A 256398-nucleotide genomic window follows, 5' to 3' on the forward strand; every position below is an offset into this window, starting at 1 on the left:
ACCTCAAAAAAAAAAAAAAAATTCCATGTTCGAGTCCTTCCAAGTCCCAAAGGATACTATTACTGCAGCAGCAAAACAAAACAGCAGAGATGTAGCACTTTAAAGACTAACAAAATGATTTATTCGATGATGAGCCTTTGTGGGACAGATGTGCTTCATCAGATCAATGAAGTGGATCTGTCCCAGGAAAGCTCATCACTGAATACATCATTTTGTTAGTCTTTAAAGTGATACATTTCTGCTGTTTTGTTTTGTTGCAGTATAGAATAACACAGCTACCTCTCTGTTACTATGCAGCAGCAAAGTTAACCTGAAAGGGGAGCAGAACCTGGTAACACAAGGAAATACCCCATGGTAAACCCCCCTTACCCCACTCATGAATCTGATGAAGGGGGTCTTTGCCCACGAAAGCTTATGCTCCAAAATATGTTAGTCTGTAAGGTGCCACAGGTCTTCTTGTTCTCGAATACACAGACTAACACGGCTACCTCTGAGACAAGGAAAAGAGTGTGCAAGCAGACCTTTGGACAGACATTTGGGGTTTGTGTAAATCACTGCTAATTCTTCCCATCCATGGGCAGAATAGATTTTATTATGTGCACCAAGGTGTATGCAAATGTGCACCCCTAGCAGAAACACAGGCTGTTGGCTGTGGATGCCCTGCTTACCACCCAAACCCCTCCTGGGTAGCTGTCCAAGCACTTAGGTCTGGGAAAGCGGAGTGGTAGGAGCACCGCCCTATGGGACTGCTTGTGTGCTGAGAAACTACAGAGTAACAGGGCTACCGCCTCACGCAACAGAAAACCCCCGCAGCTCCCACCACGCACACTTGCCCTGTGCCCACGTGTATAAGCAAACGACCGCATGCGCACAGATGCGTCAAACCACGCGCGTGCACGCTCAAGCCGACGGGCGCCTTTGCGCGCGCGCGCACCTGACTAGGGGCTGCCCAGGTACGCGCGTGGGCACGGAGACTCGCGGGCCACGCCCGCAGAGGAGTACGCATGCGCGGACACAGCGCGGCCCCGATTCCGGAGCGAACGGTCGCCGAGCATCTTAGATTTCGCGACGCTCCCTTTTTAGCGTCGACAAATAGCGCACCCAGTCAGCACGCCATACGAGGAGGGAGCTCGGGCAGCCCCGCCCTTCCTGGCTCCCTTAGCCCGCCTCTTCCCGGCCACGCCCAAGTACGCGCAGCCGAAGCCGGCGACGGCATTACGCGCCCCAGACGAGCTCACCTCATGGCGCAGCGAGGCCCAATCGGCGGCCGTTCTGTCACGTGACGGAGGGCGGGGGCGTCACGTGCCGGTCACGTGCTTGGCCGCGGGGCGGCGGCCGCAGCGACCTGCCAGGCGCCTGCGCAGGCGTCCGCACCGAGGGGGCCGCTGGGCTGCAGCTGCGGCGCGCGGCGGCCGCTCCCTGGCAGTGTCTGTTAAGATGGCGGACTTCCTGCCGTCCCGCTCTGCGCTGTCGGGCTGCTTCCCCGGCTGCCTGCTGACGAGCAGCGAGGCCGAGCAGCAGCGCAAGTCCAAGGAGATCGACAAGTGCCTGAACCGCGAGAAGACCTACGTCAAACGCCTCGTCAAGATCCTGCTGCTGGGCGCGGGCGAGAGCGGCAAGTCCACCTTCCTCAAGCAGATGCGGATCATCCACGGGCAGGACTGGGACCGGGCGGCCCGCGAGGAGTTCCGCGCCACCATCTACAGCAATGTGATCAAAGGTGGGCGCCCCCTCCTCCGCTGCCCAGGTTGGGCCCCCTCACCGCACCCCATCTTCCGCTGCCGGGCCCAGCCGCGGCCTCGGGGCGGGGTTGGAAACCGGCTGAGCCGGCACGGGACGCTCTGCGCTGGGGTCAGTAATAGTGTCGGAGGGTGGGGAGGACCTGAGGGCAGCGATCCCCCAGGTTTGAGAGGACGGGGGGAGGCAGCCGATCTTGGGGAGGGAGAGGCGGGAAAGTGAGGGGGTGGGGCTGTTCCCGGGGGGAGGGGGTGAGCGCACACGGTGGAGTGGGCGGGGATGAGAGCGAGCGTGGGGTGGTGGGGGGTGGGCCCTGAGGAGGGGATCGCCGGGGTAAGAGAGAGAGAGAGAAGCGTGTGAGGCGGCGTGGCCCGAGGGAGGGGGACTTGAAAGCGTGGGGTGTGGCGGGACGAGAGGCTGCGTGGTGGGAGTCATAATCTGGGGACGAGGGAGGGAACGGGGGGGGGCGGGAGTGGGTAGGGTACTAAGATCCATGGAGGAGGTGCTGTTTGGTCGACCTTCTTCAACCTTGTCCAAGAAGCAGCCCTGCCGCTTTCCATTGATCACTTGCTGCTTTTTTGGTTTCAATCACTTCAGGCTTTCATGCAACCCAGGGCTAGCTCATGCAGTAACCACTGAGGGGAGAGTTTCGTTGCTGGTGGGCCACCTTACAGGAAGTAGGGTAGCTTGGGCTGTAATCTGTAGCACTGGGGCTATTCCAGCTTGTCCTGGTGTATATTTGAAGCTTTATTTATGAAAAACTCATAGAGCTTGAGTCTAGTCTGGCATGCTTTTGTCTGGTAACATCTGTGGTCCAGTAAGATTTTTAGTTAGCTGGGCGACCACTTACGGGTGTGGTCAAGTTTCCTGTGGTCCCATAAAGTTTGTTTACAGCCACAAGTCTTGGCCATCAGTGTTCTGTGTTGTTGTTGTTTGGCTGTAATTTGCCTCAGATGTCTTCTAAGAGCCCCGTAAGCAGTGGAAGTGTTGATAATGGCGCTACACAATACAGAACTCTGGTCCAGTGCCCTGGAGCTGGACCATGGAAGTTCAATGTGTACCCAAAAAAAAATCTCACTGTCAGATTTCAGCTTCTCCATTTTAATCCACTATGTTTTTCTGCAGGAAGTAATGGAAGGTAGGAAAATGGTGCTTTTGAAAGAATATGGAAGAGAAGCATACTGAGTTTTGGGGGAGGAGAGTTTGCCTGTTAAACTGGTTTAGTGGATATGGTATTGCAGTAAATGTGGGCGCTTGTGTTGGTGTAGCTGTATATGTGGGCTTCTCTGAACATGTGCATCCTTCTCTGTCTGCTTCAAAACCAGAGTGCTGAAATGGAAACATGTATGTGGCTTAAATGAGTATGCCCTACGATTGCTGTCATCCCTTTTTCCTTATCCTGTTCCTCTAAATTATTCTTGTCACTGGCATTCCCTCTAATTTTTTCCATCCATGTCCCAAATAAATTTTATATGTACGAAGACAAATGCCCGTGTATACCACCTGTAGAAACACATGCTGCTATCCGTGGGTGCTCTGCTGATCAGTTGGGTGACATCTAAATGTCTTCTAGATGGCCATCCAAGCACTCATAGGCTGTGGAGATGGTAACCCCCGCCTTTTGGAAGGGGAATGGTAATGGTAATGAACTGCTTGGGCAGATGCTAATGAGGCTCTGCATATTTGTGGTAGCGCCTCATCAGCATTTGCTGAAATGTCGTCTTACCATGCCCCTTCCAAAAGGCAAGGGCTGGTATGGCCACGGTTGTAGGGAATGGTCTTCTCATTTTCAGATTAGACTTCAAGTTTTTAAGGCAGACAACAGGGATGAGATTTTCAAATCACACACAGTTTTAATTCCCATTTTCAGTATGTGCCTGTGATTTAGGACTTAAGTTCCATTGACTTTTAGTAAAACTATACTAAGAGGCTTTGAAAATCACTTTTGGAAGAGGGAAACAAGACTCGTAAATTACTCAGTTAAAAATTTACCCCTTGTCTTTCTTTGTTCCATCAAGTGCTTAGGATGGGTGGGCAGTGTTTTTTGGGTCAGGGGTTACTGACCCACAGAAGTGCCATACAGATAAGAAAGGGGGGAAAAATACACTCCCTTCATTCCCCTTGAACACCGGCCCCAGAGACTAGGGGCCCAGGCTATATTTTGTGGACCTCCCTAGGCTCTGGGTGGAGCCAAAAATAAGGGGTTCAGTGTGGGAGGGAGCTGTCAGGAAGCGGGCTTGGAGTATTGGATCTGGGCTGGAGGGAAGGCACAGGAGCGGGGGTGAGGGTGAAGGCATGGGCTGGGGGTTGGGAGGTCTTAGTGGGAGGGGGTAGGATGCAGGAGCAGGCTGGGGAGAGGGAGGTCTGGGCAGGAAGGGGGCACTTACTGGCATAGTTCCCCAGGGGCACACATCACTCTGTGTCCTTGGCTGCTCCTGTTGATTGCAGTTCTAGCAGGCAGGGAAGCTTTCTGGTAATACTTCAGTGCTCCTCTTTCCCTATCTGGGGATGGGGGAGCCAGGGCTGGATCCAGATATGGCTTGCCTGACTTCAGTGTGTGAGGCTTGTGGCTCTACAGCCGCTACCCCACAATTGGCTGAATGCTTATGGGAGGAGGGGGAGCACTGAGCCTTGGGGGCTAGATCTAGAATGCTGGGTGTTAGGTTCCCCACCCTGCATTTAGGATCTCCAAAAACTAAGTAAGGTTTTCCCTTTAGCAAAGATGTATTAGGCAGGTGTTCAAGGCAGCGTTCTGTTTGCAGACTCAGGTTCTGCTGCTGCAAATATGCAAATAAGGATTGCAGGCTAATCTTCTAATATTTAGTTTTCTTTCCATCTGCCAATCTGGAATGGGTGGTTGTGTTACTAGAAGAGAATGAACATTTAAAAATAGTTTGCATTATTCACACTCTCATGAATGAATTATGTGTGGTTTTTGTAGAAGCGGTTCTCAAATCGGGATATTTTGTTCCCTTGGCTGGTCCTATACGTGCATCATCAGGTTGAATTCCTCTTTTCAGACTTTTTCCACTTTATCAGAAAATCTGATGATATTAATTTCTCAGTCGTGTTATTTTTTTACTGATACTGCTTGTATGGGTTTTGAAAGGTAAAACTTTAAATTAGTTTAAATTGATTAGTTATTTTCACTGACAAATTATTAGAGAAGAAAAATAGTGCACGTAATGGCACTACCCATGAATAATAATGATGTAGATTTAATCAAGTGAGTATCTTGAAACACAGAAATGTTCATTTTCTGAAGTCTTGATTAATGTCACATTGGTAAATGGGTTGTCTGACATAATCCATGAAATCTATAACTGATTATTGCTACTACTAGAAGGAGGTTTTGGAACAGATTGATCAACACTCACTCACAAGGATCAAATTATATTACACTTAGGTTCCTTCAGAACTTTTGGGTTGAAATTAAAGAACTACTGATTGTGATATGTATTGTTTACATCAGCCGCAGCTGATTAAAGGATAGGTAATGTGGCTCTGGAGGTTATCCTCACAACTGAAGACCTGTAAGCCAAACTTCAGTACTAGGTATGTCGGCTGAAATTATGTTCACAATGGCTAGAGTAAAGGGAAAGCCTGCCTTACTAATCTATTAGAATATTTTAAGTCAGTCAAAAAGCATATGGACAAAGGTCATAAAATTTAGAAAGTCTTTGACAGTGTACTGCAACAAAAGCTCTCAAGCAAAGTAAGCTGCCATAAGAGGGGGGAAGGTTGATTTAGGATTGACCGCTGGCTGAAAGATAGGAAACAGAGCAGTTGTAAATGATCAGTTTTCCCAATGAAACCCTCAAGGGTCTGTGCTGAGACTATTGCTGTTCAACATTCAGAAATTATCTGGAAAAGAAAGTAGACAGTGAGATGGCAAAATTTTCAGGTGATAGATATTCTCCAGGTAAGTCGAAAGTTGACTGCAGAAAGTTACAATGGCATCACACTAAATGGGGTGACTGGGAGGATAAAATTTAATACTGAGTGCAGAGTAATGCCTTTTAGAAACATAATCCCATAGAAAATGATGAGCTCTAACTTAGCTGTTCTCATTCAAGGAAGAGATCTTGGACTCATGGTGATTAGGTCCCTGAAAGTATCTGCACAGCAGCAATTTAAAAAATAACCAGAACCATTAGGAAAAAGATGAGGAACAAAATTATCAGGGCTGTTATAAAGAGCCACAGTATGTCCACGCCTTGAATATCGCCTATGGTTCTGGATGCCCCATCTCAAAATGTATTGCAATTCGAAAATGCCACTGAAGGATGACAAATTATTAGGGTTATGGGGCAGCTTCCATGTTAGGAGAGATCAAAAAGTTTGTCACTGTTCAGCTTGGAAAAGAGCTAGCTGGGGAGGGATGTGGTATAGGTCTATAAAATCATCAGTAGTATGGAGAACATGAATAAGGAAGTGTTGTTTATCCTTTCACATTTAAAAAAACAAAACAAAACACCCAGAACCAGGGCTGACCCAGTGAAGGTTTAAAACAAACACAAAGTACTTTTTCACACAGTCCACAGTCAACTTGTAGAACTCATTGCCAGTGGATGCTGTGAAGATCAAAAGTACATCTGGGTACAAAAAAAGGCCACTGGTGGTTGATTAAGGTGGTGAGTGATTCTGCTCCATGCTCTGGGTATCCCTAACCTCTCAACTTCCAGAATCTGCAGCTGGACAAAAGAGAATGGATAACTGTTCAGTTCTGTTCCCTCTGAGGTGTCTGGCAGTGGTCACTGTTAAAAGACAGGATATTGGCCAGTGTGGGCCATTGGTCTGATCTGATACAGGCATTTTTATGTTATCTGCCAACTGTGTTGTAAGGAGATGTTGGAGTCTCCCATTTATTTTGAAATGATGCTTAGCATAACTAGTTTATAGTCCTGAAATCTTGGGCTCTTGTCAGGTAAATTCAACAGCCATAAACTGATTTTAGAGTTTTTGACATGACAAATAGGTCTTGTAAAGTGACCAAGTGAGTGAAGTAATATCTTTTATTGGCTCAGCTTCTGTTGCTGAGAAAAAGAAACTTAAAAATTTATACAGACCTCTTTGGAAAACTTTGTCACCTCTCTGACAGAAGTTGGTCTAATACAAGGTGTTTCTCTCACCCACATTGTGGGTCATATCTTGGGACCTAAACAGCAACAACACTGCATAGAAATAGGCCTGGTGACATTTTTTTACTGAGTAATTTACATTGCTTAACTCTGTGCGGGATGATATTTGTGGTCCATAGTATACATAGTACAAGATTTTAAAAAATTCTGGTAATGTGGGCCTAACTGTTGTTGCTGGTTATGTTCTTCAAAAGGAACTGCATTTTCTGATTGCAGATGTTGACAGTTTTCATGTTACACTGAGATGAAGAGCCTTTATAGCTAGGATCCCAGCCCTGCAAATACTTAAACATTCATGCAGCCAGATGCATTGTAAGTGTTTGTAGGTTCAGGGCCTAGTTAATAACTAGACATGGCAGATATTGAAAATATCTGATCCTGTAACTTTTCAATTTTTTTTTTTTTAAGGTGTAAGAGTCCTTGTAGATGCTCGAGAGAAACTTCATATTCCTTGGGGAGATCCTGCCAACCAGAAAAATGGGGATAAGATGATGGCTTTTGATACTCGATCCGCAATGGTGGCGCAAGGGATGGTGGAGACTCAGGTTTTTTTACAGTACCTTCCTGCAATTAAATCATTGTGGGCAGATAGTGGAATCCAGCATGCCTATGACAGACGCAGAGAATTCCAACTGGTAAGATGTGGCTTTCTTAATGCTGTCAATGAAATTTGTATGATGTGGTGTTCTTGTATTATTTTTCAGTAAACACTAAATTAAATGTCTCCTTGGGCTGTTACCATTGATTTGTCACGAGGCCTACCTAGAAGCTTGTCTGTGGGATTACATATGAAGCTTTTACTTTCTACCAAGAAAGGTAGATCAATCTGAAACAAAATATAAGGAAGGTATTAGTCCCCACTTTGTGGATGAGAAAAGTGAATCTCATTAAGGTTGACTTGTGTATTGATCATGTGTTGAGACTACAACAAATCTAGAAGTTGAATCTGGATGGTTTGAGTCTCATTCCTGTGCCCAAACTGCAAGACAATTCTTCTTCAGTCCATTGATACTACTTATAATGCTATCAGAGAGAATCAGTACCCAGTATTCTTGTGGGGGGCGGGGGGCGTAGGATTTTTTGTTTTGTTTTGAAAGTGGTGGTACAGACTTGATTTTATTAGGAGAAGTTAACAGAAAAAAGTTTTTAAACCGCTGTTCTATTGCAGGTTGAGCAATCTTGCAAGCATTCCCTCTGTACATTCCTGATCATTTGGCTATATGGACTAATTAAGCAGCTTGATTCTAGGTTGGATAGTTTGTATGGGATGGCAAAAGAAACACAGGATGGTAACCCATTGGAAGTTTCATTTTTAATGTAACTGGTATGAAAATAGATGCAAAAAATTGTTTAGTATGCCTTTATGCCAGGAAAAGCCTATTCTTGGCTAATAATCATATTCTAGCATAGAGTAACATTAAACTGATTTTCCTAAAGAGCGGAAGCTCGGATAAAACTTGTGGATTTATTATAATGGTGCTTTTTCGTATGCAGGTGATATCGTGTAGTGTTCCTTGCTTTAACAATTGATTTCCATGTTTTCACTTGCTACATAATAACTGTATAGTTGTGATTGTATTGTGTATACCAAGTAATTCTGCAAGAGACTTTGGTTGCTTTTATTTTACTTTGGAGGATATGCATTTTGAGATTTAGTTTATAGTTCAGGTTCTTCAAATGATTAGTCCACTAACTTAACTAGGAATTTCCTGGTTTTATAAACTGTTATCAGCCTTTCCTTGCAATGCACAGCTATGATTTTGCTTTCATCACATTCCCTTCCCATATCTACCACACCTACACCGCCTTCTTCCTCTGGTGAAACCCTTCAATCCTTGGTTTGTCAGAAAACCCATAACATCTCATTTTTATCAGGACTGTTATCCTACTGTACAGTTTTAAAGGGGAAATTTGGAATCTATAATTCTATTGCATGCATTATTTAATTTTGGCTTATCTGTAGCAGAGTAGGAAAGCAGATACCCAAACACATCAGTTTCATTCCTTTGCATCAGGTTTCTCTCATGACTATTGTGCTTTTTAAATGTTTTTCATGTTTAGCTTTTGTGTACTCCAGTCCAATAATGCAGCTATAGTCTTGGACCTAGGAACTCTGTATTTGACTTTAACATACCAAGTTAAAGTTCTGCTACTTGTGTTGATATTGTGAAATGAAATGAAAATTCAAAGTTAAGATGAAGCTATTAGACTAGTCTACGAAAGTGAACTATTGAGTTATGTTAGGGATGGCAGAACTTGTACTGTTTAGCTACCAGTGTAGGTAGACTAAGACTAACACCTCTTTAACAAACCAGAAGGGGGAAAAATCAAGTTACAATTCAAATTAACAACCTAGGTTTGTGCGTTTTAATAAGGGATTACTTGTGAAACTATTAGAGGTTTGAAACATAGCCCATGATGTTTCCTAAGCTTTTTTTATGGGCTGTTGGATACACTGATTTAAAATAAGATGTGTAAATACCGTCTTAAATATGTATCATTTTGAGGCTAGATGGGCTTGCAGAAAACATACATTCAGGCAGTATGCATAATGGGGACCTGCTTAGCAGCAAGACTGGTTGCTTTGTATGTTAAGATGTGGGGGGGGTTGCTGAGGCAGTGGGATTGGCTATAAAGAGTGTGAATCCAACACAGGAATTTGAAGTGAAACAGGATTTTTGTCTTTGGAAAAAGAGTTAGTTGAATAAAACTTCTACCAGTGCGCTCTTCTCCTGGGAAGGTGATATTCCTGATTAAAGGTGGTTATGCCACATTTTAACTTTCATAAAAATATGACTATACTGAGTTCTTTAAACCACATAGTTCATCTTGAAAGCTGTTCATAGAAAAAATCATTGCATTAGTCATATTTAATGTTTGTAATCAGCCTTTATGTTCAAGAGCTCCCATGTGTTGCTAGCTTCAAATCTTCTTAAGTCCATCAAATGTGCTTTGACAGTTACGGTGTATGCACAGTTGGTTTTTGGGGTTTTGTTTGTTTGAGTTGGAGCTAGTGTTAGCTACGGTCTTCTAAAATTCACCCCAGAGGCTGAACAAACTGTCTCCAAATTACAATCTCTGAATGTACATCTGTTAGAGATGACGTTTCTGGACTAACAATCTAAATTTTTCAAAGTAAATTATAGTAGCTGTCTTGACTGAGTGGGTTTTTTTTTTTTTTTTTTTTTTTTTAAAACTTAGTGTATATTTGTATTGCTTATTGCCGAAGTTATTTTTCAAACTCATCAAGGTATATGCACCAAATTATAAACATGTGAAGCTAATTAATTGATACTACTATATTGAGCGCAGTGTTTCTTGCCTCAGAAAGCTGAGAATGTGGGTAGGTTAGGCTCGGCTCTTACGTACTAATGGATGATTGCCAGCTTCACAGAGTACAGATTTTTGGTGAGCCATTGCTGAATGGCTTTGTGAAAGTGTTATTTTAGTGGGTTTGATTGAAGAGGTTGTTCAAATATGTGGCATGGTGTTGGAAGGAAGAGGCAGAAGTGTTGCTCAGGAGGGAGTCTCAGGAGTAATTAAGGTGGTGGGAGGAGAGAATGAGCAGAAAATTTGAGTTATGCAAGGCTTTGAGGTAAGGTTAGAAATTTGTATGCATCTCAGCCCATGCTTTCCATCAGATTTAAAGAAAACTTTTCACTTGTCATATATGGGGAGGTGAACAAATCACGGGCAGAGAGGTACACCTTAAACTTTTTTTTGTAACAGTAGAACTCTTATGGGAGATCGAGTCTATCCTTATAACAAATTTAATGAGTCCTGGGGGAGAAGGGGCTGGATGAAGGGATGTGTATTGACAAGCTACTTAGAACTAGAGACAGGAGCATGGTATTGAAGAATCATCTTAACCTTACTTAATGGAAGGGTGGTGGGATGTGAAAACATTTGTAGCTTCTTAAGACACAGGGTTACTCTTTGTGGAAATTGGAACTTCTAATCCTTACTGTGCCACTAATTGGTGTGGTCTCAAAAAAACCATTGACTTGGGTAACTGGGGCAACAAAATGGGTGGTTGCTTTCCTACCTCAGGAGTGCTTATGAAGATCCAATGCTTGTACAGTGCTTTGGCAATAGAAAGAGGTGTAAAGCTTAATGTAATGCTTAGCACTTTTATAGTGACTGTCTTTCAGACAAAAATCTCATTAAATGATTCTGGCTTTTGAAGTGATTAAATCCAGTAACATAGCTTGTAACTAGGAATTTCCTGGCTTTAACTTCAGACTCTCCTTGCATACACAGCCACGATTTTGTTTTCATGTTTCCTCCCCACATCCACCGTACTCATGCCACTTCTTTCCTCTGCTCAAACCCTGCAGTGCTACCTGACCACAGTCATTGACTGTGTAGAGAACCCACATTTCTATCACTTAATAAATATTACAAATTTCTAAGCCAGTACATTCTATTATAAACTGTTTCCTCTGTCTTCCTATATGACTCAGTTAAACATAATCTGTCATTTACACTAACAGTTTCCTTAAATGCAGCACCAAGTCGATGTTCCGTTCAGTTACAAAACCTCCCTTTATAACCACTCCACAGGCCTGGAGTGTGAATGTGCAATACTTTGTGTGGTGGTGGTGGAGGGAGGAAGCATGTGTTTTTTGTGGGTGGTAAATGTGGAAGAAGTAACATGGAGAAAGTGAAATTACAGATTGTAAGGGGCATCTGACAGTTTAACTAAGGATTTCCTGGCTTTTATGTTTATGTTGGTAGAGTATTTGTGCGATTTAAGCTATTTTTGAGACCCTCTTCAAAGTTAGTGGCACCTGAAGAGAACTTCTAGTGTCAGTGTTTGCTTCATGAGAGGTGCATTTCCTAGCGTGGCAGGGAAGTTAGGATTTCCTTCTCGGATTTTTCCCCGTTGTTTTTAAAGAGACTCAACTCTTCAGTCTGGTCTCTAACTCAGATTTTAAGACTCGGATCAGATGCAGAAACTTCTAGATGGATTTAGAGTTTTGGAATCAGCACTTGATGAAGTAGCCTTTCCTCACGTCACATTCCTTGAGCAATTCTTCGACAGCATGTCCCTTCATAATCTGGACATAGGCTGTTTTTAACCCCCTCCTCTGTAATTTACAAGTAGGACTGAAAGTTAAGGATGTGGATACAGTAATTCCACTTTCATCCGTGGAATCATCATTTGCAGAAAGATGCTGCTAATATGCTTGAAATAACGTGAAAACTATGTGCATAACATCTGGATTCCTGTTTACTTAGAAGCAGTGCTACAAGTAAGATCAGATTATAGAAAACAGGAAAAGGCGTGTTCAGTTTAAATCTTTGCTGCTAGTTTTGCTGCAGTTTTGTTGTAGCTTTACATGTTGCAAATGGAAAGGTGAAATTTTTATGGGATTTTGTCCATGCTGAATTCTCTGCCTAATTCAGTTTATTATAAGGCGATAAAATATTGCAAATAATCCTGATTCTTGGTAGGCTTTTCTCAGGTACAGTGAGTCCCTAAATGGCCTGATGAGAGGAGAGAATAGAATTTACTGTAACTGCTTTTTGTGGGACTGGGTTGCTGAAGAGAGAGTGAGATAAATAACCTCTTAAGGTCACAGGGATGGAAATTGATCCGGTAAGGCTGCATTTACACTGAGAGAAATTCAAATTTAAGGCAGTTAGCTCAATATTACCGCATGACTGTCTTCACTTTAAATACCATTAGCTCGATTTTTTTTTCTTTTTTTTTTTTTTTTTTTTTTTTTTGGGAGCATTAATAACAAGATTGCAATATTGCCATTACCTGACTAGTATAGTGTCAAACGTGAATTCTAAAGTTTGATTAAAGGCTAGTGGGGAAGCACCATGTCTTAAAATCGAATGTATTAGCTTGCAGGGGGGTTCTGAATGTAACCCACAGTCCCCTTTAGTGCTCTGGTCTGACCGCTGCTCTCCAGATGCACTAGAATTGGGTAACAGGAAAACCGAAGCGGGAACCAGCAAGCCCATGACTGTGGGCTCATATTTGTATGAGAGCCCAAGAAATATCTCTTTGGTATTAGCACTGTGAGTGCATCTACACATTAAAAGTAACCCCTGCAGGGAGTTTGTGGTTCTGTCTCTAGACTTTTTTTGCGCTGCCTGGGGCCAGCTGCTGCTGCATGGCACCAAGTGGCAACAAGGCTGTTGTGGGAGTCATGCTTGCATAAGATGCCAAGAAACAACATCTCAGTGGTTTACTCAACTTGTGTTTCTATTATCCTGGAACCAGCATGGCTACAATTGTTATCTGTGCCACCTATTTGGGATAGTGGTAGCAGTAAAAAATTACTTCCCAGAGTTATGTGCAGACAGTCCACTTCCAGATTGACAAAGTGGATCTTTGCCCACGAAAGCTTATGCTCCAAAAAAATCTGTTAGCCTATAAGATGCCACTGGACTTCTCATTGTTTTCACTTTCCAGTTGCCTTTCACATCTTTCAGATTTTCCTAAGGAATATAAAATTCTTGAATTGCTACTTCCTAGTTTAAAAAAAATCTTTTGGCTTTAGAATATAATTTGTAATTTACAAAATTTCACATTTGCGTTAAGTTCTAGTTTAGACAACGTGAAGAAGCCTGAATTCTCATGTTAGAGTATTCTGGGCTGCTGGCCAAAAATGTTTGCAGCTTTTCAGGCTCCTTAATTCCTGTGAGTATGTCTTCGATATATATCTGCAGTGCTGCAGTTATCCTAAGATGTTGTAAACCCTGTAATGACAGAAGGGTTTTTTCTGTTGCTGTACCAAATCCACCTCCTTGAAATTGTAGCTAGGTAGCTGTAATTTTCTTTTTTATCAAGCTCATGGTATCAACTACATGGTGTTAAGCTGACAGCTGAATCCCACATAGTGTGAAATAGCTGGGTTAAAGTATGTTTTAGGCTTAGCCTAGGGGCCATGCAAACAATTAGATAAAAAAATATTTTTTTAAACAACTTTGAGTATTCATTCCAGTGATGCTTCATACTAACTTGTGTCGGCTTTCCTTGTTTTCCAAAATGAGGTTAGTTTCCCTGTCAGCAATTTCATTTTTGCAGTAATTCTGTCCTGGCAGTGTGTTCCTCCCTTAACCAACATTTTTTCCCCTTCGGGTCCATTGACTTGTTCTGTTTGGTAACAAAATTCAAAATAATCGGGGAGCTGTCGTATGGTATATAGCAGGTTGATCACATAGTGTGAGTTGGTTTTGATTGCATTTCAGAGAAGTTTTTTTTTTTTTTCTGCAACATATTTCCAAAATGTAGAAAATTTCACGCTGCATGTCAGTATGCTGTGTTCTCAGCAAGCTGTGGTATGTTGTTGTTAGCCGTGTTCAGCTCACACTGCCTCTTGTGGTTCCAAACCCTGTACCTAGCTGGTGAAGTGTCTTTTCTGTGTGGTATGTATCTATCCCTGCAAGTTCAGTTTCCTTTCGATACATTTGCTTTTCTTGTGAAGGGCAGCTGATAAAATGTTTGTGCGCACTTTGGGATTTATGAAATACAGAATGTTTGGTATGTTTGAACTGGGTATCCAGAATGTTGGTGTACTTATACATTCTTTCCATTTGGAAACGCTGGCAGTTTGCCAGAGGTCTGGGGCACATATTTAATTTGCATATACAGACTACTTTTTAAGGCATGGTAACCTTCCTAGCAGGGAGGATGGCTCCATGGGCTGAGATGTGGAAGATCCTGGTTTAATTCCCTGCTCTGTTACAAACTTCGTGTCTCACCATAGGCAAGTAATTTAGCTGGTTTGTGCCTCGGTTGCCCATCTGTACAATAGGGTTTTCAGAGAGGACACGGGCACTGCTGAGATAAGAGCCTATCCATTGAAACATCATACATATATGACACCATAACGACCAGAGTCAGTCAAGGATACATTTCCTATAAGCCCTTTCATCCAAATCAAACGTAATCCATGTTTGACGTTTTAAAGTTTATTAACTGAGTGAAGTGATAATAGTCCAGTGTTAAGACACCAAGAGACCAGGTTCTGTTCCTGGCCGTGCAGTTGATAAGCATTTTGTTTCTGGGGTAGTCACTTAATTGTGGGTTTTGGTTTTTTTTTATTCTCCTTAGCAATTTGACACATAGGAGTGAGAAAAGCCGAAAACTTAAGCTTGTTATCAATTCATCCTTGCTAAATCTGTTTCAAAAAAATGAAATTTGACAGCCCTCTTGAATATACTATTATTTATATGTCTGATGGCCAAAGAGCATGATATGAGAAAAAATTGTGTATCTGCTGGTTAAAGTAATGCTGACACACTTTCCATACCTACCAGTTGATTGCAGTGGTCATAGTTCAGGGTGTCTCTGCTGTTTTGATTTCTGTAGTAATTACTTCTGCAACTTGTGAAAGAGTTTTTCCACGCTCTACTTGCAATGCAGTGTTCAGGATATTGGCATAATCGTTCAGAGCTGACTTTTTTAGCCACTAAACTTGAAGGTAGCACAGGTTGGTACATGTAGTCTGAATTGTTAAATGGTACAGCCGTGGTAAAGTTGGTAGTAACTCAGAGGCTAGGAAACATGAGGATTTCTAATTGAATAGAAAGGTTTATATCCCTTAATTGTCAGTTGAAATCTACTGTTAACCATTTTAACATCCCAATTTTATTACCAATCTAAGCTAAATGATAGCACTTAACCATTTTAATCTAGGCCTTGCTGCCCAGCCCCGGTGTGGCTGTGGGGGCCCATTTCCTTTGTGGTTGGGGATGCTCGGGCCTTGCACAGCTGGCTGCTGCTGGATTTCCCTGGTTAACAGCCTTAGTAACAAAGCTCCCTGTTTAGGTGTCTAGTGGAATGAATTTGTTCTCTGTGCAGTTCTAGTCATTCATGTCAAACAATACCTCACTTGGCACAAAGGTTCTCATTTTTAGCAAAGATGAAGTAGTAAAAGGCTATAGAGATTACCTCAGTCCTCAAGGAAGAGGATGTAATCAGGCAAGGTTGTGTTGTGTGGGAGACAGCTTGTGCTGCTGTATCCCATGTTGTATCTGTTCTAGGGAAACTGGATACAGCTCTTTAAGGGCACCAAGTTTGCGTCTTCTCATGAGCAAGGAATTCTGACTGACTACACTGTGGACCCTTCCTCACCCCCAGGTTACAGCTAGTTTGTGCCTTCAGTGTTGAAATACTCTATTGGATAGTTTTAGAATATTTTAAACAAAACTCAATGTTCAAGCAATAACTCTTCTATGAATGCAACATAGCAATCTCTCTGACCCCCAGAGCAGATGTGAGGAAAATGTGAGCATAGCTCATCTTACTTTATTGTCTAGAAGGAAAGCAGTTCAAGTGCTTCTGTTGGCTGTGGCAGCAAAGTAGCTGCTTGTAATTGGTACTAATTAATCTAATTTACTCAGGCAAACTGTTCTGCTAATCAAGTTTTGCATTTGCTTATCTATTTACTGATACACTGTGAAGTGTTTGGATCGCAGGCACCTTGGAAATACAGAAAGCACTGATCCAGAGCTTGCACTTCTACCAGTCAGTGATTCATGAGCAATACTGTTAATTTAAGTCAATATCAAGTTAACAACTAAGTCTTTTATTGTAACACTAGGCCTCAGTCTGGTCCAGATTTAATTTGCCATTAGCATGGAGTAATGAGAGGGAACTATGGAGAAGAGGATGCTGGAACACATGCTTCTAGACTGAACACAAGCAACTTTTTGTCAAATAAAGTATGTCCAAGAATGGACATCTGAAGTTGGGCCTCTGTTCTACCTTTTAAACTTAATCAATGTAGTAAATTTAATAAGAAATCAGACCTTAAGCCCAGTTGCTGTCCATCTTTGATGAATCAATAGAGATCAAGGAGCAGGGCTTGGCAACTGAAAAACGATTATTTATGCCTTCACATATTGGAACTAATGCCTGTACTTGTCACAAATGTTATATGCATCTGAAAAGAGTAAGGAATTTTTATCTAAACAGTATGTATGACCCCTTTCTCCTCACAGAATTCTGATCCCTGATGTACATTTGGATGCTTCAAAGCAAGCAGTCTTGGACTTTATAAGATCCATTCCCATGAAACACCCATTTTTCAGAGCCTCTTAACCCATTGTGCTGTACTTTCTTTAAAACAGCTCCCTGAATTCATCAGTTGAGACAAGCATGATAAATTTCAATAAAAGGGAATTATTTAAGGGAAATTATAAGGGAGTGGAAGAATAGATCTGGAAAATTCACTTAACTAAGATGTCACTAAGGAACAAGAAAGACTCAAAATAATCTTAAAGGGCTGCTACAGAATATACAACAAAACAGTAATCTAATTGTAGTGACATAAACACACCTGAACTTTTGTGTTGTATCTCGTCCCACAGCAATGGTTTGAAAGTGAGCCCGGCTTGAAACTCTCTAGTTTGGCACCCTTGGGACCTGACCAGTACTGAGCAAGAGAATTTGCCAGACCATGGGAAGTTAATATTGTCTAGCAGCATTACCAATACTTCCACTCCTTACTGGATTCTTAAAGACATTTAGGGGTGAATTACAACTAAATAACACAGACTTCTGAGAGTCAGCACCGGTGGCTGTGAACAAATTTCATGGGATAACCCGAAACTCAGTTACACCCATGAGAAATGGTCGTGTGGCTAACTAAAATTATGACGAATTATCAGTGTTGCTGGTTGAGAGTGCTGGATCAGAGAGGTTCAGTTTTTAGAATCTTAGCAGTTTGACTGTGCTCTGTGGTTTCCTAATAGTCTACAAGTGAGTGAAGGGGGAGGGATGCAGAAATTTCAGTCAGGAAAAAGACTTTCTGGCAAACTTAATCTAACATCAGCTAAAACATGAACAGAATTTATGCTCTATTTTACTATCTCATGCTTAGGTTCGTATTTTTAATGAAGATTGTTTGAACCTCTGTTTCAAAAAGCACTGATAGAGTCTTTCCCCTAGTGGAGTGGTTCTCAACCGGGGTACAGGAGGTCTTCCAAGAGGTACATCAACTCTTCTAAATATTTGCCTAGTTCTACGTAGGCTACATAAGTACTAGTGAAGTTGGTACAAACTCAGATTTCATAAAGGCAAGGACTCGTTTATATTCTCTAAGATATACTAAAATATAATTGGTTAAAAATGAGCAGAAGCAATTTTTCAGTAAGCTTGTTGTGACACTTGTAGTTTTGTTGGACTTTTTAAGTGAGGTGAAACCTGGGGATACACTAGAAAGATTAATCAGAGTCCTGAAATGGAGTACAATAGTGTGGAAAAGTTGGGAGCCTCTGCTCTAATATGCATTTCTGTTGTGAAGTCTCATAACTAATGTGAAATGTCACTTGCTTTGTATTGCATCTGGGTGCTGTGCATAAGATTTTCCGTGCTGTTGATTTGTGACACTTGCCTTTTTTTCTTCTGGCTCTTATGTCACTTTTTAAATGTTTAATACATAAAATTAGTGCATTTCACAAGCTGCTGTGATTTTTACATCTTAAATATAATCAAAATGTTAACAGGTAGCACGTATATGCCACAAAGTGTTTAATTACTTTGGTTTAATGTTATCCTTGAGCCAAAGAAATTAGAATTTTCCATTACTCAGTTCAAATAGACTGCTAGATTGAGGAGTGGAGGCTCCTCGGGGGTTTTGAGGTTATTAAATAGGGATTTTGGGGTCACAAGCTGTCAGCCTCCACCCCCTGAACTCCAGTGTTTATGGTAGTGTTTAAATTAAAAGCACTTCATAAATATTTATATGGGCTCTGCACTCAATACTTGCTGTGAAAAAGGTGTTACCAGTGAGAACCACTGTGCTAGATAGTCAAATTGACTGACTAGGAGGAGCTGTTGAATTTGTGGTCTGCTGTCTTTCTCTTAAGAGATTGCACAGGGAATGAGTTCATGTTCATTAGAATCCTGATTTTCTTACCCCAAGTGCATGAATGGTCGCTGTTCTCATGAAGCTCTGCCTTACCAGTCCAAGTTGTCTTCTGCATAGCATACACAGCACTAAGTGTAACAATCTCTAGTTTAAAGTTGGCTGCCCCTAATATAGGAAGGTGACTTAATGCACTGTTGCTGTTTGTAACTGGTATTCAGTGTAACACTGTAGTGCTGATATGTTTCCATATGGCAGATTAGTGCTTGCCAGGCTTTTGTTACCCTTGAGAGATGATCTGTGCAAACTAGCTGCTTTTAGAAAGGAGCATAGCTCTGAATGATGAGCAACAGATTTGCAGACTCACTCTTGCTTCAGGGCTGGATTAAAAGTAGTTTGAGTTGCATATGTATGAAGTCATGGAGTCTAGCGGCTCAGTGCATTAGGAGGAAAAAAGTTTTTTTTCTGTTGGTTCCAGTCTGTGTAGCACATACATCTGAAGCATATAGATGCTTCTAGAGTATAAATAGTATTTGAAAGGGTGGCAGTCTGGTCTTGGATAGTATGTGCTCCCTGGTCAATGCATGCTTCCAGTTGATTTCAGTGGTGGTTAGATGAATGTTCTGACCTGAAATTTTGTCAGATCACAATGGAATGGGATTCCAAAGAGTCATAGTTTAAAAGTACCTGCTGCAGGTACTTGATAAGTAACACTAAAACTTTATATGGAAGGAAAAGATGAAGAAACTTCTGCACTCGGGAATTGAAACAGTAATAATTGGAACAGCATTCTGTTTTGCTTTACAGTCACAGGTTAGTTTCCATTCTGGATCTGACTGACTAAAACAGCTGAGTACTTTTCACAAAGTATTTGGTGTCTTGGCACTCGCAAGTCCTTCGCACTCAGTATAGTTCCCACTTAAAAAAAAAAAAAAAAAGAGAAAAGTGTTCACTGGGCTGACTTGAACCTCTGTGGCAGAAGCTGGAATGGTCTTAGGGAGGTCATCCTCACAGTTGAAATTAGTGCTGTAGCAAAACTGACACGGGTTACATCTGTCTACAGTACAGCAGAAAGTTAGTGTGAGCTGTGCAACTCCAGCTACTTGAATAATATAGCTGGAGTCAGCATATTTTAAGTTGTTACCGTGGGGCTATCTGATGGGAGAAGCTCTCCAATCAATCCTTACTCTTTTCATCTGGGGTAAAGTAACAGGCTCGACGCAAGAGTGATTTATATTCAATTTGGTATGTCTTCACTAGACCAGTTAAATCGACTGTTAGTGGATCAATCTCAGAACATCGATCCAGGCTGTAGTATAGATGTACCAATAATTACAGTGGTGTCTTTGTCCTCAGATACTGCATGCACGTACAAGTCTCTACACAGCCGAGGGCTGTTCAGCTTTGTTGAAGCTTTGGATTGGTTGGATGATTCTAAATGCTATACAATGCACTTTACTGTCTGGGTCTTGGGTTTGATAGTATCTCCAGTTGCTGTCAACTGAAAGCTGTTCTGTAATGGCTGTTTGCAAAACAAGCTTCAGTGAGGAGTATTTTAGAAAGTGTTTTTTTTTCCTTTCCCTGCTCGTGCCCCCGTTTGACCTCTGTGTACACAAACCCAGCTTAGTTATACACTACCTAATTGGTTTATTTTTTGTACATTTTAGAGAAAATGTCGACCCCTCATTGATTACCTCCTTGTGGATAAGATCATTCAAAACTAGAAATCTTTCTTTAGTGTAAACTGAGCCGTGGCTATGGTATCCATGGTACTTAAGATTTTAAGCTGATATTTCTTTGCATAGCGTTATATGGCAGGGATGGCCAAACAGTGGCTTGCAAATCACATGCAGCTCTTTTTATGTTTAAATCGTGGCTTGCAGAGCCCCTCTGTCCCCTCTTTATTATCCACCTACCAGATGCGGGAGAAGAGACAAGCTTGGGAACCCGCCCCGAGGGTGGGGCTGGAGGGCCTAGGGATTTCAGCCATGCTGTAAGCATGGGCTGGGACTCGGATCCTGAGCCCTACTCTTGCTAAAGCCACCAGCAGGTGCCTCCTGTTTGCTGAAGCCACGAGCATCGTGAGCTTGCTGCAGGCCCAAAGCCTTCACGCAGGTGCAACCTGGTGCTCAAATTTACGAAGATTGTCATACGTCCTGGGGGGGATCACTAAGTTTAACCACCCTTGTTAGAGAGAGTTAATTAGAATAGTATATAGCGAACTGTGGAAAAAAAGGAAGTACTAGTTGGAACAAATTGGAGGCAAATTAAGGGAAATGCTTAAATTCAGATTAGTAGTTTTGATTTTAAATCCAATTTTTTTGCATTTAAAACAACATATTGACACCTCAGATTAATGCTGTTTAATTTTTTTAATATAGAATCTTTGTGCTCCTCTTTCCTCACTTCCCTCCTATTTGTAGCTGCCTGTGTTTGTTTTATGGTAACCTAGAGCATATGTTACTCTAGAAGTTGTATCCAGATTGTATTTGGTATATATTTGGTATTCTTTGTGTAGCGTAAGTCCTCATAAGGAAATAGAATAGCATTTGTTCTCCTTGGTTTGGGAACTCACAGATTAGTGCCTTTCCACCATAAATAAGGCATGGAGACTTGCATGGATATTACTGGCTTAAAAAAAGTCTTTTCCTTTGCTTCTATTAACATTAGTTATTCAGACTAAAATTTGTCACCTGTAGCTTCTTTCTTTTCTTTGTCTGTTTTAGTTTTCACATTCTATTGAATTGGAGTCATGGCTGAATCACAGAGCCTTCAGAGGTCTTCCTCTTTAAATCCAAATTATACTGAATTTTGAAAATAATTTGTAGCTGGTTCATAGTTCTCATGAAATCCTTTAACAAATGAAAAACTGTGGACATAAAGAGACTGCCTTGTAGATGAACAATAGATTTGATTCCTCTCTCCTAACTGGACTGCAAGCAGTAACGAACAAATTGTTTTCACGTTTCATTCTGTTTTGGGTCTAAAGTTTGTTTCAGGGCAGTTAGTAAAATGGGAGCTGTTAAAGCAATCTAGAAGTGAAGCCTTCTTTCACCTAATGAAGTTCTGATTTGGGGTTTGGCTTTTTTCAGAACATCTGTTTGTGCACAAAAAGGAAGTAATGCTTTAAGCAGAGGTGGGAGGAGCTGTGATGCACTTGATAGTGATGTGCCTACCTCCAGGAAAAGTGTCTAGCTGTAGCTTCCCGGACAATCTAACACTCTTAGGCTTTGTACACGACACAGCTTTTACCAACACAGCCGTGTCCATGTAGCTAGAAGTCCAGTAGTATAAACGCTAGCACTTGCTGAAGCAGAGCTGTTGGGGTGGAGAGATTAACACCTGTGAAGAACAAAAAAAAAAATTGTTGCTCAGTGCCAGTGTAGATAGTCTTATTCTGTATAAATTCATATACATGTACTTTATAGTGCTACTTGACTGCTTTTTGTTTTGATAGTGTATAAATTCAGTTTGTCATACTAATGTATTTAGTAAACTCTGTAAGTAGTGCTTTTTTTTTAATCTGTATAAAGTACAGTAGTCTGAGTTATGTGGGGGTTGTATTGCCACGCACCCTTGCATAACTGGAATTTCAGTTAAGCTGGGGGGGGTGGTTTCTGTGGTGGAACGCACATTCTGCAGCCAGGGAAGCACCTGGGGCACCTTTTGAGAGGTAAGCCCTGGGGTTGGGGAGGTTTAAGCTGGGTGGTGGGTTGGGGCTGTGGGAGGAGGGCAGGGGGTTAAGCCTGGGGTAGGTTAGAGCTGTGGGGGGGGGGGGATTGGGCGAGGGGGAATGGGATTTTGAGTTGTGCTTAACTAGTTTTAATGCAACATAAGTGCAACTTGAAATTGCACATTTCAAGGGATTACTGTATCTATGCTCTACCTAATTCTAAATTACATTAGGTAAAGCCTCTTCAGAGACTAGAGGGGAATAGTGGTAGTTGAGACACAAGCTGTTTTCCTGCTGCTGCTGACTTGTGACCTCAACCAAGTTCCATAACCTTCCTGTGCCCCGATTTCCCTGTTTATAAAATGGGGGATACCCCACCCAAGGAATTGAGTTCTTCTGGTGACAGGTACTTACTTCTATGAGCAATCCCCGCAGAAGAGCTACTGCTAGCTTATTAAAAATGGGCAAAGATTGTCACACGTGAGAGGAATTACTCTGTAGGTGCCTTCTGTGATTTCAGAGGTTCTAACAGATTCTTAGATGAAATAGGAAGCTAGTGAATGACCGATGTGGTGATGGTCCTACCAAAGTCTGCAGAGTAGCTTACCGATTTATAAACATTCTAAAGTTCACATGGCTTCGGGAGGCTGAGGGTGGAATTGGAGTAGCTGTGGCTAATATGAATGTGACTAAGTGGATGCAGGGTCAGGAATTCAAGGGCAAACTCACACTTAATGTAGATGACTAAATAAAAGGTTTTAGTAGCAAGATCAAAGGTGAGACAAAGGAGTTTATCCCAACCTAGTTTTATTGGCCTAACAAACATAGAATCAAGGAAGTTCAGAGTTAAGGTGAATGTCTGACTCAGCAATAACTTAATTATATTGATTGCTAAGATCCCAGAATACTGAAAAAGTGGCAGCAGTATTACTTGATGGTCATCTTGCTTTGAAATGAGATGTCTGAATTTGGGGAAATGAAAACTGAAGGTTCCTAACTTTGTGAAAGCCACACCTCTCTGCTGTATATTTATATAAAAGCAAAACCAAAAGCTTACACACTTAAAGTTTAGGTTTGAGGTTTATTAAGGTGGTGGTATGCTGTGGAATTAAAAGTCCTGACTACTTTTCCACAGTCCTGTTATCCTTACCAGTTACTTGCATTTTCTATTCGTTTTCGTAATCCATCCCCAGATATCCTCAAGGAGTGGGACAATTGTGATCACGTTTTGTTCTTAGCACTGACCAGGGCTTCTTCCTGTTTAGCCTTTTTTTCTTCAGATAACATAGGGGAATGTAGGAAAGCTTTGTACTCTTACCTTAATTGGTACTGAGTGGATTGCTTAAATCCTATATTATTTGTAATTAGGAATGCTCTTAATTTCTCTTTTATGCTCTGTGGAAGGATAATCTGGATCCTTGGGGGAAGCCTTCAGGTTTCCTCTTCAAAATCTTTGTAAAGTATACTTCAGGCCAGTGTTGCAATTCAGTAAATCATCCAAACTGGGATAGGTGAATAAAAATGTGAATGCTTAATCTTCTAGTTCTTAAATTCTTAGTTTGAGGCTCTTTTAAATGTTGTTGCTATTAAATAAGTAGCAAAACACATGCTTTACCAAAATCCAATGAAACTTAATAGGGAGAGCAACTTGGCCTGGTTTTAGTTTTGATTACTTGTTTTGCATGTAAATTAGCTCACTTTGTTTTTGTCAGTGAATTGGTGCCACTCAGTAACTGTTTAGGGTTTAAAGGGAGCATTCATTCGTTTGCTGTGCATGTCAACCAGACAACTTGTGTGTGTGTGTGAAATTACTTTAAATGCTAGCATGTACTTGGGGGCTGTTTTCTTGCTGTTTAAGGGAACTGTTACTAAAAGTTAACTTTGGATTTTGGGAGCCTAGTAGTTATAATCCATTAGACTCTCTTGTAAAAAGAGTGACTGAAAAAACATCTAGTTATTACTGCTGTCTTTTGGTGAAAGATGGTTGAACTTTGAATCTCAGCCTGGATTTTTAAAAAAATAATACAATGTTGAAATAGCAGCCGATGGTTAGAACGTCTCCATAAGGACACATTAGGTGTTTTCCTCAAATTTGTTTGAAACGTGACTTGTGTGATCACACTAAAAAAGTTTGCTTTGACTTCAGTAGATATCACAAGACTCAAGAAGGCACACAAGCTGTCTGAATCAAACCTTTCTGAAAATTTAATACTTGACAGTTATGAATTGTTATTTAACAATGAGTTTCCTGTGGCTTACACAGACCTCTGAATTGGAGGGAGGATTGAGGTCTGCAGCTGAGCTCAGCCCTGGACAGCTGACTACAGTTAAACAAAAGAACACATCTATGAACAGTCAAAGGAATTGGCTGAAATCCAAGATAATAGAGGGAGGTCTATTTTTAGTTTTATACCAATGGTGGAAAGGCTGATGTTTGCACAGGGGAAGATCTTGTAAGGCCACCTTCCATAGCTAATCTGCAGAAACCATGCATTTTGCTGTATCATACTGAGTGTAACTGAAAATACTGCTTTATCACACTACTTGTTGCTTAAGTGATATAGTCTGGCATGTAAGTGAGGTAGCATTCTGCCCTTGTATGCAGTTTTTTCTCCTTTTCACTGACATTAGCATTTTCCTCTTTAAGAAGCATTCCCTCCCCGTGCGAGATTATTGAACAGTGAAAAAGAAGCTCAGTAGCATCTTTCAGGCAATGTATATATGCCTTTGTGCAATTGAAAATCATTTTTTTTTTTTTTTTGGTCATGCTTTGAGAGCTGCTTGAACTGTTTGTTTGTTTTTCACACGTCGGAACAAGTTAAGCTGCTTTCATCCAGCACACTCTTGTCCAGCAACATCCAATGTCCAGCATGATTTTGGTTAGTCAGATACCTGCTTATCACGGGGGTGGCCAAGTTTTGTGTGGTTCGGTAAAGTTTACCACCACCAGTCCTGGCTCTCGGTGTTCTGTGGTGATGTTATTTGTGTGTAATTTACCCCCTAATAATCAGTGGAAGTGTTTGGTAATTCTGCTAAGCAGTATTGACCTCCCGTGGTTCATCAAATCCTTTCGTTCTGTATCAGTCAGGTACCAAGAGTGCCAGACGAGAAGTAGCTTTCTTCTCAATTTCAAGTACATTCAGGCTCACATTTAACGCAGTTCTGCTATGCTAGAATATGATTTGCTTTTTGGCTGATGTAGTTACATCAGTCAGAGGTTAGAAAAATCCACGTCATATGAAAAATCCACATCATATCTATTCTGACGTAAGCCAGTTACAGTTGCAGCTAGGTCGACAAGAGCTTCCGTTAGCCTAACTAACATTACTCTGGTAGGTGGTGTTCCTATGCTGACAATGCAGAAGTAGTCTACAACTACTGTCATTATGCCAGCAAAGCTACAGTATCTGAGCCATGCTGGGCTGGTCCCTGAAGTGTAGACATTTCCCAAGGCGCGAGAACCGTGCAGCAATGCTAATCTTCCAACTTGTTACGTCCATGATTCTGCAAAGTTTATTCCTACCTCAGTTTTGTAGCATGGTTCCCAGAAACAACACTTTGTAAAGTTTGGTTTGTGTTGAGATTGTGGGGTTTGGGTGAGTGTTCAAGTCCTGAAAGCTTGTTAGCCTTAATTATCAGATGTGCCAAGTGTTGTCTGTCTTGGCTTTTGCTCATGGGATTTCAGGATATGGTGAACTTTCAGCTTAGGAGTTAGAGGTCTTGAGTCTTTTTAACAAAGGTTTCTGTCTCCCAAGGGCTCAGTAGGCAATAGAGGTTAAAATAACTGTTCTCCTTTCAAAACAAAAAGCAGTCAAGTAGCACTTCAAAGACTAGCAAAATAGCTTATTAGGTGAGCTTTCGTGGGACAGACCCACTTCTTCAGACCATAGCCAGACCAGAAGTGGGTCTGTCCCACGAAAGCTCACCTAATAAACTATTTTGCTAGTCTTTAAAGTGCTACTTGACTGCTTTTTGTTTTGATAGTGTATAGACTAGCACGGCTTACTCTCTGTTACTATTCTCCTTTCAGTCACTTGGATTTCTCTTTTGTGATATTTCACTAGTTTTCCAGACGCCAGAGACTTGGTGTGCCTTCTGTTTTGTTCCCATTTTTCCATTGTTGCTATCACTGATGCAGCTCTAGTAGTGCCAGCACAGAGCACTAGCATAGAGGAGGTTATTCCTTCTTACATCATGCCATTAGATCTACTCTGAGCAACAGCTGCAGGGAAAAAAAATTGGTTGAGATCTTTGGGAACTAAAATAAATACTCAAGTTCTGTCAAATGCAAACTAACTTGGACAAAAATTCCTCGTTTTTTCGCTTAGCTGCCTTGGTTATTTAAAGACAATCGTAGGTTTAAAGAAGAAAAAAGATACAATTCCAGTTAAAATTAAGATGACAACAGTTATCTTCATAGTGGACCATAAGGTGCTTGTCTTAGCTGTACATTCCAAGTGTTCTTTAGAGACTAGATTAATGAAAAATATCCAGGTCTGCCTAAGTTGATATTTACTAGCTTTGAATCTTATCATTTATTCAGCTGAAGTATTTATAGTTCTAATTCTTAAACCGTGAAAATGTGTTAAGTGCGCAGTTGCCTGAATTCCATTTTAGTCTGATGGGAGGTAGTTGCTGAATGGATCTAATAAAAAGTCTGTGGAGATTTAAATGTTGCTCAAACACAGTAAGTGAATGAGCAAGGCTGTAGTCAGAGCAGTTCTTAGTCCAGTGAATCTGAAAGAATGCAAGTGAGATTGAGAAGTGCTGAATCTCTCACTTTGAGCTGTGTCATGTACAGCAATGACCTGTGTAAGGAGATGATTCCAAAGCTAGACACACTTGGAGGAAAGCATGAACAGAAGTCCACAAGAACTAAAAAAAAACTTACAAAAGGGAAGGAGTAAAGAAGGGAGAAACTCTTCCACTGACCTTCCCTTGTTGACAGACAAGCTAGCCCAAGCGCAGGTACGTCAGTTTTAGCTATGCAATGGTGTAGTTGTAATCGTGTATCTGCAGCCAACTACTGTCTAGGATAGACATAGCATTATGGCTGAACTTAGTCAGAATGAACTGTCTCCCTCCAGCAAACTTTGCAATCTGCATTACCATTTTCCAAAGCTGCAGACTGTCAGTTTATGAAAAGTATGTGACAATAAACCAGATAAAATGTAATGTGATAGTGTTTCCTTAACTACTTGCCTCAGGGTCTGTCCCTTCAAGTTTATCAAGCAAGGTGACTCTCGCTGAAATGCCAGCCTTGCTTAATTAAAGGCTTGCATTAAAAAGAGTAGTTTTAATACCTGAGTGTAGTGTATACTTGCATGAGGTGACCTCCCCACCTACTAATGATAAAGCTAGCAAGGACATTTAACTTCTGTGCCTGTCAGAACTAGACAGAATTTTCTGGTGTCTTGGTTTCTTCAATTCTGACTTCTCTGAAAAGTTACCTGTTTGTGGTAGGTAGTCCGTCTGATGATGACATCTTGAGCCAGCATAGGCTCATCGGTTGTGGACTCGCATGTGGCTGAGGAGTCCAAGCTTTGAACGGCATGGGCATTCGCAGTGGGAGCAAGGGAATTGTCCTGGCTCTGTTGGTGTGGCTACTGTTGTTGGTCTCTTCCTCTCACGAGCATCAATGAGGCATACGCGTTGCTGCTCTTCAAATTTGTCATACGTGTGTCATATGCCTGTTTGATCACATTTTAAATGTTCATTCTTTAGTTAGGGACCTTATCAGAAATACATCTACTCTCTTATTTGTAGTTCTGTTACAACTCAGTAGTTCTTCCAATTCGTGAATATCTTGTAATTTCTTCTTTTTGTGCACAGATGAATTTTATGCACTGCAAAATATTGACTTCCTGCTCTAACCATCACCAGCAGTTTAATATAGATTTCTCTCTTTAAATTGGTGGCCAGGTGAGCCTGGATTACTTTTCAGTTAAGAACTGGTGAAATATAACTTACGGCTTTGCCCTCCTGTTATGACAGTAAATATCGCAAAGGGTCATTTCTGTTACAACACCTATAGGTTTGTCGTGTAGCATCAACCAAAAGTAGAATTTTTCAGGCCTCCTATACATTTTTTGGCTTTGCATCTAATGGTGTTCAGAATTCCAGTTGTCACATGCAAAGTGAGGTATTGTCTTGCACTTAAAAGATGGTCTCTTTGCTAAAAGAAATACGCAGAAATGCAGCGTGGAGCATTTAACTTTTTAAACAAGGTGTGCTTATTCAGGATAGCCTTTGTCAAGAAGCCATATTAAAATGTTTGTTTCATCTGCTCATGGTTCTCTGTCAACTGATAATTGCTATGTGCCCTGCTCAACAGCTAGAGTTGGCTTCATTGAACAGTTTAAATAACATCACAGCTGACCTGTGTATATTCACGTGCCTATCTGTATATGACTACTCAGGAATAGCAAAGTATATTAAATGCAGTTATTTTATGCCTCAGTCATGAATTTGTGTTTATACAATGGTTGCCCAAATGCACAGCACTAGTAAAAATATGGCAATCCTAAACTTTAAAATAGTTCTTCTAAACAGTTTAAAAAAATTACTGGTCATGCATTTTTTTACAGGGCTAAATATTAATCTGAGTGCCAACATCACCAAATTTCTCTTTATAGTTGCATACAGAACTAAATAGAATTTGGTGGCTAATGCTTTTATTCTGAGTAGGTTTGGTTTAAGTGAGTTAACTAGACTTCAGAATGTAAAGCTACTGTGATTAAATGTGCCATTTATGAAAAACACTAATCTGTTCATTTTGTTTTTTAGGGGGAATCTGTAAAATATTTCCTGGACAACTTGGATAAACTTGGAGAATCAGTAAGTCTGATTAGTTGGGAAGTTTAAATCAAGTCAGCTTTTGATGCCGTTAGGGATTTTGCTGATGTGGTTTAAATATGTATCTTGTAAGGTGTAAATGGGTATAGTGCTTGCATCATACATAAGTAATTACATGACCTGCAGGTTGACTGGCAAAACATACAGAGCCGAGTGGCTTAGGGATACTGAATAGGATAGGATGAGTGTTTCCTCTATGTAAAACCCTCACAAAACAAAGTATGATTGTGGCCAGGAGAGGTTTATGGATACAAATTGCAGAGTCCAGCAAACACTACTGAATACTACAGAACGCGGTATCAGTAATTTTTCCATAGAAAGTGTACGTTGCTACCGTGGTCTGAAAAGATCTGTAAAAATAGCACTGTTTCCCTATTTGTTGCATTTAATTTGAAAATCAGAGGTGCTTATTTTACAAATTTAAAATGTGGCTTTTTCTACAAGCTCCCACTGGGATTTAAAATTGAAGCTGGCTTCACTGAGTTCACATACCTCTTTGAAAAAAGATGCCGACATTAGAGTGTAGCTAACTATTCTGATGTATGAGCCATATTTAAATCCGGCTCAGTTCCCTGTAACACTACTACCAGGGTTGAAAAGTGGCAAGCTTATTTTTCTCAGAAAATTGACTCTATGTATACCTGGAGCAAATCTGTTACAAAGGGTGGCTTTGTTTTTACAGTCCTTATGACCAGAAGTGTACTTTAAAGAAAAGTAAAATTAATTTGCTGTTTACAAAGTGTTTACCCAGGTTGTGTATTTTGGTGTCCCGAATTTGCTAGTAACACTGCATAGTGCCCCATAGTCAATCCAGATCAATGGACAAAGAAATTTTGAGTGTTTATATTTTGTAATGTGCCTGGCATTTAGCACAGTCAAATTTTAATACAAGGATGGAATCTTTGTGGTTACTATGGAAGATGTTTCAACATTCCATTTTCCATGGGGTTGTTTCTCCCTCTAATAATGACAGCTATTTTGATGATGTGTTTTTTTCTTATGGGCTTCTGTGTATTTGTAGGTTCTGCTGGTATATTCATGTCCTCTTGGATTTTATGCAAATTTTGTATGAAAATTGGCCCTACAATGGAAAGCTAACATCACCTGCAACTATGGAGGCACTGCATCTCTAGTTATATTCAAAACCATAGGCACCAGGTTTGGGGGTGTTCCAGCCCAGGAGCACCCCCAGAAAAAGCACCCACCAGCCACAGCTGTTTAGTGGCTCAGGGAAGGTGGTGAGAAGGGATACTTGAGAACCGTGGGATGTGGCTGGGGCCTCATGTGAGGGATTGGGGATGTGGGGGGAGAGTTAGTGAGGTCAGAGTCCTTGGACAAAACATCCCCAGGGAAAAAGAAAACTCAGCATCTGTGTTTCCCAAAGAATGCTTTGGAACCAAATTCCCAATGCCCAAACACGAGTGGCCCTACTGGGTCAGACCAGTGGTCCATCTCGCCCAGTACTCTTCACTTCTGATAGTGGTCATTGTCAGCCAACTTAGAGAAAATGAATAGAAGAAATAATCACTGAGGCGATGTCAACAAAACCCCACTTTTGTCTACAAAACTCTCTGGTGTTGACAACTTGTGTAGTGTCTAGACATGCAATGTGTTTTATCAACAGAAATTGTTGACAAAAAAGCTGTGTAAACTATCTGGGGGGCCCTTTTCTTGACAGGCTGGATCAAAAGATTAATCTGCTTTTATGTGTGGACGTGATCTGTCGACAGAAGTTTTGTTGGAATGCGTCTTCCGACAATTACTTCTGTATACAGATACTTCTAGTATAGATGTAGCCTGAGTGATCCAACTCCCCGCTCCTCATAGTCAGACACTAAGGACACCCAGAGAGTGTTGCATCCCTGCTGATAGTGTTGATGGATCTATCCTGCATGAATTTATCTAACTTTTTTGACTCTGTGATAATTTTGGCCATCACAACATACTGTCAATAAGTTCCACTGGTTGACTGTGCACTGTGGGTTTTGGGGGGGATACTTCCTTTTGTTTGTAAACATTCTGCCTGTTGCTTGTTGTTGGGTGACTGACAGGTTTGTGGTGTTTGAAGCAATAAATACTTTCTCCACACTATTTATGAGCTTATAGCCACCTATAATTTCCCTGCTCCTTAGTCTTCTCTTTTCAAAGCTGAACAGTGTGCAGTTTTCCCCATATGGAAGCTGTTCCATACCCCAAACTTTTGTTGCCTCTGTGTACCTTTTCAATTCTGATCTCTCTTTTAGATTACCAGAACAGTGTGCATTTGTTGCTTTATTTTTTCCCCACAATCTTTCCTAACTTGATTGAGGTCGGATCCTACACCTCCCTTAATTGTGTCTCATTCAATAGTTCCAACATCAGTACTGCTTGTTTGCCTTTTGGAATTATGGCTTTAAAAACTTTCTATTCAGTATTTTTGCACCTATTGTTATACCTGTCTGCACATTAAATTTTATAACAAACATTCAGGGGGCTGCTTCTGTTTTGCAGTCTTTGTAAAGTTCTTAGAGACAATAGAAATATTAGAAAGTCCAGTTACCATGCCTTAATGAGTCTGTAGTTGTAAATAAAATAGATTACATTTCTTTAGCAATTGCATCTTGAATCAAAATGATTTTTGTCACCATCAGAACAAGTTTTCAAATGTGGGTGATTATATTCAATCAGTGGTTAACTAAACACCTTAACACTTTTTTGATTTTATTCAAAATCAGCCTTTTTAACAGAAGTAGATATTTTCAGGCAAATATTAAGTAATTTTATTTAGAAAGTAAAACTTTCACAAGGTTTTCCTTTTTTTATTTTTTTCCTTTCCTTCTGTATGATGAGAGCACAGCTTTTCACTGGTGATTGAAGATTAATTTTGCAATTTCAAATTGTAAAAATTTGAGTAGAAACACTCAATACTTCTGTCTCATGTAAAGAGACTGATTTGAAATGACGTTCTTAGTGAAAAGAATCAGAGGGGCAGCCGTGTTAGTCTGTGTCCACAAAAACAGCAAGAAGTCCTGTGGCACCTTTATAAACTAATAGATTTATTGGAGTATAAGCTTTTGTGAGCAAAGACCCATTTTGTCAGTTGCATCTGAAGTGGGTTTTTGTCCACAAAGCTTATGCTCTAATAATTCCGTTAGTTAGAAGGTGGCACAGGACTTCTTGCTATTTTAGTAAAGACAAGACTATAGTTTCGTCACCTCCCAAATAAGGAAGCTAGAGAAATTGGCATGTCTAAAACTAGCTGTTTCAGACTTTTCACCAGGCCAAGAGAAAGAAAAACCTGTTCTTGTTGGTGTGCGTAGCTATAACCAGTCAGGTTTATTTCAAAGTTGAATTGTAAATGCCTCTTTGGTACCTGGTTAAGTAGAATATCATTGTAAATGTTTCTTATAGATCAGTAGCTTTGTATAGCAATTTAGATTAAGGCTATATCAGCACTACGAGCTAGAGGTATGAGTCTGCTGTTTATGTGCAGGAGATCCTTGTTTCAAGTCCAGGTTGCATTCCTAAATAGTGCAACTTATTGTGAAACAATTTATAAAGGGGAATTAATATCAATAAGGAATAATGTAATTAGCTTGAGATACGTGCCTTCCTTCAACCTGGCACATAGCCTGCCCCTGCAGGTTCTCTCCCTGCGCAGCGTGAGGACACTGCACCGCTGTCTCTCTTCAACCCAGCATGCAGCCTGCCCCTGCTTCCAGCTGGCTTTTCTGGGCAGTGTGCCTGCCTTTTCTGCCTGGCAGCATTCCAGTACAGTACCTGTACAGGTTGTACCTCTCTTATCCAGCATCCTCAGGATCTGACCCAAGCCAGGTAAGAGAATTTTCTGCTGGGGGAAAATCTTCTGTCAGCCCTCCCTCTCCCTCCCTGCCCCTCCTCCCCACTGGCTCCTCCTGGCAGCCGGGTTCCAGCTTCTGGCTGCTCCTGGATCCTAGCAGCCACTGATCGCTGTGGCTCCCCACCAACAGCTGCCAGCCTGGCTCCCCAAAGCCCCGGCGCTCTGTGGTGCCATGAAGCTCCCTGCAGCTCCCCCTGCTTCCCGCAGCTCCCAAATGGCTACCTGCTGGCTCCCCCAGACTCCTTCTGACTTCCCGCAGCTCCCCACTGGTCCCCCCCCCCATTACTTCAGGGCTTGCTTCCAGGGCCCCCTGCACTACAGCACCTGCTGCCCAGCCAAGACAAAACTCGGGCCCCATTCCTGGCTTTTGATCCCTTGGCCCCCATACAACAAAAGTGCAGATCAGTGCAATGTACAATGAATTTACTTTCATAAATGAATATCACTTTTATAGGCTACGTCTACACTAGCCCCAAACTTCGAAATGGCCTTTTCGAAGTTTACTAATGAAGCGCTGAAATACATATTCAGCGCTTCATTAGCATGCGGGCGGCTGCGGCACTTCGAAATTGACGCGCCTTGCCGCTGCGCGGCTGGTCCCGACGAGGCTCCTTTTCGAAAGGACCCCGCCTACTTCGAAGTCCCCTTATTCCCATGAGCTCATTTCAAAGTTTGGGGCTAGTGTAGACACAGCCATAGTGATACAACTTTATAGCGAAGACAACCTGTACCTTGATGAGAACTAACGCAGGTGTAAGTACACAGCCAAGCCGGGCAGGTACATGCTCGGCACAGTTCAATCATGCCTCTGCTTTCTTGTGTTACCTCCCATAGCTGTTCTGCTATGTGTACTCATCTTAGCTCTCGTTGATCTGTGGCAAACGTGTACACATGCAGGGGGATTGTATCCTTATCTCGGCATGGGTATATCCTCAGAAACCCATCCCTGGCTTGAACTGCTGCCAGTCCAGATTTGGCAGTCATAATACTAACTATATGAAGATAAAGTGAGTCACACCAACAGGGATGTGATATTTTTAGTTGTTTGGGAGCGTAGACAGTTCAGGAACAGTCGTAGAGGGTGGAAAGTAAAGTCAAATTATTGGGTTTTGAGAATGCATTTGGAGGAGTTGAAGATGGTTGTCGTCTTTTGAATGAAGATGTTACCTTTTCCTCCATGCTTGTTTTGTCTGCGTGGAGGCGCAAGAGAAAACAGAGTGGAGTGCTAGGAGCAAGGATTAGCCATGACTGGAGGAGAGATGCAGGCTGAGGAGTAGTTAGAACTTCAAGCAAGTACGTGAAAAAACAGTAAAGGGATTTTGGAATGAGTGTGACCTGATTAGAGCAGAGACCGAGAGAAAATTTTTAGCACATGGACGTTGGATAGAACAAAGAAGGGAGTTTCTGGGAGGCTAGTGTTGAAAGTGTCATTTGTAATGCCTATGAGAACAATTCCATGGTCTAGCACACTGGCAGAGAGGATTGAAAAGAGACGACTTCTGAAATTGTACAGGAGCAAGAAGGCTCACAAGTCTAGATGTGAAAAAAGAAGGAATTTAGTGCCTTGCACACATGTGACAGGGAAGAGTGGATCAGAATGTAGGGAAGAGGTTGGAGTGAGGTGAAAAATTCAGGGTTTTTTCCAGTTCTTTAGGCATTGGGGAAACCTATGAGGAGATTGGAATCTCGCTAGTTGGTGTGTTGCCTTTGTGCACAGAATACTTGACATTCATATTGCACTTCACTGACTCTGTACACTGAATTAAATGCAGTCAAATATGGTAGCTTTTAGTGCCAGAACACAAAACAGAGGAAAATAGAACTTGCAGAAGAAATTTAAATTGAACATTAGAGCCTAATTGTGACCATAAGCAAGGTGTCCTGGTCATCAGTGGTGATCTTGCAGGCATAAGTATCTTTAGAGCTCTAAAAGGACGTCATGGTCATCTTGCATTTTATCTTTTGGAAGGCAGTTAGAGAGATGCTCTGTGCCCTGTTTTGTGTATTTGAAATGTTTGAAAAGTTTCTTTTACTTTAGAACTATCAGCAATATTTGGTCTTCACTGACTTTGATGGGGGACCTCCTGAGAGAAATTTGATCCCAGGAATGTATTGGATCTTTTGCTCTTTCACTGAAAGGGTGGTGGTCACCCTTCAGCAAGGGCAGCCTTTCTCCCAAATGTGTGTGAGACACTCAGTTACGTGTGGTGCTGTGGTGTGGTTTTTTTGGTTGGTTTTGGTTTTTTTGGGGGGGGTGGGGCTGGGTTTCTGTCTTTGTTTTTGTTTGAATTTTTTGGAGAAGAGGTGTGGCTTTAACATTTTACTAAAAATCCTTTCTTGGTTTCGTAGCTTTGTCTCTGTATGTGTTTTCTCAGATTTTCCCATGTGAGTTTCCCTGATGGACAAGTCCTACCAGCAGAAAAACTTACTAAACTTCTGGATTACTTTTAATCCATCCAGTCTGGGCACCACATTTCAAGAAAGATGTGGAGAAATGGGAGAAGGTCCAGAGAAGAGCAACAAGAATGATTAAAGATCTAAGAATATGATATATGAGAGAAGACTGAAAGAACCGGGCTTGTTTAGTTTAGAAAAGAGACGACGGAGGGGACATGATACTGGTTTTCCAGTACTTCAGAGTATTATAAGGAAGAGGGAGGAAAAATTGTTCTCCTTGGCCTCTGAGGATAGGACAAGAAGCAATGGGCTTAAACTGTGCAAGGGAGGTCTAGGTTGGACATTAGGGAAAAATTTCCTGTTAGGGTTGTCAAACACTAGAATAGATTGCGTAGGGACGTTGTAGAACCTTCATCATGGGAGATGTTTAAGAGCAGGTTGGACAGACACCTATCCGTGATGATCTAGAGACTCTGGATGGTGCTTGCCCTGCTGTGAGGTCAGGGGACTGGACTTGACTTCCTTTATATCATTCTATCAGAGGCAAAAGCCTGACGTTTTTTTCCTGTGGTCAGTTTTAAGATGATAGGATGGAGTTCTAAAGGCTTCAGCTTTCCTTCTTATACTCTTACACCTGAAAGACAAGAGCAGACAGGCAAGTCTTGTGGTTTGGAAATATCTCGGCAACTGGGTGATTCTGAGAAAAAAGTCAGTCGTGGTCAGTTTGAACAAAAGAATGAGGAGTTAAACAGAACAGTTGCTCTTGGCTTGTTAGTTTCACTTTCCAGTTTTTCATGGATTAGAACAAACAATTTAGAAATGATTTTGAAGATTTTAACAGCCCAATTTGATTTTTATCAGTGCTTCTGTTTTCAGCTTTAAACCTTTTTAAAATTTCATTTTAAGAGGTCTCTTGAGAGAGAATTCCATATCTGTAGATGCTTTGTGATGTTGGGATCTTCATTGTTTTTTAAATGGTTGGTCTGAAATTTTATAACAATCCCTTATTGTAAAGAATTAAACATTCAGGTTTTGTATAACTTTAAAGCAAAACAGGCACAACAGTAGCAATACCCAGGCATTTCAAAAGCTGAATTGTAGTACAGTTAAAGAAAATCTGGAATTTCACAGTGTGTGTATTCAGGGATCTTTCTGTCACCAGGAGAAGTGATTTCAGAATTCTCTTGATCTTGCATCATGAGTTTTTTGCCAAAGGCTTCGTTGATTCATAAGCTCTTTGTTGACTGGGATTTTCATGGAAAGATCTTTGAATATACTTTGAAGAGAAGAGACTGGTTTTTAAACTTCTGTGTTTGGAAAACAAGCCCTTGGTTTCAAAACTGCAGTGAATACCAAAACTCTGTCTGAACAGTGAGATAGAAAAAAAGATTTTATAGATACTTGGAGAACAAAGTTATGAACATAAAACTTAGCAAACTGGATGCCCATAAGTAAATGCAGAAATTAAGGGAGTGATTCCCGTGAATACAGAGAAGCCAAAAATTCATTAGCTTTCTTTAGGGATCAGATTACGTAACTTAGGCATCTGGGTTTCATCTGTTTAAATTTCTGCACTTTGAAAACACAGCTCTTACTTACAGTGAGTATTTCAATTCCATTGGAAACTAATTGAACAATTAGAAGCTTCCTTAGGTACCTGTATGTGTGAGAGAGAGGCTGCAGGTTTCTGTGCAAGCTTCAGAGTACCTTGTTTTTGGCTTCTTTGTGATGGCATCTGTGATTTAAAAACTAGGTATTCTCAATACCTTGTTAATAGCGTTAGATCTTTTCTTCAATTTCTACTCCTTGTGCAGGGTGCCAAAGGGGATATGCTAGCAAGTGAACACTTACTGTTAAAATTGGTAGAATCTTTCTAATGTGTTCTTTCTGGGGTAGAGGATGACAGCTAGCAAACAGCAGTCAATGAAGGAAGCCAATGGGTCTGCAGACCCTGATCAGCTCCTCTCCCTCCCCCTCCTGGGGCTAGTGCAAGCTCCCTATCTCCCCTGGCTCCACTCAGCTCCTGGAAGCAGCCACCAGGTCTCTCCAGCCTGTAGGCACATGAGCAGCTGAGGAAGCTCTGCGTGCTAGCCCCACAGTTCTCATTGACTGCAAGACTTAACCAATGGGAGGTGCAGGGATGGTGCCTGCAGGTGCAAGGGCAGCATGCAGAATGTCCCTGGCCACCCACATGGTGTAGGGCTGCAGGGATCTAGGATGCACTAAATGCCATCAGAATTCTGAATACCACCCCCATCCACACACGCACCCCTGCTAGCCAACCTTCTGGCGCAGCCAGTAGTCTCCTTGAGCACCCTAGCTCCTTTCTGCATACCAAGTCCTTCATCAAAAGGTGGGTCTTTGGGTTGCAGAAGTTTGAGAACTGCTGCTAAAATGACTGGGGGAAGGAGACTTCTTGCACATGGTATCTGTCGTGCAGGAATAAAAGAAGCTGGTGGCATGAGGAACGGGTAATGCAACTTTCAATATTGTTTACTTAGGACACTTGAGATGTAGCAGACAGAAGGTTTCAGTTCTCTAGAGCAGGGTTTCTTAACTATTTTAATACCAGCTTGCTGCTGGCTTCAACTCTGTCAGGGAGACCTCGTGGACTGGTAACAATCCATGGATCAGCCTTTGAGAAACACTGCTGTAGAGGGATTCTAATTTTTTGATCAAGGCTGGAACTAATACAGTCAACTTTCATATCCATCAGCTCCAGCACCAGGAGGTTGCTGGATATTCAAATATTCTGGATAATAGAGAGGTATATACCTAGCAATGCATAACACTAAAGAAAAACAAGGTTAGATATTAAGAAACAACCAAAACTATGTGCAGAGTACTTTATTTAACACCAGCAGTAGTATTGTACGCTTTTGTATTTACTTTCACTATACCGTGTGCATGGAAGAAGTAACTGAAATTTACTTTTGGTTAAAATGCCAGTTATTTGAGAGTTCCAGATGATAGAATGCTGGATATGAAAGAGTTTATTCTACACCCAAAGTCTGACCTCCTTAAAATGGAGTAGTACATGAAGACTGTTCAAAAATAACTCCTTCCAACTTTTCTAGGTCGGAAATCTGCTAAAGCCACTGTTCATTATTGTCCCCTAACCACCAAACTTTATTTTATTTTTTAGGATTATCTTCCATCTCAGCAAGATATTTTGCTGGCGCGAAGACCCACGAAAGGGATTCACGAGTACGACTTTGAAATTAAAAATGTTCCCTTCAAAATGGTTGATGTAGGTGGCCAAAGGTCAGAAAGGAAACGTTGGTTTGAGTGCTTCGATAGTGTCACATCAATACTTTTCCTGGTCTCCTCTAGTGAATTTGACCAGGTGCTGATGGAGGATCGGCTAACAAATCGCCTTACAGAGTCGCTGAACATTTTTGAAACAATAGTCAACAACCGGGTTTTCAGCAATGTCTCCATCATTCTATTTCTAAACAAGACAGACTTGCTTGAGGAAAAAGTACAAAAAGTGAGCATCAAAAACTATTTCCCAGAGTTCGAAGGTGATCCCCACTGCTTAACAGACGTCCAAAAATTCCTGGTGGATTGTTTTCGTACCAAACGCCGGGACCAACAGCAGAAGCCTCTATACCACCACTTCACCACTGCTATTAACACAGAAAACATCCGTCTGGTTTTCCGTGACGTCAAGGATACCATTCTTCACGACAACCTCAAGCAGCTTATGCTACAGTGATGTGCAAAAAGACATTTTTATTTGAATACCTTTTGTGTTTTTTAAAATTGTGGTTTACAACAGGGGGTAGAAAAATCCAGGTCCTGTCAAACTTCTTGATGTGTGGCTGAAAGCTGCTGCTGAACATATTATTGCCAATTTCTGGTGAAATTGAGGCTTTAATCTCTTCCACTGTAGCTTTGAGTTGACTCAAGTTAATAATTTTATAGCAAACCGAAGTCCAAATAACCTGTAAAGTGACTAAACTTGACCTCTATTGCTTGTATGTTGCAAAAAAAAAAAAAAATCTAAAATATACACTCCATCTTCAAAATGCCAAATCCAGACTTCATAAGACCTTCATCAGAATTACATTAGACTTGTAGCAGTAATTTCTAAAAACCTCCTTTTTTTCATCTCTTCCTTAAAACTGTGATACAGTAGCTGACTTTGATTTCTCAGGTCCTTCATTGTTTAGCTATTCCATAAATTTCTTTTTGGAGTCATCTAGAAGTTAGTACAGTTGGTAATAATGTCATTCCTACTTTCAATATAAAGCTTTGCATGAGTTTTTTTGAATAGGATACACTTTAAGTTGGAAAAGCAGAAAAGCTTGGAACTGTCAACATTAATACCTTCTGCCAGAAATGTCTTCTATGCTAATACATTCAGAAACTAGTAAATGGCACATTTCTCTCAACTTCGTTTTCTGTTGCATAATTTAAGTACTCTTAGAGCCATAATAAAGCACACAGCACTATGACTGAAATTTAATCTGTATTCTCACTTTATCACTGTGCGGAATAGCTGACATGCGGGTAGCTTGTCCCAGAGTTTGTGCTGCTTTGAAGTGCTTTTGTATCTTTTCATCGTAACTTTTACAGTGTGCCTTGCCCTGCATCAGCAATGATTCACTAATGCACAGAAGTATTTACAAATGTAAGTGCCTTCTGTCTTCTGTCCTTTTGCAATGTTTTCAGTGGCCTTAAATGGATTCCAAGGCAGTGGCCTTCTGCAGATATGGGTAAATAGCTCAAGCCCCATTAAAGTCTAACTAGAAAGATGAACAGAACATGTCACAGTAGCAAATGCTCAAGTTTAAAAACTTCAGAGGCAGTTGGAATCAGATCCAGTAATCCCTAAGAATCCTGAGAATGGCCATACTGGGTCAAAGCAATTCTGCATCTAGCCCAGTATCCTGTCTTCTGACAGTGGCCAGCACCAGCTGCTTTAGGGGGAAGGAGCAGAATGGGACATTTTATTGAGCAGTTGACTCTCTGTTGTCCAGTCAAAAGTTTAGGATCATGCCAGAGTGTCTCTGCAGATCCCATCTGATGGGCCTATACTCCAGGAATTTACAGTTGTTTTTTTTAACCCATTTACGCTTTTGGCCTTCACAACATCCACTGACTACAAGGTCTGCAAGTTGGCTGTAGGTTATGTGTAGACATACGTCCTTAGCTGGCTTAAAACCCGCTGCCTTAACTTCACTGGGTAACACTTTGTTCTTGTGTTATGTAAATAATGCTACCCTGTCCATTTCTCCGCCTCCTTCATGATTTTACAGAATGTTATTCTTCCTCCTTGTGCTCCGCCCAGCTGTTTCTGAAGCTGAACAGTGTCTGTCTTTTTTTAATCTTGCCTCTTACAGAAGCTCTTTCACTCCTCTGTCACTTTTGTTGCCTTTCTCTTTCCGATTCTAGTCGTCTTGGAGATGGGGCAACCAGAACTAGACATGCTGTTCAAGATGTAGGCTTACCATGGATTTATAGAGTGGCATTATGGTATTTTTGGTCTTACCTGTCCCTTCTCTAATGGTTCCTTACCTCCTGATACCATTTTTGATTGTGGCTGCAGGTTGAGAATGTTTTCAGAGAACAGTCCATAATGACTCCACAATCTTACAGGAGTGGTAACAGTTAATGGGGATCTCCCCCCCCACTCCCCCCCCCCACTTTTTTTAAAGCATTTGTTACTTTGTATGTACCATTCTTACACAGTTTGACACCCCCCCCCCCCCATAGGACTCTTCAGTCAGGTTTGTACTTCTTGTATCCTCTGCAAACTGTCACGTCACTGTTTTACTTTTTTGTTCTAAGTTACTTACGAATACAGTAAAACTCTGTTATCCGGCACCCCCAGGAAACTCGGGTTGTCAATAATCAGATGTTCCAGGTAGTGGTGTGGGGCTTTTGGCTTCACTCCTGCTGCTGCTAACAGCAGCTGGTTCTCAGCTCTGGTGCTGGCCCTGCAGCCGAACCCCTTGATCATATGCTTGGTTAACCAGCACCAGCCACCAGCAGAGCAGGTGCTGGTTAATTGAATTCTGGATAACCCGGCTATTATACTATGCTTTGTCTCCTGACCCATGAGAGTTTCTTCCAAAATGTTACTTTGATTAAGACCCTTCGTTGAGGACTTTTTCAAAGGCTTTCTGAAAGTCCAAGTATACTGTGTCCTCTTGTTCATATTTGACCTCAAACATTTCTGCTAGGTTTGACGTACGATTTTTCTTTACAAAACCAGTGTTGGCTTTTCTCTAACATGTATGCATGTGGCTGACAATTGTTTAGTTTACTGGTACTTAAGTTAGACTTACAGGCCTATAGTTGCTCAGAATGCCTATGGAGCTGCTTTTTTTTAAAAAAAAAACAAAAAATTGGCTTTACATTGGCTATTATTTGGCTGGCTGATAGAAACAGTTGGTTATGTACCTCAGTGGGTCTGCTCTTTCATGTTTGAGTTCTTTCAGAACTCTTGGGTTAATACCACCTAGTCCTGGTGACTTACAATTGTTTAGCTTATTAGTTCAAAAACCACCTCTCACGACACCTCAGTCTCTAATAGCTGCTCAGATCTGTCACTTATAAAAATACCCCAGGTGTGGAAATCTCTCTTACATCCTCTATAGCAAAGACTGAAATGAAGAATTCATTTAGCTTCTCTGCAATGGCTTTGTCTTCCTTTTTATGTGCTTTTAGCGCCTTGATTTAGTGTGTCTCAACCGATTTTTTTTTTTTTTTTTTTCCAGCAGGCTTCCTGCTTCTGATATGCCTTAAATTTGCTGTTAATTTGTGACTCTTGCGAAGTGCTCTTCAAATTTTTGGCCTGCCTAATTATACTTGAACACTAGACTTGCCAAAGGTAGTGTTCATTTGTAGTATTCTCAGCAGGATTTGACTTCCAGTTTTTGAGAGCTTTTTCTTACTGCCTCTTTTACTCTATTTAAGCCACTGTGATATCTTTTTAATCATTAGTTATCATAAGAATACTTGAGCCAAACATGCACCATGGAGTTTTTTAGACTTGCCATTTTGTAATCCATTATATTCCGCTCAAAGTTCCATCCTAACAGCTTTTGTGGGGTTTTACTCTCTGGGTAAAACATACTTTAGGCTGGAACTTTGTGTATGTATAAATCTAAGCTTGGCCAATTGGTGTCTTAAAAAAAAAAAAGTCCAGGTTACTACTACACGAATGAAATTTTTTTTTTTTTTTTTTTAACCTTGCTTATCTTCTGCTTTGCTGTTTTGCTGATAGACCAACCTAATTCTTCTGGCAGGGGAAGAGTTTTTTTTGAGATGGGTTTTATTGGAGAGAGACTGCATGTGTGCCAAGTAGTTTTAAGCAATCAGAACATTATGTCAAACACTCTGTCTTGAGGATGGGATCATTTTGGGAGGAGTCGGAGCAGCTTGGACTTTATTTCTAGCTGTGCTTCTGACTTCCCATGACTGTCATTTAAACTGCTCTGTGCCTCATTCTCTCATTTGTTAAATGGGAATAGTGCTTTCCTACCAATGTAGAATGCCGAGAAATCTGTCGGGGTAGTACAATAGAAATGCAAAGTACTCTTGTGGCAATGATTTCTGACAGACTAACTCAGAATTCACTTATTAAAAGAGAAAAACACTGAAGCTTCGCATCGTAGCATCTGTTTGTTTAAATCTGATACCCAGACAGGAAAAGCCCCTGACTCTGGTGTCGGGCACCCCTCCAGTCTAGCTGAAATCAGTGAGAGGTGAATGTTAAAAATCAAGCCGTTGGACTTCACTTTATCAAATGTTTCTGAAGGGTCCCTTACAATGAGTAAATCTGCTTTTCAGGATGTTTCCATATACCTTCTATTAATCCAAAACCACTTGGTATTTTGGCTAAGTATTATGTGTGTTCTTCCCAGAAAGGTGGTGTTTTATGACTCAAATTCTAGTCCCCCTCTCCTTAGACTACTCACTCTAAAACTTCGTAAAGACTGTTCAGGAAATTCAGTGACACACGCTTCTTTGTGCTTGAAACACTGTGGGCAAGTCTACACTAGACCTAAGTCTATTTTAGATACGTACTTTTACCTACGGCAATTGCGTAGCTAGAATCTATGTATTGGAAATCAACTTGACTGTCTTCAATAAGGAAGGTTGGTTGACAGGAGTGTTTCTCCCCTCAACCTCCCTTACTCCTTGCTCTAGCAAGGGGTACAGGGGACACCTGGTGGCTCCAGAGAGTGATTTTGCATGTCTTTACTTAACACATGAAATCGAACTCTGGAAGATCAACCCTGACTGGGTTGATCTTCATGAAGTAACGAGTCCTCAGATTAAATCTATTTAATAGAGGTGTATTGATGTAAATCGTTTGCTGGTATTCTCTGCAGCCTCTGTCCTCCTTTTTTTTTTCCAGAAAACTAAATTTGATGCATATATTTGTTTCTGTGTGATGGATTGGCTCAGAACTGGGGGCATTTCCATCATGTTTGTATCTGTTGCAGACAAACTGAGAGAAAATAGGTTAGGCTGCTTTATTTCTTTGGGGATTTGTTACCATACATAACATTTTGTGGAAAGATGCAATTTGGGTGCAACAGATAGCAACTACATATTGTTAAACAGATTTGCTTCAACACGTGTATGAACAATGTGATCAAAATCAAACTAAGTGAAGCCTCAGTGTAAACTAATAAGTAATGGTACAGTCAGAACTTAAATTTACAATAAAGATGGGAATGCAGGAAAAATCTAAGGGCTTTTAGTTCCATCCAACACTACCATTTCCCTTATTTTTCCAAGTATCAATGTCTACTCAGCTGCACAGAATGATCAGTAACTGCATTGAGCTGTAATTTCTATGACCACTATCTTGTACAATTGATATTTGAGGGTGAAAATAGCATTTTAGTAAATGTTCCTTTCTGCATTATTTGTTATCTGCAGATAAATAGTAGCCGTTCACCAGCTCATGGTGGTGGTGGCGGGGGAATCAACTTCCCAATGGAGCAGTTCCCCATGTTCCTCAGGAGGGGAGTAAGTGATCAACTCCTGCAGAATGTAAACTGTCATTTAAAAAAATGGTTCTTGAAGAGGAATCTGCCCTTTGATCTTTGCATAGAGGCCTCTGGTTGATAGGGTTAGTCCTTTGGGCTAATCAGCAAATGGTAAAAGTTTTTAGTCCTGTCATCTGGGATTCTAGCAAAGTGAAAATGCTTTTAAGCAATCTGTGTAATATTTCTTGACTCATTGCTAATGCTGAATCAATATTTTAAACTTTAGATTACTTCCAAAATGTCTGAAGTTATAGGCTTTTATTGCAACCCTATGTGTAACTAAGAAGACACCTGATAGTTCTGAATGCAGTGCTTTGGAAAAAGTGGCCTGGTGAGTTATAAGCAAGTTGCTACTTGAATGCTGCAATTGTCCTTTTACTTTTCCTGCTGATTGCCAAGCTAGTCTAAAATCTCTAAGCATTTATAGTTAATGATTGGTTGCAGAAGTTTGTTTTCCAATAGCAACACTTCCTGTTTCAGAATGATCAGTATTTCGTGCTAACTTAGTCACAAGATAATTTTTCAGGTCTTTCTGTATTTGATGGTACCATTATGTAGATGCATCTAAGATAAGGTTTTTTTTTTTAATTACACAGCATCACAAAACAGTGCCATTTGCAATTTCTTTGCCTTGTACTTGAAAACCGGTAATTGAGTTGCATAATATTTGATACTGCTTTCCTGCGCTTTCAGTGGCAGTGAGATCTTGCCTTCCATGAAGCGTTATGAAAAAGTATATTTTGTAACAACCTCATAGATCCTTTATCTAACGATCAAGATTTGTATTGGCTTTGTATAAATGTTTGTGGCTTACAGGTTTTTATATGTGTAACTTTTATAACTTTCCAGGGGTTAACAGCATCTTTGTATTGTACATTACTCTCTTTGCTTTAGTTCAGAATTGGCAATAAATTATTTTTAAAGAAGGTCTTAAAGGGGGGGGAAGCATTTCTTTTTATAAAATGGTTAAATTACTAATAGATTAAAGCCTCTTACATTCAGTTGTACATTGCTCTGTACATACTCTGCAAGTGTTGCCTTTCAGCTATTTGTCTCGTTTTAAAAAATTACTGACGATAAATAAACATATACAGCCTCATTTGGGTGTCATGAAGTTAATTTCGTCTTTAGTACTTAATCATATCTAAGGAAAGTGGAGGGGGTTTGTTGAAATGTTACATGCACAAACTTTGCTGTTTGTCCCTGATGTAAAATATTCTCATGTGTTTTGATTTCAGGCTTTTGCAACAAGGACAGGGGTAATATTTTCTGGTCTTGCATAGACTGTTGTCAGGGCATCCTTCCAAAGCTCTAGGTGCCCTTGGCATCCTTTCAAGCATAGTAGGAGATACAGGGTAAAAACGAAGCAAGGAAACAGCATTTTATCTCATTCTGTCACACAGCATTTGATTGCCAGTCCTGTGTCTAGTATTTCAAAACCCTTAAGATGCTGGGTCATCTGAACAGCACTTAAGTGCTTTTTATGGTGTGAAATGGTAAAACTCTGTATACGTTGGCTTATTCAAAATACAGCTGCAGGGATTTGCATTTCCTTTTGTTGCATCATGGCAAGGCCCAGTGACATGGGAAAGGCGGGGGTTGTGGAATGGAGGCAACTGCCCTGGGGCCTGGCAATTCAAAAGGGACTGGGCTCCCGGATGCTGCTGCAGCTAGAGCCCTGTGGCATGGTCTGGGTGGTGCTGAGGCTGCCTAGGGGAAGCTAGCCCCAGCCTTGCCCCATTCAGGGGCTGTGAATTTGTTAGCCTTACTGCTTTACAAAATACAGCAGTGTAAGTTTTTGGCTGTAGTACTGTGTGTAGCTGGAGTACTACACTGTTAAGGGATCAGCACCATCCTCTTATCCTTTATGGGCCTGTCTGGAATGCTACATGGCTCCTGTGGCTGCTGAAGCCCAGCTGAATGAGATGGGAGTTGAGCACAGTGCAGGACTTGGCTTACATTTATTTGAAGTGTCAAATACCGAGTCATCCTCCTAATAATAAAGGCAAGATAGCTGTCATCTGCACATAATGCTCTCCTTTGTCCCCTTCAACTGTGGTGTCAACACCATCACACCACATAAATGTTTCTACGGAGTAATAGGAGGGAGGGGGCTGCTTTCAGTCTCCCCTTGCTTGTAAAGAACATTTGTTGTGACCATTATACATGTCATCTGCTAGGCTGACAGTGTGAAAAATACTAGATCTTGTGGCAGTTAGGAGATAAAAGGGAGGTGTAAAAGCACTAGAAAAGGAGTTTTTTTTTCCCCCCTGCATTGCAATAAGTTTTGATCAAGGTAATCGAGCATTGCAGTAACTTGACTGCTCCTGTAGCATAGTTCCTTAGTGGTATGTCACCTCGATGCTTTCACTTTGCCACTTGCGCTCCATATGCTGGAGAAATGCCTGCACCAGAGTTGACTCATCAGTACTTTAGTCTTTATCTGTATAATCAAATTTCTCTGTTGTGAACTGCATTATATAATGTACCCCTCTCTTCTGTCTGAACACCCTCTCCAGTGCTCAGTGAGCAGCCAGAGTGCCAAGAACCAGCGGGTACCACTTATCCCACTTCCCAGCATCAGAAGGCAGAAGTATCTGAGGCCCTTCTTGTATCTAGGATTATTTGCACTTCCCTTTTTGGCCTGATAGGCGCTATATAGATTCTGGACGACTTAGATTTATGTGGGGTTGGTGGCTCTATGCTACTAAATTAATATTTTCTGAAATGTGCAGGCAAGACTGATTGGTTTAATTGGCTACCAATGGTTCTTATTTTTCAATCAATCAGAAGAGCTTGCAAGTCCAAACTCTAGTAAATAGGGAAGGCTTGGAGGGGTGCAAAAGAGGTCTATGGGAATGAGAGAGTGGCTGGCATGACTGTGTCCTGTCTATCTCTGAGCAAGCTGAAGGGTGGTTCTCTTTTTTTCTTTTTTTAAAAAATAAAAAAGCTGCTCTGCAAATTGTTTGTTAAGCCTCTTCCTTCCTGTAAAAGTAGCACTGATTACACAATGACAAAACAGACACAAGGGAGTAAAGCTTGCATGAAGCTGCACTGAAACAGCCTCCTGCCTATTTGTATCCAGTTGTGCGGCTGCTCAGCTAGACAAGCCAGGGAGGCTGTTCCCAACTGACTTTGGGTTCTCTGGTGGGCAGGTGCTGACTTGTAGCTCCAGTGCTACAGGAGCAGCTGGCTAGCGGGTGAAGCACTGCTCTGTAGAACAGGTGTGTAAACAGGGCAAAAGTCTGCTCTGGTTAAGTGTTTGGCTTGTTTGTGTCCAGTAACGAAGCTGCTGGGGAAGCAAGTGGATGAGAATTCTGCAGATCGTAGCAGAATGAGGGTCTCTTTTCTGTCCATAACGGGGAGTAAGCCACTGAATTTTTGTTGATGACATCAAACCACTCCCGTGATACCTGAAACTTTGCCCTCCAGAAACTTAGCCTGTGCTGACAATGGGTAGTCTTTTCTTGGAAAGCAATGTACATTTGGAGTCACTGGGCTTTGGCGAGAAGTGGGGAGCATGCATCACAAAACTTTTTACCTTTTAATGCCCTCTGGAAACATCTAAATTTACTACACAAGTTGCACCTCTCCAATCTGGCACACTCTGGTCCAGCAACAGCCGTAAAAGGCAGGATTTAGTTCGTGGGACAACCGCTTATCGTGGGAGTGTCCAAGTTTTTTGCAGTGCCATAAAGTTTATTTACAGCCACCAGTCCTGGCTCTCAGTGTTGCGTGTTTGTTGTTTAGCACTAAATTACACCCAAAGATCTTCTAAGAGCCCATTAAGCAATGGAAGTGTTGGTAATGTTGCTAGACAGCATTGACCTCCTGTGGTTTGGCAAATTCTCTCGTTTGGCACCAGTCAGGTCTCGAGGGTGCCACTCTAGAGTGGCTCAACCTGTATAGCTACAGAAATTGGCAGCAAAATATTCAGTTTCTCATTCATGTTCATATGGATTTTCCCGATTTTTGTCATTTTCCCATCTTAATGAATCTAAAAGCCATGAGTAGAGCAAGCAAAACCCTACATAGGAGGGAGCAAAATAGAGGTTGTAGTTCTCCCACCCTCTTCAGGCAAGATATATCAATGGTGCTTGGCCAAAGTGGAGTTACTGTGTTTTTAAATTAGCCCAATAATTCGGGGGTTTAACAGTTCAGAGGGGTGAGCTTGGAAGCATCAGCTTCGGATGCACTACATTTATTATTGTGGTGGAATACCTGGCTCAGGATCAGTTTCTGCTGCATTTCCATAAACCACAAGCTCTAATTTTGCCAGGGTAGAAAGTGGGCTTTCCAAGGTTGGCTGACATCTAAACCGTTGACTCTGTGTGAGTGTTATGGTGCTGCCAGAAGACTCATGTCGTTTGTGGGACTGGTAATTGAAAGCTCGTTTCACTGCATGTGAAGTGTTTTAAAACTCATAGCTTTTGAGACCCCGACTTTTTTCCCTTTTGAGTTATTTGTTTGGGAGCATGTAATTATTTCTTTTGCAGACTGGTCGGGTGGATCACGTCCACACCAGTGATCCAGGAGAATAGATTCTATTTCTGATCCTGCTTCTGACTATTGGTCATTGCTGATGGTTCTGACTGGCAGTTGCAAAGAATTTAGTTTTTCTTCACTAGCACTTACATGTGAGTACTGGGTGCAAAACATGCTAGTGCATGTCTACTGTCTTGATAGCAGGATCTGCCATCAATTAGATATCTCACAGTATGAAGAGAGGGCACAGATATTGATTTCCATGGTGCAGGTACGTGCTACTGCTTGTTATCTGGACACCTGATTGGTTCCTCCTTTTTTAAATACGTTAACATGACCCCAAAGAGGATTGAAAGCTGAAGTGGAGGGCGTTTTTAACATGAGCATTTTACTGAGCAGCAGATCAAACTTTGCATAAAGAGCCTCTATGCAGCCTGCCCCTAAATAAGTGCACAACAACTGTAATGGAACTCTGGATGAATTGCTGATTCTGTAGCAGTATTTAACTACTTCAGATTTGGCTAAACAACATGCAGTTCCACTGTTTCTCTCCCTGTCTCTGCATGCTGAGACTTCTGTTTTTTCTTTGTGCTAATCCTCAAGTGCAAATATAAAACCAAAAGGAAATTAATGAGGAGAAGGGTTTGGAATAAATTAAGTCCTTTCTGACTCTGGTTACGTGTGGTTCTGCCTTTGTGTGAAATTTTGTCCCTAACTTGTGAGCAGTAAGGTTATTTTAACATCCTGTTCTCCCTTCTCCACCTCTGTACTGTTTTGTGTGCAGGTTGAGTACATGAAGAACCGGGTTGAAAATAGCTTCCTCCAAGAGTCGTTTGCCTCATCTTCAGAGCAGGCACTTAGTGTCCTTATCCCCACTGCGGGTGTGTGGCACTCGGAAGTTTAGGTGAAATTTAAGTGGATTTTCTAGCACCTGATTTTGTAAAGTTGAAAGTGCACGTCCACACTATACGTAGTTAACTGAGTATATCCCAGTTAGCATTTCCAGGTTTAACTTTGTCAGCAGTGTACTATGGTTACCTATCCCACAGTTCCTGCTGCCCATTGCATTGTGAGTTTCTGTCCCAGTGTGTGATGCGGCACATTTTTGTCCCAGGTCATTCTGGGAGTGTGTCATCAGCATCCCTGAGGACACTTGTTTCCTCCCACTTCCTTTGGAAAGCAAAGGCAGAAGACATTTCCGCACCCTTTTACCACACGCATGCAGGTGCCATTGCAAGGCTTGCATGGAACCCATGCTGCTTAAAATTGTTGTGGCAAGTATGAGCACCTCCATGCATCGTGCTGCAGTATGAGCAGAGCTGAAGCAGCTGTGAGTGAAGACAGGAGGATATGGACACACACGAACGCGAAACACTTGAGGAGGAACAGGGAGGTGCTGGTTGCACTCGATGCATTGTACGCAGAGTGTTTGGTTCTGGTGCAGTGAAACAAGCTCCTACTAGTGGGATCCCATAGTTCTGCAGGTATGGAATGATTAACAGTGGCTACAAAACTTGTACATGCATAAGGCCATTTTCATGGAAATTTACAGATTGCTTTCTCCCCTGAAATGCTGTGATATCAAAATGAGACCTGCTCTGACAGTTTAGAAGTGTATGGCAATAGCACTGTCAAGCTACCAGTCAGTGGACAATCAATTCAGAGTGGGCAGATTTACAGTGGGGGCTGCTGTCATGCAGGTAGCAAAGACAATCAATACACTTAGGTTCGATAGTGTCTCCTAGGAAATGTGCAGGATGGTGGATGGTTTTCTGCAATGGGGTTGCCTATCTGGGGCGGGGCAATAGGGGTGTGCATTCCATCTATCTTGGCAATGGACCACCTTGCCACAGAGTACATAAACTTCAAGAGGTGCTTCTCCCCAGTGGATCACAAGGGCTGTTTCACTGACATCAATGTGGGATGATTAGGAAGGGTGCATGATGTGCTGGTCAGTTCAGAAAGCTGCAGAATGGAACTTTCTTCCCAGACAAGAAAGTCACCATTGGAGATGTGGAGACCTCAATAGTGATCCTGGGAGATCCAGCTTACCCCTTGCTCCTGTGGCTCGTGAAGCCATATGCAGGCAGCCTGGACCACAAAGTCGCAGTTCAGTTACAGGCTGAGCAGGTGCAGAATGGTGGTAGAATGCGGCTTCGGCCATTTAAAAGCCAGATTCAGGAGCTTCCTGACTCAGACATATCAGTGAAGGCAACATTCCCCTCATGGTGGCAGCCTGCTGTGTGCTTCATAATTTATGTGAGAGTTAAGGGGGAAAACTTCATCAGGCTGGAGGGCTGAGGCAGATCACCTGCCCAGTAATTGAGCAGCCAGACACCAGGGCAACAAGAGCATGTCAAGGGGCACTGCTAATCAGAGAAGGCTATTTTTCAAAACCTGTGTATGACCAGACAAACATGAGTCATGTCTGTTGCTCTTAAAGAGGAGCCCCCATGTGATGTGTGTTTGCCTCTAAATCCTGTAACACCCCATCTCCACAAGCAATAAAAACAGTGGTTTTGCAAGCTTAATCGGTTTTATTCAGAGGACACTGAAGGAGTTCATGGCATGGGATTTGGGGGTGGGTAAGCAAGCGCATCTTTCCATCACAGGTGGGGGAATGCCAGCCTTCTGCTCTCAGAAGGATCCTTGGAATGGGAATGCCAGGCTGCCCTTGACTTTACATCCCACATTGTGCATTGTCAATGTGGAGAGGTTATTGAACATGGTGACGAGGACATGATTCATCATGGGCTTCAGTGAGGCTCTGTGCTCCTCTCCCAGGCACTGCAGGAGCTCTGTTTTGCTGTCTCATCAGCTGCAGTATCTCTTTGTGGGTCTCCAGCTCATGCTGTCTGAGGGCTCTCCTTTCACCCAGATCGGCTCGTCTCTTCTCCAGAATGGTTCTCCTCCACGCGTTCAACTGTACCCTGTCCTCGAGGGCAGCTTCCATGTCCTCTATGAACATGTCTTCCCACATGCATTTTTTTCCTGCAGATATGAGCCAGTATAACACTTATTGGGTGGCGGAAAGGAGCAAGGGGTGCTCAAAGAGCCTGCTGCTGAGCACATTGCAAGAAAACCTAAGTGAAGGCCAGACATTAAGGAGATGACATTTACTGTAGATAAGTTTAACAACACACCAAGATATCTTGTGAAAGAATCTCTGTGAAACACAAGAAGGATGTATTCCATACATGGACGAATTTAGGCTTTTAAGCATCCTCTGTGCAGCAGGCACTACTCCAGAAACCTTAAGGGACCTGCGTGACACAATTTGCTTCCAGCCGTGGTAAGGTACGGGTTGGGAGCATGCATTTGCAATCCCAGGCTTGGAAACAGTTTCTGCAGCTGTGCATGCTGCAAGCTGGTGCTGGTGGCAGGTGTCTAGGGGCTGTATTAGTGTTGGTCACCATGTGCTTCTCCCTCCCCTTTGCTGGGGTATTGATCCTTCCCCTAGGGACACGGGAAAGAGAGGGCGGTGGTGGGATGGGGGGAAGCATGGCAGCACAGTTTTTCATTTGGGGCTTCATGTCTCTCACAGTCACAATATGCCTCCACTCCCCAGCAAATGTTGCCCTTCCCCCAGCAGTGTGGGGAAGGGACGGGTGCTTCAAGCATGGCAGAACAGCTTGTACTGTCATATAGTAACTTAATGCTCTTTCCGCTGCTGCTTCTAGGTTGCAAAAAGAGGTATTAGTCTGCTTAGAATAAGAAAAAGAAGGAACGAATGCTGACTCAGTGTGGGCACAAGGCCGGCCATTATGCTACTCTGCTGTGTGTGGCTGTAACTCCAGATTACTTACTGGTGGCTTGGCATGGAAAAGTGGCTCATCAAGGAGGTTGGAATAAGGCAGGCCTCCTGTAGCCAACCAGGCTCGGGTTCCCCAGAGACGAGGCTGCACCCAGAGGGCGAGTGCTATATTTGGTTTATTGAAAGCGTGTGACACCCGCGGCGGGAGCCCCAGAGACACCGCGGTCACCCGTGGGGGGGGAAACCCGACGTGTCAGAGCTTCGCCTGGGGAGAGGCTCCGTAACAGGCCTCCTAACACTAGCTGATAAAGCTGAGCTCATTAACATAAGATTGCCTATGCATTTCTTATTACTATCTCTTGTGGCCTACTGCCAGCGTAGCCTTGAAATCTTGGCAAGCGCGGTTTGTTCTGCAGCTGTTCCCATGGCAGTTAGTTTTGCAGCTTTCACCTTGCACAGACTGGTCTGTTTAGATTCTCCTGAGGATTCACAGACGGGTCGATCTGCTCTCATGAGACCGTTACAAACTCTTCTTGCACCCTACACCTCCCCAAAAATCTGATGAGAAGAATTAGAGTACCTATCTGAGAGCTTTATGGAGATGTGCAAGGAGGACTCACCAGAAGTGTCTTCCCCTCCATGAAGGTCTGGCTGTGAAATATACGAGAAGGAAAGGATGAGGTCCTGTGTTCCTGGCTATTGGTGAGATCAGATGTTCCAGTCACCTGCTGACCATTGTCGTCGTCCTCCTCCTCGTTACCAGAGGCTTTGTGAGGAATCTCTTGAGAGGTATCCACAGACTCTTTGGGGACAGTGGTTGGGTCACTCCCTAGAAATACATGCAGCTGCTCATAGGCGCGACATGTTTGTGGTGATGATCCAGAAAGTCCATTTGCTTCCTTTGTTTTATGATATTCCTGCCTGAGCTCCTTTATTTTCAGGCAGCACTGCTGAGCATTCCTGGTGTACCCTTTTTCCTCCATGCCCTGTGAGATCTTGGTGTATATGTCTGCATTTCTTATGCTGTTTCATATTTTTCCCAGCACAGATGCATTCCCTGCTTCCCCCCAATATCAATGAGGTCCTGGATCTCCTGCGCGCTCTGTGCTTGAGCTCATCTGTGACTGGGAATTCACGGCAGATGTGCTGCAGAGGTGTGTTGCCTGCTCTTCTTGCCATGCTGGCTAAACAGGAAATTACATTCAAATTTTCCAGGGCAGTTTCCTGCACACCTGGAGAATAGCGGAGCTGAACCTGCTGGCCAGAGTGGTCACAATGGGGCATTGTGGGACACATCCAGGAGGCCGAGAATGTCATGTTTCACAGCACTCCATCTGCACTACCCTATTGTCGACCATGGAAAGTCAAATTGGGCGTTACTTCTCACGAAAAGAGGAGTACGAAAGTTGACCTTAGGTGCCCTTAAAGTTGATGGAATCAACCCTGTCATCGGGACAGGTTCTTTAAAAATTTGACCAAGTCACCTGAATTTGAATTAATCTAGTGTAGTCCAATCCTGAGAGAAGCTCTCAGAAGAACACAGGAGCAGTCCCACGCTTTGGCAAGTGAGTGTGGTTGCAGAGCCATAAAGATAGACTCCTTAAACTTCAGCTCATTAAACAAGCTGCAAAAGATTCAAGATAAGGAATCAAAACATCTGTAAACATGACACCCAATAATGGCAAGCGAAATGTTCCCTGCTCACATGGGTGTAGACAAACTTACTCTGCCTTGTCTCATTCCTTGGGGCTTGATTAATAATAAGGACTTGGTTCTGCCAACCCTATTCCCAAGGATAAACTATGGCTTGGCCTACACTAAGGAGTGAAGTTGATTGCAGACGTGGAATTCTAGCTATGGCAGTTGCATGGCTAGAAGAGAGTTATCTCCAGTCGACCTACCTGGCCATCCACACAGTGGGAGGTTGACAGGAGAGTTTCTCCTGTCAACCTCATGTACTCATGATATCAAGGAGTTCAGGGGTCAACTGCTGACTCCAGATAGTTCAGTTTTGCATGTGACTGAGTCAGTCTTCCCCGTACAGTAAAGCCTCAGGTTACCTGGGGGCTGCATTCCTGCGACCCCCACGCAACTCAAATTTCCATGCAAGTTGGGGCTGTGGGGGGGAGCTGGAAACTAGGGGGCAGCCTGATTTCCATCTCCCCTCTGCTTGCGGGACCCAAGAACCTGACTAGCCATGAGCTGCCACTTGGTTCCCAGCTCCCCACTGCTTGTAGGACCCAGGAAACTGACCCAGCTCATGCAGTGTAGACATACCTGTAGGTAAGCACAGCTGTGCTCCAATGCAGGTGGAAGCTGGGTGAGGCAATGCAGCTTGCACAGCAAATAGCCGTAACTATCAAGCTCTCTGTGCACTTGCTCCCTCTGAACCAGCCTGGGTAGTGAAAGGAACAGGTCTTTTGTGGGACAGTGAACATCCCTGCAAAACAAAAAGCAGTCAAGTAGTAAGGCTTAAAGGCAATTGTCAGAATAGCTATTCCCTGTTGTGTTCTCCACCCATCTGAGCAAAACAACTTTATTGCAAATCATAAAAGAACCATTTATGGTCTTTCAAAAAGCAGTCCAACCCAGGCTGCTTAGTGGCACTTTTGCTTTGTCTGGCCTGGTGTTTGTTTTAACTCTGGTATGGAAAAAAGAGAGAGCTTCCTGTTTTGTGCGCATGCGTAAAGGAAGCACGTCCTTTTTTTTTTTTTTAAAGTACCTGGGTTTAGAGGAGGAAAAAATGAATGAGGATCAGCTCGCATGGGTGAGAAAAAGCAGTAGGAACCAACGTTTATTCTGTGCAAAAGTCTGTTCTGCCTGAAGTCTGTAAGGCTGCATGGATGTAATTGTTGGCAGAAATTGACCCAGGGTATAAGTACTCATTCCCCTTCTGAATCATACTCCTTTGATATTTGCATTTCTTTTTCTCATCCTATGAATGAGAGACATCCAGCCGGGCTTCATTTACTCGACAACTGGGCCGACAACTGACAGGTAACTTTTGATTTCGATGCTGTATATAACCTGAATTCTGTAATTGCCGCTCCAACTCATCTGTTTTAACTGCAATCGCTTACGATCTAATAAATTTGTTAGCCTCTGCGGTGCCACAGGACTGCTTGTTAAGTTACAGCCTCTGAGAGTCATTGTGTGCTTAGCCAATATTTTTCACTCATGAAAAGTTGGTTCTCATTTTTCCACTCCAAGTCATACTAACTTTGGATTTATTTAGCTGTAAGTTTCTTGCAATGAAACTCAAAAGAAATTAAATGTGAGGGATTTTTATGATTGAACTGCTAGAGAACCAGCAAAGGGACCAAAACTGTCTGTAGCCTTCTCAGCTGATCTTTTTACCATAGTCTGTTAAGAAATGGATTTAAGATTCTTGAGGGAGAAACCTACAACATTGCGTGCTGTGCTTCTTCCAGTGCTTTTGCAACCTTTTGAAAGTACAAAGATGTGTTCGCCTTTGGAACTAAGTTGAGGACTTAGACTTACGTCCGCCTGTGCATCTGGGCACATTGGGCAGCAAGTGCTCTCCAGAGATTTTGGTCTGATGCCACTGTTTCTGCTTCTTCCCACGTTATACCAATGTTCTTAAAGTCGTCTTTAACCGTGCTTCGCCACGTTTTCAGTGGTCTTCCCCTCTTTCTCTTTCCTTTAGCTGGTGTCCATCGCATTGCTACCTTTGGATGAAGATTATCTGAAAGATGCAAGATGTGTCCAGCAAGACACAATCTACGCTCTGCCACAACATCCTGCAGTCTCCACAGACCACATCTTCGTAGAATCTCTTCGTTAGTAATGTGATCGATGTAGGCAAGACCAAGGATCTTACGCAGACATCGTTGGTGGAACACATTCAGCTTGTGTGATATTCTTGCAGTGTTTTTCCATGTTTCACTGGCGTAGATTGCAGTGGACATGACAACAGTGCTATAGAGTCGAAGCTTTGTAGCAAGGCCAATTGTTGACGCAGACCAAATTTGGGCATAGTCTTTGGAACACTGTCGAGGCTTTCCCAATTCTGCAGTTGACATCTGCCTCGACATCCCCATCATTGGACAGTGCTGCCAAGATAGGTGAACTGCTGGACGTCTTCTAAGGACTGACTTTCTACTGCTATTGACGTGTTCGCCTGAGCAAAGAATTTGTTTGCCTGTTTGGCTCTGGAAAGAAATACATTAAGAAAAAAAAAATTGGATTTGTTTTTTTTGGTACAGTTCAATACTGTTTTGAATGTAGTGCATCATATAGCTGAAGCCCCTCTGACTGCTGTTTAAAGTAAAAGTAGGAATGAATACACGGAAGAAGAAATAGTTCAGGATAGACTGTTGGCAGATTCTGTGCAAGCTTCCTACCCTACCACTATCATTCCTGACCTACAGAGGTGCCTGATGAGGCCCCATACAGCACACCTCCCCAATGTACCCTAACACCTAGGTGTCCTGTAAGGATTTACCAACTTGGTAGTGGGTTTGTGGTGCAAATTGGAGTAGTACACTCAGGCCTGCCAGTGGGAGAAGGGAGCAAAGGGGTCAACAGCCTTGGAACCTGGTGATTCAAAAGGGGGTGGGGCTCCTGGCTGCTGTTTCTATGGTAGTAGCAGTGTGTGGAGCCCTGGGTGGTGCTGCGGGAAGACATCACAGTCTGAGTGGCTCTAAGAGCTGGCTGCTCCAGCCTGCCCCTTCAGCTCAAGGCTCCACCCCTTCCAGGATCATAAATCCCCGCTGCATCTTGCCCAGGGTCCCAGCAAGTCCACTGATTTCCCAGGTGCATTAAGTACTATAACCAGATCACAAGGATCCATTTATGTTGTGATTTAAATCTGGTCTTGACCAACTCAAATATGAAATTGACACCGCTAACAGTGGTATGTAACCTATCACTTGAGCCAGCCTTGATATAAGATGACAGGAGGGTAGCTAAAATAATGCTAATTTTTTTTTTTAAAGTTCCATAGATATTGTGGTAATTACAGAGCCATAAACCTAACCTCAGTACCACTGAAATGGTAAACACTATAACGAAGAACAGAATTAAAAGATTTATAGATTAACGTAATTTGTGGTAGTAAGTCGACAAGGCTTTTGTAAAGGGAAATCCTGCCACACCAATCTGTTAGAAGTCTTTGAGGTCTACAAATTTGGTTAAGGGTGATCCAGTAAATATTGTGTACCTGCGCCTTCAGAAAGCTTTTGGCAAGGTACTTCACCAAAGCCTCTTAAGCAACATTAGCCATCCTGGGATAAGATGGAAGGTTTCTGAAATTGATCAGTAACTGTTTCCGGTATTTTAGCCAGAGTAAAGAAATCAATGGTTAGTTTTCAGAATGGAATGAGGAACATGGTAGGGACCCTCAAGGATCTGTGCTAGGACCTGTATTTTTTCAACCTGAAAAAAGTGGTAAATAGGTGAGGTGACACAGTTTTCAGGTGGTATAAAATTACTCAAGGTAGCTAAGTCCAAGTTAAGTCTGTGACAAGTTACAAAGAGATCTAACAAAACTGGGTGCGTGGTGACAAAGCAGCAGATGAAATTCAAGGTTGATAAATGCAAAGGCATACACAGTGGAGCTCGTCCTAATAATACATACAATATTATGGGGTGTAAATTAGTTGTTCTTATTCAGTAAACAGATCTTGGAGTAATTGTGGATAGTTCTCTGGAAATGTCCACTCAAAGTGCAGTGGCAGTGTTAAAAAAGCTAACAATTTTAGGAACCACTAGGAAAGGTGTGTGTGTATATATATAATGACACTAAATATAATGCCACTATAAAAATCCAGAGTATGTTCACTCCTTGAATACTGCATGCAGTTCTGCTTGTGTCATCTTAAAAAAGATATATTAGAAAAGGTACAGAGAAGGGTGACAAAAGTTATTAGGAGGTAATATGGAACAGCTCCCATAATATGAAAGACTGAAGGAGTGGGACTTTTCATCTTGGAAAAGAGATAATTAAGAGGTGGTATGGCAGAAGTCTGTAAAATCATTAATATTTGGAGAAAATGAGTGAATCTTATCTACCGCTTTGCATAACACAAGAGCCTGGGGTCACCTAATGAAACTAATAAGCAGCCCATTTAAAACAAACAAACGGAAGGACCAACGGATTCAACCTGTGAAGCTCAGTGCTGGAGGATGTTTTAAAGAACAAAACTATAATGATTTAAAAAAAATAATTAAGTAATTTCCTGGAGGATAGATCCATCAATGGCTATTTACCTAGATACTCAAGGATGCAACCCATGCTCTGGGTGTGTCTAAGCCTCTGAGTGCCAGATGCTTGGAGTGAATGACAGGATAGATCACTCAGTAATTGTCCTGTTCTGCTTATTCCCTCTTAAGCGCCTGACAGGACACTGAGCTAGAAGACTGTCAGTCTGATCCTGTGTAGCTATTTTTCTGTTCATTTTTCTTAGCTGAGGGAAAAGAGCTATACACTTCCAGAGGAGATTAGGCAAATTCTGTCTGCCTGGTTTGTAGGAAGTGGTAAATAACTTTTTGAAAAGTTGCTTCAAGTACCTTAAAGGGTGTTACAAGGAGGAGGGAGAAAAATCTGTTCTTCTTGTCTTCTGATGAAAGGATAAGATACAATGGGTTTAAATTGCCACAAGAGAGGTTTAGGATGGACGTTAGGGGAAAAAATCCTGCTAGGGTAGTTCTCCGCTGAAATAAATTGCCTGGGGAGTTTGTGGAATCTCCATCATTGGAGATAGGTTAGATAAATGTCCATCAAGGATGATTTAGATTATGCTTGTCCTGCTATGAGGGCAGGGGACTGGACTTGATGACATCTTAAGGTCCCTTCCAGTTCAAATATTCTATGATTCCACTGCAAGCAAGATTCTCACGTTATTGACCCCTTTAGTCTGTATCTCCCAAAAGGACTAATTTATTTAATCTAAATAATCAAAAAGTAAAACCTCCCTGAAAAGGAATATGGGGAGATTCCAGGAAGTTTGGTAAGGATCTTGCTGTTGCTAATTTTTTTTTTTTAACTTGGATTGCACTCAGTCATTTCTAAGCTATCTATTTACCAAGCCACTCCCTCACAGAGAGCAGTTCACATTTGTTCCTGGCTGTAACTATGCTGATGATAATGGAGTTATCCTAGGAGTGAATTTGTCCCATATGATATAGTCCCTTCCCTGTGCTTTGTTGCACAAGCGTAATGAGAGACCGAGAAATACAGCATCCTCCTCAGAAATTGCAGACAAGCATAAAATGATGGCTAGCCATCCTAAAGCCAGACACGGCCTCTTTCATGGGGCACTTCCGCAGGTCTCAGGATGCTGTGCTAACACAGCCAAAATGGCAGGAAATGACATCTGAGTTTGAAGGGGATTTTTCTTTACAGAGTGGCAGCTGAAACTGCTTTCTTCCTGAAAACCCTCCAAGAGGCAGAGCTAGTTAATTCCTGTAAAAACCACAGATGTATCAGATGAATCTTGCAAAGGTCCCCTCCCTAGATGTCATGCTGCACCCAGTGGCTGGGATAACAGGAAATAACAGCTGTTTGTCTGCTGCCTATGGCAGCTTAGTTGACACTGCACCCAAAGCTATCCCAATGCAGGTTAAGTTCATTAGATTTCAGCCTGGTCTGTACAGAGCTATTGCCTGGCTCTAACTTAATACTAATGAACTGAGTTAAGCTAAATCAATACTAGTCTCTGTTTAACTGATGTGTGTCCACCCACAGGGACTACACTGATTTAATAAAATCAATTTAGCAATTGATTTAGTTTAAATTGCTGCCATTTGCCCTGAGGGAGAAGCTCCAACAGTTAAGTCATGTTGCACAGGACAGCTGTTTTCTGCAGATTGACAGCAGCAAAATACTATTCTTCAGCAACAAGTGTGAAGAATGATGAGTTATTTGTTATAGATGCCCTGTTTGCTTATTTTTTGAAACTGTCCCCCTGTCCTCTCCCCTTAGGACCTGTCCATCCTGCAGAGATGGAGTCACTTCAGTAAGATGTGATGCAGTAGCTTTTATGGAAATAAGGAGGAGAAGTGCTGAAATACTGTTTTATTATGGAAATTTTCAGATCCTGGATTATATTTTCAGGACCTCTAAAATGAGCAGTTGGCTGGCCACCCAGGAGAGATTCAGGGGCTACCCATCTGATCAGCAGAGCCTCCACAGCTGACAGCATTTGTTTTGGTGGTACACAGCCACACATGCATTGGTGCACATAACAAAATTTATTCTGCCCTGGGTGAAAAAAAATAAAGGGAACACTGTTTCTAGGGTAGAATAATTTGGGATCTGGGGGAATATTTGGCCTCCTTGGTTTCAGATATTTGCAAAACAGGAAAAACACAATATTTTGTCTTTCTTCACTTTGTGATTTTTCAGGAAAGATTAAGATTTTGAAAAACAAGTAGTAGTCCTGTGGCACTTTATAGACTAACAGATTTATTGGAGCATAAACTTTCATGGGCAAAAACTCACTTCGTTAGATGCATCTGACGAAGTGGCTCCTTTGCCCAGGAAACTTATGCTCCAGTAAATCTGTTAATCTCTCAGGTGCCCCAGAACTCTCTGGTTTTGTGGATACCTGTCACAATGTATGGCTTTGAAGAAAGCTTAGCGGTGTTAGCTGCCCCAATTAATGGGAGTTCATGGCATTTACTCCCAGTCTAGATGGTTTAGACTCTCATTCCATCAGAACAGGTCATGTCCTGCTGGAGCCTGGTCACATGTGAGCTCTCCATTTTGGCCCACTGCTGGATCTAGATTTATGAAGTTTAATGAGGCCACAACCCTCTTCTTCACTAGCCATCATTTGTGTTGAAGTTCACTTGTCAAGGGAGCTGCCTGTAGTACTCCCTTCTTCTAGTCCTAAAATATTCTACTCGTGTATGCCATAGTGAGTTGCTTCATAAGAAATGTAGAGATTTCCTGGATACAATCACATTACTCCAAATAACTCACAGTTGCTGAGACTGAAGGGGACTAGCTTGCAAAAGTTTACTGAAATGATAGCACTTTCAAAAGAGAGAGTGCTTTCTCATGCTCCACACTGTAAGCTTTCATTTTAAAATAGCCTGTAGCTCCTGTGGTTGCAAAGAAAATCTTTGTATTTTGAACCAAGTACAAACTCCTGGAAGGACATCATTTGTCTGAGATTATACACAGCCTAAATAATACTGCTGCAATGTGTTGGATTGGTGGTTTAATGACAACAAAAAATTATTCTTAACTTTTGCACTACTGATTAAAATATGCAAGAAAAAAGGGGTGCTCATATTTTGAGAAGATATGCAGTCTGCTATGGGTAATGTCTTACTTTGTTGTCTCAAGTCAGAGTAGCATGGGAGGATACCACTATTCCATCCCTGCCCCCAAGTACATCCCTATCAAGGTTTAAAGAAACCAGAAAAGAGAAGTGCCGGGAGAGGATTACATCCCTACAGTCAGGGTGCAGAAAGGCTACATACCACAACAGAAAGCATGTTCTTTGGTTGTTGGTGCCTAGTGGGTCATCCACACCCTGTCTGTAATTCCAACAACTGCCTTTGCTGAATCAAAAGCAAGGAAGGCCCTCTGGTTCCTGCAGACCAAAGCCAGGTCCTAGCATTACATAGGCTCAACCGGGATCATTATTCTTGTGATAGGTCTTGCAATTCTGAGGTACAATTTCTTTAAAGCCCCAGCTGCTTGCTTTTCCCCCCGCCAAGTAATTTTCTAATCCTTGCAGCCGCAGAGAAAAGCTTGAGATCATGGAGCTCAGACAGCAAAGTAGTAGCACCTGCAAACCATTAGAAATCACGATTGTTATGGGAAAATTAATCTGTTTGCAGCGTTGTTATAGCTGGGTTGAGCTCAGGGCGCCGGAGAGACAAAGTGGGCGAGGCAGTATTCCATTCGGCCGAGCTCTGCCGGTGAAAGAGGCAAGCTTTGAGCCGCACACAGCTCGCCTTTAGGGGCTCAAGCGGATGCCTGGGAAGAGTGGAGGGTGGCATGTGAGCGAGGAGGGATGCTGAGTGGATGGGAGGAATGTTACGGGGTGCGGGTGAGGAGGAAGCCGAGAGGAGAGCACGTGGTATGAGGGGGATGCTGGATGTGTGTGTGGGGGGGGGGTGTTATAGGAGGGAAGGGGAAGAGAGGCTCGAGTATGGGGGTGCTATGGGGTAAGGGGGGTGCATGGGGGGAGCGTTACGGGGTTGGAGTGAGGGGGGTGCTGGGGGTTGGAGAGAGGGAGATGAGGGAGGTGATAGGTAAGGGGTGGGGCTGGGAGGCGGCTGTTGCAGGGAGGGCCGCTGGGCCACGCGGGGCGGCCCCGCTCTGGCGCTGTAGCAGCGCGCGCCGCTGGGAGGGTGGGAGGCCTGGCGGCCTGGCAGGGCCCCGCCTCGGCGCGGGAACGGGGGGTAAGGCCACGCCCAGGCCCGGCAGCTCCGCGGAGGGGCGGCGCGCGGGGTCGAGGTGAGGGGAGGTTGTGGGCCGGGCCGGGCGGCTGAGAGGGTACGGGGAGTGGGGGAAGGTGGGACGGAAGTGGGGGTTCCTGTGGGGCCCGAGGGGTGCTGGGTGATTGTGGGCGGGGCTGGGGGACAAGGAGGTGGGCGCAATGGGGGTGCGGGTCGCTGTGGGGATCAGAGCGGTGCGGGTCGGGGAATGGTGGGTGCCGCGCGGGCTCTTGTTCGGATCGGGGAATGGGGGGAGGGGGTGCTGGGTGACGCAGGGAGGAAAGTGGGGGATGTGCCCTGTGGCGCAGAGTTGCGGGGAGACTGTGAGGGTGCGTGGGTCACTGAGGGGCAAGGGGGCCCGCTGGGGTGTGGGGGGGGGCGGTGCTGGGATGACCCGTAATGCTCCTTGCGCATAGTCGGAGGCGGGGGGGGGGGCTGTTGATGTGTGGCTGTGGGATTGGGATGCGTGTTGGGGGGTGTGAGGTGGATTCCACACTCACCCCGTGCACTTTGGGATAGGGTGTGCAGAGGGGAGAGGTTTGAACGACTCTAAGTAGAAATCTCCCTCTTCTGCATTTGATACTTTACTTTTTCTCATTTAGGAAAGCACAGTAATGAACACAGTCGAAGGTGTGCTAAAGTAAAATCTGCTCTTTGTGCACAATGGACTGAAACTAACGACATCGACATTGTTCCCTTAAAAATCTCCTTAGTTCTGCCTGATATTTTTAGTAACACGTTGTTAGGAGAATAAAAATATCAGCTATAAAATCTTCTTTCTTCTAAATTTACATACAGATTTATATTCTGTTGTACTCTTAATTATTGAATGTACTTTATATTTGCTAATGTACCCTGCAGTGCAGTCATAATTGTTATCAAAGCCATCTTGATGCTTATCAGTCTAGCATTTAGACTGTCTGCTAATCACAGATTAGATAGAGGGAGAGGCACAGGATGAGATAAAACAAGATACTATACTAAGTGGTGGATGATTAACAAACACATCCTTGTGGAAGAAAAAATGCTTCCATTTGCATTATATTGGTTGAAACTCGTCCAGCAACATCTCTCATCTGGCAGGACCATGGCTGTTGGTGGACCAGAGAGCTCCAGCTGTGCAGGGCCAGAGCGGAACCCTGTTGATGGCAGGGAACCCCGCTGGCAGCCCACTCTGGGGAGCCCCAGGGGCAGTGAGCCAGGTCAGGAAACCCCACTACAGGAAGCCTGGCTGGGACTGGGGAGCCCAGCCCCAAACAGGAACCCCACCAGAGTGCTGCGGTGGGAAGCCTAGCTGGGGCACAGAGCGCTGCCAGCAGAGGGAAACCCTGCCAGAGCCTGGCGGTCCTGCAGGGGAGCCCTGTGGGAGTAGTCCCATTCCCCCCACCTGCTGCCTCCCCTTATCCAGCAAATCCTTTAATTTGGGACCAGTCAGGTCAAGAGGGTGCTGGATGAGGGAGGTACAGCCTGTACGAATAAGTGCTTTACCCCTTCCATAAAGATGAAGTGTTTGTGGGGTGTTTTTTGTCACAGTGCCTTTTGGTCAATATTATTACTAGAATTGCCTAAGCTTAAAGAATAAACAGCTTCTTGGTCTTGACTCTCCTACATCAGCATAAATCTAGAGTTGCGCTGTTTTTTTTTTTTTGTTTTGATTGCTGTCTTTGCACTGGTGCTCCTGAGAGCAGAATCAGGCCTAAGATCTTGCTGCAGAGGGTGCCTCTGGAAGAGTAGTGGTCAATAATTTTTCATGGGGGTCCACTCCAAGACTTTGGAAAGTAGTTAAGGGCTTCATTCTTCCATGATATTAAAGGAGGTGGTGTGGGGCCTGGGAAGGAGGTTGGCTGCAGAAGGGAGGTTGGGGTAAGGGATTGGAGTGAAGGAAGGGTTATGGGGTTTGGGTGAAGGAGGCATTTGGGACCTGGTGCCGGGGTGGGATGGGAAGCAGAGGGTTGGGGGGTGAAGGAGGAGGTGGGGTTCCAGAGGCAGGCTGTGGCCAGCAGATGTAGTTGGGTGACTGTCAGCCTGTAGTCCAGCAGGTTTCTTAAGCGGGCGCTCTGCCTGCTTGACCATGGCAAGGGCCAAGTGCCTCTGTGAATTGGCCTGGGGAGAGGTGTTTCGCATGCTGCCTATGCTTCAAAATAGGCAGTTCCCATTGGCTAGAAATCATCCAGTGGGATTGTTCAGGAGGTGGGGGCAGCACATGAAGCCTCTCGCCCATTTCTTCCAGGCTGGCAGCTGCTGAAAGACAAATGGCCCATCAGCTTTTCAGAGCATCGTGCGAGGGTGGGGCAAGCAAGGATCCTGCCTGAGGCTTCCTGCTGCCTCCGCAGTCCAGATCCGGTGGCTTGGCATGCTGGGTCTGGCCCATGGGCCATATATTCCCCAGCCTTGCACGAGACTCCTAATGTAGCAGCAGGGACTTTTTTAAAGGGGAGGATGAAGGAAGGGAGTGATGTAATATATAAAACTAGACAGAGAATTGTGAGTTTGCAGCAAAACTTTCCCATGCTGGTCCCCTCCTCTCCTCCACCCCCAGCCCCCAAAAAGCAGAAGCTACTTGTTTGTTTGGGGGGGTGGCTGGGTATGGAAATTGTAGGGAAAAGAGGAAGCTAAATAGTCAGTGCCTAAGCAACTCTGGCTGGTTAGTTATCAACATTCTGTGGAGAACAGCAGTTAGCATACCAACACATCAGAAAAGGAATGACAGGCTAGGTCATCAGGTGGTGGTAGAGGAAGGAAGCTAGCTGTTTAGAGAACATGCTAGATATGAAACCTAGCTTTATAAATGCTTTTGGTCATGCCTGTCTTTCCCTTTGGTCAGATGAAGGTGATTAAACATTCTGAGCAGGCCCTGAAGACAGCTCTAATCTCCAAGAACGTGCAACTTGTGAAGCTCTATGAGAATCTTGAGTCTAGGGAGAAGCGTTTGCTGAATGAAGCGTTTCAGCCAAACAGGGTTCTCTTCAGACCCATCACACTGCATTCAGAGTCGGATTGGATCGCCTCACATCCCGAGCCCACCCAAGACTTTGAACAGTTTTATAACTATCCTTACAGAAGCAGACCAACAACTCAGAAAAATACCATTTATGTGCAACCCATTGGTAATGTCTGTTATAGTAGAACCAAACTATCTGTGTCTTTACTATGCCTGTCTCACTAAATATGAACTAATTGGGTTATATGTTCCAGTTTTCAAATAAAAGGACTTTATAGTAGATCTCAGACAAAGTTATTTGGTAGTTAGAGCAGGGGATTTGAGAGTTAGGACTCTGGGTTTTATTTCGCATTCAGACTTTCAGCTATAGCATTACAGAAAATTCACTATTGATTCTGAAAACTCTTATAATCTGCTTAGCTTTATTCATCTCAGTAGTCTTATTAGAATCAATGGAATTGCTTGTGTGAGTAGAGGTAAACTCACCTAAAAATACTCATAGGATTAGGCCTTCTTTGCCTCTGTCTACCCATGTTTGGAATTGTGAATACTTAATTAAGCATTACTGGAGTGTTGTGAAGCTTAATCAGTGTTTACAGTTTGCTTTGATTTCTGTGGATGAAAGGTGCTAAAGAAATGCAAATTACAGTTATTATTTAATACATTCTTTCTGTAGCTTGTTGCAGAGACATGCCATTGATGATGACAGTAAATAATATAGAACGTTTTAAATCATTTTCTGGTAGCTTTCACAGTTTTTGATTAACTTGTGTATAAAATTGTGTATTATATAAAACTGGAACAGTCATAACCTTGTGAAAAGAAACCCACCACAGGTAATAACAAGCTAGCAACAAATACAATATGATAAATCTCAGTCCTTCAGTTTCCTTATTTTATCCATACTTGATCAGCTGTTTATGGGGCTTGCTATAACTTTTGAAGCTGAAATTTTTGTGTGTGTTATGAGTAATGGAAACACTTTTGTAGTCTACAGCACTGATGTTTTGTGTGTTGCCTCTTATGGGTAGCACTGTATTGTTTAGCTGTTTTTTAATATTGTGTATCACAACAATAAGCAATACAGATTGAACCTTTCTCATCCGGCACCCTCGGGACCTGACCAGTGCCAGATGACAGGAGGGCAATATTTTGTAGCATTTACCAACACTTGCACTGTTTACTGGGCTCTTAAAAGACATTTAGGATTAAAGTACCCCAAATAACAGCACAGAACACTGAGATCCAGGACTGGTGGCTGTAAACAAACTTTATGGAACCATGGGAAACTTGGCCACATCCTTGATAAGTGATTGTCCGGCTAACTAAAATCATGCTGGATTATGGAGTTTACTGCATGAGTGCGTGCCAGATTAGAGAGGTTCCACCTGCACCTTTATTTAAAAAATAAATAAATCTCCCACCTCCTTACTGTACAATAATTACCCCAGACATGGCTGTATCACTGTTGTGAGATGCAGTATGTTGAAGTTTTGAAGTAGAATAACTTTGTCACTTCGTTTTTGGGTTAAGAGAACAGAGGTTAAATGAAGACAGACATTCTTGGAAACGTTGAAAAGTTACAATTGTGTTTTGTGCTACGTTCTAGAATAATTGCTTGTATTTTCTAGTGATCACTTAGGTTAAATGTGCTGTTCATTAACAAGCATGAAATAAGAGGGAATATCAAATTATTCTCTGAGGGATATTTTAAAAAAGTGAGTTGATTGAATGAATTGCTGTAGCAGGTTTCTAACCTGATTTTATTTTGGACTGTTTATATAGGTTCTTTTGGGGACACCAAACTTAGCACGGAAGATTATATGAAATGGTTGAAGGACTACTGTGAAGCCTTTTACTATGGCCTGTCTGTAAAAATCCTGGAGCCAGTTCCTGTTTCACACACAGGCTGTGCTTTTCGAGTGAATGAGTACACATGCAATCTACAGCTTCATGCAGGTATATGAGAAAGGGAAGAATAACATCAGGTTGGGAACTGTCTCATTATGAAAAGATTGGGATAATAAAGAAATGAGCAATAAGTTTTTTGAAATTCTGTCTGTGGATGCTGTGAGGTTAAATTGATTGACAATTGTGAGGTGCTCATAGACTGCAGTAGGGGTGTTATATCTATGCCATAGACAGAAAGAGAAAAGGACAGGTAATTTCAGGTTCTTTGTCAGCTTACCAGAATCTCCAGTCATGTGAGTTACAGGGCAATGTATAAGCATAGGTTAGTTTGTGTATAAGTCTAGGACTCACTCAGCAATGAAAAATCTTAATCCCAGCCCTGGTTATAGATATGATTTTGCAATTTTTATTCATGTGAGTAGTTGTGTTTACATCAGTGCCATTCATTCAAGTAAGGGCATCTGGTTTGTTCATCAAAAAAGCAGCTGTCATTCTCTTTTTATTTATATAGAGACAAAAATATATTATATTTATATATTCTCTTATATAAAGTAAACCCATGATTTAATGGACTAATGGAGGGAGGGGTGCCCATTAAACCCAACAGTCCATTACGTATGAGGTTTTGCTGCCCACCTACCCCCGCTCGGCTGCCCCAGCCCCTTCTCCCCAAAAAAATGCCCGCAACTCACCAGAGCCATTGGCATTGGAGGAGCCACCGGAGTCTACTGCTGCCATAGGAGGAGCTGCTGGGGCCTGCTGTCACGTGGGGCTGGAGCGGCTGTCCCACTGAGCCCCACCCATGCCTCCCACCAAGGGTGGGCTGCATACAAGAGAGCTGTCTGCCTGTAACGCACACCGCCCCTGGTAGGAGGCGCACATGGCGGCTCTGGTGGTGGTGATGATCAAGGCCATGGTGGAAGGTTCAGTAGTGGCAGCACTGGCGGCTCAGGTAAGTCGCTTTACTTTTTTGAGGAGTGAGGAGCAGGATTTAGGATTTTACAGGCCCCAATTAAACAGACTTGGGGAACAACAGGGGGTTGGCAGATGTGTTTTGTTCCCGAAGTCCGCTCAATTGGGGTCTTTAAAATCAAGGGCACGCTCTCTCTCTCTCTCTCTCTCTCTCTCTCTCTCTATATATATATATATACACACATTTTTCTCTGGAACATAGACTACATTTTTGTTAGTTTAAAATAATCAATCAAAACAAAAGAGCAGTCATGTAGCACTTTAAAGAATAACAAAATATTAGGTGATGAGCTTTCATGGCACAGACCCACTTCTTCGGATCATAGCCATACCAGAACAGACTTAATATATAAAGCACAGATGTCCAAAAATTGTTATCAAGGTTGACAAATCATGAACACATGGTTTGAACCGGGACAGCAATTACCTGGCCCATTATAAGGACTCTTGTTTTATCTAACTCTTCACTTCACCCATCCCCAGCTCCTGCTGCCCCTCTGCTCTTCTGATTTGCCAACTTTGCTTTTTTGTTGTGATAGAATACAGACTAACACAGTTATCTCTCTGTCACTATTCAAAAATGTAGTCTGTGAATCTAAAGATCAAATAGATATCCAGCTGGTTTAGACTGAGATGCGTTTTCTTTGTATATTGCCTTGAAATCACTTGATGACCTGTTCTGTTCATTCCCTCTGAAGCACCTGACATTGGCCATTGTTGGAAGATAATACTGGGGTAGATGGACCTTCTGACCAGTATAGCCATTCTCATGTTTCTTAGGTTGTCATTTTTGACCCTTAGAATTATATGACATGGTTGAAGGATTACTCCAAAGCCTTTTACTGTGGCTTATCTGTAGAAATCCTAGAGCAGGCGTGTCCAGTCCGCGGGCCGCATGCGGCCCTGGACAGCTAGTAATGCAGCCCCACAAGATCGTAAACTTTTAACATTATTATGTGATTTATATACATTAACTATATTATATATTTTATATGTGGCCCAAGACAATTCCTCTTCACTCAATGCGGCCCAGGCAAGCCAAAAGGTTGGACACCCATGTCCTAGAGCCAGTTCGCAGTGGTTTTTGTGATGTGGCTGCTGTTCCATTGGAAACTTTGCTGAGACCAAGAGTCTCCCTGTCCCTTAGGATTTTTAACCCGCAAGAGACTCAAGCATCTGCCGGTACTAAGCAGTATGACCAGTTTTGCACTGCACTGAACAGAAAAAGGTCATCTACTCTAAGGGCATTCCTAGGGTTAGTGCTTTGTCTAAGCACATTATGGAACTTGAAATGTCTGTTAGCAGGGTCCACCTGGCAGCTTAGTGAGGACAGCAAGCTAGTGTAGCTTTCTGTGTACTAATTCAGTGCATTGACAGACGTGATTCACCCTGAGACCAGTTGAGCAAGCAGAACTCCCACTGGAAATTCCGTGTGCAGAAGGTTTACAAGATCTGACCACATGAGCACCATTCTTGCCTCCAGTTTGATAGTGTGGCTGGAGACCTACATCACATAATCCAATGGCTCGCAACCTTTCTGGTCTACTGTACCCTCACCGAAGTCTGATTTTTGTCTGGCATACCCCTGGGTTTTACCTCACTTAAAAACTCTTTGCTTACTATAAAAGTGGCACAGCACACTAGCACTGAAAAATTGCTTCCTTTTCGTTTTTGCCATATAATGACAACATAAATCAATTAGAATATAAATTTTGCATTTGAATTTCAGCATACAGTATATAGAGGAATAGAAACAAGTAACAGTATGACATTTTAATTTGTGTTGACTTCACTGGTGCTTTTCATTTAGCCTGTTGTACAACTAGGCCAGTATCTAGAACAGATGATGTACCTCCTGTGATACTTCTGAAAAACACTGGTATACTATGACTGCTTTTATAGCTTTCTTCTGTGTTGACTTGTGCTTCTTTTGAAGGGACTTTTCTGTTGTTCCTACAGGGGACCTCTTGAAATACCTAAAGAAGGAGAAGTCCAAAGATGCTTTCTGTATTGTTGGGATAACAATGATAGATCTTTATCCAAGGGAGTCCTGGAATTTTGTCTTTGGACAAGCCTCTTTGACAGAAGGTATTCAATTTTATATCAGGATTATGTCAGTGGAGAAAACTAAAAATAACTCCAAAATGCTAGGAAACAATTTACTGTGAAATGAAATAAATTAAAATGTGTATAAAATATGATAAATACGGGAAGAAGTGGATTGAATTGATGTATAATTCATGTAAAAATAATGACATTGTTTTAACTCATGCAGTTCAAGATCAATACATTAGAGAGAGTGTCAAAAAGTAAGAACAGCAGTTTTGATTAATCTACTGTTTAAAGAAAAAGTCCCAAGACTTAGTTGATCACTTTAAATATCTGTCCCTTTCTATACAGAATTTTGCTGGATAAGTTCCTGGCCCTAAAGGGGATTATTTTTGGTTGACATTGTGGGGTTGGTGTTGGCTTCTGTTTGTTTGTTTAGAGAATTACAGAGGTTCCAAAGATTCACTTTTTCAGTATTTTTTTTTTAAACTGGTAAGTAAAAAATACATTTTGTTTTTTAAGACAGTCTTGTGCAAATAAAGGTTTTGCTTCCTGAAGAACTTAAACTCAACTCAGAACATGACAATGTCTATCCAATTCATCTATTTTCTTTGGCTGTGTCTATACTACAAGGTACATTCGATTGTTTTAATCAATTCAATTATTTAACCTCTATATTATGAATTTGAATTGTCTTCAAAACTTCTTGAAATTCAATCCCCCTTTTTTCCGTGTTGAGTCTCTGTGTTCCCATTGCCCTTTACAAGTTCGACAGCACGAGCAGTGCATTGTGGGTGCCTATCCCACAGTGCCTTCACCCCAGTTGCTTGTGAGTGTTTCATGTTTGAATCCCAGAATTCCAAGCACTGTCCCAGAATTCACAGCAGCAGGAACAGTGGAAGTATGGATCCTCAAATGCTCCAACTCATAGCACAGATCATTTTGGCAGCCACAGTGGCTATCACACAATTTTTCTTTCAACTAAAATCTCAGTGACAGTTCAGTATCATAATGGTACTGCTGCTGCTGAAGATGGTTTGGAAGAGCAAATCTCCGAACTGCGGTCCAAGAACTCACAGCTGCTGGCTGCCATGAATGCCTCAGTGGAATGGTGTGTTTGGATTTGTGAGACCATCACACACTGGTGGTACCATATCATTTTGGAGTCCTGGGACAACCAGCAGTGGGTTCAGAACTTTCTCATGTGCAAGTCCACTTTTGTGGAACTTTGTGATGTGCTGGCGCCCGCCCTGAAGCTCAGCAGCACAAAAATGAGGCAGGCTTTAATGGTTCACAAGCAAGTGGCAATTGCACTGTGGAAGTTTGCAGTGCTCAACAGTTACTGGTCAGTGGCAAATCAGTTTGGGGTGGACAGATCTATAGTGGGATCCGTGGTGATGGAGGTGGCCCCATACAATCTGTCGGTGTCTCCTCAGGAAGACTGTGGCCCTGGGAGATGTACAGGCAATAGTGGATGGCTTTGCTGTCCAGGGGTTTCCTAACTGCGGTGGGGCAATAGATGCCACGCAGCCTGCAAATTGCATTGTGGGGTGGGGCAGGAAGCATATTGAGAAAAAAAAAAAAACAGATGCAAATTCCCCTGCTTCTGCAGGTTGCCAGAGAAGACATCACCCTCCTAAAACTAACAGATATGGAGAAAGAACAACTACTCCTGCTGTGTGACCAAAAGCCTGGGAAATTTGCTAAAATGCTGTATGGTACCATGACACCAGATCGCTATCTGGTTGCCTGGCAGGTCAAGGTGTGCTACTATGGAATCTGCAACAAGTCAGGCCTGCCCAAGAACCTCGTGAAAAAAAGCACAAGAGTGCCTGGATGAGGCCTTTGAGGAGCTCTCCAAACAAGAGAAGCGCTCCATCCCAAGAAATATTAACATGCAGTTCTGAGGGGCGCAGAACCATAGCTAGCAAACCTGTACCTATACCCATCCCCCCAACCTACTTTTAGCATGCAGAATAAATACTCGCCCAAACTGCTTGTTCCAGGGGGCTCAGTGACCAGTGTGGAGGTGACCAGCATGGAGGGGCCCGCTGTGGACGGTCCTAGTGTGGAGGGGAATGCCGTGGAGGGGACCGACTCCAGGTCTATAGTGAAGAGCTCTGGGCTGTCTGGCACAACTTGCTCTGTCCCCTGCTCGTTGCCGTCTTCCTGCAGGCCACCCTGCTCCTCCAGGCTTGCCCCAAACTCCATACCAAGGCCTCCACAAGTGTCGTAATTCAGACTGGGCTTCATGATGGGGTTGTTCCCCATAAGCATGTGCAGCGGTTGATAATAGCGTCAAGTCTGTGGAGCTGCCCCTGACTGCTGGTTGGCTTCCTGGACTTTTTGATAGGCCTGCTGGAGTTCTTTTACCTTCACCCGGCATTGCACAGAGTCCCAGGGGTAACCTTGTGTGGCCATCTTGTTCGACATCTGCTCATAGATTGCCGTGTTTCTCTTGGCCACCCGCAGTCTCTTCACCATTGATTGGTCTCCCCAAATGGCAATAAGATCCAGAATCTCCTGGTGTGTCCAAGCTGGGGCTCTCTTGCAAGTCTGAGAAGTGCTAGGCAGATAACTACCCTGAGTGCTCATGATTGCAGTAGAGGGGTACCGATAATTGCTGCCTTTGCACTGTGATGTGATGGGCAAAGGAATTTTTTCATAATGGACACCCTTTATATTTGCAGGGCTGGACTGCTAAATTCCAATTCCAATTCCAATTTTAATTAAAATTCAATCAAAACTTCAAGGGCTTACTTTGACCTTCTTCCTGTACACTTGAGAGCAGCACACAATGGAGCGGCCATACTTGGAGGGTCACAGCATAGCTTTCTGGGATACATACGGGACACTTCTGGAGGCTAATAAATTCGAATTAAGGACATGGCACTTCCACACGAGCCTTGATTCAAGATTTTAAATTTGAATTTGACTCTCTAACCATCCTGTACTATTGATATTTTGTAATCGGTACTATGGCTCAATAAATCGAGATAATAGTATTAACTGTGAAGACAGTCATGTTTTAATATCAAGCTAGTGCCTTGAAATTTGATTTGTATCTCGTAGTGGAGATGCAGCCTTTGAGTCCTTACTGCTGCAGAGGATGGTCTGAAAAAGAGCAGCCAAAAATAGTGAGTTGCTACTACAAAGATTCTGAAGACCCTCTGCAACACCAAGACCCCTTAGCAAAGGGTCCTTTGTTCTTTGCAGACAACTCTCACCTCAGATGAATCCAGTACACCAACTATCAGAGAGGTAGCTGTGTTAGTCCGTAGCATCATGAACAACAAGAAGTCTTGTGGCACCTTGTAGACTAACGCATATTTTGCAGCCTAAGCTTTTGTGGGCACAGACCTGCTCCATCAGATGCATGAGTGAGGGTGGGGTTCAGAGGGGTGTTTAAAGAATGGGTTCCCAGAAAAAGGGAGGGGCAGAGCTGACAAGGTCTATTCAGCAAGGTGGAAATGGCTCATTGTCAATAATAGGTATCAAAAGAGAGAAAAACAAGTCAGATCAGACGGGGATATGAGCCATTATCAGAGTGTAATGGGGAGATTTTAACACCCAGGATGGAGAAGCTGCCTTTATAAGCTGCAAGCCACTCACAGTCTCTGTTTATAAGCTGCAAACAACTGAAAACTCTTGAAGATTTAAAAAAGGGCTTTACAACAAGCTGGTGTTTGCCCTGTCTCTAAATAGAAACTAAAGATTGGTTTCAGTATAACAGCAAGGGAAAGACCCTCTGGATCCATTCACTGAGGAAACCCCTTCTGGAGCAAGGTGTTTTCATGCATGTTTGGATCATGGATCTTGAGAAACCAGACAGCTCTGCACAGCCTGAACTTTGGGGGGGAAAACCTACTTTATTAGGTAGAGAAGGTATTTGTTAATAAATGTAGGCCTACATTCACATTTTGTGATTTTTGTTTTGCATTGTAATCATGTTTCCACTACACTCATATTTCTAGTTAAATCCTTATTTCTTACAATAAAACAGGCTTATTTTAGTTTATTGTAGGCATTGTGTGGTTTATAGGAGTAGCCATTTAAGGTAAAATTGAAAGCACACTGCTCCTTTGGGAGTAGAGGACCTGGGATTTCTATGAGTTGCCAGTGTTCAGGGTAGGGTATTGCAGGGGGCTGATCCAAAGGGATTTGGGAACTGGGGTGCACCTATTTGTTAACCTGAAAGGGAAAGCTGAGGCTGGCATTGTCCAGCATAAGTGCTTGAATGGCTGAAAGGCTGGTGGTGGTAAGGAGATGAAGCTGAGCTAGGCACAGGCAGGACTTCCTCACACTTGAAGTAGGGTAGAACAAGGTGGCTCTGTCATGAGTGCAGTGAGAGCAACTTCACCTTCCCGTTAACAGGCTAAGGCCAGGTTTACACTACATGGAAAAATCAATTTAAGATACACAGCGCCAGCTATGTGAATTGCACAGCTGGAATTGAGGTATCCTAAGTTGATTTTTCCTGCTGTCTCCACAGTGGGAGGTTGATGGGCGAAACTCTCCTGTTGACTTCCCTTACTCCTCATGACTTCCAGGAGTACCGGAGTCAACAGTGGAGCCTTGATGATTCTAGTTAGTGCAGCCACACTAGGTGCGCTAAATTGAACACTGGGAGATTAACTGCCATTGCATTGATTGATCTTGCAGAAGTGTAGATGTACCCTAAGATATGGATGATGTTTTCACTAAATATACCGGAAATAAAGACTCTGACAGGTTAGTCATGCTGCAGATGTAATGCTGTGCACATTTTTATGTTATGTACAATTTTAAATGAAGATAACTTTTTAAAAATCTTGTAGTCTCTTGCTCTAGTCTTGTATTTTTAAATCTCCAGTTACATAACGTCAGAATTTGGAGTTCCCCAGGAGTAATGATTGAGTTTCTATCTTGTGATAAGACTTTTGCCGTTGCAAAAAAACCATAAAGGGTTGTGGTGATTTTTTTTTAAATGTATAAAGTCATTATAGCATTTAGACTGTTTATTTCTGAGTCTGGTGCCAACGCTGTTGTAAATTAGAAGACTATACATTAAGGGCAATGGAGTGACTCCTGTTAATGAAAGGAGACTCAGGTTCTCTCTAGCCTAATTATGTACTTGCATGATTTCACTTCCCAAACCACAAGAGTCTTCAGTCTATGATACACAATCTACACCTCAAAATATTGTTCTTTCTATTTTTCCACCATAAAACAGTGTGTCTGTATTGTTCAAAGGAAACCTTTGCTCATCTTAGCTATTCCAAAAACACTTGGGCTTGCAAAAATCTGATCATGCTGGTGAGCAAGGTAAAACCATTTGCTTAGTGACAGAGCTTAATGGATATGTATGCATAGATGCCCTAGTCCAATTCTGTATTAATCTATAATTGGCCCACCACAGTGATTTCATTTGGGATTGCTTGACATAAGTGCAAGTAGATTTTGGTCTGACATGTGGCCATAACAGAGTAAAACTGGCTTTGTCTATTTCTCCAGAGACTGGCTGCTTTCAATAAAGTCTGGTTTACCCATTATCCAACTCCCAGCTTATGGGCCTGGTAGAGCAAAACCCCCTCTGCTTGCCCTATTTTCATGGAAATCAGTGGAATGGGTCTTGCACCTATGGTGAATTTGGATTTATTTGTATATTTATTCTTTCTTAATTCAAATTCTAATTGATTTAACAAAATAGTGATTGAAAAGAATCGATTGGCCTATAATTTTCACCTCAAAGAAGGCTTACTGTTAGAATTTTGGCCCCATTATATACAGTATTGTTTTAATTTAAACAGCACTTGGCTGGTTCATGTTTGTTTATGTAATATTTTCCCTGTATTAGCCAGGTGACTTCAAAAATGAGGAATCTAAATTATCTATGTAACACCTGTGATGAAATCTGGCACTTATTCCAGTTCAGCAAGGCGCTTAGCAACATGGCCAAATTTGTGAGTTTCCCTGTTGACTTGAATTAGACTGCTTATACATGTAAAGTTAGTGCCATACTTAAGTACCTTGTAGAAATGGGTAATACATCTTAGGGCCCGATTCTGGGAGATTTTGAATGTGCTCGTTTGTCACTGACCTCCCATTGCAGGACTGGCCCTAACATGGCTATCGTGTGTGTGTGTGTGCGCGCATGCGCGAGCGCGAGAGAGAGAGGCAAGATTAACCAGAACTTGAGGGACTATTTGTGCACTTGAACAGTCTAGTTTTCTGGCAGGTAATTTAGCAGTTAGCTCACAGAAGCTCTGTTTTTATGTAATCTAATTCCTATATAAAAGAGAGACAAATATTAGACCCACTCAGCTCTAAAATTAACATGTTCTGACATCTTGTGGCAAGTCACCTAAGGGACACTAGTAACAGAGAGTAACAAAGGGGGTGCTATTGTCATCATGAAAAAGTCAGACTATGAACAGGAGGCAGCCAGACAACTCTCCAACACCACATTTAACAGACCTCTCTCCGCTGATCCCACTTTGGAATTCCAAAGGAAATTACAACTCCTACTTAAGGAACTCCCTGCTGCTACTCAGGACCTTATTCACTCAGACACGCCATCTGAGCCCCAGCCTGGATTATTCTATTTACTTCCCAAAATCCACAAACCTGGAAACCCTGGATGCCCTATCATTTTGAGTATTGGCACCTTTACCACCGGACTATCCAGTTACGTGGACTCCCTCCTCAAACCCTATGCCACCAACACTCCCAGCTATCTCCGAGATACCACTGACTTCCTCAGGAAATTACAAAACAACAGAAAAGTTCCTGAAAACGCCATCCTTGCCACAATGGATGTAGAGGCTCTGTATACTAATATTCCACATAAAGATGGATTACAAGCAATCAGGAACACCCTACCTGATTCACCACAGCCAATCTGGTGTTGGACCTCTGTAACTTTGTTCTCACCCATAATTATTTCCGATTTGGGGACAATTTATACCTCCAGATTAATGGAACTGCTGTGGGCACCCACGTGGCCCCACAATATGCTAATATATTTATGGCGGACCTGGAACAACGATTCCTCGGCTCTCGTCCCCTATTACCCCTCCTCAACTTAAGATACATTGTTGATATCTTTATGATTTGGACCCATGATATAGAGACTCTAGAAGAATTCCACAGAGACTTTTAACAATCTACACCCCACCATCAATTTATGCCTCGATTACTCCACGCAAGAGATGCATTTCCTGGACACTACAGTACTAATCAAGGATGGCCTGATCAGTACCACACTGTACCGAAAACCCACTGGTCGCTATACTTACCTACACCCTTCTAGCTTCCATCCTGCACACATAACTAGATCCATTGTTTACAGTCAAGCTCTTAGATACATTCGCATTTGCTGTGAACCAAATGACAGAGACCAAAAACTACAAGATCTTTACCAAATATTCATAAACCTGAATTACCCACCAGGAGAAGTGAAAAAACAAATGGACAGATGAATACCCAGAGACCAGCTACTCCAAGATTGGCCCAAAAAAGCCAAGAACAGAACACCACTGGTCATCACCTACAGCCCCCAACTCAAACCACTGCAACGAATTATTAAAGACCTACAACCTGTCCTTAATCAGGATTCCACACTCCAGAAGGCCCTAGGTGACATGCCTGTTCTCTCCTACAGACGACCTCCCAACCTTACGAGGATCCTCACCAACAGCCACAGTCTATACCCCAGGAATACCAGTCCTGGAACCTTTCCTTGCAACAAAGGCTGCTGCCAGCTTTGTCCACATATCTCCTCTGGAAATGCCATCACTGGACCTAACCAGGTTATTCACAGAATCACGGGCGCTTTCTCATGCTCCTCAACTAACATCATATATGCCATCATATGCCAACAATGCTCAGATGCTTTGTATATTGGACAGACTTCTAACTCCCTTAGACAAAGGGTTAAGGGGCACAAAACAGACATCAAAACATTCCAAATCCACAAACCAGTTAGTCAACATTTTAATGGAGTGAACCATTCTGTTAGTGACTTAAGAGTATGCGTGTTACTGGAAAAAAAATTTTCACACCACTATTCAAAGGGAAACAGCCAGCTGTCTTTTACATTCAAATTCGGCACATTAACACGTGGTTTGAACTGGGATGGGAATTTTCTGAGTCACTATAGGGGCTCGTCTGCATACTTGGCTTAATCTAATTCTTGATCTTCCCCCCCACCCCTCCACTCTCTGATTTGCTCACCTTGATCATTTTTTTCTGATTTGTCCTCCTTGCTTACTGTTTTTGGTCCTCTGTGCCTTAAATATTGAGTCTGTTCTGGTCTGGCTATGGTCTGAAGAAGTGGGTCTGTCCCATGAAGGCTCACCTAATAAATTATTTTGCTCGTCTTTAAAGTGCTACTTGACTGCTTTTTGTTTTAAAGGGACACTGTCAGGGTCACTAACTGTAGAAGGAGGGAGAGAGTGACCTTATCAGAACTCCTGAGGAAAGTGGGCTCCAGTGGGTTACAGAAGGGGCAAATACATCTGGGTTCTATGCAAGAACATCAGAGTGGCTATAGTGGGTCAGACCAAAGGTCCATCTAAAGCCCAGTGTCTTGACTTCTGACAGTAGCAAGTACCAGGTGCTTCAGAGTGAATGAACACAGCAGGCAATCACCTATTCCCAACTTCTGGCAAACCATGGTGAGGGATATACAGAACATGGTGTTGGATCTCTGCCCACACTAGCTAACAGGCGCTGAGGGACCTATCCTCCACAAATGTATCTAGTTCTATTTTGAATCCTATTATAGTCTTGGCCTTCACAGTACCTTTGCCAAAGAGTGCCATAGGCCGTCTGTGAAGGAATACTTTCTTTTTTTTGTTTTAAATCTGCTGCCTCTTAATTTCATTGAATGGCTGCTAGATCTTGTGTTATTTGAAGGGGTAAATAACACTTTCTTATTCAATTTTTCCTCATGATTTTATAGACCTCTGTCTTATCTCCCCCGAATCATTTCTGTTCCAAACCGAAAAGTTATAGTCTCTTTAATCTCGCCTCATATGAAATGTATTCATTGCTCCTAATTTCTGTTGCTCTTCTCAGTACTTCTTCCAAATCCAAGATATCTTTTTCTGATAATATCAGATATCTCTTCTTTGAGATCAAATTTGCACACAGTAATCAATTTATGGGTGCACCATGGATTTATATAGCAACAATATGATATTTTCTCTCTTGTCTATCCCTTTACTAATGAATCTCGGTATTCTGTTTTATTTAGACTTCTTAGCTGTGGTTATACAAGTGAGTTTTGCCAGGAAAACCCTGATTTTTGTCAGTAAAACTAGTGGAGTGTCTACACACAAAATGGGATCTGTTGACAGTATCTCACATTCACCAACAACCTTCTGCCTCTCCCAGATGAGGAAGAGCACCTTTTGTCTTCAGGTTCTGTTGACAAAGAAGCTGTGTGGATGCTCTGCAGGGGGCCTTCTGTCAACAGACAGGGCATCTAGGACAATGGACAGCCCTGTCTGCTGTGCTGCTGCGTGCCTGTTTTGTCAAGAGAGCAGCCGGGCAGTCCAGCTGCTCTCTCAGCAGAATGGAGCACGCTTCCGATTGGCTTTTGTTGTGGCCGCATTCTGTCGACAAAAGTTTTGTCAGGAAATCTCTTACAACAGTGACTTCTGTCGACAGATTGCTGTAATGTAACAGTAGCCCCTGAGTTTGTATATAAGCACTTTTAAACACTTCTCACTTTTCAACTGTCTGTTGTTACATAATGTGATTTGAATGCAATTTTTTTCATTTGACTGTTTCTCATTAGATGTTACCTGTATTTTATCATCTTCCATCTTCTCCTTTTTACTGGGACATAGAGAATCTCCATTAATAGACTCTCTTCTTAGAGATGTCCTTGTCTGATCCATGTGCGCCTCTGCACCTGTCAACTTTCTCTCAGCCCTTAGTTTAAAAACTGCTTTATGATCTTTTTAATTTTAAGTGCCTGAAATCAAATATTAGTCAAAATGCAAAACAACTCCAAACCCAACTGAAACAACATGAGCAAATGGAATATGGCAAAAATAAAAAAGGCCAAAACAGTTAACCAAATTCTAACCTAAATGCAGGGGAACCAGGCACATAAGCCTATAGCACAAGCTGGTGCAATAATATTCAGAGCTGCCTTACAAGGATATGTTTCTCTGTGCTACTAAGCACAGAATTGCCTGAGAGATTTTTATGAGGTGGTGATAGCCTCTGAACCCAAGTGAGACAAGTAGCAAGAGTTACATTTCCTGAAATAGAAACATAAATTTGCAGAGTTGTCTGGAACAGGCCCATCTACCCTTTAGGTAACTTTTAAAATACTTTTTAAAGTGATATTTTGTAGTAGTGTAGTTTTACCACTGACAAATTAAGCCATCAGAAATATGGAATCCCTAAATTAAAATTGAAAGCTCAATCTTAACTCTATTCCCAGTTCTTGTGCCTTATATAGTGTGATCCGGTCCTGGGAGGTGAGGAGTGACTTTGCAGCCAACAGGAGATGGAGGTTTTCAGGGTCAGTACTGTACACTGTCTGAAGCAAGGTCTACATCTTTGATTGATTGATACAACAAGATGCCTGTCACACTTTGTAATAGTCTTTTACAGCCGCCAAATCTGTGAATATACTAGACTACATCTACACTAGCCCAAAACTTCAAAATGGCCAAGTAAATGGCCATTTCAAAGTTTACTAATAAAGCGCTGAATACATATTCAGCGCCTCATTAGAATGCCAGCAGCCACAGCACTTCGAAATTGACGCAGCTCGCTGCCGCGTGGCTCCCCCAGATGGGGCTCCTTTTCGAAAGGACCCCGGCAACTTCGAAATCCCCTTATTCCTAACAGCAGATAGGAATAAGGGGATTTTGAAGTTGCCGGGGTCCTTTCAAAAAGGAGCCCCATCTGGATGAGCCACGTCAATTTCGAAGTGCCACGGCTGCCGGCATTCTAATGAGGTGCTGAATATGTATTTCAGCTCTTCATTAGGAAACTTCGAAAGGGCCATTTACTTGGCCATTTCGAAGTTTTGGACTAGGGTAGACACGGCCTAGAAGAGGTCTTTTTTTGTTATGTGGACAACATATTAAAATAGCTGTATTGGTTTTAATAAAACTTCATACACACACAGCCAACAAAATACTTCTGAGCTAAATAAAGGGAAGAAGGATTCTTTCAAAGATGGGTTTACTTTCAAAAGAGCAGAGTCTACACTGGCTTTCTTCTTTTGAAAGAAGCGCTTTTGAAATTAGAATATGCAAATTTGCCTCATTTGCATTTTCAGTTTCCCTCATTTGCATACCTCTTTCGAAAGAAGAATGCAAGTGTAGACACACACACGCTGTTAGGAAATGCGGAGTGAATCCTTTGAACCCAAGGTATGGTGGATGCCAGCCCTTTTTGCTACTTGTTTGTATTGTTCTGCATTTTCTTTATGCACAAGAGGAGTGTAAGTGTGATTGTAATCTTACTAATATTTTTATGTCAGTCCCTCTCTCTGGGAATGGATTTCTTTCTTGGGCATTTCTTAGGGAGACTGGAATAGTTTTGCTTTCATGCTCCCCATTTTAACATTACTACCCTCCCAGCTTTTTAAGTCAGCCATCCTTCTGATGAGCTGCACTAGGATGGATTCTTTTTGGAGGTTTGTCATAGCTATCTGGGTTCAGCAAGATGGATCATTATTGAGCAACATGAGGTGAGTGTGCTTCCTCAGTGCAGGAATTATTTTTCCCTGTATCACTTGTAACCCCCCTCAAACCTGAGGAGTGAGAGACAGATGTGGAATTCCCATTCTGTATTGCAACTAAGACCCTAAATATTTTTATATATGTACATTTGTTGTTTTTCTTTCTGCTGCTGCTGCTGCACATAGCACTTCTCTCTCTATTAGAAATCATCAGTGATTCTCAGAAGCTTTTGATCATGTAGGGTTTGGGCCGGCTGACTTCTTCCATGCTGGACTCCGATTGATGACAGCAGGATCTTCTCCTGCAGGAGCAGATTTTCAAATAGACAAGGGCTGTGTCTACACTACAGAGATCTTCCAAAATAACTTCTTTTGAAAGGGAGTGTCTACACACAAAAAAGCAGATCAGAAGAGTGATCTGCTCTTTCGAAAGAGAGCATCCACACAGTCTCCCGCTCTTTTGAAAGAGCGGACCAGGGATCGAAAAATCAGCCCCTATGAGGACTGCTCTTTCAAAAAAAAGGGCCTGCAGAGAGTCTACACACATTTTCTTTTGAAAGGAGCTTTCAAAAGGGAGCACTCATTCTGAAATGGGAAAGGAAGAGTGCTTTCAAAAGGAGTGCCTCATTCTTTCGATTTACTGTTGAAAGAACCCTTTGTGTGCGTAGACGCTCCACTAGATCTTTTGAAAGAGCCCCTTTCTTTTGAAAAGTCTTCCGGAAGATCTTGCTAGTGTAGACACAGCCTGGGGGGGGGAGGGGCGTTGATATAAAGTAGGCACCATAGGCGCACACATGAACGTGGGGAAGAGAGCCTTGTAAACTGTGTGTGACGGACTGGAGTCATCCACTCCTTCTTGAGTCAGTGTGAATCAATTGTGCCACAGAAGTCATGTTCCATTCTTAGTGAAGAATAGTGTGAGGTGCTGGACTCGTGACTTCTTCATCGCATTTGTAATTACAGTATGAGGACAAAAATAACTGAGTGGTGTTCAGTGTCCCATTGTGGTGTTTTTCATGGGGATCAGGCAAAAAAGGAAATGCTGAGTGCTAAGCTTTCTTGTACTTCACTTATTCCTGTAATAACTGTAATTGGACACTTCAGAAAAATCAGCACATTGGGAATATATTGGACTCAGCACCTGGAAGATCTGGTTTCATTATTTTAAAAGGAAATGTACTATATCTGTGGTATGGATCCTGCATTGTACAATGCATTTTAATAATATTGTCCTAGGCTTCAGGTAAAAGACTGACAGCCAGGTATTTTTTCAATATTAATCCTGCCTTTGTCCCTGAGTGTTTCTGTGGCCTTGGACAAAGTTACTTGATCTCTGTACCACAGTTTATTCCTACGTTAAATTAATGTCTGTAAAACATAGTGAGCTAAAGAGGGAGACAGAGCTCAGTGGTTTGAGCTTTGGCTTTGTAATCCCACCGTTGTGAGTTCAACCTTTAAGTAGGTCTTTTAGGGATCTGGGGCAAATAGGTTTAAAAAAAAAACAAAACCTAAAAAATTGTCAGGAATGGTGCTTGATCCTGCTAAGAGGGCGAGGGGACTGGACTCAGTGACCTCCCAAGGTTCTTTCCAGCTCTGTGAGGTATGTATATCTCCATATATATATATATATATATATATATATAGACACTATATAACTGCAAAATATTAACAGTAATAATCTGCATATCTTTTTCTAAGACAGTACATGTACAAAATCATGTGCTCTGACAGATCCTAATTATGCATTTTCCTCATTTTTGAAGATTGTATTATACTGTCAGTGTGTGGCAATTATTTATTTAGCACCTACATGTGCAACTCAAGTGGGTCTGTCTCACAAAAGCTCATCACTGAATAAATAATGTTGTTAGTCTTTAAAGTGCTACATTTCTGCTGCTTTGTTTTGTTGGAGTACAGACTAGCACAGCTACCTCTCTGTTACTATTCATATGAGTAGTTCCACTGAAGTCAACTGGTTAACACAAGGGAGGTATGCTACTCAACATGAGTAAGGTTAATTGGGCTTTTAGTTATCAGGAATCTGAGTTCAGGGGTGTTTTGTTTTGTGGTTTTTGCTCTGATCTTTACCAAACCCTCCTTTGACCAGAAGAGGTCACTAGTAATACGTGTAAAACAGTTTACTAACTTCTGAGAGGCTGCTCTTTTCAGTGCTTTCCAGAGCTACAAACCAGCACGCTGCTAAAAAGTAGCTGGTCTTGCTCAGAAACAAATGAGGGAAGTTCTACTTGTCCTTCCTTGCTGAATCATGAACTGAAGGCAAAGGAAAATGATGATTTTTTAAAACCCAGGGGCCAATGTGTATTATGATGATTATTTATTATTATGTTTTCCATCATAGGCACAGACTTTGTGGGTGTTTTAGAACTGGAGTGTACCCACCCCTTTCCCCCACCCCAGCATACCTCACCCACTGCTGGCCCCCAGATCAAGTCCTTCCCCTCCTGCTCGCTGCACATAGCTGTTCCTTGGCATGCAGAATGTTCCTGGAGGGAGGAGCAGGAATGGGGACAGAGTGCACTTAGGGGAGGGGACAGAAAGGAGAGAGGAAGATGCAGGACAGGGGTGATGACATGGGGAAAGGGTGGATTGGGGGGCAGAGCAGGGGCAAGAAGAAGAGGGGCAGAGGCTTGGGGGAATGTGTGGCGAGGGAGTGGGCCTGGCTGGAGGGTAAGTCAGCACCTATGCTTTCCATGCTCAAAGAGTCTGTGCTTCTGGCTCAGTGAAGCCAAAGCCAAGAAGTTCTCTTTTGTCACTGACTTAAACTAGCAAACCTAGGACTTCAGATCTCGGTAAGCTTTGTCACAGTTGCGTCTGTGATGGACACGGCAATTCCCTTCAGTATGTGTAAGAGATCTTACTGTAGTAAATTTATATATTATTGTGGGTCATTAATTGTATGTAATTCCATGGGGGAGAGTCAGCACAGTTCTTCCAGGAAATAAGAATACAGGTGAAGAGATCACGCAAGCTCACTCACATTGTAATACCTCCAGAGAAGTAGCACTGCCTGGAGATGACTGCATATAGTGGTCCAAACTCGCTGTAAGTGCATAAAAGGCTGTCACAAGGAGGAGGGCAGTATATTGTTCTCATGAACGTCTGAGAACAAGACAAGAAGCCAGGAGCTTAATCTACGAAGAGGGCAGTTTAGTTGGATATTAGCAAAATCTTCCAAACTGGCCAGCTACTTAAGCACTGGAATACGTTACCAAGAGAGGTTGTGGAATTTTTGTCATTGGAGATTTTAAAGAGCAGGTTAGACAAATACGTGTCTGGGATGGCCTAGATAATATTCGGTCTTGCCATGAGTGCAGGGGATGGGGCTAGAAGAGGCCCGTACACAGGAATTTCTCTGTGTGTGTGCACACTTTTTTTTTTTTTGTAAATATGGACCATCCCCTGCCCACTCCAGCAGGCCATACTCTTCTTCCCAATACCCTCAGCTCTCCAGATGGCTCTGCCCCCTTGCTTCACTCCAGCTGGCCCTGCACCCCTACTCGCGCTCCAGTCACACCCAGTTTGGTTCTCCTCACTCCACCCCTGCTCAGTCCAAGGACCCCATCACCCTATTTCTGCTCAGATTGAACCCCTGCTCAGGACCCCAACATCCCCCCTCCCAGTCCCAAACACTCAACCCTATCCCCTGCTCAGTCTGAAACCACCCCCGCCAACTCCTGCGTGGCCCAAGGACCCCATCTCAGCTTGACCTGAAGATCCTCCTTCCTGCTCTGCCCAGGAGCGGAGAGTATTACATAGGGCAGGAGCCCACTGGCAGATGACAGCAGCAGCCACAAAGGATTGCCTCCTTGTAGCCTATCCCACCTCCCCACCACTCAATATGCTCCACCTTGGTCTCCTTGCCTGCTGAGCCCCCCTCTCTGCAGGTAGCTAGGAGGCCATCAGCCACCTAGCAGGGCTCTGTGAGGTGGGAGGCAGTGACACAGTGCCACGTGGTGAGTACTGGGGTGGGCAGGGAGGCAATCCCCTGCAGCTATTGCTGCTGTCCCCTGCTCCCTGGCCAGGCTGGTCGGGGTGGGGGCTGAGGAGGGAAGGGGCAAGGCAGCCCGTTGGGAGGAGTGCATTCACACCCCACCACACATGCTGTGTACAGGCCTGTAGAAGACCTCTCAAGTTCCTTCCAGTTTCATGAGCCTGTGATTCTCCATAAACCGACAATAAAGGACTTTTGGATGGCCCACTTTTCTTCTCTGGTAAATGGACAGAACCTTGGGAGGCCCCAGCCCTTTCAAGGAGGGATTAGAAGGATTTTGGCCTACCACGGCCCCATGAGATTGATGGATGACTTCTGAAAAGCTTATTACCATGCATGCAGATATTTTTATTGCTTTAATATATTTTATCTGTGGTGCTTTCACCCAAAGACTAGATGTGGTTGCTTAGAATGAGCTGTGTGATAATTTATAACTGCTGGCAATTACATTCCTTCATGAGTCTTCAGGAGCAACCAGCACATATCGGATGACTGGTTATTGATAGTGTGACATGCTGGGAATATCAAAGTGTAAAACTCCGATCAGGAGGGAGGTGGGGAATGCTGCACCACTGTGCAATGCAAAATTTTGCAGAAATGAATGGGGAGGTTTTGCACAGAATTTCCTCCCTCCCCACCAGAAATGGGTTGCAGTGCTGTGGGTTGCCACCAGGGGCGGCTGGACCTCGTTGAACCCAGCTCACACATAGCAGATACTGCCAGAGGGACGGGGAGAGAGAGAGGCTAGAGGGATTTCAGCCCCTGCAGTTCACAGCAGTGCACAGGAAATGCTGCAAGCCTTGGATAGAGCATCAGGCTCTCTCTCTCTCTCTCTCCTGGACTCTGAGGGCTAGGGGGCCAGGTGTCTGGGTTGTGAGGGTCCTGCAGCTGGGCTCTTGGGGGGATGGGAGGCATGTCTGCCTCCCTGACTGGGCTCTCAGTGGGAGGGGGCAGAGAATCTGGAACTGGGTTGTCATAGGTGTTTTCTAACTCTACTCCTGGGGGAATTCCTTTGTGTGCCTCTACTGCTACACACACATTTGCTGACAGGTATTTTGAAATAAATTACCAAAATCGTTGAAACTGGGATGATTCTGTACAGTGAGGTATCACAGAGCGCAAACCCAGGGTACGTGGCCCCACTGTTATGCGGCTGACCCCCGATTCCTACAGGAAACCCTGGAAATGCATGATTTCCTGTTGCACTTAACTTGCTCCCCGTCCCCCTGCCCTGGCTCAATCCCCACAGCTACACATGGCCCTGGTTCAGCCACACCCCAGTTCCACCCACCACCTGCACATGGCTCCTGCTTGCCCCCCACCTCTGGCTCTAGCTCACCACCCCTCAGGTGTGAATCTGGCTCAACTCCCTGGCCCCGGTTCAAATCCCCTGCCAGCTCACCACCCATGCACAGCTCCAGCTCACCCCTCCTCATGCGCAGTTCCAGTTCAACCCTCGCCCCCTGCCCTGGTTTAAATCCCCCACATGTGGCCCTGGTCCCATCCTCCCGCCTTGGTTTAAACCACCCCATGCGGGGCTCTGGTTTGAGCCCCCCTCATCCCCCGGGCATGCAGCTCTGGTTTGAGCTCCTTCCTCCCCACCACACACAACTCCAGCTCAACACCCCCATCCTGGTTCAAACCCCCTGTGGCCTAGCTCACCACCTGGGCAAGCCTCTGGCTCACCAGTTCTGGCTCAGCTCCACCCCAACCCACCCCGGGCTTAGCTCCCTGCCACCTGCCTTCCAGGACCCCAACCCACCGCCAGGTTGAACCCTCCCCAACTGCCCCCTCACCCCAGGACTTATCTTTCTGCTGCTTACCCTGCTGCAGAACGTGTGTTCCCCTTGGGAAAAAGCCAGACCCCACTTACATGAAATCCGGGTTATGCAAGGGCACATGGAACAGAACCCTCACATAACTTGAGGGTCTGCTGTCTTTTTTTTTTTTTGAGAAATAAAATATGCAGAATTTTTCAGAATTTTAAAACATTGTGTGCAGAATTTTTTAATTTCTGGCACAGAATTCATCCAGGAGTAAGGGGCATGGTAGCTTCAGAGGGGTGGTGGCTGAAGGGCCCAATACCTGTAGGCACCACCTAGGGGGAACATAGAGGACGTTGCCCTGTACTGGATGGTGTCTTCGCTAACAGAATTCCTTTTTGATTTCCTCTTAAGGAATGGGGATCTTCAGCTTTGCCAGATACGACAGTGACTTTTATAGCACAAGCTACAAAGGCAGGCTGAAGGGAGTCAAGAAGCTTTCCTCATCAGACTATTCAGTTTTTGATGGCTATTATACTCCTGAAATCACCAGTGTGCTGCTTCTGAGGTCGTGCAAGGTGGGTGCCTGCTGGGCTCTAGAGAGTTACTGAAAGACTTAAAATTCAAATTGAAGATAAAAATAGATATTGTTTCTAAGTGTTTAATTCTCCTCTTGCTGGTGTAAATCAGGAGTAAGGCCAGTGAAGATAAGGGAGTTACCCCAGTGTAAATAACAGCAGACTCTGTCTGTTCATCCTTCAACTCTGCGGTTGAGATCAGATGGGATATTCAAGTTGATGTACCATAGACTTGAGTACATGGGAGCAGGATGCCCTCAGTAGAGGGCATTTGGCAAGGGTGGATTAAAGCAATATCCCAGCATCTGAATCCTGGGTTGGGAAGAGGCCCAAGAAGTGACAAAATTTGGATCCAAGGGGACACAGCTAGTTTCAAGAGAATGCTGGTGTTCGCAGTGAGGACCGGAGCATGCAGGTTAGCACCAGAGAAAGGAGTAGAGTGAGCATTTTGCAGTGGAAGATTGGCATTGGTGTGCTAAGAGCCCTTTGGTGGGATTAGATCCAAACTCTGTTAGTCTGGATCCATTACCAGTGTGCTTCAGCTTGATTGGATGGAGCCAGTTTAGTAACCTCCAGGCATATTTGTTTAATCAAACTCTTCCTGGGTATATCGTGTTGGTGGGTTACTGAGGGCAAGAGTTACTGTAGCTGCAGGAAGGGCTTTGTTGTTATTAGTGGTTTCTATAGTTAGTGAATGGAAGTGGTTCGATGCGATTTGTCCAGGCATCGGAAAGGAATGATAGATGCATTTTCCTAAATTGGAGAAGTCACTTCCCCTAATCGATGCCTTTTAATTACAAGTCAAGGAAGATCATTCTTCCCTGTGCTCAGTATTGACTAAACGAAATAAAACACAGTAAATGATTAGTTTGAAGGCCAGTAAACTCCATGTCTGTGGCTCAGTCGGGATCATGAGTCTCAGCTTGCTACTGTCTGTGAAGCATTTTGAGCTCCCTGGAGGGTAGCACTATGGAAAAAGTGTGAAGAATTGTCCCTATAAACAAACATCAGGATTTTTAAAATCCCTTGGGAATATTTATTCTGGAGAGCGAGATATCTTGCTATTTCAGTAGTGTCCAGAGGACTTAGGTGAGAGTTCGGCCTGTGCTGTGCTAGGTGCTGTACCAACACATAGAAGGAGACAGTCGCTAACTTCAGGAGCTCAAAGAATGGGAGAAAGTAAGTATTACTGTCCCCTTTTTGCAGCAGGAGAGATTGTGACTCACCGAATTCACACACGAAGTCTATGGCCATGCTGGCAGTTCAATACTCCCTTTCCTTCACAAGGCCATCAGTTTCATTCTTCTGTAGCTAAAACTGGTACCAGGTGCATGCGTTTTGTAAGGTGCTATAATGAGTATTGCCAGTGTTGGGAAAGGAGAAAGAAGGAAAATGTAGATTACAGTAATTTGTGAAGTAAGACCTGTGTTTCAGACCCTAACCCATGAGATTGGACACATCTTTGGACTCCATCACTGTCAGTGGCTGCAGTGTGTGATGCAGGGTTCCAATCACCTGGAGGAATCAGACCGACGCCCATTGGACCTGTGTCCAATTTGTCTGCGCAAGTTGCAGTCTGTCATTGGCTTTCGCATTGTGGAGAGATATCAGGTACAAAGACATCACTTAGTCAGGGAAGGAGTTGCCACTTGAGGAACAGCCCACTTGTTCAGGTCTAGCACCCTGCCAATAGTTGATGTTTTGGAAAAAAGTGAACATCTTTCTCTCTCATGGTGCACTGGATTCCTTGTACAATTGTGTGTATGGGGGAGTTCCTTACAGATGCCTCTGGCTATCTGCCCATGCCAAAGAACATGAAATTAGATTATCCAGTAATCAGTATATATTATCCAGTCCCAGTTTTTAACCTTTTGCCCCTTGCTGGAGTAAATCTCACAGCTGCAAACAGAAGAAAGAAACATTTTTCTTGCATTTGTTTCTGCCACCTTAGTTATTTGAGCTATTGTTATGGAAACTGTATTTAGTGTCAGTGCTTTTTTCCTGGTGCATTTTTAGTCTGCTACTGTAGTATTTATGAGATTAAAAATTAAGGAGCACAGACCTTTATGACCTCCAGAGGAACTGTGGTTTGAGATGTGCAAAGTAAGGTGATTGTTTATGCAGAATACTGGCCTTGTGGTTTATTGGAAACTAAGTGTTTACTTGTTCTGCTAAATAATGAGCTACAGAAGCAGCTACTTACACTGACGATTCCTATTTAAAATAGATGGCAGAATAGCTGTATACACAATTGCCCTGTTGAAAAATGAATCCCTGTAAATTGGGTTTGTTGTTACCAATAGAATATAATGGGGAAAGGGACAGAGCAATTTTGGAATTGCTCAGTATTTTAACTCTGTCCAGTGCTTATCTGAAACATGAATGGCCATTCAGCTTGTGCATCTTTTCTAGGCATTACTGGGGTGGATGGATGAAGATGGTAGTGGAATGGAGGCTGAACTCAAAAACAAAGCCAGGATGGGTTCACTGAAACCTGTGGAAGCATTTAAGGAGTGTCGAGAGTGGGTATTAAAATGTCTTGATGTCCTGCTGAAATAAAGCCATAGCATGTAAGTCGTATCAAAGGGAAAACATTCTCCTCTGTTTAGAGAGTTACTTTCAGATTGACTACTTCTAAAACCGTTATAACCTGATATGACTCATCCGCTGCATTGTAAGGATCTGTAAATAAAAATTCATCCTTTTGTTGCTGAATATTTTAACTTTATACCTTCTGTCCCTATAAAAGCTCATTACCTAATAAATACATTTGTTAGTCTTCAAGGTGCTGTGGGACTGCTTGTTTTTTGCTTCCTCAGACAATAACTAATGCTGCCATGACTTTACAATATTTGGTCTCTCCTAGTGCTGTGCTCATATCAAAGCAAGGTACCTTTTCATCTTAATTGCAGCAATGTACAGAAGAACATTTAAGGTCTTGTAACTAGGCTTTAAAGTGTTTTTTTTAATATGTGTTCTAAATGTTTGCAAAGGATTGTGGTGCTTGTTTTATCTAGTTTTTTTTCTCTAGCATTGGAAATTAGGAACATTGGGCAATGCGAAGTCAGTGGCTAAAACCCTCTATGGAAGACCACACAGTTTTCACAAGCTGAAATCTGTCACAAAGGCTTGTCTGTACTATCATGGGCCATTGAACTATGTTACACAATTTCATCTACGTGAATACTGTAACCAAAGTTGACGTACTTTGATCTGCTTGCCATGGTATCTTTACCACACTAAGTTGACAGCTGACCCTTTCCCAATGACTTGGCTTACTCGTCTTGGTGGAGTACTGTACTTGATGGAATAGTGCTTAGCGGTCAATTTATACATGCAATAAATCAACCACTGCTGGGCTGATCACTGCCCGTTGATCCAGCCTGTAGTGAAGACATATCCTAAGTCAGTGAGAAGAGGATTCCACCCCCAATACTGGCATAGATTCTATATACAAGGGCCTGCAACCTGCAGTTGTTTCCGTATGAGTGCAAGGGTATTTCTATGTAGTCATTTGCAGGATCTGGTCCGAAGTGAATTTTTTACTTGGTCTTCTCCTAGAGAATCAGAAAACAGTGTCTGGGTATGTTAAATTAGGAACAAAATTAAAAGAAGCTATTTAAAGAGACAGAACAATACAGATTTAATTGATGTGCTGTGTGATGAGTTTAATTTCCCATGGCAGGGTATTGTTTTAATTATGATTACCAAGATCCAATTATGCTTTCAATTTTCTTTATATAATCCTGTTAGGACACTTCCTTAGTCTGTTGTTGCTAAATCGATTTCTTCCTATCATTACCCCCAAAGCAAGGTTGGTGAGCTAGATTTCACACTGTGCAATTTTCAGGATTATTTTTGCATTCTATTTCACAAAGGTGCATTTATGCTCCCTTCTCACAATTAGCTTTCTATTTAAGTTTATAAATGAACCATTGCTTTTCCAATGGAAAAAAAAAAACATGCAGTAAACCCTCGAGTTATGCGAGGATTGCATTCTTGCAACCCCCACATAATTCAAATTTTCATGCAAGTCGCGGGTGCGGGGGGATAGGGAAGCAGACTGCAGCCTATATCTTGTATCCTCTGGGTTTGCAGGAGCTGGGAAATTGACCAGCCCATGAGCGCTAGTCAGTTTCCTGGCTCCCAGAGTGGCAGGGAGCTGGGAACCAGAAGGCAACCTTGTTCCTGTCTCCCTGCTGCTTGCAGAACCCCGGGAAACTGACCAGCCCACCAGGGATGGTCAGCTTCCGGGCTGCTTCTCCCTGCCTTCCTCCAGCGGCGCAGCTGTCAGGTTAATAGCCGAGTGGTTGGGGGAAGGCAGGAGGAAGGGGCCACAGACCAGCTTCAAGTTGTGCCTAACCTGTGTTAAAGTGAGTTATGCGCAACTTGACACTGCATATTTTGAGGGTTTACTGTATGTGAAAGAAATGTTGTATGTTTTTAAATGTAAATCAGTTTACAATGTGTTCTAATATTTATTCCTTCTATAATTCTTTCCATAGTGCCCTGCTTGTGGAAATAGTACTGGACCGTTATGTAAAAGGACACAATCTGTGTCCCACAGAGCTTCCATTCTGAGGCTGGGACCCTGAAATCTGATCAGAGTGGGCAGACCATCTTGAATGGTGCTCTGCTCAGGAACCAGGGGTCCATTTGGGCTAATCAGTTTGCAGGATTGTGCCCAATCCTGCAAACGCTTCAGCACAAAAGCAGTTTGAGTTACATGAGTGCTCACATTGTTATCCTGAATTCTTGTGTGACTAAAGTTTACTCACATGTTTAAGTGTTTGCAGAACAAGGTTCAGATTTCTCCACACCCCTTAGCACTGCAATTGCTAAAGACAGGTAAGCAATTATTCATGTTATCAGTGGACTTTTGTTTCCGCCAATTTTGGAATAACCAAACCACACCGGGTGTTCAGTACTTCTCTGCATTCATTATATTTTTAAAGTCTGGAATACATGATTTGATGACAATCACTAGAGATAAAATTATAGAAGAGCTCCAGAAGACTTCAGTGGGGTGAGGATTACACCCTAAATCTTAGATGGATACAGATTTTTTTAAATTACAATATTTAAAAAAAGATTAAATTTATTTTTGTATTTACATACTTGGATCATTCATAAGAACCAAAATTTCTCCAGCTACATAAAAAGAAAATGTCCCTTTCTACACTTCATTTTACTGGTTTGTGCATAGGCAGCCTTGGATGACAAGCTCATAGGAACCTGCATTCCCACGTGGATCCTGGGTAGTGGTATTAGTCCTTAAAGACTACCTAATAAATACAATTCTTAATGAGCATTTGTGGGTAATGGGTCTTTAAGGTGATACAGGCTTGCTTGGGTTTTTTTTTTTTTCTTTTTTTCCCCATGTGTATCCTGTATTTCCTACAATCTGGATTTTCAGGCTGATAGGGTTTGAAAGGATAAGGAGACATTTGATTATAAATATCTTATTGAAACAGAGCAAAATGCTGCCTCACAGAAGGTTGTATGCTGTGTTGTTATTGCCCTGTTGGTCCCAGGGGATTAAAGAGACAGGGTTGCCAGGTAATATCACGGACGGGACCCCCCTTGCCCCCTCACTAAAAGAACATGTTTAAAAACAACACCACAAATCATCCTTCTTTCAAATGTCTCCACGTGAATGAGACGTTGCAGGTTTGCTGGATGGAGCTGCAGGGCTAAAGATCCCCAATGCCCAACAACGGAAGAAGACTTGGTTACATGAAAAATCCTGTTCCCTTTTCTTGTGTCTGTCCTTAGCCACGTGAATGCTGCAGGCAGACAGCTGCACGTGCGGCTCGATGGCCCTGGAGTGCGCTGGGAGGTTTCTGAAACGTCTGCTCCACCCACGGGTCTGGCTGTGGGAGGGCCAGCGCCTCTCTGCTCAGCCGCTCACACACGTGTCACGCCTGTGCGGCGGGGGAGATTAAACATGGCAGGCCGGCAGGAGGCCTCTCAGCACACCAGTGAGTGCACCGATCTTTATTTTGGCTGGATGGGGTGTGTGACTTTAGGGTGCCTTTTCCCGGTGGTGGCGTGCTAACCTCTGAAAAACTGTTTGCGTTGTAGAGTTTATTGTTATACCCTGAATTTTGTTTTTTTTTGGGTCGGGGGGCGGCACAAACCTGGCGCAGGAGCTGGATGTGGCTTGTATATCTGTAATGTGTTTGCAGCTGCAGAGGAAGGCAGAGCAAATGCAGGGGAAGGCAGAGCGAGAGGTGTGACTATAGCTGATGAATTTACAAGGTAAATAGACTAAGAGGGGTAGTTGTGTTAGTCTGTAGCTGCAGAAAAATACCAAGCAGTCCTGTAGCACTGTAAAGACTAACACTTATTTATTAGGTATGCAGGTGTGAGTGGGGGGAAGATTCAAATCCAAATACAACTCTTGTTTGGTGGATATTTATTTGTGATCATATGTATCAGTGAGGTGGAATCCAGGTCTTCTTGAGTGAGGATGTCAGGCCAGGACTCGACATGTTCTGCAGAATTTGCCTCATTGTTACTTTGCATCTTGTTTGTGTGTTAATTCGTGTCTCTGGGAGTGCGTTATTCACTCAGGTTGAGCACTGTTAAGCAGACCACACTACACAGCAGCAACCGGCACCTGCTCCCCGTTAGAAAAACCCTCCCCTGCCGTACCTGCAGGTGCACAGAGGGTCAGTAGTCTTGGGTCCAGTTAAGTAAGTTTCCAGAGGGAATGCTTACCCATCCATGGACCTCTGCTCATTGCAAATGCCCTTACTCCAATCTGGAGGGTGTGCAGTAAAGGAAAGTCAGAGCGTGGAGGTTGGGCTTGAGGCCTTTTGAAGAGTTAGGAATTCACAGGTGGAGAGTTCCGTGGAATTTTCCATGGACAAAGGAAGTCTTCCATTCAGAACAGCAATGCCCTCTTTTCAGACCCTGTTACTATCAGCATTTATTTCCACAAGAGGCCTTTTTGTTTGCAAAATGACTGAAATGGGAAACGCTAAAATGGTTTGGATTACAAGGATCGGTGCTGAATGGAAAAACTTGCTCGAAATTCATAACTGCATTGTGTCCGTTCAGTTTACGTTAATGGGATCCCAAGCCATGGAGAAGCTGGTGCTGCACCCAGGACTGAGTCCTGCTTGTCACTTACGACTCCAGAGAGCATATGCGTAAGAGGAGCAAGACTTGGATTCTAGTGGTTCAAGTCAGAACCCAGGGAAGAAATAGATGCTCTTGGGGGCGAGTCTGAGAATGCATTGCTTTTAGTGCAATGTTTTAGGGCAGTGTTTCCCAAAGTATGGTATGTGTACCACTGGTGGTACGTGAAAGGATTTCAAGGGGTATGCAGCAAAAAATAAATGACTAAAAATCAGGAACAGAGAGGTAGCCGTGTTAGTCTGTGCTCCAACAAAACAAAGCAGCAGAAATGTAGGACTTTAAAGACTAACAAAACAATTTATTCGATGATAAGCTTTTGTGGGACAGACCCACTTCATCAGATCAATCAGGAGATAAGTCCTTGGATGGCACTGGGAGAGGGGTGATGCCGATAAGGCCGAAGTCCCAAAAGGGCAACACTAATGTTGTAAGTTTGGGAAATGCTCATGTAAGGGGTCGCGCACTTTGTTGCTTCCATGAGCTGAGCAAATTGCCAGGCCAAGGGCTGGTCGCATCTCTCCGCCCCTTCCATTTTAAGGTCTGGCTGCAAATTTCCAACCTCTCCCTCATTTACCAGGGCATCTTAATGCTGCCATTCTCCCTCCCAACTGGGATTCTGTCTTCTCCTATTGCACCTTCCCGCTCTGCCCTCTCCCCTCAAATGAGGGTTCACCTTCTGCACCCCAGTTTCAGGGGCTTTGCATGTCCCCTCATTTCCGTGTTCTCCATTGTACCAGGGTCTTTTGCTGCCCCTCTCCATACTCCATCCCCCTTCTCAGCAGTTGATCCTGTTCTTCCCTCTTTTGGGGTCTCTGTGTGTGCGCAAAAGTTCCTGCATTGCACACACATGGATAAAAATGCCATCAAGTTCGGTGGTTTTGCTAAGCCAAGGCTGTGGATGAATTCCCCCTCCCCCATGCACTAAGTATGTATAAACCAAACAGTGAAGCATTGTGCTAGGGTGTGAGAACCAGGATGTGAACTGACAAGCTAAAACAGTTACCTGATCAGCCCAAGTGACTTGCCGACTGACAGGTTGGAAGGTGCTGTTAAGATGTAGACCTGAGAAAGGGAGAGTGCAGAGGTGCATCATACCAGTGGGTGCTTCACCAGACACTGTGACAAAAGCACAGAAGTAATTTGAACATCCCTAAGGAATAGAATGCTTTCCTCTGTGTGGCCAGCCATCTCTGCTGGCTGGTGCATTGTGGAGTAGAGCTATGACCCTGCCTACTCCATCCCCTTTCTCACCCGTCACTTTGGGGGGCAGGGGCCTTGAGTGGAAGAAACCTTCCTGGGATTCTCAAGTGGCAGAGTCCTAACCTCCTCTGCAGCCAAGTTGGGCCATAGACAATCTCTGGCCTTAAGTGTGCATAGTAAATGGAAGGAATCAGCCACGTGAATGGTGAAAAGCAAGACCCTGATTTACTTTACAATGTTTAAAATGCTTCATTTCCATAACCTTGTGTTTTGCCAATCCAAGTTAGTGCTGATTAAAAGTGTCGGGATGGATTGTCCTTTCCACTCGGCAGCTGGGGGCATGAGAAGCAAAGAGGTGGGAAACGTGGAGCGAGCAGAAGAGCAGCTGAGACACAGGCTGCTCTTCGAGCTGTTTAATCCCAATACCCACATCCATCTTCCACTGCCAGATGCCCAAACTTTCCGTGTTTTGCTTCTCCCCCTCCCCAGCAATGAAATCTGCCCCCCACACCCCCTTATTGCACTGGTGGCTCAGTAGAGGAGCTTGGACCGAAGGGAGACCAAGGGAGAGTGGGGGGAGGGAGGAGCTGGGGCTAGGAGCAGAGCAAGGAGGGGATGAGGGTGGGGCTGGGATGGTGGTGGAGTGGAGCTGCTGCTGGAAGCAGGGAAGAAGGCTGGTGGCAGAGCTGCAGGTGGGGACAGAGTGGACATGGCCCTGCAGTACCACTTTTCCCCCTCTGAGTTCCTTTCCATCCTCCTAAAGGGACACACCCTACACTTTGAGGACCACTGCTCTGCTGGCTGAGTGGGCTCTGCTTGACTTTGTTTTTGAAATCGGCAGCATGGCAAGGAGCAGAGATTGGGCAAAATGGAACAAAGAATCTCACGGTTTCCTACTGAAACTTCTTACCGAGATGAAAGTGAAGCAAAATATTGCCTCCTCTGATCTTTTCTCCACCGATGTTCTTGGTTAATCAGTATATTATGACTGTAATTGTTATGACAAAACCAGAAAGTTTGGGTTGTTTTTTATCAAAGGCCTAGTCTGTGTCATTCTGGTTAGTCTGTTCCTGAGCAAGATACTTCCACAAATTTTAATATATTTATAGCTGCTGTGTGAAGGAGTGTGAGTTTTGTAAGGTTTTAAATTATTAGCTGAATAAAGATTTGCTTTTATTAATAAACCAATATTTAAAATATAGTGCCATGGCTTCTCTTTTTAAAAAAACAAACAAACCTGAAGGGTTTTTTTTTCTTTTTTTTTAGTTGCCATAATTCACTTCAGTAAACTTTAAACTGGCTACAGTAATAAATAACAGGCCCTAGGGGACAAGGGCATTAGACAGAGACAGACTTGTATTTCATATTGCTTCCTAAGAGTTTGTGGTGTTAGAATAGAGTTTTCCATCACTAAAAGTATTTCAGTGGGGTTGCTATGGTGTTACAGTTTTCAGATGTAGTTGCCTTTTGGGGTCCTTTGCAAACAGTAGGCATTTGCTCTCTTCCTGACTAAAATAATGAGTAAGATTGCCAGCTTGTGTGAAAGCCTAAAGCAGAGCCTTTTGAGATCTGTGGCTATCTTTCTGTTGGTTTCGGTAGGCTTTGGATCCAGCCATGTTGCTAGTTTCCCAGCTTTTGTATCACCCTTTCCCAATGCCAGTTTTTCATTCTTTTTCAGAGTATCTAGCTAATGGATTGTTCTTTCAGGTGCAATCAGGACATGGCTTGTGCTTCACGATCTTTGGCAATACAGTAGAACCTGAGAATTGTGAACACCAGAGTTAAGAACTGACCAGTCAACCACACATCACGTTTAGAACTGGAACCACACAGTCAGGCAGCAGCAGAAAAAAAAAAGTGCAAATACAAAAGTACGTTGCAATACTGTGTTAAATGTAAACTATTTTTTAAAAAAAACAAAAGCAGCATTTTCCTTCTTCATAGTGAAGTTTCAAAGCTGTATTAAGTCAAACATCTGTTATAAATTTGAATGAACAGCCATAATGTTATATTCAGAATTATGAGCAATATAGCCCAGGCCAGGGGTCTGCAACCTGTGGCTCCAGAACCACGTGCATCTTTTTACGGATTTCTTTGTGGCTCCCAATGTTATAAGTCCAAAGTGTAAAAAAAAAACCTTCTTGATTGTATTTGATAAATGGTGAACATCTAAAAGCCCCACAATGAGCAGCTGATAGCTAAATAGCAAATATATGATCTCAAAGCACTGGATAATGCCTTCTTTAATATGTGCAGTGCATTGTGGGATATGATACTGTAGCTGTGTTTTGATTGTGTTGCTAATAAGTTTTGATTTTGAAAAGGAAAAGGAAGCTTGTGGCATTCCTACTGTGAAGGGCAACACACATTTGACGAAAGAAAACTGAAATTAAAATGAAATAAAATTGGCATAATTAAAATAAGTTCAGGAGTGAAATTCAGGAAGATAGTGGTACAAACACATACATGTAAAGTGTGATGAAATAGAATATGTAAAAACGTTGTGACTGTCCTGCAGGCAACGTATCGCATTACAAATATTGCGTGTGCGCTGTTCTTAAAATAAAGGTTACAAAATGTATGGTTTGACATTATTTATTAAGGACCATCTCATAGTCACATGCATTGCGGCTCTTGAATTACTGAGTTTGTTACCGAATTTGAAAAAAATCACTCCTCTTGCTATTTTGGTTGCTGACCCCTGCCCTGTATGTTCGTAACTCTGAGCTTCTACTGTAGTGATTTCTACTGCTCTTCTTTGTCTGTCATCTGAAGGAAACAAGAGAGAGCAAAAAAGGTGGCTTCCAAAAAAAGGGGGTCATTTTTCCTTTGGGTTCAATAACTTTATCAAGAATTCTATAGCTGCATCTTCTCTGTTCAATATTGAAATAGGAACTGTACTCATTTTGAAAAACAATTTGAAACACAACCTAGTTTCACTATAAAATCTTCAAACAACTTTGGTCTTCGCCATGCACATTTTTGCAAAGGGTGTTCCTGAGTTTATCCTAAGTAAAAATAAGCCTGGTGTAAGTTGAAATAAGTGTCCATGCAGCCTTTTGCATTCAGTTACTTAAATCAAACCTTTAATTACACTGGTGTAGCATCTGAGGTAGCCATTTAATTTAATGGAACGTGCTCTGTGAGTTAATGATCTCCATAAGAATCTAAAACATAATCTCTTTCTTGTAAATAGATAATGACTGTTTTGATTTTATTAAATCTGGCTTAAGTAATATTGGAAACAAACCAGTTTTTGAGCACCTTTTAAATTGTGGATGTCCTGAACTAAAGTCTTTAAATGTTTGACATTTGTGGACTAAAACTGTAACTAAGAATACTCTCGTAATTTTAGCGGTCAGTTGTAAATAAGAGTAGGTGCAAAATGTCCAGCTGGATATTCTCAGCTTCTGGGACTCTATTTTTAGCTTCTGGGAATCTTTCCTGTGCCTCTTTCAGCAGTGCTACACTGGGAGGAACTATTTTCCCTTTATGTAGCAGAGGGAGCACCCTACATCTTTCATTTCTGCACTTAAAAGAGAGACTTCACAGTGGTGATTTGCCGTAATGGGCTGTTTTAAGTAAAATCTGTAACCTTACTAACCCAAACAGATTATGCTGCTTCTTAATGCAGTATTTCAGAAAAAACTGAGGGACATATCTGGGTGCCATCAATGCACTGAATAATTGACTCTGTAAAACAAGAGATGGATTATTTAGATGTATTCTCTAAACAGATCTAATTTGCTGTAGAGGGAAATGGAAGGTTTGGCTCTGTACTGCAAAATATAGCACAAATGGCTTCCGTTCCACCCAGAATTTTCACCTGTTGTTACTGTTACTGTAATTTGTTGTCCATTTGGGATTTTTTTCATAAGCATCTCAGATCAAATTGATGTTGTCTTAAGTTTCTAATTCGATAAATCTTAATGGTGAACTACCAAGGAAAAAAATGGCCTCATGTCCTTCTATACAGTGTGTAGAAGGGGCCTGAAGCTCTTCCTCGCTGGTTTCTTATTTCAGGTCTTGTCTACTCTGGTCAGATGGATACCGTCACATGATGACATCAGATACCAAAAACATAACATCTGATGGGGAATTAAAATCCTTTTTTTTTTTTTTGTTTTGTCCATGAAGTTACTAGTATTTCTGAGGGAAAATAAATTGTAAGACCTCATGTACCTTTTGGGCCATATTTATATACCATATAAAATACAAACCTAGTTTTTCCCTCTACAAGAGAATTGTTTTAAATTAATATGATAAGAACCAAGGTTTTGCAGAAGAAAAAGTTAATGCCCCAGGAAGTGTTACAGCCTTTGCAATTTACAATTTTACCATTGAGACACCAGCCAGCTGCTTTGTAATACACTGTAAAAGTTCTGTTATGCAGAACTCAATTCAACTGAAGTTTGTTTAACTGGCATTTCTGGTATCTCCCAACTCACATCTGTCTAGTAACCAGGACTAGAATACTACCTGGCATGTTAGGCAATCACATATGCTGTTCTCTACATTTATGCCAAAGAGGCAGAAGACAGCTTGGTAAACTGCAATCAGGGATTTCTTCTAAAGAACAGATTCCAGGGCGTGGGTGTGTGCAAGGTCATTAAAGAGTCAGACCCCATCTACCTCTATAATAATAACTGATGACCCTGCAGGGCTGCAAGATCCTGATGTGTCTGAATCAAAGAAAAATAGAATTACGTTCACTGTAGTTTTAGTGTTAAGTGTATTTTTAGTGATCAGGGTGTATGCCATGCAGTGCCCAGACTGCTAGGCATATACAGGTAAAGTTTTCTATACCGTAACAGAGAGATAGCTGTGTTAGTCTATATACTATCAAAACATATAAAGCAGTCCAGTAGCACTTTAAAGACTAACAAAATAATTTATTAGGTGGTTAGGTTATCTTATGACAAGCACCTAAGTTCTTCAAGAAACCAACCACTCTGCAGCATAGTACTGCTTCTGGATTGGTTGAGTACCTGCATGCTATTTGATACTTTATTCATGTTATATTCTATTGTTTTCTGAGTCTTGGAAAATTGGTATTCCATTCCATACGTTCAGTTAACTGGGAACCCCCATCCTCTCAACATGTCGGATAACAGATCTCTTACAGCATGACAAATATTGTCTAATTTAGTTGAGACAGTATAATTACATGACTACTTTAATAGGAGGAGGATGTTCCTACTGTGGGTGTATAATATTGATGCACTGATTATAGCTCAGATTATGGAGGTACAAATTTTATGAGAGCATCCAAATCTCATTTTAAAGTCAATCCACCCCTTCATGGACAGACAATGTCAAAGAAGGCACGGTCATTCTGTCCACTGGGTAAACATGGTTCTTCAATCTGTGCAAGTTGCATGTGATAGCAATGAACTCCCAAAAGCCTTTCTAAGGAGGGAATCATAATAATCAAGACTTTTAGTCACAAGGCTGTGTGTTACTCAGCAGCGCTGCGCTGCTTGTTGTCCTGTAATAACCTCACAAAAAGTAAGGAATGCAGAAGAGATCGGAAATGAAAGAGGCAAAAAAAAAAAAGTGTTTTGTTTTTAAAAAAAGAACTTTATTGCAAAACTCTGTATCTGATATTTACTTCCAGACTTCACTAAATACATTACAGGAACAAACCAGCAAATCCTGTTTGGAACGCATTAAAGCCTGCTTCTTCTGGGTCTTTTGTGCACATACATGCATGTGTGAATACACATGCACTTGCCTGCTCATGCTATGTACAAAACCAGAAACTTATGTGCAGCCATTTAGATACATTATTGAATCTGTATTGGAAATCCTTGAAAAAAAGTTACAGTAGAACCTCGTTAATCTGCAGAACAGGTAGTTTTCTCATACACACACAGACACACGCAAAACCTGGCGGCCTCTCCCATTGATACAAGTTTATAATAGCAAAGTGCTGTAGTGATGTCTTGTGTTACTAAGACTTCATTAATTTTACAATTATAATCTACAGTACATTTACCAGCATGCCAGAAGTATTAGCATAAATTAAAAATATACACTTTACAAAAATAAATAGTTTTGTGATGCAGTATCGTGTTTGTTCACTTACTTGCTAATTCACAAAATCTAGTCATCCAGTCATTCATGCAGTTCAGCGAGGTTCTGCTGTACACAGTAAAGTGCTGAAGGCGTATAAAAGGACACAAAACTGCAGCATAATCACACTAGTTCTCAGGCAGTAACAGTGGATTGCTATGGCCACTCTGTTGCAGGAATGTGGTACTTTTTGGACATCTAAGACAGTTGAAACAAAAGCACCTTCCTAAATAGAGCAGTTTTATACAGATTGTCCTAGATTTCTATGGCTGAAAATATACATAGACATGTTAGCATAGCAGTTAATATACAGTGCCACTTCCACTTAAATACATGTCAAACTGTATGCGTACTTAGAACCAAACAAACTTTTTACTTGTCCCCCTGAGTTGCCAAGTGGCATAAGAATGCATACAGGAATCTTACTAAAAAGCATGAGTGATCAGCTGGTTCGTTGTCTTTCAGAATTCCCTTCTTTACCAGTAATAAAATGGGAAAAACAATAAGGACCCAATCCTGCTGTCACTGAAGTTAGTGGCAAAAAACTCACTGACTTCAATGGGAGCAAGGAAGTGCCCAAAATGATGATTCTTTTCATTGTAGAAAACCAGTTATTTGATGCCTACAGAAGCTTAAGAACATATGGATTGTATTCTAATGTAAACTTAGTGGTACTGCTCAAGTGCCTTTACTATTTCATATTAGCTTAGTGACATTATTCATGCTAACTCAGTAGTGCTGCAAAGATTTGTTTGAGTGCAGCTGTGGTAAGTGGAAGTTGCAGTTATGTTCAGGTGCTAACAGGACAGGACCAGCTTCTCAGCTGGTGTTATTCAGTGGAGCTCTATAATTTTACACCAGCTGAGGACATGGTCTGCAATCTATTAAAAGGACCATCCACCACAGAATTATTTTAAGAGCATAGTTGTCCACGACCATCAAAGTAAAATCAGGCAGCATTTAGAACATGTGATTTTTTTTTAAAAAAAGTTTACAAGCTAGGCGTTGTAAGGATTGGTGCAAAGAGGTAAAAAGGTTTTCTGCTAGATCAGATTCTCCTCTCCAATTTAAACTATTTATCTGACAGCTTTTAACAATCCTAGAATAACTTAAATAATAAATACTGGTTTAAATTAAAGATAATACATCTTGTTAGCAACCGGAAATGATTCTTAGGGTGCTAGTTTGTAGAGAAATAACTTTGTAGTGAAATATCTGCAGTAATAACTGGCCATAAAAATAAGTGGTAATCTCCAACTTCCCAGCATTTATAAAATTCAGGTTAACTAAAAATTCTATTTATCAGTAATTCTACTTTAACAAGTTAGCCTACCCTACTGTGTCCCCCCGTCATCTTACAATGATCTGAAATAAAAGTCCACGTTCTTATAGAAAACTCAAGTTCAAATTACTTATTAAATCATTTCTTCTGCATTATTCATTCTGTCAGTTGACTGAAACTAAGTTTGAGAAGCCTGCCAGGCAGTCACAAAGATTGTGACGGAACAGATTTGGTTGCATGGGCCACTTCTGATGTTCATGCATACCACCTTATGTTTTCCACTTAATATCAGCAGATCTTTTAGATATGCATGCCATGTATTAGTAAAGCAGGAACATGAACCACATGCCTTCATGCGGGACAGGAGTATTCTTTTGTAGCTAGCAGTGTGTGACCCTGTCTCTCATGGAACCTACCATTGCTGTTTGTTTTTTTTTGGTTTTTTTTTTTTTTTAAATCTTTGCAAAAGAATAGTTGTTGATGGCAACTTGTTCACATTAAGGTTTTGTATTCCCTTTGGAGTATAGTTGTACAACATGGGGCAAAGCTGGCTTGGTGTTTTGCCCCCAGTTTACCACAGAGCGTATTGGATTTATGAGAACGAGCATTTTTTACGCCATGCTGTCAAAGCTTCTTACTGAATCATCTGTTTTTCCAAGATCCATTTCAATAAAGTCCTCTGGTATGTCTTGCAAAGCTTCCGCCGCATTTCCTTCTAAGTCCTGCTTTCGACCTTGACACAGTACCGTCTTGCATGGCCTTACTAAGGACAGAAACACAGCACCCAGTACCATGCCAGAAGCACAGGAGTAGAATGCTGATCCGTAGTTCTGTGTCATGTCCACTAGCACACCTATGGAGGAAGCATTTAAAGTTCATTAAAAACAAAAATCACATCCAACTACCATTTCCCTGCCCATCCCATTTAACTCAAAATACCCATTCCCTCCACCTCTTCAATAGTTTGCCACTGTATTTGCATAATATTGCAACTTAAAGCTAGGTATTGTATTCAGCTAACTAACTATTACAGGGCCTTTTAAAGGTGTGCTTAATGCGTAGTTAATTAACAGCTGCCAATATAGGACTGACTTATTTTGCAGGATGTCTGGCTAGAAGGCACTGTATCAGTGAGTCATTTTCTGAGTGTGCATTTCAATAAAACCCAGAGAGGAGGATGCCAGTTTTAGGATTCTAATTGGAACAGGGTTTTGCAGCGTTTTGCTTCCTTGAGGCTCTTCTACAGAGGACGCCTCATCTCTAAGATGCTGACTGCAGTGCTGCCCATTCCTGCATTGCAGCAACAACTTTCTTTCTAGCACAAGAGGACTGGGTGGGGTGTTGCTTGGAGTCTATCACGATTGCTACTGATTCAGTCAGGAAGGTAGTTATAAAGAGATACAAGGTATCTTCACGTTCTCACCCACTTCTTGCCCAGGACCCAGGCACAGGAGTAGCACTAGCTACAGACCTACCCCACTGCAACATGGTTATTATGAAGAGGCATCAATAATAATAACTGATTTTTAGATTGTCACAAAGGTACCTGCCAGGGGTGGTCCAGCCAACCCAGATAAACTCTGTATGAACACATATACTCCAACAGCAGAAGACATCCTGTCAATCCCAGCCACGTCATCTTCAGCTAACATGGGAATGTGCGTGCCTGCTACTGTTCCAAGCATGAATCCAAAAAATATGCTACATATCATCAACCCCCAAAATTCATAGGCAAGAGGGAAGGCAAACAGAGCTACGGAGAGCAAAATGACACAGATGAGTTCAATATAAATTTTGCGGATAGGCTTCTTGTTGAGGACCCAACCAGCACTAATCCTTCCAAAGACTTCAGCAATTGCCATTGCGGACAATATGTACGCAGAACGATCCTTATCGATACCAAGACTGATGCTGAGTGGAATGATGTAAAGTGATGGAGCAAAGAATCCCAGAGTTGCAAATAGACCAAAAAGTGCATAACAAATAAAGCCATGGTCTTTCATCACCGAGAAGTCCAGGAGTTGGATTTTTGGTTCCTTAGGGGAGTTGCTGGCTTCACCGAGCATCTCTACAGATTCCTTTGGTTCTTCACTTTTCTGCTCTGCTTGGGTGTTTCCAGGCACACTGCTGGGTGAGGTAGATACTTCTACTCCTGAGTCAATTGAATCTATTGAGGTGCGTGTTTGCTCATTTTCAAGCATGTACTTAGTCTCAGTCTGTTCTTCTGTGGGCAATACTTCTGCCACTTCCTGTGCTTTGATGATGATCGGTTGCAACAGTGACCCGCAGATGACAATGCCTAACTGTAGCATGCCAACTATCATGAGACTATATCGCCAGCCAATCTGCTCCTTCAAAGAGGTGATAGCTGGAGAAACAGCGAGAAGTGATTGTAAAAAATAACTTCAGTTAGCAGAACAAGAAACCAACAAAATATACATTAAAATCAAAGATCTTTTGCCATCTGAAGTCAATAGGTGTCTCAAGTTAGGCACCTAAAATGAATGGTCACTTTTGAAAGTGACTTGCTTGAGCTCACTCAATGGCTCCCCATCAGAGTTCCAGATTCCCAGCGTTAGGCTCACTCTTTCTTGTCTACTATTTAGAATGTGGCCTGTTACTGGCTTTCCCTTCTCTTGTAAACAGCCTTTTCAGACATTTCTTAACTGATGGAGTTTACTGAGCAGGGCATAACTAGGTATGATTTTTAATGAGCATATGTATGTGTGAACTCTGTTTTAAAAAGCCTCCTGTCCTACCTAGCCCCTCCTGACGTAGAGGGAAACCTTTTTCTCTATTTTAACTGTGTGCTGGTGCTTTCATACAAGCCTTTCATGACAGCAGTTTCTCTAACTGAAATGGAGTATTTTGCATTAATTGAAGGTAGGCCATCACACCACCAGACTGTATTATCTGATCAGTGGAGAAATGTCAGGTTTCTTCTACCAGCTCTTTTCAGAGTAGCTAAATAAGGGAAAGCAAACATGGGGAGTGAGTTTTTCCAAATTTACAGTACTAAGGGAGAGAGAAAAAAACCCACATTGTCTTCTTATGTAATTCTAGGAAGGTCTCATGCAAGTCAATCCCCCAAGACCTTTGGATTGGGTTTCACATGAGACATACCGTCAGTCTCTAAGTCCACTAATCTTTTGAGTGACTCCACGTTACACCCCATGCTAATAAGTAGTGGTGGTGGCCCCCGCCCCTACCTTATTTTGACTTGCCAGAGCTATATAGCAAACCTGCCAGCCTGTGTATCAGTATAGTTTACCCTGGGCAGCCAGCAGAGACTGAGAATAAAAAGACAAGCCTCTCCCCCGACACTGTTTTTTGTCCAGTAGTAACAGAGAGGCGATTTGGTTATTCCCCCTGTGCCCTAACACGAGGCAGGAGATGGGTTCCCCTTGCAGTTTTCTTCTGCATTTTTCCCAGGTGCACGAAGGCAGCAGAAGGCTAGAAGTCCTTGTCCAGAGACCACGTATCAAGCTCTGGGTCCCTGGCACAACCCCTCCCTTCTCCAACTTCAATGAAAGTTGAGAAGACGTTTCAAAATAACTAGGACCTAAAGTTATGGAACTTAACACGATGCAGGACACGTGCTGTTTATCCAAAGTTTTCAGGGGGACTAAATTTGAAGTCCTTACTCAGACAATGTCTTCAGAAGGATTTCTACCCTAGAAAGGGCAACACTGTCCTAATCACTGCAAGTATCAATGAAATCAGTATAGTTGTGATTAAGGTGCCAGCTTATGTAACAATCAGGATCACATCTGATAGAAGATCACGGAAGTGTATTGCTTATGTACACTTGTGTTTACAACAGTTTGGTCTCTATACCTGGTGCAAAAGAGAAGACAGCAAAACATTCTCCTGTGGATGCCACTGCAGTGACCAGTGAACGTCTTTTGTCAAAATATTGTGACAGAATGGTGACCGTAGGGAGGAAGGACATACAGTATCCCAGACCTGTGGATAAATGTCAGAAGTTGTCGTAACAATGAGGAAAGAAGCTGGACACTAGTCTTAGAATATATTTCAGTTTTCCCAGTGCTGAGATCATGGTATCCAGGCCTGCCAACAGAGAAGGGCAAAAGTGGCTCTCGCCCCTGGACACAGTGATATAAAAGGGCCTGGAGCTCCCAGTTGCTGCTGCTATTGCAGTAGGCCTGGGTCCTTTTAAATCACTGCTGGAGTGCCCCAGGCAGCACTGAGGGCTGGCTTCCCAGCTCTGCCCCTTCCCCCAAAGACCTCACCCTTTACTTAAGAGGCCCCACCCCTTCCAGGGGTGCACAGCAGTGCTCCTCTGTCTTGCCCAGGGGCCTGACCAGGCTGTTATTTTGAAACATTTTTGAAACACATTATTTTGTTATAGTTATTTTGAAATAGGCGCTGTGCCTTGTGAAATGAAGTTCACCAATTTCAAAATTAAGTCAACTGGTATTTTGAATTTATTTCGAAGTAGCGGTTGTGTCGTGCAGATGCTGGGATAGTTATTTTGAAATAACTTTGCTGTGTAGACCTATCCAAAGAGAAAGTGTGAGTACGTACTGTATGTACAAAAGGTATATAAGAGGAGCCAAATATCCTCTTTGTAAAGCTGAATGGTGGCATTTATACACTGAAGATTGCATTGATTTATTAATCAAGTGCACATACAAACTTTGGACAGCATAGACCTGGAAACCTATGAAATCTTAATACAATAGCCAGTGTTCCCTCTATTTTTTTCCATCCATAGGTGGAATAAATTTTGTTAAGTGAACCAAGGTATGTGCATATGGGAACAACTAACGGAAACACCTGGTACCAGCTGTGGGAGCTGTGGCCACTCTGCTTATCTGCTGGGCAGCACGTGAATCTCTCCTGGGTGGCCACCCAAGTGCTCAGCTGACAGGGAACACTGACAATATCCCCTTGCTACAGCTCACGGGCCCTCCCAAAAACAAACAGGGCAAGAGTTCTGTAGGCGAGTTAGAAGAGAAATCAGGTTTGAAGTGGCCGACACAGGAAATCTTTGTGAAAGAAATGGGTTTTCAGGAAAGAAGGGATTGTTTGGTGAATGAGAAATGGGAGATGGTTCCAAGTGAGGAACAGGGCAGGCAAAAGATAGACAGAACAGCAAGGAACCAGAAATGGGAGGATCATAAATAGCCAGACAAAGTGGCTCTTTTTTAAAATTAAACCAGTTGAGGAGAAGGGAATTCTGGTTTACTGTATTGGTGTTTGACAGAAAGTTCCCCAGTAGATGGAGTATCTGAGAAATGTGGAAATAACTCACCAGAAATTAGGCCAATTGTGATATACATCTCAACGACTGTGCGTGCAAAAGAGGCAGTGACCATTCCAATGCAGATCAGTATACCTCCAGTCATCACCACAAGACGATGACCAAAACGATTACTTAGGACTGTAGACAAGGGAGCTGCAATGGGGGAGACAAAAGAGCATAAAGCATGACAGTATTCTGCAAAACGCCTGTTAGCTCTTCTCCCCTCCCATTTCCCCCGCCTTTCAATCCCTCTGGTCATTCCTACACATTCTTCTTTGCTCCATGCCAGTCCACTCCCACCTTTGCTGCGCTAGTCACCCTTCCCTCAGCATTTTATACCCAGGGATCAGTGCTGGAGCTTCAGATACTACGGGTGAAATCTTGGCCCCACTGAAGTCAAAACTCCCACGTCAGTGGAGCTACATCACCTTTAGTGCTTTTATAGTCACTTAACTAAAGTCAGTACAAAAAGCTCTTCATTATCCAGCCCTGCATTTACACCTGACATGTGGAGAAGTTAAATGAATCATCGAAGTTCACACAAGAAGTCAGAAGCAGAGACATGGATAGAGCCCAGTTCTCCTACTGCATCCCAGACACTATCAGTGCTGGTTCAGAATGAGAATGCAGAAGTGAACTGTTGCAGCAGCAGAGAGTGATAAATAGAGTGGAAGAGGGGATATTAAAGGACTTATTTGCTCATTTCCTTGTTCTTTATGGTTTGTGATATCAAAATATGCACTCTAAAGTCATAGTATATATACTTCCCGGTCCTCAGAGCTAAGTGTGATGCATGTGAATGGGTGCCTTAGTGACACGAAACAGACGCTTAATAACTTTTGGTTCCAATTGAAAATGTAGCGTGCACTTACCTGTAAAAGTTAGTACGAACACACAGATTGAAATTATCCAAGATATCCTGCTGTTGGTTTCATCAAAGCTTTCCATCAGATCGTTAAAGAAGACTCCAAAGGATTTTATGATACCATATGTAAGTGCTTCCACAACAAAGAAAGCAAAAGCCACAGTCCATCCCCAGCCTCCATCAGGCACTTTAGTATAAACATTTGGAGTGGCACACGACATTTTTATAGCTTTGACCGTCATTCTGAATCTGGAATAGAGAGGGAAAAAACAAGACAACTTTTTAGGTTTTTTTTACAAAGTCAAATAATAAGATGCAGTAATATTACGTAAAATATTAATGAAGAAGGACACTCTCTCCTGCTGTTAAATTCAACACAGAGGATTCAGGGAGAAGCTTCTCTTTTTTGTGATGAGATCAGAGTGATTTATTAGCGGGCCCTTTTAATCAAGAACTAGAAATGTATCACTCTGCATCAAGACAAGATGTCCGAAATCATCTGGGTTAAATGCAGAAGGGACGCAATTCATCCCATGCAATGCTGCCCGATTGCAACCTGCATCCCTGCCAGCGCTTTAAATAGCTCCCCACTGTCTCTTGCAGTTCCGCCAGCTCTTGCTGGAGCTGCTCACCAGGGCACACCTGCTCACTTCACTTCTGCTCAACCCTCACATTTTGCTACTTTGCTGACATTGGCCAAAAAGTAAAGGAGTAGGGGGAAGCTAAGACATCCATGCTGCGCTTTCTTAAGGACCAAGATCTCTGCTGTCTCAGACCAAAGCTCCAACACAGCTCCACATGGTTTCTGCAGAGCTGGTCGATTACATAAATCAGCAAGAGGGTATTTTTTTTTCTTTGTGGCTTTTAAAGCCATGAAATGCTTTCCTGGGCATTCTCAGTCGCTGCCAAGATTCAAGGAAAGAGTGGAGTGGCTTCGATCATCAACATAACCTCATCAGGATAAGGGGAAAATCAAATCTGTTCCCCTTCATCTCTCCCCTAGTAGCCAAGGTGAATTTAGAGGCGAATGCAGCCCCCTAGTGGTTCTGGGGGCTAGGGACCATAAGCTTTTTCCCTGGTAAGAAGGGTTTAAGATCAATTTGTTTGATGCTGAGGAAATTAAAGGTGACCAGCAAAACAGAAAGAGCAGTCTGCTTCAGCATGATGGGTTGAATGCACCTAGCAATAATAAAGAGGGCATTCAGCACGTTGTAAGAGAAAAACGTGTCTCCTTACCACAAGTCGTGAGGACATGCCAGAGATGGCTAATATGTGCTCTGTGAAATTAGTGCTTCACACTCACTCATCTCTTTGGGAGGCTACCATGGGCATACACGTGTGAAAGAAGCCCTGTGGTTAACTATGTTGCTTGGTTTTCTGGAGTGTTTTAACACCACACAGGATATGAAGTTAGACCCAAAACATCCTGCTGTATCTACTGATGTCAGTGAAGTTATCTCAGGGAAAACGTGGCCTATTAGGTTCAAAGCCCTGCATTACTATGTCAAAAATATATCAAAAGAAAAAGATCCCCCCCGCCACCCCAAAGCTGTCTCTAACCATCACTCAATGGTGTTCTCTGAAAACTGGCATAGTAGTGGGTGAGACAGCACGAACAGGAGTCATGGAGCCTCTCTTGCCAGCTCACCAGAGTAGGTCATGACTCCATTTTATTCTGTAAGCCTTAAACATACAAAAGTACAAAGGGTAATTTCTCTTCTGGAGCTCCCACTCAAAACTGTCATAACCATCGTCCCACCAGTTGAGAAGGGCTGTGGTCTGTGCTTCTAAGTGAGACAGGTAGAGAGGCGTAAGAGACATAACTGGTTAAATTTTGGGGTTCACTTCTGGTTCTGTAACCCACCTGCTGTGTGACCTTGGGCAAGTCACCTTCTCCTTCTGTCTGTTTCCTCCCATCCTTTCTCTGTCTTTTCTAGAGAATGCTTTGTCTGTGCTATGAACAACAGAGCACCATAGGTATGTCTCTGTAACCCCATAGCATAAATGCATGTTACAGGGAGAGAAGGGGTTTTTCCATCACTGTAGAAACTCCATCTCCCCTGGGGTAGCACTGCTAGAAGTTTTTTTTTTTTTCTGTCAACCCTAAGTGCATTTACAGTTACACCATGGGTTAGGAGCAATTAAACTATATCAATTTATAGTTTAAGTATGGATCGGGCACTTGTTTGTAAATTCTTCAGGGTGTGGCCTCTTCCTATGTACTTCTTAAGGTATGGTGCTCAGAACAATGGGACAGTGACCGCTAGGTGCTACAGTGACGCACTAATATCGGCCTCCGATTCTGGGCAATTGCCAGCTGTTTGCTTTATTCCATCTCCCACCCCCAAAATCTTTACACAGTAATGTTTTCCTTCCTCCATTTTCTGCCTGAGTTGCTTAGTAGTATCCAGACATTTTTCAGGTGAACAGCCCAACGCATCTCTGTGGTCCTGTATACTAATTTCATTTCAGAGTTTTGCTAAGCGGTAGAGTTCAAGGGTGAGTTTCAAACACAAATACTGACACACCCTTTAAGTGGAACAGAGATCTGTATGCACAGCATACTCTTTGCTACATTGTAGATCTATTCATTAGAAGCTGTTCAAGTCCTTATTCAGGACATGCATTTAAGTATATTAAAATGCACTTCAAGATTCCTTACAAAAAGGATAGAAAAAGCTGCTGCAAGGCGTTTCCTACAGGTCCCTGCCCCATTTATGAGATCTAGATTTTAACTATGCTTAAGAATTTACAGGTTTGCCTCTTGAACCTAGCCCTAGAGAGATAACACACTCCAGTAAACCTGTGGCGGGAGCTTGTTGTCCACAGAAACTGCAACTTTTCTTACTTGGCTGAAAAGACTGCACTAGGGTATGTTTGTGATGAGGAACTTGGCAACTTACAGAAAATGACCTGGTTTTGGTTCAGCACAAAGGGTCAAATCCATTCAAGTTGTAATTCAATAAGAATAGTCAGTGATGGGGCACACAAAGACCAGATTCCTTACAGGTAGCTAGAAATGGCAATTAAATATTATTTCCAACAATTGCCCTAATATGCGATGTGATTTCTGAACAAAGGACAATCAATACCCAGAGCAGTTTCCCATTAGGGAAACTCAGAGAGAATCTTGTATTTCAGAGATGCTACAGCAAGTGCTTTGTGGAAAGTGCCTGTCAGACTCATGCTGCCTTGAAGGAATGTGCAGCTGGATTTTGTGAAGGTATTATAAAATAAGTTACCGTGTGTATGTTTCCTGCACTGCTGTATTCATTAGTCTCCCTCATTTAAATCCAGCCGGAAAGAACTGGTTGAAGAGACTTGTTCTCAGTCAGCACTATGCCAAATAACAGCGGCATCCCAAACCTTTCACAAAATGGGGATTCCCAACAGGAATTGAAAAACCTTAACAACTTTGGACATGCCGTAGTCTTTCAGGGGCTACAGGCCTGTTTGCTTAGCAACTTAGGCCAAACTTCTGCTGTATAGGCACAAGGCAGCAGTGATGCTCCAAGCCCCACAGGGGCTGGATGCTGTCATTCCCCCGTCAGTAGAGCTTGGTGATCCACCTGGCAGATTTTACCAAGGTTGGGGTCCTCTCTGGTCCGCATCTCAGTCCTGCTTCATCTTCTGTTCAGAGGCCCCCAGCGCCCTCTCCAAGCGGGATCTGAGAGCCCTGCGGCACCAAGGCACTGCATGGAGTCCCCTCCCTTCTGCCTGGACACCCAGGCCGGTGCCCCACTGACCTCAGGGAGATCTAACTCCTCCTTGGAGGGTTTGCGGAGGAAGACTGGCCTGAGCTTTATGCCGAGCCAGGGGCGGGAGGGGGCTGAACTCCAGCGCTTGGAACCTGCCCTCGGGAGAAAGCGGGTCCCCCGCGCTGGCTGGGAAGGAGTCCGGCTCGCTCAGCAGCGGGGGCGGTGGGCTGCGGGGTGAGGGTGGGGTGGGGGCAGAGGCGGGCTGGGAGGTGCCGCCCGGGCACCAGTTATCCGGATACCCCAAGAAAAAAAAAAAAGCCCAAAGCGTCCCAGGGGCGAAGCCCCAAAATTAAAATAAAATAAAAAAAACAAACAAACAAAAAAACAACCCCGGGCCCGCAGGCGCCGCGGGAAAGATGCGCCGCCCCCCCCCCCCCCACGCCGGGGTCTGCGCCCGCTGCACCCCCGCGGCTCGGCGCCTGCGGCTGCCCGGCTCCGCGTGCCCCAGCCGGGCGGGGGGTGCCCAGCGGCGCTGTCACTTACCGGGTCAGCAGCGGAGCCGCCGCCGCCGGGGGCGGGCTGGCCGGAGCGGGGGCGCGGGGGGCCCGGCGGGCGGCCGGGGGGAGGCGAGGCGAGGCCGGCCCCGCTCGGATCAGGGCGGGGGGCTGCGGCCGGCTGCTCCCAGCGCCTCGCTCCGGCTGCCCGGGGCCCGTCTGCTGCCCCCGCCGCTCACTTCCCAGCCTTATATACCGGCTCGAGCCGGTCTCTGCCGGCGCGCGCGGCTGCTCAGCAGCGCCATGTGCGCGCCGGGACCGGCTTGCACCGGCCGGACCGCGGGGGGGGTGGGGAGGGGGGAGCTCAGGGGCGGTGTGCAAGGGGGGCGGGGAGGCCCTTCTTCCACCCGCTGGGTCCCGACCCCCCCGCCCCGCCGTGCAGGCTGCTCCCCCCCCCCCCCACGCTCCCCAGGCTCTGCCCCCAGCCAGGCGCGGCTCTGCATCCCTCTATCACTGCCCCAGCCTGGGGGTGGGGGGTCACTGGGGCTGAGGGTCCCGCTGCCCCCCCCCCGTGCATCCTAGAGAACAACCCCCCCCGCGCCCGTGCATCCCAGGCGGGGATGTCAGGGATGCCCGACAAGCGGCGCCTTCTCTGCTTCCCACGGGGGCCCCCATTCGCGCAACCAGGACCAGCGGGCCGGGCGGGCTGGCTGCGCATTGCACTGCGCCGGGGGTGGGGGGGCGGCCCCTGCTGAACCCCCACCCCCCGGGCAGCATCCTTCCAGTGGCTGCGCCAGTCGCCCCGCGCTTGCTGCGCACAGCCCCGAAGCCCTGCGGCGTCCCCGGCGGGCTCCGAGGCCGGCCCTGCCGCTCCAGTGGTAGGAGGTGAGGCTGGGACCCGCCCGCGCTACCGCGCGCAGTCATGTTATTGCAGCGCCAGGCAGCGGGGCGCAGCCAGCCGGGCGCGCTGCGGGGGGAACGCGCGGGGCGGGCAGCAGGGCGTGGAGTTGGGTCGGGGAGTTGCTGCTCCTTGGGGGCGGAGTCTGGGGTGTTTACTGGGGGGCTGTAAATTGGAAAAAAAACTAGACCCCCCCCCAGCAGATTATTTTGCCCTGACAGACGTTTGGGGCTGGGAGTTCTTCACCCACGTGGTCCCTGCTGCAAAGCGGGGTGGGGGTCTGTGGCTTTTTTGGGGGGCTGTAGCTTGCAAATACCAAGACCCCGGAGTCGCGTGGATATTTTTTCCCTTGCAAAGGGTGAGCATGGAGGCGGGTGCACCCACACAGTCTCAGTTGCAAAGGGGGGCTGCAGCTGCAAGTCCCCACACTAAGTGTCTCCACCCCTCCCGTGGCGTGGGCTGTGCCTATGGCCCCTTACAGCCAGCACTGGGTCACCCCCATGTGCGGCCTGCGCTCCGAGGGGAGTGGGCTCGCTAGCTGTGGGTGGTGGGCCTGGAGGCTGGGTGTGTACCTATGCCCACATAATGCCCTGCCCAACAGGAGCTCACTCTCCAGGTCCCAGCTGCTCTCCGACTTCCTACCCTGCCAGGCTGGGAAACTGTGCTCTGTTGTATTTGCCTGTACTGGGGCATGTGGTTAAGGGAATACCCTTGCAGGGGGTAGGTGGGGATGCTCTTTAAATCTCTCTGCTTCAGAGGTCCTGCTAATTTTTTCCATCCACAGGCAGAATACATTTTGTTGTGTGCACTCAGGCGTGTATGGATGTGCACCACCAGCAGAAACACGTGGTGGTAGCTGTGGGTGCTCTGCTAATCATTGGGGCGGGGGGACTCTCCTGGGATTGCTTCCCGGGAATGCTGCATTGGACCCCAAGGGAGGTTTCTGCTAATGCAGATGCACTTCTAGTTGTGGAAGAACAGCCAAAGAAAGGCTCAGAGATGTAGCTGTGTTAGCCTGTAACTTCAAAAAACAGCAAGCAGTTGCGTGGTACCTTAGAGATTACCAAATTTATTAGGTCAGGATCTTTCTGATGGAAGTGGGTTTTACTACCTAGGAAAGCTCATAACTTAATGAATTTGTTAGTCTCTAAATAGCCCAGGAAAGGCTTAACTTGTCCCCCAGTGCTGCTCGACAGGGATTAAGGCGCTGCTGCTCATTTAGTGGGTAGCAAACGCTGCTGGAAACAGTTGAGGGATTCCTTGCTCTGAGTTCACCCTGTAGCCTCCCATTCAGCTGGTCACCCCCAACTTCACTGTCAAGTCCTGCGCTATTTCAGTGAGTCAGTGTTGTAGCCATGTATTCCCAGAAGGGCACTCCCTCTCAGTGTGAAAAGGAGACAGAAGGACTGTGGAAAGCAAAAGATGCAACGTCTTTTTCCTCCACTCTCTTGCGTGTTAGGTACTGCTGGCATCTCATGAAAACCTGCCTGCTCTCAAACAGCTGCATGCAGCATTTTCTTCAGTTCCCAAGCGCAGTTGGCTGGTGTGTTGTTTAGAAAGACGTGCAGGACGAGTTTAGAGACACGTGCGAGGGTGTTACAAGGAGGAGGGAGAAAAATTGTTCTCCTTGACCTCTGAGAATAGGACACGAAGCAATGGGCTTAAACTGCAGCCAGGGAGGTGGAAGTTAGACATTAGGAAAAACTTCCTAACTGTCAGGGTGGGGTAAACACTGGAGTAAATTGCCTAGGGAGGCTGTGGAATCTCCATCACTGGAGATATTTAAGAACAGGTTAGATAAATATCTGTCATGGATGATCTAGATGGTGCTTGGTCCTGCCATGAGGGCGGGGGACTGGACTGGATGACCTCTTGAGAGCCTTTCCCGCTCTAGTGTTTTATGATTTTATCCCATGGGAGTGCTTACGACAATGCAAGCAGCAGCCCCAGCCTGTTATAAAGCAACAGCACTAGAGAAGGGAAGCTGGTAAGCTCCTTTTGTATAATAGTTTAGCCCCTCCAAGCACTGTACAGTCATTATTTAATTATTTTAAAGCTTAATTAGTGTTCACCATTTCCCTTTTTGGTGCCATAATAATGGAATAATGGTTGGTCTTTTTGCAGCCTTAACAAACCAAGAGCCTAAGAGTGGATTTCACTTTTAATTGTTACAAAAAATAGCTCACTGTTTTTGTTATTTTTTTAAAGCTTTCTCGTTTTCATCAAAAAAACAAAAAGGTGATCTAGTCATAAAATAGACAGGCCGATCCACCATGAAATTCCTGCACAGCACTATTACTGTTTTTTATAATTATTGTTTGCATTTTTGTAGCTGTTCAGCAGCCTAGTCATAGAGCAAGTCCCTCTTGCGCTTGGTGCTGTACAAACACAGACAAACTGTTAAAAAGCGTGGAACTGCCTTCAACTTTAAACAGGATGTGGGCACAGTGAAAATATGTTATTGGTCTCAGTCTCCCATTGCCCAAAGAACCACTTTACAAGTGCCCTGGACGTGAACTGAGACGTTGCCCTTAATGTGGTTGAATGGACTAGTAAGGCTGAGGCACATCACTGGATATAACTCTCAGCCTCCTTCTGCATATCCAGACCTCTCGAAGTTTTTCATCGTGTCACTTCCGTTGGGATCCAATTGGATAATAGGTTGTGGAGGGGTTGGAGAGCTGGGGCAAGAAGGCAGAAAATTAGAAGCTTGAAAAACAGTGAGTGAAAATGGGTTTGCAGAGCAAGTTGGCATGGGGAGCCCCTATCCCATATGGGCCAGGCTGGCTGAGGTTGTTGGGTCCCCATCCTGAGCATTGTAACCTGGCCCTGTTGCATCAGTGTGTGGCACCGCACCACACCCAGGTTTGGTGGGGGACTGGCCTGGCCAGATCTGAGTAAATGGTACTGTAAATCTGTGCTCTGTGAGCCAGGCCACAACCCTTGTAATTGGGAGCTGAGCCCAGGCATCCCTGCAGGACAGGGACCTCCTCATCTTGGACATGTTCTGGCTTTCTTGCATTTTCTTCCCCCTCCCCACTCCCGTACCCTTTTGCAACTCTGCCGAGCGTCCCTCCCTCCAGCTACAGAGTGAATAACTCATCCTGTAACCTCAGCTCCCGTTTTTATTCCTGAGCTTAGTAGTTTCCCAGAATAAATGGAAAGGAAACCAAATTTGTGTGGAATGGAGGTAACCTTGGAACTAAGAAGAGAAACTCTTCTTCAAACCAGGGTCATTGGCAGGTGTTTTGCTGCACCAGATGAGGACGCTTGCGCTCATTCTGTCTGTGGTGATTGTGCCTGTTCTTTGGCTAAAGAGAGGGAATTTCAGCCTCTAGGATCTGGCTTCCGGTGCTTTGCAAGAGAAAATTAAACTTTTTCCAAGTTAACTTAGTTGATAATGTGATGAGTTTTGTGGACTCAGAAAGGTCTATTCTGGGTGTCATACTATTGTTCAGCCCATGGAAAAAAGGACTTTTGGGTCCTGAAAAATTACAGGTAGCTCCGACTGAAAGAGTCACATTATTTTCCTTCTTCATTTCTGGCCATGGAGACGTTTGATGTGTTGTTCTCTTGGGTGCACATATTATGCAATTGATTTAAGGAGTCTGTTCTTGTTTTGCGCTATCTCAGCATCCCACTCTGCACACACATTGCGATTTAAAGGAGGGTTCTTGTTGTGTATTCCTGAGCATTGCACCATTAATCATTGGTCTTTGTGTTTAAAATGCAATGACTTTTGCCTACTTGTAGCAGTTAATAGTATGGGTTGAACCTTTCTAGTCTGGCATGCTGGGGACCTGACGTGCCAAACCAGAGAATTTAACAACTCACAGGAGGTCACTGTCGTCTAGCAGCATGACCAACACTTCCACTGCTTACTGGGTTCTTAGAAGACATTTGGGGGTAAATTAGAGCTAAATAACAGCACAGAACACTGAGAGGCAGGAAGAAATTTTAGGGGCCCATGGGAAACTTGGCCACACCTATGATAAGTGGACACCCAGCTAACTATAATCATGCCAGACCATGGATATTGCTGGAGTAGAGAGGTTCAAACCGCACTTCTTTAAGACCAGAATGGGGTATAAAACCATATCTTGTTTGCTCTGCTGCTCTTACACACTGCAGAGACTTGCCACATAGCCTTGATAATAACTGCAACACAAAAATAACTCTGCCTGGTTCAAACAGGACTCAGAAGAACTTTAAGGAATCTGGCTCATAAACTTCCAAAAATTAAGAAATAAGTCAAGATCTTTGGTCAGTTCTGTCCTCCTTCAGCAGTGCCCATTGCATTTTATGTGGCATATATAATTCCTCAGTGGCTGTAGCCTCCCAGAATCCCCCTCTCTTAGTTCTGGGGAGTAAATCAAATGAAATATATCTATTGCAGAGAAACAATCTGAGCTTTGACTGCAGTTGGCAACTCAGCCCAAAACTCTCATTCACTTTCAATTAGTAGCTAGCACCCATTGACTTCAAAGGGCATCTCCTCTGAGTGAAGACATCAGCCTATGTCCTGTCGTCTGTAATTCCTGTCTACTTTTCCTGACAGATGAGAATCCTAGGATCATAGAATCCTAGGGCTTGAAAGGGACCTCAGGAGGTCTTTGAATCCAGCCCCCTGCGTCAAGCAGGATCAAACCCAGCTAAGTCATCCCAGCCAGGACCTTGACAAGCCAGGGCTTAAAAACCTCTAGGGATGGAGAATCCACCACCTCTCTAGGCAACGCATTCCAGTGCTCCACCACCCTCCTGGTGAAGTAGTTTTTCCTAATATCCAACCTACACCTCTTCTTCTGTAACTTCAGACCCTTGCTCCTTGTTCTGCCATCTGACACCACTGAGAACAGTTTCTCTCCATCATTTTTAGAGCCCCCCTTCAGGAAGTTGAAGGCTGCTATTAAATCACCCCTAGGTCTTCTCTTCTGTAAACTAACCAAGCCCAAATCCCTCAGCCTCTCCTCATAGGTCATGTGCTCCAGCCCCTTAATAATTTTTGTTGCCTTGTGCTGAACCTGCTCCTGTTCCAGATTCTGCTTCTCTGGGGAAAGAATCTTTCTGACGAGCTCATCAGTCTCAGGTCCATATGCAGGAATTTCAGGGAAGGCGTGGGAGACAGTACTTTTTTGGTAAATGTGGACTGTAGGTTTTTTTGAAATTGTTCGGAGTTCAGAGTAGTCGTGCAATGAGTGTGCACGAGAGAGCTCAATGATGAATGTGAGCGGAAACAGTGATTGGTAAAATGATTTTGTTATAACATGCTCACAATGTATAGAGTAATGAAGTTTTTATAGAAATTACCTTCTGAGATCTTGCTGTAATATCGTAAGTGAAAAACAATATCCCCTTGTTCCCCTGCCTTTCCTGTTGCTAATGGCCAAGGGCATGCAGGGAAATATAGTCCCTTCCCTACTCCAGGGCCAGCTCTCTAGGCAGAGAGCTGGCTAAGGAATTACAGCTCCCAAGGTGCCTTGGGCTCCCCCATCATGCCCTGAAGGCTCCCCCCATCCCCGCACAGTGCAGCAGGGAGGAAGGGAGAGAAACCGGACATGTGGGGAGGTGCATTCACAACCTTTGCACCTCCACTCTGCCCCACATACGGGTCTGACTGTTCTCCATCATTCACACTGTTGGCTACGGTGCACATAGTTTTGAGGCAGTGGGGGAGATTCCTGGCTCCAGCTGAGAAACCAACATGCTGATGCTCTTAGAAAGAAAGAACAGAAGAGGAATTCGGGGCTAGCCCCTTTCCTTTGGGCGAAGCTGGAATTGAGCCCTTGTCCTCGTCCCCATTTCCACTCCTTTCCTTCACTCTCTCAGGTATCATCCCTCCCACTTTATTTTGCAGTGTGTTGTTCATGCAAACTGACCGCACACGGCAGGTTGTTGTAGGCAGTGATGCTGTAGCCGGGTGGGTCCTTCTTACCAGCTGACCTCACTCGGCAGGTTGTTGTAGGCAGTGTCGCTGTAGCTGGGTGAGTCCTTCGCTCCGACTGACCATGCACTGCAGGTTGTTGTAGGCAGTGTCGCTGTAGCCAGGTGGGTCCTTTTCAATCACTGTCTGCATGTGGCTGGTTGTTGTAGACAGTGTTGCTGTAGCCGGGTGGGTCCTTCTTACCACCTCTCCGCACACGGCAGGTTGTTGTAAGCGGTGTCGCTGTAGCCGGGTGGGTCCTTCTCACCACCTGACCTCACACTGCAGGTTGTTATAGGCAGTGTCGCTGTAGCCGGGTAAGTCCCTCCAGTAGAAGTTGTCCCGAGAAAAGATGATTACGTCTCCGTCCTCGTCTCATGCTTCACCGAGCGTAATAAGGGAAATCAAGGCGGCCTTGCATCGGTGTGGGGGGATAAGCAGTATGGGGGGAGATCTGAGGATGCTGGAGGGAAGGAAGGCTGCACTTTAACTGCAGGGGATGAGGGAGGCTCTTGCACCAGCTGTGGTGAGAGAATGTGGGTGAGGAAGAAGCAGGGAGGGGAGGAGACAGGGAGGGAGGTGATCTTTGAGCAGGTGCGCAGGGCTCATCCTCACTCTGGCACTCCAAGTGTAGAAGGTGGGAGCCCACAAAAGACCTGTAAAATACCTTGCCTTGCATGGTGACAAGTATCACAGAGGTAGCAGTTTTAGTCTGTATCCTTGAGAACAACAAGTGCTGTGGCACCTTATAGACTGTTGTCCTGTAGTTCTCAAAAATACCTTGTCTCTATCAGCACTGATTAAAAACAGATTCCCCGACCCTGGGAGGTAGCTGCCACCACCCAAGTGAGAACCCCCCTCCCTTTAAAGCCCAGAAAGACACAGTTGGGGTGTCTCCCTGTGGGGTAACCCCAAGCTTTTAACTCTCCCTTAGGAGAGAGCTTGGAAACAAAGGAGATTCAAATGCAATTGGATTACTGACCTTTCACTCTTAGGCCTGGATATGGCGAGTGTGTAACCTGCTCTGAAAGATCTCTGACGATGGAGATTCCACAAACCTTCGCAGGCAATTCCTTCCTGTGCTTCACCACCCTGACAGTTAGGATGTTTCTTCTAATGTCCAACCTAAATCAGAGGTTAAGGAGAATAATTTTTCTCCCTCCACCTTACAACAACTTTTTAGACACGTGAAAGCTGGTATCAGGTCCCCTCTCAGTCTTTTCCAAATTAAACAAACCCAGTTCTTTCAAATGTCCCTCGCAGCTCATGTTTTCTAGACCTTTAATCATTTTTTGCTGCTTTTTGCACCTTCTACAATTTTTCCACATCCTTCTTGAAATGTGGTCCCCAGAGCTGGACACAGTACTCCAGTTGAGCATTGCTCACAGTAAAGCAGGATAATTTCTTGTGTCTTGCTCACAACACTCCTGTTTATACATCCCAGAATGATGTTTGCTTTTTTTTTTTTTTTTTTAACCATGTCACACTGTTGACTCATACTTAGCTTGTGGTCCACTATCACACCTAGATCCATTTCTGCAGTACTCCTGCCTAGAAAGTCACTTCCTATTTTGTATTTGTGAGACTGATCATTCTTTCCTGAGTGGAGTACTTTGCATTTCCCTTCCTAGCTTCCCAGTGTACTCTCTATGCCAGCTATGGACACTGGGTCTTTCTGATGGAGTGACCTGCAGATTCAGGGTCTAAGATCCTAGAAGTTTGAGATGGAAAATACCTACCTGTCTGTTGAATGGAGAGAGTGAGGTATTGTGCCCTGTTACTATTAAATTGTATTGAACTGATTAAACTGTATTAAACCGGCATACCTGTATTAAACTAACACGTGACCTTCTGCAGAAGACCAGAATGTTGAGTGCTATTTAGAAGCTGGGGAAGGTCCCAGAGGCTGTGACAATGGGCTGTTGTTTCTGAGTGTGGAGTGCATAGCCTGACTTGGGTCGGCAACCAAAATAGAAAGAAGAGCCATTTTTTTCAAATTTGGTAAAAAATCAATAATTCAAGAGCTGTAATATATTTGAATATGAGATGGTCCTTAATTAATAATGTCAAACTATACTTTTTGCAACCCTTATTTTAAGAACAACGCACACACAATGATTTGTAATGCGATACATGTTTTCTGCAGGATGTTCACCAATTTTTCACATATTCTATTTCCTCACACTTTACATGTGTGTGTTTCTACTGCTGTCTCCCCGATTTTCACTCCCAAGCTCACTTTAATTATGCCAATTTTACTTCATGTTTAATTTCAGTTTTCCTTTGTAAAATGCGTGTTGCCCTTCACAGCAGGAGTGCTACAAGCTTCCTTTTCCTTTTCAAAATCAAGACTTTATTAGCAACATGATTAAAGCACGGATATAGCCTCATATCCTGCAATGCACTGCACATGGGGACATTATTGAAGGTTTTGAGAGCACTTATCACTTTCTCTTTAAATTTGAGCTGTTTATTGTTGGGCTTTTAGACGTTCACTGTTTATCAAAAATAATCAGGAGAGGTTTGTTTTTTTTTACTTTGCAATTATAGTATTGGGAGCCACAAAGAAGCTTTTAAAGACACATATGTAGCTCTGGAGCTTCAGGTTGCAGACCCCTCGCCCCGACTGCAGCATTCTGGATCAGTTTGTGCTGGATAAATCCAGGACCCTTCTGAGCTTTGTTCCTTTCCTGAACTAAATCTAAAGCTGAAAAAGTACCAATAAGAGACACCATCCCTGAACCTCCTGCTCCATCTCTTTGTCCTTCAACAGAACTCACATACCTTCAGTCCAGCATGATGGCATCTCCAAGGAGGCTTTCTGGTTGCCTTCCCCTTCAGAGTCATCCCATCAGACACTCCTCTGCATTCCCAGACTGCAGGAATCAAAAACAATGGGGGCTCAGTTTGCCTGCGATAGATAGCCTTGCAATGTGTGTCGAATCAGAATGTCAGTGTGATTTCTTTTCTGGTGATTTTAGATTTAGGGCTCTTTTTTAACAGCTTTGTGCAAACTAAATTTCTTGGTTCAGTCCTTTGACAATAGCAACAGTGTGATCTTCCCCTGTGATGAGTACAGGCACTGTTTCCAGCAAGGACATAAATATGGGGTAAGGAATGCTTATGGTACAACAGGCAATTTGCAAGTGGGACCAAGTTTTCCATGGGCCTTAAAAAATGATGATGAAATTGTCAAGCTACTTTAAAAAAAATCTTCTCTTTCAGGCCCTGGAACATCTGAAGTTTTAGCGCTTAAAGTGGTAGTGTAGACACAACCTCTATGAAGTGTGTAAGATAGGAAAAAGCTCTACTGTAGACATCGTTTTAAGCTATGGCTACACTAGAAGTGGACAGACGTTTCTGGTGGAAGAGATTTTCTGTCAAAATGTTTATTGAGAGAGTGTGGCCATACAATAAAGTTGATTGAAAGAGCGATCTGTTCTGTTGGCAGAGCGGCTGGACTGCCCGGCTGCTCTCTGGACAGAACAGCCAACCGAAGGCACAGCAGACGGGGCTGTCCATTGGTCTAGATGCCCTGTCTGTCAAAAGAGGGCCCACCCAGAATGTCCACACAGCTTTTTTGTCGACAAAACCTGTCGACAAAGGTGCTCTTCTCCCCCGGGAGAGGCAGAAGGTTGTCGGCAGAAGCACGGGGTTTTGTTGACAGATGGTTGACAAAACGCATTTTGTGTGTGGACATGCAGTGAGTTTTGTCAACAAAACTCATAGCGGAGCCATAGCCCTAATGACCACAAAGTCCTTTTGCTGGGATCAGTTACTTTGTTTGGGGAATGGTATACTTATGGGGAGGTCTGCACAGCAAAGTTATTTTGAAATAACTGTCCTAGCATCTACACAAACAATTTGAAATAGTGGTTGGCTAATTTTGAGATTGGTAATCATTGGTCTGACCCCCTATGGCTGTGTGTATGTCATAGGGTGTTGCGAATCTGCATTGGAGACAAGATTTGTGGGCAGACATTCCATCATTTGTAATAATTTAGAAGGACTAAGCTTAGTTAGTAAAACTCAATGTTGCAAATGACACTTAATTTACACTGAACGGGCCCATTCCTCAGAATGAGCCAGAGCACGACTTGCTTTCTCATGCAGAAAAAGCAGCCCGTGATCAGTCCTGTTGATGTTGTTGGGACCCAATCGTCCAGTTATCTACATGAGGAAGAGACTCAGAATGTAGTTCACGGGGAGAAGCGCTGGGCTCAGGGCCGGGGAGGCAGGAGAAAAGCTGATGTATTAGCTGTGCTGATGGATAGTCATGAAAATGACTGTGTTTGCATGGTGGTAGCTGGGGGGTGTTTGTGTGTGCAGATTTCATCCAGGGAGGCTTATAAGAAGGCATCAGACTAAGAGAACTAAGTTTGTCAGAAGGCTGAACTAAGGGACCAAATGCCTGTAGGGTGGAGAGAAACTGCCTGGAGTTATAATTCAACCCTCACCAGCTGAACACACAGTTGGGGCGTACGGTTCACTTGAAAGTTATGATTTAACTAAACTAAGCAGCCAAGAGTCACAAAAAATGAGCTGATGCCTAAGAAATCAGTGTGAATTTCAGGAGACAGTGACAAAAAACAAGGTGAAGGGAAGCTGGTGTAATTTACAAGACTTTGGGCTATTTATACACAGCCATCAGCACAAGCCTAATCTGCAAGGACAATAAGAGTGATATCAGAGGATGAGACATTTAAATGGGTAACTTATTGGCTTGAATATCAAATACAGAGAGCACTGTGAATGTGACCGGCTTGAAGTGGACGGCGAAAGCTGGCTGAGTCCAGCTCAGGCCAGTATTATGACAGCTGTTTCCAGTTGTGTATCAATGCCCTTGAGTAAAGAATGTGCAGCTGATGATACAAAACTTGTGGGTCAGTCAGGACAAGCGAGGAAGGAAAAAAAAAATCAAAATGGTCTCAAGAAACTCCAGAGAACAGTAAATAAATGAATAACCAAAACCCAAAAGGGCCATGAGATTCTGGGCAAATAGAGAGAAAACACAATGAGCACCATTGGTAAGTGAAGAATTTAGCAGCAATCAGTGGGAAATCAGTCACAATTTCCCAGTCAAATTTATTACTAAGTTTAAAAAAGCTCTTAGGATTTCAGACCAGCAGCTTCTAACTTATAATAATAAATCATCACAGTCAATATGTTTGTGTTGTTATTTCACACCTTTCATCTGTGGTTTTCCAAGTTCTGTACAAACATTGATTAATGAAGTATGGGAAGTGCGGACCAGCCCTGCAGAGGCACTGTCAAGTCTAAAGTGATTTGCCCATGGTCAGACACCAGCCAAAGCCTGATCCAAAAACAGGCCTCAAGAGTCCTGACTCCCATTCCAGTGCGTTGACCACAAAACCACAGTCTCTCCCTCAGCTATTATGCTACCAAAAGAACCTGTGTGAGCCAGAGAGGCAGAACGGATTAGCACTCTATTTCCTTCCTTATAGAGAAACAGAGTTATGGGGATGGAATTCCTTTAGAAAGAAGATTTTGAATGAATGACCCCAAATTGGTTCCTGGGGAAAGTTACAATCTCTTTGAATTACCCTGACAGATTTTACTGGTTTTCCTACTACCAGTCTCTGGTTTGGGTTGGATGTTTTAGTTAGCTTTTTTTTTTTTTTCCTCCTACGGAAAAGGGAAATACCTGAAATAAATCAGGACAGGAGCTTCTCTTTTTTCGTGTGAAAGCTGTTTGCAGGCTGCCGTGCCCTGCAGAACTCTTTCCATATTGCCTTGTGTTCACAGAGAAACAGCCCATAAAGTTTGCCAGTTGTCATTCAAAAATATTTCTGGAATAAGCCAATTTTCACAATCCTTTCATGCACTGACTCTGGCTCCAAACCAGCCCAAGGAATTGATTGATGTAAGCGCCAAGTGCAAATTAGTGGACACCTGAGACACGTTTTTTGCAATCCCAAGATTTTAAAAAATTACAAAGGAGAGGGAGGGAGTCTGGTTATTTGCTTTCTGGATTTTGAGTTTTTAGAGATCATTTTTTCAAGCTTTTTCCACCAGAACGAGAGCCAGAGATGTGTGCTCTTATTTAAAAAAAAAGGAAAAGAAAACTGATGTTCTCATGTAAACACATCACCCCATAAGAAAGGCCACACTGGCCGGTGTGGGATCTTCAGAGGGAAGGAACAGAACAGAGTAATTAACAAGTGATCCATCCCTTCTTGTCCAGTCCCTGCTAATAGCAATGAGAAGTTTAGCAATACCCAGAGCCTGTGTCTGGTGTTCCCTCTAATCTTCTCCATCCATGTGCAAAATAAATTTTTATGTGCACCAAGGCATGTGCAAGTGTGCACCACTAGTAGACAGAAAATTGCAATGGGCGGTCTGCTAATCAGCTGGGCAGCATTCCACTCTCCTGAGCCTCTGCCTTGGTACACAGCTTCCGGGCAACACTGGTGTGCCTCTAATCATCACAGCTAATTGCCTGTGATGGACCTGTCCTCCAGGAACTTACCTAATTCTCTTTTTTTAACCCATTTTGAACTCAATGATCAAATCTGAGATCGCATTGGCAAAATCACTTCTGCAGTGATCTTCAGCTCCTAATAGTATAGGAAGAAATCAGGCTTCATTGTTTGTATAATCACAGTCTGTATGTTTGATACGTGGTGATTAAGGAAAATGGACACTGGTTTTTTTCCAGGCATTGGGGGAGTTATCAGTTCATTTACAGCAACCTTAAATTTGAAAGCAAAATTGTAACTGCTGTGATTGCAAAGCAAAGGAAATGTCTCTGCTGCAGAAAACCAATTCTCACACCCACCAGGGTAAGGTCTAAAAAGGTCTCGCTCTTTCTGGTGTTAATTGTCTCTTGTTTTTCTTGCCTAGAAACATCTAGCGTGATGTAAAGGTGCCCCCCTTATGGAATTCAAAGCACAATTCAACTTCGTTCCACTTCTGTCTTTATTCTTTTGAAGAAATGGACCGCGTCCCTGTCGAAGGCCAAATAGTGGGTTCTACTGTGAACGTCAGTAATCTGAATATCATGCTTCCTGGGACCAAGTCATTTATAAAGCATGGATACTGTTCTGAGAGTTTGTAATCAGGATAAAGACGCTTGGGAAAAACAAGTAAACCGTGTATTAAGAAGACATTATCATTTTCATTGCATATTTAGTGAAACCCCACAATTACTAAGGTTTTCTAGCAGGTCTTGTGTAGCGTGTCAGCTGTTTGCCAGTGGAAAAGAGAAAGAGGTTCAGTTGATGGCCAAATGCTCAAAAGTCAGACGTGAAATTTGCTGCTCAGCAGACTCCCAGGGCTGCTTTGGGTGGCAGCAAACAGCTGGTTCATGTCTGAGGGGAGAGTGACAGGAGGCGTTCTCAAATGAGTGTGTGGCAGGAATAGGCCACCGCCAGTAACTTACTTGGGTTGCAACTCTCTGGGAGGCGTTCTGACACCATGGACAGCCTGTTCCTGAAAATGCTTCTGGTTCTGGCAGGCTGTTTAATGGGACTCTTCTGTCACCTCTCCGGTCTTTGGGTGGGGGAGAAGAGGACAGTTGAGAATAAGCCAAATTTCGTGGTCATTTTGGCAGATGATGTTGGATGGGGGGACCTTGGGGCTAACTGGGCAGAAACCAAGGACACCCCTAACCTGGATCAGATGGCTTCGGAAGGAATGAGGTAAGCCTCCACGAGACATGTGTCTGTTCCCGAATCTTCCATTTAGTTAGCCTGTGGTACTGGAAGACAGAGAGCCCACAGTAAAATGAACAGAGGGTCTCGCTTGTCCTTAATAACAATAGGACGTGGCAATGTAACCTGGCTGAGATCCACATGAGAACCATGCTTTGGACTGCTTGTGATCAAATTCATCCCAGAGGTGAGAGCCCTGCCCCCCGACCAGGGAGTTACACGTGTCACCTTACGTATGCCCTCAAGAAAGCAAGAGGAAGGATTTAGCGCCATCAGCGGGATACGACTGGCCATGATGCTGTGGGGGGGCCCTGTCTGCTGCTACAGCCAGTAGGATGAAGGACCAAAAGACACTGGAAAAGATCTGGATTAGACAGATAGCCCATGAGTTGGTTGGAGGGGAGGGAAGCGAAGCGTGTTTGAAGCCCAAGAAGGTGAATCAAACCTCCCGGTGCTGTTATCAGCTCTGGGTTACCCTGGGCATTATCTTTCCTCACCCTGTGCCTCAGTTTCCCTGTCAGCAAGATGGGGATAACAATGCTGCCTTACCTCACCCAGGGGTGGCAAGCAATGTTCCCGCTAATTTTTAACCCCTCCATGTGCAGAATAAATTTTGTATGTGCACCAAGGCATGTGGGGATGTGCACCACTAGTAGAAACTCAGGCTGCCGGCAGAGGCTGCTGTGGGCATTCTGCTAATCAGCTGGCCAGCCACTGAATCTCTCTTAGGGGGGCCACCCAAGCACTCAGCTCGCAGGGAACACCGGTTGCAAGCCTGTGCTCCTAGCCTGGCATTTTCAAAAGGGTGATGGGCCCCTTGCTTCCTTAGGCCCCATTGACCATCCCAGCTGTAGTGTCTGTTAAAACTCTGAGAGCGCCAACAGAAGGGGTGATTCAAGTGCTCTGTATCCTTCTTATCCATGGCATCAGACTGCAGCTGCAGCAAGCTTGCAATGTGCATGTGGTGGCCAGGGTCCCCTGTCAGCTGAACGCTTTGGCGGCCACCCAGGAGAGATTCAGGTTCTGCCCAGCAGAGTCCCCAGCACCACCTGCAGAGGGCAGGATGTGTGTCTAGTGGCGGTGCACACCCGCACCTGCCTCGGTGCACATAACAAAATTTATTCTGCCCATGGATGGAAGAAATTGGAGGGATCACTGACATCCACTCACGCATTTGCCAGTTTCCTTTTATGCAGAAGATGCTCTGATGCTAAGGTGGCAGTTTGAAACCCAAATAGATTCATTATCCTGGTAGTTTGACTATACAACTCATCTGTCTTCGGGCAGCTGGGGTCGACCACTAACATGTACAGCCTTGTCATTTGCCCTTGTCATTGTGGTAAGTGAATGGCAATCATGTGCGTTGTTTTGCACCCTGGGTTCCTGGAACACAGCCCAGCATGGGGCTGCCTGTCAGTTATTCTCAGCGAGCGGGGCAGTTTTTGCAGCTTTTAGTCAGACATCGCAATCGCAGATCCCGAGGTACGTTCTGCCTCTTTCTCTTCTAGGTTTGTGGATTTTCACTCTGCCGCATCCACTTGCTCACCCTCCCGCGCCTCCCTGCTCACTGGAAGGCTTGGCATTCGCAATGGAGTGACCCACAACTTCGCTGTCACATCAGTGGGTGGCCTCCCCCTCAATGAGACTACGTTAGCCGAGGTGCTGAAGGATGCAGAATACATCACCGGAGTAATAGGTAATTAATGCACTGCATAAAGCACATTAACCATGTGCAGTTTCGTGTGGACCAGGGGTCAGCAACCTGCGGGTGCCAAGAGCGGCAGGTGGGGTGATTTTCATCGGCACACAAGGCAGGAGCCCAGCCCCGCTCCTCCTCCCCCATGCAGCTGGGAGCTTGCTCAAAGCCAGGCCACCTGTGGATTAACAAAAGACCAGCTAATGCTACAGCCACCACCTCAACAGTAAAGCTCTGCAGCTTCATTTATTTATTAATGAAGTTGTTGTCAGTAGGACTATTAGTGACTTTAAAAAGTGTCACCGGCACTCAGACCACACATAGAGGCCGAAAGGTCAGATTTCAGCACTACGCCTCGGAAGGGTTGCTGACCCCTGATGTAGACAACGGCAGGGGTATAGGTGCTAGAATAGGGGTGCAGGGGATGGCACCCCATGGCTTGAAGTGGTTTCTGTTGTATCCAGGGTTTACAGCTTGGTTCAGTGGCTTTCATCACGTCCACTGTTCCAACATCCGTGCTAAGGGGACACAGGATGGAGTGTGGAGCAAATTCATTGGCTCAGATCCAACCCACACTGGGCATGGCTGCAAATGATTATTACCACTCTTGGGGAAGGGGGTGCAATCTGTGTCTGCCTTTGTGGTCTGTACAGCACCTCACACCCTAATCCCGCTTGGGGCTTTGGAGTGCTACCTTCACCCCGAGGACCAGTCCATTAGCACTGAGGCAGATTAATTCAGGGGAAAGTTGAACTAAATGGTTCAAACCTCCCCTGGACTATTCTGCCAATATGCAGGTTGAACCTCTCTAATCCAGCACTCTCTTGTCCATCAGCATCTTTAATCTGGCGTGATTTTCGTTAGCTGGACAACCACTTATCATGGGTGTGGCTAAGTTTCCTGTGGTCCCATAAAGTTTGTTTCCAGCCAGCAGTCCTGGCTCTCATTGTTCTATGCTGTTATTTAGTTGTAATTTACCCCAAATGTCTTCTAAGAGCCCAGTAAGCAGGGGAAGTGTTGGTAATGTGCTAGACAAAGTTGACCTCCCGTGGTTCGGCAAATTCTCTTGTTCAGCACCAGTCAGGTCCCAAGGGTACCAGGTGGCAGCTGTATATTCTCCAATCTACTTTCTGCCTCCACCCCTTATTCTTCAATTTTATGAAAATATATGCAGGCGCCCAGCTTCTGCCTGGGCATCTTTTCCCTATGTTGAAACCCATACATTCATTAACTTAGAGGACTGATTTTAATTCTCTGATTTTTCACTTTTTCCCCCCTCTTTTTGCAGTTCTGCGATATTTTTAAAAATAGCATTTTTTGTTTAAATGGGTGAATTGCTTAACTTCAGAAAAGTGTATTTTCCTACATAAGGTCATTTCAAATCAAAATACTAACTTTCAGAAAGGGTCTGTGTCTCCGGACCTGAGTATTCCTTGATAAAATACCCTGTCCTAGCACGAAAAGCTATGTTAAAGTATGTTGGGTTAGAAGTCCATAAATTTCAAACTCCCTACAGTAAACATATGGAAAGCTGTACCAACTTCCAAGGGAGTCAGTCTAGTGTATCACATCAATCCATTGTGGATAATGAGAGTGAAACTCACGCTTTCTTTCAGAGCCATCGCAATGACAGAAAGTCACAGAAACCAGGAAATTCAGCTCGTTAAATTCAGATCTTGTCATATCTTTACATTGGCTTAGATGCAAAACTATTCTTTAACTTCAAAGGTTCTTTTCCATGCAATATTATGGCAGGTTGTGGTCCAGGATAGCTAAAGCTTCATAATTAAATCATTTGCCCTCATGTTGGGCCAGATTGTGGCAGGGCCTGAGAATAGGGTCTGATCTTTGAAAGCCTATATCTGCCAGTTCAGAAAAGGAAGCCAAGAATGGGCCCTTCAGAATCTCTTAGAACATCTTGTCTTCGAAAACAGAATGTCTGGCCGAAGGTGGTAAGGGTGTAAGGATGAGAGAGACTTATAATATGTAAGAAGGATCTGACAAAGTTCCCCTGAGGTCAAACACCCTTATGGAATGGATCCCTTGGTATTGCATCCAGTTCTGGGCCCCCCAGTATAGAAAAGATGTGGATGCGTTGGAAGAGGTCCAGCAAAGAGCAACCAAAAGGATTAGGGGGCTGGAGCACGTGGCCTTTGAGGAGAGGCTGAGGATCTGGGCTTACTTCGTTTGTAGAAGAGAAGAGCGAAGGGGCAATTTGACAGCAGCCTTCAACTTCTTGAAGGGAGAGTTCTAAGGAGGATGGAGAGAAGCTGTTCTCAGTAGTGATGAACAGCAGAACAAGGAGCATTGGTCTCAAGTTACATGGGGGGGATATCTAGGCTGGATATTAGGAAAAACTGTTTCACCAGGAGGGTGGTGAAGCATTGGAATGTGTTACCTAAAGAAGTGGTGGAATCACCATCCCCAAAGGTTTTTAAGTTCCAGCTTGATAAAGTCCTGGCTGGGAAGGTTAAGTTAGTATTGGTCCTGCTTCAGGCAGGGGGCTGGACTCGATGACCTCCTGAGGTCTCTTCCAGCCCTAGGATCTACGAGTCGAAGAAAACGACATGCTTTAAACAGGACCTGCAAAGGCAGCGACTCTTGTTGCTGGATGAAAGCGGCAGGCCCTGGCCCTGGCCACTCTGTGTAATGACTTCCTATTGCTTCCATGCAGGTAAATGGCACCTCGGTCACCATGGCCTCTATCATCCCAACTTCCGTGGTAAGACTTTGTTATAAAATCCAGCAAATGTTTTTCTTTCCCTTTTTACACCCATTCTCCTTCTTCCTGGTATCTGTCTTCAGAGAGGGAGGAGGGATCCAGGAGCAGGCTCCTCTGTCAGTCCCACTGTAGGTCATTAGCCTGCAGAGATACTGCAGGAGGCCATGGGCTGTTGGTTCTGCTCATTCTCATGTGAGAAGAGGGGTTCTCAGAGGGGTTCTGCAGCATGGGGAGAAGGGGGACATTGTGCAGGACACTCTGCAATCTCTGCCAACCTTTTCAGCAGCAGGAGGGCCTTGCCAGGTGGCCAGCGACTTGAATTCTCTACTGACGGAGTGGCTGTCTCGTTCCTGGGTGGGAAGACCCTTTACCAAGCTCCCATGGGCTTGCAGAAGGGTGGGGTGGAGTCTCTGAGGAATGAATTCCCTTTGGTGCCCGAGGTGGCGTTGGGGATATTTCCACATGGGGTCTCCCTGGCTACGTTTACACTAAAGTGATCTTTTGAAAGAAGTTCTTCCGGAAGATCTCTTCTGAAAAATCTTCTTTCGAAGGAGCGCGCCCACGCACAAAAAATCGGCTTGAAAAATTGATCCGCTCTTTCGATAGAGAGCATCCACACAGCCCCCGCTCTTTCGAAAGAACAGGCCGGGGGTTGAAAAGTCTGGTGCTGTGAGGACTGCACTTTCGAAAGAAAAAGGTCTCCTGGGGCATCTAAACATGGTTCTTTCTGAAACAATCTTTTGGGAAATGGCGCTCGTCCTCGTCTGGGAGAGCTGGAGAGCTGCATTCTTCCAATTTGAGATCAAAGGAGCGCATTTTGTATGGGTTCTTTTGGAAAAGGCCAGAGTTTTTTTTTTGAAGAACTTGCTAATGTAGATGCAGCCCCTGTGTTTAAGCTCACCTCAAGGGCTGCTGCCAATGGGGTGGTTGGAGTTATCTCTGAGGGAGGTTAACCCCAAAAGTCCATCTTCACGTGGAGGAAAGTCCAGCAGTGCTGTTAATTTATCCACAGAATAAAGCCCCTTTCCGTGTGCTATTCACTCGGTCCAGCCCCCACAAAACTCTGTAGTAGAGCCCTTTAAGAAGAGGCCGTGCTGGGAAAAAATGCAGGAAAATACAAATGATAAAGTCTCAATGGATCCTCATCCTGTTAGAACAAGAAGCAATGGGCTTTAACTGCAACAAGCGAGGTTTAGGTTGGACATGAGGAAAAACTTCCGAACTGTCAGGGTGGTTAAATGCTGGAATAAATTGTCTAGAGAGGTTGTGGAATCTCCATTGCTGGAGATATTTAAGAGCACGTTAGATAGACCTCTGTCTGGGATGGGCTAGATGGTCTTTAGTTCTGCCATGAGGGCGGGGGACTGGACTTGATGACCTCTCGAGGTCCCTTCCAGTTCTAGTGTCCTATGATTCTGTGAACGTGAGCTTGTTCCCTGAACCTTCAGGGAGAAGTCCATGGAGCCCCATAGGAATGAGCCTTCACTTGCGTGGTTCTGCTTGAAGGACAGGGGTCGAAGTGGCTCTTTTGCCCGGAACTGATCCTATTCCCTTCCTTGGGTTTGTAAACATGGCAGCAGCAATGGTGGGAGCAGTGAATCAAAGGCCAACGTGCCCAGCAGGCTGCTGTGAATGCACTAACGCACTCCTTTGGGTCCAGGTTTCGACTACTACTTCGGGATTCCTTACAGTCACGACATGGGTTGCACTGACACCCCCGGCTACAACCTCCCTCCCTGTCCGGCGTGTCCTCGACACTCTCCAGCTGCCAGGTACAGCTTCAGGGCTGGCGGGGGAGGACGCGCAAAGTGGGCTTTGATGGGAGTGGGGGTGATCCAAGGCCTCCCTCTTGGTAAACGTCAGAGCTGAATGGAAGGCGTTTTCCGGTGGAGCCTGTGAAGAGAGACATGCGCAGGGCTGTGAAGAGAAGAGCTGGGAATAAATGTTCACAGCCGTCTCCTCTCCCCTTGCTCTGCCCTGGGGGGACCATCCCCTCTCACCCTGCAGTGATTTTTAAATACAGCAGGTTCGGGGCCCAGATCCAGTCCTCAGAACTCCCGCACGCTCCTTCCCCTCGCATTGTGGTGCTGTTCCCTCAGGCCCAGGGCTGCCGACAGGGACGCAAAGGGGGCAGTTGCCCCAGGGTCCAGCATTTCAAAGGAGCATGGAGTTCCGGCCACCACCACTGCTACCTTAGCAGCGGCTGGAGCGCCAGGCCCCTTTGTTGCACAGCTGTGAAGGAGTGAACATAAGAATAGCCACACTGGGTCAGACCAAAGGTCCATCCAGCCCAGTAGCCTGTCTGCCAACAGTGGCCAGTGCCAGGTGCCCCAGAGAGGGTGGACCAAAGACAATGATCAAATGATTTGTCTCCTGCCGTCCATCTCCAGCCTCTGACAATCAGAGGCCAGGGACACCATTCCTACCCTTGGCTAATAGCCTTTTATGGACCTACCCTCCATGAATTTAGCTAGCTCTTTCTTAAATTCTGTTATAGTCCTAGCCTTCGCAGTCTCCTCTGGCAAGGAGTTCCACAGGTTAACTATGCGCTGAGTTAAGGAGAACTTTCTTTTATTAGTTTTAAACCTTCTACCCATTAATTTCATTTGGTGTCCTCTAGTTCTTGTATCATGGGCACAAGTAAATAACTTCTCCTTATTCACCCTCTCCACACCTGTCATAATTTTATATACCTCTATCATATCCCCCTTCCATCCCCTCTTTTCTAAACTGAAAAGTCCCAATCTTTTTAGCGTCTCCTCATACAGGACCTGTTCCAAGCCCCTAATCATTTTAGTTGTCCTTTTCTGAACCTTTTCCAGTGCCAGGATATCTTTTTTTTTCAGGTGAGGATACCACATCTGTACCCAGTATTCAGGACGTGGGCGTACCATAGATTTATATAGGGGTAGTACGATACTCCTTGTCTTATTTTCTATCCCTTTTTTAATAATACCTAACATCCTATTTGCCTTTTTGACGGCCTCTGCACAATGTGTGGATGTTTTCAAGGAACTATATGTGATAACACTAAGATCTCTTTCCTGATTATATAGCTAAATCAGCCCCCATCATATTGTAAGTATAGTTGGGGTTATTTTTTCCAATGTGCATTACCTCACACTTACCCACATTACATTTAATTTTCCCGTTTGGTTGCCCAGTCATTCAGTTTGATGAGATTTTTTTGAAGTTCTTCGCAGTCTGCCTTTGTCTTGACTATCTTGAACAGTTCAGTGTCATCTGCAAACTTTGCCACCTCACTGCTCGCCCCGTTCTCCAGATCGGTTATGAATAAATTGAACAGGATTGGTTCTAGGACTGACCCTTGGAGGACACCACTAGTTACCCCTCTCCATTGGGAAAATTTACCATTTATGCCTCCCCTCTGTTTCCTGTCTTTTAACCAGTTCTCAATCCATGAAAGGACCTTCCCTCTTACCCCATAACAACTTAATTTACATAAGAGCCTTTGATGAGGTACCTTGTCAAAGGCTTTCTGGAAATCTAAGTATACTGTATCCACTAGGCCTCCCCTGTCTGCATGTTTGTTAACTCCTTCAGAGAACTCCAACAGATTAGTAAGACATGATTTCCCCCTGCAGAAACCATGTTGACTTTTGCCCATCAAATTATGTTCTTCTACATGCCTGATAATTTTATTCTTTACTATTGTTTCAACTAATTTGCCCGGAACTGATGTTAGACTTACCAGTCTGTAATTGCCAGGGTCACCTCTAGAGCCCTTTTTAAATATTGGTGTCACATTAGCTATCTTCCAGTCATTAGGCACGGAAGCTGATCCAAGGGGCAGGTTAGAAACTAGGTTACAAACTAGTGGTGGGAGGGGACAGCGCCACGGGCTGGGGAGCACTGAGGGCTCATTGCTTTAGGCTCCATCCCTTCTGCTCTTGGCCCCACCCATCCTAGCATGCCCTCTTCCCCCTTGCCCCAGGGCCTGTGACAGTTGTTGGCCCCATGTCTCAGGCCAAGGAAACCTTGAGGAACATGTTAGTGGTCCTTCATGCACAAGCCAGAGAGGTAACCAGAGAGCAAGATCCCTGCTGAAGTCAGTGACTGAGCTGGGTCCAAGAGAGGGAAGTGGTTAAAACACACGTCTGGGACACAGGAGGTCTGGGCTGAGTTCCTGACTCTACCTCACACTCCCTCCCCCTGTGGTCTTGGGTAAGTCTGTCCATGCCTGAGTCCCTGTCTGCAGCTCTCTAGGGACTACCGCTTCCTGGGTGTCTGTACAGCAACCTCAGCTCAGCTGGAGCCTCCAGGCAGTCCTGTGGTAACAAAAATGCGTTTGCATTCCCACAGTGGGAGAGGATGCTAAGGAACTGAGTTCTGATCCTGTACAGGGCCATTGCACAAGTACAGCCAAACCTGAGTGAGTCAAGGCTCAGTTTCTGGCAGGGGAAATGCAGGGAAGATGCTAGAGACTGATCCAAGTGGTGAAGGGACCCCACTGACATCAAAACACCTGCAGGCCTGGTCTCTTCATTCAGAATGCCTCCATCATTTCCTAATGGTGTCTGTTGGTTTCTCTCCAGCAGCCTGGGCAGAGATTGTTACACCAAGGTGGCTCTTCCACTCTTTGAAAACAGCACCATTGTCCAACAGCCTGCAAACCTGACTGGCTTGGCTGCAGAATATGCAGAAAAAGCAACTCAGTTCATCCAGCATGCAAGGTAGGGCCAAGTCACCTCTCTGCAGAGCTCGGGAGGGTGACCAGAGGTGAATGCCAGCAGGTACGCCCCAGGGTACAGCTCCATCCAGAGCTGGCTGAGCTATGGCACAAGCCACCAGGGAGCTATTGAAAGAGCTAGAAGGGGTCTGGGTTGCAACAGGCCAGTCCCTGTAAGGAATTTTAAGTTACTTTCCCCCACCCTGATGGTGACCAAACAGTGGCAGCCTCCTGTAATGGCTACCGGTTTCTCCATTGAGGAGACCAGGACCAAGTAAGATTCTTTCAACCATATTATGTTGCCTAGGGGATGTGCGCTGCAAATCCAGGGAACATAAAGTCTAAGCCCAGATGTTCCTTGATACAAAATTCCATAATTATTTCCAGGGCAGGGAATAGCTCAGTGGCTAGAGCTTTGGGCTTGTAAACCAGCAGTTGTGAGTTCAAGCCTTTTAGGGGCCTCAGATGACTTTCCTGATAACAGCTATCAAGGATCTGGGGTGGATTAGATAAATATCTGTCAGGGACGGTGATAGGTCCTTCTGTGAGAGCACAGGACTGGACTTGACCTTTCAAGGTCCCTACCAGCTCTATGGGTGTAGGTTTGTTTTTGGTCAGGTGGCCGAGGTCTGCAGGTGGGTCTGTACATCTCAACCCTGCTGCTGGCTCTGGGGCAGTAAGGAAAATTTCACATGGTGGAATTCTAGTACATTCACTTTTGTAAAACCTTCAGATCACATTCAAAGGAGGTTCTGGTTGCAAAGTCAAGTGCTCGAAAATTAGCATGTGCCAGGAATCGGATGGTCTGGACAACTCCCATTGGATCCCCCGATGCGTATGTATTGTGATGCAGTCTTTCAAAACATGAGCGTGTATGATTTTTTTCCACCGGACCCCTGTCTCGTTCAGGGCTCAGGCCGACAGTGCTCGGGGGGCGAACGATGGTAGTGTAGTGAAGCAGCCTGTCCTGCATAGGACCCCCCGACCCCTTTGCTACCGAACGTTGAAAGACATGTAGCAAATGAGGCATAGTTTAGGAAAGTTAAAAATCATCGCATGGTTAATGCACTTGAATGTTGCCCTGTGGGAGGTGGATTCTATCCCTGTCTCTGCTAGCAACAGGCCTGCTGACAGGGGCAGGCTGTGGGGCGGGGAGGTGTGAAGGACAGCTGTCCCAGGGCTCAGTGAGTTAAAGGGGTCTGGAGCTCCAGCTGCTGCTGCTGCGGCTGCTTCTGCAGACCCTTTGAAATGCTGCAGCAGTGGCAGCTGTGCTCTGCGTGGCTGCGAGGGACGAGGGGAGCGGTACACGAGCTGGGCGTCATTGAGGGCTGACTGTCATAGGCCCTGCCCCTTCTGCTCTCAGCCCCGCCCCTTCTAGGAGCATGGGGTCAGGCCCCTCCCACTCCCCCTGCCCAGGGGTCTGACATGGCTGCTGGCTCCCCTGGCTATTGAGTTCCTAGAGATGATGGACATGCTGCTTTCATCAGCCTTTTCCTAAGTGGTCACTCACCATGTGTTCCTCATTTTGTGTGTGGCTGGCTTGAGCGTCCGTGAAAATAAATTGTGTAATGCCTGTGACGTACTCACATCCTGTCGTGCTGAGTGCCCCAGACAAGCCCATGAGGAAATGAATACGACTGTCTTCAGAGCAGGCTTTGAGCAGGGTTCAGAAAAGATACGGTATGGCCTGCTGGACTATGGGCTAACTGCTCATTCCGGGAGCACTCTCCACCCTGTACGCTGACCAAGCAAAGGCTCCAAAGAGAAAAATAGGATGTGAGCATGTGGTTAAAGACCTGTCTCTTCATGCTTATGCACAAGGGGCTTGAATTAAGCTGGCCCAGGAAGTCTTAATTCTGACATTTCCTAATGCTATAAGTATCAGAGGGGGAGCCGAGATAGTCTGTGTCTTCAAAAACAACAAGAAGTCCCGTGGCACCTTATAGACCAACAGATATTTTAGAGCATAAGCTTTCGTGGGCAAAGACCCCCACCTAATGTTATAGTCTGTGACTTTGCAACTGCAATGTTCTTTCCCTAGAGCTGTTGTGTATAATTTCCTAGGTTTCTGAAAGCGCAAAATGGAGTAAACAAAAAAGGCATCATGTGAAATCATACAGCTCCCTAGATAGGTCATGGCACAGACCTTAGGCGCTTGAGCTAACAGAGAGACAGCAGTGGGAGGTCAGCACCCATCTCTGAAAGGGGATGGGGCACACGCTCTACTACCTGGTCTCATAGCTGTTTGCTGTCAGCCAACGGAACAGCAGGAACTCAATAATCTTGGTCTGTCTTCCAGGTTCTGGGGAGGAGTCTGTTTAATGATCACAGACTTTGCCACTCTGACCCTGCTCGGCCCTTTACACCCACTAGTATTTCTGAAAGCAGAACTTGGCATGGCCCTGGAAACTGAGTGTGCATTTCTGTTGCTGATGCCAGAATGGTTGATGAGACCGTTGCACTGTCCCTGCATTAACAGGAGCACAACAGTGAGAAATTGCATGAATGGAGACTCCGGTAGAATTGCCAACTCTCCCAACCGCATGTCATTTGCAGGAACAGCATCCTGTCCAGGAGAGTTGGCAGTCCGAGTCTTAGGCCCAGACCCTCGATGGTATTTAGGATCCTAACTCTTATTGAAATACAGAAATTAGCAACCTTTGTGAAACTGAACCTTTGTGTACCATCAGCATGAGCGGAACCTCCCTCTGATGCCCGTGTTGGGGTTGTTTGTAGGGTTACCGCATTTGAGCTTTCAAGAGCAAGGACACTCCTGAGAGAGAGCTTATCTGTATCAGTATCTAAAAACTTATGTTGTCATACTGTGTTATAATAGTGGGGTAGTGGAGCAGGTGCCCACTACTGCAGAGAAGAGGGCCCAGGCAGGCTGGAGGAAGCATGCACAGCTCCCCCAGCCAATGAATGACAGGCTTCTGGAGGGAGCCAATCACGGGGCAGCTTTCTGGAGCAGCTTGGTATATGAGGAGCTGCTCCATTGGAGCTGGGTCAGTTAGACCCTAGCCGGGGAAGGGATGGGACCAGCGCCGAGGTGGACCAAGTGCCCCAGTAAGAGCAGTACTGGGCAGGCTGAGAGGGCGAGGGAGAGGCTCCAGACTGCTGGCCCTGAAATAGAGGCCCAGAGGGTTCAAGGGGGCCGTAAGGAAAGTGTCCCAGGGAGCAAGACAGTGAGAGGAAGAGAAGAGTGGGGCAGAACTCAGGCTGCCACCAGAAGGTCCCTGGGCTGGGACTCAGAGTAGTGGTCAGGCCTGAGTCCCTCCCCTTCCCCCTTGTACTGCAGGTGACCACACACAAGAGTGACTCTGATAGACTGTAGTCTGCCCTGTCTAACCACGTGAAGGGTTAGACCAAGGCTGAAGTGGGCCACAGTGGGTGGGAGCCTTGGAATGAACCAGGACAGCTGAATCCCCCAGAAGAGGAAGGGACTGCTAGAGTGGTTACTGCTGGAGGGCAGCATCCTGAGGAGGACGCTGCCAGCTACGTAGCAATGCAGGTCCAGACCTGATCGTCAGAGGGGAGCGGCGGCTGGCAACGCACCAGCCACGGGGAGGTGCCCTGCAGAGGAAAAAGAACTGATTCCTGGACCAACCAGCAGGAGGCACTGTGGCGTGAGTTGACCCCACTACAAGTGTATATAATATATTATTATATATACAATAACATTCATACAAAACCCAAGTCTGGATAAAGAAGGAGGATTAGATGAGTGTCGATGCACCAATCATAAAGCAACAATATGAATTAAATCTGATGTTAGTACAACTAATTGATAAAAGATGCTGGCTTGGGCATCCCCGAGATAAACAAGGTCCGTGTTACCAATCAAGCGATTGGGTTGGATTGATAAGTTGGCTACTGAAAGAAAATTACAACTAACACGACACCAATTATGTAATATAGAGTGGAAAGAAGGGAAGATACCTAAAGAGTGGACAAGATCCGTACTAGTGACAACACACAAGAAAGGAAGTGCGTTGGAGTGCAAGAACTACAGAACGATTGCCCTAATGAGTCATCTAGGCAAGGTGCTGATGAAGATACCAACCGAGGGACAGAGATTGCAGTTAGAAGAACATCTAGTGGATTGGTAAGGGGGAATCAGGAAAGATAGAAGTACCATACAGCAGATATTGGCACTAAGATTGATAGCAGAGAAAGCTCGATGAATAGACAGGAACATCTACAGTTGCTTCGTTGAGTTTTCAGACGGCATTTGACAGTATAGATCAGACAGTGACTTGGGTGGTGTTGGGATCATACAGAGTGGATAGCAGACCGATACGGTTGTTGAAGGATATCAGTGAGAATGTGGAGGCAGTGGTGAGAACATGCGGAGAGTTGGGAAGTTGGTTTGGAACAAGTAGACGTAGGAGACAAGGAGATCTGATGTTGTCGAGTATTTTCATCACGCACCTAGAGAGAGCGGTGGACAAGATCAAGGAAAAGGTAGAAGGGATATTGGTGCATGGGATGAGAATTAACAATTTGGGGTTCACGGATGATATACTTATCATTAAGGAAGATGAAGAGAAGCTAGCGAGAACCGTGCAGATGCTAAACGAGGAAGGTAAGTGATATGGACTGATTATGAGCATCAATAAAATTCAGACAATGGTATATGGAGATAAGGAAATAGGAAGGAAGATCAGTGGAGATGGGATCAAGCTAGAGAACGTAGAGAAGTCCACATATCTGGGGAGCTCAGCAACATGACATACGATCTAGACTGTAAAAAGGAAACAGCAACTAGAATAGCGAAAGCAAGAGTGAGCTTGAGGGCGATTGGTAGGATATGGAAAAGCAAAGTGATTATCTTAGAAATGAAGCTGAGCATCTCGAAAATGCGTGTATTTAGCAGAATGTTGTACTGATATGAGAGGTGGGTGATTTTGAAAGATTCAAGAAGAAGGATATTGGTATTTGAGAGAAGTTGTTAAAGAAAGACCCTGATAATAGGATGGATGCAGAAGGTCATCCATGAGGAATTATATAGGAAGATAGAGCCAGAAGACAACCTACTGCAAAAGGTTATACAACAGAAGCTACAGCTATTCAGGCATATCTGCAGAATGGAGAACAAGTGAAAAGTTAAGACCCTGGTATTCAGCATAATGGATGGTTTGAATAGGAGAGGCAGACCCCACAGAATGGATAGATGATAAGCAGATTGGTGCAGAGCTAGTCTACAGAAACTAAGCCACTCCGTACTGGACAGAGAAAGATGGAAGGAAGTAGTGAGGGAGGCATCAAACACCAGCCAGTGCTGAGCCCATGGTTGATGATGATGATGATGACGACGACACTCATACGAGGGGAATTGGTAGACACTGATACAGATATGCTCCCTCTCAAGAGTGTCCTCTTTTTTTGAAAGTTCAAATACGATAACCCTAATTGCTTGTGCTGGCAGGTAAGATGTTTGGGAAAGGTTCTGGCTTTTAATCTGTATTTATGTGACCGAACATGCAGGACAGGCTGCATTCCAACAGCAAGAAGGGGCTTGGCCAACCCTTCCAGGCAGCAGCATTAACTGGGGAAACCCAGGGAAGGAAAGTGGTTACTGTACCAAATTCTGCAGCTCTGAGGACCCCCTTCTGCTTCCCTCCCAAAATTCCCACTGACCTCCTTTGGCGCGAGTCCCTCTTCAGTTCCCATGTGAGCAGAACTCGCCACGAGTCCGGCAGGGGTCATTTGGGCCATAGAAATGAGAGGTGGAACAGGCCACTTATTGTAAAATCCATCCTGTGTGGGCCAGTGCAGGTCTATGCCTAGCCCGGCTGTGAGGGCTTGTGTAAGTTGTCAGTGTCAGCATTCCCCTAGGGTCTCCCTGAAGAGCTGAGGGCACCTCACAGGATCAGGCTCTGAGAGACTCCTGAAAGAGGGTATCCATTGCTCCTTATGAGGGACCAGTCCTTCAGTCTATGAGGACTCCCCCTAGGGCAAGACCCAGCAAAAAGGCAGCCAAGCCCTCCCTTTTCTTCCCCCTCCTCCCTCTCTCCTCATGATCAGGTCCCACAGTGTCAGGCAAGTCCCCCAGTCCAGTGGAGACCGTGGGCCAGGTTCCCCTGTGTGCTCTGGCTGCTTTAGGCCACTGCTGTGATGCAAAGAAGCCTCATTTTAACCTGCCTGGTGAGCTGAGTTCACAGCTCCTTTGAGCCAGTGGGGAGGGAATTCACTGATGGAGGTGGCCCTGGACTCAGGTGCTCCTCAGAGGATTGAGAGGCACTTTTGTCCTGGCTAACAGAATCCCATCCTGCAAACAATGGAAGACGCAGCCAGGGAGGCTGCAGGCCAGAGGAAGAAAGAAGCCCCCAGCAGGAGTTAACCAGACACAGCTGCTTTGCTTTCCCTGGGGGAGAAAGGCAGGCGTTTGGAGCACTGCGACTCACTGATGGAGAACAGGTGGATCCTATTCCCCTAATGAAAGGGGCTCTGCAGAAGAAGGTGGGCAGGGAGAGAGCCCAGGGGGAGATGTTTATTTAGCTGGGTGTCGGAGGGGGGTTGGCTGTTGCTGTGTGTTTAGGCTAGGCTAGGCTGGGCTGGGCTGGGCTGGTGGGGTGGGGTGGGGAGGGGAGGGGAGAGACCAGACCAGACCAGACCAGACCAGACATTTGTAGAGCAGGCTCACTAGCAAGAGGAGTATTTTATTTTGAGATGCAGAAGCCTGGGGTGATTCCCAGAGTCTGAGTGAGTCCAAGTGGGGTGGTTTCTGCAGGGCCTCATGTGGGTTGTGGGATAATTCCTCACAGAGGAGCAATGGCTCCCTGGATTAACTAGCTGTGTAGTGCCTATGACAAGGGCAGTTTGTATCTAGTAGGATTGTGCTGGGGAGGAGGGGGAGAATGTGGCTGCTGAGGCATCCTTTGAAAGGCAGCAGTGTGTGGCCTATGGGCTGTGTGGTTTGAAGGCAGGGCCTGATCCATCCCTACATACCAACAGTGCCTAGAACCATAGCAGGACAAGAGCCACATAGTGTTTGAAATCCCCCTTGGGCATCTCTGCAGGGCTGGTACCAGCTGAACTGTATGGGGTCAAATGCTGCTGCCTGGTGTAAGGGAGCTTGGTGCAAGATCCCTGAGGGGCTGAGAAGGCCCGTGCCAGTCTCTGCTTCCAGAACATACAGCTCAGGGACAGTAAAGCTGCCTTGTCTTGCTTGGACATGATAAAGCAGCGGTGTCCAATAGGAATTCAAAGATCACCATTCTTGTGGTTGTCATCTTTCCGTGTTTGCTGCATTTCCCCTTCCTCTGCCACTCTATGTAAATACCCTCCCCCAGAGCCAGGTACCCCCAGCCCCCATTTTAATTCATTGCCGGTGACTCTCAGAGCCCCTAGAGCTGCATAGAGTGACTGACAGAACACCAGCGTGCAGCTCTCAGGAGGAGCCACATTTAAAGGCTCCAAGAGCCATGTGCGGCTTGGGAGCCATATTTGCCACAACACAGTGTCTTATTTGCCTCACGTGGTGAGTGGCGAATGTGTTGGACACCCCTGCTATAAAGCCTTTAAAGATGTGAGCAGCCCACTGAGAATCTCCCTTTTAGCAGCAGTCTGACTGGCTGATGCGCAATTAATGAAAGCCATCTAAACCGTCTCTGTTGCCAGTCCCTGGCAGAGGCGGGGACATCAGGGATGTGGCCACAATTCACTTCACTGTGGCCACAATTCACTTCACTGTGGCTAAAGTACGTTCTGCTGTGGTTTGCCCCTGTTTCACAGGGGCCGTGGTAAACAGAACATGAGTTAGAGCAACCCTGGGACTGCTCTAGCTTACCCCTGAGGTCAGATAGGTTTCTTCACAGCCCCCCAAATATCAGGCACATTGAGGTGGCTTAAAGGTATGTTTTACAGCAGCTCATTCCATCCTTGCAAGTAACTGCGAATCAGGCCCCGAGGCTTCTGAGAACATAGAATCATAGAATACTAGGACTGGAAGGGACCTCGAGAGGCCATCGAGTCTAGCCCCCTGCAAGAAGGGTCTTTTTGATCCCTTGCAACTCTCACAAGAAGGACCAAAGCAGGACTCAGAAATAGCATCCCACTTCCTGGCATTGAGCTTGGAAAGCTGATGTGGGCAATTTCCAGCCTCAGCAGGCCTATAACACAGGGGCAAGGACATGCTGAGCAAATTCATAAACACTCAGCAGAGTACAAGAGCGAAAACCAGCTGGTCAGAGGTTAATCTCTGTTTTCTTTGGGGCACTGTAGATCAACCCCAGACTGTGCTTTGGAAATTACTTGTTTGCTGCCAAGCTGACAGCCCTTGAGAAGAGAACTTTTTTCTTTCCCCTTCAGATAAGGGAAGGTTGATGTAGATGAAAAAAGATACCACTGTCTGCAGGGTCAGAGATTTTTTAGAAGCCTGTTGTTTTATGAGCACTGAGGTACGTGGTCAGTGGCTGCAAAGGTGGTAGCTTGCAAAAAATGGGCGTTTGGGCTTTACGCCCTTTGCTGTTTTCTGGCAAATGGCCGAGGCGTGGTGATAGAGAGCTCACTGATGGTGAGAGCATTTGCACTGGTCTTTGAAATCATTCCTTGCCTTGGCAGCTCACAGACCTAGATCAAGAAAACTATACCCTTCTGCTTACCATTGTCTCCCTTACTCCCCTTGCTAAAATCATGTTGTAACTATTGGTTGACAGACTACAAGCTTGTCAAGGCTGATTCCCCACTCTGACACTCGGCATGCAGAAGGCAGGGGCCTTCAAGAGACCTCAGAAATAACTTGCCTGTATAGGCATCTGCTTAAAAGCCTCCCAAGGTCACAGATTCTGCTAATCAGCTGGGTGGCATCTGAATTTCTGAGCGGCTGCAGAAGCGCTCAGCTTACTGGGAACACTGGTTCCCTCCATCTAAGGAGTAGAGAGCATTTCTTTCTGGCTATGGTGACTTGTGAGAAAGAGAACCTTAAAACCAGCACTGACCCTGGATTGACTATAGCAAGTCCCAGGGCAAGGGACAGAGCAAGTCCCAGTCCCCACTGTCTATCAGTTTTTCGTTGTCACTTTTACAGCTCACCCTTCTACCTGGTGTGGGGCTGGGGAGAGGCCAAGCCAGGGGTTGGCAACCCCCGACACAGGTGCCGAAAGTGGCACGTGAGCTGATTATCATAGGCACGTGTGGTGGGAGCTCAGCCTTGTCCCACCTCTCCCATGCAGCTGGGAGCTTGCTCAAAGCCATGCTGCCTGTGAATTAACAAAGACCAGCTAATGCTACCAACCAACCAGTAAAGCTCTGCAGCTTCATTTGTTTATTAATGAAGATGTAAGTAGCACTATCAGTGGCTTTAAAAAGTATCACCAGCACTTGGGCGGTACACAGAGGTCAAAAGGTCAAATTTTGGCACTCTGCCTTGGAAAGGCAGCTGACCCCTGGGCTAAGTAGTCATGGAATGGATATGGCTGCAGAGCCTAATTCAGAAGAGCACTCAAGTCAGCTGTGCAGGCAGAGCTCCTCCTTCTCCCACTGAACCAAAGGGAGTCTGGCCATTGACGTCTGTGAGGACAGGGCTTGGTCTTCCACAGAGATCCTGGTGCCAGAGTTCGGAAAGAGGTGGTTTGCCTTGAGCAGCAAGACTGGAGCATTCTGGTGCCGGGAGCACTGGCTTCTCTTCATACCAGGTCAGCTGTGTCCTCCTGTGATGAAGGGAGTGCGTGAGGATTTTATTCCCCTGGTGAGGTTGCATGTGTTTCCTGATGCCCTGAAGTAACATCAGGTGTGTGCCTCAGTTTCCCTAAGCACTGCATCAGGCCAGAGTGATGAGGGAAGTTTCAGTGGGATAACTTCTCACACATAGACAATGGGAGCTCCTGCTCTTTGTAGCCTAGGCCAGCAGGTGACACCTTTCTCCTCCGGGAAGCAGGACAAAGGAGGGGCCTGGTGTGTTTGAATTGAAACTGGTCTTTTGGAGAGAGGGGTAATCTCGTCTGGCTGGAGAGGCAGGAAGCAGGGGCCAGGGTCCTGCTTGGGGACCCTCTCTGGGCCCCTCTCCCCAAAATGGATTGTACTGACTGCTTCTGGTTTCTCTACTGACAAGTCTGTTCTACGCTGTGTTCCTGCCGGCTACTAAAATCTTCTGTTCTCGCTGCTGAACGAGAGTCACATCTGATTGTGGCTGGGGGACAGGGCCCGATGACCCCCCACCCCCACTGCGTGACACCTCCTCTCCTGGGGTAGGATGTGCACACCTGAGTCAGAGCTGGAAGCCAAAGTAGGAAAAAGGAAAACTGCTCCAGAGGCCTGCGACTGCTGATAGCTGTTGCTCCTTCCCCACAAGCCGCCAGTTGCTCAGGGCATGCGAAAGGAGATCTTGGAACCATGCCATTGTCCTTGTGCAGACTGATATGGCCAGTGTCCGAATGATGTGCACCAAGAAGAGCCTGGCCAGTCAGTGCTAGGCCTGTCTCATTTGTCAGTGACCGAAGTCTGAGCCTGAACTCTGCTGAGCCTCGGATTGTCTGATCTAAACCAGGGAGTGGGACTGGTGCTTTAAACGTGTTTTCCAGGGCAGCTTCTGCTCTGAGTTACCTCTGTGCTTATCTATTCTTTACCTGTCACCTTGGTACCGAGCCGTCATTGAAGTCATGGAAAAGAGAGGTAGCCGTGGTAGTCTGTACCTGCCAAAACAACAAGAAGTCCTGTGGCACCTTATAGACTAACAGATTTATTGGAGCGTAATTTGTGCACAAAGACCCACTTTGGTGCATCTGACGAAACAGGTCTTTGCTCATGAAAGCTTATGCACCAATATATCTGTTAGTTTGTAAGGTGCCATAAGACTTCTCACTCCATGACTTCAAAAACAACAAGAGCAATCAGAATCTGCTGCAATACTGGGGTCACCTTGGACCTGCACCCCTTCTAAGAGCACAAAGACCCCAAAAATATGGCTCTCCTTTGGAAGACCTGCCGCTCTGATCCCAAGTACCTGGTTTAGAAGCAGCTGCACAGTGAGTGGTCGAACACCCGCAGAGTTAATGGGAAGGCATTTTAATGAATTTCTAGACATTTGGGGAAATGTTTCACTATCTCCTGAGAACTGGATTAAACAGGTTGCTGTTAAAGGAGGCAAAGTCCAGTTTGGCTGCTGCTTAACTTTTAAATAGTTGAGTTCACTCTGGTTTCTTTGCCTGACTCTCTCCCACTGGCGGATAACGACAGCACATTAGGTGCGTCAGCAATATTTTGTTCAGCTAGCTGTGGCAAGGGTGAGCCACTTATGGCAGTGAGATTCTAATCTGCCCAGGGGCACAGACCAGAGGGAAGGTGAGCTACAAAGTCGAAGGATTGTATTCTAAGAGCTCCACCCATGAGTTATTAAGTGACTTATGTTTTATAAAAGTTTTTGCAGCATCATCATGTAGCGTGGATGCAAGAGCAGTGGGGATTCATGGCTGAGTGGACTGGTGATTAGTCCAGTTATTCCTGTATTCCTTCCCCACCTCCTATTAGAAATGCAGTACTCCTACTGTTAGTGCCAGAGCCAAACAGGCTCCCTCATCAGTGGGCTAAATTATTAATACAGGTTGAACCTCTCTTGTCTGGCACCCATAGGACCTGACCAGTGCTGGATGAGAGAATTTGCCAGACTATGGGAGGTCTGTATTGTCTAGCAACATTACCAACATTTCCACTGCTTATTGGGCTCTTAGAAGACATCAGGGGGTAAGTTACAGCCAGAGAACAGCACAGAACACAGAGCCAGGACTGGTGGCTGGAAACAAACCTCATGGGACGAGGGTAAACTTATCTCATGATAAGTGGTTGTCTGGCTAACTAAAATCGTGATGGATTACAGAGGTTGCTGGACGAGAGAATTCTGGATTAGAGAGTTCAACCTGTATTATGCATGTTGAGATTACACTGAGATTGAGATTGGACAAGGGTTGTGTTGTGATAGGTGCTGTACAAACTGAACAAGCACAACAAACTGATCTGCTCCAAAGATCTCAATTTACTTCTACCAGCATTCCCACGATATGAAGTTGGGCAGGGGATGGGGGGCATGTGAATACAATGTAATGCTAAAAGGGTGAATTGTTGAGTGAGAAACTTTGCTGAACGACTGTGCCTGGGTGGGCAGAGGCTGATTTGAGCCAGGCTATTTGACAGCATTGAGTAGAGCAGGAGTCAGCAATCCCTGGCACGGGTGCCGAGAGCGGCATGTGAGCCAATTTTCATCATCGTGCCAGGCGGGAGCTCAGGACCACTCCTCCTCCCCCATGCAGCCATGAGCTTGCTCCAAGCCAGGCCACCTGTGGGTGAACAAAAGGCCATCTAATGCTACCAACCGTCACGTAACTGGTAAAGCTCTGCATGTTCATTTATTAGTGAAGCTGTTGTAAGTAGGGCTGTTAGTGACTTCAAAATGTGTCACTGACACTCGGACCGGACGTAAAGGTCAAATTGTGGCCTTCCCCTTCGGGAAAAGGTTGCTGACCCCTGGAGTAGCATATCTGGGTGTGTGAAAAGGACCGACACTGAAGTGGTCTGCTCTAAGTTTCAGGCTCTCTGGGTTCCCAGGAAAATGGGGTTGCATCATTCCACATCGAGAGAATGAATTTTTTTTCCTCCAGGAGCAGTAATGGCTAAGAAAAAAATACGCATTTTGATTACGGCTACATTTTGTGCAGGGATGCAACAGCCCAACCACAAAGTGCGGCAGGGTGTGAGGCTTGGCAGCTCCAGCGAGGCTGCTGAAGAAAGAGGCTATTCAGGGAGCGTCAGGATCAGAGGTAGCCAGAGCAGCACTCCAGTAAGAAGCCTGGGGCTAGGGCCGTCCCAGCCTGGCTCCCTGCAGCTGCCTCCTCTGCAGCAGGCAGCCAGGCAGGTTAAAGGGGCTGGCTGGGGGAGCCCCTTCTGGGACTGCCCGGGCAGGAGGGACATGAGGGGTGCATGCTGGAAATGGGGCAGCCTCTCAGTTCTTTTAAACTGTGCTCAGACCATAACAAGGATGAGAGCCTGGTTCAGCGGCCGAGCCTGTGCAGCCTGGCAGGGCTGTGAATTAGCGGGGCAGGTCGCCTTGTCCTTTGGTGACTTCTACCACGGCATGTGTGCATATGCGCACATTACTGGGATGACCCAGTTCCTCCTGGCTCTTCGTCAGGCCGCTCTTCCTGTCAGAGGGCCCTGAGGAAGAGCGGTCCTCTTTTGAGGAGATAAATATAGTGCGTCAACAAGAAAACAGGACGTGTCCGCGAGTGGTTTAAAAACGGACTCCGTGGGGGATGATCATCAGCTCTCCGATGAGTTTAGTAACTGGATTCTCTGGTAAACATACCTTGTGAGAGCTTAATGACGCGCTTTGGCGCTCTGAGGTAGGTTGGCGGATAGGCACTCTTCGGTCACTTTTCTCTGGGTTTTAATCCTTTCAGGTTACTTCCCAGTGTGGTGTGGTCCAGATCTTAGGTAGGATTTCTGCAGGAGAATGAAAACAAAGGGGAGTGCAGTCAATCACAAAGCAGTAGGGCAGTGGTTCTCAAAGTGGGGTGCATGGACCACAAGTGGTCCCCGACCATCTTGTGGATGGGCCACAGGCTCAGGACTCCCCCCCCGCCACCGCCCCTCCGCAGCAGGGAGCCCACCTGGCTCTGTAGCCCTGTGCCCTCCCGCCCTTCACGTTACAGCCATGTATGTGTTTTATGCTCCAGTAGACGAATCTGAATAATTTAGTATTTAAGGTACTTAGAGATAAGCAAATGTATTTTGCCCTCATGGGCAGTCCGCTGGTGGACCACGGGCAAGGTTTGTGTTGTGCAGTTTGGGCTTTGGGCCAGAAAATTTGAGGACCACTGCTCTCGGTGGTCCCTGTTGCACAGATGGGGAACTGAGGCCCAGAGAGGCCAGGGCTTGCTTACGGTTCCCCCAGGCTCAGAAGTGGTGCACTTGGGCGGTCGCTCAGGGGAGATTCAGGTGCCACCCAGCTGATTAGCAGAGTGCTCGCAGCCACCTGCAGCCGGCAGCCTGTGTTTCTGTGGGTGGTGCACATCCCCCACAAGCCTTGGCGCACAGAACAAAATTTATTCCGCCCAGGGTGTGGGAAAACTTGGCGGGAACACTGCTCACAAGTCTCACACTGGTGGTAGAACCCCCTTATAATCCCCCTTCTCTGGCGCCACCCCCTGAATCTCTTATGGGGAGGGGATTTGAGCCTCCCTCCAAAACCCCTTAATGCTGTGTGGTAGGAACAGCAGTGTCCGCTGGAGCCAAGCCTGAGGGAGCTCCTGGGTCTGTAGCAAGAGATTTCCCTCAGATCATCTGTGCTTGCAGGCCCACCATGCGGCCCTGCTGGTCGGAGCTGTGGCATGTGGACAAGGGGACAGTGAAGGGAGCTCGGATGGCTGCTGCTGTACCTGCTGCATGGATGGCTGGAGGGCCGCAAGCAGCCAGGAAGGAAAGACGAGGCTTGGAAAGCAGCCAAGCCGCGGGTGCCTCTGACTGCCAAGAAATGAGCTTCGGAAGTGAACTCGGGGTGAGGAAGCAGCCCCTGTGCGCTCCCCGGTGCCTCAGGCCAGGCCAGGCGTGGTGGTGGCTGCAGCAGGCGCTTAGCAACTTGGGGAGAAGCAAATAAAATTCTGGGATGCGTCAGGGAAAAACTGACTCTTGCCCAGCGATGGGAAAGAGTGAGGCCGGGATGGGAACTCGGTGCAGCTGCTTCAGGGCAGGTGGCTGGGCTGCTGGAGCCCACCTGGGAGGCGTGTTTGCTGGCCCTTCCTTGCACTTCCTTGCACTTGCCAATGAGCCTCTCAGTCTGCTCAGGCTGAGGGTGTGCGGCCAAGCCAGGCTGGTCCAGTCAGTGCCAGGAGCCCGCGTCTGAGGCTCACACGGTGGATCCAGCCATGTTACGCCGTCCCAAGGCAGGCGTGGCCAGTGCAGAAAGGTGACTGAGGCCACCCCTCTGCCCTGGTCCCATTCGGGAATCCAGACTTGCTGTCTGCGCTAGGCTCCCTTAGTCTCTGTGTGGAAGTACAGGGCTCTGCTTGGGTGCAGCACAAGAAAAGGGGCCTACACAGGGCTGGGTGCTCATCAGGCCTTAGAAACAGGTCCCCTTCCTGTGCAGCACTGTTAATTACCCAGCCCATGTCATGGTAGCTTGTGTTTGCTTTGGTGATCGGCCCTCAGGGAGTGGGGAGGTTTACAGGCCTGGGGGTGAGGTACTGGCAGAGCTGACGGGATGACATTGGACTGACTGTAACTTGTCAGGAATGGCCTTTGGACTGAAGGGCTGGAGACGGAGGAAGGCCTGGCCTCTGGGTCAGAGAGACTCTGCCTAGGGTAGCGTACGTGTTTGCTCAGCCTGAGACAGAATCCAGAGACCTGCTGTATCCGATCCATTGGCTCGTTTGCTCGTTCCTGCTGAGAATGGGCTTCTGCTAGGTTCAGCCAGACCTTTCCTTTGCTTTTGAGCAGTGCTGGGTCTGCTCTGCTGGGAGGCTGTAGTTCAAAATCGTGGAGGGACAGATTTCATTTACCTGCCTTGTGTGAGTCCTTCTCTTAATCCCCAGCTCCTCGTCCTCTGTTCCAGGCACCACTTCTCCCTTGCAGGAACCCAGCACTGCTCTAGCCTGGTGCATTCCCAGACCAGAGTTCTCTACTCTCAAGCTGCAGGTGCAGAGAGTCCTGTGGGCAAGGCGCTGAGCCCCAGGACAAGGAGCTGTGCACGTAGAAAGGGGTGACAGCGTTGTCTTTGATTTGCCCCAGCCAATTTTGACTAACCGTGCTCAGCTGCCAGGACAGAGGCCTGTGAGGTGAAGCTGCAAGCCTCCAGTGGAGTTCAAGGCTCCATTGTGCTAGGGGCTGTACAAACGCAGAGTGAGAGAGTCCCTCCCCTCAGGCGCTCACAGTGTTAATAGATGAGGCAGGCAGATGGCGGGAGCAGGAATGGAGGCACCAAGCACTGAAGTGACTTCCCCAAGATTCCCTGGCATTTCTGTGGCAGAACTGGCACAGAAACCCACCCGGAAATCTCCTGGGCCCCAGTACAGTGCCCTCTCCCCTGGTGGCCTTCTGTAAGAGTTATCCTGCAGTATTAGAACTGGAGAGGTCAAGTCCAGTCCTCTGCACTCACAGCAGGACTAGGCACCATCTAGACCGGTGTTTCTTAAGCTTTCTGAGAGCACCACGAGAGGGATATCAAACAAGGATATTTTTTTATGCAGAATACCTATGAATATTTTCTCAAAAAAAAAATTGTTGTCAGACCCCCCCAAAAAAGTGAAACAGTGACATATACAGCAATAACAACATGAAGTCATTTAATCAGGTATGGTAGCAGTGAAGAAGTAACATTGTATCTGGTTTTAATAACAGAAAATACAGACCGTCAGTGTATTTTTTCCAGATGCTCGTGGCACACCCGTGACTTGTTCACGGAACACCGGAGTTCCATGGAACATAGTTTAAGAAACACGGATGTCGACCAGCCCTGCTCGGTGTTGGTCTAATCTGCTCTTAAATATCTCCAATGATGGAGATTCCACCACCTCCCTAGGCAAGTTATTCCAGTGCTTCACCACCCTGGCAGTTAGGAAGTATTTGCTAATGTCCTCTCTCGACCTCCCTGGCTGCAGCTTAAGCCCATTGCTTCTCATCCTGTACTCGGCAGTTAAGGAGAATCGTTTTTATCCCTCCTCCTTGTGGATATTTGAAAGCTGTTCTCATGTCCCCCTCAGTCTTCTCTGTTCTGGACTAAACAAACCCAATTCTTTCCGTTTTCCCTCACACCTCATGTGTTCTCGTTCCTCCTGCATTAAAGATTGTGGAAAACCGTTTCCCCTGCCCTGCCATGGCTGCCTGTGCGCTCTGCCCTCCCCCACACTTTTCTCTTTACCAGCGTGTTAAACACACTTCCTGTGTTTCCTGTTTAGAGAACGCGGACGCCCGTTCTTCCTATACCTAGCGCTGTCCCATATGCATGTGCCTTTGGTCGTCAGTCAGCCGCCTTCAAGCGCCTCATCCCCTGGGCCCTACCGAGCCAGCCTGAGGGAGATGGATGCCCTGGTGGGACAGATAAAGGAAAAAGTGGATGGCCATGGAGAGGAAAACACATTCCTTTGGTTCACAGGTAAAGCAGTAAAAGCAGCTTGAGAATGATGTTCATATTCTCCTTGGGGAGCAGGCAGAGTGAGGGGCTCATGGGAAGGATGAAGGGGAGCCCTGTGATAATGGAAAGCTGTCCTAGGGACGGCCTTACCTCCCTATTAAGAGCTTAAATGGGGCTTAAGTGCGGGGGGGAGATGTATTCATGGGCTCTTCACAGGGTGTGGATTTCACCCTCCATGAGCTCTGCTCCTTCGTGTTTGTCTGTGTTCAACAGCATTAAAGCCGCAGGCCAAACCCTGCTCTTGGTGTCGGTGAAACTTCACCAGTGTAACTGAGAGCAGGAGCGCCACAGGTCTTGTTTCTTCCATTCCTATTGTCCTGTCTCACGTTCCTCTGAAATCGCTGAGTCCCCTTCCCTGGCCCTTCGGTAGAGTAAGGAGAACCAGCACGGGACAGGCCTGTGCGATCCAAAACGTGGGGGAGGAGACAACAGGAGTGGAAAATAAACCCTTTCTGGTGAAGAGGGGTTTCAGGGAGTTGGGGAGCAATGGACGAGAAGAACTGCAGACACAGTATGGCTGGGTCTACATGTGCCCCTTCCTTTCGAAAGGGGCATGTTAATGAGCAGATTCGAAATATGCTAATGAGGCGTTGCAATGAATATGCAGCACCTCATCAGCATAATGGCGACTGTGGCAATTTGAAAGTGCGGCTTTTCAAATTACGCGCCACCCGTGGAGGCGGGACCTTCCGAAAGGACCTCCCCCCAGTTTTCGAAAGCCCTTCTTCCTATCTGGTGGTCGGAAGAAGGGCTTTTGAAAACTGGGGGGGGTCCTTTCGGAAGGACCCATCTCCACAGATGGCACGCGATTCAAAAAGCCACACTTTCGAATCATCACGGCTGCCATTATTCTAATGGGGTCCTGCATATTCATTGCAATACCTCATTAGCTCATTTCAAACCTGCTCATTAACATGCCCCTTTCGAAAGGAAGGGGCATGTGTAGACCCAGCCTATATGAACCGAGGAGGTTTGATATGTCCCATGCCCAGGCCAATAATCAAAGCTGTTGTTGAAAATGCTGATTGATCCTTGGCCTCAGGTGAGGCCCCCAAGATGCTGCTGAAAGTGGCTTGGTTTGTCTGAGGAACTGACTCTCAGACCCATCCTGAAACTTGAGGGATTCCTCTCCCACTTGGTGTGTGTAGGAAACAGAGGCCAGAATCCCCAGAGACTTTTCTCTGGGCTCTGCTGGTGGGCAGGCCCTGCCTCAGCTGTTGGGCCGCAGGACCTCAGATACTGTGCAGAAGGAGGGGATGTACATGCCTGGGAAGGTCAGACTCAACCACCTTATGGTGTTGCTAGGGAGGCAGGACTCCCTCAGTACTTTGTAGGCAGAGTTTGGGCCTGATAAGGCCATGCTGCTCTGTCAGACTTGGCACCAATTCCTTCCCTCAGGCAGCTTGTTTTCCAACCACCTCCCCGCTTCTCCTCCCCAGGCTGCTCTGCTTCAGGCAGGCGGATGAACTGGACATCCGTGTCTACAAATTAGAGCTCAAATCCCCATTAATTAAAAAGCCCAAATCCGCTCTTGCTGAGACGCCTCCCTAATGAGGAAGTCTTGCTTCGGTGCCATTCTGAACAGGAACAGTTCTGTGGCTCATTAAGGCCGAGGCCAAACTGCTATTGTCTTCCCCACTCCCCTGTCTTAGACTCAGTTCCCTGCATGGCAGTTCAGCCCGCTTGAGAAAATACAGCCGTCTTATTTGGAAGTTAACTCTACCGTCAGCGGTTTTGTCAATCCTCACGCAAGTTCCTGCTGCGGTGAAAAAGCTGTCGGGGGCTGGAGAGCAGGGGGTTGGGTGCCTCTTTCAAGGGCATGTAAGCTTCCCCGTGGGGACCAAAGATGAGATACAGCAGTTTCTCGCTTCCCCCAGACATCCTGGAGCACCCTCGACTGAGAGAGGCCACCAGGGAATCTGCTCCATGCACGCTTGTGAGATGGGGCCATCCTCGCTCATTTTCCCAGGTGGAAATCAGAGCAGCTCCTCATTTTGGTGGAACTGATCCGAGTTTGTGCCCTTGCGCCAGTGACTGGCTTCTCTCCTGTGTGCTTCATGCTCCGACTTGTTCACTCTGTGTCAGTCCAGCCTGTCTGTCTTTGGCTGTTTCTCACTGAGATGTTTCTCTCACCTCCAGGAGACAACGGCCCTTGGGCTCAGAAGTGTGAGCTTGCAGGCAGTGTGGGTCCGTTCTCCGGCACATGGCAAAGGCAACGAGGTAACTGTCAAGGCTGCTGCCACTGCTGTTAGCATCTTGGTGGCCATCACCTGCGAGCTGCTGGGAGCGGAGAGGGACCTCTTTTTGGAAGGCCCTTGTTCAAATCTGGTCACCAAGCAAATGGGAGAGAGAGGGTATTTCCCTGACTCCCAGCTGTCTGACTGTTGCCATGGATTGGTATATCTGCAGAGCTCCAGTTGTCTTGCCTTTAGAGTGCACTAAATGGCAGGTGTTTTCCCCAAAGCATCATGAATTAAGGCAACCTGGGGCGCTGGATACTTGCCCTTGGAGTCTCTTGTCCCTTCTGCCATGCTGTGGCCCTACTCCTTCTTATAAAGGCAGCAGCCTTCAGATGACTGGATAAACTTGTGCCTCTTGGCGCTATTGTCGTAGGCTGCCTGCAGACTCAGACGGGTATTGTTCACGCGTGGCTCACATTTCAAGATTCTTTTGCACAGTGGTTAGAAACCTCATTTTTTTAACTGACAGCTCTGTGGTCCTGTAGTGTCATGGACTCTAGCTTCTAGATCAGGGGTCAGCAACCTTTCCAAGGTGGAGTGCCGAAATTTGACCTTTTGGCCTCTGTCACTGGGTGTCGGTGATACTTTTTCAAGTCACTAGTAGTCCTACTTACAACAGCTTCATTAATAAATAAGAGAAGCTGCAGAGCTTTACCGTTCAGGGGGTGGTTGGTGGCATTAGCTGGTCTTTTGTTAATCCAGAAGTAGCCTCCTGGCTGCATGTGGGAGGAGGGGTGGGGCTGAGGCTCCTGCCTGATGTGCTGATGAAAAGCAGCTCACATACCAATCTCAGCCCACGTGCCGGAGCTTGCTATCCCCTGTTCTAGATGGAGGTAAAACTATAATCTGCCCCGTGATAGAGAAGGATGTTGGGAGATGCATATAAAAAGTCCTCAAGTACACCCAGGCCTTGAGGTAACCGACACAGAGAGGTGTGCTCTGACTGTGCTAACAATGATTTTGGAGCTTGGATTTTGTTATCCTGGAAGTGTTGAGGTCTCTCTGAGTTCTGTAGGAGTTAGGGGAGCTCCATATAAGTGAATGTCATGATGAGGTCTCAAATCTAACTGCACAGAGGTTTTAGAGTTTGCTGTCTCCAGCAGAGCCATCTGCCTGGTGGGTTTGATTATTTACACGGAAGCAGCCAAACCTCTCCAGTGTGACTCAGACTTTTCCCACTTCTGCTTGTGTTACGCACTGTGGATGTGTGTCAGCTTCAATCTCCCCATTGGCTCCAGGACGGAAGGGGACGGGGCAGGGGATTGAGGCAGCACCTCTTTCCTTGTCTGTTTCCTGGCATCGTCCAGATACAGTAGAAGCCCGGAGGAAACTGATGTGTGATTCAGAGAAAAGGCCGCCCTGAGCTGGCCAGTGGAACAAGGGGTACTTCCTGTTACTTGCAGCTCTTTGCAGTACTTACTTGCTTATTTTGTATGGCTTTTTTTTTTCTTGCCTCTCTCCTTCTCTACCTCCCCCAAATCAGCAAATCAGGTCTGCGTACGCTCTTCTTACCTAGTGAAATGATAAATCTTTCGCAACAGCCCAGCAGATGTACACACACCCAAGCTTCTCATAACAGCCCCGTGCTCTCTAGCAGCCAGCCTTAATAACAAAGCATGGCTAGCAACCCACTGGTCTCACACAGACACCTACAAATCAGTGGAAAAATGTCATGGGAAGGGGAGAAATTCCCTATGGGTAGTGGAACACCTGTCAGGAGCAATCATGTTTAAAGTCCCTCCAGGTTCCAGTTGAAACCTGATGCTAAGAAGGAATACGGGTTGACTCTCTCTAGTCCAGAATTCTTGTCCAGCAACATCCGTAATCCAGCATGATTTTAGTTAGCTGGATGACCACTTATCATGGGTGTGGCAAAATTTGTCGTGGTCCCTAAAGTTTGTTTCCAGCCACCAGTCCTGGCTCTCAGTGTTCTGTGCTGTTATTTAGCTGTAATTTACCCCTAAATGTCTTCAAACAGCCCCGTAAGCAGTGGAAGTGTTTGCAATGTGCTAGACAATATTGACCTCCCGTGGTCCAGCAAATTTGCTGGTTCAGCACTTTTTCAGTCCCAAGGGAGCTGGATGAGAGAGATTCAACCTGTAGCACTAGTGATGTCTCTGTTGGACTTCATGGTGTCTCTGGTACTTCTCAAATCTCTGATTGGATACTGTGTTTGTCGGGGGCAGGGTTGCACAGAGGGAACAAGCGGGGATTTTAGTGTTGTGAGTGTCATTCGTACAGTGACCAGACTTTTTATATGGGTTGTGAAGGAAGGTCTGCAACTAGCTGGACAGTTTAGAAAAGGGCTTAGGTTATTAATGCCCTTTTCAAGCAAGCTGGCTTTCCCGTAGGGCTTGATCCAGGTGCAGGGAGGCCCTTACTGAGGGAAAATAGCAATGCTGTGTTTCTGGTTTTGCCCACCTTCTCCATGAGTTCTGTACCACAGAATAAAAACTTGCCCTCTCCACGGCAGTAGTAGCCCCCCACCGCAACCCACTAGGGAAAGTGTCACCTCATCTCTGGTGGGGGGAAACGGGGGGAGGGGAGGCTTTAGCTGTCACACCCGAATCCCTGGGCGGGTTCGCTTGGCCATGGAAAACCCTGAGCGATGCACCTGCCACATGAGGCGTTGCTGGAGGTGTGCTGAATTAGCCATGAAAGGAAGCAGCAGACCCATCATCACCCCTCTAAGGCACATGGGGCTGAAGTCCCCTTTGCACTGTTCCCTCTGGTTTGCACCTAGGCCTGGGAGTTGCATTGAAATGGGGGTGAAGAGGGCAGTGCTGTATCCCAGCTGGAAGTAGCCTAGATCTCGGCCTGTCATCGGGACGGATTTGTTAATGCTCCTCAGGGAATGTTCTGTTCTTTCTGGTGTCCAGCTTTTGGGGAAAGCCTTGGCCTTTGTAATATGATGCCATCACATAATTGTGCAACCCTTATTAATGAGAAAAACCCATGTAGTTTTTCTTTTGGTGTGTGCGTGTGTTTGTTTTGTTTTAGCATAGTGTTTACTATGGAAAGTGCCACCCTGAGCCTGTCAAAGGGCCGTCCTGGTTTCCTCTGTAATTTAAAGGCAGCACAGTATGTGGACTAGACAGCAAGTTAGCGAATATTCCTTTGGCTTTTTCTGTCTGCTATGACTCATTGCGGGTTTGTATACAAATCACTTGACCTTATTGTGTTTCAGTTAACCCAGCTCTAACTTGGTACAAGTGAAACCGTATTTAAAAAACACGGGGGCCTCTTTTTATTTGGCCTATGGAGGGCCAAATTAAAAATCTGGTATAGAGGCTGTTTGAAGCCATAGATTATGTACCATAAGTGACAAGTGGACATCTGGCCAACTAAAATCATGCTGGAGCACGGATGTTGCCAGACCAGACCGTGCCAAACTAGAGCGATTCAACCTGTATTGCTTTTCTGTTGGACAGGCTCAGACACTGCAGTGATGGGCAACCATTTAAAACAGACAGATCGTGTGCGCTGGGGTAGTCGAAACAGGCAAAGTATTACACACCACAGTTATCCGAGGGGCAGCCACGTTAGTCTGTATCCGCCAAAACAGCAAGAAGTTCTGTGGCACCTGATGAAGTGCATCTGACGAAGTGGGTCTTTTCCCGTGACGGCTCTTATGCTCCAAAAAAATCTGTTTGTCTCTGAGGTGCCACAGGACTGCTCATTGTTTAGACCACAGTTGATAGTTTCAGAGGGGGAGCCATGTCAGTTTGTAGCTTCACAAATAACCAGCCGTCCTGTAGCACCTTAGAGACTAACAAATTTATTAGGTTATGAGCTTTCATGGGTAAGACCCACTTCCTCAGATGAATGATGTAGAAAATGGCTAGTGCTGCAGTTTCCTAGTTAAGTTCCTTCAGCACTCGCAGGGGACACCATCCGGTCCTGGTGGCTTTTAGGCTGTGAATGGTATTTCCTCCCTTAGAGCTGGGTTTGTTGGGTTATGAATTAGTGGGTAATTAAGAGAAGGGGAGGTTGTTTGGGGACATGGCCAGAAGGGGTTTAGTTTGAACGGCGCAGGTCTTGCAGGTGTGTGTGTGTGTGTGTATGGCTGCTTCAGCAGTCCAGAGGGAGAAGGTTTCATGTACTGGAATTGTTTCCAGCTGGTACAGTAGGAACAAACCCATCTCATAGAACTGGAAGGGACCTTCAGAGGTCATTGAGTCCAGTCCTCTGCCCTCGCTGCAGGACCTATCACCATCCCTGACAGACTTTTTTAATCTATATGCCCCAGATCCCGAAAAGGCCCCCCAAGGACTCAGCTCCCAGCCCTGGGGTTAGAAAGCCAATGCTCAAACCACGCATGTTCACTCCCCACGTAACCAGCCCCTGAGGCCTGCACAGAGAAACAAGCCAGAATCAGCATTTACCACAAGCTAAACGTTTCCTCTATTTGTTGGGTTCTCACACAATTTCAAAGGCTTATGAAAATAATGTTACCCAGCTACATGACTTGCGAAACCAGCACCGGAGCTTCTCCATTGCTCATCAAAAGGGATGAGAAGTAAAAGGTACTGCTGGCTGGGAATTTGGGTCTGAAAGGAACCTCTGGGTCTTGGAGTCCACTCTCCAGCCAAAAATCTCAATTGACCAGGGAGAAAGTGGGAAATCAAATGAACCTTTCTCTCCTCCTCCTCCTATGAAAACAGAATTGTGCAGCTTCAAAACCCCCAGTGCTGGCAGGACTCAAAATACACAGGGTTAAGCCAAGCCTGGGGCTAGTGCTGGGCCAGGCTGAATTTCGTTTTAAAGGAACTCGAGGGGTGGGAGGAAGCTACTTTTTGACTTCACTCTGCAGTAGGGTTTTTCTCTTCCTTTTTTTTTTTTTTCTTTTTCTTTTTCTGATGCAACATCACCTTCCTGGCTATGTTTACATTTCAGGGTTTCTCAGAAACACCTTATTTCAAAGTATTCTGAAAAGAGCATTCCCACTGCAAGAGCATTTTGAAATTGAGCATTCACGCTAGAGAGCCCAATTTCGAAATAAGAGCCATGATGGGATGCCTCTTCGGAGGCCAGTTAAGTCATAATGGGCTCTGCTTAGTACACACTGAGTCAGTTTTGAAATTGGATGGGGGGAAGGTCAGTGGAAGTCATTTGTTTTTGGTGAAGTTACTATTTCGAGATAAACACCCTTTATTCCAGAATAACAAGCTTTGCAGTGTGGATGCAAGGGGATTTTTTTTCCAGTGTAGACAAGCCCTCAGATGCTATGCTCCTCCTTTGCAATTTCTTTAGTCTCCATGGCTCTGAGTATCCCATTCTCTTTGTGTCAGGAGAGATTTTTGGTTCACAGAAAGCTCCTGTGCAAAATGGCCTGTGTGAATTTACCTGTCTGTCTTCCAGGTGGGAGTGCAGCCAAGCAAACCACCTGGGAAGGGGGACATCGCATTCCAGCACTGGCTTATTGGCCTGGCAGGATCCCTGCCAATGTGACAAGCACTGCCCTGTTGAGGTAGGAGGACAAAACTATTGCATTTCTTAGTACAGGGGGACCATTCATTTTGTCATTTCTGCAAACCAGGATTTTGTGGGCATCAGAGACAGTGGCGTGTCTCCTGCTTGCGTCAGAACTGCTTGCAGCCGTTAGGCATGGCTGATTTTAGCTGGGAAAACGTGTGTTTGCCAGGCGAGTTAAAAGGTCACTGTGTCTCTTTACAAGGGATCCCTTCTTTGCAAACAGAGGGATTGCCTTAAAGTAACCAGCAGTGAGACTGCTCGGTTATCTCCAGCCTTGCGTAAGGGCTAGCCTTGCCCCCTGTTGTCTGGGCTTTAATGCTTCGGCAGAGAGGTAAATTAAAGACTTCTCTTTGTGGATTTGCGTGGGCTGTTAAGAGCCACCAGAACGGAGGTGGAGGAATCACTCATCACTGTAGTGTTAGCATGCCCTCCCTCCCCCCCAGATTAAAGGGTGACGGCTTTCTCTTCCCACCAGGAAGAAGGCTTAGGTTGTGGTTTAGGAATGAGCAGGAGGGAAGCCGGGACAAAGAGTCGGGTTTACGCTGAGGTCCAGATGCAGTGAGATTAGAACAGTTCTGATTTCATGTAGCAGTGTGTTTCACGAGCTCAGTCTGGCTGCTAGGCAGGTTCTCTCTCCTATAGCCACACGCCCCTCTCTGGGGCACTGCGCAGCAGGGAGTGGTGTGGGTGGTTCACTAGGGGGCGCTCTTGTCCCCAGGCCAGTTGCACTTGAGGGCGTTGGTGGGAGAGAGGGTCTCTGGGGCAGCCGGGCCCAATTCTGGGTAGAGAATCTCAGCACCCTGCGGAAAGCTCTGTCGTGGTGCCTCCCGCTGACCCCAGCTGTCTTGCTAGGTGTTTGGGCCACAGATCTCCTTGAAAGGTGTTTTTGTTGGTCTAATGATCTCAGCACAGGGCTGGGAGGGTGTGTGAGGAGGCCTGGATCTCACCTTGTCTTTCTCCTCAGCTTGGTGCTCTCAGGGCACAAGCTAAACCAGCGATGGGCAGCCGCGGCTAGTGAATGAGCTGCACAAGTGGCCTTCCTTCGTCTCAGCCACCTGCAAGGTTGCCCTCACCAAGATGGCCTCCTGGGATAGGGAGTTTTGCAAACTGTGCTTGTGTTCCTGGAACTGGCAGGGTGGGACGATGGAATCGTCGGAGCAGTTTGATGGGCTGCAGAGGGAGCACGCGGCTCTCACAGTCCACGCGCCCTCATTTTACGGGCCTGCTGCTTTCGTAAAACCGGTAGGAAGAAAACTACGTGGCGAGAAATCAGCACAGTCCAGCAACCCGGCATGTATCAAGGGCCACACGCACAACCCAGATAGGCTGCAAGTGGTCTATGGGCCGCAACTTGCCCCCTACTGAGCTAACCTGATACATTTTTGCTCAAAACACCGGGAAGCAAAGCCCAATCCGTCTGCCTGGTCTGGACAGAGGAGCCTTTGCTCAGTGGCTCAAAGGGAGATAGAGGGAAATCCAGGATCCCTTCTGGCATGCCTGGGGATATGTTGCTGCCTGACTTCAAGCTGGGCCATGGGAGCAAGGGAGTGCTGCTTCTTATGTTGAACCCACATGGGTGAACCTGGCCAGGGTAACAGAGGCAAAGCATCCCTAGGGTTAGAAGAAAGGAACTGAGTGCCTCCATAAAGCCCTGCTCTCACTGGTCAGAGCAGCGATCAGTTCCAGGAGCGAGGAAGGCAGGGAGCCAAGACTGGATGCTGCAGGGAAGGATGTTAAACCCACATCCCAGACAGCCGCGCGGCTACTGAACGCATTGCAGCTCTACGTGCTAAATGGAGAGACTAGGGGCTAATCAGCTGCTTTGACTTCCACCAGAGCCAGTCCCGCAGGGTGGACAGTGGTAACTCCAGCAGTGCACTGCTGAGGCTGGGTCAGGGAATGAGGAGGCTGAAGGGCTCCCGCAGGTTCTCAGAAATACCCAGTTCTGAAGGGATGAATGGGTCACTTTTAAAGAGGCAGTTCTCCGGTCCCGCACAGCCCCAAGGCAATCCAGCTGTCTGCACTGTCTTGTGAAACCCCACCACAAAGCTGGAGGCTGCAAACAGCATGACAGTGCAGCGCCTGGAGTAACTCTGCACCCGTATCTGGGGTTTCGGTCACTGGACTGATGTGAGCCCGGATCCAGCCTGGTCTGCATCCCGTTGCCCCCCGCGCACTCACGGGGAGTCAGCCGTGAATGAGGACGTTGAAAGGCGACAAACTTGGAGGAGGTTTGAATAACTGCAGGCATGTGACGCAGACCAGCAAAAGGCAGGAAACGGCCCACAGAAGGCTGACAGCCTGTCCTCTTGAAGGAACTCCGCGCACCAGGCCGCATCCGTTGGTGATGTGATGTAAATCAACAGCGCCATAAATGGGCATGAGTGAGCGTCAGTCGCATGCGCAGGGGGCAGGGCAAAGGGCAGGACCGTTGCCGGGAAAGCAGGTGTATATACCCGCATGTTTAGTAAAGTGGGACCCTGGGATTGGGCCCAGGGTCATGTTATTCTGAGGCTGTGGGGTTTTATGCCTGGCACTCACGCTGCTTCAGGGGGCACTGCTGGAAGTCCTGAGAGTGGAAGGTGCAGCGGAGCCCATAGCAGTGCCTGCGTCCCAGCCTCCTTCACCAGCACAGATTTTCTCTAGGGGTGACAGGAGAGTTTGATGTCTCAGGTTCTCCTATCAGTGGGTGCTTCCCCCTGGCCTCCCGATGAGGATGCAGATTTTGCTGGCACCTGCTAGCTAGGGATGGGGCAGATAGAAGTGGCTGGTAATCTTTGTCACTGCCAATCAGGGAGGGCTCTGTGCTTGTGACCCGCCTTGGTGGCATTCTGCCTGCACTCACCCTCAGACCTGTGCTGGTTGCTTCCTGTCCAGCTTTCTTTCCCCCAGGACAGATCAGTAACGGATTCCCTCCCATTCTCTGAGCCTGTCCTCTGATCCCTCAATAGGCAGCTTCTGAACCAAGCTTTCCTGCAGAAGCTGATCTAGCTCTTTCCACACTACGGCCCTCTTTGTCTTTCCGGCCCCGCAGCGTGTTTCTCTTTGCTGTCATTAAACCGAGAGGAATCTGCCTCCAGCGAATCTGGCAGAGATTGAGCGCCCTATCAGCTGGATGGCTGATGAGGCCTCTCTCAGGCTAGAGGGGTCATGCAGCCCTGGTGCTCTGAACATGTGCCCCACCATGACCTTTGGCTCACCTCTGCTTTTGGGTGCCTGACTTCCAAGGGTGAGTGTAAGCCAGTTCATCCTGGCGTGGTGCAGCGGTAAGTGGTTGGCCGGAGATGGGGCTCTGGTCCAGATGCCTTAACGCTGTTCTTCCCCTCTGCAAACCGGACGCTGGGAGCAGAGCCCCAGATGTGTGGAGCTGGCAGCCAGCATGCCACGTACTGGGCCACGATCCCAGGGGTGCTGCAGCCCCCACTACTCACTTAGCTCCCTTCCTGTGCCAATGAGAACAGCTCCCAGAGCTCCCATCCTGTGCCCCATCTGACACACACACACCCCACCCCGCAGCCCGGCTCCTGCACCTTCCCACACACTAACCCCCTGCCCCACACATCCACACCCTCACAAACCCCAACACTTGCATTCCGCCCCACACTCACAGGCAGTGCTTTTTTTCTTGCCGGTACTGAGTACCGCCACCTCGGCAGCCCCAGCTGCAGGAACCCCAGTGGAAATGGGGGGAGAGCATTGCATAGAGGTACAGTAGTATGGAAAGCCCCCCACCACCTCCCCTGCCCCGCCCCATCCTCCTGCCCAGAGAAATGACAACCCTGGTAAGAAATTTACGCTACTTTCACCCCTGCTGAGCTCTCAAGGCACTAGACCTGACCTGGGACGTCTCCACGACTGCAACGTGGCATCAGGCCAGTGACTGGCCAGCTGGGCGAGTGAGTGGCCTTCCTTCACCTTGGCGGGCCGCACGAGTGAAATCGGGCGTGTGCAGGAAAATGAGCCCAGGAATAAGATGACACCGATGGTGCCTGAATCTCCTGCTTTCTCCTTCCTTTTCTGCCCAACGTGACCTCTTATGGGGGGGCAAATTAAACTGCCGGCAGAAGGGATGTGAAGCAACGCAGGGCGTGTGCGGCTCGCGCAGTGTTGTGTGCGATCAGCAGGCACCTCCCACGTGCTCTTGTTCGAAATGCGTGTCGCTTCTCATTTGCCTCCCGCAGGCTGCAGGCCCCACCCTTCCCCCACCCCCTCACTCCAACCCCCACCCTGATCCTGCCCCCCCAGCATTCCTGGAGGGCAGTGAGTCGGCTGATGTGTGGTGTGAGGCTCTGGCAGAGAAGGACAGGCCTGGAGGTGCTGGTGCGGGGAGGAGTGGGGAAGTGCAGGGCCCCCAGTGCTCAAGAGGTGGAAGTAGAGAGGGGTGCACGGGCCACACATAGGACCCCCGACGGGCCCCATGCGGGGTGCAGGTTGCCCACCGCCAGTCTAGGTACTTGCTGGGCTCTCCTCACTGCAGCAGCCAGCCCTTTGGCAAGCACGCATGGACGATATCCTCCCTGCAAGGAGGGGTGGGGCTGTGGGGAAAAACTGAGGCCTAGGGAGATGGAGTGACTTGCCCAAGGTCACACAGGAGCCAGGCATCGTACTGGTGCCTCCTGCCTCTCGGTCGAGGCAACTGTAAAGCCCCCCAGCAGGTGCAAAGATGTTGCATCCAACTCTCCCCGGATGGCAGCATTCCCCCCAGAAGTTGCAGTCGTCGTGGGAATTAGCTGCCCGTGTGGCTACTTGGACCTGAGCTGCAGGAGGCAGGGACACTGGCGCTTCCATGCTCCCTGCTCCACCTTCTGTCCTCAAGACTCCCAGTGCTGCTTCTTTAAACGGAGAGGGCCTTACCCCACTGGATAGGCGGGGACTTAGGCCAGCTGCAAACAAGGCCCTCCGTGTTACCGGCTGAAGCCTGAAGCAGCTCAGCCCAGCCAGCACTGGGGAGCCTTGGCGCTGCCTGAAATGATTGCCCTGGAGGAAGGGAGGATACCACACGCCAAGACCAGGAAATACAAGCGGCATTGTGCAAGAGGCGTGCCTGGGTATTAGCCCCTCCGGCCCTGGGATGCAAAAGCAAGTGGTGCAATGTGGTGCTGGGAAAGACTCCACAGGTTGCTGGACGGACTCCCTGGCAGAGAGGGGAGGGAGCGATGGGTGAGTGCAGGAGGAAGGAGCATGGGATGAAGTGTCCAGCACTAATGAAATCAGACGGGCTAATGGCGTTGTCCCCATGGGCGGCAGTAGCAAAGCAGCATGTGTATGACCAGGAAGCCTCTTTGTGGCTGACGGTTGCCCCTGCTCCCAAACAGCGACAATGACAAACATCATTATGGGGTGGTGTCGGGGGGACCTCACCAAGTGTGACCTGCTCTTGCAGTCTCTACATGCAGGGAATGCCCACTTACATCATCACGGGGGCTTGTTTTGCATCAGCGTGGCAGGTTTGGACCCTGGATGGGTTACACCAGTGGTTCTCAACCAGGGGACATGTAACTGGGGGACTGAGAGCTCTTCCAGAGGGCACATTAACTCAGTGTGTCTCAACCATTTTTCACTACTGTAAAAAACTGAACTTATTTTATGTTCATCTGATTTCTTTTTAAAAAAAAAACAACAAGATGTCCTGTGGCACCTTATAGACTAACAGATATTTTGGAGTGTAAGCTTTCACGGGCAAAGACCCGCTTCGTCAGATTTTTCCTTTTTTATTTTTAACCTTTTTGTACAATCATAAATACGATGGCAAGTTTTATTGCCTATAGATAATTTTTGCCCACCAACCAGTTACAATTAAGTTATTGAAACAAATGTGTTACAATGGTAGAAGAAAATTGTCTGAAACCTGTAGGTACTATAGGTACTTTTTTTTTTTTTTTGTAAAGGGGGTACTTTATAAAAAAAAATGCTGAGAAACACTGGTTTACAGTGTAGACTCTTCTTCTAACCGGTTGAGGCAACTTTGGACTGACCTGCTCTGATTCTGTGCCCTGGGAGAGACCTGCTGAGTGAAACTTGGAGGAAGTCTAGGTTGGGGGTCTGCAACCGGCAGCTCTGGAGACACATGCTGCCCTTTAAGGACTTCTTTGTGGCTGCCGACGCTATAATAGCAACGTTAAAAAAAAAAAGGGGGGGGGAACTCTTGTGATTATATTAGATATTTCATAAATGTCTAGAAACTGAACAATAAATAGGAAACTATATGTGACTTTGAAACGTTGGATACCTCCCCCATAAATACATGCAGTGCGTTGTGGAATGTGTGTGTGCGCTGTTCTTAAAATAGGGGTTACAAAAAGTACGGTTTGATGTTATTTATTAAGGACAGTCTTGAAGTCACATGTGCTGCGGCTCTCGAATTACCGAGTTTTTTACTGAATTTGAGGAAAACGTCTCTTCTTGCTCTTATGGGTGCTGACCGCTGGTCTAGGTCGTTGGAGAGGCGAGCACAGAGCTCCAAAAAGCAAGCGAGAACAGAACAGAAAAATGCCGGCGCACACTGCGAGCTCCTCTACGCACACCCGCCTCCCGTGGGCCAGTGCCGACGTGCAGCGATTAGCTTGTTCCCCCGAAATCTGCCGTGTCTAACTGCTTAATGATGATTAGTTGCGCCTGCCTTGCCTTTCCCGTTTGCCTCACTAGTCCGAAGTAAGGCCTTGAAGTAGGCCACTGGGATGAATAAGGAGCTAATTGTACCACGCTTTACTTCTCACTCTCTTGGCAAAGTTCTGCAGATCGAGCAAAGCTCTATTGTTTGCAGAGACAGGCGTGTATCTTGCTTACTAGCTCTTTACTGCAGCACAACCACGTGCCTTGTCCCATCCTCCACAAAATGCAGTTGGAGGTGGGACTTAAAGAGAACAGCATTTACTGTCCTAGTGTTGTCAATGGTCCCCATCCATTACTTGCTACTCCGCTTCGTTGATTTTTTTTTTTTTTAAGGCTCTTTATCCTAATTCTTGCTCCACAATGAGCTGCAAGAAGCACCTGTAGAGTCAGAACTTCCAGTGTTGTTCAGATAGATGTGGACCCGAAGCAGAAAATTGGACTGGCTGCATTTGCCTACAGGGCTCCTTGTGAGTGTTGCTGGAAGCCAAAGCGTCTTCCCCTTTCAATACTGACACGTTTTCCCAGCTTTAATTCTGAGAGTCATCCTCTTGCAGCAGATGGGCCTTCACACAGCTCTCAGAAAGTTGCATATGTGCTTTTCAGCGATTTCCCCTACAGAGATTTGTACATCTGTGCAGTGAGTTGTCAGGAACAGCTGCACTGATTCTTAGCCAAGGAAGCCGGTTTTATGATTTGGATATTGCCACCCCAGGGAAGGAAGTGCCGTCCTCTAGATTTATTGCAGCCACCTTCAAAATACTAAAGGTAACTTGACACGGGAGCTGACGTGGTGTCCCCAGCCTCTGTTTGGCAGAAGCTGGGAAAGGGCGACGGGGAGGGATCGCTTGCTGCTTTCCAGTTCTGTTCATTCCCTCTGGGGCACCTGTCGTTGGCCACTGTGAGGGGCAGGATCAGGGTTCCCTCTAATTTTTTCCATCCAGAGGCAGAATAAGTTTTCTTATGTGCACCAAGGCATGTGTGGATGTGCACCACCAATAGAAACACTTGTGTCCTGCTGTGGGCGCGCCGCTGATCAGCTGGGGGACACCCACATCTTGCTTACTGGGAACACTGGCAGGATGCTGCGCTAGATGGATCTTTGGTCTGATGCAGTTTGGCTGCTCTCATGTTCTAAATTGTTAACCCTTTCAATCTTGACTTGACCCCAAGCAGAATTGTTGCAGTGTATTTATGTTGGTAGACCTGGCCGGTGGGTGGGTGTTGTTTTGTCAACAGTCTTAGAAGTCTCCTCTTCCCTTGATGTGCATCCAGTCTTCCCAACTCAGCAGTCATTGAACTCTGAACGCCGAGATCCCAGCTGAGAAAGCGCTCTTGTGTTCCAGCTGAGGATCTGGAACATTGACAGGAAAGCGGAATTGTCATCAAAGGTTCTGTTACAGCATGAAATCTCCTGACATCTGTGATCTGCACTTCATATCTGCCGGGGATGCCGGAACGTAGCACCCCCAGTGAACTCGGAAATCTTCCTGATCAAAAGCCAGTCACAGGAGAGACAGCTCACAGTGGGACGGGGGACGAGACCTTCAGCAGCTGCTGGACTCAGAGTGTCACATGCGACCTAGAGCCTCCAAATAAGGGTGTTACAGGCTCAAGGCTCAGCTGTGTTCTGGAATAACCCCAGGCATGTGTGATTTCCAGACTGCCTAGCGCTGAGTTCAGACCATCCACGCTTTCGAGCAGAGTTTTATGAGTTTGCCTGGTACCCAACACCGACAGAAGCCTGCCTGGGCATTGCTGCTTTGTCATATTAAATCACCCTGCAAAGGGATCTGCAGGTGGGACCAGGAACGTCCCTTTGCAGAACCACAGTCATGGTTACGACCTGGGACTGGGTGGAAGGGAGGTGGTTATTTCTAACACAGCCAGTGGGCAGATGTATGCCTCTGACCTATGTTCCCTCTAACGTGCCTGGCCCCGCAGCTGCCCATTAAGCCCCACTCAAGGGTGCAGAGCTGCTGCAGCTGGGAGAGAGACCCTTCTGCCCGCTGGCCCCTGTATAGAGCTGCCCCGGACTTGCTGCAGCCCGGTGCCCTTCCCCCAGCCCCGGCACAGACCTGCCACAGCTGTGAGAGAGGTGCTCCCATCCAACTTAACCGCAGCCCTCCAGGGCCACGGAGTGGCACCTCTTCACGGCCACAGTAGCCCAAGTGGGACCTGGGAAGGGACCCTTCTCCCCTGGCCCTACACATCTGTGGTAAGGGAGGTTGGGTATAGTCTTCTCTCCCTGGGGCAGCCTTCAGCCCTCCAACCCCCTCATCCCCATCCCCACCCTGGAACTTGGTCCCCAGCTGGAGTGTGCACCCCCCCTGCACTCCAGGCCCAAGCCTCCTCCTGAACCCCGAACCATGCATCCCTGACTCCACCCGAGCCCTCACCCTACCCCAGTCCTGAGCCCCCTCCCACACTCCTAACCCCTCAGCCCACCCCTGCCACACACTGTCGACGTGCGGAAAGAGTTGTTAGATGTGCACCGATAGGGACATTGTGTGTCACCCCTCACCTCCCTGTAGGGGCACGTCCCAAAAGTCCTTCCACGCACACGTCGCCCTTTTCTCCCCTTGTGCAGCCCGTCGCTAGCGCTGGGTCTCTGACCTTTTCCGCTGGCCTGGCTGGTCTTTCCAGCTCATTTCTGACACAGCTTGAGGACCAGACTCTGAGGGGTGCAGAGCAGCTGCAGTTCTCTTGGCTACTATGGGGAGCCACCGGCAGGGGGGCAGCCTCAGGGCTGGCTCAATGGGGCACTGAAGCGGTATGGCTCCAGCACTGTAGCCCCAGAGGAAGGAGGTCTCCCGCTGGTGTAGGAGCACCGCCTCCCTGAGCAACTGTCGCAAAAGGTCAATGGAACCTGGCTGGTCCCAGGATGAGACCTGAAAGTTCGTTCTTTGGGGCCTGACTTGTGGAGCAGCCTCACCCATCAGCCTGCCGCTGGGAGAGGGTGTTCGACAGAGCCTGTCTTTCTGCTCTCCTCGGCGTTGTTTGGCCGCTCGGTTTCTTAGCAGCCACAGAAATAGGAGCTTCAGGTTCCTCTGCTTCCAAGTCACACAACTGGGATAGTAGCAATGGGCCCCAGCCAGCAGCACTGGCTCAGGCAAAACTCCCGTCAATTCCCAGTCTCGCTCCTTGACTTCGTGGGAGTGGTGGCTGAGTCAGGAGTTCAGGGCCCTGTTGTACCTGGTTCCTGCTGCTTGCAACAGCACGTCCATGGCGCCTCAGGAATAGCAGTCCTCTTCCCAGGGAAGCTGTAGGGCCCTTGGCCTTCCTCAGGCCTGGGGAGCTAAGATGCAGGTTCAGTTGGTTACCTGAGATTGCTGCAGACTTCTGAGCTCCTGCCAGTGGGGCTTGTGTCTGAGCAGCTGACTCTGCCCCTCACTAATGTTTGCTGCCTAGAGCAGAGGTGTGACCACCTGGCTCAGCCCAGGTGCCAGGAGGCACAAGGGACTACAGGAGCTCTTCCCACCTTGGTGAACTCTGCCATAGGCCTCTGAGTGCTGTAGCTGGGATGGAGACTGGGATTTCCGGCAAGCAGGGAATTACCAGCCCGTTCAGGTGCCTTAGACATGCAGGGGAAAAAAGCCTTTAAGAACAGGGAGAGCTTCTGAGGCAACTCTCCTTATTGTATCCAACGGCCTTTAATGCCTGAAGAATAGACCCCGGAGCCCTGTATGGGCCTCCATACTTGGAGTTCTTGTAACTTATGGGAGCCCAGCATAAGGTGCCTCCTCAACACTGCTGGCAGTCGAAGGCACACCGGCTGCAGTTTTCATAGGGGTCCCAGCTCCTGGCAACTCTGAGAGGTACGAGTCTAACACAGTGGTGGGCAGCCAGTGACCCGAGGGGGTTCTGTGTGTGGCCCACAGGCAATATCCCTGTAACGATGTCCATGGATGAGCGGAGTAAATTTTCTTCTGTGCACCAAGACATGTCTGGATGTGCACCACCCATAGAAACACAGGCTGCCAGCTGAGGGTGCTCTGCCAGTCCGCTGGGAGGCATTGGAATCTCTCCTGTGTGGCTGCCCCAGTGCACCATTTCGACCTTTTATCATTGCCAGATTCCCTGGGTTTCCACCCATGTAGGCGTTTTTTCCCTGCTGGTATTACTGAAGTAACACACGGGTAAAGCCAGGGCACGTGAAGAGAGGCGTGTGTTGATTTCAAGGCAGCAGTGACTGGGAGAGCCGCGTGCTCCCTCTGCAGCCAGTCAAACCGCTGCTACAGTTCCAACCGCACACCTGCAAATTAGAGGCACGCCGGCACAGCGAGCAAAACTCCCCTATCCCAGGAGAGCATTTGGGTCATGCCAATCTTGCGGCCCCCTGAGGTGGAGGGCTGCTGCTGGACCCCACTTGCCTAGGTTGTCCGCTCACTAGCCAGGTTGCCCGTTCAGTTATTTGCGAGCGACTGCTTCCCCAGGGCTTCGGGCAGGAGCGCCAGCAGCCGTCACCCCACTGGGGCTCCAGGCCGGGAGCGTGGGCGGCTGCCACAGTTGTGAAATTCAACATTTGTGAGGGTTCTCAGCAGGGAACCCTTGTGAATGTTGTGACCCTCTGGTATTTGTGCCTCCCACCAGGGAGGATTAGAAGGAAAACAGAGCTACGGAGGGTGAGGGTCAGATGTGGGGAAGAGAGAGGCAGGGAGCTGGATTTGCTGCTGACCTCACTGGAGTTGTGCCCGCTTATGACAGCGGTGAATTTGGCCTGAAAAGTGTAAATGACACCCCCAAGCCTGCATGAGAAGTCTGTAGCAGAGCTGAGGGTTCAGGCATTCCTGGTCGCAGTCTCATGCTCAGTTCACCAGACCACGTTCATGTGTAATCAGCACATTAACAGTGGGCTGTGGTCCACAAACAGCAGGAGCACCTCCAGGCCTTCCTTTTCCTGGCCTTTATGGGGCTATAAGGTGCAGTTCCTGGGGAGCAGGATGCAGAGCTGCCTGCTCCTCTCGGTGTGTCAGACCCTTAGCAGGATCTTACTACATGGAATAACTGAGAATTAGCCCAGAGCAGTATTTTGTGGCTGAGCTGTAAACCCCCAACAAGAGACGGTGGAAATGCTGACGGCTTTTCGGTATAAGCGCACAAGCCGGCACGGCTCTTATTTTCCAGTCTGGTTTCTATCACTGTTTTGGGCAACGCAGATGTGAGGCCACATTTTCCTAGGCTACAGGATCTGCCGTGGCTGGCGTGAAAAGTGGCTGAGTGTGCATTTTCCCTTCTGAGCCGAACAGGGCATCTTCCAGGAGGCCTTCGTGGAGGGTGATGTGGCTCTGCTGAAAGTGCCAGGCTGGTTTCTTTGTTGTGGACTCCAGCACCTGGAGGATTCCTGTATCTGCTGGGTGTCTGTATTCCTTCCTGGAAGGAAACACTCAGCTATCTCAGCTGAGAGGATGGTGGAGGACAGTGGCGAGCAGTCTGTGGCCGATTGGGTTCTATGTGTGGCCCATGAGCCATTTTGTTGACCATTGGTCATGCGCAGGGTTGCCAGATTCCGCTGGTTTCCATCTGCATAGTTTTTTCCTACAAGTCTTACTAGCGTGACATGCAGGTAAAGCACGAGCACGGGAAGGGAGGCGCATGCTGATAGCACACTCGTCGAGTGGGAGAGCTGTGCACTCCCTCTGCAGCCAGTCAAAGAGCTGCTACGATTCTTTCGGCCCACCCTGCAAATTCTAGGTCTGCAAGTGCAGTGAGCAAACCGACCCTATGCCGGGGGTCCATCTTGGTCACCACAATCTTGTGGCCAACTGAGGTGAAAACGAACCACTCGTGTGGTCCACACACTAGGCTGGGTTGCCCCTCGCTGATGTAGGAGTTGGGAGAAATAGGGTTCAAGTCCCACCTCGTGACTGTGCACACTGAGGTAGCACCAGGGAACCCCAGAGGTGGACTCGGGATCCATTGTGCTAGGTGCTGTACAAACACAGAGTAAAGATAGTCCCTGCTCCAGTGAGCATCTCTACCACAGACACCCTCCATGACCTTAGCTCTGCACCTGTCATGATAACGCTTCCTTGACTGAGGGGAAGACAAATAGACTGAGGGTATTGTGAGGTGCTCAGATGCTTCAGAGGCCAGTAAGTACCTCAGAAGAAACTCTATTCCCATTCTCCAGGGCTGCTGGGCAAAGCTCTTTTTGATCCATTCTTCCGTATCTCGGCAGTAAAATTGTTCCTGTTGCTGGAGGCTGGGGGTTCCTGGGCTGTCTCCAGCTGCTGTGTCCTTTGCACACTGATTCATGTAAGACGTGCTGGCTTGTCTCATGCACACACACACTCACCATCCTAAAAAGTGCTACTCCCTGTGGGATGTAAGGCAGAGCATGCCTACAGCTAGCTGGGCCTCATGATACCAAGCCTTTTCCGTTCAATGTGCCACGGCTGGGGTTAGAACGGCAGCATTCCTGCCCTCCAGGCCCAAAGGGCTCAGATGTTCCCGGGAAGGGCTCTTGGAGGGATAAGCTGAGCTTCTTTTGCTCCAAACTCCGGGGAGCGGAGGGTTTTTTCCCCTAGGACATTGCATCCATGTTCTAACGAACCCTTCCCTCTTTGCTCCAGCACCACAGACATTTTCCCCACCTTGGTGTCCCTGGCAAAGGCGAACCTCCCTCCCAACAGGCGCTTTGATGGTTCAGACGTGTCTGAGATTCTCTTTGGGCGGTCGCACCAAGGGCACAAGGTAGGTTGCGGGCTCTCTTCAAAGCTCAGCTGCCAGGGGAATTCCAAGCACCCCCTCACAGAGGGTTAGTTGTTAGGCCTGGTGTCTACAAGCATTACCATCTGTGCAGTCACGGCAGGGACAGGCTGCTACCACTTCAACCACCGTGGCCTCTAGGCATGCACTGGTGCAACGGTGGGAAGCTTTACTGCGGACATAGCTTCCTGAAGGAGTGGTTTGACTGGTTGGAGGCAGTGGGGCATGGCAGGCGAGTTACCATAAAGCAGCAGTTTTGCAGTCATGGGTCAGGACCTCAGGCGGTTGCCAAGCAGTGCTCCAAGTAAGCTGAGTGTTTGGGCAGCCATGCAGGAAAGATTCAGGTGCTACCTGATTGGCAGAGCGCCCGCAGCCTCGCACAGACGGCAGCCTGGGGTTTTGTTGGTGGTGCATGTCGACACATGTTGGTGCACATAACAAAACGTAGTCTGCCCGTGGGTAGCGAAAAGAGGGGGGACACTGTTGTTGGGGCTGGTGTTAGACTCACTGGGGCCCGGGGCCAAAGCCCTTGATGGCAGGTTGCAGCTCAAGCCCATGGGCTGTGGGCTCGGGCAGGCTGACGTTTCAGTCCCCAGTCCTGGTGTCCTGTAATGTCTCTTGCCAAAAGGGGCTTGCGGTGCAAGGAAATTTGAGACCCTCCAGCATAAAGAACATAAGAACAGCCACACTGGGTCAGACCATAGGTCCATCAAGCCCAGTATCCCGTCTTCCGACAGTGGCCAATGCCAGGTGCCCCAGAGGGAATGAACAGAACAGGGAACCATCAAGTAATCAATTCCCTGTCATCCATGTCCAGCCTCATGCAAACAGAGGCTAGGGACACCGTCCATGCCCATCCTGGCTAATAGCCAATGATGGACCTATCCCCCAGGAAAGTCTCTACTTCTTCTTTAAACTCTACTATAGTCTTGGTCTTCACAACATCCTCCGGCAAGGAGTTCCACAGGTTAACTGTGCGTTGTGTGAAAAAATATTTCCTATTGTTTGTTTTAAACCTGCTGCCTGTTAATTTCATCTGGTGACCCCCTAGTTCTTGTGTCGCGAGAAGGAGTAAATAATAATTCCTTATTTATTTTCTCCACACTGGTCACTATTTGATATACCTCTATCGTATCTGTGTTCATTCCCTATCTCCCAGGCTCAGCTCCCAGCTCATTCGAAGGGCTTACGTGAATTGGCTCTGACCGGCCTCAGGTCTGACGTCACACAACGGGCCTCCATATTAGTAACTGCCCAGCATAACGTAGCACCATTGCAGGGAGCTCGGAAGCGGAGCTAGTCGAATCGGGGTTGTCGTTTCACTCAAGCCGGGGTGGTCTCCTCGGGCACTGCAGAGATGCAGGGAACTGGTGGAAGCATCAGAAGAGGACACGTGACAGCCAGACTCGCTGTGTAGTACACAGTGGTAGCATCTAGGAGGTCTCCACCAGGTTTCCTTCTAATTTTTTCCGTCCCAGGTGTAATAAATGTTATGTGCACCCAGGCCTGTGTAGATGTGCGGCAGCAATAGAAACACATCCTGTGGGCTGTGGACACTCTGCCTGTCATCTGGGTGGCACCTGAATCCCTCCTGGGCAGCTGCTCAAGGGTTCAGTTTACAGAGAACACTGGTCTCAGCTGAGCTGCCAAGCGCTATATACAACGAGGTGCAATCCCTGCCCCCAAGGGCTTATCGTGTAAGTCACGAGTGGGCAAATACTGATCTGGGGGTTGGATCCGGTCTGCCAGTGTTAGTCCCTGGTGGGCCCCCACTTCTGTCTTTACCTGCAGGTACAGGTGATCACAGCTCTTGTTGGCTGCAGATTGCTGTTCGTGGCAGGAAGCCACGTCCTGGTCCATGCCGCTTCCCGAACCGCGATCCACGGCCAGTGAGATCTGTGATTGCCTGATGCCTGGGGAGCTGCAGGTGAATATAGTGGCAGTGAACTGCTGGGTTCTAACCTAGGCGGTGCGCTGCTTTTTTATTGCCCACCCCAATGTAAAGTAGACAAGATAGACAAGCCTGGGAGGGGCAGGTGGATTTGCTTGAAGTCACCCAGCACAACAGTGGGCAAACCAGAAATAGAACACAGCTCATCTGGCCTACCCTTCGGACCACACCCCATAAGCAGCAAGAGGGCAGCTACAAATTAATCCTACCAAATACGGAACTGCAAGTTTCTGTGGGCTCCTCTGGCATTTCCCAGCTGGACCAGCACATCACAGAGCAGATTTCGTGGCTGAGACAGGGTGGGGCAGGGCAGGAGAGAAAAGAACCCTTGATTTGTAGGCTGACTGGCGTGGTTCATGGAAGCGTGTGACCCGTCAGTGTGGGGTTACTGGCTAAAGCGCCCCATCCTGCCAGCCAGCACTTACCTGGCTCTGTGTGTCACTGGAGTCATCAGAACTCCCTCTGTGTTTCCAAGGACCACAACTTCGCCTAGGCCCCATTCAGGTTTGCTTTGCAGTTGAGCTTTCTCCCTGTGCATATCATGGCTGAGAGGCAGTGACAAGAACTCCATCACATGCTGTACCACCAGCATTACAGATAAACAAACATCCCAGGCTCTTGAAGGCTGTAGAGTGGGCCTGTCTCGATTTGCCAGCCAGCGTTATGATTAAGCTCCTGTTTGCTCAGAGCTCTGCCTTGAGCAACATGACCATTATCAATCTGTAAGTAGGGCAGCCAGCCCCATATCCTGCAGCTTCCAGTCCACATGGCAATAAGACGGTGTCGCAGCTCCCTAACACATGAGAAGTGCAGTTAGCTGGACAGCCATTACATGGGCGCATTGTCTGAGCGTCACACAAGATTTTGGCTGCAGGTCTTTAATGAGCATCCCCTAGTCAAACTCATTGCAAAGCTCAGTGCTTTGGAAATCTGTCTGTGGGAGCATCTCAACTTGGCTCCCAAGCGGGATTTGCTCCCCGAGTCCCTAGCATGTTTAGTATTTAATATTCTTTATGGAACTCTTTGAATCCTGAGATAAATAAGAGGCAGGCGGGCGGGCGGGAGCGGCATATGGGGAAGGCCCCTGTGGCTGTGTGAGTTTTGGTGAGTTTGTAGTAAGGAGTCACCATGAAACGCTACAGTTAGCAGAGCTTCAGGGTTCCCTGTAAGCTGAGCCGTTGGGCAGCCCTCCAGGAGCGATTCTAATGCCACCCAGCTGATTAGCAGAGCACCTGCAGCTGGCAGCTGTGTTTCTATAGGTGGTGCACATCCACACATGCCTCGGTGCACATAACAAAATTTATTCTGCCCAGGAATGGAAAAAAATTAGAGGGAACCCTGCAGAGCCCGACCAGTTTTTAAGCAGAAGTCTGGGAACTAACCACCTTGAATGGGCCTTTGCTCAGCAGTGGCTGAAGGCCTGGAAGGCTTTCCAGCGAAATATAATAGCCGTGGGCTTGGAGATCTGCTTAGAGCTGCCTGGTTCTGGCATGGGAATTGTCAGAAGTGTGAGGAGAGGAAACTGACATGATTCAGGAGTCACAAGGAAGAAATGGAAGCCGGGCAATCCATAGCTGATCTGGGAACCAAAGACTGCGGGGCAAGAGGAAAGGTAGTGCTTGTTCAGGAGAGCAGCGCTGCAGGATCGCAGCCAGTGGGGCCAACAGCTGCCATGCGCCTGGGGGCAAGGTGTGAGGGGGGCCCAGCTCGCTGTCCTGGAATGGGTGGGGCCCAAAGTGAAAGGGGCAGGGCCTAGGGCAGGCAGCTCTCAGCACTGCCCAGACCGTGGCCTCGTCTTACTTCCTGGCAGCCAGAGCAGTGGGCCTGACAATAGAGAACGCAGGGCTAGGGACTGCGGAGTAGTGGAGCGTGTACTGCTGGCTTGGGAGTAATACAGCACACCAGGCTGGGTCGGGGCAGTGGCGTAGGGGCTGCAGGCAGAGCTCCAGGCAGCAGCCCGGAAATGCTGATACCCAGTCACATTTTGACCTGAATCCATAGATTGTCGTAATAGCAACAAATACTGCAAGGTTGCATCGGGTACTAACTGAGTTTGACTGCTGACTTTGGCTTAATGCAACTATAGTGCAGACCGCCCTGTCTGCGGTTACCCACTGATTAATAACACCCTGCTGCCTCCAAGCACTTGTGAGACAGCCTGTGGGCACCTAGAAATTCAGGATAGGAACTTGGGATGGGAAACTGTTCTTTCCCTGCTGGCCCAGGGCTGGTCCTGGTGCTGCATTTTGCTGGTGCTTTGTCCTGCCCCATTCTAAATATTCCCACGGAGACCATAACACCTGGACCAGGAGTACTGTGCAGACCCAGCCTTTCAAATGATCGCCTTGTGTCTTTTGAGCACTCCCTTAAAGGTGAGCAGGTTTTGTAATTCTCCCTGGGGATTTAGGAAGATGATTAAATATAGGACAAACAGTACCTTGCTATTTCTAGGACAAGGACAACCTTTCGGCCAGTTTTGGGCTCATCTCCCCGCCTTTTGTGACCAGGGAGGGCTGTTGCTCTATCCAATGTGTTTTCTGCCTGTGAGCTAGACACTGGTGCACGTCTGAATCGTAAGTCCAAACCCACAGAACCCAGATGATGTGTTTGAATCATAGAATCATAGAACACTAGAAGTGGAAGGGACCTCAAGAGCTCATGGAGTCCAATCAGGACCAAGCACCATCAAGACCATCCCTTGATAGATGTCTATCTAACCTGCTCTTAAATATCTCCAGCAATGGAGATTCCACAACTTCCCTAGGCAATTTATTCCGGTGTTGAACCCACCCTGACAGTTAGGAACTTTTTCCAACCTAAATCTTCTTGGTTGCCCTGGAAGCAACCTCCCATTGCTTCTTGTCCTACCCTCAGAGGCCAAGGAGAAAGATTTTACTCCCTCCTCCTTGTAACACTCTTTCGGGTACTTGAAAACCACTATCATGTCCCCTCTCAGTCTTCTCCTTTCTAAACCTGAATAAGACCAGTGCTTTCAGACTTCCCTCATAGCTCATTCTCATTGGTCTTCGCTGGACCTTCTCCAGTTTCTCCACATCTTTCTTGAAACGTAGTGCCCAAAACTTGACAGAATACTCCAATTGAGGCCTAATCAGCACAGAGTAGAGCGGAAGGATGACTTTTTCTGGCTTGCTCACAACACGCCTATTGATGCCACCCAGAATCAGGTTTGCTTTTTTTGCACCGCTGTCACACTATTGACTCCTATTTAGCTTGTGATCCACTGTGACCTCTAGATCCCTTTCTGCAGTATTCCTGCCTGGATGGTCGCTTCCCATGGAAGTTACTTGGCTCGCTGTCCTTTAGCCAGCTGAAGCTTGAGTTGTTCCAGACAGTGTGACAGAGTTTGTTTGTTCTACACTCTGCTGAGGGAAAAATAGAGGAGTCTGTGAATGCAATCCACCACTCTGGAGCTTGTGTATTATATTCTAATAAGGGCACATCTGTGAGTCAGGAAACACTTGGCCTTGAGCCTGGTAGACACTCCTCCTGGAGAGCTGAGTGCATGTCTCCTGTACCTCCCTGCTGGAGTGCACAGGGCGGAGTGCTTTGCAGTGAGTGTCTCCTCCCTTTTATCTTGTGCTTGTGAGCTAGAGATAGCAAAACTGCCTTTGATGTAACAGGCTTTTCCTTGACACTGATCCTCTCTGAACTGGTTCCTCCCCACACCTCACCCAGCGTCTGACAGTTCTAGCAGCTGTTGAGAGTTGTTTTGGGAGGCAGTTTGCTGACTGCACTGTCTGTACACTGCCTTGCATTATCTCGCTTAGGTAGCCTTTGCTTTCCACTCCAGCACCACTTGGTATTGCCGAGCGGTACCAGCTGGGTCAATTTCGGAGCTGCAGCCAGTGTCCTGTTTTGAATAAGGATCATTAGCAATAGAAATGGAAAAATGGGTACAAGCAATAGGCAAAGAGGCGTGTGTCAGCAGTTTAATGTCAAAGGAATATTCCTGATGCACAGTCAATACTTGAAACAAACGAAGCCATTTAGAGCAAACATCAAATGGTCGGCTTTTTTTTTTAAATAATAAAGTCATGAATCACTAGACATCTGTCATGCCTGGTGGCAAAGCTTCGCTATTCTCTAGAGCCGTTCATCAGAGGGCTTGAGTTAAGATTGGCAAGTCACCTGTGCAGCAAGAATTGTAGAAGGCGTTTTAGAGACGAGTAACTTGAGTATAAATATATTGACAAACCTCTCAAGTGTAGACAAAGCCAACTACTTTTACAGCTTGTTGTCCTTCCTATATAGACATACAGTAAATCCCCAACTTGTGCATAGGTCGCATTCCTGGGCAACTATGCATAAGTTGAATTTCCTGTAAGTTGGGACCAGATGGGAGAGGGGCCCCAGTCCTGGCTGTGCCTGGCTCCCAGCTCCCCTCTGCTTGCAGGAGCCGGGAAGCTGACCAGCACAGCAGCGATGGCAGGAAGCCAGGAACCAGTGGTCAGTTTCCTGGCTACTGCAAATGGAGGAGAGCTGGGACAGGAGGGGAACCCGGACCCAGGCTACCACCTAGTTCCCAGCTCTTCACCACTCACAATTTCGACTCGCGTTATTGCAAGTAACACAGGTTGAAATTGGGTAAGGTGGGGCTTTACTGTACTGGCATATGGCTCTATTGTAACAGTGGGATGACATCCATAGCAGCTGGCTTACCACTTTCACTTCACTTCTATAGCTAAAGCAGTATGACTGTTGTGTGTAGATAAGACCTAATTTTAAGCATGCAAGGAGACTCCCTGAACTTGATTCTCCTTTATGCTATGGGTTGGTCTGGGACACGTTGGGGTAATGTGCTATCCAAGTGCGTGATGTCTAAAGCATATTAAGGTGCTGCACATCAGTAGTGTCCATGTAGCCAGTTGTGCCATTTGGGACAATACTACATTAAGCGCATGAAGGCTTTGTTTGTTCCTCTAAGTTTAAAGCACTGCTCCGGCAAAGTTTCCAAGCACCAGTGCTGAGCTAGAGGTAAACCACTTCCAGGAGGGAAGTGGCGAACAGTGCTGGAAGCCTGTTTACACTGATGCTTTCCAGGGCTGTAACTTCCTGCACTTTTGGGGGCGGGCGGTGGTGTGTGTGCGTGTTTCAAACCCCAGAGGGAGGAGGTTACAATGTAGACAAGACCTAGGAAACCTTTCCTTTGCCCCAGTAGAATCAGCATGGACCAACTCACGCTTTGGAAACCACAGTGTGTCACTCCACTGTAAAAATAAACCCTAAGGCCAGTTTACACTGTTCAGCTCCTTTACAGGGGCCTTAACAGAGGCCATTTCAAGGCTTTTATATGCCAAGTGGTGCAGCGTGGCCTCTATGTACATGGACATTTTTGTGGGTGGAAAAATTGTTTTCTGGTTTTCTTAACAATAATAATAAAAAAAACCAGAACCCCAAACCTGAATTTTTTAAAAATAAAAAAAAATGGTACCACAAAAGCTTTTAGAAAAGTGAAAACAAAATCAGTATTAAAAGCGCCTATGAAGAGAAAGGAAACTAACTGGTTTCTAAATTTGCCACCCCAAAACTGGCATTTTTTGTGGAAATGGTATTGCACCTTCATGAGTAGTAGCTATGTTCATTTATTCAGCGTCAGGCCCACTGACTGGGGTGACAGGGGAGAAAGGGGACAATTGCCCTGGGGATTCAGCTCCGGCTGCTGTCACTACTTCACGTTAGATAAATGAGTAGAGCCCTCGTAAGAACCAGTTACGCAAAAATACGCTTCTAGGAGGAGTCACTGCCTCACCTCAGGCAGTTAGGGGTTGGCTTATAAGTCTGAAGCATGAGGTTTATATCCTTCAAACATTCGTATAATATCTAATGGACCTGCATGAAGCTATTGGGCTTATATCTCATTCTGTTCAGAAATCTGACTCTTCAAAGCTGTTTTCCCCAGGTCGTAGCTGTGCGTTTGACAGATTAGTGGCGCATGAGAGTAAAAAGCGTTCAGTTGTGTCTGGAGATGGCTTTTTTTTTTTTAATACCCTTATTTCCTGGGGTGTAGGTTTCTTCCTGTCCCTCTTGTGGGTGGACACATATCTTCTGTAGGGAAATAAATCCTGTAGCGGGAAGCTCAAGCTTTGAGCATGTCTGATAACGCTGGGGTACAGACACAGCCTATTCCTGGACAAGCTCTTCCAGAGGAGATATTCTGGACTCGCTTATTCTGAAATAGCGTGGCTACATCCAAAATGCATTTTGAAATTGTGCTCAGTTATTCTGGAATAGTATCGACACACACAGTAGAGCCAATTTCCAAAAAGAGCTATTGGACTCACTATGGCTCATTTCGAAGTAGACTCTATTCCCTGTGTACACAGCCGGTATTTCAAAATACCTGTTGCAAAACAGGCATTATTCCTCATACACGGAGGTTTACCCATTTCGAAATCAGGCACACGCTAGTTTGAAATTGTTTTGAAGTAGCGGTTGTGTTGGGTCGACGCTCGCATAGTTATTTCAAAATCGTGGGAGCCATTTGGAAATAACTTGTCTGTGTGGACCTACCCGTGGGGTGGAGGGAGGTTGTGACTTTTTAGAGACACTACGGCAGCATAGACAGGGAGCGCCGCTTGGGTGTGCGGGGGGCTATGTCAGAGAGGTACCTGGGTTCTGTTGCGTCATGCCTCAGCTCACCTAAGCTGTCTATGTTGCTGTGTATAGGGCTGTCCCAAGGAGAGGGCAGGTCCTGAGGCACCCGTCCTAGTGCCCTAGGTGTGGGGCCCAGGGCAACGACCCTGTGCCACAGACTCCACACTGCCCCTTACTCCCTCCCAACCACCTGGGCCAGGGACTACCTCAGGCAGGGTGCCGCAGCAGCAGGGCGTCGCTTCCCTTTGCCCCTCACACCCCTGCACTTCCTGCACGTCACCAGCCGCAGCACTGCAGCCTCCCAGCCTGCTGCCATGGAGAAGTGGGGCTCAGTGGGCCGGGAGGGCTCAGCAGAGCAGAGCAGAGCAGGCTGCTGCTTGTGACAACCGCGTGGTGAACGTGGGGGTAGGGGGCTGAGGGCAGGTGACCCCTTACTGCTGCCACCCTCCACTGCCTGCTGCCACACCCACCCCAGGTAATACTCCCTCTTCCTGTCCATAGGCATGTCCTGACCTAGGCCTCCCGCTTTGGGGAGCCCATGGCGGTCGCCCAGCTCTCCCTACAGATGAGATGGCTCTGGCTGGTTATACCTGGGCAGGGGGCTGTACTTCACACAGCACCATTAGGTGTGTGCAGGAGAGGGGTAAAGCATATGCCTGTGGTTGGGAAAGAAGACAGGACAGGGCAGAGGGGAAACTGTATTTCTGTGACCTGTGCTGTCCTGAGGAGAAGGCTCAGAGCGCTGACTGGCTCCTCCCCAGGGGCTGCCCCTTGTTTCCATTGCACGTTACTAAAACACCAGCTCTTCAGCCCCGTATTTTTCTGTCCCCACCCCCCCCCACCCCCCGCCGTCTTGCTCTGTGCCTCAGACAGGCTGGGGCCTGCAAAAGGCCAGCAGGACTCGGCATTCCAGAGCCTGAGCGGTCCTGGTAACCGCATTCCAAGGGCAGCTTAGCACACGCGTGAATCGCCTTAGCCAGCGAGGCGGCGTGTGGGGATTTGGAGCGCTCCTGAGCAGTTTCACAAAGGCTCCGGTAATGGTACCAGGCGGGACACCCTGGTGCTGAGGATCCCAGAAATACCTGGAGCTCATGGTAAGCCCAGCTCCTGCAGCTGCTCTGTGACCAGTGGGCTGGAAGGCGGCTGGAAGTTAGGAGTGTCTGCAGCCCCTCTGGCCTCTCTGGGGAGATTGTTGCTTTAGTGACCTGGCGGCAGTGGCACTGACTGAGCTGCTAGGATAGCAGGGCTCTTGTTCTGCCTTTTGCAGCCAGCATGGTCTGGCTGCTGAGGGACTGGGGAGCAAGATCTGCCCTTGGTGCTACTGCTGAATCACGGTGTGCCTTTTCGAGAGGTTGCTTAGCCTCCCTGTGCCTCAGTTTCTCATCTGTAAGCGTTGGTCAGACACTGAAATCTTTGCCTGACAGGCTCTGGGTAGGAGCACATGACAGCATCTGCAAGGGAATCTCATAATGCATGAAATCAGCCCTGACTGCTTCAAGCTCAAGTACGTGCAAATATCTCAGCTGTAGGTAGCAGAAAAGAGGCTGCACGTCTGCCTCCCTGCCGCCAGCCAGGAAAGCAGGTTTGAAGCAGCTCACCTGTGACCACGTCCTCTCAAAAGGCCATGATATGGTCTCCTTTCCCTTATTTGGGTTATGAGGGCAGAGGCCCAGCTGGTGCATTCTAGCCCTAACAACCTCCAGGATGGCTTCTCATCCCATGAAAGCACATGGGGTGGGGAGAAGATGAGCTGGTGAGTCGAAGGGAGCTAACACACTGCATGGACGTTGCCCCATCAGACCTAGTCTCTGTTACGTTCTCCCCATGGAACTTGTACATGAGAACATTAAGGCCCTGGGATTTCCCCCGCACCCTCTGAACATGGAAAAATATGCTAATGTGTAATGTTTAATTTGAATATGGGAGAGATGCTGCTTGCCCACTTTAGCCAAAGTGTGCTGGTTTTCCTTCACTCTTGTACAGGCCGGTGACTGTCAGGCCACCTGCTCCTTAATCGTATCACTCAACAGCTGTGAACGTTCTTCCTAAACTTGGCCTGACAGCTGCCGCCAACTTCAGCAGATGGTTCTAATTTTTAGCCCGGTGGAAACTTTATGAATCACTTCAACTCCTTCCCCGGGAGGAAACCTCTTGTGATTCATCCCCACATGGTTCCAAGCAGAGATTATCTGACAGTCCGGCTCGCCAGGCTCACTTGGCTCTGTAATTTTATTCTGCCTCAAAGGAGATCAGCCAGTATGGATGCAGGGTGTCACAGAGACTGAACTAGACATAATCCACCCCATCCATTGCTTGTCACCTTCCCTCCCCATAATAAGGCTGTGGCTGTGAAGGGAGAGTTCTTTACAATGGAACGAGTGACTCAGTGGAGATGAATTGTGCCGTTCCAGTGCATGATCTAAGAGACATGAAGTCATTATGAACTTGTGGCTTGGTTGCTGGCCCCACAGAACTGTGAAGGTCTCTTAGATGTCCTGCTGCCGGCTGAGCTGTAATAATAGCAGGAAGGACCAGAATGCCTCTTGTTTTCTTGCAGTCATCCCAGAGGGTGTTCACAGGGGAAGTTACAATGAAACATAAACACATTCCTTTCACGAGCTCCAAACCTTCTGCTGCTCCTCTTTGAAAGACCTTGGGACTAGTTAGTTCAGTTCATGCCACAGGACTGGTATTGGAGTAGGAAACACAAAAGTAGTTAACTTCACTGGAGTGATACCAGGACAAATTCTGTATGGCTGTATGGAGAAGGTTAACTGCTGTATTGAGGCAGGGACAGAATGAGGTCTCTGTTAAACCCGATCATCTTTTAAGCCAAGCAGATTGCTCCGCTGAGTTGCAGCGTTGATCAGGAACAGCTCCGCTGGTCTTGTTGGAACACAGACAAGCTGACAGTGTGTCTTTAGTGCTGTTCCATCACCCAAAGAAAAAGAAGCCTCTTCCGGGGAGCTGCTGCATTCTGGCAAATGCGGTTTCTGTTGTAACATTGATACCTTATTAACAATGAAAGGGGAAAACAGGGGAGGCTGTTGGAAATATGCAGAATGGTTGACCAAATCTCTAATGCGGAGTTAGTGCCTGTCAGCTATTCCTCAAGTGGTGGAAAGGGCCTCCAAGGGCCCTGCCTCCAGAAAGTGCAAGAAAAGGTTAGAAAGGACTAATAAAAAATTGACAGAGTGAGATGCAGAATCTTACCCTGACACACGTCTCTTGCCGCTTCATTTACCAGCAAGCCACATGCTCCTCAGGGATGGATGCAGGAAAACATCAATGGCTCTTACTCAAGACCTGTAAGCTGGTGGGGGAGGCAGACAGGTTGCCACTGCAAGCCCCGCCTGGTCCGTGGGTTGTGGCAGCGCTCAAGGCAGGAACAGGCAAAATCTTCTTACCTTGGATCCCCTGACTTGTTGTGTTCTTTTCTTCCTTTAGACTCTGTTTCACCCCAATAGTGGAGCAGCTGGAAGGGACGGCGAGATAAAGGCACTACGGCTGGCTCAGTACAAAGCATTTTACACTACGGGTAGAGTCTCTTTGAATTTACACAATGCAGGAAAAAGCCCCCCGTGCCCTTGAGGAGAGATTTAAACATCCCGGCAGACTGAGCCAAAAAAAGCACAAATCCAGCCGCTCCCACAAACCAGAAAATGACTCAAACCCTCACCCTAGCCACAGGTACCTTCCCGGCAGGCTTCGTGGCCCAGAGCGAGTGACCTTCAGGGCAGCTTCAGACCAAGCAGAGGCTGAATTCCAAAAGTGAAGGTCCCTCCCAGAGATTGTGCTGCCAGCAGCTCCTCTCAGCCCCAGATTGGGCATGGCACCTAGGCACGTGGCTTCTGTGGGACAAGCCCAGGGCGTGAAGGTGGGCATGTGCTGCGGTGCTTTGCTTGACTGGAACAAGGATGGAAAAGGGGCTGTAGCCACAGCACCTCTGATGGTCATGGCTACTGATACTGGCCACCTCTGGAAGCACAGCTGGGGAAGCAGACACCCAGGGTACTTCGACAGAAGTTAGGGAGGAAGGAGAGGGGAGCAAGAGGCACGACAGGCTCCTCCAGAGCCCCCTGGAGAGCGCAGGGTCCATTAATCTGTGAGGCTGGATGATAAAATTTGGTCCTGCCCCACCGCAGTTTCACACCTGTACCCAATCCTACGGCTCCTGTTCATAGCAGTTGGCGTGTAGCCGCTGCAGAGCTGGCGCATCCCTGCTTGGGTCACTGGTTACCAGCAGCATTGGCCCTGCTCCTGTTCCTCTCCAGCTCATTCGTTTTAACCTTTGGCTCGCTTTGCTTTCTTGTGTCGCTGCGGTTCCCTTTTCGAGCAGTCCACAACCAGCTTTGTGTCCTTCCCTTGCCCGTGGAGCCTGCAAAAGCTAGAATTGCCTAACTGGGTCAAACTCAGGTCAGCCCATGAAAACCTGTGCACACCCTTACTGCGGGGCTTCCACCACAGTGGCAGTCTCTGTCGCAGTACAGGAATTCTGCTCTAATTACTGGAGGCTGGCATGCTCGTATCCTTTGCCAGATAACGCAGCAAGCCCTAGGACTGTCAGTCCATAGCATTTAGCTCCCTGCCCTTTCTTGGTGTGAGTCCTAAAGAGCAGACAGTGTCTTTGATAGGGGGGGTTCCGATGCAGCACCTCTGCATGGTAAATGGTTCTAGGCAGCGGTGTTTCCTGTAAGCTTAGCTCCTGGGGCAGCTGCATGGGAGAGATTCAGATGTCACCCAGCTGATTAGCAGAGCATCCACAGCCTGCATCATGTTTCTATTGGTGGTGCACATCTGCGTCAGCCTTGGTGCATATAAAATGTATTCCACCCACAAAAGGTAAAAACAGGGGGAACATTGCTAGGCAAGGCTTTTCCTCACCTGTCACTGGAATGATCCATGTAGACTTCACAGCTTTCCGATCTGCTGATAGGTTGTTACAACATGTCTATCAAGGTCGTGGATACTGTAGGTGCAAGAGTAGCTGTACACTGTGGAACCACACTGCTCTCCTTTGCTTTCAAGTAACTCATTTGCTCTACTTATAGCTGCTGGCCTAAGCCTCTGCCACTCCCTTGCCATCAGATGTACCTGCTGCATTCAGGCTGCTGCATCCACAGCTAACTGTTGGCACTGCAGCAGGGATGGCTCCCAGGGGACTTGAGTTTTACTCTGGGTTTCCTTTGCAGGCGGCGCAAAAGCCTGCGACGGAAGTGTCGGCCTGGAAGAGCATCACCAACCGCCACTGGTTTTTAATTTGGCGCGTGACTGTCAGGAGCAGCTGCCGCTGGACGTGACGTCTGGCGAGTATCAGGCTGCATTACCTGCGATAACCAGGGCTATGATGGACTTTCTTCAGGATATTGCAACAGATAACGTCTCAGCTGCTGATTACTCCCACGATCCAGCAGCGATGCCCTGCTGCAACCCCCAGCATGTAGTTTGCCGCTGTCAGGCTGGCTGCTGAAGCCCAGCCATGGTAGACTGTAATTGGGAGCCGGCGACACGAGATTTGCACTGAATCAGCTGTCAGCTCAGTCTGTGCTGTTCTACGGATGCTCTCAGCAAATACATCTGATGGTGTCCAAAGCAGCTTGAAGGACTAATGTATCCATGTTTTGCTACCATTAGCATGGATGGCCAACCTGGTTCTCTTTGCATGGTGGTTAGAACAGCCTAGCCCCCATTGCATCCCTGGGAGCCAGTGCAAGGGGAGTGTTTCGCAACAATCACCTCTTCTCCTGCATGACTAAGAGCTGGTAGATCTAGCTCCGTGGTTTTCATCCCCTTTACCCCTGTGGGCCATGTCCAAAATGCCCTGTACATCCCCGAGGGCTGCAAGTCTCTGCCGTGTGCGTGGCAAGTGACCACAGGTTGGGAACTGCTGCGGACTAGACGGGGGTTGAGGGACGGGGAAGAACAAGGCATAATGCGGTTCATGGGTGCACTAGGTGACAGGCGGTTGGCTCCCAGCCCTAGTCTGTAGCATGGCTCCTGCCTGTTTTGTGCAGGACACCTGCTGCAAAACGTGTGCCCCTCTGAGCTGAGCCTGTCTTGAAGGGGACTGGGGGTGCAATGAGAGAGGATGAGCCCAGTGGCGCTCAGATGAGGAGGAAGGGGAACAGGGAAGCAGTGGATTAAATATTTCTACATACGGCCTTGGCCTGTGTAGAAGCCTTGAGAGCTGGACTCTGAGAGCCACACATCTTTGGCCATTCCTGGGAGGGAAGCGGTAATCTCTACTCCCTCTGGCAACACAAGGGCCTCCTGTCTCCAGGTGGGTTTTTCCCTCTATTGCTAAGCCAAGACAGGCTTGACCTGAAACTTGGCTGAGGGCTGTGGCCCAGCTCTGTACCCTAGGGCCAGGGAAATCGCACAAGGAACTGACCTCCTAGCGATGTGACCTGCTGACAAGTAGTAAGGCCAACACCGTCACCCGTGCTCCCTGTAAGCTGTGTGATTGGGCAGCCACTCAGGAGAGATTACAGTGCCACCTGGCCAGTTAGCAGAGCCCTTGCAACTGGGCTTCGTGCTTTTATTGGTGGTGCACAGCTGCACATGCCTTGGTGCACAAATTTATTCTGCACCTGGATGGGAAAGAGTAGAGGGAACATTGCTGCTCTCCCCTAACGTGGCCCGTCCATAGCTACAAAAGGTTACCAGCCTCCCCCGTAGTAATGCCCTGTACGTCCATCGCATCTTGCGCCTCTGAGGGTCGCAAGTGTTAGCTCAGCCTAAATGGCTGGGGGGGGGTGGTCCTGCTGTGAGCAGAGGTCTGAACTAGATGAGCTCTTGAGGTCTCTTCCACGCCTAATCTTCTAGGATTCCTCCAGCACAGCAGGCGGTGTCTGAACTGGGAATGGTTTAGAGAGAGGGCGTGATGGGCACAGCAAGAGCAGGGTGCCCTTCTACCACCTTGGCCACTAACAGAGCTCCTTGGCACAAAGCAGCCCAGCCTTGAGACCAACTTAGTAGTTCCCTGCATAGTGCTGGAAAGCCACCACAGCCCCCTGCCTCACGAGGCTGCTCTGGCAGACCTGGGAATCTGGACCATTACCTCCATATTACAATCAGGGAATCCAGGGCAAAAGTTAAGTGATTCCCCCAAGGGGGCAGCAGGTCAGTGTCACAGCAGCAAAGAGACCAGACTTCGCACACCCTATACAATGCGCCTGCAGTGGCTGGGCAGAGGGTAGCTTAGTCCAGATTCCACAGCAGCTGGGTTAAGTCCCTGCTCTAACCACCAGGCCCTTAACTCCAAAAACAGTATTGTCTGAAACCAACAGGTCAGCGCACAGTGGAAGGCGGTGGGCTGTGATTTATAAACAGTAGAAACTAAAACTAGGAGCAGTTCCACTGATAATCTGCAGCCCTCCCCCACCCCAAACAGCAAAAACGCCCACAACCAGCAGCCACTGACACATGATGACTTTATTACTAGAGTTCTGGTAGAGCTCAAACATCATAAACTAGGGGTTTTCCCCCATTATCAGCCTAATATCCCTGCAAAAATACTCTGCAGGGGAAAATATGCATGTACTGTACAAAGGCATAGTTTAACAGGCTTTATACACATAAACCAGCATAAATTAGAAAAGGGAAACCCCAGGTATATAAAATTCAGGTTACATACAAACCGAGTCAGGTTAGCATTTACAAAAGGGAGGGGGACGGGTCTCACGTCTCAGTTGTTAAATACAGACTGTGCACACGGTACATTTGTAGCACACCCATAAACCACAGCAAACAGGCTGGAGGGGCGAAGTTACCACTTGAACACATTGTAGGAAAAGTACTGCGGCACGTCTGGTAGTGCCCCCTGTTGAAGGTGTGCCCACAGATCCATTCTTCCATCGAGCTGGGTTTTTCCAAACCACCTCCCAGCGCCTGTCCTGAATCCAGACCTTGGCTTCTTGTCATGACCTCTTCACCTTGCGCGGCTGACCTCCACGGCACAAGATTATCTACCAAAACCAAAACAGAACTGCCTTACTTTCCCCCAGCCCCGGCCTGCGAAGCAGGGAGCACTGAAGCAGGCTTTGCACACAGGCAGGGGGAGAAGGTGCCATGCAGCGTTTTACTTTCTGGTCAGCGCGAGCTGCGCAGGTTGGTTACTTTCTGCCCTGCGTGTACAGTAACGGGAACAGGAACCATTGGGCCGGGTGTTAATCTATCCCTTATCCGGCTGCCATCCCAGCCACAACACAGAGACTAAAAAAAGCAGACAGAGCGTGCAGAGATGCTGGATCGCTACGTGTCAGCTAGGAACAGCGGTAACGGAATACGGCACCTCCTCAGGACCCAGGCAGGAAACACACAAGGGCAAGGACTTTTAACAGCTACTTCATACCAGCCTGGCACATGAGCCACAACAACGCGCTAATGACCTCTAGGGAAGAACACCCCTTATGGAGAACTCTGGGCTGGGGATGTGCTGGTAGGGGTCTCACACCCCCCTACACCCAGTGGGGTTTCTATGCTCTACAAAGGCTCCATGCAGCAGCTAAAATGTTCTATTTCAGCGCACAGAGGCCTGCTGGGATAAGCTGTCCCCCAGTTCCTACTGAAATGTACTTTGCGCCAAGTTGCAGAGCGGTTGAATGCTGTTTCAGTCCTGGTTTGATAGGGAAAAAAGTAAGCGACTTTACTCTTGGTAAGCCTGCAAGGAACTGGTAGCTCTAGTTTATGGTCTTTCAGCCACACAAATTACCGAATTTTATATATAATGATGCCAAAGCTGAGACATGGCTGGATTCTACATCACAAAGGGAATTAAGCCAGTGTTGGGACCTATTGCTGAAGATCCTACTTTGGCCAACTCCCCCACCCCCCAAGTCAGCGGGTCAGGGGGTGCTGCAGCAAGAAGTAGTAAAATGTTAGCTATGCAGCCACAGATGCTTTCCACCAAGAAGGAGCATTGTTAGACAGTTCCACAGCCGTACTTTTGCTCTTTGTTACTGTAGGTGGCTACTCTAAAGAAATGTAGCCAAAACTGCATAGTGGTGCCAAATGTCTCCATGGCAGAGATAGCATGAGCAAAACAACAGACAGTCAATACTGACAATAAACCCCCGGACCTAGGAAACATGCAACATGCTGTCCAGTGTTTTTAGACAGCTTAGGAACCTGCAGTAAAAAAATGATTTTTGCAGCAATCCTCAGAAGCAGTTCCATCTACTTTTGCATAGCAAGGCTGATCAATGTAATGCTCTGTGTTTTAATTAGATGTTCTGTTCCCCAACAATAGTGTCCTAGCATGTTGGACAGGCCCGCATGTCACTGCAAGCTTGCCTAACGCATAACTCTCACCTGCACCTGTTGCTAGGCCGCCTTCTATTTTACAGGGTTCCAATGTCACCTGTATCCCCAGGGCAGGATAAAACTACTTTGTGCGAAGCCAGGTTTGTTAACTCTCTGATCATCATGATTAGACATTCCTCCAACACTCACGCAGAGTACACTGCATCCAGTACAACAAGCTCTTTTCGAGCACACTGTATTGTTTGTGCTGAATTGACTCGAGAACTGAAGCTAATGGACGTACAGAAATACTGATGGCAACAGGCTTCCTAAACAGCCTCTCCTCACTGGCTCAGCAGGAATACCAGGGTGTGTATCCTAACGGGCATTCATTCCTCAAAGCCTCCATGCCATTTTGGCCCTTCAGTAATCCAACCTGCAGCAAACAGGTGGTAGAGGGCCGGGGCTGTTTTCTCACTGGTCCTGACAGAGCTGGTTCCCGGGCAGGCACACAGGAGCTGTTTGCTCCCAGTGGCAGCAATTATCAGAGGGGTAGCCGAATTAAGTCTGTTATCTTCAAAAAGAACAAGAAGTCCTGTGGCACCTTATAGACTAACAGATACGGTAACTTCCAGCTGCATGCTCTTTCACGCTGGCCATTCAAGTGTTTAGTTTGGAGGAACAGGACAAGAGGTGCTGAGCACAGAAACCATTCCGAAGGCTCCTTTTGCATTTCAGCCCCAAGAAATTGGTTCCATCAAAGAACTGATTGCTGTGCAGTCTCCAGCTGGAACTAAGAACACACCTCTAGTGAAATTCCCCTCTTGCTGTCAGGCTCCTGCTGGAAACTCCTGATTCTTTGGTTCTCAGCACTTACAGAAGGAGCCAACAGAAATGCCAGGGTGCAATCTGCCTCTGCATTAGAGCTTAATAGGAAGGAAGGCTTTACATTGTACACAGATCCTCTTTGCCATTACATGCTATGGGCTTTTGCAGAGATTTCTATGGCACATATCCGTCATTTCTGCTCCTCTGTTGGGGGTCACACTCGTGAAGGGTAGGTTTTTTTTTTTCCCTCTCTCTCACTTGTGTAGCCTCCGACTGATTTTTCTGTGGATCAGTGGCCCTGGACCCAAAAAAGGTTCCTCGGGCCTGACCTCGCAGCATGAGTATCATCCAAACAACTTCATGTTTTGGTCAGCTGATAATCTGAAATCTGACACGTCCTTCTCGGGCTTTTTCTCTCCTCCTCCGACTGAGAGCTTGCCTGGCCCTGCTTAATTAAGTAGAAACTTTCTGTAGCCAGTAACAGGCTCTGCATCAAGACCAGGTGCTAAGTATGTTTAATACTAATGATTTAGTCACATTAAGCAGTGTCTGAATTAGTACAAGTATTTAAAAAGGAGAGGAACCACAGCATTCAGCATGCGGTTCGTCCCCAAAAGTGTGTCCAAGTACAGAGCCTAACACAGTTGGCTAGGGGAGGCCAATTCCATTTTGCAACAACTCCCCAGGTTTCAGAATTTTTTTGTTGTTCTGCATTGGAATGAAACTCAACCCTTTCAAACATTATTGGGCTTTATCCCCCTGCGAGGTCCCTTACAGTGCTCTGATCTTCACTACGCAGTGTTTGGGCTGAAAGGTCTGTTTTCAGACTGGGAAGATCAGGCTTTGAGTGAGACCTCGCTTGCCAAAAGTGTCTCGAGAGTAGAGCCTGGACTCCAGAAACCTCGCTATTGAAAACCTCATCAAGACAGTACATCTCCACACATCTTCTAACCAGCCTCACTTATAAGCAGCACAGGATAAACCAGGGCTGCACAAGCAACTGGAACCTACAGCATTAAGGAGGAAACTCGAAGGTCTAAACTACAAACACTTTCTCTGGGAGCTCTGACTGCTGTGGGGGAAAACCTCTTTTGGCAACTATGTCATGCACATAAGTTGGTCTGACAAGCTAATTGCAGCGTGGGGTTTTGACAAATTGAAGTCCATCTCATGAAGGTTTGTTGGTGGACAGCAGGGGGTTTGGGCTGCTTCCATACAGTCTGGTCACAGCACACAAACTCCCTTAAGCGTATCAGCTCAGCTCCTGCGTGTTGGCACTTGCTGGTCCCTGGAACAGAATGCTCAAGTGCAGGTTCTTTGGAAATGGGCACAAGAATTTTTTGTGCTTCCACGCCTTCTAGAAAGCACATTTGTTTCAACCCCCCCCAGGGGGCAATATGGAACGGTTAAAATTAGGCCCTTGAAACTAAGTACCATGAAGAGGAAGCCAGGGAAGGGGGAAAGAAATACAAGAGTGAGAAAATAGTCATGTCAGGTTTTACATAAATTATGCGACAGACGACGAAAGGGAACTCTAATCCACAGCCGTGTCATGCACAGCTGGAAACTAAAGCAGACAGTTTCATAAGAGCTCTGCGGCTGGCTAGCTTGCTCTTATACAATAAATCTTAAAGTGCTTTACAGGCTTGCTAAGCCCTAGTCAACTTCAAAATCTAAGGCACCAATTGTGGCTCACATCCTGGGACCCTAAAATGGTTTTTATTTGGCCCTCACTTGGACAAACCTTCCACTGAAAATGGGTGAGGACCAAGGAAAGGGCTTACAGTTCTGTTCACTGTAAATTGCCACAACGTGATGGCACAATGTACTGATGTAGTCATATGTTACCATTATGAAGAGGCTGCCAGCTCCTGTAAATTATTATTACAGGTAAACAACATCTGCCCTCTAAAAGGTTAAGCAAACAAAAGAGTAAGTGTTTGGATACCAGGTCATACACCTGGAAAGACACTGCCAGGTTCAGTCAGTTTTCAAAAGCAAAAACGCCCTTGCCTCTGGTGACCAATACAGCTGATTGTTAAAAATACTGGAAACAGATTTTAAGTTCTTATATCTCTCACCATTTGCAAGGGAGGTTTGGGCTTCTCTCCAGCGGTGTGACACTCACTGTGAATTGAGGATGGAGGGGGGCAGAGGTGAGGCAGCAGAGAGAGAAGAGATAGCTCAGTGGTTTGTGCATTAGTTCCCCTAAACCCAGGGTTGTGAGCTCAGGTCCAGGAGGGGCATTCCAGGAGCTGAGACAAACTTCTTTTTAAAAAAAAAAAAATGCTGCTGCTGGCTCCTGCCAAGAGGACAAGGGACTAGACTCAATGACCTCCCGAGGTCCCTTCCAGCTTTATGAGATGTGTATCTCCATATATCATCATCAGAGGTGATTTACATGGGAAGTCAGGGGAAGTTGGGATATCAGTGACAGACTGCAGAGTGGGATGGATGCTCTGCAGAGGGAGGAATGGGAAATTACTTAGACTCAACAGCATACGTGCAGGGTGAGTTCCTACCTGACTCCTGAATGTTGCATCTCCTCCTATCTTACACATGAGCACGTTACAGAGAAAAACATGCCACGGTAGACACACTGATCAGCCCCCACAATAGGTCCACGATGGCTGGGCTAGTCCCCTCTGATTCTGCAGGCCCTGGGTTTTTTGCATTTCACTCAGCTTGGAAATCTGAAAGGTGGCTCGGTGTTACCTTTATTCAGGTCACTTCAATTTTCAGCTGCACTAACCCAGAGCTAGGATAGGTTTGCAGTGAAGATACAGAAGGGAGTCATTTTTTTTTTTTGGTGGTTAAAAACACTGCTCATTAAATTAAATTGAATTGAATTAAAGCTCTTTCCATTAATCTGGGCCCATGATTTGAAAGGTGAGATCCAGATTCAAACCAAAGTTTGAAGTTGCTTCAAGCCTGGGAATTTGCTTGGCTCTCTCTCTAATTGGCATTAGGTTTTGTGGGATGTATCCCCATTCTCAGGTGTGACAGCTGAGGGTGTAAACCACCTGGCAGTGTTGCTGTAACATAGTTGTTACAGGTCTGATAATGAATCAGGGTACAGTAGAGAGAGGGAACAACAGCATTTTTGTAAGAAGTTAATACTTTCTTCTAAGCCCGAGGGCTGTACTGCCCTGTTAGGGGCTCCTAGTGCTCACAGGAGGGAATTCATTCTCATCATCAAGACACACTGGTCCAGTTGCAAATTCATGCTCTGGGATAACTTCTCCTCGTAGGGCTCCTCCATCTTCGGAGTAACCTGTAAAAACAGGGAAAGGCGACAGACTAAGGTCAAATGAACCCAAGAAGGCCAGTGTTGAGTGGGCAGACACACCATTATTTCATGGCGTATGAGCCCAAAGCTGTTTTCTGCAGCAGTCCGGCAAAGCCACGGGGAGATTGGGAGTGTCGTCTTTGCCAGCAGTAGCCTGGAGAACAGATTAACGTATTAACTTACTTTGCAGAAGTTTTCTGCTTCCCACCACAGCCAAATCAAGGGGGACTTAGATAATTTGCTGCAGTAGCTTTAACACCCACCCAAATGTGGAACAAAAGTCTTTCACACAGAAGACTTGGAAAAACCAAGGGCATTTGTTTCTATAGGATGCATGAAAGAAAGAAGCTTCACACAGAAATCAGTTTCAATAGTAGAATAGGACTTGTGCCATATGGACTACAGTAAACACTTTCATATCCGGCACTCTGTCATCCAGAACTGTCGAATAACCAGCATTTTAGCTATAAATAAATACTAGTTACATTTTCCATAACTACAGTATAATACTGAAAATACAAATAAATACAGGAAGTACAGTGTGAGTTTACAGCCACGAAGGGTCCTGTGGCACCTTAGAGGCTAACAGAAAAGTTTTGAGCATGGGCTTTCATGAGCACAGACTCACTTCATCAGTGTGAGTTTCCAGTCTACTACTGTTGGTAAATAAAGTTCTCTGCATAGAGTTTTGTTCGTTTCTTAATATCCAATCTTGTTTTTATTTAGTGTTGTGCATTGCTAGGTATATACCTTTTTATTATCCAGAGTATTTGAATATCCAGCAACCTCCCTGTCCCAGGGTTGCCAGATATGGAAGAGTTTACTGTAATTAGGATGTTAAAGGTTAACTGGTACAAGCTAGAGAAACCCCTCCTCCTCTCACCTGGGCCTAAAAATCAGAACCCTGAAATATTCCTTTGCATTTTTAATTAGGATTATATCTGATCACCTTAGGTGTAATGTTCTGCGAGGCAGCTGCCATGACGGAATAATTTATTTTAAACTGCGGAGGAGGTGTGTTAAAGGTGACTGAGTCCATTCAAGCAAACCCAGCTACCGAGCACAAGACTTTTATTATGTTGGCCAGAGAGTACGCAAATCCCAATGACCAGAGTGTCTAACAGGGCAGGCCCCCACTGGACTGCACCATTTTAGCTAGGTTCCGTATAAAAAGGCACAGTGGTAGGTTCAACAGAATCTTGAGCAACCCCAAGGCTGTACCACGGAGATCTGTTTGGTTTTGTTTTTTTAATTAATAACCACGGTTTCAATGGTTGGACACACATCTGAAAACTGTTATCAGTAACAAATTGTAATGCCAGTGATGACACAGTTACCGCTGTTCCCAGAAGAGCTGCCGCATAATTTTGATAATTTTAAATCATGTTTAGCACTTAGCTAGTGCTTCCTACTGTCAAAGCATTGTATCGCTTTGATGATAGAAAGTTAAGTATTAGCCAATTCATCCCTTGTGAAGGAGGAAAACAAAGTTGTTTTGCAGTAAACAGACTGTAATCCATTGGTCTCAGCTCCTGAATATCCAATGAGCAGATTCTTACAGCCCTACTAAGACACTTCTTGGCATGTCTCTTATTTACACACTGCTGTGTTCCTGGATGCACAGCACAAATCCAAGTACTGGAAATGGGCTACACCTAAGGATGAAACACGAGATCAGGTCTGGGAAGCGATCAAGGTCCTGAACAGGCAGAGGCTACTGAAGGGTGTGGTGGTTATTCCAGAGAAGGGTGGGGAAAGAGACATGGAGTTACAGAACTAGGTGCTGCCACAGGGCTCAGTGCTACAAATGGGCAGGGTGAGTAAGAATGCTGAACAATTTATACAGTGCTTTTAAGATTCAGAGCTCTTTGACATGCACTGGGTAGCTCCCCTGATTTATTAAACTTCACAACACACCCACGCCAGATTTATTTCACAGGTGGCATCAGCTGACGCAAGAAGCTTAGGCGATTAGCCCAACTCTACAGACGGAGTTGTTATGGGAAAGGAAATTCAAATGTAGGTGTTCTGGATGTCCTTTTCCGTGCTCAGCTTACTAGAGCAGCTCTCTGCCACAGGCATACACAAGCACTGACATTTCAGAATTGGCGATCCTCATACAACATGGGACGTGGAAGGGAAGGACAACACTGTGGAACTTACAAAGAACTCAACCGCAAGGAAATTCCATCCGGCAGTTGGATCAGTGTTGGAGGGCCCTGAGAGACCCAAACAGATGCTGTCTGAGTGCAAGGATTAGGCCTGATGGCAGGAACTGGGTGGTGGGGGAGCAGAACAAGTAATTTCAAACGAAGGTCCCACCTGGCATGGTTGAGGATGAAGATGTTGTACTTTGTCTGGCTACAGTTGCTGCATAAGACTGAGGCAACGGAGCCCGGAGGTTATTTTCTTTGTTCTCGTCTGCCTTTCCTGAGCCAAGCAGGCTAAGAGTTTTGAAAACAAGGGAAGGAATAAGGGTTAGCTTTGATCCTGTCGGTTCCCCTCCTCTGCAGCAGCTCTAACAACAAAGCAAAAGTCCTGGTGATGGATAATGAGCTTCCAGCTAAATGACTCATCTAAAGGATCTGTGAGATACCAACCCTGCCACAAAACCCACAGGAGCCTGCAAAAACAAGGAGACCAAACCTGAACTGGGGGCCCGTGCGAGGCAGGAGTACACGGTAAAACCATTGTCACTGATGGCTGAGCTAGGTAGGCATGCTTTGCTGAGCAGCCAATTCTGTGGGTTTAACAGACAATTCACTGGCAGCTACACGGGCACACTCTCTTCCGTCCCAGCCCAAAGGCTCAATCCGCAGTCGTGTAACCCTCATTTCAGCCTGGTGCTGTCACCTTTCCCCAGGCCCGGCCTTTCAAAGGGGCCTGGAGCTCTGGCTGCCACTGCCAAAGGACCAGCGGCGCCAGTAGCTCCAGGCTCCTTTAAAATGCGGTGGCAGTGCTGATGTGCCGCTGCACGTGGCTGTGAGGGAAACGGGTGGGGGCAGCGCCACGGTCCAGGCACTGCTGAAAGCCCAACGCCCTAGGCCCCTCCCCTTCCACCACTGGCCCTGCCCCTTCCAGGGGGCGGAGCTGCCTCCGCCCTCACCCCCAGGCCTGCAGCAGCTGCCTCTCCCCAGTCAGTTCTAGAGACTCAGAGTGGCAGTACTCCTGCCTGTGGAACACACCCCCCAGCCAAAGGAATCTGACTGCAGTAGGAGCACCTTAGCTTTGTCAGTAAACGATCAGGGCCTCAGCATTTCTAAGAGGAGCAAACCGCGCCAAAGAGGTGGGCTGCAAACGCCCCCCCATCCCACAACGGAGCAGCTCCAGGCTGAGAGCGGCAAAGCAGCTAGCGAGTGTGATGCCTCAACCTCTGGGTTCTCCTCTAGAGACACCATAAGCAGCAGGGAGGGCCTAGCATCTACCCTCTGGAAATCAGGCTCCTTCCAAGAGTCTTATGCTGAGCACCCAAAAATTGCCAGTTACTATTTAAACCCTGGAGTTTGGTTTTATTCTAGGATGAAGTTTCTCTTCTAAAACTCACGATCAGCCAAATCCAGTGGGTCGGCACAGCTGGGAGGAACTCACCTGTGTTTCTTAATTAAGACGCACTCTCCTCCATCCTGAGGGTCTAGATTGTAGATGTAGAGATGTGCATCTGATGTTGTAACTAACAGTCGTGGCAGCTTCTGAATCCTATGAAGAAACCAAGTCACAGATCTCTGGGCCAGCAGGGCACTGCAGTAGGAATGTGGAGCTGAGCAACCCTCCCTAGGAGCTTGCCTGCCCTTCAAGTGGCAGTCCATGGCCTGCATCTGACTGCTATCCTCACCTCATCCATTCCCATTGCCCTGTGTATTCCTGGATGTGCAGTGGACACCCAGCACTGGCGCAGGGAGACAAGCTCTGCTGGAGAGGGCAGGCCCGGGGTGTGCCCTATTCAACCCAGGTTTCCTGTCATGTAGGCATAGCCTTAAAGGGTCCACGCAAGGGGTTGTAGAGGTTCCACTAAACCAGTGCAGAATGGTATGTAGACAACACCTACATGATCCCGCAAAGCCAAGGAAGGGCTGTGCAGAGGACCTAGTGTGTTCTCCCCCAGGCTCTGGAGGACAGTAGTTGGTAACTTATGTGCAGTAAATTCACCACCAGGAAATTACTACACCACCCTTCTCTGCCTGCCCAAGTGACAGCTTGTGTGCCACCGCAGGAGATAAGCCAGTTGCGTTGCGTCTCTGGCGCGCGCTACCAGCTGACGGGGTGGAGAGAAGGCAGATGTTCTTACGTACGTGGAGAGGGTGCAGCTGTTCCTTTGTCCAGAGAAGTTCAAGCGCACGGTGGCAAAGGCTCTGTCCTGGTTCATCATGTCCGACACTTGAGCAGGGAGGTAGTTGGTAGCGGCCATGAACATCTTTCCCATGTAACCACTCCAAGTGGGAGGCTCTTCTGGCCGGCTGGGGGTAATAAAACCACTCAGTGGGGCTAAGAGCAGGGGCTACCACACCTGGCATCAACAAAACAATGGAGACCAGGGCCATAAAGTTTACATACAAGTGAAAGCAACTGCACACGAACGTTCCTTTCCCCAGTCTGTGCAGGGTGAAACGAAACATGAGCAGCTACTTGTTTGTGCTGAAAGAAAAATGGCCTGCTGGAAACTTCTGCAAATCCTCCACCTCTTGCTCATGCCAGAGAGTGACTTGCAGGGTTGTAGTGTTAGATATGGCCGGTAACATGGAACCGACTTTTATGCAGGCTTGCCAAACTAATTCAAACCGACCAGCTCAGGCACAATACCCATTTCCCCTCCTTTGCCCCTGGGAAAATTATTAACCCTTTACTTGTGTGTCCTAAAGCCCAAACAATTTTTTTTTTTTCTTTTCCCCCTGCAGGAGGAGAATTTTGCAAGGCTAACGTGGGCAGGAGGCACTTAGAACAAAGGGCCTATGAGGCTTTCAGGGCCTACAAAGGCGCCAGTTAGCCTGGCTAACTCAGTTGTGGCCAGTTGTAAGTTGGTCCAGTGCTCCTTGCTAGCTGTGAATAAGGTCTGCTCCCTGAGACTGGATTTGAAGTCATCCATCATCTGCTAGTTCTGACACAGCTCTTTTCGCCAGCAGATCTCAGCACTGTGTAGATGGTACAGCACGCACAGGTCAGCGTCAAGGAAAAACCAAGGTACCGAGAGGCAAAGTGACTGGACTAAGGTCACCCAGCAAGCCAGAGGCAGTGCTGAGAACAGAGCTCCATGCCTCCTGAGTCCCAGAGCAGTGCTCGGTCCAGTGGGCAACTTTGCCCCTCCACAGCTTGACTGAAATCTGCACTCGTCACATGTGATCTGCTAGGGGGGTGTGTCTCTGAGGATGGCTCTCTTGCTGGTGGGTGAGACCAATCAGAGAGCACCACAGAGCCCTCTGTCTGAGACACAGAACTCCCATCCTTTTGGCAACCTGTGCAAGGCCCAGTGTGTGGTCAGGGAACCGTCCTCAGCTGGTGCTGGGTGCTACAAGCAATTGCTATGGGCACTGCTCTACCATGTCCTTTCTGCAGGCTTCAGGGACCAGGACCCATTTGTAACCCCTGTCCACTACCAGAGGGTACAGCACCCCAGCCCCAGAACAGCAGTTCTCATCTATTCAGACTTAAACACTCCCCTTGCTGGGACGGACTCTCGCAGCCAGCCAGCGGCAGGGCCAGCCGGAGCAGCAAGTCATAACAAGACGTGACCACAGGAGGCGGAACCGCGGCCAGCCAGCAAACCGCTTAAGACTCCAGGGCCAGCTAATCGCTTTGCTGCCTGTAGCACGACCCTGCTCCCTGCCTCCAGCCACACGCACAGAGCAGCTCCTTAGCAACGCTGCTCGGATTTGCTATAGCAACTCGGACGTCAGCAGCATCCTGCCAAGAAGGGGAACCTTGCTGGGAGATGGCCAGCTGCTGGCGAGGAGAGGGAGGGGCTGGGATGCTGACAGCATTTCCAGCCAACAGCAGAGAGAGAGAGCGGAGAGCTCATCCTAGCAGCAAGTCCTTTGAGATATTAAACCGAAGGGGCAGTTTGCTGCCAGTGTCACTGAAGGAAAAGGAAGAGGCTTAGTTCATGCCAAGGGTGATGTGCGGCTGCTCTGCTGCAAAGGGGGGAGAATGGCTTAGCCACAAGTCTCTCACCTGTCCGTGGTGTGTTCCAGTTTAAAGATATGCACAGTCTCAGTATTACTCGACGCACACAGGAACTGCGAGTCCATGCTGAACACCAGGGTGCTGATGTTTACATACCTGGGGTGAAGAAAAATTGGTCACTGACTGGCACGCAACCCAAAGGCACACACCGCAGCAGCCACACCCAGCCAGCTACATATCGCGTCAGAAGGGGACCCAGAGCAGCGATGGGCAGCCTTGCAGGGAGTGGCCAGTGCTGACTGAACTGTAGCAGCGCTTTGCTTGGCTGCAGAGGGAGCACATGGCTCTCAGTCAGTGTTGTGCGCAGTCAGCACCCACCTCCATTCATGTGCCCTCGCTGTATGGGTGCAACACTTTACTAATGCTGGTAGACAAAAACGACGCAGCTGGAAACCAGTGGAATCCGGCAGCCTGGAGTGCGGGCAATGGTCAACAACATGTCTCGTGGGCCTCACCCAGAACCTCCGTGGGCCGCATGACCCCACGGACCCAGAGACTGGCGATCCGGTGCAACGTTTGGCCCAGCTATGCCCTGGCAGCATTGTTTTACCAGGATTTTTGCTGGCCACGTTTAATACAGCCAGAGGGCGGAGACACGGCCCCAGTCTCCATATTCCGGCAGGAGCACCAGAAGCTCTCTGAAAGAGAGGGTACCAGTATACAAACTGCGGCCCACCCTCAGGCTGGACTTCCTCTGCCCCCAGGCCCCACCCTTCTCCCCCAAGGGCCCTGCTTTCTCCCCACCCCCAACCCAACCCCCGCTTGCTCCTCTGCCCCTTCCCCCACAACGCTTGCCCAATGCCCAGTAAAAAGTGACGGAGCCAGCGGCCCCCAGTCCCCACTTCTGGTGCCCTGGTAGAGGCACAGCACCTCACTGGAGGCTGCACACCTCTTCCAGTCACGCAACACTGGGTAATGGAAGGGAAGAGGTTCGACTGTCTTGTGGCATCAGGTGGTGCGGTGATGAGGAAAGGCGATGGGGCAGGCAGTGTTTTCAGATCCCCTCTATTATTGCCTGAAGGACCAGGAATGCCCCTGGCTTTCACCAGAGATTTCGGAGGCCTGGCCTGTGCAGATTGGATACCTGTGTAACCGTGTTGGACAGGGTAGGAATATAGTTACACTGGTACAATCCCTCGTGTGGCGGTAGTTCTCCCAGGATAATGAGGTGTTATGGCTCTAATAGCTTGTTCTCCTTCCCATACAAGGATAAGCTATGCTGGTATAGTTAAAGCAATACAACTTCTTAGCGTCAGCAAGGCCTTAATACGGATGACGAAGCCAAAGATGCGATTCACATGTGGTCTGATCAAGGCATTCGATGATTCAGGTGTACTTTCTCTCCTCTGCTAGTTTTATAGGACTATCTCCTGATGCTGTACAGGGCAAGTCTGCTCTACAAAATTAAGCCAAGCTAAGTTACGTTGACAAACAGCCAGCACCGTAATTAAATCATTTTTGCCTGTCTACACTCTGCTCCTTGCATCGGTGGAGCACTTGCACGCATTTAATGGTCAGCGTGAGACAGCTTCTGGAAAGCAGCAACAGCCCGTGTAAGCAGCACAGTGGCATCTATCTAATTACATCAACCTAAGCACTCTGCCTCTCACAGAGGGGGAGTTACGCCTTTGTCTATGCTGGCAACTGAGTGACAAAGCTTTTGTAAGTCACAGATGCTTAACCTCCCCTCCACCCTCCCAGGACAAGCTTTGCCTTGGCAAGTGGTAGTATAAACCGTGCTTTGTCCGCAGGAGAGCTCTCCTTCTGCTCACAGGGGGTGAAAGGTTTTTTGTTGGCCAAGAGTGGGTCTGACACAGCCTTGTCACTAACAGCTGTTCAGTGTAGACAGACCTCAAGTCAGTGCAGTGGGCAAGTTACATCAGTGGGAGCTACGTTTCAGAGTAGAAGCTAACAACAGCTGCAGCAACATAAGCTGCCTTTCCTTGACTTAACTGTAGCGTAGACCAGGGCACAGTCTTTTACACCTAGACAATGGCAGTATAAAACCCAACCAAATAACAGGTAGAACACCCACCTGAGCCAGACAAAGTGAGATCCGATCTCTGTATAATGAGAGAAGTATCGTGACTTCATTACTTTACATGGAAAGCCAATGGAAAACCTTTCCTTTCAAGACGACATTATGCAAAGAAGAGAGCCAATGTATGCAGTGTGCCTCCAATCTCTGGAATCACCCTGTTTTGCAAGGGCCGGAAATGTATCACTCAGCTTGCCAGAGGCAAAATGAGGGATGCTACACAGCATTACAACATTCCTGCAGAAGGTCAGTAGTGTGTGTCGCAGAGCCAAAGTTTTACCTGGTCAAGAATGTCTGGGGATAGAATGTACTTAACATGCTGCTACTTGAGCCCTTGGCATGCTTGTCAACCATTTTACAGAGTGAACTGACCTCTTCATTCCTCTTCTGAATTCATAGAGTTTTTGCCCATCAGGTACAGAAAATACACGAATGACAGTGCCCTGTAAAAATGCAGAATAAAGGTTATGCAGCAAGCAGAGCAAACAGAAACAAGCCCCTTCTCCAATGCTTTCCTTGGGGCGTTTAGAACACGCAAACATTTCGGCCTTCCTGCCCAGTGCAAAGCAAAAATCAAATCTCTTCCTCACAAGTGCATCTCTTTCACTTGCCTCCCCCAGCCCAGCTCCCTTCTTCCCCTCAATCAATCCTAGAGCTTCACTGTCATGAAACACAGGAAGATACCACTTCCCCTAGAACAAGCAAGCAAATACCAGCTTGCCCTGTGGATCTTCGGCAAACCCGCAACCTCACAAACATACAGGCATTTAGGAGACTCTGTTCACAGTGGGGCTTTTCTCTCACTTTTTCCGAAGCGCTTGCTAACTTCGAGCCGGTGGAGTTGAAGGTTATGGCAGCGAGGGGCCCATCGTGGGCAGGAATCGTGCAGACTGTTCTCTGTTGGTAAAAAGGTAACAGGAGCATCAACCAAAGTGCTACAACCCCCACCTCCTTTCCGGCGATATATTCCATAAACTGAGCCCTCACGCAGCAGCTTGCTCTCTGTTCATCCCGTGTAAACAGGATCCCACTGGGTTCTAAGCAATTACACTTGAGTTATGTCCCATAAATGCCTTTTGAGCCTAGTTCTGAATTCAGGAGACATTCCAACCAGCCCAGCTCTTCCTCTTACCCACAGGCCCTGTGCCCAGGACTTACAATGCCTCTGGCAGTCAGGGGTGCCCAGCATATCTCCAGTCAGGCTGTGCTGATGTGACTGGCCTCCTACCTTTCTCCTTTGATGCTTGGCTCCTACCTGGCACAAGCTGCCCTGAACTCGGGGGACAGCTCACTCTCTATAGAGCTTTTAATTTACAAAACAATACTGATTCTTGGGATTTTGCCTCAAGAAAACTTTGCCAGGGGAGGACTGGGGACTTGCTAATAATTCTCAGTACTTGCCACTCACTGGCTTTATCTACCTTGTAGCTCCTTTCTCCCTGTAAAAGTGACCATACATTTCTTCCCAGCTGCTATGTGCAGAATGCAGGACATGAAGGCTGCTTTCCTTGCCAAAGAACTAGACCAGGGGCCAGCAACTCCCGGCACGGATGCCAAGAGTGGCACATGAGCCAATTTTCATTGGCATGCAAGGTGGGAGCTCAGCCCCACACCTCCTCCCCCATGCAGCTGGGGCGCTTACTCAAAGCCAGGCCTCCTGTGGATTAACAAAAGATCAGCGAATGTTACCAGCCACCACCTAAATGGTAAAGCTCTGCAGCTTCATTTATGAAGCTGTTGTAAGTAGGACTATGGAAGTATTACCGGCACTCGGACCTCTCATAGAGCTCAAAAGGTCAAATTTTGGCATTCCACCTCGGAAAGGTCGCTCACCCCAAACTACACCACGAACTTAAATTCACTACTTTGGCTCTGGGCATGTGCCAGATAGCGAGCTTGACCCCCATGCCATGTCTGGATGAGCAGGCGTAGAGGACAACCCCAATATTAGCGGTCGATTTCTGTGTGGTACAGTTAGGCGGATTGGCTCTTCTATCATTAAAAGAGCTCAGATGGGCAGCTCACTAGCTGTTTGTGTATACTCAATGCACGTTATTTTCTGCCCATGTCACTATCCACGTGTCCCAGCCTTGAAGCCCCCTCGCACCTACCAAATTATTTCCATCGTAAAGCATGATCTCCCCCATCGTTGAGCTGCCAGGATACGCCAAGTAGGAGTTGGAATGGTTGATAGAAAGTGCACATAAACCTAGCAAGACATGGGGCAAGGAAAAATGCGGTTAGGTGGAGGGCGAGCACACACAATGAAAACGGAGCTGGTACTGCCATGAGAGAAACCCTGGAGTTTCAAGCTCCACTGCTTCAGGGGAGGCGAGTCCAGCCGCACAGCATATGGGCTTTCCTCAAAAGTGGGCTGGAAATCACTAGGAAATGCCTTGACTCTGGTGACACCTGCTGGCCTGTGAGGATAGGGCTCCCTTCTTCCACTGATAACTCTTTACCCAAGATGCTTTTAAAGGGGTTCCTTCTCACAGATCAATATTAGTGCCAGTTTCTCTCCCTTCATCTGAATTAAAAACCCGGGGGACTGGAGAGATTAAATCACTTGCTGCATTCCACTACTCATCTGTCCCCTGTCACCGCGTTGCCAAGCTCCTCACAGCCACTGATCAGGGCTTTTAGTCTAACAACATCCTGTCCAACAGCTCCACTTTTCAGCTGAGCTCAGGGCAGTTCAGTGATTTGCCTCTGCCCACGTTGGGAGGCTGTGGCTGAGCTGGGAACTGAACCCAGAGCTTGTGAGTCCCTAGTCTAATGCCCTGTCACTAGATCACCTTTCTTACCCACAGGTGAGGTTTGCGGGTAGCTGGAGTGACGTCTTTAGTTCCCTTCTGGGCACTTAAGAGCTTGTTCTTGGAGCTGGCTGCACAGCCTTGCAGGACCCTATGCAAAGCACACCACCTGGCATGCCAGTTGAACTCCTGGCTGCAGGGCAGAGCCCCACAGTGCTTATAAGAGTTCAGCAGGTATCCCCCCAAGGCATTAGATCTTTATCTAACTTGTTATGAGATTAGATGAGTGCTTCCGTCTTTGAGGCATTTATTCTCCCAACAGCCCTTGGAGGTAGTGCAGTGCAATTATCCCCATTTTATAGCTGGAGAACTGAGGCACAGAGAAGCCAAATGACTTCACCCAGGCTACCCTGAAAGCCTGTGGCAGAGCAGGGACTTGACCTCCAAGGACAGGCCCCTTTTCACTGCACCACCCTTAGAATCATAGGGCTGGAAAGGACCTCAGGAGGTCACCTAGTCCAGCCCCCTGCTTCAAGCAGGATCAACCTCAACTAAGTCATCCCAGCCAGGAGCCTGTCAACCCGGGACTTAAAAACCTTGAGGGATGGAGAATCCACCAGCTCTCTAGGCAACGCATTCCAATGCTTCACCACCCTCCTGGTGAAGTAGTTTTTCCTAATATCCAACCTACTCCCCTCCTTCTGTAACTTCAGACCATTGCTCCTTGTTCTGCCATCTGACACCACTGAGAACAGTTTCTCACCATCCTCTTTAGAGCTCCCCTTCAGGAAGTTGAAGGCTGCTATTAAATCACCCCTCAGTCTTCTCTCCTGTAAATTAAACAAGGCCAAATCCCTCAGCCTCTCCTCATAGGCATGTGCTCCAGACCCTTAATCATTTTTGATATCCTCTGCTGAACCTGCTCCAGCACATCCACACCCTTTTTATACCGGGGGGCCCAAAACTGGGAAGAACTTCACGTTATCATGACATGGGCCCGGAGTCAAAACTTCCTCTTTTGAGTTGCACAGAAGTCACAGGAGAAGAGGAGGCTGCATGTTCTGGGAAGGATGAAAACAAAATGCCTCTTACTGCCCCACATCCCCACTCTAATATTACGTACTCAGCTTATGGCCCGGCCCATCCCTGCCTACTCTGCCCATGCACTGAAATGATTCTTGTTTTTGTTTTTTCCCCCCAGAGCAATGCAGTCCCCCTCAGACATACAGTAGCTGCTGTTAGAATGCAGGGGACTGCTGGTCCTGGGAGAACCGGGTTGGTATGGCCTGAGTGTCAAATCTTACGCAGCACTGCTAGGAAGGCATCAGGTGTAAAGGAGACTGCAGAGTTGAAGGCAATTTGGGATCCAGCCAGCTTGTGCTCTCAGCTCTGCAAACAGGAAATGCACCTCCTCTCCCTACCCTCTTCATGGAGCTGGTCACGTCAGGATACTGCCTTGGCAAATGCCCAACAGCTGTGCAGCATTAGCTGCAGCTACAGTTTCTGATCATTATTTACAATTGAACAAAAACCCTGAGCTACAGCAGCAGCCAATAACCTGAGAAATCCCTTTAATCAATCCAGGGTATTTATACAGTGCCAGTCTCTGCTCTACCTTGGATTGAGGTCAGATGCAGCCATATAAACTGGACAGCAGTAGGAACTGTGTTTAAAATACAAGGCCGCTAATAAAGCCTGCACAGTGTGACTGGAGGCTGAGGAAGGGTTAAGCTCAAGGATATACCAGAGAGTTTTTAATAAGTGAACCCAAAAGGCCAAAGAGACAAGGAAGGAATTCCCTCAAAAGGCCAGCCCTGGCTATCTGTCAGTGCCATTTAATGGCAACAGTGAGTGAGTAAGAGAACGTTCAGTGAACCTGTTTCCTGTCAGGCTGGGTATGACTTAGGATCTAGAGAAGCCAGGCTCTGAGTCAGTTAACACCCTGCTCCAGGCCTGCCTGGCAGATTCAAACAGAAAACCAGGCCAGGGACAAGTACGTACAGAAAACACAGAGCTGATCGCTCAAAGGCGCAAAGAGCAGCACTGCTGCAGACGTAGATGAGCAACAGTCCGACGTCATCCTCCTCCAGTGCAGGATCATCTCATCTCAGAGTATTCAAGCTGCACAGTGATGGGCACCCAGATACTGGGTGCTGCTTGGGGCCGGGAAGAGACCATGCTACCTTGGGGACTGGCCAGAAGTTAGGGGAAGAGTAGTCAAAATGGAACTGTGCTAGCAGTTTAATAAACCAGAAGTCATGAATGGGTGTTAAGATTGTGCAGCCTCCATGCAGTTACAAGGGAGCCAGCAAAGGGAAACTGAGGCAGCAGCTGGGCCAGATGTGGCAGTTCCCAAAAGAGACAATAGGGAAACAAAAAAAATAAAGATGAACTGAGTTCAACCCTCCACACAATATGGCTCTTCCCAGACCACAGAAACTTCTGCAAGAGAACAGCCTGTTGGAAGGCGCTTCCCTGGGAGAGTGGAATGCCCTGCCAGGGTCAATACATCACAGCTGGCCCACAGCTGAGCCACTGACATCATAAGTAAAAATGCAACTGGCCTGCTTAGAATTCCCCACGGACATGATCTCGTAGCCCGACAATGCATCCGAGCACCATGAACTCAGGAATCTGTTTCCTGCCTCTGTGGTTTTCAGGGAGTCAGGGGGGCTCATTAGCCCTCCCGACCCCTCCAAGCTGTGCTCCCTCTCAATAATAGAGGAGAGGACTGGTTATAGCAGCATCTTGGGAGATGAAGGGCACTCAGTATATGAAGTGTGCTTTGCACTCCCATAACCAAGCGTGGCTCCCTCAGGTGCATGGAAACCAGTCAGGTTCACCCTGGCTGGGCATTTACCTATGCCGAGGAAGCCATCAGAACATTACTGAGAAGGCAACTCTAATCAGATGCAACCTTCTGGGAAAGCCTGTCTGTGGAACCACAGCAGGAAATGTCATTTCACCAACACTGGGTTGCAACGAGTTTGTGGAGAAAGTTATCAAGAGCATTTCCCCTCCAGATCAGGGATGCCGGCTGTGGTTGATCTGCTGTGTGCCTCAAAACCCTTGTGATGCCTTCATCAATATCCCGACATTTGGTGAGGGGGCGGGGCTCAAGCTGGAGCCACTTCTAAGCAAAGCCACGCGGGCTGCTCCTTGCTTGCAGTGCAAGAGTAGACACAGATGGAAAGTGAATGTAGGTCCCTTGCACCTGATCAGCCCAGTCCACTTATATTGTTTGCAGCCTGTTCTGTGCCTGGACATTGTTCAAGGGATCAACCACTGTGGGGATTGTACATTAAGTGACAACATAAGCAATGGCTGCAGCGAATGCACTTGTCACCGCTCTCATCGGAATGGCAGCTGGAGGCCTCCATGCTGCAAAATTTACCAGCAAGAATGGTCCTTCAAAAATTAGGTGTAACGGCTGTGATCAACAGCAAAACAAAAAAACCAAGAAAACAACCCACAAATCCAACATCAGAACGGTCTGGAGTCTCAGAGAATCCATGTTATCATCTATCAGAGGGGTAGCCGTGTTAGTCTGGATCTGTAGAGCAACGAAGGGTCCTGTGGCACCTTATAGACTAACAGAAAAGTTTAGAGCATGAGCTTTCGTGAGTTAACTCACTTCAGTGCATCTGAAGAAGTGAGTTAACTCACGAAAGCTCATGCTCTAAACTTTTCTGTTAGTCTATAAGGTGCCACAGGACCCTTCGTTGCTCCACGTTATCATCATGTGTGTTGCTTCTCAAACAAGATGACGACTCTTTCAGGCTACTACAAAACAGCAGCATGCCTGGATGTTTGTGTATCATGGGATATTTTTTATCATCATACAATTATATCTGAAGCTTTAATATGTTTAATCCTCAGCAAGAGGCCATCTGTTAAGAAGCTGAAGTAGGTCATGCTGGAGGGCCAGACATTGTGTTCCTGGAAAGCCAAGCAGGAATTCATTCCATGGACAGGACTCTACAGTGAGAGAGGCCACAATCCACGGCTGTGACGTCGGAACAGTGTCCGCAGGAAGCCAATGCAGCTCCCCTCCCAACGCTGAAATAAACAGATGCCAAGAGGATGTAGCGCTGGATTTCCCCCTAAGTAGCAGAAGACGGGATTCAGCTGAAGTGAGCCAGCTGGATTCTACTGTAGCGTTAGGTCATGGCCGGACTCTACAGGAGTTCTTCTGGCAGAGGCTGCTCAGAGAGGTGAACTGAACTAGTGCATTCCTTAATGGTACTGACTACACCCCACTCCCTGTCCGTTACTACCCACTTTTGGAGCTGGTGCCAAGCAGGTCCCTGGAAGAGAAATAGTTGCAAGGGCTTTCTCCACAATGGTACAAACCTCGCTGGCTGCCACAGGACTGTGTTATGATCTACACTAGCCTGGAGACAATCTGAGCCATGGTCTAACTACAGGTCTATAATCAGGGGTCAAGCTACAGGACTCCGTGTGGAGGTGCAGAGCTATTCTGCTGACCTACCCGGGGAATGAAAGCAGACGGATCTCGTTTGCGCAGGAACTCAAAAGGCTAAGAGTCTCTCTGAAGTGGAAAAAAGTAACAGAAAGGGCAGGAAGTTCTGAAGGGAGCAATCCTAATCCCCTCCCTCAGGAAGGATCCTGGGGGTTGAAGTTGAAGTATGGTTCTACATTTGGACTTTGCTCTTTTTATCTAAGGCTAAAAAGAGACTCTAGCAAGGAGGGGGAAGCGTGCATTGTGTGTGGCTTGAATTAAGATGCGGGAGAGGAGAGTGTTGGCTGTTCGGCTGAATTAAATTATACTGGGAATTTTTAAGTGGTTGCCTGTTGCAGGTCACCTGTGGGACAGATTTCAGTGTAGGCTGGATCCTGAGGTTAGAGCAGTAACACGTGGTGGCTATATATACATCCTGGTTGCTGCAGCTCCAAGGTCCTCAGCTAAAAACCCCTAATACTCAGAGAATGAAACTCCTTTCCTTCTACCATAACTCATGTCAGAGTGTCAATCACAGGCAAACCACGTCTGGCAATTTCCAGGCAGCCTCATACACACGTCATATAAGTTACAACCAGGGCAGCACTTAGCTACAGTCCTAGCAGTGCTGCCAGTGTCCTTCAATTAAGTTATTTCTTTGTAACTGGGAGCAGTTCACCCATTCAGCTGTGCACACTCTCCACCTCTTTCCCACTCCCTCAGCTCTGCAATGCTGAGACACAGCTCCTCTCGCATCTCCACGCCACTGGAGCGATTTACAGTCTTCAGTGCATTTCTGGATTCTCAACTCTGAGCTAAACACAGTAGCAAGACTGCCGACGCTGGCTTGATTTCAATTCTTACAGTGAAGTTTCAGCTCTGTAGTGCTTGGTGCAGAACACACAGTTTATCATTAGTTTCCTCTGATCCAACCTCCTTTCCTTACCTGTTGTATTTGGAGGGGTATCCAGGATTGTCTTCAGGAGCTTCATGTCCTTAATGTTATGAATATAAATAGATTCCTCCAGGCAAACAATCAACCTCTGCAAAAACACGACAGACAGGCACACAACCACAATTTGTTAATCTCCCCTACCCACAAACTAAAAACATGTCAGCAGCTGCCACTAACGTGTGTCTTTCCCAGCAGAGTTTACACTCTCGGGTCCTGCACTCAGAGAGAGCTATCAGGCAGCTCTGCTCTCCACAGTGGCTAATAAGAGAGGTGATACTCTTCTTTTCAAATCCCTTGCTGCTGAGAAGCCCTTGATTTTGTACAAAACAACTGCAAAGAACTGCCTGACTTTGGAACCCAGATTACACACCCTGATCTCTTTTGCCATGACCTTACAAGGGAGTGGATTTTAAAGAGCATTTGCCAATGTACAGTGCTGTAGGGATTATCTGGATGCAATCTGAACTAAGGCAATGATGGTGGTCTCATAATATCTCCGAGTTTCATCCCTTCCCAACCCTAACCATGCTTTTCCTGTTGATGTTTTTCCTCTTGTGGCTTCTTGAACAACAGGACACTTTATAATCATAAAAATTAGAGGGGGACAAGGCTGTTAGATCCCATCTAGTCTGCTCCCCACACAGCATGGCTTTGCTCACTACAATACACTAACGTCATATGCAACTAGATGGAACATGCATGTGATGAGACACCCACTGCTTTCTATTTATTCCAGATCCCAGAGGATCAATGTAAGGAAGATAAACCTACAGCTTGTGGGTAATTTCTCAAACACCATCGGGGAGCAAGACTCCATCTTCTGCTGCCCACTCCAGAGCTGCCTCTAGCACTGGGACCATGTTCCAGCTCTGACTGGGGGAGACATTGTGGCATGTCTGTTTGGATCAGCAGAAACAGAGGAAAAACTATTTTTCTTGGCAATAGGATGGATCGGACAGCTAACGTGATCTGCCCCATTGCCACCTGATTCTGCTGTGCTTCCAGGGATCCTGAAACCACTCCCAGTACCGACTGCCAGGAAAAAGGCTGTTGAAAGGAGAGGAAGAAATAGAAAGGAGTAGAACACAGGAGTGCTCCAGAGCTGTATCTAGTATTGCCAGGTTGTTAACATTAGGTCAGCACTGTGCCCCCAAACAGGCTGTAAGCCGACACTTGTCACTAATGTATTCTGTACTGACGCAAGCAGAGCGTGAGCTTGGGCAGCTGGGGGCCTGTCTTCAGGAGCGCTGAGCACCAGCAGCTCTCCCTGCCCTCCAGCCCCAATCATAAATGGAAGTGGCAAGTGCTCAGCCCCTCTGAAAACCTGGCACTAAAAGGCAATGCCAGAATCTTCAGACTTCGGTGGTGGAAGCTCCAAGTGCTTCCACCCATTCGGCCATCAGGCCACTTATTTTCGGTCTTCATGAGGATGTTTGTGACTAACTTTAGATACCCAAGTTTAAAAACTTGGCCTTGGTGCATAACTACAGAGCCCACCAACACTACTTGAAATCAAAGCCTTTTTATAAAAAGAAGCTTCTGTTCCTGCTAACCACAGTGGCCAATGTGTTTCCTCCCATTAGCATAAAATGGCACTTTCCAAAGGAACTGCCCTCAACTGTATACCAGAGGCCTGTGAATTGTATTGTATGCAAATGTCTCAAGGCTTCAGAGTTCTACAACACAAGGCTGTTGATAGAAGCAAAGAGGGTTATATGTGTGCATGAGAGATAATGCAGATAGGTGTTCAGATGTTAGATGCGGGGGCTGAGGAGCAGAAATTCAAACACAGTTCTTCTAGATGACAGGAGCTACAAATGAAAAATCTGCACCAAGTGGAACGAGATCTCCTGTTGGTGACACGAGAGGACTGGTGGGAGCAGTGAGGTGAAAAGAGAAGACATTTACAAGGTTGGCCTGAACAAGTCCATGGAGAGGTTCAGACAAAAGCTCTCATTTTCCACTGCCCTGCCTGTTGAGCAGTCATTAACACCAGCGTCCAACACGACTAGATGAGACTGGGAGGGTTGCCTCTCAGTTTGTGCTAGCGTAAAGCGCCATACGAAGGGCAGGTAATGGCCCATGGATGAGGAGCTAGTGTAGGTATTCATACTTCTTGCTCTGATGGTAGGGAACAATGCCTTAGTGTGCATTGTGATAATTTGTAGGGTGTGTGAGAAGAAACACCAGTACAACGTGCATTATGTGGAATGTATCACTTTTGTTGCTTACTACTCCATGGCACTTTCCTCTCTGCTTTCATTCGGCTACTAACAAACAGACTAATCATCTTGACCTGCGCACTGAGAAGCAACAAGTGTCCTTCTCATAGGTACATCAAAAGGATTCCGCACCACAACTACAGCGAAGAGATCCAAGGAAAATATAGGGAGTTTTCATTAATATATTAACCCTACTTCTCACCAATCAGAAGCACTAGCCCCTGCTGCAGCATTTGAAGAAGAAAAAAAATAGTCGTTTTTCACCATGTGGAAGTAATAACAGGGCTGGAAACAAAGTTTCCATGAATCAGCAGCCACCAAAAGTCTAATTCAAATGGATTCTTCAGTTTGAATAACAAAGATTTTCCACTAAGGGATCAAATCAGAAGTCAGAACTATTTACCCAAAAAGAGAGCTGTTCTTGGTTAAACTTTCATGGCTGACAGCAGTGCTCTGGCTTGGATGGGTTTTACACTATGATGAACTTTCTCCCGTGCGGTATGTTTTCCACACTGAAGTCCAAGACGAGGGTTTTCAGAGTAACAAAGCAAGTGCATAACTTGGCTGTCAGCAGATTAACTCACAAAGGCCAGTAACAGAGAGGTAGCTGTGTTAGTCTGTGCTCCAACAAAACAAAACAGCAAAAATGTAGCACTTTAAAGACTAACAAAATGATTTATTAGGTGATGAGCTTTTGCAGGACAGACCCACTTCATCAGATCAATAGTTTAGTCCCCTGAAGTCAGAGTTACACCAGAGATAAATTTGGCCGCGTTTGTACTCATTTCATGCTGCAGTGCACTGAAACAAACTGCATTCATGCTGAGAGGACTGGTCCAACTTGCCTCCAAGTATTGAGAGACATTTTTATGCACGTTCTCGTAGATACTAGGGTAAGCCAACAATCCTACCATATAGCAACTGTAAACACTCTAGCTGCATCTGCTTCACACACACTTTCGTGAGACAAGTTGGGGTAGGCAGTATCTTTGATTGGACCAACCGCTGTTGGTGAGAGAGACAAACTCTTTGAAGAGTTCTTTGCAAGGTTGGAAGCTTATCTGCCTCATCACTAGATGCTGGTCCAACTGAAGATATAACTTACTTCACCTTGTCTCTCTACTATCCTGGAACGAGCATAGCTACAACACCATACACGCATTTAAATGACAGCTGAGGCAGAACAAATTATTATTGCCAATGGCAAGCAGGAGAGGGGAGGTCATCATCCCCCAGGCATGGAAGAGCTCTCTTCCCATGTGACAAGTACCCTCCTGTGTCCTCTAAACTCCCTTTTGTTTAGTGCTCCTATGCTGACCTGTCTGTTCTCCAGTGCTGGATCATAACCATCATGAATTGTATCCACCTGTGCTAGAACATTAGCTTTCCAGAGTAGCAACCTTACCTTTTATATCCTAAAACATTTGGGCATAAGCTTTCAGGGGCAAAAATCCAGACCTGTCCTTAAGCTAATGCTGAATATGCAGCTGCACAGGGCACCAGGTGTCCCAAATGTGGCGACACCTTGGGCAGCTGCATGCTGTGTATGCATAAGGCAGCAGCTGTGGGGTGGGACAGCAAGGTGCAGGCAGTGCTGGCTCCAGCAGCCAGCCCCCTCAATACCCACCCAGCTGCGCCTCGTCCCCATTTATCCTCACCACGTCTCTGAGAAGCAGGGACTCCAAAAGGGCTGGGGGCCAAGGCTTAGGGAAGGTGTGGGGCTGGGAGCAGAGCCCTGGACGGTAGGGTGGGTAGCAGCTGGCTACACATATAATATATGAGTGTGCTGCAGCAGCACCCCCGTTCCTGCATCTATGTCTCCTTGTCCATCTCCTGCAGCCCTAAGTGCAGGCCCTCCCTGTGCCTCTGCACAGAGCACCATAAACCCTGCAAAACCCCCCTTAATCTGACACAGCGGAGTTACGGATTTATTGTCCATAAATCTGAAAAAGTGGGTATTACGTGCGAAAGCTCATCACCAAATAAATAAAATTGTTAACCTTTAAAGTGCTACAAACCTGCTCGCTTTGTTTTGAGAAGATACCGACTAACACAGCTACCCCCGTGAGACTACTCGCCTTTGTCCCAGGCAATTTTGTTTAATGAGAACAGGTTAATTAACTGTTTGTTGCTGAGTAAACTGCGTGTAGCTGCTTTATCATCTTTTAACTCTACGCTGACCAGAAGTGTTTTTCTCCAAAACCAAGCTCTCCTATCCCACGCAGGGTTATTACAAGGAAATGCAGGAAGCAATGCATTTAAAACATGCCTTTCGCTGAGGAACATGCTGAGCCACACTCAGAGGCAATGCAAATTACATGGTGTTAAATGGATGGAACTGAGGGACAGAAGCTAAGCAGAGATGAGCCAAGGAATAGTGGGTGATTCACCTTGGGAGACTGGAGTTCCACTTGGGGCCCAGCAGTCTCCCCCGCCCTCTGTGTGTCCCTTCCCCAATGCTCCTCACACCCCAGAGCCCCACACTTATCTGCTCCTCCCCTTCCCTCCCAGCACTTTTGGAATGCATGAAGCATCTTATTTCGCACTTTGTCCCCGCTCCTACTTCTCTCCCGCAGAGCCGGAATGTGCTGAACTGCTGATTCAGCACGTTCTAGCCGTGGGGGAGCAGGGACAGAGTGTGCATCAGGAGATCTGCTGTGCTCCAAAAGTGCTGGGAGGGTATGGGGAGTCTTACAGAGTCCCAGGGGTGCGTGGGGGAGGGAGCAGCCAGGGGTCCATGAGCTGCAGGTGGAGCCCCATGGGACCACATGCAGCCCACAGGTTGCCCACCACTGGTCTAAAGGCTAAAACAGTTCAAAATGTAACTCATTTGTGGGTATCTGTGTAACAGAAGTTGATGGAGTGAGAACATCTTAAACCCCGGGGCGGGAAAGTGTCACATCTATTTTATTTAGACTCCACTGACAATTAATGCAGAAGCAAGTGATACCCTCGTCCCTTACCTGCCGATTCAGACGGATGGACAGGATGTTGCTGGAATAGCTATAGTTACAGATCTCTGTCCCTTTCTTGAAGTGATAGACATTCATTTGCCGAGGCTTGCTGTGACTCACCACGACCACCAGGCTGCTGGAGAAGAGGCGCTCCACAATGTAAACATCTGGTATTTCATCTGTTCAGCCAAAAGAAAGTGAGGCAGGTGCTTTCATCTTGGGGCCTTGGCTCTAAGAGTAAAATCCCTCACGCGTTTCACCTAGCTCAGGAGCTGGTGTTTAATCACGAGAGTGCTGCTTTTATTAAACATTACTTTGCTTGGCATGGCTTCACATAGGCCTCCTGATCAGGTATGCACAGGGCTCAGGCAGCAAGGGGTTAATGGTCTTTCCTTTGGAGACCAGGACTTAGTGCCTGCAGCGCTGCCACAAGTGACTAGCCTGGCTTGAGCCCTCCAGGTGTACTTAATCAGAAGGCGACAGGATATAGAGGGGATGGGCTCTCCTTCCCAGCTGTTTACCTTAATCAAGGGATATACAGGTCCTGCAAAAGAGCTGGAGAAGCTCCTTAGAGGGGGAAGACCAGGCTGTCTGAGACAGGAGCAAACACTGTGTAGTCTGCTGTTATTTCCTGTAAGTACATGCTGTGACTGTTCTGGACTCCCTGAAGAAAGGGATAGCTGCCCTAAAGGGAGGTAAGATAGTCTCTCCCACCGCAACCCCCAGTTATATTACGCCAGAGTACTTTGCTTGGCTTTTTGTACCTTTTACTCTCTTACCACCACAAGCCCTCCTCCTCAAAACACCCAGGTAACTGGGGAGAGAGTTCTCCTCTTTCACTCTAACTATGTTCTGGTGCTAGCATATGCCGAGGGCAGACCTGTGCTAGTCCTAATTTTGTTTAAATGTTGTTCTTGTGCTATGTCTAGATTACAATATTTTAAGAGGGGGTGTAAAAACAATAGGCAACTCTAGAGATAGCAAGGCTTTAGGATGGGCTTCCTATCTAGTATGGCGTGTGATTGCCCCCCCCCCCCACATATGCCAGTCAGCCTGCGCTGTGTCTTGTAGGCTGTCGCCTAACCATTTCAGAGGCCCGGTTACAAGTGTCAGCTGTGACACTATTTAGACACTCTTCCAGTGTTTTTGGAACTGTGGATTCTTAAAAGCTAACGGATTTATTTAGGCATAAGGTCGCACAGGCCAAAACCCACTTCATCAGATGCACGCTTTGAGACTGAAGTGCATCTGGATTGGTTGGAACCAATGTTCCCTGTAAGCTGAGCACTTGCGTGGATGCCCAGGAGAGCGTCAGTTGCTGCCCAGCTGATTAGCAGAATGCCCACCGAGAACTACAGCCAGCAGCATGCGTTTCCATTGGTGGTACACATCGGCATATGCCTTGGTGGACACAATTTATTCTGCTCATGGATGGACAAAATTAGAGCAAACACTGATTGGGACTACCAGGTGTAGATGACACCCAGTCTCGTAGACAAAATAGTATAATTTGTCATAGGGCCTTAATTGGTCTGTTCATGACTTCAGAGAGTCTTCCAGGATAAAAAACAGATTGTGGATCAACACTGCTTGTCGTATCAGTACACCCAAACTCAAATTTTGTCATGGCAAGGTTAAAGGGCTTTGCCGAATAGCTTTACAAATGCTAATTAAGGTTAGAGCTTTTTTTTAAAACTAGTCTTTGTCACATGATCTTGGCAAAGAAAACTGCACCATATACAATTTAGCAATAAAAGAGCTTCTCAGAGTCAAGCCCCTTGTAGATGGGTCTCTAAAAGAGACACTTTAATTGCGTACCCTGAGTCTTTACATCAAATTCCAGGTAATTCAGGACTGAAGTTGTGTGTCTAAAATTTACTGATCCTAAACGAAGAACTTACATTTAAGTCTTCTTGTGTTTGCAACGTAAACACAGTTGTATTCAGCTAACCTATGGGAACGGAGATGAAACTCCCAGAAAACAAGACTGATTAGCATCTACTTCATTCAGTCTGAACAACCAAATGGTGACAAACTCTTCAATGCCCAGGTCTAATAACCTATAATGATATTCAATATGGTGGTAAAAATATGCTTCCAGTTGACTTTTTTTTTTAAAACCTGCCAATGTCCCTTTTAAATACTATTTATCTAGGACAGCATTAGTCCAATGAGGATGGGAGCAGAGGCAGATGTCATCCGTGCTATACAGTAGCCCCTCCCCGCCCGACTTACATGATTTCCACTTGTGCATTTCTTGCAATAAAGCAAGTAGAAATTGTGAGTGGTGAGGGGCTGGGAACCAGGTGACAGCCTGGCTCCTGGCTCCTCCCTACTTGCAGGAGCAAGGAAACTGGCCAGTGAAGCAGTACTGGTCAGTTTCCTGGCTCCAGCAAGGGGCAGGGAGCCAGGAACCAGGCAGCAGCCTGGCTGGGCTCTGCTTGGAGGAGCTGGGAAACTGACCAGCACTGCTGTGCCTGGCTGTGGGCTCCCCACTGCTCTGGGAGCAGGGAGCCAGGTGCAGCCAGGATCAGGGGACTTGAAGGTGGCAGTACCCCTCCCCCACCTGGCCTCAACTGAGGCAAAATTTGACTTACACATGGTTGCCCAGGAATGCAACCTACACATAAGTTGGGGTCTGCTGTAGTAAGAAAGCTAACCAAATGGAGCTGCTCCTTTGAGGCGGATTAAACGTGCAGCAATACAAACTAAAGCCTATCATCATCCAATAATCCACTGCATCAAGATAAAACAGACTTACTGTTTTCATGGACTTGGTCCAACTGTTCCACAGAACTTAGGGAGAAAAGCCTATACCCAGTTTTGGTTCCAATTGCCAGGGAGCTGCAAAAAAACAAAATTAGTGCTAATTAGTTTGCAGTGTATTGCTCTGATCTCGAAACCATTGAGTAACAAAGAAAAAAATTGTAGATTCTAGTACAATGCAACATTTAGTCTTTGGCTAATATGCAAATTTCAACCTATGACAGATACAACTGTCTACCCCAATAGTTGTTTCTCTCTGACTGTGAGGTGTACACAACAAGGTGCTTTAAAAGCAATTTGCATCTGAGGCTGATAGCTTTGCAAATGCTAATTAAGTTCCAGAATACCCTGTGAGGCCTGAATAGTCTCATTTCAAACAGCAGGAAAAACTTAAGTATACCATGGACATATTCTGCCATTTGGCTTTTAAACTGATGTTCCTACTAACTTCTCTGATTCTGAATACAAATCTATCACATCCTGGAATAAATTCAGTGATTTGCCTGAAGCCACACACAGTCTGATGCAGAGCTGGGAACAAAACAGAATGCTATGGCCAGCACTAATTTAGTACATATTAACATGCAATCTCTGGGTTCCTTGAAAGGTTAGTGCTCTAACCACTCTGCCACCCTTGCCCAATCAAGGAAAATATTCCTCTTGTGTAAGGTTAAAAAAAAAAAAGCAGTATGACAGATGTGGCAACTTCCTGCAGTATCCCTGACTGAATTTTTGAATTATGTTAAAGTATCCATGGAATCTTTGCAAAGGTTATGCACTGTTGTGGACTGGGATGATCAAAGAACTACACTGAATAATGTTGCAGACAAGAATGATCTTGCAGGACACTGCATGTGAATTGGATATCATGGGAAATACTTCCCCACCCAGGCAAAATCATATGCTCTGACAGGGGGCCCACTATCTGCTCATGACCTGTCCCCAGAATCTGAAAATCAAAGGCCCAAGGTGCATACAGAGAGACTGAAGATGGTTGGTCGTAACAGATTTAGCTCAGAAACAGAACTAATAACCAGGGAAAAACTACTTCGTGGGGTTTGAAGGACTGACTCCTAGCACAGCCTTTGCTGGAATTGGGGTGGGGGTGGGATGATCTCTGTTTAACATATTATCATTCAAACAGGCTCTTATTGTGTTCATGTTTTCCCTGTAGTGCTTCACATTAAGAATAATTGTGCTTGCTTAAAAAGATAAAGCAGTAAAGTAGCACTTTAAAGACTAACAAAATAATTTATTAGGTGAGCTTTCGTGGGACAGACCCACTTCTTCAGACCATAGCCATACCAGAACAGACTAAAGAAGTGGGTCTGTCCCACAAAAGCTCACCTAATAAATTATTTTGTTAGTCTTTAAAGTGCTACTTTACTGCTTTTTTGTTTTGATAGTATATAGACTAGCATGGCTTTCTCTCTGCTTAAAAAGATCTGTGTGGTAACTTGTAACCACTAGCAAGTATGCTGTGCATAAGCCTATAGAGAGAAAGCACAAAACACACTGTCGTCTTTAAGCACTCTGAGGGCTTGTCTCCATTACCGGCTAGGTAGATATACATTGTAATGATCAATGCGCTGGGGATTGATTTAGCAGATTAAATTGACTGCAGATTGGCTGGGCATCGACTCTGCAATTCCACCAGAATGAGATGAGTTGTAAGGGGAGTCAATGCAGGGAATTTCTCCCATGGACCCAGCATGGTATGGACCCTGTAGCAAGCAGATAGATGTAAGCTACCTGGACTTGTTACGTTAATAACGTAACTCAAATTGTGCATCTTAGAGCTACTGCCCCCATAATGTAGACCTGCCCTGGCTTGCTGGGAATAGTACAGGCATGGAATTATGCAATCTGGGAAAATCCAAGGCAGGAGGGAGAGATGTAGGTTTCTGCTCCAGAGAGATAACAACTGAGGACCTGGAAGTTGACAAGTGGTTGTGCTAGAGGAAGCCCATCCGGGGGGAAAAACAGTTGCAGTTTCTCTGGGTTCTGACAAGAATCACAGGGCATTTGGGGGCAGGTAGCAGGCATGAAGGATGGTGCTGGTCATGAATTTTTCATCTGTTAAGATCATTGCTAAAGTTGTGTGAGAACTTCATCTTCCAGCCAGCAAAGGCAAGACCTTCCCTGATTCCAATGCATCTAAGATGAGAAGTGATCTTTAAAAGTCTACCTTAAAAACACTAGAGTTTTGGGAAAGCTGTGCAGCCTTAGCTTGGTGATTATACTTTCTTGGTGTCCAAGAGACAGCACTGATGCACAGTTTTATGTAGGAGACTGTTTGTTTGCAAAATGCAGGCTTGTTTTTAACATGTAGATTTGATGTTAGCTAAGGATTAGATCTCAGCTATGGTAACTGGCAACATCTAAGTTTACATCAGCGACTGATTTAGAACAGCAAATACAAAAGGGAGAACAGTAAAATATTTGTACTGTAACACACTCAGATCAGTGCAGCCACATGAGAAGCACATTGCCAATTCCATCAAAGCACAATTTGAGATACTGAGTAACTGGAAACGTAAGACAGCAGTGCAAACATTACAATAGCACGCTTTCTTTCCAAATCTCCAGAAATATTGGTACAGTAATCCCTCAATTTAAGACTAGTAGGGGGAGGGTGGTCTGTTAACGCCAAAAGTCCATTAAATCCAAATGGTTTACTGTACTGTACAGTATTTGCCACAGCACACCCCTGCCCAGCCAGGCTCCCCCAGCCCCACCCACGCCAAATAAATGCCAGTGACTCACTAGACCTGCTGGAGCCACCAGGGCTGGGGTGGCAGCCGGGGCCGCTGCCATCAGGGGTGGGGCGTGTACACGCAGGCAGGTGGCACTCGTGCACCCCACACCTGGTGGGAGGAGTGCATGGCAGCTCAAGCGGTAGCAGACCCAGCGGCTCAACCAGCTCCGGTGAGTTGCTGGCATTTATTTATTGGGGTGGGGGGGCTTATTTCCAATGTCTGTTAAGTTGGGGTCTGTTAAATTGACAGTCTACTGTATCCACACTTCTCTGTACTACATAAATAAGGCTATATTAGCGAACTGCTTTGGTCTTGGAGTATAGTGCAAGTGAGCTGTCAGAATGTGACCATGTCTTGAAGTGAAGCTTCTCTTAAACTGACCACTCAATGAGACAGTAAAAGTTGCTCTCTACTAGACAAAGTCAAACCATGAATTAAACAAAACCGTGTCTGGCTCAGGGACAGCTTTTGAGGATTGATAGCAGAGCTTTAGCAAGTACCACACCCCCACACTTGAGAGCATATCCAGAAACTGCACTGTAGAAAATTCAGCTCTTCTCCTACAAGCAAGGGCTTTAGCAATAACAGAACACGTTGGCTACATCTACACTAGTGGGAAACTTTGAAATGGCCACGCTAATGGCCAAATTGGAGAATACTAACAAGGTGCTAAAATGAATATTCAGCAGCTCATTAGCATGCTGCCAGCTGCAGCACTTTGAAAGTGCTGCATTTTGCTCGCATGTGGCTCATCTACACGGGTCCTTTTTGAAAGGACCCTGCAAACATCAAAAGCCCCTTATTCCTATTTCAGTGCCTCATTAGTATTCTCTGATTTGGCCATTAGCACGGCCATTTCGAAGTTTTCCCCTAGTGTAGATGTGACCACTCTGTCACCCACGCATCAGAATATATCCACTGGTAGGCTTTTCCCAGGGGATTAATCTACCTCCCCAGTCCTGCAGAACTACTTATGCTGGATCTGCAATTGTTCTGAGCTACTTACTTTGAGCTACCCATGGGTGAGATGGATTAAATATTAGGAAGAATACTGTTCACATTTAAGGTACATCTACACTGCAGAGAAGAGCTACTTTGCTGTGGTGAGTCTTCCAGAGTTTGATTTACAAGTAGGGTGCGCTAATCAAATTTACAGGGCCTCCCCATTGACCAATGTAGTCCTACCCTGTTAGGAGGAAGAGAGGTCAATGGGAGTGCAGGCTCCCATCTTACCTCCCTTAGTGGAGACAGTGTGGATGCCCAAATTAAGGGACATCTACTTCAGCTATGTAATTAACATAGCCGAAAGTGCATACCTTAATTCAACCTTCCCCTGCAGCACAGACCTGCCCTGAGTGTAGCTAACCACCTTTATTTTCTTGCCTCTTCCAAAATGTATTGGAGACTGCACTCAAGTCTAGTGCAGACTGTCAACCCTAGGTTTATTTTGGCCCTGATATTTTTAATTCGCTAGGTGAAGCTGGCAGAGATGCTTGCTGTGCCTCAGTGTTCCTAACTGTAAACTGGTGATATTATTCACTCTGCCTTGTAAAGCCATAAGATCACCCAATGAAAGCTTCACTTGTCATGCTACCATGCAATCATCTTGCCAAGAAATAGTGGTTCAGCTGTGAACTATTTAAATGTACACTGAATGACTAACAGAAGCAGGGTCCTAAACTAAAGATCACAATCTCTAGAGGCATCCAGATGTTACCATGACTTCTCTGCACAGTGAATGTTTTAGCTGATGATCAGCCAAACCCTGAATGTGCAACAGTGACTAAGTGAGGAAAGCATGAAAGCAGGAAACATGATGTGAAATGGGATTGAACTCCAATGCCTTAACTATATCAAATCAAGATGGACACAACCATACACTGTGCACTGACACAGACACATAGCCCTGGTTATGTACCAAGTATACTGTGGAAGGAGTTAAACTTTCTGTCCCCTTAGCTGCAGTCAGCATTTGGGGTGTAAACAAGTGAGAGGCATAAAGAGCTCAATCCCATATCTCCAATTTCCAAGAGCACCAGGGTGCACAAGCACCTTGCGCTGGGCCCAAGCTTGCAAAAAAATGGTTTGGCTCAATGAGAAAGAAGCCTGCTCGTACTGAAGGCAAGAGGAGATCTGGAGTTAACTTGCATGCCAACAGACACATCTCCCCACGGGCCCAGGCCCAAGCACGGGACAGATAATCACCGGTACAGCAAACTTCAACAACAGGATCCTGACAGCTCTAACACAACGGACCCTTAATAAGCTCAGGGCCAGACTGGTACCGGCTCTTTGTGAGCAGCAGAGTGGGACAGAGGCAGCAGCAACTAGCAAAAGCTCCTCCTGGTTACTCAGACCCAAGCTGGCCCTGGCAGCAGCCCTGACTTGGCCTGGAACAGGCAGGTCCTGGAGCCGGCCAGAGAGAGACAGCTGCCTCTTTGTTCCCCTTCCAGTGCAGCTGCCCTGCCACGGGGCCAAGCAGGGGATCGCTCCCTCCTCCCGTGGGGACAAGTCAGGGCCGGCTCCCCAGCCTGGCAGGCTCCCCTCCCGCGCAGCCCGGGCTGACACTTGCCCTCTGCCCGAGTCCCGGCGTGAGTCCTCCCCGCTGCCCCCCCACCTCCACCGCAGTCCTGGCACGAGCCTTCCCCCGCCTCCTCCGTCCCCCCGCAGTCCTGGCGTGGGTCCTCCCCCCACCCCTGCTTCTTTCTTCCTCCCTCCCCTCCTCTTCCTCTTCCTCTTCCTCTTCCTCCCCACCTCCACCGCAGTCCTGGCAGGAGTTCTCGCCCCCCCCCGCTTCCTCCTCAGCCCCCCGCCCGGCCCGCCGCCTACGTGCAATCCTGGTTGTAGGAGAAGCAGCTCAGCGCCTCGGGCCCCTCGGCCGGGCCCGCTCCGGCGGCGGCGGCGGCCTCCATGGGCGGCGCGCTGCAGCTCCGGCCTCCGCCGCCACAGCCCCAGCGAGAGCGACCGGCGGGCGAGGCCGCTCCTGCCTCCCATTGGCCACCGGGAGTTCGGACGGGCCACCTCACCCGCCGCCCCCGGCGAGGTTCGGCCAATCGCGGGCGTTGCTGGAGGGGGCGGGGCGGGGCACAGGAAGAACGCCCCGCCCCCTAGGCCAACAGGGCTGATGGCGATTGGCTGGTGGGGTGGAGCCGCCGTCTCTGGCCACGTGGTTGTGTTGTGGTTGCATCAGACTGGAGTCCTGACAGATGGGGGGGGGGGGGCAGGACACAGCTGGAAGGGGGGGAACAGCTGGACTGGGCTCAGTTCCCTGTCAGCCCAGCCCTTGGCCGCCCAGGAGAGATTCAGGGGTTGCCCAGCTGATTAGCAGCTCACCCACAGTGGGCAGCCACTGATGGGGCACATCCACAAAGGTGCACATAACATTTATTCTGCCCATGGGTGGAAAAAAATTAGCAGGAGCACTGCTTCTGGCTGCCGCTGGCTCACATGAGCACCTGCTGATTGGGCTGTTTGGCTTTTATCTCTAAGGAACATCATTCAACTATTTAAATAGGTCTGTAATTCTCCTTCCCAGGCACCAGGCCTTATAGGTCTCGCAGCTAGTGTCCCCACCAAAATCAGTTCCCCTCCCACTGGACAAATACAGTCCCTGTCTCTAAGGGTTTCCAAGATCAGGGCCTTCTACTGTAAAGTTTGAAATGTGTCTTGACTCAATGGGAGTACTTGGGAGTGTGTAAAGTTCAGGCACAGGTCAGAGGGGGAGCCGAGTTAGTCTGTAGCTTCACAATATAAGAAAAAAACAAGCTGTCCTATAGCACCTTAAAGACTAACAAATTGTTTATTAGGTAATGAGTTTTGGTGGGTAAGGCCCACTTCATCAGATTCTGGAGCAGAAATAAGCAACCAGGGAAACATAAAGCAGGCAGGGGAAGGAGGAGGGAGGATAGCTGTAAATCTCTGCAGGAGTGGTGTCAAATTAGACTAGACAATGGCCAGATCTACACTTAGGGAGAAAGTCAGCTTGTGATACTCAACTCTATCTACATGAATACCATAGGTGGAATCAATATACCATATGCTCAGTTTTTGCAGCGTGCCCACCGTGGGAGGTCAATGGGAGAAACTCTCCCATCAACTTCCCTTAGTGATTCTGTGAAGTACCAGGATTGATGGGAGAGCAATGAGTGGTTCGTTTAATGTGTCCTTACCAGTGTCCCCTCTAATTTTTTTCACCCATGGGCAAAATAAATCTTATGTGCACCAAGGCATGCGCAGATATGTGCCATCAGTAGAAACATGCTGCCCCACTGTGGGTGGCTGTGGGCGTTCTGCTAATCAGCTGGGCTCCGCTGGCTTGGCCACGTCCACAGGATGAATGATGGAAGGATTCCAAAAGACATCCTGTATGGTGAGCTAGCCTCTGGCAAAAGACCTCCTGGACGCCCCCAGTTGCGCTACAAAGATGTCTGCAAGAGAGACCTCAGAGAGGTAGACATCAAGCTGGACAACTGGGAAGAACTAGCAGACGACCGCAGCAGATGGAGGCAGGGGTTACACAAGGGCCTTCAGAAGGGCGAGATGAAGATCAGACAGCTAGCAGAGGAGAAACGAGCGCACAGAAAGCACAATAAGGACTTGCCAGACACCCACTATATCTGCAAGAGATGCAGCAAGGACTGTCACTCTCATGTGGGTCTTCATAGTCTTCATAGTCACAATAGACGCTGTAAATGAAGTCCTCAACTGAAACTTTAAAGGGCGCGATCCATAGTCTATGCAGACTGAAGGATGCCTACACTACACTGTTATGGACAATGCTCCCATTGACATTAATTTTCACGCGAGCGCTAGTCATCTAATTACGGGTTTGTAGGATCTGCCCTCAAGTCTCAACAATCCTGTTTACTTAACCGTTAGTTTAGTTATATTTACTTTTAGAACATTTGTGATTTTAGGAGCATGTTTTCCTTTTTCTTGTTTTCAAGGATGCGCCTGAGGCAGCGCAAGTGGAAGACGTTCAGCCACTTTTCCTGGCAGGCATACAGGGTCCAAGTCTCGCTGCCATAAAGGAGGGTGCTGAGGATGCAGGCTCTGTAGACTTGCATTTTGGTGTGCGTGTACAGCTTGTTGTTATTCCACACTCTCTTGCTGAGTCTGGACATAGTTGTGGCCACTCTTCCGATCCTCTTATTTAGCTCAGTGTCCAACGACAGGGTGTCAGTGATGGTGGACCTGAGGTAAACGAACTCGTGGACGACCTCTAATGTATAGTTGTCAATGCTGATTGCTGGGGATTCAGCAACATCCTGACCGAGTACATTTGTCTTCTTTAGGCTGATGGTAAGCCCAAAGTCCTTGCACACTTTGGAGAACTGATCCAGCAGTTTTTGAAGCTGGTCTTCTGTGTGAGACACTACAGCAGCATCGTCTGTGAACAGCATGTCTCTGATGAGGACTTCTCGCACCTTAGACTTAGCTTTCAGCCTTGCGAGGTTAAACAGTTTCCCATCAGATCTTGTGTGCAGCATGATGCCCTCTGTTGAAGATCCAAGAAGCGCGCTGCACTCCTGGAGTACAAACGCTCACCGAGCCAGAGTACCCAGCAAGCACTTAGAGAGGCCAGAAGAACAGTACAGCAGACAGCCAGGTGCTGTGCCAACAACCACTGGCTCCAGCTATGCAGTAGCATTCAGACCTGTGCCGACTTTGGTAATCTCAGAGGAATGTATGAGGGTATGAGGAAGGCATTAGGACCCACCCAGAACAAGATGGCACCTCTGAAATCCAAATCTGGTGAAGTCATTGCTGACAAAGCCAAACAGATGAAGCGCTGGGTTGAGCACTACTCCAAGCTGTACTCATGCGAGAATGTTGTGGTTGACGCAGCCCTCGATGCCGTCGAGCTCCTACCAGTAATGGACGAACTGGATCAAGAACCAACTGTGGATGAACTGAAGAGAGCCATTGACAGCATTGCAGCGGGAAAGGCCCCTGGTCAGGATGGTATACCACCAGAGGTAATCAAGTGTGCCACGGACACACTCCTGGAACCCCTACATGAGCTACTGTGCCTGTGCTGGAAAGAGGGTGAGGTTCCACAGGATATGCACGACGCTAACACTGTAACGTTGTATAAGAACAAAGGAGACAGAAGCGACTGCAACAACTACAGTGGAATCTCCCTCCTAAGCATCACTGGTAAACTGTTCGCTCGCGTCATCCTTGGCAGACTCCAGAAGATTGCTGAGAGGGTGTACCCCAAATCGCAGTGCGGATTCCATGCAGAGAGGTCTACCGTTGACATGGTCTTCTCTCTAAGGCAGCTGCAGGAGAAGTGCAGGGAGCAGAGAAAGCCACTCTACATAGCCTTCATCGACCTGACCAAGGCTTTTGACTTGGTCAGCAGGGATGGTCTGTTCAAACTGCTCCACAAGATAGGCTGTCCTCCACGGTTACTCAAGATGATCCCGTCGTTCCACGAAGACATGAGAGGAACCATCCAATATGACGGCGCATTATCGGATGCTTTCAGAATCAGGAGCGGCATCAAACAAGGATGCGTGCTTGCTCCGACATTGTTCGGGATCTTCTTCGCACTCCTCCTGAAGCATGTCCATAACAGTAGTTGTTCTGGTATGTGACCAGGTGGCTTAGGACATGTCCTTGATCCTGTAAAAGAGTCCACAGAATCCCACCTAATTCAGTTGGACTCCAGATGCTCATCTCCACATGCCTGGCTGAATCCCTTTCGGCATGATCTAGACCCCTGTTATATGCATCTCTTTAGTTGCAGTATTGTAAAATTTAAAGACACCCCCCACCCCCTGCCAGACATGTCAGGAATTATCTTCTCTCTGGCAAAATGTTTATTTTTGGGAAAGTGTTTTTTTTTTTTAAAACAAATAGCTCCAAACTAACAGTATTTCTAAGTTCATACCAGTGTGGGTTTGGTGCTCAACCCAGTGAAGTTGGTAGCATGGCAAATTGGTTCTAAAGCACAAATGTAGTGATTAAGGGTATGTCTACATTAAAAATGCTACAGCACCATCATTGCAACATAGACAACACAGTGTTGGAGGGATGGAAGAATTCTTCTCTCACCCTAGTACTAGCTGTGCTGGGACTTAGGTTCGCTTAATTACAGCACGCAGAGAGTGAAATTTGTCAGAGCCCTAAGGGATGAATTCAGGCTGACCTAACTTTGTAGGTCAAACCTAATTAGCAAACACAGTTGGGGGAGAGTTCAAATTAATAAAATTTCAGGAAGACACTTCTATTACTATTAATCCACCATATAAAAGTTGGTATTATGTTACCTGATATTATCCATAAAGTTTTAAGCACTGTTTGCTTATGAACTATCAACAGCCGAAGAGTAGTAGGTCCTATACTGGAAGCAATGCAGATGAACTTCATGCCTGGTTTTAAGGCACGTTGTCAGATTAGCCGCTATAATTGAAAGTTTACTGTTGGGGGTAGTAGTAATAACATTTACCCATAGACAGGTTTTTAAATGGTACATAAGTAAAATCCAGTCACAAAAGCAGCTGAAATTTGTGTAATATAAGTTGCAGCCATACTTCTGTCTTGCCATCTGTTGTTGCAACAGTATTGACCAATCTTGCAGTAGCTGCCTAAAGCTAGCATTTAACCCCCGTGGTGAAGACCTACTATGCTTGCCTCATGTGCCAGTAAGATAATTAATCATGGGCGTGGCCTTTGGTGTCACCTACTCTGACAAGTGTCAAATGTAGCTGAGTCAGTCTAGGCTACGGTGATCATAATTTCCTGTGCTGAATACAGGACACCTGGTAAAATTTCTCCTACTCGGCTGAGTTTGATGGCAATCAATCAGAACTATGGAGTACAAACATTCAAATTAACATCTAATTGACTGACCCCTGTTAAAAAGACATGCTGCCTAGCTGGAGTCTCTTTATCTATCTTTTTTTTTTTTTTTTTATCTCGAAGGTTTGCATGGGGAGAGGTGACATACACACATTCCTGTAACCCTCTCTCATACAGGTAGTGAGGTGACTGACTGACCTGACCCAACCCTCCCTGCCAAGTGCTCTCCACCCTCCGTGCCTGGCTGGGCCCTGAGGATGTACCCAACTCTCCTGGTACCTGGCTCTGCATCTTCTCAGGGTATCGGATGGGTGATACTCAGGGAGACACGAGCCCTCCACCAGATTTCTGCTGAGTTTCACACCAGCAGGTGGCAAGCAGCTACCTGTTAGCCCAGTGCAGGAGGGAAGGGACCAGAGTTGTTTCCAGCCTCAGGGAGGTAGGCATGGAGGATAGGGATGACCTAGCCTGTGTGTCTGAGGTCATATCTTCCTTCTCACACCCCCTGCCCTCAAGTTTTGCTCCAGCTTGTCCCTTCCTGGCCACACAGTGTCGAAAGGCAGCTATCATCTCCAACAGCTGCTGGCCACCAACATAACCCAGCCTCCTTCCGTTCCCCGACTAAAGCATGGGCAGGAAGGAGAAGTTTTGGTCGCATCATGTTTCAGAGGTAACAGGTTGTCCCAGGTGTAAAAGGGGTTCGCTGGACAGAAACTAGACAAGCAGTGAGCATGAAAAAGCTTTATTAACAATGGCTTAATCAGTGTTATGGGGAGGAGGGGGAATTAAGAGGGAATACCTAGTGCTTACCACGCAGGTAAGCATGTTATAGTCCGTGTCAGCAAAAACAAGGAGTCCAGGGGCATCTTAAAGGCTAACAATTTTATTAGGGCATAAGCTTTTGTGAATTGCAACTCACCCTGAGATGCAGCTGATTAAGTAAGTTGCAACTCACAAAAGCTCATGCCCTAATAAAATTGTTAGTCACTGAGGTGCCACTGTTTCATTCCATGCCATGTTCACCTGTGTCTGATAATTCTGTTCTCTATTATAGTTTCAATTTGCCTGGTTCGGAGTTTAGGTTTACATGGTTACAAATGGCAGGGTGGCCTCTGGAGTATTTTAAAAATGTTACAATAGCTATAAAAATTATCAATATTTCATTGTGTGCCTTCATGTAATGTTGTTGAATGGGACTTCTTTTCATTTGACAGTTTCTCTTCAGCACATACCTGTATTTTATCAACTTCTATCTTCTCCTTTTTCCTAGATTATAGAATATTTCCTTAATAACTCCTGGCCCAAAACATGCCTATCTAAACCACATGCCCCTCTGTCCCTGTTGGCTTTCCTATCTTTGATACTATACGCAAAGCCAAGTCACTGTGTATGCAAATATTCAACAGATGTGTAGCTGGCCATCGTGCACACAATAAGCACACTGGGGGTGCGCTAATGCATGAACCATTAAATAAACAATTTTCTGCACACAGATGTGCATGTCTTACCCTGAAAATAAAGCCATGCGTGTCTAACAAGAATGAAATGGAGTCGTAGTACCGTAGCTGCAAACATTCTGTCCTAAGTGAAGGAAGAACTCAGCTTCGGCAAAAGGTTGCAGAAGGGATGTTTGCTGCACCCTTTCATTTCTGGGGTTATTTCTTGGGGGGCAATGTTGTGTCTTTGCATTTTCTGATGAGTCAAGAAAAACTGTTATAGCCTGTCAACAGAGAAAGACCGACTAAAGAGAACATGATATAGAGAGAGATTTGGCATACATAGATCTGATTCATCCCTTACTTTGCACTGGTGTGCTTCAGAAATAACTCCATTGATGTGAAGGGACTTTATCAACTGCAAAACTGAGGTGAGGGAGTGGAGAAACAGGCCCTATGCTGCTTTTTATCAAGGCATGTGGCTTGAAGCAGTGGTGTTCGTCTCTGAATGCATCATCCCATGGGATCTTCCTCTTCCAACACTTCACGTTGATGGCTAGAAAACTCATGTCTCTCTAGAATCTTCCATTTCTGATAACGAGTACTGCCTCAAGTGCTTACTAGACAGCACGCTACATTTCTAGTAGCACTCATAAGGCCATACACCATCCTGGGTCCATTAGCAGAGATCTAACAAAACAATTAGGATTAAAATCTTGTTTCAGGGAGTCAAATGTCCCTTTCAGTGACCTAGGGTTAGAAGGAAACTTCCCTTGAGGGGAGGTTAATCTAGAATCATGTAGTTTCTTGCCCCTTTCTTAGAAGCAGCTAGTGTTGGTTGCTGTCCACTCCAAAATACTGCACGAAACAAATCATGGGTTTGAATTAGGGTGGCACTTTGGGAGTCCCTGCAGCTCCCACAGATTAAAGTGGGAAACGCATATGTTGTTCAAGGCCAATGCATGACCCTTAGTAAATGCACATCATAGTCGTGAAAAGTGTTCTAAGTGTTTGAAGACAGAAATGACATTGTAAATGACCATTAGGTCAGTCTCCCTGCAGGCGCAGAGCTTGGTCGCTGTTTCAAAGGCCAGCAGGAACCACTGCCTTCTTATCGACTGAAATCCTGCATAACCAGGCAAGAGACTTGCCCCCAAATAACTCCTATTTGGACTAGATCATATGTTTTAGGAAGCAGTCTGCTGATGGTGTAGTATCCCCCTGCAGACTCTCATCACCACAAGGCCACAGAGCGTGAATGATTGCAAACGCCGGAGAAAATTTTCCAGCTATGGTACCGTAAGCTATGTGTAGACTGTGGTGCTAACTCAAAATAAAGTATGCAATATGCACAATGTAAATTGCATAAGTTATTTCAAGGTAGCTTATTTCGAACTCGATGCCATCCAAATGGCACTGAAATTCGAAACAGGTGCCCATTTTGAACTTCCCGCTACCCTTCTGATGACAAGGTGTAGCGGGAACGAAATGCCGTGCCTGAAATAGCCCTGTTATTTCAAACGCGGTGTTTACCTGAGAGGTTGCTATTTTGGGATACATTATACCCTGAAATAGCAACCAAAGTGTATTCGTAGCCCTATAAATTGTGGCATGGTTTCACTGAGGAGGGCAGAAACCCCAGCAGTAGGTGGTGCCTATATTGCAACAAAAGAAGTGCCAGGCTTCAAGTAATTTTTATATATTCGTAACTGATGTAGTAAACCCAGAGGTGATAGGGCTGTGAACAGCCAAGATCAAAGGTCCCAGGGCTCAACCCTCACAGAAGGTAAGCACTGACAATAGGGAAACTTAAATTAGACAAAGCCATACAGAATATACTTGAGGGACCAGGGTCCTTGTGACAATTTATGGGGCCCTACATGAGTTGCCCAATGCTGCCCGGGTGCTCCCGCATCCCCACATGGCTTGTCCTGGGGCCAGGTCTGCCAATGGGTGGAGGGGGAGAAGCTTAGGGGGCAACTCCATAGGGGGCCAGTGTTTCAAAGGGGCTACCCTGAACATTCAATTTAGCATGTCCCTCTTAGACCCCCTAGATCAACCTCCAGAGTGTTGATCGTATGGACACGCCATCAGAAAGACACCATCTGCTGGGCCAGCACAGAGTCTGAAATGCTCTCACACCACTGGAGGTGCCTTGTCCAGTGCTGGACGGAAGACCAGCAGCTGTATATACTCTGCCATTGTTTATGCTGCCCCTCTTTGGAGAAGTGGTTCACTTTCTGGAGTTATCCAAAAAAAAAAAAAAGAACCCAAGTAAGTCCCAATCCCAAAGCCGAACTATATGAACTCTGCTGTCAGGTAGGAAATGCGGGATCACTACACTTGGCAAATATGATCAGAAATCAGGCCTCTGATGAACCGGGGACTTGACTGTACTGGGAAATGCCACGTTCAGGTTTGTGACCTTGCAACGTGGTGATCGGTCAATGACTCGATTGTTCAGACCCAGTGGACTGTGTAGATAATGGAGAGGATGGAAGAAACACTGTGCAGTTTGCCCAGAAGAGCTTAGTGCTGGAGTTACTGTGAGAACTCATCAGTGTTCCCTGTAAGCTAAGCGCCTGGGCAGCCCGCCAGGAGAGATTCAGGTGCTGCCCAGCAGATTAGCAGAACACCCATGCCCGGCAGCATATTTCTATTGGCGGTGCACATCTGCACATGCTTTGGTACACATGACCAAATTTATTCTGCCAAATGGATGGAAAAAAATTAGAGGGACCCCTGGAACTGACTTGTCTCCCTGATTCAGGAGAGTGGACAGATTCAGACCCAGTGTAAGCAGGAGTAAAGTACAGCTATACAGAGTGGCACATAGGAAGCCATTTGGAGCTTTATGGAGCTTATTTTACAGAACCCTGAAATGGTGCTCCTACGTATTGGAGTGCCATCTACTGGCTAGTCATATATATGTATATACTTATACACACGCGCCTAAGAACAGCCACACTGCATCAGATCAAAGGTCCATCCAGCCCAGTATCCTGTCTTCCAACAGAGGCCAAGGCCATAACAACTAGATTCACATAGATACACACTAGAGAGAGCAGGAATGGCAAACAGCAGCCAAGGGGAGCTGTGGTTGGGCGTATCTGCAGATGGAAGGTAAGCATCCTGTCTGGTGCCTGGCCAGTGGCTTACCCTCATGAACCACATGCCCCACCACTGATGTAGAGCTGATTCGTGACGTTCCAGCTTTGGGAAGGGTGTGGGACACTGGAATGGGAGTGCAAATCAGCAGATTAATGGGACCCCAAAGGTGCTGGGAGGAGGAGCTGTAGGAAGTGTGGGATCCCAGTGTCCCAAGGTGGGAGATAGGAGCAGACAGGGTCCACAGGTGGACCCCCAGTGGACTGCAAGCAGCCCGTGGACTGCAGGGTGCCCACCACTGATGTATCCCCTCTTATGAAAAGCCCCAGGGGATCTCTTGCATCCATGCTGAACAGACACGTCTTCTGGGGGTCTCTTTCTTTTTGGGTCTCATCCACAAGGGATCTCATCTCCAAAGACAAGGCACTGAATGCTATTTTGTTACCTTGCAAAATGAAGAACTGAGTGTGGACCAGGGAAGCCAGATGTGCCAGGTGTTCAAAACCTTACAATTAGCAGTCCCCTCCAGTGTGGTCCCAAGATGCATCTACACTCCTTTTTTTGAAGAATCAAATGCACAAGACCTTTTTGGAGTGGTTATGATAATTTAAGAGCTGCTTCAGACCTGATATTTAGACCTAGACTTCTGCATTAGCGCAACCCTATATCCCTTTGAAGAGAGAGAATCGTGCAGGTTTTAATGGAGGAGACCTTAGAAACAAAGATTCTTTGTGTTTTCTGTGAATACTGACCATCCTGTGATGGCTCCTTTTCATAAAAGTAGAAGTTTGCCTGCATGCGATTGGCGAGAATTTTCCCTCCCTGTCTAACGAACGGCTATTTGGCGGATGGTTCTCCAGCCTAGGATGGCTTCATTTCGGTGATGGTGTGATCCCTACATGTAAAGAGTCTGATCTTGGGAGATGCTGGTCTCTTCACATCTCATGGATTTCAAAAGAAGCGGAGGTGGGTGTCAACATGCTGGACTCTAACTGCACATGTGTGGTCCTGTGGTGAAGCAAGTGGATACCAAACCTTACAAAAGACTCCCAGGACGCAGACAGAAAGGGGAATGAGCCTCTTGTACCACCATCACCTGAAGGTGTAACCACCTTCCTTCCCTGGACCAGCTGCCCAGAGAGGAAGTGAAGAACTCTGCCCAACAGCTAAATCAAGCCTGAAGATACTGGTGAGAGAAGATCACCTCTCCACATGTAAAATGAGTGCCAGTTATTTGCAACACCGGAACAATCCAATCAGGTGAGTTAGGCATGGTGCTCTGTAGCTTCCACAGCTGGGCATGAATGAAAAAAAATGTCTAACAAGCAGTCCTGTAGCACCTTAAAGACTAATAAATTTATTTGTGAAGTAATGAGCTTTTGTGGATAAGACCCCATGGGTCTTAGTAAATAAATGTGTTAGTCTTTAAGGTGCTACAGAACTGCTTGTTGTTTGTGAAGTCTCAAATTAACACTGCTACCCTGGGAGTCTAAAAAAATACCCAGAGTTCACGCTTCATTCAGGCCCTCAGTAGCCACATGGTAGAGTTACAGTGCAGTCCATGCTGGTGTGTGCTTGCAAGTCACACTCTAGTAGTCCGAACTGGGGTGCTGCACAGTCAAATCCTCTGCAACTTGAAGCAAGAGAAATAGTGTTTGGAACAGAAACACATCTGCATCCTCCAGTGTTTCTGGAGAGTAAAGGGAGGGAGAGAGACCCAGAGAAAAGTGTGTGTGACTAACCATTTCGCCAGACAGACACTAAACCTCCACCCACAAAGTACCTTATTTAATTCGTAAGAAGTTATTTTAGGTTAAAACGTTATTCCGGAGCTATAAGTGCTGGACTAGGAATCACATCTGCATCCATGTAAGGGTGCGTCAACACCACAGAAAACAAGCCTGGCTGGCCAGTACTACCTGATGGGGCTCAGAGTGCAGGGCTCCAAACCTCCAGTGTAGACGTTTGGGATCGGGAGGTGCTGAGCCAGCAGAATTCTCACTTTAACACCAGAAGTGCTACAGCATTTAGCTCTGCGGATGTAATGCAGACATGGCCTCAGCCCAGCTCATTCGATGAAATGAAAGGCATTCTTCCGGACCTTTCCTGTGAAGTACTGAAGTAATTTTTGAGTTACTTTAACATATTAAGTCAATTTATAAAGGCAACTATTGGCAAGTCTGGTAAACGGAACCATTGATCTAGCTACTGAGATTCAAATTCTAACCTCAGTTTGATTGTGGCATTGTGTAATATTGGATTGGTTTAGGGAAATTAGAGGTAAACTAGATTGAGAAATAGGTCAGCTCTATACTAAGAAATTAGGCTGGTATAACTATATTGTTCAGGGGTGAGAAAAATCCACAACCTGGAGGGAGGGAGTTAAACTGAACTGACCTAACTCCTAGTGGGAGAATTATGTCTTTGACCTGTTATCTCTTGGGGAGGTGGGTGTTTGTTTTCTCCACTCTCTTCCAACTAGGTACAGAATAAATTTTGTTATGTGCACCACAGCATGAGTGGATGTGCACCACCAATATAAACACATGCTGCCTGCTGTAGGTGCTCTGTTAATCAGCTGGGATGGCACCTGAATCTCACCCAAAATCATCAAGCAGTCCTGTGGCACCTTATAAACTAAACAGATGTTTTGGAGCATAAGCTTTTGTGGGCAAAGACCCGCTTTGTCAGATGCATGGGTGGGGGGTGGGCTTCAGAGGAGGATTTAAATAGGGGGGTCTCAGGCAAGGGGAGGGCCAGAGTTGACAAGGTCTATTCAGTCACGGAGGATGGGGCCCATTATCAGCAGTTAATGTGGAGCTGTGAACATCAAGAGTGGAGAAATCAAGTCACTTCAGCCAGGGAGGATGTGGCCTGTTATCAGTAGCTAACATGGAGGTGTGAAGGTCAAGAGAGGAGCAACTGCTTTTGTAACTGGCCAGCCACTCCCAGTCTCTGGTCAGTCTTTGGTTGATGGTGTCAAATTTGCGAATGAACTGCAGCTCTGCAGTTTCTTTTGGGAGCCTGTCTGGCGGTGGGAGGGCTAGCTCAGTGGTTTGAGCATTAGCCTGCTAAACCCAGGGTTGTGAGCTCAACCTTTGTGGAGGCCCTTGAGGGATCTGGGGCAATTTGGTTAAAAAAAAAGGTGGTAGGGGCTTGGCCAAGAGCACAGGGGACTAGACTCCATGATCTCCAAAGGCTGCTTCCAGCTCTAAGAGATGTGCATCTCCCCATACCTTAATTTGCAAGAATTTTTTGTTGCAGGATGGCTACTTTTAAATATGTTACTGAGTGTCCAGGGAGAGTGAAGTGTTCTCCAACAGGTTTTTGTATGCTACTACTCCTGACATCTGATTTGTGTCCATTTATTCTTTTACATAGAGACTGTCCAGTTTGGCTAATGTAAATTGCAGTGGGCCATTGCTGGCACATGATGGCATATATTATGTTAGTCGATGTGCAGGTGAAAGAGCCCCTGATGGTGTGGTTGATATGCTTAGGTGCTGAGATGATATCGCTGGTGTAGATATGTGAGCAGAGTTGGCACCGAGGTTTGTTGCAGGGATTGGTTCCAGGCTTAGAATTACTGTTTTGTGATCTATAGTGGCTGGTGAGGATTTGTTCAAGGTTGGCAGGCTGCCTGTAGGTGAGGACAGGCCTGCCTCCCAAGGTCTGAGAGTGAAAGACCATTGTTCAGGTTGGGTTGTAAATCATTGATAAGGTGCTGGAGAGGATTTAGCTGGGGGCTGTATGTGATGGCCACCGGTGTTCTCCTGTTTTCCTTGTTGGGCCTGTCTTGTACCAGGTGGCTTCTGGGTACACATCTGGCTCTGTCAGTCTGTTTCTTCACTTTCTTAGGTGGGTATTGTAGTTTCAGGAAAGCTTGATAGGCTGTTGACAGCTTGGAGGCGTGCAGGTAAGCATAGCGGTCTGTGGGTTTCCAGTATAGGGTGGTGTTTATGTGACCATCACTTATTTGCACAGTAGTGTCCAGGAAGTGGATCTCTTGTGTGGACTGGTCTAGGCTGAGGTTGATGGTGGAGTGGAAACTGTTGAAATGGTGGAACTCGTCCAGAGCCTCTTTCTCATGGATCCAGATGTTGAAGATGTCATCAATGTAGTGCAAGTAGAGGAGGGGCTCTAGGGTATGAGAGCTGAGGAAGCATTGTTCCTGATCAGCTATAAACATGCAGGTGCCCACAGCCATGCTACTGATTTGAAGGTATGAAATGTCCTCATATCTGAACTTGTTGTGGGTGAGGACAAACTCACAAAGCTCCTCCACCATTTGTGCCTCAGCCTCAACAGGGATAATGTTCCTAACAGCTTGAAGTGGTTTGAACCGGGATGGGAATTTTCTCACTTGTGTACTTGGCTTAATCTAATTCTTGGTTTCCCTGCCCCCCGCCCCCTTCTGCCCCTCTACTCTCTGATTTGCTCACCTTGATCATATTTTTTTCTGATTTTTGTCCACCTTGCTTACTGTTTTTGCTTCTCAGTGCCTTAAATATTGAGTCTGTTCTGGTCTGGCTATGGTCTGAAGAAGCGGGTCTGTCCCATGAAAGCTCTCCTAATATATTATTTTGTTAGTCTTTAAAGTGCTACTTGACTGCTTTTTTGTTTTTATAGTATATAGACTAGCACGGCTCTCTCTCTGTCACTATTCATACATGCAATAGTAAGCGCTTGTATGTGTCAGCCGTTTCTGACGTATGAATGAATACGTGGGCATATAACTCTGCAGTGAGGCTGTTCAGTGAATGACCTTTCCCACAGTGCTTGCATTCCAGCTGCTTGGGACGTGGGGATCCTTTTACTGAATGTATTTACAGTCCACTGACAGACCAACCCTGGTGACTAGATGAGAGAATTACAGTGGCAGAAGCTGAAGCAGCAGATGAACTGTTTGGAGCTGCTCTGAGATTGTGGAAGCACAAAATGATGCATCCCTCACATGAATTATAAAGAAGGCAAGGCCTAGGGGCAGGGGGTATCTAGTCTACCTTCCCCTCCCTGCAGGACTGCCCTGAGAGCAAACTTTTTACAACAGGCCCCATTTTTTATCCCTGAAATTAGCTCCCCCTTCCCCCCCGACCTCGCTAACGTAATCCAAAGCAAGGGAAATTTCACTTATGCTCATATGAAGGTGGTAAAAACACTTTTGGCAGGTGTCAGAAAGTAAGTGTGTGGAATTTAAAAACTTTATTAATTGATATATAAATGTGAACACACAGATATAAAACCAGTACCATATTTCGACGTTTTTGAGGGGATGGATGACCCTGAGACCCAGCAGCTGATTGGGCTGTGCCCTGCTTACAAAATTTCACGCCACTCCCCATCACTTTGTTTACCCTTGCCTTAGAGTGTCTTCCTTTGGAAGGTTTTGCAATACTGTCTTCTATCTATGTGCCACCCTGGAGTACTCCATAAAGGCCATGGATCACCCTGTCCACTCAGAACACATGCTGGGAGGCGTTATTAGTGAGCTACACCTCTGGGCCTGCTCAGGACCAGCATGTAAATGCTTTCCAGCTGTGCCAGCTAAACCTGAGCTCCCTCTGGTTTATAGGAAAGGGCTACCTCATCCATTTGCTTTTAAACACTGCAGTTTATTGATGGGGGAAATGTCTTTACATTGGCAATCCAGGGATCCCTATAAGCGGAATGCTTGGGCAACAAACTAGGAGAGATTCACATGCTGCCCAGCTGATGAGCAGCAAGTCCACAACTGGCAGCACATGTTTCTACTGGTGGCGCACATTTGCACATGCCTCAGTGCACATAACAAAATTTATTCCACAAGTAGATGGAAAAAAATTAGCCGGAGCATTGACTGAGACCTTTATCATATCACACATAATGGCTGACACAATCAGTATTTATATATTCTACACACCATATGTCTGAGTCCAAATCCTGCTGCTTCTTCCAGCACAATATTGCAGAGGTTGGACTTTTTTCTTGCTGTGCATACAGTAAAATCTCTCTTCCAGGTCCTTACCTTCCATCCCGATTTAATGTAACCTCTTTATATCTGGAGTCGCCAACATCCACATCACCTCTGCAGCAAGCAGAATCCAGCTACTTAAAGAAATCTGCCAGTCTGACCCAGGTTCCCCTAATTCTCCCTCCAAATTCATGCAGCCTCCCCAGTGTTCCCTGTAAAATGTGTGCTTGTGCAGCCACCCAGGAGAGAATCAGTTGCCACCCAGCTGACCAACAGCATCCATACCTGGCAGCACATGTTTCTAGGGGTGGTGCACCTCCACATGGGCCTTTGTGCGCAGAAGAAAATTTATCCCACCCATGGGTTGAAAAAATTAGAGGGCACATTGACTCTCACTCCATGCTCTGTGACCTCCTTGTCCTCACTGAGTAACCATGTGATCACACTGCTGTAACGCCTGGATATCTTCCCCCCTCATCATCCTTTTGTTACTTGCCCTGGCACATCTAAATTAGCAAGTAAGATCTTTGAAGCGGGGCACATCTTTGCGGTGCTGCAGGGCACACTTTACACCACGGGGTGCTGTCAAATAATAACTAATTAACTGCTCCCTCGTGGCAATATTGAGTGTCCTAAATGTATACTGTGATGAGCAAGGCTCCCCTGAAGCCCTTGATGGTAGCAGAAGGTATGGAGAGATCACTGGGGAGGAGACCAAAGCAGGAAAATAGGGAGGAACGCATCTGACTAAGAAGTGTAGCGTGTGTGTGTGTGGGGGGTGCATTTGATGAACAAATGGCCCAGGCTGTTACAATGGGAAGCAGTACAGAAGAAGGAAAAAGCTAACAGCAGGAAAAAGAGATCAAACTCAGGCCATGTCTATGTTACTCAGAAGATCAACCTGCTCACAGTCAACCTTCTGGGGTTTGATTTTGCACATCTGGCAGAGACACATGAATTCGACCTATCGGGGTATAAGGGAGGTCAATGGGAGAAATTCTCCTGTCAACCTTCCTTAGTGAGGATGGCCAGGTAAGTCGATTGCAGATAAGTTGAGTCTAGCTCCACAATTAGAGGCCCAACTTAAATGTATACCCCAAATTAAAAAACACAGTAAGAGACCTAAAAAAGAGCCACCGTGGCTTAACAACCATGTAAAAGAGGCAGTGAGAGAGAAAAAGGCATCCTTTAAAGAGTGGAAGTCAAATCCTAGTGAGGAAAATAGAATGGAACATAAACCCTGCCAAATTAAGTGTAAAAATGTAATAAGAAAAGCCAAAAAAGGTTTTGAGGAACAGTTAGCCATAAACTCAAAAAACAATAGTAAAATGTTTTTTAAGTACATTAGAAGCATGAAGCCCGCTAAAAAAGCAGTGGGACCTCTGGACGATAGAGATATAAAAGGAGCAATCAAGGAAGATGATGCCATTTGCAGAGAAACTAAATGATTTCTTTGCTTCGGTCTTCACGGCTGAGGATATTACAGAGGTTCCCAAATCTGAGCCGTCCTTTGTAGGTGACAAATCTGAGGAACTGTCCCAGATTGAAGTGTCAGTAGAAGAGGTTTTGGAACTAATTGATAAGCTAAACAGTAACAAGTCTCCAGGACCAGATGGCATTCACCCAAGGGTTCTGAAAGAACTCAAATGTGAAATTGCAGAGCTATTAATGGTGGTTTGTAACCTATCCTTTAAATCAGCTTTGGTACCCAATGGCTGGAAGACAGCTAATATAACACCAATATTTAAAAAGGGCTCTAGAGGAGACCCTGGCAATTATAGACCGGTAAGTCTAACGTCAGTACCGGGCAAATTAGTAGAAACAATAGTAAAGAATAAAATTGTCAGACACGTAGAAGAACATGATTTGTTGGGCAAAAGTCAGAATGGTTTCTGTAGAGGAAAGTCGTGTCTTATTAATCTATTAGAGTTCTTTGAAGGGGTTAACAAACATGCAGACGGGGGGATCCAGTGGACATAATATACTTAGATTTTCAGAAAGCCTTTGACAAGGTCCCTCACCAAAGGCTCTTATGTAAACTAGGTGGTTATGGGATAGGAGGAAAGATCCTTTCATGGATTGGAAACTGGTTAAAAGACAGGAAACAAAGGGTTGGAATAAATGGTAAATTTTCACAATGGAGGGGGGTAACTAGTGGTGTTCCCCAAGGGTCAGTCCTGGGACCAATCCTGTTCAACTTGTTCATCAATGATCTAGAGAAAGGGGTAAGCAGCGAGGTGGCAAAGTTTGCAGATGATACCAAGCTGTTCAGGATAGTCAAAACCAAAGTAGATTGTGAAGAACTTCAAAAAGATCTCAGCAAACTTAGTGATTGGGCAGAAAAATGGCAAATGAAATTTAATGTGGGTAAGTGTAAGGTAATGCAAATTGGGAAAAATAACCCCAATTACACATACAATGTGATGGGGGCAAATTTAGCTTCAACAGATCAGGAAAGGGATCTTGGAATTATAGTGGATAGTTCTCTGAAAACATCCACGCAGTGTGCAGCGGCAGTTAGTAAAGCAAATAGGATGTTAGGAATTATTAAGAAAAGGACAGAAAATAAGACTAAGAATATCATACTTCCCCTATATAAAACTATGGCACACCCACATCTTGAGTACTGCGTGCAGATGTGGTCTCCTCACCTCAAAAAAGATATACTGGCGTTAGAAAAAGTTCAGAAAAGGGCAGCTAAAATTATTAAGGGTTTGGAAAGGGTCCCATATGAGGAGAGGCTAGAGAGACTGGGACTTTTCAGTCTAGAAAAGAGGAGATTGAGGGGCGATATGATAGAGGTATATAAAATCATGAATGGTGTGGAGAAAGTGAATGCAGAAAAGTTATTTACTTGTTCCCATAATATAAGAACTAGAGGACAGCAAATGAAATTAATGGGTAGTAGGTTCAAAACTAATACAAGAAAATTTTTCTTCACACAGCGCACAGTCAACCTGTGGAACTCCTTGCCGGAGGAGGCTGTGAAGGCCAGCACTCTAACAGAGTTTAAAATAGAGCTTGATAAATTTTTGGAGGTTAGGCCCATAAATGGCTATTAGCCAAGGGTAAAGTATGGTGCCCCTAGCCTTTAGTCAAAGGCTGGAGACAGATGGCAAGAGACAAATTGCTTGATCATTGTCTTCGGTTCACCTCCTCTGGGGCACCTGGCACTGGCTACTGTCGGCAGACAAGATCCTGGGCTGGATGGACCTTTGGTCTGACCCAGTATGGCCGTTCTTATGTTCTAATTGCCGTAGCTAGAATTGCGTATCTGCAATCAACTTACCCTGCCTAGTGTAGACCAAACTTAAGTGACCAGGAAGGGGCTGGTGGAGTTTAAGGAGCGAGGGAGGGCAAGAGTAGAATGAAGATCTAGCACAGGGACGGTGAACCTTTTTTGGGTCAGGGACCACTGACCCACAGCAAAATCAGTTGGGAGCCAAAAAAAAAAAACCCCCACAAAATCCCCACCAGTGTGACCCCTGACTGAGACACTTCATTTCCCTCATCCTCCAGCACCATGGGCAGGGAGGGTGGGGAAGGGGGAAACTGAGGTTCAGGGCTTCTCCCAGGCCATATTAACTCTTCTGGGGGCCTGGGATGGGATCAAAAATGGGGGGGATCAGGGTTCAGTTTGTGGGAAGGGGCTGCCAAGGAGTCAGGTGGGAGGTTGGGGTGGGAAGGAAGGTGAAGGAGCAGACTGAGGGTGGGGGTCTGGGTGTGGGGGGTGGTTGTGGTCTGGGGTATCTCCGTCCCTGGTCTAGCAGGTCTCTTGTAGGACACTGAAGATGAGGCTAAGGAGTCTGATTCTGACGTATGAGGAGACAGGATACCAATGCTGTGTGCAAGGGTGACAGCAACAAATTTCTTACAGGTACTGTCCTATTGTAACCCGGGTCCCCGCCAGCCCTTTAAGTAACTCCCTGCTGGCTTTTGCTGCAGCTCAGCCAGCCCTTGCTGGAGTTGCATACCAGGGCACACCCACTAACTCTCACCTTTACTGGAGTGTGGGGTGGGGGTGGGGGATGTGTTCAGTAAGATGGGAAAAGAGGCTGATATTAGTAGTTGTATTTTTGACAGGCAGCAGCTGTTATTGAAGGGAGAATCTGAATGTTTAGAGTACAAATGTAATAGCAGAGTGAGGTGCAAAATTAGATGGGCACAAAGATTTCCAGACACATAAAGTATCCATCTCTGACTGTGGTATTTTCCCTCTATAGCTCAGCTCCTCCAAGAATTGGTAATTGAGCCCCTTTCTCTGCCACTAACTATCGATGCTCCATTTTCACCTGTGTGACCAAGACACAGCTCCCAGTCTGGGTTTACCCTTTTGCTGGGTTCTTTCCCAGCTGGCTTTCTTCTGGTAGCTGGTCATTTAAATCTGACACAGACAACCAGCCCCACATGGAGGTGACTGGGCTGCACCTGTCTGATGCAGGCTGAACTTCTTTCCTGTACAGCTAATATTTCAGCTCCGGAGGATGTGATATATTATCCCAGCAGCTCCTTTGGCTCTATCAGGAGGAGGCTGTGGGGAGGCAGAGGCTGGGGAGGGAGCTTCCCTCAGTTCTTTGTTATTGACAAAAAAGTAACTCAGGTACCAAGGCAACATCAGTACCTTTTGGGGTAACTCTACTGATGTTAGTGGAGTTTCACCAGGGATGACTGTATCTCAAGTTGTCCAGCTGTAAGAGAATCTGAGACAGGAGAATTAATAGATTTATACGTTCCCAGGCCAGAAGAGACCACTGTGACCGTCTAGTCTGATGTTCTGTAGGGCTACTGAATTAATCCCTTCAGAAATTCCAGCCCCCAAAGCAACATTCCTAGACTACGACAAGAACAACTAATCCTGAATAGTAACAAAGAGGGAGCCATGCTAGTCTATACACTATCAAAACAAAAAGCAGTCAGTAGCACTTTAAAGACTAACAAAATAATTTATTAGGTGAGCTTTCGTGGGACAGCTAAGCTCACCTAATAAATTATTTTGCTCGTCTTTAAAGTGCTACTTGACTGCTTTTTGTTTCGATAACTAATCCTGAGATCCTCTGTCACATCCACAAGTCTTTGCTGACTGTGTATCTCCTCATGAGTCACAGTCCCTGGGAATTCACCTCATCTTCCCGCTAAGGGCACGCCTACACTTACGGGAAGATCGAAGTTTCAGAGGTCGATCTTCCAGATTTCGATTTAGCGCATCTAGTAGAGACATGCTAAATAGAATGCTGAGCGCCCCTGTTGATCCTGTACTCCTCACAGTCGCAAGGGAAGCCAATGGGAGAGTTTCTTCCATTGACCTCCTGCTGGGGGGACAGTGGAGAAAGTCGACCTAAGATACGTTGACTCCAGCTACTTTATTCTCATAGCTGGAGTTGTGTATCTGGGGCCAGTTCGACACTAGACATTGAAGTTGATTGTAGATATGCAATTCTAGCTATGGCAATTGTGTAGTCAGAATAGACTTATCTATAATCGACTTACCTGGCCTTTCTCGCTGAGGGAAATCAACAGGAGAAACTCTACCCTTGACCTCCCTTACTCCTCGTGATAATGAGGAGTACGGGGTTGACCGCTGACCCCAGATGGGACAGGCAAAAGTGACCTCTCAAGGGTCACAGTCGACCCCGTACTCCTCCCGAGATGTTAGGAGTCAGGGAGTGGACGGGCAAGTCAGCCAAGTGCAGAAACCTCAATTCTAGTTACGTAATTGCCATAGCTTGAACTGTGTATCTGCAGTCAACTTACTGTGCCTACTGTGGACATAGGCTGAGCTGTAAGCAGTTCCTTCCACAGAGAAGGAGAGGAGCTGAGAAATGAGTTAGAAAAAAACCTGCTCTAGGGCCTACCTTCACCAGGGGCAGAACCACGTTAAATGTAACCACATTGCTCTGACAAGGCTGTAGCTATCATGGTTCAGCAACTGCCAGGCAGCCCAGTTTCCACCCTACTATAACCTCATGGCAGTTGAGTCAGCCTCTTCACCATGCTGGACCATGGTCACATGTTCTAGGGGAAACCTGGGTTGCTTTCCTGTTCTGCCTCACCCACTACTTAGGGAGCAGTCCTGACGGTGATGATCCAAGTTATTCCATTCATAATCCTATTTCATTATTATTGGCTTAAGTTACAGAAAGGGTTATATTTTACTGACACATGGCACAGTGAATTTCAGAAAGCCTTCCCACATGGGAGACCTCGTTAGAACCTATTTATAGCTGAACATTCATGGTTCAGCCAGGCCTAGGAATCATATATGACACATGTTGTGACCACGAGTCAGGTGCAGAATCAGTCTTATTACAACCTGATTACTAACTTCATAAACATGTGTCATGTATCTCCCAAGTGGGAGATTATGGAGTATATAGCATGTATTTATAACAGGGGTCTCAAGACCTGTTGACACTGCAAATAAGAGCAAAGCAGGGGGTCTGGTTCAAGGTTTCAAGAACTACCATGTTCCCAAGGACATACCTAAGGCTTTACCATGACTGTGCAGAACACTTAACATGGCATCCATGCTACAAACAAGAATTGTGTGGTACAGGTTGAACCTCTCTGGTCTGGCAACATCCATAATCTGGCATGATTGTAGCCAGCTGGATGTCCACTCAGCATGGGTGTGGTGAAGTTTCCCACAGTCCTATAAAGTTTGTTTCCAGCCACCCCTAAGTGTTCTGTGCTGTTATTTAGTTGTAATTTACCCCTAAATGTCTTCTAAGAGCCCACTAAGCTGTGGAAGTGTTGGTAATGTTGCTAGACAATATTGACCTACTGTGGTTTGGCAAATTCCCGTTTGGCACCAGTCAGGTCCCGAGGGTGCCAGACTAGAGAGGCTCAGCGTGTACCTAGGTCTCCTGATTAAGTGTTGAAGATTTAAAACTCTGCTGCAACAATTATGTTGAAACATGACCGTCACTAGAGCTTTGTCCACACTGAAAAGTTTAAAACACAGCTGCAGTTGTACTTTTGTAGAGTGCCAGTGTAGACAGAGCCTAGGACAGTTTTGACTGCAGCATGGATAGACCTCAAGAGGTTTGTTTTTTTTTTTCCATGTGATTTGAGAAACAGTCTTAAGAAGTCTTAATATAAGAATATTTATTGGAGGCATTGGGGAGGAATATGGAAATTTAATTGTCAGAGGGAAGGCTCCACGGAGTTGTCTTCAAGATGCAGCTGCAACAAAAACAAACAGAAGTGATCTCGGATTAGCACTGCAAGGATGTTCTTACAAATCCCAGTGTAGTTTGCTCCATGTGTTAATCCTTCGGCACCTTTGATCTACCACTGCAGTAATGCAGTGGGTTTGTACTACTCCTATAGAATGCTGTCATTTTTTTCCTTGATAAGAGCATGCTACAAGTCAGGTTTTGCTTATGGGTTTGATCTTTGCTCCAGACATGGCAGGATATGGGCTCTGCCTCAAAACCATACAAGGACACAACCAGACAGAAAGTGATGCACCATGTCAACAGCTGAAAGCTAGGAAAATAGAACAAAATACAGTTTTAGAAACAACTAGTGGTAGGGATACTTGTCAGGTTTTTCAGGGTACCCAAGGAAAAAACTATAAAGTCTTAAGTGGATTTGACATTCACTAATAATAATCAACTTCTGTAGCACTTCACAAACATTAAGGAGTCCTCAAGGGTTACATATAGATATAGGCTCCAATGGTGATATTCAGCTAGGCTATGTCTAAACTGCAGGCTTCTGTCGGGAGACAGGCTCCGTAGACATCTGCCACATCCGAAGCGTTCTGCTGACAGCCCTGTCTTATTCATTCCACGAGGAAGAAGGGATGTCTCAGCAGAGGAGGTTTTCCTGACCTTTGCCCCAGTGGAAATGCTGGAAAATCCTCTCCCGACAGAACTGTTGGCAAGAGAAATGCAAATGCGATGCGCAATTTGTGTATCTTTTGCTGACAGTTCACAGCTAGTTAGACACAGCCCTATAGATTGGGGTCAGTCTCTCAAATTCTCCAAAGCTTTGTAGGCCTGGTGTTTGCAATTAAATTGTTATAGAAAGACACTTGACTAACAAAGCTGACCTCTCGAAAGGATTTGAACCAGGGCTCTGGTTGGGGCCTCGCTCTGGTATCTGCAAGTGGATCTAAACTGGTATTTTTTAAAAAGTGAGAAATAGTAAGAAAGTAGGAAAACCAAAAAGAAACAACACTAAAGCATGATTCAGAGGGCTTGAAAAATGACAATGCAAGCATTGGAATGAAAACAGTCTCATATACAATATACTTCAGTTATTGGTGGATGTAGATTTGTAGGGCACAACAGAAAGAAAACATGACTTTTCAACCTAAACATTCTCAATCACTTGCAACAAAGATTATATATACCCATTTGTATGGAAATCAGTAGACCGAGGACTCAAAGTTCATTTCTTCCTTTCTAGGTCTTTCTACATTACATGTGACATGCATTAACCTCCCAGAACTTTGATAACTTGAGAAATTGCTTGGAGGCTTTAACCATACCCAACTGAGAAATTCAAACAGTAACTCTTAGACCAGGGGTCAGCAACCTTTCTGAGGCAGAGTGCTGACATTTGACCTTTTGCCCTCTATATATGGTCCGAGTTCCGATGCTACTTTTAAAAATCTTTAATAGTCCCACTTGCAACAGCTTCATTAATAAATAAATGAAGCTGCAGAGCTTTGCCATTTACATGGTGTTTGGTAGCATTAGCTGGTCTTTTGTCAATCCACAGGCAGCATGGCTTTGAGTAAGCTCCCAGCTGCATAGGGGAGCGGAGGCGAGGCTGAGCTCTCGCCTTGCGCACGGATGAAAATAGGCTTGCATGCCACTCTTCTCACGCCTACCAGGGATTGCTGACCCCTATCTTAGATGCCGAAGACATCTGAAATAGTTTTATGAATGTTTTAAAAAGCCACTAATTAGAGTGAAATCTGAGCTCTTGTACATAACCCTACTATCTTAAACAACCTCTTTAAATTTTACCCAAACTTTCCAGTCCTTTCTTATTCCATGGTTGGTTAAACACCTATATCTACTCACTGGGTGCTTTTTGCTGATTCAGTGGGTGATAGCTCAAGGCAGGTTTCTCTGCATATTATATTTTAATTGGGCTTCAAGATCAATAGGATGTGTTTGTGGGAAATCACTGAGCCCCTTTTGAAGAGGTTCCAGTAGCAAAAGTTTCCTTGTGGACTGTGCACACTTAAGGCCTGTTGTTACTGGAGTCTCTTCGAAAAGGGGCTCAGGGTGATCGCCAATAAAATAGATCATACTGATCATTTAAATACTAGGTTCCCATAAAATTCTGATCTCAAGAACTTCAGGGCAAAAGTGGAGTTAATCAGGGAGTACTTCTGGATTTGCAGCAGTGTCACTGAGATCAGCAAAACTGTCCTAAAAGAGGATACTTGTTTTGCTCACATAAACTAATTCAACACATTTTACTGTAATTATACAACAACAGTGGTGAAATGATAAAAATTCTCTTAGAACACTTTAATTCTGGGGTAGCCCATGAAATAAGAGCAAAATTTAACCTATTTGGTTTCACAGTAGCAGATCCAAGACAATTATCACCAACTCTGTTTGCCTTTTAAAGTAACGCTTCAGGCTGAGATGAACATCTACTAAATCTAGCTTTAACCCACTGCTGACTGATGTTCCCACGAACGTTTTCCATTCACGTGGTGATTTTTTTCCATCCATGCACAGAATACAAGTTTTGTTGGACTGAGGCATGTGCAAATGAGAATTACTATCAGAAGCACAAAACGGAGTTGTAGGCATTCTGCTGATCTGCTGGGTGGCATTTGATTTTGTCCTAAGTGGCCACACAAGCACACAGCTTACTGAGAACACTGCTGCAGATTTACCTAGTAGTTTGAGAGAGCTTAAACTGTGTTATATGCTGATAATTGCCAACTGACAGCCTGCAAATAATGAGTTCAAAGAGAAAGTCCCACCAATTCTAAGCACTATTTTCCAGTAACAAACTGATCTCATAGTAGTTCAATTGAAGAGGTCATCTAATACCACTTGTGCTTAAACTAAATACAGAAAAATGAAAACTAAGTGGTAGAGAACCTTCAACCGTTTGAGATCGGCATATACATGAAATCTTATTCAACAGCACACGTGGGACAATAGGGACTGGGCCCAGAACCGTCAGCACCAAAATTATGGACCTGTGGTATTTGACCAAAAGAAAGAACTCCATTTGCTAGCAGCAGTATTAGCCTCTTCTCGTATGTGGACTAGCTACTAAGCCATTCACAATGTGCTGAAAAACTAGTTATACCCTGCTGCTTTAAACGAGATGCTAGCAGAAAGGAGTTTCCTATCGGTATAGTTAGAGCCCTGTGAATCTCACAGTACGTTTTGGTCAATTACATGAAATTTTACAGTATCTTAATTGTAGGGGTCCTGACCCAAAAATGAGTGGTCGTGGTTTGTATGAGGAGGGGATGCAGTACTACTACCCTTATTTCTGAGCAATTGCTGGTGGCCAGTGGTGCCTTCAGAGCTCGGCAGCTGGAAAGCAGCAGCAGCTGGCTAGAAGCCTAGCTCTGAAGACATAGCTGCTAGCTGTTACCAGCAGCAGTACAGAATTGAGGATGGCAATACTATACCATACTAGCCTTACTTCTGTGCTGGTGCTGGCAGTATGAGGCCTCTGAAGCTAAGTGCGCGGCCAATAGCTGTTGTTCTCCATTCACCCAGCTCTGAGGGCAGTGCAGAAGTTAGGATGGCTATACTGCAACCCCCTTGCAACTCCCTTTTGGGTCAGGACCCCCACCTTGAACAATGCAGGTCCCCCACAGGAAATCCATATAATATAGCTAAAATCAATAAAAGACAAGTTTTCACGGTCTGTGATGCATTTTTCATGGCCAAGAATTTTGTAAATCCCTATATATCGTTGCTATTCTTTCTAGGATGCCCAGCTCCTTGGCATTTGGGCTTCCATAAAGGGGTGCTTCTGAGAATTCACTCCCCTTTCATTAAAGAGCGCCTGAATTTGTTGACCATCAGACCATGTTGCAAAGCCTGAGTATTCTTCTTGGCTTCTCCAGTGGGTATGGACTGTAGTAATGGGTGCAGGACCACCTGCTTGAGTGGGAGATTTCTTGTTTTGAAGCATCTTTTGGATTTATACTGTGCTTTTTGGAACCAATTCTGGTACAACTTCCTACTGTGCAGACCTCCCCATCTCTGCAAATGGAGTTGAAGAATGACCCACTCTGTGACTGCTACACCAGAGACAGACCTAGGGTGAGGCACTTCTACTGTGCTCCCAAAAGATGAAGCTGCCCAATTCATTTCCATTACCTAATGTAAACCAACAACACAGGTGAGGAGGACTGCTGGTGTCTTAAGCCAGCACTTACCGTCTTGGTACCTGGTCTATACTTGGTCCTGAGGCCCTGCACCCAGTCCTTGTCCTCTCACCCCAACAAGGCCCACATGTGGGTGGCAGTCTATGACAAAGTCCAAAGCTGGGATAAAATAATGTACAGGGTTTGCAAATGGATAGGGGTATGCGGCTGTTCCTTTGGTGTGACTCTGCCTAGAGCCTCAATTTCAGGGGTCGGCTTTTCTGATGTAAACGATTCATCTCGGGCACTGGAGACACAAAAGACCTAGACTCCAGGTTCCACAGGGTGACCTGGAGCAAGACATGTCACAGCTGCCTGTCTCAGTTAACCTAACGGTAAAGTGGGAAATGACGACACCTCCTTTGCAACAAACTCATGTCTAAATTTTCAATTTAATTTGACAGCAACCATGACAGTTGAACATGACGGCAACAAGAAGCGGCCCCAAGAGGTAAACCACACAAAACTGATGCGCGGCATGGAACTTTAGGAGCTAAAATGAGTAACCTCCTCTGAACCCAGAGATGCGTGTACACCAAGCCTGGCCCTAGTGCTAGCTCAGCCTGTCCCCATGCCAGCTTGTCTGTGCTTGGCCCCAAGCCTCAAACCCCCTGCAGTCCACAGGGCCCGATCCTTGGCCTAGATCTGCATCCCCAAGCCCAGCCCAGCCCAGCTTTAATGTCCCAAGCCGGCCCTCCAAGCCCATAGCAAGCTTGGCCATGGCGGGCTCCCGGCGTTGGTACTAGCCCAGCCCCGCCTGATTCTCTTCCCAGCTCAGGGCCCCTGCTCCACCAAGGCTATGCCTGGGCTCTGGGTGCAACTCGGGACCTAGGGGGCCTGGGCGCAGCCCAGCATGGGGTTC

At 46.3% G+C, this 256398-nt stretch overlaps 5 protein-coding genes across 13 annotated transcripts; 3 read left to right on the forward strand and 2 right to left on the reverse strand.

The window, feature by feature from the left end:
- The first annotated feature begins 1369 nt into the window (after positions 1 to 1369).
- Positions 1370 to 42299, forward strand: GNA13 (G protein subunit alpha 13). Its single transcript, XM_075014979.1, has 4 exons — positions 1370 to 1720; positions 7287 to 7513; positions 29172 to 29222; positions 38621 to 42299. The coding sequence occupies exons 1-4, from the start codon at positions 1438 to 1440 to the stop codon at positions 39191 to 39193; spliced, it is 1134 nt and encodes a 377-aa protein (XP_074871080.1). The 5' UTR covers positions 1370 to 1437; the 3' UTR covers positions 39194 to 42299.
- A 20733-nt stretch (positions 42300 to 63032) lies between these two features.
- AMZ2 (archaelysin family metallopeptidase 2) lies at positions 63033 to 91827 on the forward strand. 3 transcript variants are annotated; one of them, XM_075014982.1, is made up of 8 exons: positions 63128 to 63166; positions 63750 to 63777; positions 65972 to 66254; positions 67874 to 68047; positions 70931 to 71059; positions 88905 to 89068; positions 90503 to 90679; positions 91481 to 91827. In XM_075014982.1, exons 3-8 carry the CDS (start codon positions 65972 to 65974, stop codon positions 91625 to 91627), a joined length of 1074 nt encoding a protein of 357 aa, XP_074871083.1. In that variant the 5' UTR covers positions 63128 to 63166; positions 63750 to 63777; the 3' UTR covers positions 91628 to 91827. The 3 variants fall into 3 exon arrangements, with proteins under 3 accessions (XP_074871084.1, XP_074871081.1, XP_074871083.1); XM_075014983.1 differs by lacking the exons at positions 63128 to 63166; positions 63750 to 63777 and adding an exon at positions 63033 to 63111; XM_075014980.1 differs by lacking the exon at positions 63750 to 63777 and having other exon boundaries at positions 63047 to 63166; positions 91481 to 91826.
- A 156-nt stretch (positions 91828 to 91983) lies between these two features.
- Positions 91984 to 192699, forward strand: ARSG (arylsulfatase G). Of its 6 annotated transcripts, XM_075014970.1 has the most exons (14): positions 91984 to 95049; positions 99122 to 99285; positions 128780 to 129576; positions 131097 to 131284; positions 133959 to 134006; positions 135667 to 135778; positions 138563 to 138700; positions 139430 to 139531; positions 155580 to 155776; positions 157955 to 158035; positions 163417 to 163525; positions 176715 to 176835; positions 188864 to 188954; positions 190609 to 192699. In XM_075014970.1, exons 3-14 carry the CDS (start codon positions 129353 to 129355, stop codon positions 190884 to 190886), a joined length of 1689 nt encoding a protein of 562 aa, XP_074871071.1. In that variant the 5' UTR covers positions 91984 to 95049; positions 99122 to 99285; positions 128780 to 129352; the 3' UTR covers positions 190887 to 192699. The 6 variants fall into 6 exon arrangements, with proteins under 6 accessions (XP_074871071.1, XP_074871070.1, XP_074871072.1 ...); XM_075014969.1 differs by lacking the exon at positions 99122 to 99285; XM_075014971.1 differs by lacking the exon at positions 99122 to 99285 and having other exon boundaries at positions 138566 to 138700.
- Positions 105196 to 115358, reverse strand: SLC16A6 (solute carrier family 16 member 6). The gene is made up of 6 exons (XM_075014976.1): positions 115147 to 115358; positions 110913 to 111154; positions 110050 to 110193; positions 108609 to 108737; positions 106318 to 107139; positions 105196 to 105624 (listed from the first exon to the last, which is right to left on the reverse strand). Exons 2-6 carry the CDS (start codon positions 111145 to 111147, stop codon positions 105383 to 105385), a joined length of 1572 nt encoding a protein of 523 aa, XP_074871077.1. The 5' UTR covers positions 111148 to 111154; positions 115147 to 115358; the 3' UTR covers positions 105196 to 105382.
- Positions 192700 to 192832: 133 nt separating the features above from the next.
- Positions 192833 to 228834, reverse strand: WIPI1 (WD repeat domain, phosphoinositide interacting 1). 2 transcript variants are annotated; one of them, XM_075014977.1, is made up of 13 exons: positions 228689 to 228834; positions 223096 to 223178; positions 220344 to 220513; positions 215150 to 215246; positions 209100 to 209197; positions 207793 to 207885; positions 207361 to 207431; positions 204939 to 205046; positions 203066 to 203230; positions 202365 to 202472; positions 201099 to 201220; positions 198661 to 198761; positions 192833 to 193383 (listed from the first exon to the last, which is right to left on the reverse strand). In XM_075014977.1, the coding sequence occupies exons 1-13, from the start codon at positions 228769 to 228771 to the stop codon at positions 193336 to 193338; spliced, it is 1347 nt and encodes a 448-aa protein (XP_074871078.1). In that variant the 5' UTR covers positions 228772 to 228834; the 3' UTR covers positions 192833 to 193335. The 2 variants fall into 2 exon arrangements, with proteins under 2 accessions (XP_074871078.1, XP_074871079.1); XM_075014978.1 differs by having other exon boundaries at positions 220344 to 220470; positions 228689 to 228730.
- Between the last annotated feature and the right edge of the window lie 27564 nt (positions 228835 to 256398).

This window comes from Carettochelys insculpta, chromosome 20 (genome assembly GCF_033958435.1).
Source record: "Carettochelys insculpta isolate YL-2023 chromosome 20, ASM3395843v1, whole genome shotgun sequence".
NCBI classification, from domain to species: Eukaryota; Metazoa; Chordata; order Testudines; family Carettochelyidae; genus Carettochelys; species Carettochelys insculpta.

Bases quoted from the DNA above. Each gene is read 5' to 3' on its own strand.
- GNA13 (XM_075014979.1), top strand. From the start codon at position 1,438: ATGGCGGACTTCCTGCCGTCCCGCTCTGCGCTGTCGGGCTGCTTCCCC. The intron at 1,721-7,286 runs GTGGGCGCCCCC...TTTTTTTTTAAG, and splicing joins CTACAGCAATGTGATCAAAG to GTGTAAGAGTCCTTGTAGAT. The intron at 29,223-38,620 runs GTAAGTCTGATT...TTTATTTTTTAG, and splicing joins TGGATAAACTTGGAGAATCA to GATTATCTTCCATCTCAGCA.
- AMZ2 (XM_075014983.1), top strand. From the start codon at position 65,972: ATGAAGGTGATTAAACATTCTGAGCAGGCCCTGAAGACAGCTCTAATC. The intron at 66,255-67,873 runs GTAATGTCTGTT...CTGTTTATATAG, and splicing joins CATTTATGTGCAACCCATTG to GTTCTTTTGGGGACACCAAA. The intron at 71,060-88,904 runs GTATTCAATTTT...TTTCCTCTTAAG, and splicing joins ACAAGCCTCTTTGACAGAAG to GAATGGGGATCTTCAGCTTT.
- SLC16A6 (XM_075014976.1), bottom strand. From the start codon at position 111,147: ATGACGGTCAAAGCTATAAAAATGTCGTGTGCCACTCCAAATGTTTAT. The intron at 110,194-110,912 runs GTAAGTGCACGC...CCCCCATTGCAG, and splicing joins GTTCGTACTAACTTTTACAG to CTCCCTTGTCTACAGTCCTA. The intron at 108,738-110,049 runs GTGAGTTATTTC...ATTTATCCACAG, and splicing joins CACAATTGGCCTAATTTCTG to GTCTGGGATACTGTATGTCC.
- ARSG (XM_075014970.1), top strand. From the start codon at position 129,353: ATGGACAGCCTGTTCCTGAAAATGCTTCTGGTTCTGGCAGGCTGTTTA. The intron at 131,285-133,958 runs GTAATTAATGCA...GCTTCCATGCAG, and splicing joins ATACATCACCGGAGTAATAG to GTAAATGGCACCTCGGTCAC. The intron at 134,007-135,666 runs GTAAGACTTTGT...CTTTGGGTCCAG, and splicing joins CTATCATCCCAACTTCCGTG to GTTTCGACTACTACTTCGGG.
- WIPI1 (XM_075014977.1), bottom strand. From the start codon at position 228,771: ATGGAGGCCGCCGCCGCCGCCGGAGCGGGCCCGGCCGAGGGGCCCGAG. The intron at 223,179-228,688 runs GTAGGCGGCGGG...GTTTTTTTGCAG, and splicing joins TCCTACAACCAGGATTGCAC to CTCCCTGGCAATTGGAACCA. The intron at 207,886-209,099 runs GTAGGTGCGAGG...TTTTACCAACAG, and splicing joins TTTACGATGGAAATAATTTG to AGAACAGTCTGCACGATTCC.